At 48.5% G+C, this 241,572-nt stretch overlaps 6 protein-coding genes across 12 annotated transcripts; 4 read left to right on the plus strand and 2 right to left on the minus strand.

The window, feature by feature from the left end:
* The first annotated feature begins 10,151 nt into the window (after window positions 1-10,151).
* Window positions 10,152-32,479, plus strand: ENTPD6 (ectonucleoside triphosphate diphosphohydrolase 6). Of its 4 annotated transcripts, none has more exons than XM_074949844.1 (14): window positions 10,152-10,278; window positions 12,386-12,698; window positions 14,675-14,751; window positions 15,809-15,952; window positions 17,916-17,991; window positions 19,774-19,809; window positions 23,321-23,409; window positions 24,099-24,178; window positions 25,219-25,283; window positions 25,779-25,880; window positions 28,360-28,500; window positions 29,025-29,081; window positions 31,541-31,653; window positions 31,749-32,479. In XM_074949844.1, the coding sequence occupies exons 2-14, from the start codon at window positions 12,440-12,442 to the stop codon at window positions 31,836-31,838; spliced, it is 1,329 nt and encodes a 442-aa protein (XP_074805945.1). In that variant the 5' UTR covers window positions 10,152-10,278; window positions 12,386-12,439; the 3' UTR covers window positions 31,839-32,479. The 4 variants fall into 4 exon arrangements, with proteins under 4 accessions (XP_074805945.1, XP_074805944.1, XP_074805946.1 ...); XM_074949843.1 differs by lacking the exon at window positions 10,152-10,278 and adding an exon at window positions 10,360-10,826; XM_074949845.1 differs by lacking the exons at window positions 10,152-10,278; window positions 29,025-29,081 and adding an exon at window positions 10,360-10,826.
* A 4,048-nt stretch (window positions 32,480-36,527) lies between these two features.
* On the plus strand, window positions 36,528-78,156 carry PYGB (glycogen phosphorylase B). Its single transcript, XM_074949848.1, has 20 exons — window positions 36,528-36,816; window positions 42,676-42,777; window positions 48,380-48,458; window positions 50,746-50,849; window positions 51,814-51,945; window positions 56,444-56,555; window positions 59,108-59,190; window positions 59,436-59,579; window positions 60,202-60,294; window positions 62,297-62,443; window positions 63,124-63,287; window positions 65,032-65,146; window positions 65,954-66,055; window positions 68,127-68,274; window positions 68,906-68,964; window positions 69,956-70,097; window positions 71,428-71,635; window positions 73,351-73,485; window positions 74,621-74,687; window positions 75,565-78,156. The coding sequence occupies exons 1-20, from the start codon at window positions 36,574-36,576 to the stop codon at window positions 75,715-75,717; spliced, it is 2,532 nt and encodes an 843-aa protein (XP_074805949.1). The 5' UTR covers window positions 36,528-36,573; the 3' UTR covers window positions 75,718-78,156.
* A 2,294-nt stretch (window positions 78,157-80,450) lies between these two features.
* On the minus strand, window positions 80,451-134,524 carry ABHD12 (abhydrolase domain containing 12, lysophospholipase). Its single transcript, XM_074949859.1, has 13 exons — window positions 134,358-134,524; window positions 112,667-112,791; window positions 110,395-110,500; window positions 104,951-105,070; window positions 103,499-103,529; window positions 99,811-99,856; window positions 97,468-97,597; window positions 93,983-94,020; window positions 93,148-93,227; window positions 91,629-91,711; window positions 89,207-89,285; window positions 87,522-87,649; window positions 80,451-82,716 (listed from the first exon to the last, which is right to left on the minus strand). Exons 1-13 carry the CDS (start codon window positions 134,507-134,509, stop codon window positions 82,677-82,679), a joined length of 1,158 nt encoding a protein of 385 aa, XP_074805960.1. The 5' UTR covers window positions 134,510-134,524; the 3' UTR covers window positions 80,451-82,676.
* Window positions 134,525-138,591: 4,067 nt separating this feature from the next.
* On the plus strand, window positions 138,592-143,785 carry GINS1 (GINS complex subunit 1). Of its 2 annotated transcripts, none has more exons than XM_074947215.1 (7): window positions 138,592-138,753; window positions 139,460-139,524; window positions 140,672-140,767; window positions 141,339-141,429; window positions 141,631-141,747; window positions 142,384-142,458; window positions 143,607-143,785. In XM_074947215.1, exons 1-7 carry the CDS (start codon window positions 138,607-138,609, stop codon window positions 143,673-143,675), a joined length of 660 nt encoding a protein of 219 aa, XP_074803316.1. In that variant the 5' UTR covers window positions 138,592-138,606; the 3' UTR covers window positions 143,676-143,785. The 2 variants fall into 2 exon arrangements, with proteins under 2 accessions (XP_074803316.1, XP_074803317.1); XM_074947216.1 differs by lacking the exon at window positions 138,592-138,753 and adding an exon at window positions 138,909-139,103.
* A 3,446-nt stretch (window positions 143,786-147,231) lies between these two features.
* On the minus strand, window positions 147,232-219,564 carry NINL (ninein like). 3 transcript variants are annotated; one of them, XM_074949849.1, is made up of 24 exons: window positions 216,135-216,199; window positions 196,520-196,724; window positions 188,320-188,416; window positions 185,997-186,172; window positions 183,582-183,648; window positions 182,548-182,738; window positions 181,221-181,373; window positions 178,162-178,329; window positions 176,923-177,059; window positions 176,572-176,712; window positions 175,051-175,225; window positions 169,931-170,041; window positions 168,783-168,872; window positions 165,648-165,780; window positions 162,231-162,296; window positions 160,588-160,697; window positions 158,697-159,043; window positions 157,096-157,200; window positions 156,291-156,360; window positions 154,881-155,165; window positions 154,127-154,240; window positions 151,751-151,963; window positions 150,148-150,261; window positions 147,232-148,034 (listed from the first exon to the last, which is right to left on the minus strand). In XM_074949849.1, exons 1-24 carry the CDS (start codon window positions 216,197-216,199, stop codon window positions 147,843-147,845), a joined length of 3,525 nt encoding a protein of 1,174 aa, XP_074805950.1. In that variant the 3' UTR covers window positions 147,232-147,842. The 3 variants fall into 3 exon arrangements, with proteins under 3 accessions (XP_074805950.1, XP_074805951.1, XP_074805952.1); XM_074949850.1 differs by lacking the exon at window positions 216,135-216,199 and adding an exon at window positions 219,465-219,564 and having other exon boundaries at window positions 147,233-148,034; XM_074949851.1 differs by lacking the exons at window positions 188,320-188,416; window positions 216,135-216,199 and having other exon boundaries at window positions 147,235-148,034; window positions 196,520-196,660.
* Window positions 219,565-223,128: 3,564 nt separating this feature from the next.
* EIF4A3 (eukaryotic translation initiation factor 4A3) lies at window positions 223,129-238,627 on the plus strand. The gene is made up of 12 exons (XM_074949852.1): window positions 223,129-223,328; window positions 223,909-223,981; window positions 226,899-226,965; window positions 228,578-228,640; window positions 229,882-230,014; window positions 232,554-232,634; window positions 233,062-233,203; window positions 234,770-234,908; window positions 236,544-236,659; window positions 237,760-237,867; window positions 237,949-238,076; window positions 238,382-238,627. The coding sequence occupies exons 1-12, from the start codon at window positions 223,166-223,168 to the stop codon at window positions 238,396-238,398; spliced, it is 1,230 nt and encodes a 409-aa protein (XP_074805953.1). The 5' UTR covers window positions 223,129-223,165; the 3' UTR covers window positions 238,399-238,627.
* Window positions 238,628-241,572: the final 2,945 nt, after the last annotated feature.

Below are 241,572 nucleotides of genomic sequence, written 5' to 3' on the forward strand. Positions count from 1 at the left end.
TGAGCTTATTAAAGAGGGCAGGCCTGCACCTGGGCCTATAAAGATCTGCCAGAGGACAGGATGGGGAGGAGTGATTGGGGGCAGGCCGTTCCTGGGGAGAGCAGCCAACCGCTGTGTAGATCCCGGGAGCAAGGGGCCAGAGGCCCCGGGGCCAGCGTTCCAGAAAGGGATCAGATCTGGCCGGGATAGGGAAGCTGCAGAAGCAGGCTCACCGGAGACCCCTGGGACTCTGGAGTGGTGGCTGAGGAACCCTCGGACAAAGGGTGAGTGAAGGGACTGTTTGGTTTTGGTTTAGTCATGAATGTCTGGCCAAGAAACCTTCTTAAAGGAGTGTGGGTGCGGCAGCGTATGCTGGGCAGACAAGCCCTGCCACGTCCAGGACGTTTCCCTGGGGGTGTCCCCGCTGATTTCCCTGAGTAAGTCAGTACTTGGCATGAGCAAGGGTGGCCCAATTTGGCCGGTAATGCTTGCACGGTGCGATGAACACAGAAGAGTGCTGGGTGAGGTCCCTTATCTGGGGCTGTCTTGCAGCCTAGTGAAGTCCCTGGCTGTGACCGGCACCATATGTTCCCCGCTCCCTCCTTGCTTGGGGTAATTGGTGGTTCCTCCCCTCCTGTCCCAGTGCCCCTCAGACACCGGGGCTCCTCCCGCATGCTGCCCTCTTGTTTTGACTTTGGGGACAATGGGCCTGACTCTCAGAGCTTTCCTTGAGGTCAGCTGGAACTTTGAGCACTTGGTGTTACTGCAACTCAAGGCCGATATATTTAAATAAAATACCATAGCTGGTTATTCTTTAATCACATTGAATTGTTTCATGGAGATATCAAAGAACAGATATTCAAAATGGCATGTGTGCAGTCAGGCACACTCTATGATCATGCAGCTGTGTGCCTAACTTGCACATGCTAATTACCCACACTTACTTCAATTGTGCGGGCAAATTGGGTAATTGCATGCACATGTGGCTGATTAAGCATCTAACTGGACAGTTGCATGCTCAATTGCTGCATGTGGAAATCAGGAAATTGGGCATGTAAATGTCCAGTTAGCTGGCCAGTTATCTAGGCTGCAATTGCCTGATTTGCATGAAAGAGCACATGCAAATTAGGCACACTGCTCTGAAAACCAGACCTAAGATGTATGGATGTAACAGGGCCTTGTGAATCCTAGCAATAGTCATGGCTGAGCTGTTGAAATAGTTTCTGTATTATTTAATTTCTGCTTTGTACGTATTTACCCTTTTGTTACATTATTTATGGGAACATTGCTTCTTTTATGCGATGGCTCCAGCCCTGTCTTACGACTCAATAGTTAAATGCAGCCTCCACGTCAGAGTTAGTCCAGGCAAGATGGGCCCAATTTCTAAAAATGCAGCTTGCCCTGCGCAGTTAGTATGTGCAGTTCAGTGACAGGCCCAAGTCTCGGTCTGTGCACTTCCGGCGATGGGGGATGCAAAGCAGGTAGGGGAGAGATGCCCAAAGTGCTCTGATTTGTACCCACAGTTCATTTGGTGGGTGCAGATTATGCCTGCAAAAACGGTAAATGGGGAACCGGTAAAAGTACTGATCCACACCACCAAGTGCAGATTTAAAACAAACCCTGACCCCCTCTACATCACGCAGAGGAAATGTACCTGGAGCCTGCAAAGGGGGGACTCCACAACCCCAGGTCACTCTAGGGCAGTGCACCGCACCAGCTCTCTGCACAGGACCCCAGAAGGGTGTCAATTGTGGGCCAGGTGTAGAGCTCCTGGATTTGCTGAAATTGCTGATCCACCGGCCCGGAAACTGACGTAAGGGGCCACAGCAGACACTAGTCCACCTTGTGCGGGTGGCAGGCAATAGGAGTCTATGACACTGGGGATGCAGACATGGAATTATTGCACGCTCCTCCTCAGCCTTTGGAATCCCCTCTGCAGGATGAGCACATGACCTGTTGAGGGTCCATAACCGCAGCAGGTGCTGACTGAGCCCGAGGCCAGGGAGCTGCTGCTCTCTTTTGCATTTCCCATCTCAAGCCAGTGGAAACACTGGTAACCAAAGCAGCATTAACTTACTGCATAGAGGATCAGAGTGCAGGCAAAGGGGTTCAAGTGGGCAGAGAACAGTGCTGTTTCTCAAGGAGGGGGGCCAGCTGGGTACCACAGAGGGGTAACTCTTATGGGGTTGGAGCTCTTTCCCTATGGATCCCTGGTTTCCATGTGGCTAGGCAGCCTTGTTTCCTCTGCCACCCCCAAGCCCCTCTTTTCTGCAAGTAGCATTTGGTAGAATTCAGCTCTGAGATTCACCTCCCAGAGCTTCCTAGGGCCCCTCTACTCCCTAACCCCGAGACTTGGATATGGCCCGATACAGTTTATTACAACCACATTAGCTAACAGATAGTAAATGATCCATACAGACTGTGCACTATTAGAATTCTCAGCTAGATCTTACCTAAGATTCTGGTTTGCCTCTCTTCAGTTATCACTGGTGGTGTAAATCTGCAGTTTATTACAGATCCATCCCTTAAACAAGTATCCTATGTTTGCTCACCCAAGTGCTACGCTACAATTAGAGATGTAGCCTGTATCGTGTTTGCATTGTATCCTAGACTCAGGTCTTAACTCGGTACTCTTATGCCTCCAACCCTGCAAACATGAATATTCCTGTAATGCTAAGCATGGGAGTAATGCCACTGACTTGTCTTTAGGGACATGCACAGTCAATGGGATTACTCACATGCTTAAAGTAAAGCACGTGCACAAATGTTTACAGGATAAATGCCTTGTAAAAGCAAGCACCAGGCACTGTAGAATTACTTTCATATGACTACCACAAAAAACACTTTTTAGATGCTAGTAAAGACATGTGAATGTGAGTAATAAAAGATTAAGTTAAAAGCAGAAATTAGGATTATAAAATCTATTTAAAGTTGCAGTGTATCACTTAGTTAAGAGCAGGGTTTCAGAATAGCTAGTAAATTCCTTCCTAAACCATGAAAACCATTGTGAACTACGACCCAATGCATTTTTAAGAATGTATTTATAATTCCCCTTTATATTTGACAATCTTTATTTTCTGCAAGTTTTTCCATGTGTGACCTTTTTAAACTGGATGATTCAAGCAGCCCATCAACCTGCCGTGACTATAAAATATTTGACCCTCCTGCTAACATTCAGTATGCTGTAGGCCCTAATTCAGCAAAGCCCTTGAGCAGGTACTTAAGTCTCATGGAAGTCAATGGGTCTATCCACATACTCATACGCTTTGCTGATCTGGTCCAACTTTTTAAAGGCCATAGGCCGGATGCTAGTTTGTGGGCATCTCCACAGGTCACGTACAGATATACATGCTCTACAAAATGGTGCCCTCCACGCATGTGACCTTGCACGTAGACATGGAGGAGGCCATTTTGTAGAGCAGGCCTCAGAAAAGTGCAGCATGTCACTGCAGTGCTCGACAGCTGCCACACGTTCTGGGCAGCTGCTGCTCTGGGGGCAGACGCATTTGGGGGCTGGATGGAATCTGGCCTGCGGGCCATCAGCTGAACCACACATCTGCATGCGCACATTGGAGAAGCCGCTTAATCGGGACAACACAGAGAATGGCCTCTTGTCCCAGACAGGTGGCTTTTCTTCATGCCTACTTCCATGCAGACCCCCTGTGTTCTGGGTGTTGGTGCCAAATGAGGAGCACCTTTAACTCCAAAAGGCACATTATGGTTCTTTGCCAATTTAGCCATCACTGGAGAGACCGTAAACTTGACAGGGACTGGGATAGACTTCAGGAAATTTGCAGCAGCATCAGTTCTAATCAGGATGTTCATCCAGTGTTATGGACCATTCCAATTAGGAGGCCCTACTGTCCCAATTAAATAGGAGTGCTTTCCACTGGATAACACTGGAGTGAGTGTGTCAGTTTCCATGGAAACCATCCCAACTAACCAGATTTCCCAGTAAACTGTGTTCTCATTAACTGAGGTACACTGTACATTATGCATCAGTCTATGGATTCAGATGTGGAGCTCTATGTCACCATCTGACTTGCAGAATCACTTACCAAGGTGGCAGGTGTCATACCCAAAATGTGTTAGCCCTCACTGCACAAGGTAGAGAAGGCAAAGCTTGTTCTAGGCAGCATCACTGTGGAATTCAAGGGTTTGTGTGATATTCAGCGTGCCTGCGTCTTAAAAGCAAGTTTATGATCTTTTTACAAAATGTCAGTACACTTTCACTGGGCCTGGATGATGCAGGAGTGTATCTCCGAGAATAGAATCAGGATCTAGTTTGCCTGTATGTAATTAACAGTTTACATAGAAAAGGAAATCAACACCAGAAGGTGATATTGGAGTCCATAATACACAGTGCAGCCCAATTAAATCACTAGAATTACATGTGCAGATTGGTAAATATGATTATACACAAGACGTTTCACATAGAAATTTATTTTTAATTGCAGAAGAACTGGGGGTAGGGGAGACAGCCACCCAGCCTGGGAAAGCCTGTTTCTGGTAAAATGCTGCCCCCTATTGGCTTAACTATATTAGGCATTGTCAGGGAATACTCCGAGATCACTTCTCTGTGCCATCTCAGCCCAGGGGTGATGAAGGGTAGTTCCCTGCCTCCCTACAACACACACACACACACACACTTCTGCTTCGCTCAATCTCTGTATATTTGGGAACTGTGGTTTCAAGTGAAACCTATGGCTGGCTAAGGAGAAGAGAGAGCCGGGGAGAATGATCTCCATCCAAATGTACAGCAATTAATCTCACATCAGCTGTTTTATTTAGTCAGTATCAACTTACACAAGGCCCCCATGGTCAAACATGGAGCTGATGTATTTCACCTCCTTGCATGGGTGGGCAGCCAATGAGATCAGTGCTGCTGTCGGGCACAAGTCCTCCCCATAGTTGGCACTAGGGACACCCATGGATTAGAAGAGTCACTGCACAGCAAGGTGAACCCAGCTCCCACAGTGAGGAGGGGAGAAGAGATTTGTGTTTTGCTGGCTGTTTAATTCCATTTGTTTTTGTAACTGATGGCAGGGCCACCTAGCATGGAGTGGTTCTAGAGTTCCTTTGTGGCTTTTGTCCTCACACTACACCTTGAGCTTTGGCTAGGCCCTTTTCAATTTGTTGTCCGCCTTGAAAGAAAACAAACAAACAGAAATGAGATCATTGGTGGGCAGAGGCTCCCTGCGGCTTAACTTTTGTCCCTTGGAGAGAGATACCTGAGTTGCTGGAATTTAAATATTAAGTGGGGCTGGGTTGGTTTTATTGGAGACTAATGAAAGCCTTTGCAATCTTAATAAAAACTTGGCTGCTTAGTGGTGTGTGCTCATGCCCCCTGTGCTCTCCATCAGAGGACATCTCTTCAAAATCAAGGGATCGAAACAGTGCTCTGGGTGGCAGGGAATACGCCTCTAGGTTGGGATTTTCAAAGCAGCCTGCAGGAGATATGTTCCTCAGTCCCACTGAGCAGAGTCTCTCTCTTCCTCAGCATAAAAGGCTGTTGGTATTTCCATTCTGACCCTCCGACCCTCCTTACATCCTAGTTTTATCATCTTAAAAGAGGAAGAAAAAGATATAGCCATGTACAAGGTTTACTTTTCCTATTGTCTCTTTCCCATCCTAATGCAGCTTTCAAGCAAAGCCACAGGATCACCAAAATGCTGCTTTCACTTGAGCACTTTTTTTTTAGATTTCCAGTATTTTCCAGGTTGAAAATTATATTTTAAAAAGTCCAAAGAAATATTGAAATTGTACACGACATACAGAGCAACAAAACACACCGAATCTGGCCCACTGGTGAAACAAATATACACTGAAATGGCCTTGCCTCGGCCTATTAGCATTCAAGGACACTAACCAGCTACTGGTATATAATGCCACAGGTTTTTTTTTTTCCCAGTTATACAAATTCCCTGCATGCCAATTGGCTGTGGATATCGGGGATGCTGGGATTCTAGCGCCAGCATGGAAACACGGCATTGCCAGCCCTCAGTGTTCAACAGTCATGAGTCCAGATCCCCCAAATCACAAGGTCAGCTTAAAAAAATCAGGAGAATTTTAAAAAATGTTGAGTTCTTTTTATTTGCCTTGTGGTTTTATAGCCTTTTGCAGGCACTTGTTTTGGGTTCTCAAGCTTTTCTCTGCAGCCAGGACGATTAGAAATGTACCCTTTTTTTAAAAAATGAAAGCTGAAATTCTCTCACAATAGAACAATTCCAGCAGGTGGGGCTTCAAAGAATACTGCAAATACACAGAGCCTGTGGCAATTGAGGACAGGCCCCATGACTCATTGCTAGGGCCCTACTAAAGTCACAGTCCATTTCGGTCAATTTCATGGTCATAGGATTTTAAAAATCATAAATGTCATTACTTCAGCTATTTCAATCTGAAATTTCACAGTGTTGCAATTGTAGGGCTCCTGACCCAAAAAGGAGTTGCGGGGAGGCTGCAGGGGGGTGTTGCGGTACTGCTACCCTTCCTTCTGCGCTGCTGCTGGTTGCGGTGCTGCCTTCAGACCTGGGCAGCTGGAGAGCGGCGGCTGCTGGCCAGGAGCCCAGTTCTGAAGGCAGAGCCTCTGCCAGCAGCAACGCAGAAGGAAGGATGGCCTGGTATGGGATTGCCACCCTTCCTTCTGCGCTGCTGCTGGCGATGCTGCCTTCCGAGCTGGGCACCTGGCCAACAGCTGCTGCTCTCCGGCTGCCCAGCTCTGAAGGCAGCGCAGAAGTGAGGGTGGCAATACTGCAACCCCACTAAAATAACCTTGTGACCCCCCTGCAACTCCCTTTTGGATCAGAACCCCCAATTTGAGAAACGTGAAATCTGATCTCCCCCCGTGAAATCTGTATAGTATAGGGAAAAAGCACCTAAAAGATCAGATTTCACAGAAGAAGACCAGATTTCACGGTCTCTGACACGTTTTTCATGGCCGAGAATTTGGTAGGACCCTACTCATTGCACAGGAGGCAAACTCCATTCCTGTCAGAAGTGCTGGGGAGAATCCACAGCTTGGTTTGTTTGTTTTTTTTAATATACAATCCAGCCCAATGAGAACGGTTGAAAACAACAGTTGCGAACCAAGTGAGTGGCGAACAGAGGACAGGCAAACAGAGCGGGTTTGCCTGGGATTTCACCTTGGGGAAGTTCCCACAAAGTGTTTTTGCCTTTCAGGCTTCTGTGAGCAGTAAATACAACATCTGAAGAGGCTCTTAGAAGGAAGACATTAAGGATGGGGAGCGATCAGCTGTTGTGACCTGCACAGGATATGCCATGTTTGTCTTTTCCCCAGAGGACAGAAGCGACTTTGTCTGTATGAAGTGCGAGCTGGTCTCCATATTGGAAGAGAAGATTAAAGGACCAGAGCTCCAAGTATCAACCCTGCGTTGCATCAGAGAAAATGAAGACTTTCTGGATAGAAGTCAGTGTTTGGTACCTCAGGCACAGCACGCTGAAGAATCAGAGAGGGCAGTGCAGCACAGGGAAGAAAACTGGCAGCATGTGACCTTCAGAAGAAGAAACAGGAGAACCCATGTACTCCCAATGCAGACAGAGGTAAGAAACTGTTTTCAGGCTCTCTGCACAGGTACTACAGTGGAGAATGGTTTGGAAGAGTCATCTGAGGGAAGGGATCAGAAGGAGACCCCATTGACAGGATGGCATGGGATGCGTTGTCCTAGGGATGGGGGTTCCATGACCACCACTCCCAAGAGGAGGAGAGAGGTGGTGGTGGTCGGGGACTCCCTCCTAAGGGGGACAGAGTCATCCATCTGCCGTCCAAACTGGGAAACTTGAGAAGTGTGCTGCTTGCCTGGAGCTAGAATTCGGGATGTGACGGAGCGTCTGCTGAGACTGATCAAGCCCTTGGACCACTATCCCTTCCTATTTCTCCACATGGGCACCAATGATACTGCCAAGAATGACCTTGAGTAGCACAGTACTGGGAGGAGGTGAGCAGCCCTGAGTGGTGAAAGAACAGGTTTAGGACTGTTTAGAAAAGCTGGACTTGTACAAGTCCATGGATCCAGATCTAGTGCATCCAAGGGTGCTGAGGGAGTTGGCTGATGTGATTGCAGAGCCATTGGTCATTATCTTTGAAAACTTGTGGCAATCAAGGGATGTCCCAGACAACTGGAAAAAGGCAAATATAGTGCCCATCTTTAAAAAAGGGAAGAAGGAGAATTCGGGGAACTACAGGCTGATCAGCCTCACCTCAGTCCCTGGAAAAATCATGGAGCAGGTCCTCAAAGAATCCATTTTGAAGCACGTTGGAGGGTAGGGGTAGGGTCCAGAGTGATTGCAGAAACGATTTGTTCAATCACATTGAATAACAAACTGATTTGTAGAAATGAAAGCCTTTCTCTGAATAATTAATGAATAACTTCCTCAAGTGAAATGTTTGCTTCAAACAGTTCACCTAGCTTTAGTCTAGACTCAAGTTATAAACCCCTTAGGGTACAGACAAATTGGAGCTTAGCTGCCTATGCCCCTCTCCAGTGCTGAATTACAGCACACCCACAGTTTCATAGTATAAATGTTCCAGGCTCGTTTTGGATGACACAATGGTTTCCCTATGCCCTGGGGTTTGCGGATAGCGGCACTCTCCTATCTCTCAGTTAGGCCGCAATCCTGTAATCCTTACACCTGTGCTTATCTTTAAACTTGTGCAGCATGCCCTAATGGGGAAAGCAAAGAACAGCAACATCCGCCATGTATAGACTCTTTCTCAGGGAGCATGCCTCGAGATGCGGCTGGAAGGATGCAGGGTACAGTCAGAAAGAACCAAAGTGGCCTTTGCTGTGCACAAATCAGGCAGCAGAGGACCCAGAAGCAGCAGCCTTGTAAATTCTGCTAATGCTCTTGGGAGGGCTTGTTAACGCCTTAAAGAAACTGGGTCCGGGAGCACTGTCTGGAGGGGGTGGGGGCTGTCAGGAAGGCTGGGAAGAGGGACTAGGGGAGGTAAGGGCACAGGGGGGCTAGAAGGAGTCTCTGTGCAGGGGTTGAGGGAGAGTAGGGGGACCAGGCGGAAGTGTTTGTGGGAGACGCTGAGGGAGTCTGGGCCAGGCTGGGATGAGATTGCGTGAGGCAGTGGGGCGGGGAAGAGAAGTCTGAGAAGGGCCTCGGGAGAGCTGGGGTGAGTGTGTGAGGGCGCAGGGAGGCTGTGAGAGGTTGGGGGCTGAGGTGGGGGGATTCTGGATAGGCTGGGAGGGGGCTGTGAGGGTTGGAAGGAGGCTGGGAGGAGGGCTGAGGCAATGGAGGTGTGGGGGGAGATTGGGGGGGCTGAGGCAGTGGGGGTTATGGAGGGGGCTGGAGAAGTCTGGCAGGGGGGGCTGAGGCAATGGAGGTGTGTGGGGGGAGGCGGGAAGGAGGCTGAGGGAGGGCTGTGGGGGGAGGCTGTGAGGGTTGGGGTTAGAAGGAGGCTGGGAGGGGGGCTGAGACAATGGGGAGCGTGTGGGGGGAGGCTGGAAGGGGTTGGGGGTCGGAGGGGGGCTGAGACAATGGGGAGCGTGTGGGGGAGGCTGGAAGGGGTTGGGGGTCGGAGGGGGGCTGAGACAATGGGGAGCGTGTGGGGGGAGGCTGGAAGGGGTTGGGGGTTGGCGGAGGGGGTGATTGGGGGGAGGTTGGGAGGGGCTGAGGCGGGGGGGGCTGTGGGCGGAGGGGTGGGGGGGCTGGAAGGGGTTGGGGGTCGGAGGGGGTGATTGGGGGGAGGTTGGGGGTGTGGGGGGGGCTGGAAGGGGTTGGGGGTCGGAGGGGGTGATTGGGGGGAGGTTGGAGGGGTGTGGGGGGCTGTGGGCGGAGGCCGGGAGCGGAGCCTTCCGGAGGGGGGGGGCTGGCTCGGGCCGCGCCTGCGCACGGGCTCTTGGCTGCCGGGCCTGCCGGTGTCCGGGGATCCCGCGCGGGGCGGTGTGCGGGGACCGGGGGGACCCGCGGGGCGGGGTGGGGCCGGGCCGTGTCGGGGGGGCTGGCGGGACTCGGGGGCGGGTGCCCCGGCGCGCGTCCTGGCCTCTGCCCGGGGCGGGGCCCGCAGCCGGGGCGGGGCCGGGCCCGGGCCCGCCGGGGGCCGGGGGCCGGGGCGGGGTGAGACGGGCCCTGCCCTGTCCCGGGCCGCCTCGGCCCTTCCTCGCCGCGGCTGAGAAGCGAGCGGGCCGGGCCGGGCCGGGCCGGAGGCGGCGGCGGGGCCGTGGGGCGCCGTGCGCTGGCGGATCGGGCAGTGGTTCCCAGCTCCTTTCGTGGGAGGCGGCGGAGCGCGCTCCGCGCCAGGGCCGAGCGGCCAAGCCCCTGCTCCGGTCCCCGGTGAGTGCGGCCCGTCGGTGTCGCCGGGGCTCGGCGTTCACTGCCGCGCCGGCCTGGCCGGTGCCTCGTGTCACGGCCCGGGCCGGGCTCCCGGTCCGCCGCCCTGCGGGTGCGGGGTCCTCCGTTTTGTGTTAAATCCCCCGGCGGCCCAGCCGCTCGGAGTTAAGCACGAGCGTAGGGCTTGCAGGCTCCGTGTCTGAATTGGTCGTTATTAGTTTATACAGCTTCCCGAACAGCAGCGGGTTTATACATGCCTTTTAACAGGACAGCTTCCTGGTTGATTGTTTTCATAATATACAGGAGGACTTGTGGCTCCTCCGAGACTAACCCATTTCTTAGCGCATAAGCTTTCCTGAGCTACAGCCCACTTCGTCGGATGCATGCAGTGGAAAATACTTTCACCCCTGGTTAACACCTGAAATGCATTAATCCATGGAGTTGCCCAAAAACAATTAACTGCAGCAGAAGAGGGCACTCCCGCCATCCATTTGGCAGGTGCACAGAAGCAACGTACACTGGGGGAACAAATTCAAGTTTTACAAGAGCAGGTAACTACCCCCACGCTTCTCCCAGAGCCAGGATAAAACCCCAGGGCGCGGGTTCCCATTGCTTTGACCCACAGAACCACGCTCAGAGCTAAAAGTAGAACCTTCTTTCTGAAATATTTTTACATACCAGTTCAGTTTCCCTTTATATCCTTTCTCAGTTGGCTAAACTTGCTGCTGCCGCCTGTACTTTAAGATACTTTGATAGAGTTAATCTCTCTTGGCTCAGGTCTCCCCACCTTCCTAAGTTGCTCCCCCCCCCCATTTCAAGGCTACTGTTTCTGCCCTAGCCTTGCAGATTTCATTCCATGTTTCTTCCCCACTATACTTTTTAAATTCATATGGACCTCTTTTGCTAGCAACTCAGCAGGTCCATACCTTGTTACACTCAGGGAGGGGTTAAGAGAGTTCCTCAGCTCGTGGTTTTCTGTCATGTTAGATTGCAATTCCTACAGAGGACAGCTCACTTACCCACTAGATCAGTGGTCGGGGTCACCAATGTCATCAGATGTTCGGCTGTGTGTGTGTTCTCCCTGTGTGCTGCCCCAGCTCTGCTCAGACAGCTGGCACAGCAGACCTCGAGCGAACCGCCCAGCGTTCACAAAATCCATGAAGGTGTGAAGGCGCCCGGCCGGGTTTATTGTTGATGAAGCAGAGTAATAGCACTTGGCAGACTCTATGAGGATACTAAGACATGGATGCCTGTGACAATGGACGCAGCTCAGTCAGTGATGGGACTTTCCACTGCTCCCTAAGCTGGCCAAAGACACTCCCTCTGAGATGCATCGTTATACACCGATACAAACAAATTGCTTTAGCCCAGGCTTCAGGCCTCTAATACAAGGCTGTATATTTCAGGCCCTCTTCCTACTAAAACAGATAATGTTCTCTCCGCTCCATCAGTTTGCATTTGTGCAATCTTTCTGAACAACCGCTAAGCTAAAACAGATGGCACGTGTATGCGTGGGAGTGACCCTGTTATCTTATTTTGATTCTGCTTTTATGTCTGCTTGTAAGAATGTATTATGTGCAGGGGTTGAAAGTAACTTAAGGGACTTACCAGTACACAGGGCGGCCAGGGTCCTGAGCAAGGGGGGCAGGGGACGGCGGCTCTGGGCCCCCAGAAGGGGCGGGACCTTGGGCAGAAGGGGCAGGGCTGGGGCCAGACTCCCCCAGCCAGCCCTTCAGCACTGCCCAGCCCGTGCCTGCCTGGGGCTCCAGCGGTGATTTAAAGGGCATGGGGCTCCAGCCGCTGGTGCAGTAGCAGTCACGGTAGCCAGGGCCCTGGGCCCTTTAAATCACCGCCGGAGTCCCATGATAGTGGCAGCAGCAGCCGGGAGCCCTGGGCCCTTTTAAATTGCCAGGCCCCGGGGAAGCTGTCCCTTTTTCTGCCCCCTCCCCTCCCCCCCTGCAATCAGCGGCCCTGCCGGTACAGTCGACTGTGTACTGGCTCTTACCGGTACACCGTACTGGACCATGCCGGCTTATTTTCACCTCTGATTATGTGTGTCATAGTAATGTATAAAGAGTTAAAATATGTTTTTCTTTTTCTTTGATTATAGAGTGACATGGAATCCACACTCTTGGAGTGAAAGAGAAGAAGCGACATTTGATAAATGGAAGCCATGAAGATACCAAAACTGTTCTATGGTTTGGGGATTTTTGCATGTGTAGCTATTTATGTGGTTTATATAAAATGGCATGTGGACTCCAAACCAATCTCGGCTATAACAGAAGGTGCTACTGAAAGTAGGAGAGACAAACTAGACCATCCGACTTTGACGACTGATCATGCAGTGTTCTATGGAATTATGTTTGACGCTGGAAGCACTGGAACTAGAATACATATTTTTAAATTTACACAGAAATCAAAAGGTATGACAGGCTCTTTAAATTAACGCTTTTTTAAATTTCTCTCCAGGCACCCTTAAGAAATTAGTTAAATCTTAATTAAAGTTTCTTGGAGACCATCCTATTTTAAAACCAATTTGTTCATCTCAGCCCCTGACTTGGTGATTATCGCTCTTAGACAAATGTGACTGATCAGCTGTACTTGTATAGCTCCCATTACTGTAATATCTGAGGTCCTCATAAACAGTAGCGCCTCAGTCCTCAGTACACTGCTCTGAGAATGAGAGAGCTTAAGTGGCTTGACCAAGGTCACACAGGGAATCTGTGGCAGGGCTGATCTCCTGTGTCCCAGACCTGTGACTTAGCCACTGGACATTCCTTTGTCTGAACTTCCTGGAAACAATAGCCTCCTCTGGTGCTCCAATTCAGCACAGTACATAAACACATGCTGAAATCATACTGATTTCAGTGGGACTTAAGCACATGCTTAAAATTAAATGTGTTTACATACTGTGCTGAATCTGGGCCTAAAGCATTTTAGAGAAACAAGACACTACTTGCCACACGCTAGTTCTGCCTTGTAGTAACAAGCGTCAGTGATTTAAATGTACTGCACAGTGAATCCAGTCAAAAAGTCTAAATGAAGAGAATGCTAAGGACGGAAAGTGAAGCACTTTGGTCACTAAATGCCAGAGTTACTTCCCTACACGACTGAGGCCCAGATTCTCAGAGGTATTTAAGTAGCCAACTGCCATTGATTTCAGTGGGAGTCAGGTGCTTAAATACCTTTGAGGATCCGGGCCTAAGTATTAACAAAGGATTTTGTTCTTCAGTCTGTTAGTGAAGACATGGAGAATTTTTGCTCCCCCCCCCCAAATGTTTTCATAATTAATGAATAAAACTCAACAAGCTTGAATCCTAGTTTTGTTCTAAGTGTTTCTCTGGTGCATGTACAATAAAGCAGTGCTTTCAAAATGAACATTGATAGATACTTGTAAGGGAGGCATCATGGATAGAGTGTGGGACCTGTACTTAGATGACCTAGGTTCTGATCCAGTTCTTCTGCTGTCTTGCTGAGTTTCACTAGAAATATCCACTTAACTTCTTTGCCAGTCTGTACAATCACACTAATCCCATATCTCTCCGGGCTCTTGTGAGACTTTGTCAGTTGGTTTGTGAAGTTGTATAAGATCCTTGGGTGGAAGATGTTGTATGAGTGCTAAGTGTATGGTCTCCCGAATATATGATTTAGGGACAGATTGTCCATATCTAGGTGAGCATTTACTCACGCGAGCAATTCCAGTGACATCAGTAGAACTGCTCATGTGAATAAGGGCTGCCCTATTCCTCACATAGTTCACACCCAGTTCACACATCTGAACTGTGTAATTTTACCTTGGTTTCCACATATCAGTTCATCATTAAACATCTTATTCTTTTACAGCAAGAAAATAAACCTTTTAATTGCATTGTAGATAACTTTTGGCAGTGTCCTTGAGGACAGAAACTTGACTGTAACCATATTTAAACATTATGGGTGTGATTTTCAAACATGCTCAGCATTGGCCTAACTCTGCTTCCATTGATGTAAATTGGAGCAGAGTTAGGCCAATACCGAGCACTTTGAAAAATTCCACCCTTGTGAGTTGGACTGTTTTGAAGGTAGATTAGCCTTGGTAATAGAAAAAGTGAGGACATGAAATAAATTCGGAGAAACTTGGATTCTTACTGTTCAGGATATGAGCAGAAACCAGCACCTGTCTATCAATTAATTGTGACTCCTAAAAACCATTTTGACAAGGGTTGACCCCCCCATAATAACAGGTGCATTTTAATAGTAAGGCTGCCTTTGATTTTCCCCTTTAGAGTAGGCTTCAGACTATTCCCATTAGCCTTAATTATGCAAAATTAGCATATAAAGGTTTAACTTGCAAAATGATCTTTTATTTTATATCAAGATTTATGCTTTCCTACTCTTAAAAATTATTGCTTTTGCACAGAGACTCCCAAATTAACCCATGAAACATTTAAAGCACTGAAGCCAGGACTCTCTGCTTATGCTGATGATGTTGATAAGGTAACTATGCTTTTTTCTAATTGTAAAAAGATGTCTGATAGAAACTCACTCTTTATGTGCTTTGCAAATGAAGCAGTGTTGAATATTGCTTTAGTACAGTAGACTCCTCTTTGTACCAGAGTCTTTCTGATTGACTTCAATGGGAATTTGGGGCACTTGGTGTCTCCAAGAATTTCCCAGCATCTTGGAGTGTCAAACCCATGTGCTAAAAGCATAAATATTTCCACTAACTGATTGTTTCTATCAACGTAGTCATGTTAATGCTATTGTCTTCCTGGAAAAGGATGGAACAAGTAATGTACCATGTTTCATCACTTTCATGATTGATAAATTTCCCAATTCCATCAAATGAGCTAAACAGTCAGTTAAGCCTCAGTTCAAGATTGCATAAAAGCACATGCTTATGTTATCTCCTGGATAGGGATTCTTGCTTGAATGTTGTGGCCTTTTCCTGTCTCTGCATAGTCTTCTATCCACAGAGTCCAAGGTCAGAAGGGACCATTGTGATCATCTAGTGTGACCTGTAGCACAGGTCAGAGAACTGCCCCAAAGTAATTCCTAAAACACATCTTTTAGAAAAACATCCAGTCTTGATTTTAAAATTGCCAGTGATAGAGAATCCACCACAACCCTTGGTAGATTGTTCCACTGATTGATTACTCTCACTGATAAAAAATTTATTTCCAGTCTGAATTTGTCTAGCTTCAGTTTCCAGCCATTGAATTGATTATACCTTTCTCTGCTAGATTGAAGAGCCAATTATTAGATATGTTCTCTATATACATACTTAGAGACTGTGATCAAGTCACCCCTTAAACTTTTCTTTGTTACATTGAGCTCCTTGAATCTATCACTATAAGGCATGTTCTTTGTTCATTCTCATGCTCTTCTCTGAACCCTCTGCAATTTATCGGCATCCTGTTTGAATTGTGGACACCAGAACTGGACACAACATTCCAGTAGTGGTTGCAGCAGTGCTGGATACATAAGTAATATAACCGCTCTACTCTTGAGATCTAACAAAATGTCTGTATTGCTTTTTCCTCTCTCCTCTCAGAGTGCTCAGGGGATACAAGAACTTCTAGAAGTTGCTAAGGATGAGGTTCCTATGGAGTTGTGGAAGTTTACTCCTTTGGTCCTTAAAGCAACAGCTGGTTTACGGCTGTTGCCAGGAGATAAAGCTCAGAAGTTGCTGGATAAGGTAATTATTTTTTCTTTACACTTTAGAATACATACACTTTTTTCATATGCTGCTTTCAGTGTAATTTAAATATTCCATTTTCACCATTTAGACTGTATAGCAGTGCTCGGTTGTTTGATCACATAATACATTGCATGTAAGTCCTAATACAAGACATCAGTCCATTACAAAAGGGTGAAGACTTCATGATACTAGGTTTGTATGACTAGCCTCTAGTGTTCAGCCTTTTGTATCTAAAAACTGTTTGTAAACATATTTAAAAATAAAAAAATCTTTAATATGAGTTAATACTGTGTAGGTATTTTAAAGAACTTGTCAAAAATATTCTTGGCAAGTAATATTTTACTCAGTATTGTTGATACTGTTGGAGTCAAGATTGTAGGTGTTATCAGAATTAAAATGAAATAGTACATTATTCAAAAACAACAGATTAATGATAGCTACAGAAAAGTCCATCCACAACTAACTCCAGCTATAGAGTAATTAGTCTATGTATGGAACTTGATTTAAATGAATATTTTTGGGCATCCTAAATGTGTTTGAGTTACATGTGACATATTTATAATGAGTTTTAAGTTTGAGGCATTTTTAGCTATTGTCAATGGTTGGTTTAGTACTTTAGATGTCAGTTCTTCCTGGTTTTAATCAGGGTCCTGTATTTTTGAAAGTTCACTGGCTACTGAATTAGCCACGTAATAAATATGATGAGGCCGAATAGTTCTGCTCAAATTAGCTTTCATTTTTAAAATTGGGTTTCTAGCCCTTATGGTTGTGGGAATACCTATCAAATGTGCACCGGTGCCATATTTTCCAGAATTTGCAAGCAGCATGAAACAGTGGCTCTGAGAGAAATGTGAATTGTCTCAGTCAGCTCAATGTGTGGACTCTGAAGCCTAATGACAACTATTCTAGTACTGATAATTTTAGCAGAAACATCCAGCCAATGTGTTTAGCAATCATTGTGGGTTACAGTGTTGGATACTGGGGCATATCTGGTTAGTTACAAGAGTGGTGAATTCCGATATCAAGCTCCTCCCCTATCCAAAAATGTCAGTTGACCTCTGACCCAGCATGCCCTCATCTGTGCTAGATGTCTCGCCCACTGGATGCTAGAATCCCAAACTGCTTCTCATGCTTTTCTGGTGCCCAGAGCCCCAACTGTCCCATCCTATCTGTCAGTGTCTAGCTTCTCCCTGACAGCTGCACCCTAGAAGTTGAGTGTTAGCAATACAAAAGTCTGCAGCACACTGGAAAGTGACAATTCCAGGGCAATGTGAAATTGAACTTAATTTCAAAGTATATAACACAAGAAACTGACTTTATCCCTCATTTCTGTATTGAATTTAGTTAAAGCTGCTGCAGAATTTCCAGTTTGACTTGTACTGGAAGCTGAGGGGTCTTGCTGCAGAATCTAGACTAAAGAATGTGGGACTTTGGCTTTAACTTCCAGTGTAGTCATGAGGCATTACTGTGCCCATTAGTAATGTTTTTCACCAGGGTGTTCTTTAACATGTCTTTCTCCTGCCTTCGTCTTTACACACCCCGTGCGCTCCATGTTGCAGTCGCCATCCTTCTGGCTAAAGCAGGCTAAACCAGATTCCCTTCAAGACCCCATCAACGTTTGTCCTTATTTGTCCAGATTGGTTACTGTTGAACAAAACGAGGTATTGTCTTGGGGTGGAATCCACTGGCTGTGGAGCGTTGCCATGCAGCCTCTACTAACCCTGTCTCTGCATCGCAGTACAAAGCCATTGACTAGATTGATAACGTTGTTAGAAAGCTGAGCAGTGGTTATTACAAGCTGGATTCCAAGAGCTGCTCAGCACATGAGACTCCTCCTGACTTCAGTGAAGGTGCTCAGCAGCACTCAGGATTTGACTCTGAGGCAGTAAAATGTTATACCACACACCTATCCCTGTCTAGCAAAAACCTCCACTGATTTTATCTTTTTCTTTACATTTAGGTAAAAGAAATTTTCCAGGCATCTCCTTTCTTTGTAAGGGATGACTGTGTCTCCATAATGAATGGAACTGATGAAGGTAGGCTGAATTTCTGAGGCATGTTTTTATAGTCTTACACATGAACACCTGTATAAATGGGTTGACAAAATTGCCCCAATCCTACAGCTGGATCCTCTAGTCCAGACTTTTGCGTCCAAGCTGAGTCACCACTGATGTCAGCGGAAATCCACGTGCATGTGGATCTCTGCTAGCAGATCTCATTGCTGGAGTGAGGCCAGTGTTTGTTTTTAATTTGTGCCAACCAAAAAACTTTTGAGGTTTAACATTTGACTCCTAAATAAGTGGCTTTATTTTAAGTGCTTGAGCACCCAGCAGGTTCAGTTGAATCAATGGGAGCTGCTATGTGCTCAGCACTTCTGAAAATCAAGCCATGTTTTTACTACCAAAATATAGACTTGGAAGCCTAAAGTTAGGCTCCCACTCTTGAAAATCTTGGCTTTGAGTTGCCTTCAGTAGACAGTATTAGTTCAAGTTGTTATGTAATCCAATTCTTAACTGTAAATGTACTAAGATTTTTTTAAATATTATTCTTAATAGTCTGTAAATGTGAATTAAAGCTGAAACCCTGTTATGCAAGAGAATGCAAACTGAGATTAGGTAGGTTAAAATAAAAAGAATGCTGAGGTTGGGTCCAAAATTTGATCTAACTTTATAAATTTTTAAGGAAAATCTACCAAATTCTACATATCAAATGTTGTTCATGCTGCTCAGATCGTAAACTTTAAAATAGCTCCCTTTTTTTGCTCTGTGACAACAGTTAACTAACACATGCACTGGGCTTATTCCCTGCGGTGTGCTGATATTTTAACATTGATTATTAATGAGGCCTATTCATTTCTTTTATTAATAGGAAAAGACAATGTTTGTGAAGTGGGAAAAGGACAAAATTTTCAGTTCTCCAAAGTTCTTGGGGGAGAAAAACAGGAAAATGAAGAAAACCCAAATTCTTAGTATTTAAAAAGGGAATAACTTTACAATGTCTTAAGTGTAACAAAATTCAGTCAGTGCAGCCCAGACACGAGTTGCTCTACAGCATGAAGGATCGCTTATTTGTTGATCTTTTAGCTAAAAAATGAAAGCTTTAGAACAAAGCCTTTGCTGCTTATCCACGGATGTGTTTAATCTGTAAAGTAAAGTGGTTGCCAGCCACTTCACGCAGAGGGACTCTGCCAGTTGGCTTGGATGTTATATAAGCGCTTTGGGACAGGGAATGTCTTTTTGTTCTAAGTTTGTACAGCACCTGGCACCAGGGGGTCCTGGTCTGGGGCTCCTAGGCATTACAGATAATTAGTAATAATATAAATGTTGGCTGCAGAAGCATGTTCTCCATGTTTAAGGTCCCTAACTTATGTTTATGATTCTCGATTTTTATGGAAGCGTTATTTCTAAAGTCTGTGGGTCTGATTCTCAGGTGCTGCAAATCTGCATAGCTCCATTGAGATTAATAGAACTATGCTAATTTACACCAGCTGAGGATTTGGCCCTTCGTTTCTAATTCTTTTGAGGGTTGCATTAGAGAACTACTTGCTAAAGGGGGGCATGTGACTGATGGTCGTTTTGCATTTAGTCTGGTGTAGGGTGACAGACCCAATTTGCTGATCATTTAATCTAAAATCTGTAGCTGAACTGTTGAAAAAGACAGCTGTATTTAAAAAAAACAAAAACAAAAAAACCTAAATCTCCAGTGACAAACTCTAAATCAAGAAAAATGTTTATGGTTTAACTCGCTGTTTGACATTGCTGGACATGAGCAGATGACGTTGTCTAAAGGCGTGTCTCTCTGGAATGTTCTCTTATCAGGAATTTCGGCCTGGATCACGATCAACTTTTTAACAGGTATGTGCATGGGTAGCTGTGCCTGATACCCTGCAGTTTGTGCAGTTTTCCTGTCTTCAGTGTCCCTCCCTTGAGCTTATATATAATGGATGGGCTGTGAGGAGGTTCGGGGTGGCCAGCAAATGCCTCTGGCTGAGGGTTTGTTTACATTTACGGGAGATAATGCTGCCTGCTTCTGGTTTACAGTGTCACCTGAAAGTGAGAACAGGCGTTCTCATGGCACTGTTGTAGCCAGCGTTGCAAGGTATTTATGTGACAGATGCGCGAAAGATTCATATATCCCTTCATGCTTCAACCACCATTCCAGAGGACATGCTTCCATGATGATGACACTCCTTTAAAAATGTGTTAATTAAATTTGTGACTGAACTCCTTGGGGGAGAACAGTATGTCTCTTGCTCCATAGTTTTACCTGCATTCTGCCATGTATTTCATGTTATGGTAGTCTCAGATAACAACCCACCATAAGTTCTTCATTTTAAGAACACTTTCACTGCAGATTTGACAAAACGCAAAGAAGATACCAATATGACATCGCTATCTTTAGAAATAGCGCTCAACCCAAGGTTTAAGAATCCGAAGTGCTTTCCAAAATCTGAGAGGGACAAGGTGTGGAACATGTTATCAGAAGTCTGAAAAGAGCAACACTCCAATGTGGAAACTACAGAACCTGAACCACCAAAAAAGAAAATCACCCTTCTGCTGGTGGCATCTGACTCAGATGATGAAAATGAAGGTGCATCAGTATGCACTGTTTTGGATTATCATCAAGCAGAACCCACCTGTTCTCACTTTCAGGTGACATAAATAAGAAGCAGGCAGCATTATCTCCCTAAATGTAAACAAACTTGTTTGTCTTAGCAATTGTCTGAACAAGAAGTAGGACTGAGTGGACTTGTAGGTGCTATAGTTTTGTTTTTGAGTGCAGTTATGTAACACAAATAATTCTACATTTGTAAGTTTCACTTTCACAATAGAGATTGCACTAAAGTACTTGTATGAGGAATTGAAAAATACTGTTTTGTTTTGTTTTATAGTGCAAATATTTGTAATAAAAATAATATAAAGTTAGCACTGTACACTTTGTATTCTGTGTTGTAATTAGGGTGACCAGATCGCAAGAGTGAAATATCAGGACACGTTGGGCAAGTGGGGAGGCGGGAGCAGAGAGCCACAGGTGCACAGCCCCAACCAGAGCCATGAGAGGGGGCGCACAGCCCTAGGAAGCTGCAAGAGGAGTGTATGGCCCCTGCTGCAGCCCGTACCACAAGCCAAGTGGCAAGGACTCATGGCCCCAGCTCCAGCCTCCAGCAGAAGCCACGGGGCCAGGGGCACAGGTTTCTCCTCCTTCCCTCCCTCCCAGTGCCCTTCCCCACAGCCCCACCACCACAACTAAACAATGCCCCACACAGACCCCCAGTGCCCTGACACGCAAAGGTCTCCCCCAGTGCCCAGCATCCCCCAACAGGCTCCCACTGCCTAGCACCCCAAAACACACAAACCTCCCCCACTGCCCAGCGCCCTCCACATCCTCACAGCCCAGCACCCCACACACACCTCCCAGACACTCATTCCATCACACCCTGTCCCCTTCCCTGGCCGCACTCACCAGTCCTGCTGGGAGGTCTCTGGCTCCTGGGGGGGGCGGGTCTCCAGACTCTCCACATGTTGCGCCCGCCAGAAGCGCGAGCTCCATGGCTCCCACTGTCCGGGAAAAGCGCCAATGGGAGCTACCGGAGCCGTGGAGCGGGGCTTGCAGGCGGGAGCAGCCCGCAGAGCCCCCTTTCCCGCCACCCTAAGAGCCAGAGGGACCTGCCAGGGGTTGGGGGGGTCACGGCAGTGCCTACCTGGGGTGGCTCCCAGGAAGGATCTGGCAGGTCCCTCTGGCTCCTAGGATCAGGGGCGGACGAGGGGTCTCCACGTGCTGGGCCCCCACAACTGCGAGCTTCGTGGCTCCCATTGGCCGGAAAAAGTGCCAATGGGAGCTGTGGAGCCGCGAAGCGGGGCTTGCAGGCACCGGCAGCGCGCAAAGAGCCCCCTGCCCCAACCCTAAGAGCCAGAGGGACCTGCCGGGGGGTGAGGTGGGGAGTCCTGGCGGTGCTTACCTGGGGCAGCTCCCAGGAAGCATTCGGCAGGTCTGGCTCCTAGGGTCGGGTGGGGTGGGGTCGGGGAGAGGAGGGCTCTCTGCCGGTGCCTGCAAGCCCCACCCCCCCAGCTCTGATTGGGCTGGAGGGAGCCGGTGCAGCATGCGGAGGCCCTCTCCGCCTCAGTGCCTAGAGGCCGCCTGCACTGCAGGCTCCTGCTGGTGGCGGGTGCGTGCGCCACCGGGAGCTGCCCCAGGAAGCGCCGCCACGCCGGCAATGGTGAGCGATCCGTCCCCGATACTGGGACAAAGGGTGTCCCGACCCATGCGCAGTCGGGACGCGGGACAAATGGGTTAAAATCAGGGCGTCTGGTCACCCTAGTTGTAATTGAAATCAATGTATTTGAAAATGTAGAAAAACATCCAAAAATATTTATAATAAATTTAAATTGGTATTCTATTGTTTAACAGCGCAATTAAAGCTGCAGCTAATCACGACTTTTTAATCTAGTTAATTTGTGTTGCATTAATTGCTTGAATTAACTGCAATTAATTGACAGCCCTGACTCCTAGTATTTATACTGCGGGTGCTGCCGTTATCAGGCAGGCTGGACACTTACACAGTGTGTGCACATGTGTACTGTGGGTACACGAGAGAGAATGGAAATTAAAGAAGCAAGTGTGCTCCTGTGCATCTAGACTATTTGCTTCAGTGTTGTGAAATTAAAATTTAGACACGGGATATAATTTTTCTAAACAGAGAGAAAATAAAATGGCTTAAAACAGCGGTAACGGCTGTGTCTACACCACAAATGCCACGGCAGCACCTCCGCCGTGCTGCGTCTATGCTGCTGTAGCACGGACGTTTCCTACATGAACAGAAGGGGGGTTGTCTGTTGATGTAGTTAATCCACCTCCCCAAGAGATGGCAGTGTAGACTAGGCCTAACTTTCTCTTTGAAGAACAGTATTTATGGCTCCCATTTTACAGACTTAAAGTTCAAGGGATTATTCACATACCTAAAAGTTAAGCATGTGTTTAAGTCTTGGTGGGATCAAGGCCGAATAGTAGTAGTTTGGGTTTTTGTTTTTTTTTCTTTTTCTTTCTTGATTTAAGGATCTAAGGGAAAAAATACAATGATTATTTCCATACCGTAAAAGGTTATCTGTGTGCAGTTTGTCACTCCATCCAACTAGTCTGCCTTTTGTTTGTTTTTATAGTTGGCCAAAAACCCAGGTAGTTAATTACAGACTTGCTTTCCACTATATGAAAACTAGTTGTAACTGTGTATGCTGTTCATCTCTTATTGTCTATGGGAGGATGGATTTTTTTCCCTTTTTCTTAGCCATGTTTGTTTTTATTGCTTTATGGCTTTGAGTTATTACTGAACACACAATGGCTTTCATTATATCACATGATGCATTTCAGGTAGCTTAAATGCTTCAAGAAAAAGAAGTGTAGGAATGCTGGATTTAGGAGGTGGATCAACACAAATGACATTTCTTCCAGACACTGAGGTAAACTGAACACGTACTGCAGGGAAACACTGGTTTTAATGAACAGGCATTCTGCTATTCTTGCAAAAGGATTGAGGCTGTTTGTGTTACATGAAGGCGTGCCTCCTACTTGTCTCTTAACAAATCTGGAGTCACTTCCTCCTAGTTGCCATGGTACAATGATGGTGGCGTCAATGATTTGCGGTCAAGAGAAGACAAGTCTTACGTGAGCTACTTTCTAGTTAGGAAAATCACAATCTTTCTGTAGTTTCCATTTGTGTTCATAAAGTACCACGCAATGGGGCAGGATTGATCTTTCATCCAAAGGGGTTCAGAACTGGAATAAGGGGCCATTGCAGGTTAGGAATGAGGTGTATTGATGGAAGTCATGGAAAGAAGTGTATTTTGTTTTGTTTAAAATCCTTATTTGCATTGGTTTGGTGTCAATATAAATGTTTGAGCTGATGTGATTCTGTAGTGTCAGGTCACTGTTTTAACTCCTGTTTCTATGTTCTGGTCATCTCTGATAGATCCAGGGCTAGTCTGAGACTAGTCTGTAAATAACTTATTTCCACAGCCAGCCATGTTGCAAATAGGACTTCTGTGTGGATGGTAACCTTTTTGTATGCTCAAATACTGTATTGTTACTTCTTGCTGTTTCTGGAAGTTCCAAAAAAATCTTACAACGACTTCTTTGTTTCTCCTTATAGATAACTCTCCAGACATCACCAGCTGGCCATATCACTTCATTTCAGATGTTTAACAACACATACAAACTGTATTCATACAGGTTAGCTGTGGGGGGGAAAAGAGCGTCTGGTAAAGATGAAAGCCAGTTATTGGATGAATGTGATTTACGCATGTGCTTAACTTTAAGCGTTTATGTGCTCTGCGAATTGGGGATCTCACAAGTGTTTACCTCTAATCCAAAAAGCAGAGAGATTGACTTCTGGAAAATTACTGCTCCTAATAGTCACACAAGTTTATTAGAGTGGCAGACACTGTGACAACAGGAAGAAGATCCAGTCAGAGGAATCATACCACATATTCTCATGTAGCTACAGCCAAATAGACTCCACCTTAATTTTTTCCTTATTGTGCTTTGCTGTGTTGCAGTTTAGGTTTGCTTATTTTCTGCGTATATGTAACCATAACTATAACCCTTAGCTGAAATCCTGACACGCTCTAGCCAGTGCAAAGCTGACGGAAATTGAGTACTTCAGCTCGTTACCATTGTGATCAGTCTGATTCCATGGGTACCATGACAGCTGCGCAGCCTGTCAGACACACGCTCTAACAGCAGCACAACAGGGAGGGGGTTGTGACTTGGCCCCGGCCGCTGGGCTGAAAGGGGTTGGGAGAGCTCGGTCCCAGGGGCGGAGGGAGTGTTTCACGTCTCGGCGGGACGTTGTTCTGGGCTGGAAGAAGAGCTGAGATAATGCGGAGCTCTTGGGAGATGGGAGGAGGAGCATTAGGGGAGACCCTGGAGGGCTCCCTCCTCCTTGGCCACACCGCAGTCTGGTTTTCTACGCCCTCCCAAAAAAGACACCCGCCCTGATTTAGTTGCAGTCTGAACAAGCAGGATTTCACTCTGACAGTCCATCCACTGTCTTCCACTTGAGAGGAAATGATTTTGCTCGTGTGTCAGACTGTGGGAGAGATGTTGTTAATGGAAGTGACAGCTCGACCTTCACTCGAACCACACACAGGCTATTCGCTGCTGCGTCCAGACGGTTTGCTGGAACCGTCCTGCAAATAGACATGACTCACTTGCCCCAGCGTGATGCCAGTAGAAGTGTACTCTTTCACAGCGGCTTTTCTCCTTCACAGTTACCTGGGACTCGGGTTAATGTCAGCAAGGCTTGCGATTTTAGGCGGCATTGAGGGACAAGCCTGTAAGTAATCCGGCACAGAGCTCTTGCATTTCAGTGACTTATAGGATAATTTTTATAGGCCAAATGATCCTTTGGGCCAGAGGGTCCCAACATCAGGTCCTTGCGCACTCCCAGTAATTTCATCCTTCCCCCGTGGGTGCAAAACCCATTCTCTGGGCCACAGGAGCATAGCCTGTTATAAGGGGAAGTGGTAATTCATTCACTTGCTACTCTCTCCATTCTCAGCCTGCCCGTGCCATAGATGGGACCACTGCATGTCTCTGGGCACATCTACCAGCGAGATGGGTGTGGGCAGAAGATGGTGCTGTCAAAGGAAGGCATGGGCCATTACCAGTCCATCTGGGGATAGGGGGGATGTTCAGGCCATGAGTGAGTTAGAAATTGCTGGGGAGGTGGGATGATGCTGAGTAGGACTGTGGCCAGGGGAGGAGGGATTGGCAGTTGACTCCTCAGCATGTGTCTTAATGCTGCTTGATCTATTTCTTTCTATTACAGTAAAGGAAGGAGAGGAGCTAATTAGTCCCTGTTTATCACCCGGCTTCCAGTGTGAGTGGGAACATGCTGAAATAGTGTACAGAATTAAAGGGCAGAAGGCAGGTATAGTAACTTATTTCTATTATGTTCTAGATTTGCATGTTAAAATCAGAACAAACAGCATGCACTTTCTGGATCTCAGTCTGTTTGAGATATTCAGTTGTTTTGTTACTGTAACTTTGCTTTGACCTCAGGCTATTCCTGCCCAAGAGATTTTTCTCCCTTCATCCACACCCCATCTGGTCCAGTGTGTAATAGGGGGAGCTCTAATGAAGATTAGTCAATGGCATTTTAAAACCCATCCTGTCAAACCCAGGTCAGAGCATGTCTACATAACATGATGGTTTACAGTAAGAACCTCTGGAGCCCTGTCTACACTAGCACTTCCATCATGTCTGCCACTGGAGGAGCTGCAACAGCGGGGAACTCTAAGAAAAAAGTCTAGCGTAACCAGGTCCAGACGCGTGGGGCCAGATTCTAGCTGTTGCAAATCAGCCTGCCACTATTGAAACCTGTGGAGCTAGGCTGATTCACACCAGCTAGGGTCTGGCTGTCCGAGTTTTCCAAGCCATTTGTGCTCACAGCATATCTACCTTTTTTGCTGGGTTTTCAAACGGAAAGGAAGCCTGTTTTGCAATAGCGAATGAGTTTTCGTTGCAGAAACTGTTGTTCCCTTCCCACAAATCTCCTGCTTTGCAGGCGTCGGTTTTGTACAGGGGATCTGAAAAAACCCAGATCCTTTCCCAGGCCAGGAGGTCACCTGATTCCTTTGTTCTTCAACCCTTTAGCTATCACCTTGCAGGGGGGAAGGGCCCAGGCCATCAGTTGCCAGGAGACAGAGTGTCGGCCATTTAGGTACACTGGCCCTTGCTCTGCAACAATTACACCCCCTCATCCAACCACCTAGAGACTTAAGAAATGCATAGGGGAAACTGAGGCACCCCTACAATATTCAGAGGAAACATTAAGAACAGTCCCACTTCATCACAATATGCTGCCAGCCCAGCACAGTTAACACTCTCCTGGGAGCACCAGAGAGCGCAGGAAATGGATGAAGGGAAAGCAGTGGATGTATTGTTTCTTGACTTTAGCAAAGCTTTTGACACGGTCTCCCACAGTATTCTTGTCAGCAAGTTAAGGAAGTATGGGCTGGATGAATGCACTATAAGGTGGGTAGAAAGCTGGCTAGATTGTCGGGCTCAACGGGTAGTGATCAATGGCTCCATGTCTAGTTGGCAGCCGGTGTCAAGTGGAGTGCCCCAGGGGTCAGTCCTGGGGCCGGTTTTGTTCAATATCTTCATAAATGATCTGGAGGATGGTGTGGATTGCACTCTCAGCAAATTTGCGGATGATACTAAACTGGGAGGAGTGGTAGATACGCTGGAGGGGAGGGATAGGATACAGAAGGACCTAGACAAATTGGAGGATTGGGCCAAAAGAAATCTGATGAGGTTCAATAAGGATAAGTGCAGGGTCCTACACTTAGGATGGAAGAATCCAATGCACCGCTACAGACTAGGGACCGAATGGCTAGGCAGCAGTTCTGCGGAAAAGGACCTAGGGGTGACAGTGGACGAGAAGCTGGATATGAGTCAGCAGTGTGCCCTTGTTGCCAAGAAGGCCAATGGCATTTTGGGATGTATAAGTAGGGGCATAGCGAGCAGATCGAGGGACGTGATCGTTCCCCTCTATTCGACACTGGTGAGGCCTCATCTGGAGTACTGTGTCCAGTTTTGGGCCCCACGCTACAAGAAGGATGTGGATAAATTGGAGAGAGTCCAGCGAAGGGCAACAAAAATGATTAGGGGTCTAGAGCACATGACTTATGAGGAGAGGCTGAGGGAGCTGGGATTGTTTAGTCTGCAGAAGAGAAGAATGAGGGGGGATTTGATAGCTGCTTTCAACTACCTGAACGGAGGTTCCAAAGTGGATGGATCTAGACTGTTCTCAGTGGTAGCAGATGACAGAACGAGGAGTAATGGTCTCAAGTTGCAATGGGGGAGGTTTAGATTGGATATTAGGAAAAACTTTTTCACTAAGAGGGTGGTGAAACGCTGGAATGCGTTACCTAGGGAGGTGGTAGAATCTCCTTCCTTAGAGGTTTTTAAGATCAGGCTTGACAAAGCCCTGGCTGGGATGATTTAACTGGGAATTGGTCCTGCTTCGAGCAGGGGGTTGGACTAGATGACCTTCTGGGGTCCCTTCCAACCCTGATATTCTATGATTCTATGATTCTATGAAAGAGATTGTAGCTCTCTGAGTCAGCAGCCCTGCAATAGTCTTACTGTGGGCTGCTTTGTCCACTGATGATCTCGTCCGTACTTTGGACCCATCTGGTTCCCACTGAAGTCAGTAAGTTTTGCCATTGGCTTTATCAGGAAGAGGATCTGGTCCTTTATTTCCACGGATAGTCTCTAGTAAATTAGAGCATTGCTGACCTAAGGGGACCAGAGGCCTTGCGGACCCCGAAGAAATTAAACGGTGGTGGTGGTGGTGGTTAATCACCAGCATATGATTTGCTGGGTCTCTCTGTTTCTTTTAGGAGAGCATCTGTATGAATCCTGTGCTAACAAAGTTGCAAAACTGCTCTACAAGAAGGTGCATAAAACAGAAGTAGTAAAGGATTTGGATTTTTATGCTTTCTCCTATTATTATGACTGTGCAGCAGAGGTTGGTCTAATAGGTACATTTGTTTCTGATTTTCTTTGTAATGCAAAGGTAGCTAATGGGAGAGTTTGTGCCCCTTAAAAAAAAATCCAGTTACTTCACAAAGCTATCAAGGAATTATGTCCTTGGTTATATAATGTACAGTTATATAATCTTTTATAATCTTTTTTGAAAGATTGGGTACTATAAAATTGTTTTGGAAAAAAGGCAGAGGGACTTGGAGGTCTGACCTGAAACAGTTTTCAACCTTTTATTTTTTAATGACTAAATTTCAAAAGTAGACAATGTCCTGTTAAGGCTAAAAAACAATTTTTTTAAAAAATGACAGACTGGCTGAAGTTCCACTTCTCGGTCCATATTAAGGCATCTAAATAAAGGCCTGACCCTGCTCCAGTGAAGTTGGTGGCAAAACTCCCACTTACTTCAGTGAGTGCAGGATCCAGCCCTCGGTGGTCCAATTTCCAGAAGTGTTTAGCGTTCAGCATTTACAACTGACTTCACATGCACACTGTAAAACATGCCCTATTTCCCCCCTTCTAGATAAGGGAAAAGGAGGTAGCCTGACAGTCAGTGACTTTGAAATTGCAGCCAAGTATGGTAAGTAAAGTAAAGCAGAAAACACTGGCCAAGTTTTTTTAAAAGTGCCTTGTGATTTGGGGGCTGTCTCTTTTCGGGGGTGAATCTGAAGGATCTTAAAGAGGCCTTATTGTCAGAAAGCGTTGGGCACCCGCTGTTGAAAATCAGACCCCTTCTAAAATGTCTCAACTTGGGTACCCAAAAGTACTAGTTACTTCTGAAAGTTTTGGCCACAATTTTTCTAATAAGTCCTTATTTTTTACAAAGACGGCAAAAAAAATCTCACAATATAGATGTCTGAGCTCTCTTGCAATAAGAATAATAAATGTCATTTAGAAATTACCTTGAAATCGTAAGTGTAAAATAAGTGGATTGTCCTCTTAATCTATTCTTATCCAGTTTATTTTTTCTTAAAGTTTATACTTGTGTTTAAAGGTGATCTGGAAAGAGGAGAGAATAGATTTTTACTTTTTTGGGGTCGGAGGCTTTTTTGTTGTGTAAAGACGATTTGAAAGGTTTTTAAAAATCAGTAAATGTGTTTGTTTATTAGAAACTTGACTACCTTTTTTCCCCCTCCTCCCCCGGAGACTCTGTGCATGACATGTTATTGTTTTGACATCAGAAATACCATTCAAATAAAATCTGATTACTTGTGAAAGGAAGTGATTTTTATTCTGACTCTTTACATGCCTCTGGTTTTGGTAATGCACATTTAACTCAAATGGTTTAAAAACACTCAAGAGAGAAATTGCCTTTGTGAAAGATTCAGCATTTTTGCCCTGTCAAGCAAGGGCTGAGATTGTTCACAGTCCACATCTCAACACTTCCATGAATTCTCCAGCAAAAACCAGGGATGATCAGGCTTGAAATTCCTGGTATTTTAAGGTTCTAAACAAGCAGAAAAAAGTTGTTTGATTCTACAAAAAACTTGCAGGCCCTCTTTAAATATCTGTAAAGAAGCAAAAAAAAATTTAAAAACCCCAACGCACAAGCCAGTTTTTCTTAGCTTGCAGAGGTATGTCACAAGTTTGTTTATATACCCAAATAATATTTACTAGTATCACAAACTGATTGACTGGTTGATTATAAAATGTTTAATGCCTACAAGTCACCACAGGTAAGAATTTGTCTGTGGATATAAACTGTTGCTTTTCTGGGTTGCAGATTATTGCAGTACAGTAGTTAATTCTCTCTGCTCGCTTAAACACATCCATATCAAATAAATAGAAACGTTTATGCATATGAGCAGTTTGTACGTATTGTCTGCTAAAAACGTCTGTTCAATGTGCACTATTCCAAGACATTTCATTGCGATTTGGTTACTTGGGATGTGTAAACGAGAGCAGAACCGCTTTAATGTAGTGGAGAATCAAGCCCTTTGTCTCTTGACTACATCCTATTAACCTCCGGATCCTGCAGTCGCACCCTGGCACCCATGCAGAGCCTCGTCACCTTCAGGATCATTCTGCCAGTACAGTCAAGTACACTTTTAGGAAGTAAAGGTTTTTGCAAAGGGCTCACTGCCGCTTTGATCGCTTTACTAGACTTTGAATATGTTTTGGGGAAGGGAGGAGAATGCTTTTGAGAGAGGATGGCTGTGTAACAAGATGCAAACAGATTTTGAGATGCGTACTCTTTTCTATATCTACCTTAGGCCTGGTTTACAAAGAAAAGTTCTATCCGCATAGCTACATAAGGCAGGGGTGTGAAAAAACACACCCTGACCAATGTCGCTATGCCGACATAGCTGCCTCTGTGCTGGAGGTTATGTTGATGGAAGAGGGCTTCTGTTGACATAGGCCTGGTCTACACCTAGAATATAGGACCATCTAGCTATGTTGCTCATGAGTGAAAAATTCACACCCCTTGAGAGAAGTAGTTAAGCCGACCTACGCCCCAGTATAGACATCATTAGGTCAGTAGAAGAATTCTTCTGTCAACCTAGTTACTGCTTCTCAAGGGGATAGGTTTACTACAGCGGCAGAAAACCCCTTTCATTGCTGTAGCAAGTGTCTACACCGTAGACTTGTAGTGTAGATATAGCCAAGCTAACTTCGTTTCGAGGGCGGTGTTCCTAGAAACAGAATAATTCTGTCTGGTGGTATAGTCGTGTCTACACTACAGAGCTATGCGGACACAGATTCCATAGTGTAGACGTAATGTCCGTTGATGAAAGGGGTGTTAAGACTGGGGAGCCTAAAATTAGGCTCCTGAGTCCATATTTCGGGGCCTGAATTTCACCACTGCTGAGCACCTGTCAATTTCAACCTTGGGACTGTGGCGCTTTTGAAAATAAGCTACTTCCGTAGGTTCCTAAATGTGGACTCTCTTTAGGCAGCCGTTTTTGCAAATCTTGGCCTGTTTTTCCTTGTTCTGTTTCTGTTCCACCCATGCACAGGGAGAATAAACTAACCTATCCTAGGGATTTGAATAGTTGTTTATAAATTGAAGAGTCAATTCTCTCTCTTCATTCTTCTTAGTGTGTAAGACCATGGAGGTGAAGCCAGGAGACAATCCTTTCCTTTGCATGGACCTCACCTATATCAGTTTGCTACTGCAAGAACTGGGCTTTCCAAAAAGCCAGGTGTTTCAGGTAATACTTCTCAGTGCTGTGTTGAGATGCCTCTCAACTTGCTAGTGATGTACACACACAACAATGGTTTTACTCCTCTCCTTTTTTCTTTCTAGCTTGCCCGAAAAATTGACAATGTCGAAACAAGCTGGGCTTTGGGAGCCACCTTTCACTACCTTGATTCACTTCACAGGCTGCAATACTAAGGCTTCTGGGCCTAAACCCTCAAAAGGATTTTGAGTACTTCAGTCTATGGGTACCCAGCCTAAGGGGACTTACAGGTGACTGATTTTGCTCACTCTTTCTGATAATCAGACCCTTTTAAAAGGCGATCTTAAGTTGGGCACCCAAAATCCCAATTTATGAAAATACAGAGCATGGCAGCTAAAGAATTCGCCATTGATCTTGCAGTGTTTGTAGAAGACTTGATGTTAAAGTAGATCATCTTGGTGAGAATTCTGGGATTCATTAAGGGGCTTTGTTCACAACGCAACTACAAATTCTATGAGAAAAGTACACCTTTGTGGAACATGTCTGTGTCATTTTTGCTTGTAATATGCTGAGGTCAATGTTAGAAATGGCCACTCCAGATGGACCTCTTCTTTTATGGTTCTGATTTATAATGTATTTCTTTGGTAATGGTCTCTGGTGAATTTTTAACTATTGAAATGTTTGAAAATTAATGTATGTAAGTGAAGACAATGGCATTGCCTAGCCAAGCTGCTGGTAAGAGCTGATGTTGGCTTTGGAATGCAGTGTGGGAGACTTGATTCTGCTGGAGTATGGCTAAGCTTTTGGCCCCCTATTCCAGCAGAACTCGGGCGTATTGTGGAGATAACGGGCACACTTAAGGATCTGAGCCACAGCCCATTGCAATCTATGGGAGCTCTTCATTGGCCCTAAAGGCTGAGGTACTTTAGGCACTTGCTGTTGGAGGTGGGGTGGTGGAACTCCATTTCAGTCCTTTAGGGGAGTCCCAGGCAGCATGACTTCACTGGGACTGGAAGGGAGATGGGGCTTTGGAGTTGGTACAGGGCTCCTATAGGGCTGGTAGCCTCCTGCTGCTCCCCTGAGATCTGCAGGGCTTGGGGGGCCAAACGCTTACCACCACTCCCAAGTGGAAGAATTTTGGAGGACACGCTGCCAGAACCACCTGCTTCCTCAGGTCCCCTGCTGCTGGATTTCCTGGACAGTTGGTATTCATCACCCTAACATGAAGTGTTAACTAGTAAAACGGGTAGTTCCTAGATTGGTATGTTGGGAGTGCATCAGGGCATGTGTTTTAATCTTCAGTGATGGTGAGAAGAATCTGTCATGTGGTTTTGTGGGGGGCAGTACTTACACACGTCCACATATACTTGAAATTTGTTGCTGCTTGAATAGGTGTAGTCATTAATTAACATAACTTCATACAGGAAAAATCCTGAGCCTGGTGTATCTCTGGGTTTCAGAGGCGTGGAACCTGAAGAGACTGTTGCTATTAACCAGTGCTCGGAGTGCCCCAGTCTCCCTTGGATAGATGAATGTATTGTTGCTGCCCTGAGCATGGATTGCAGAAGCCTGAGCTGTGAGGAGGCAGGAGGCACAGCAGAGGTGGTTGGCACTTCTATCGGTGTACTGTATACAGGGGGACGGCTGTTCCTCACACACACACTGCAGTAGGGAAACAATGTGTCAGTTATCCATAAGTAGTGGATTACGTCATGTTAATACGTAGTCAGCACAGACACTAGCCGGTTTTTAATATTTTATAAGGGCCTTATCCAAAGCCCCATACAGTCACTAGAAGTCTGTCCAAGGACTTTGGGTTAGACCCTAATTGAATAAAGCTCAATCTTCATTGCCTGAGAAGCACAAACTTGGTGTAAAACTCATCAGATTTTTCTAAAATGTTGTTCTGCTTGTCGTTGGCGTTTTCTCTGTCAAGTAGCATGTATGTGACTGTACGATGAATATTTGAAAACTATTTTATTGGCAATAAAATTTTAATTATAAATTGGGATGTTTCCTATTTGGATTAATGCGTGGTACTGTGGAGTGATTGTATAACAAGTCATTGCACTGATAATGAAGGTAAGCTGCTATGTGTTAATGGGAAAACACTGCATCTTAGCCTCTCTTCTATTGCAACATGGAAACTTCTGAATACATACCAAGGTCCTGGGATGAAAGTTGCTACATAAGCGTAAGATACAGTCATGGTATTTCCAGCTCTTTGTTTTGACCAGGATCATACTGACGGGCTTACTTAAGAAGGGTTGGGCTTGATTTCATTGCCATAAGTCAGCTACTAACTGTCAAGGCTTAGGAAGACCATTTCCCTGTGGGTCATGATGTGCGTCACTGGAGCGACTTTCCTCTTTCTCTGAAGCAACTGCTGCTAGACACTGTCATAGAGGACACTGAACTAGATGGACCCCACTCTGGCAATTCCTTTGCCTTTAATATTATAGGGGCTGGTAGCAGTGTCTATTAATAAAGGTTGCCCAACACTTCCAATTTTAAGACCATGTATTTGGTTGCTAATTACTTTGCCAAACTTTAACTATTTGGGCTGAAATTTTCCATGCTGCTTATCTGTCTGAAACTGAATTATGTATTTATAGTTTTAATTTCAGCCAAACTATTCCATGGTTTCTGAGAACAAGGTTAGGGAAAAACGTTTTGCAACTTAAAAAAACCAAACCCTGGTGACCTTTTCTTTCAGAATCTCCAGCAATCCCATGCTTTCGGACAGGGACTTGACATAGAGCAGGGAGGGGCCTTTATTTCAGGGTTGTGCCTTTTTGCCATCCCCATGAAGAACTGCTCAGATTTGGCCAATTTACAGACTTTTGAAAAATCTCCATTGTATCTGCTCAGTAGAGACATCTTAGATTTTAGCAGCTAGAAATCTCCAAAGCTTCCATCCTCACTGAGCATGCTCCATCCCTTCACTGCTCCTAGTGTTAACCACACTGCGTATGCACCATTTCTACAGACAACTGGCCATGCTTTGTCTCCTCGCTACTCTTAGCCATGGCTGGACTGCCTCTGTGCCATCCCCACAGAGCAACTGCGTGTTCTCCCTCCAGCCCAGGCTGCTAGGTCAAAACTGGGCTTTCCCTGTAATTCCTGCTCCAAGCTGCTTTGAGCTGGGGCCGGGCACCAGAAATAAGAGTAGGGAGCCCCTCTAATGCTCTGTGACCCCTCTCCTCTGCTGGCAGCCAGGCACCAGGGAGGAGGAAGTCAGAGAGGGACAAGGGCTGGACCAGGGGCTGGGGAGAGGAAAAGGAGTAGAGTGGGACTGGAGGATGGTGGGGCTTGAGAGAGACACACTCCCACTTGGTTGGGGAAGGCAGCTGGGCCTAGGAGCTGGTGGGAGGGGAGGCTGGGACTGGCTGGTCAAGGAGACCGGGAGCTAGTGAGGGAAAGGGGGGGCTATGCCCTTCTGAAATAGCTGCTCTTGCGGCTACTCCAGCCTGGCGCTGACGCACCCTCTGTGCCAGGGTTGAGGAATAAGGAAGCCCGTGGTGCGGGGAAAGGCCGACGAGCTTGCGGCCCCTTTCTATCCAAATAGCACCGCACCTCGCAGGCTGTGTTTTCTAGGGCTAGGGAGGGTGGGTGCCCAGCTTGAGACACCAGGAAGGGGTGTGATTTCCAGAAACCACAGAGCCTCTGCCCACCTGGCCCCTGGGACATGTCTGAAAGGGGGCACCAGAGACGCTTGTAAAACCATGGGCGCAGGATTTTACACACAGCGAGTGCGAGAGGAGCGGTTACCTTTATTCCCGGGAGGGAGTGATGGGGGCACCTGTTTGTCGGGGCCAAGGCAAGCAGCTTCCCCTGGGGAAACGCCACCTGCAGCGTGAGAGAGCCCGCAAGGTTTGTTCCATGCAGTGAACTTCAGAACCGGTTTCTCTGAGCTGGGCAGCGAACCACCTGCCCCCTTTGCTGGGGCGGCTCTGCCTTGGGCTGGCAGGTGGCGGGGGGCAGCTCGTGGGGGGGGGGCTCTGCCTCGAGCTGGGGGTCTCAGGCACCCTGCTCGCGGGGGGGTGAGGGGGGGCTCTGCCTCGGGCTGGGGGTCTCAGGCACCCTACTCGTGGGGGGGCGAGGGGGGGCTCTGCCTCGGGCTGGGGGTCTCAGGGATCTTGCTCGCGGGGGGGGGGGGGGGGCTCTGCCTCGGGCTGGGGGTCTCAGGGATCTTGCTCGCGGGGGGGGGGGCCCGCCTCGGGCTGGAGGATGCTGGGGGGAGGCGCTCGCGGGGGGGGGGCTCTGCCTCGAGCTGGGGGTCTCAGGGATCTTGCTCGCGGGGGGGGGGCTCTGCCTCGGGCTGGGGGTCTCAGGGATCTTGCTCGCGGGGGGGGGGCCCGCCTCGGGCTGGAGGATGCTGGGGGGAGGCGCTCGCGGGGGGGGGCTGCCTTTGGCTGGTGCGCGCCGGGGACCAGCCCTTAAACCCCGTGCGGGCCTGGCGAGCTCGGATTTTGGTGCTGGGGGGAGCCCGCGTGGGGGGCGCAGGCGGGTCCGGGGCGGAGCTGCAGGCCCTGGCGAGGGGGAGCCGCGCTGCGCCCAGACAGCTGGGGAGCCCGGGGCGGAGCGCGGCGCCTGCGAGCCGCGCCGGGCTCGCCGGGCTCGCGGCCAGGCTGCAGAGCTCCCCCCACCCCCGGCTTGGCGAGCGCGCAGGCGCCGCGATCCCCACTGCAGCAGCCGGCGCCGGCCGAGCTCCGCGCAGCCCCGAGCGAGCCCCGGCCCCGGCCCCGCAGCCTCCGGCCCGAGCGAGCCCCGCAGCCCCGGCCCCGAGCGAGCCTCCGGCCCCGAGCGAGCCCCGCAGCCTCCGGCCCCCAGGGAGCCGCAGCCCCGAGCGAGCCCCGGCCCCGAAGCCTCCGGCCCCGAGCGAGCCCCGCAGCCCGAGCGAGCCCCGGCCCCGAAGCCTCCGGCCCCGAGCGAGCCCCGGCCCCGGCCATGGCGGCGCCCCGCAGCGACAGCGAGAAGAGGAAGCAGATCAGCGTGCGGGGCATCGCGGGGCTGGGCGACGTGGCCGAGGTGCGGAAAAGCTTCAACCGGCACCTGCACTTCACGCTGGTCAAGGACCGCAACGTGGCCACCCCCCGCGACTATTTCTTCGCCCTGGCGCACGCGGTGCGGGACCAGCTGGTGGGGCGCTGGATCCGCACCCAGCAGCGCTACTACGAGCGCGACCCCAAGGTAGGGCCGGCCGGGGGGCTCCGCGGGGGGCGGCGTGCGAAGCGGGGTGTCCCTCCAGCCCCGCTCCCGTCCAGCCCCGCAGCTCCGCCCGCAGCCGGCCGGGGGGCTCCGCGGGGGGCGCCCCGGAGCGGGGGACGGCGTGCGAAGCGGGGTGTCCCTCCAGCCCCGCAGCTCCGCCCGCAGCCGGCCGGCCGGGGGGGCTCCGCGGGGGGCGCCCCGGAGCGGGGGACGGCGTGCGAAGCGGGGTGTCCCTCCAGCCCCGCAGCTCCGCCCGCAGCCGGCCGGCCGGGGGGGCTCCGCGGGGGGCGCCCCGGAGCGGGGGACGGCGTGCGAAGCGGGGTGTCCCTCCAGCCCCGCAGCTCCGCCCGCAGCCGGCCGGCCGGGGGGGCTCCGCGGGGGGCGGTGGCCGCTCCGGGATCCGGTGGCCGGAGCGGGGGTGTCCGGCCTTCAGGGATCCGGGCACCCCGCCCTCAGGCCGGCGGGCGCTGGCGTGAGCCGCAGTTGGGGTTTGCAGCGCTTAGGCTGCTGGCAGGGGTTTCTGAAGCCGGGCAGGGCAAACCTACGACTTCCCAGCGGGTCCGGCATCCCTGGTTTCCAGGTGACCGATGGTGGCCGAAGCGCTGCGTGCTCCTGGCGGGTTTGGGGGTCGCTACTGCGGTAACGAAGTAATGTGCTGGGAAAGGGACGTGACCGCAGCTGGGAGGGAAGCAGAAGGGTGGCATCGGAGGAAGGCGGTGTCCTAGAATTGTTCCTCAAAAGAGCTGTCGGCTCATCTAGTCCAGCCCTTCTCAAACTTTAGCAACCCGACGACCCCCATTTTGATTGTAAAAATTTTTGGGGTCTCCAAGCCCCCCTGCTCATCCCCAGGCCTCACCCGGACTCCATTCCCCCTCCCTCTGTCACTGGCTCTCACCCATCCTCACTCATTTTCACCAGGCTGGGGCAGGGGGTTGGGGTGCGGGAGGGGGTGCGGGGTCGGGCTCTGGCAGGGAGTTTGGGTGCGGGAGGGGGTGCGGAGCGCAGGCTCTGGGAGCGAGTTTGGGTGCGGGCTCTGGGGTGGGGCAGGGGGTTGGCTGAAGGGACATGCTGGCCGCTTCTGGGATCGGCACAGAGCCAAGGCAGGTAGGGAGCCTGCCTTAGCCCCATTCCACTGCCGGACTTTTAGCGCCTGAAATCTCCTGGTTTGGCTTCAGTAGCCTCCAGGAGATAAGGGGAGGGGGAGGAGTTGATCAGTGGGGCCTGCGGACCCCCTGGAATACCCTCAGGGACCCCCAAGGGTCCGCAGGCCCCAGTTTGAGAAATGCTGATCTAGTCTATCCCCTTGTCAGAGGAGGGTTGTTCCGTGTGTGACTTTAAATGTGCCGAGTCGTGAGGCTGTCCTAGATTCACAGATCTCATCTGATCCATATAACAGGCCAGAGAATTTCACCCAGTTCAGCAGGTTGTCTCCTGCATCCTTGCAGGGGGAACCGATGCTTGTGTAGTTCTTTTGGGGAACAGGGAAGAGAGAGAGCGGTACAAGAATGCAGCTGTGACTACTACTTGCCTACACCTCACAGCAGAACAGCTGTGTTACAAAATCAGGAAATGTAAAACTTGTCAGCTCAAATCATCAGCGCGGATTAAAGGCCAGTGCTTCTGTTGATCTCGGTGAGCTCCGAAAGGCTTCCATAGGCCAGGTAGGCTCTAGAAAAGTTTGCCAGAATAACTATACCAGCAAAGCTTGCTACCGTAAACGCAGTTTATGCTGTCAGAAAAGTTCCTTTTCTGTTATATCCTGTGCCGGTTCGGCGAGTGAAAGAAGACGTATTGCCGAGAGCATTGTTATGCTGCTATTACTGTGGCTACTTTAGAGATTTTGCCGGGATAGAAATGTGACACCCTCCTCTCCTCCCCCCAACAAGTCATACTTTAACCACTGCCTTTGCTATGCCCACAAAGGTCTTTCACATAGACGTCGCTATAGACGTCAGTGGGCGTTGGACCAGGTACTGTTGCAGTACCCTGTGTTTGTTTCATTTACAATATGCGCCCAATAGAGATTTAGATGAAGAGAACATTCCATGTTTTCTGTCTTAAAGTACCTTTTCTGTCCCTAATACAGAAGAGCAAATATGCACCGTCCTTCCTCCTAATCCAGGAAGATACAAGGAAGGAGAGAGTGTTTTGCAGGCGATCGATCACATCACTTGGCACACTCAAAAACTAGGCTGGACAGAGGCTCACTAGGAGGCATACAGGGAAAAGTGTCTGAAGAAAGATTTAAAACATCGCACTCATATTTACTCTCAGCTTAGTAAAATCAAGGCATGCAGTGATATGGGAAGCTGCAGAAGACTATTAAAATTGAGAACATTAAAGAACTCTTCTCTTTGCCTTTTGACACTTTTAATTCCCCTCAGCTTGGCCAATGGAAATGGGCGACTCTGTTTCACTTCTTCTGCTAGACAGTTTCTAATCGATTTCACTGTCAAGTTCTCATACTAACCGAGTGCTGTAATGTTTGAGATGCCAAAAGTGCAGAGAAATAGGTATCTATTTAAAAGAAAATTGTTTCTATTGTAATGAACAAAAATTAATGGAAACGTGTCTAAAGTTTTGTAAGCTTTTACGGAACCTCAAATTTAGGTCAAATTTGCCTTGAACAGTGTCGGTTTAACATAGGAATTTGAGGCCAGATTCTCAGCTGCTGTGCACAAGCTGAGAATGTGAATCTTGATTCATACATCCTGGTTTTCTTGCAGGACAGTTTCCTAGTGCTGTAAAAGGAATGGTTTGGTTCTGTGTTGCCCACTTCTTCTTACTGTTTGAGTCACTCACATCCTGATATGAATCCTACAAATGGGCTTTATTTAGCATGTATCACACTTCAAAATATGGCTCTTTTAAAACTAGGATGGTCTCCCCAAACAAGAGTTCCTCCTTAGGCATATTATACTTGCTGGGAAGAATATAACAGCAACCCCAGGGGTGTGTACCAGTTGCTTATTTTAAAGGAATGAAACGTATTAAAGTCAGAGTGGGAGGGAACTAACCAATGTTATTGCTTATCCTACTTCCTTAACTTAGTGTTTACTAGGGAAGAAATGAACCATAGGACAGATGCTGATCAAATATTTGTCCAGTGAGAAAATGGGCTCGGATAAAGCCATTTGCTACAGCCAGACTCACGGGAGCTGAGGGGAATGTCTCCCCACATAACTTTTTGTTACCGTGTTTATGTCCCTATCAAATATTAGTTAATATTGTTGCACCGTGCGGATCAGACAAGTGGGGCTGTTTAACCCATAAATCCCCATGGCTCTTGCATGGTTGCAGTGATGGTGTAGAAAGACAAGTGATACTTAAAATAATGCCACAGTCTCAAAATTAAGGGTGGTTTGAAGTACCAACTGGATCAATAATTCAAGTTTCCCGTTCACTGGGTGAAATGGATTTCTGAAACAGAACAGTTGGGTGGATCTGTTTAGGATGGAATTCACCCCATGGCCTTCTATAACCAAAACCCCCGTCAATAACTTTTGACTCTCCCTGATTTCCAGCCATGACATTTTCTCAGCCCTAATCTGCCTCAGCAAGCCAAGTCTCCTGGAAGATGGGATTCATTTAAAATTCCAGCCCTCCACAAGAGCCCCAGAGGGATGCGCGTTGCTGAAAATGGTTATGGAAAGTCGAGTCCGTATTTACTGAGCGATACCCAGTCACGGCACTTTCCTTTTATTCCCAGAATCTCATAGTGGGTGATCAGCGTGGCACTGGTTCGTTTCCACACTTCTCAGCAGGGGTGACCGACATACTAGGAAATAGTGCATGGCTTAGGGCCTGATCCAAAGCCTGTTGAAGACTCCCATTGACTTTGGATCCGGCCCATGTTGATGAATACAATTAGGAATCTTATGTGACAGGGCCTGGGCGTGGCATTTCAGCTGCGAAAAGGCAGCACTGTACTGTGAAGAACTGGTGTATAAATACGCCGCCAGGCCTCCCCCATCACTTGCGTTCTAAGTTTATTGGGGAGACAATCTTATCAGAAAATGACAGCTGCTGTAGGAAAGTCACGCTCTGGGCAGAGATAGGCACAGGGGCGCTCCACTGACAAGTTCCTCACAAGAATCTCTCTGGCAAACAAAACGTGGTCCATGTTACGCAACAGGTGGCTGGGCCGCAATTCATGAAAGCCTCCCTGTCGCGTCGCTTGAACTGATTTCAAGGGGTTAACAAGCGCGTGTTCACTAGAGCCAGGCAGGAGTTTTTGGATGGAACTCTTTTTGGTCAGAAAATGTCAATCCAATGAAAGCAAAACTTTTTGCGGGAATGTGCCAGTTTCAATCCAATTTTTGGGAAAGATTTCTTAGACCGAGGATGGAATTCCCGGTCAAAACTGGAAAGAGAGAGACCCACCCTAGAATCGCCAATAGCCTAGTGGTCAGTGCACTTGGACTGGAACCCAGGTTCAGGACTGGAACCCAGGTTCAAGGCTGGGCTTGCCTGGTTCAGACCAGGGACGTGAACGTGAGCCTCCCACATCCCAGGGGCATGCTTGCTCTTTCTCAAAAAAACCTTCCAAGGGTCTTGTTTTGTCCCAGTGCGGAAAAGGGAAAACAATTCCTTCCCCAGCTCTAGTGCTGTCCTGAATCGAGGCAAGCTGAGAATTGCTTCTGAGCGCAGAGAGACCTAACGTGAGCCTTCTTCACAATGAAGTGTTTTGTGTTAGGAGGGACTGCTTGGTGGCTGCATGCCTCCTTTTGGGGAGGAACATACGGGGGACATTGCTGGTAGGACGTACTTCAGAAACTGTTCTTCAAAAGGCAAAGCAAGCCACACAGGAACATGACCTTGGTGTTCACATGGGGCACGTGTGCAGTGTGGGAGTCACTGGTGCTCTCACACCAATAACTAATAAAATTAATGATATCTTTATAGCTTTCCCGCCTGCTCGAAAACAGCCTGCACTTAATGGCTGACCAGGGACTGGCTTTATTAACAAAGAAATAAAAACAAAGATCACGCAAAAGTCAGGGCAGATCTTCTTCCCAGGCTTGGCTGCTCCTAGGGCGAGATGAGGTCGTGTCACTTAACTCCACTCCAGAGTGTCACTCCCACCTCTCATATCTGAGTAGGATAATGAGCCTGAGTCAGCAGAACCCACTTAACATTCCCCAGCGGGATCAACATCTGCTAACAAGGGGGGGTGGGGGAGGGTGTTTTCTGGCAAAGGATACCACCCTGCTGCTGTTGGGTATAGGGGAGGATACAGTCCCTCCATGTGAAATACAAACCCCACTCTTTAGACCTGAGGGGCAAGAACGGGGGGAGGGTTCCCATTCCTGGGGTCTGGTGGAGTGTGTCCCTCTCTGCACCTTGCTCAGACGTCCTTTTGAGGAAGGATCAGTACTTGGCTCAAAGACAGAATAGCTACTGAGAGAGAAAGCACGGATTCAGAAACAGAAAGATTCACAGATTCCAAGGCCAGAAGGGACTATCGTGACCATCTAGCCTGACCTCCTGTCTAACACAGGCCAGAGAACATCCCCAGAGCAATTCCTAGAGCAGAGCTTTTTGAAAAACATCCAGTCTGGATTTAAAAATTGCCAGAGTTGGAAACTCCACCACAGCCCTTTGTAACTTGTTCCAGTGCTAACTGTCCTCACTGTTCACACGTCCTGGAGCAAGAGGCAGTATGTCTGTCAACGGACCTGATTGCATTTTTGCAGTCTTAATTGTGCATTAGCATTAGTTTTTCTTCATAGAATATGTGTAAATTTCACCTCCATATTCAGCCCCCTTTGTGTTGCAAAGTCTCAGCCTGGGAAGTAAAATTAATTTTCTTCCTTCTGTCCTTTTGATGTATTCCACCAGCGTATTTATTACCTGTCTCTGGAATTCTACATGGGCCGCACCCTGCAGAATACAATGGTGAACCTGGGTATGCAGAATGTCTGTGATGAAGCCATTTACCAGGTAAATTTCTCTGGCAAGTCCTGGTTAGAGTTGGGCAAAACTTTTTTGCCAAAATTTGTTTAGAAAGAAAATTGATTTTGACAAAATTAATTTTTTTAAGCCGTGTCTGCTTTCTATGGAACATTTTGATTTTTTTCATCAAAAAGCCAAACTCCTGTAAATGAAAGTATTTCCTTCTGGGAGTTGTAGTTCGGTTTTCTCATGTCCCCATTCTCCTCTGTGGGCTTTGCTCCCCACCCAGACACATTTCCCAAAATGCACTATATCTAAGGATTACCATGATGCAACTGCCTCCTATCACTGGGGGGGAGATCACGGTGCATAATGGGAAATGTAGTCTGACCAGGGAGCCGAGCCTAGGAGGCGAATGGGAACATGAGAGGCTTTTCCCACAACTCCCATGAGGCACCATTGCGGCATTTCCTAGTAGAAATATTTCAGGTTTTGGTTTAAAAAGAAAAAGAAAAAAGCTTTGTTTGTCACTGAAAAGTCAGTTTTCTGTAGAAAATGCAACAAAAAGTACGTGTGTTTTCATTTTTGTCAACGTTTCCCCAGAAAAAAGCCCACTTTCCAACCAGCTCCCTTCCCCATTTTCTCCTAGCATCAGTTGGGACTCACAGAGTCTGAGGAGGCCGTGTCTGAAGACAGTGGCACAGCACCCATCCATTTCAGGGATGCAGCTGGCTAATGGTTCGGGGCTTGATCTTGCAAGGCATTGAGCACTTTGCATGCGACAGAGTGAAATGTTTAGACGTGCTTCACTACGAGCACACTCGTTTAGTCCGACGTAGAGCTGGTCAAAACCAGTGAAATGTGAATGAGAATTTTCATGACTGTTTTTTTTTTTTTAATTGATTTTTCAAAACTTGGTCAAATCTTTTCAGTTTTCAACCAGCTCTATAACTTGTCAGAAAAATGAAAATCTTCTCATTAAAATGTCCGTACTTTTGAGGGTGGAGGGGAAGTTGGTTAAAGGTCGATATTCTGATGAAAAAATTAACTAAAAAACTGGAAACAGAAACATTCCAATGAACGCCAGTGCAGTCAATGGGACACCCGCAACAAGACGTTATTCACGCGAATGCAGCTCGGAAGATCAGGGCCTGTCGTGGCAAGTGTAGCATGATGCGGTAAAAGCTTCTCCTACGAACTCATGGTTTTTGTCACCCTGGCCTGAAAACCAGGCCTCTTTAAGGTGTTGCCTTCACCCAGGCCTGCTGCCTGGGAGCTCACAAAAGTCACTCTCTGAACCCAGGCTGCCCGTATGTCCCGCAGTAGGCCTGGCTCCGAATCCCATGCTCCCATCACATGACCCTTGGACTCACTCCCTTCACCTGGGGAGGTTCTAGGGTTGCCAACCCTCCAGGATTGTCCGGGAGTCCCCAGGAATTAAAGATTAACCTTTTAATTAAAGATTATGCCATGTGATGAAACCTTGAGGAATACATCCAATCAGAATTGGTAACCCTAGCTACACCTGGCACAGGTGAGGCGGAGCCCCAGCATTCTTAAAGGGCCAGCTTGCCCTGTGACAATCCCGTTCAAAAGCTTTCTGTCCCTTACACTGATGTACTAGGCCAGTATAAAAGTATCGTTCCTGTTTAAATGTCCTGCTTCAGGGCTTTTGCCTGGGACTGTGCACCAGTTACTATCTGGGTCACTCTGAAGAGTCTGTCTAAAGCCAAAATATCCGCCACCCAACGGGGGCTCTTGTATGCGTGAAGCCATTGATCAGAGGGAGCTGAGGCCTCTCGTTCACACCAGTGTAATTCCACTGGCCTCAGCGTCTTTACTTGTACTTTACACCAGTGTGAGTGAGAGGAGACTCAGGCCCAAGGTTTGAGGCCCCACTGGGAGGCTTTCTGCTGAGTTCGGTGGGTGTTGGAGCTGGCCTGCAGAGCCCAGAGACTTCTGCAGCCTGCTCTGGGGCGGTAGGCCCAGACCCTCCGTTTAGCTGCCATTGATTTCAGTGGTCGTTCGGAGCCTGAATACCGCTGGGAATCTGGGCGGTAGAGCCTACACGTTGTGGTAGCTTGTTACGAAGTGTTTGTGATCCGGGCGTGGTGTGGCCCTGTGCAAAGCATGGCCTCCTTGGGACTGGAAGCATCGTAAGAGAAGGAAAATGGAGCAGTCCCTCCTCTCACCCGCTCCCACAGTTATGCAGTGCTTCTGTAACAGACTCGCTTTCCATTTGAAGACTGACTGCTTTACACAGACCCCTGACAGGGAGGGTCTCGGTTTACTGGGTCCTGCCTCAGTGCAGGGGGCTGGACGAGATGGGCTCTTCCAGCCCCATGCTTCTATGAGTCTGTCATTCCTGTGACCTGAATCCCTGCCCAGCTCCAGTCAGGCTCCCACCAGGTTCCCTGGAGTTGCCTCTGCTAGAAGAGAACTTGTGTGGAGGGGGAACTGGGCAGGAGTCTGTCAAAACACAGGGGCAGGCAGGGAAATGCAAACCCAGGTGGCTCGTCATTGTTCTGTATCCTGCCACGGACCAGGGCAACGGCGTGACCCTGCCCTCCAGAGCTTACAGCCTAAGCGGACAGAACAAATGGAGAATCAGGAATGGGGATGTAACATACACATGCGGTCCGTGTCTTATCAGCATCAGTGCACTCACTCTCTCTCTTTAATTCCTCCCTCTTTTGCCATCGGTAACCAAAGCAAACGGCTTGCGCAAAGCTAATTAATTTTACAGCATCCTGAAGTTTCCATCTAATCTACCCACGTTTGGTCTAATGTTATTGCTCCCTTGAAAGTACTGTGACTCACGAAAGCCAGTTACTTTGGCAGAGGCCCCAGTATCCCTCTGTCCTTGAAGCAATTCTAATAGCTTGAATTGTATATGTGTATCATCCAGCTTGTTAAAGATTCAAGAGGCTGGGCTTGGCTTGGGCATATTTTTGTTTCAGAGGTTGCTGATCATAACAAAGCTTTTGTCGTGGAAACCGGTTGCTGCAGGATCCGTCTGCAGTGTGCGATGCACAGGCTGCCGGTAACACAATACATTGCAATGGGAGTCGGGTCCATGAGGAATAAACTTGAAACCTCTTCATACTGTAGCGTCCTCTGTGAGTAATAGGGGACTTAAGCCCCGATCCTGCACATGGCACTGCACTTGCCCTGAGCCCCACTGGGGCTCTGCCCACACAGAGGTCGTTCCAGGATCAGGACCTTATCACATAGGCCTTCAGTCTCCTTTCGCTACCTGGCCTTTGCTTACAACTGCGGCTCAGTAAAGCCCCCTGGAAATTAAACCCAACCAGCCGAGGTAGGGTGACTTGGAGAGATGTTGAACAATCCATCTCTGTGCCGAAGGAGAAGACAGTTAGACCGCATCTACACACACAAGTTGCACTGCTGTAACTATTCCGATATGACTGAACAACCCCTCTAGTGTGGACGCCGTTATACTGGTATAAATGTGCTTCTAGTGGTTAGCTGCATGCCTTTATGGGGTGTAGTGGTGTCCACACTAGGGGTTGTATTGGCATAATTATATTGGTAAAAAAAAATAAATCGCACCCAAAATTACCTACTTGGACTTGTCCAAAAACCACACGTTGGTAAGTGTCTCTGACTGACGCTAAAGTTCTCCATTGCTGTCACTCACCATAAACGGTGGGTGACAGCATAATAGTGGGCATAATAGTGCAGAGGCTGAATGTTTGTTAATACTTGGCATTTTACTACTTAAAGCAATCTACTGACAATTGCTAATTAACACATATAATGCTCCCCTAAGGGAAGTATTATCATCCTCTTCTTACAGATGGGAAACTGAGGCATGGGGAGTTGGAGTGACTTGCCCAAGGTCAGTGATGGAGCTGGGAATAGATCCCAGGTCCCCTGAGTCCTAGCCTAGCAGTCTAACCACTTCCTCCCTGGTAAGGGCTCTGAGATCCTTAGCTGACAAGTGGTTCATTATATCAGTGAGCTATTTCTGTATTTAAATGGTAACTTAGTGGTGCTCCCTGTTTAGAAATAAAAAACAAATTCTGGGCTAAATAAAGTGCAAGACTCGAGAACTGCTACGGGGAGTTGCTGTTACATCGGTAATAGGAAAAGCAGACAGGGTTTTGTGGGGAAATGTGTAATTAAGTAGTTCTTTCCCTCCCATCCACACCATTTACATCCCTTTAGAGGAAGAAAAGCCTTTTAGGTCAACCAAGGGATTGTCAACACACACAGGTTGTGCTGCTTTAACAATACTGGTGTAGCTAACATGGTATCAGTTCCCTAGTGTGGACACAGACTTTATACCAGTATAAAAGTGCTTTAGAGCAGTGCAGCTATTCCGGTACGGGAAGGGGAATAAGCTATACCAGTGTAAGGCACCTTTGTGCCAGTATAACTGCCTCCACGCACGGGATTATTTTGGTAAAATAATCACACCCAGAACTGCTCCTCCATTCTTGGATAGCGAACATGGCAGCCTCAGCTTCTGATCCCACTCTGCTCTCGGTAACCAGCTATCCCCAGATGTAAAGTGAATTTAAAGTGGAATTAGAAGAGATGATGGAAAACCAGGATTTCTGTCCTGCAGGAAATTCCCAATAGTTCAACATTTGTTTTCATCCCGATTTGAAATAGTGAAACTTCTGATGGAATAGAAAGTTCTGGAAAAATCTCAATTCAGAAACATCAAAGTGCTTTGTTTCAGGTCCACGCTAATCTCTGCATCCCCCTGAGCCTGCTCTGTTGCCTCCTAGGAGTTGTAGTTCTGAGTCCTTTTTGCTCCCAGTCTCTCTTGTGGGCCTTGCTCCCCCATTGGACTACATCTCCCATGATGCACTCTGGCAGATGCAGAGATTAATGCAGATCTGAAATGGAGCAGTTTGTTTCCATTTTTCCCAATGGAAAATTCTGCCGAAATTGATCTTTTCCCACCAAAAATTTCAACGTTGACAAAACCCCATTTTCCAATGGGAAAAGGTTATCTTTGAAATTTTCAGCCAGCCCTAGGCATTAGTTTTGGTGATGGGAGTGGAGGCTTGGCCTTCCTGAGTGGCTGTGGAGATGGTGGGGGAAGGAGAGACCGTTGCTGGGGGTAGGTCAGGGGACAGTTTTTGGAAGGTCAGAAGCTGAAGCAGCCTTTGTTGCTGGGAAGTTCTGAGCCAGAACACTGGGGGACATTTCAGCATAGCAGGAATAACTTGCAAGGTCAACCCGTGAACTTGGCATTAACCATATTCTGGGATAAGAAACCCCTGGGCCCCAGAATCCTTCGAGGCTCAAGGTACACTTCTTAACCCTGGAAAGAAGGAGCATCCTCAAATCGTTAGGCAAATAAACCAGCAGTGATGATTTGTACTGTGACTGGCTGATTGCCATCCCTTCCCAGATTAGAGGTCTTTATAGTTTTGAGGGTTGCCAGCCAAGAAGCGTTTGGTGTTTGATGTAGCTAAGGAAAACTGCAGATCCTAATAAAAATGACGTTGGCAGTGGGATAGGGTCATTTGTCCGAGGAATTAGATTGCTGTGGGAGCGGGGTGGGGGGAAGCCTGGGTGTTTTTCTCTCCTTTGGAGGGCTGCAGGGAAACATGCCTCAGGGCTCTGTGGAGGTGATGCCCTGGTGCTGAAGTTGCCGCTTTCTCAACAGCTGGGTCTGGACTTGGAGGAGCTGGAAGAGATTGAAGAAGATGCTGGCCTGGGTAATGGAGGGCTGGGTCGCCTGGCAGGTAATGCCCCTGTTCTTTGTATTCCCAGTGATACCCTCGGCAAGGCTTGGCTGCTTGGCAGTGCTGGCCCCTGTGCTCCTTAATTAGCCCCCCTCTACAAAGGGCAATTAACTTCCTCTAATGACTGTGGCCATGCATGGTTTAGGCACAGCTGACCAAGCTGGCTTCTAACACGTCTGGGCTAGCACTGGAGGAGGCCCAAGGCCTTGGCTACAGTAGCCTTTTCCCCCCTAAAATTTGTCACCCTTGCTAACACGGGTGCAGCTCTAGTGTAGACAAGGTGCCAGCATCTGCCGTCATTTTAGCCAGTGTGTCATCTCGGCCTGCTGCAGCGAGGTTACGTGACATGCTGGTTGACATGCTAGGGGTCAGTCTACCTTGTGTTGCTGCTCACAGGCTTTGAGATCAGAAGGGACCATTACGATCGTCTAATCCAGCGGTTCCCAAACTCGTTCTGCCGCTTGTGCAGGGAAAGCCCCTGGCGGGCCGGGCCGGTTTGTTTACCTGCCGCGTCCGCAGGTTCAGCCGATCGCGGCTCCCAGTGGCCGAGGTTCGCTGCTCCAGGCCGATGGGAGCTGCTGGAAGTGGCGTGGGCTGAGGGCCATACTGGCCACCACTTCCAGCAGCTCCCATCAGCCTGGAGCAGTGAACCGCAGCCAGTGGGAGCCGCGATCGGCCGAACCAGCGGACGCGGCAGGTAAACAAACCGGCCCGGCCCGCCAGGGGCTTTCCCGAGCAAGCGGCAGAACGAGTTTGGGAACCACTGGTCTAGTCTGACCTGCTGCACGAGGCAGGCCACAGAATCTCACCCACCCACTCCTGCGACAAACCCCTCACCTCTGTCTGAGCTATTGAAGTCCTCAACTCGGGGTTTAAAGACTTCAAGGCTCAGAGAATCCTCCAGCAAGTGACCCGTGCCCCATGCTACAGAGGAAGGCGAAAAACCCCCAGGGCCTCTTCCAATCACCCCTGGAGGGAAATTCGTTCCTGACCCCAAATATGGCGATCAGCTAAACCCTGAGCATATGGGCAAGACTCACCAGCCAGACACCCAGGAAAGAATTCTCTGTAGTAACCCAGATCCCACCCTATCCAGTGTCCCACCACAGGCCATTGGGCATATTTACCGCTAATAGTCAAAGAGCAGCCGTGGGAAGATGAAAGCCCTGCTTTAGCTCAGGTAGAGCCTGGGACAAAGACTTGGTTTTAACTGGTTTATAAAACAGCTTGACCGCCGCCAGGCCGTGCTATGGTCCATTTTGGCCACAGCTGTGCTGAACTCACATTGAGACAGGGCTGTTGAACTGTTCTTTGTCCCGGGACCATCCCCATCACTGTTCAGCACCCTGCAGCCCTGTGTCAAGACCAGATCTCACTGCTCCCGTCCAGCTTAGGGCTGGTTGTTAGCCACGGAGTCCTGACACGCACTTACTAGTGCTGTGGACACTAGTAAAAGTCACACTTGGCGTCACTTTACAAACAATAGCTAGCAAGCCCTAGCGCGCCCCGGGAAAGCACAGCTGGAATCAGTATCCCCTTTCTGCATCACGCCCAAGGCTCAGGTCACTGCCCCCACCGGGAGCATGGGAAAATGCCCCCAGCTCCCACTCTAGCTTCCAGTTCCACCTCCCTGCGTCCCCTTGGAAGAAGACAGCAGAGCTCAGATAGCCCCTAGCATCCATCTTTCTGATGAGAGGCAGGAGGGGGAAGCTGGGGCCCAGCCAGACTTGCCTACAGGTGTTTGGCAAAGAACCAAAGAAACAATAGTGCATGGGTGGCATAAAAATACAAAGTGGGTGCTCCTGAAACAGCTCCCCCAAATCCATCAATCCCACCCCCTACCAGGTGCACGTTTGTACAAACACCCCATCCGTTGTCCCAACAAATCCATCCGTTCCCTCCCTCCACATAAGCTCCTTGGAGAACAGATCAATCTCGGCCCCCCTGCCCTCACCAGTGGAGCCCAACAGGTGTCAGATTCTGCCCCTTCCTCTCCCCCTCCCCCCCCGAGTGCCACCATGCTCTCTGAGGTCAGGGCAGCTACTCCTGGGGACTGGGGCACAGCCTAATCCAAAGTCGGGTAGAAATTCACAACACCCCCCCTTGGCCCTTTGGTTGTGCACTATTTTTGAAAAATTCCAAGTCCCAGAAAGGAAAAGCTACTGGCTGTCTCGGGCCCGTAGCCCCAAGCCAGTCACATGGCTGAGATGTGGACACAGGCCCAGGTCTCCTGGCTGGGTTTCTGCAAACCTGCTCCTAAGAGGGTCCTTTCGCTTTGATGTTCCAGCTTGCTTCCTTGACTCCATGGCGACGCTGGGGCTGGCAGCCTATGGCTACGGGATCCGATATGAATTTGGCATATTTAATCAGAAGATTGTCGATGGCTGGCAGGTCTGTCGCTGGGGGAGTTCAGCGTTTGGTTTCCACCATTCCCTTTGATTGTTCTGACAATCGATCATGGGTGGTATTGTCGCGCCTAACGGAGAGCGGGGCCCCTTTGTGCGCGGTGCTCTGCAGACACGTAGGGAGAGGTCATCCCTGCCACGCAGAGCTTGCAGTCTGACTAGACCGAGGGTGGAGAACTGAGGCCCAGGCAGATGAAGTGAGTTGTCCGAGGTCACACGTGGCATCTGTGGCAGAGCTGGGAACGGAGCCCGGCTCTCCAGAGGGCCAGTGCCGGGCCGGTCCCTCTGTGTATTCCGACAGACAGCCGCTTGCCTTACGGACCCACGTGACTGTGTCACTCATTCTTACTCACGCTAGCTCTGCAAACGCCAGCCCAGTTATGGGAGAAAGAGCTGGTTTCTCTGCTGGCCTGAGCACCGCAACAAGCTGCAGGATTTTGGCTACGGATGACGGTTTGTGCGCAAAGGACGTGCTTGACTGGTGCTCAGATCGCTGGCGGCGTCTGCGGGGTGACCAGGTGGACAGAGCCCCGTCTTTTTACTCTCAGCTGTGCACATTTGGCAGGCGAATCAGGGAGGCACAACAAAGAGCTGATGTGAACTGGGACAGCTCCATGCTGTCAGTGGAGTGCACCGATTTGCACCAGTGGGGAATCCGGCCGTTAATGGTTAGGGTTTCAGGGAGGTTCATAAAAAGAACAGGAGGACTTGTGGCACCTTAGAGACTAACCAATTTATTTGAGCATGAGCTTTCATGAGCTACAGCTCGCTCCATCGGATGCATGCAGTGGAAAATACAGGGAGGTTCATGTGTCTCTTTTTAAAACTTTTTTTTTTAAAGCTTGGGGTTTTTTTTTAGTTTTTTAAATGCCGATTAAAAGAATCTCCTTCTTAGCAGAGACCTAGTTTGGCCACAGCTAGAATAATCTTCTATTGTTGGTATGTTTCAGGTGGAGGAAGCTGATGATTGGCTGCGCTATGGCAACCCCTGGGAAAAAGCCCGCCCTGAGTATATGCTTCCTGTGCATTTCTATGGCCGAGTGGAGCACGCTGCGGAGGGCGTGAAGTGGATTGATACTCAGGTATAAAGATCCCCACTCACTTTGGGAATGGTAGTGACATGCCCAGATGCGACGAGGGAGGGACCCTGGTCTGTCCAGAACTAAGTTTGAAGCTGGTCTCCCATTAAAAACGTGATCCCAGCCACACTCCCAGCTTTGCCAACTCTAAACCAAACTGCCTACGCTTTCACACGATGATCGTTTGCCAAGACAAATCAGGCAGGGTGCAGTAACTTACGTAGCATCAAACTGCTCAGGGCCCGGTTCTCCCTTTACTTACACAGACTTCAGTGGAGCTACTCCAGATTTACGCCAGTGCAGGTTGGTGGAGATTTAGACTCATGGTGGGTGGTTTATTTTTCTTCCCTCAATTTTGGGGCAAATCTTCCTCCCATTTTTTCTGGCTATGTATATCTCAAAGCCAGTGTGTGTGGAGATTTTGTATGAGATTTATTCTGTGGCTCTTGAGAAAGATTGGTGTCTTTGGATAGTCTGGAAGGTTTGGGTGGAGAAGATTAGTTCATCGTTATTGCAGTTGCTGGATATGTTGCTGGCTATGTTGGGGGGGAGGGATAGCTCAGTGGTTTGAGCATTGGCCTGCTAAACCCAGGGTTGTGAGTTCAATCCTCGAGGGGGCCGTTTAGGGATCTGGGGCAAAAATTGGGGATTGGTCCTGCTTTGAGCAGGGGGTTAGACTAGGTGACCTCTTGAGGTTCCTTCCAACCCTGATATTCTATGATTCTTTTATCCTGTGTTTTGTACAGCGCCTAGCACATTTGGGCCCTGAACCCTGAGTGGCACTAATGGAAGTGAGAGTAGCTCTATGAAGAGAGTGAAGCAGACAATATTTAAAATGAAAGACTGTAACATTGGGGTAGAGTCCTGGCCCCATTGAAGTCAATGGCAAAACTGCCATTGACTTCAGTGGGTCCAGAATTTCGCATCTGGATTGAAACGTTTGATTTCAGGGTGTTTTAATAAGTGTGAATTTCTAAGATCTGGGCTTTTAATCCAGAAGTTGCCAGATAACAGTGTTTATTGCGTATAGTCCTGGGTGCTTTCCCAGAGAGGCACCCAACAGGAGAGAAGGTGAGTCTTCCGCCCATACTGTTTACCTACCACCTGCTGGACAAGAGCCTGTCCTCTAGTACATGCTCCCTAGACAAGAGGGAAGATGCTCAGGTGGGTAAGGCTGGGAACAGGGAGACCTGGGTTCTGTATGTCTGCCATAATTCCCGGTGTGAGCGTGGGCTAGTCAGTTGATCTCTCTGTGCCTCAGTTTCCTCATCTAGAAGATAGGGTTAATATAATAACCGATGTGAGTTCCGAGTGAGCCCTTTCTGTTCCGGCTGCGGATGCTGCTCATTCTCACAGCAGCATCGCTGCGCTCTAGGTCTCTGTTGGTAAATCGGGAGGAGCCAGCGGCTGGGTCACACAGCAGCATACGTTGCAGGGGAATGTGATGTGTGGGTGGAAATAAATACCCGCCATCCCAGTCTGTCTAGCTCAGGTCTCTGCCTGGGCAGAGTATCTCATCACTGTGGTAGCAGAGCAGCTCATGATCTTCAGGGGTTTTATCCCCGTGGTACAGCTGGGAACTAAGGGACCAAGAGACTAAGTGACTTGTCCAAGGTCACGCAAGGACAGGGAATTGACCCCAGGTCTCCCCTCTCAGCCTAGCACACCAACCGCCGCCCACCCTTTCCGTAGCCGAGCCCCCAGAACTCCCTGTTCATGGTCTCTCATGGGCTTCTGTGGGAAACTTGCTCCGCTTGCAGGTAAAAGGCTGTTTGTTGTAACTGCCAGCCCCACAAACTCCTCCTGGGCTGTCCGCGTGACCACGCTTTCCATTTGATTGCGAGGCTCAGGAAATTTGGTGCTTTCATTAAAGCCCCAGCTCCTGGAGTCAGCTGGTTCTGAGAGACTCCTAGTTTTCATTTAAAAAAGCAGTAAGTGTCTAATCCTCATGGGAGTGGGGAAAAGCTTGAAAATATGAATTCTGAAGGCTCAAATACCAGAAGGCAAATAAGGCAGAAGAGCCCCAAGTGTATTATATTTACAACCTCATGATGTGTAAGCCAGGCCTATAGTTGATGAGGGGCTTGACCCGTGATGTTTGAGCGCTTGGGGCTGGGTCTCCACCCTCTTGTGCCTGGGGCTGTCATTTACAGCTGGGCCAACTGGGTTCAAAATGCTCCGGTTCTGATCCGCTAGGACTGTGCAGCCAGGCAGGGAGCCCTTTGCCCGGGCGTCAGTGACAGCGCAAGGAGCACAGCAGAAAAGAATCAGGCAGTCGTCTTCCCGTCTCACGCAGCATCACCAGCAGTTGAGTTTCTGCGGGACAAATTGGGCCCAGCTGGGCCCCCCGTTGCCTTTGGATCGTCCCTCCGTTTCACTTACGCAAGCCCACTGGTGTCTAATGAGAGCTGCGCGAAGAACTGGTTTCTTTAGGTGAGGTTCGGTGCACGGCCAACCCGAAAAATGGGGAAAAAAAGTCTCCGGGCGTATGGAGCGTTTTGTTTGGCTTTAGAGTTTTTTAAAACTTTAAAAAAAGTAAAAGTGAAGTGAAATTGGAAACGAAAAGTCATTTTAAATTAAAAAATCCAAGCCTTTGGGGGTAGGGAGAGGTGAGTTTCATTTCCCCAGACCAAATAAATCAGCGAATTCGATGTGAATTCACAAGATGTTTCTGTCGACCAGAATCTGCATTTTTCAGTGGAAAAAACGTTGTATCTGAAAAATTTCCCCCTGCTGCACATCTGCTAGGGATCCGCCAGGTGTCGTCCGGGGCCAGGGGGTGGCGGAGGGTCAGCAAGGCAGAATTTATCCTGCAGCGGGGGATGGCATGCGGGAGGCGCAAAGAATGCGGCAGAACTCTGAGCCCAGCCTGCGACTGGCAGATCCCACGCCCACCTCCCCAAGTTGCCACTTCTGCAGCCTCACGGTGCAGGACAGAACAGCACTTTGAACACGCGTCCCTGGCACAGTCACTCGACAAAAGCTGTTCCTCGTACTGTATCCTTCCCTGCAGTAAAATTGTAGCTCTGCCATTGGAAGTGTATCTGGAAACCACCCGATAGGGAGCTCTCTGGGCCCAGGGTCTTTGTAACCTACCAGACAACAGGGCCCTGCCCCATGACCCGGGTTCCTAGGCAGCTCTGTAATACAAACAAATAACAACTCGTTACTGCTGCATTATGCTCAGAAGAGCAGATTCATACAGCTCTCAGCCGATAGCCCATCTCCGTTACAATGGGTGCCCACGTATTGGCCCCCATCCTGCAAACATCTCCGTGCTAAACTGCGCTACCACGCGTAGTGCCGTACCTTTCAATGGGGTTACTCACAGTATTAAAGCTAAGCACATGTTAAGTCTGTGCAGGATCGGGGCCTGCGTTTCGATGCCCTGCTGCTTTTTGCATCCCTTATTTTGGTTCCTTTCTGATGTGCCCCACGTTTGCTGCTTGGCAGGTTTTGAGCCATGCAGATGCTGATCTACTGATGAGCTCTCCTAAGCTTCAGGCAAGAGGAATTGGAGTTAGGGCAATTGAGTGCTGACCGGGGAATCTCTGCTCAAGAAGCCTTCAGATTCCTTATGATTTCCCAGCTCCAACTGAGCTGTTTCTGTGGCTGTAGTGGGAGCCTTCAGTCTCTCCCCCGACTGTCTCTTCCTCACCCACTGCGCCGGGGAAAGGGAACTCGCATGTTTCCTGGAGTGTCTGTCCAGGAAGCACAGGGGGATAGACTATTGCAAATCCTCCAACCCTGCAAGCACTTACACACATGCTTAATGTTAAATACGAGCCCAAAGGATTGTACTCACGTGCTTAGAGGTAAGCATGTATCTATGTCTTTGCAGGATCAAGGCCTAGATGGGTGTAGTTGTGATGGCAGTTGACTACACCCGCAATAGCTCACGTGCAGCCCTTACGTAAAAGTCCTGTGGAATTTAACCAGTACGTTTCAATAAACATCTAATGGGGTTCTGGGGGAATCACGCTTAGAAACAGAGAATGAAAGCCTTTCTGTAACGGGTTTTATTTACCCATCTATGGCAGACATATAATTTTATATTGAATTCTGCAGGATGATTTGGATTTTAATGGCCGCTGAGGGTGCATTTATGACACGTGAATGAATAATTAATAGATGTTAAGCAGTTCTAAAGGTCAACAGGTTGCTTATGATCATTGATTGCACCTTTTACTGATGTGCTAGTTACTGTCTATAACACAGGCTGCTTGGATGCCATTGCTACAGAAATAAGAGCACGCTACGTCTATTCATCACTTATTAACCCTTTATAAACTATTTATAAATGTGCCCATAATATAAAGTGTGACCATTGTAACGACCAATGGATTTTAGTTTACGTGATCTTTAAATAAACCAGGAATTTTATGTCTCTGCTGTTCCTTCTCTCTCTTTCTCTCACATTAGGTTTGGGTTGTTTTCTTGCCCGTTTTGTACCCTGAGGACGTCCTGTCACTAATTGGTATGACGTATTCTCCTCTTACAGGTAGTTCTTGCCATGCCTTATGATACCCCCGTGCCAGGATACAAGAACAACACCGTGAACACAATGCGGCTGTGGTCTGCCAAAGCACCCAATGACTTCAACCTTCAGGAGTGTAAGTGCTGTCTCTCTGCAGTCTCTGGTCATTGCTTATCTCAGAAGCTCGCTGGGGCAGGGAGGGGGTGGGTGTGTGTGTGTGTGTGTACGGCACCTCGCAGAGGGGGGCCCCAGATACAACAGCACACCCTGTAAACAACACCTAACACGTGCGGGTATATTTAAATCCATCCCCCCACTTGTGCGGGAAGGGTGGCGTCTGGCCAAAATAACAATTGTTCTGAGTCTTCAGATGTCGGTTCTGTTGGAGGGCAAGTCAGTTTGAGCCTTCAGTCCACTTACCTGCCATGCAGGTGTGGAGCGATGCGGCCAGGCTGCCAGGCGTCACACGTCTCAGGCCACAGGCTGAATTTCCCAGCCCCGCTCACACACCTGCAGCCCTGCTGGGACATCGGGCATTTGGCTGCGCGGGGCAGAAGCAGCAGCTCCACCTGTGGCTGCTAGAGGCCACCGTTGAGCCTGCCTCAGGCGGCTTCTCTCTGGCTTCCTGCTGCTGGAGTCCCCGGCATGAGGAGCGGTGGTTTTCTGCCCCACCCTGGGGCCCCAGGGAAGTCCTCTTTCCCTGGCTGAGGGACCCAGCTCTCCGCCTATCGCAGCACCCCCCCACCTGTCCCAGACGCCCCACTACTCACCTACCCCAGGGCTCCCAGACATCCCAGCACCCCCTCTCTACACAGCCACCCCTTGACTGCAGCTAGCCCCCACTGATCCAGATACCCCAGCATCCGCCCACTAAACCTAGGCAGCTTCTAGCCCCCACCACCCTAGGACACCCTCCCACCTAGCCACCCACCCCGTCCCTGCCCAGCCCTAGAGCTGCCAAGTTCTGTGCCGCCCCACCGGTCCCCTCCCCCGCAGGGCTTGGGGCAGGATCTGCAGACCGTACGCCCAAGTCCCTGAGGTTATGCACAGACTTTGTAAAGATGTAAATTGACTCTTTCAATCGTTTGCATACCGTGTCATGTGGAGCCGCAGAAAACTTGGCCGGGGTGTGACGATTGGGCCGTGCACTGGCATGAAACAGGAGTGATGCCTGGGGATGCCATTTTAACAGCCTGCTCTGTGCAAGGTTTTCTGCTCCTCCATCTCCCCCGCTGCACATGGTCGTCCAGTGCACCTCAGCGCTGCTCATTGGCCAGTCCTGGATAAAACAGACCATGCAGAGACATCCCGAAGCTGTCAGCTGGGCAGCGCTGGGACAGCGAGTTACCCACTAAGCCTCTGTGGTTACCTTCCAGGCTGCTTGCCACCCTCAGTCGGGGTGTGTGCGACAGCCGCGTGAGAGGCTGGAGGGCAGCGTGCAGCCCCCCGTGTGTCGCTACTCGCTACACATCGTGGACTCCGGACGTGGGGCCGAGGGGCTCAGGTGGTTAATCTAGCTCTCCTGAAGCCCTGGGGGCCGAATGGAGCAGTACGCAGTAGCGGGGGATGAAATGACCGGGCTTCAAGGGATCCGGGTGCAATGAAGCCAAGTGCGAAGTACTTCCCCTAGGAAGGGAAAATCAAATGCTCAGCTACAGAATGGGGGAGGACTGGCGAGGTGGTCGTACCGCTGGGAAGGAGTTGGGGTTATAGCTGATTGATGACGCCTATTCAAGCTGCGATGGGATGCTGCCGCTAATGTCACTCCGGGGGCTCGTCACAGGGGTGTCGTACGTAAGGCAGGGAGGTCACTGTCCCACTCTGCTCAGCACCGCTGAGGCCTCAGCTGCAGTCCCGTGTCCAGTTCTGGGCGCCGCACTTTGGGAATGAGTCCAGAGGAGCGGAGTAAAAACGAACAGAGGTTTAGAAAACCTGAGCTCTGAGGGAAGGTTAAAAGACTGGGTGTGTTTACTCGGGAGAAAAGAAGACTGAAGTGGGGGGACCTGACAACAGTCTGCACATATGTGAAGGGCTGTTACAGAGGACGGTGATCAATTGTTCTCCATGGCCACTGACGGTAGGACAAGAAGCAGTGGGATTAATCTGCACCAAGGTAGATTTAGGTGAGATATTAGGAAAAACTTTCTAACGCTCAGGGCAGTTACGCCCTGGAAAAGGCTTCCAGGGAGGTTGTGGAATGCCCGTGACTGGATGTTTTTAAGAACAAGCTGGACAAATCCCTGTCAGGGCTGATTTAGGGTTTACTTGGTCCTGCCTGAGCTCAGGGGGCTGGAACTGATGATCTCTCGAGGTCCCTTATTTCCCTGATTCTGTGAGGTCCCGCTCTGCCACAGACGCCCCGTGTGATCTCGGCTAAGTGACATGATCTCTCTGTGCCTCAGTTCCTCAGCTCTAAACTCCCACCCTTCGTCTTATCTGCTGAGCCTGTAACTCTTCGGGGCTGGGACTGGCACTCTGTTTTGTGCGGCGCCTAGCACCACAGGGCTCTGATCTCAGCTGCAGAGATGTTGGCTCCAGAGGGAGTGGGATCAGGTCCTAGCTCCCTTCCTCCTTCTCTCCTGCCGGTTGTGGGAAGAACACATGCCAAGGCGTGCGCGTGTTAGGGAGTAAGGTAAAAGTGTGTTGTCCTAACGGCTGTATGGCTCTGCATGCTGTCTCTCTCCTCAGTCAATGTGGGCGATTATATCGAGGCTGTGTTGGATAGAAATCTGGCAGAAAACATCTCCCGAGTCCTGTATCCGAATGACAATGTGAGTGACCCCCTTCCCTATGCACCTTCTCACCCCTTGGGTGCATTGTGCCTAGTGAACATTTAAAGGGGGCCAGAGCAGTAGTCGGGGTCACCTAGGGCCTGACCCAAAGCCCACTGCAGGCGATGGGCGCCTTTCCACTGATCTCGCAGGCCCCCCAGCAGGTCACACTGCACCTACGTGGTGGTTAACCGCAGCGGGGTGCTAGCAAGAGCCAAGCTGATGGCTGGGCCTTGTTTGTCTAGTTCTTTGAAGGGAAGGAGCTGCGGCTGAAGCAGGAATACTTCGTGGTAGCTGCCACCCTGCAGGACATCATTCGCCGTTTCAAGTCTTCCAACTTCGGCTCCCGAGACCCAGTCAGGACGTGCTTTGAGACCTTCCCAGACAAGGTGAGCACCCGGCAGAGCCGCGGCAGATGCTGCCGCCCCAGGCCCTGCCGATGCCGCCTCTCTCCATCGCATCCCTCCAAAGCAGGCACTAAGGACCACATTGCCAAAGGATTTAGGTGTCGAACTCCAGCCCCTACAGCTGCTTTCAAAAGAGTGAACATTTCTTGTGACAAGTGTGCCCCTTTTTCCTTTGAATTTTTGGAAGAACGTTGGCCAGCTCCGCTAGAGCCATTCCTTGGCGTCCATCCCGCCCCAGAGACCTTGTGCGTGGCGATGGCCATGGACGCTGAACTAGCTCGGCCGCTGCCCTGTGGATTGGCTGCTCTACAGAGCGTGGGCTGGTACAGCTCTGCTGGCAGAACCTCTCGTGGAGACTCGGAGTTCTGCCGGGAGAGCTACATCACCTCCCGAACAAAATTAGCTGTGTCAAAGGAGAGACTTTTCTTTCGGGGTGGGTGTGTCTACACCAAGCGTTTTGCTGGCATGGCGATCTTGCCGGGGGGAGGTTCCACACTCAGAGCTGATATAGCTCTGCGGGAAAGCTGTGGCGTGTAGACCCGGCCTGGGAGCACAGGCGCATGTCCCCGCGAGTGGGTCTCACCTGGGAATGTCTCCGTTGCAGGTCGCCATTCAGCTGAACGACACTCACCCAGCACTTTCCATCCCGGAGCTCATGCGGATCCTGGTGGACGTGGAGAAAATGGAGTGGGAGAAGGTGAGTGTGAAGGGGTGGAGCTGGGCCGGGCCTGTGTTCAGACCCTGCCTCGCCGGCTCTTGCAGGAGGGTGGCCTTGGCCAGACCTAGGAGAGCCTCAATTAACCCTGACTTTGACCCTCTCCCCAGTCGTGCATCCTCCTCTGTGGGGACTTTACTCTCCCTCTCAAGCCTTCCTGTCTTTGCTGCCTCTTGCTTCCTCTCTGCAGCTGCAGCGAGTGGGGGAGCTGCCCGCAGCGAGTGGGGGAGCTGCCCGCAGCGAGTGGGGGAGCTGCCCGCAGCGGCCAGGGTCCCTCTTGACCGTGCCTTCCCCAAGAGCTTCTTGCCCTGCGGTTTCTCCTGCTGATTTCCTGCTGTCTGATCTCCACCTCTCTTTTTGTTGTGCTGGGCTGTTCCCCTCTCCCCATCTCCCATAGAATCATAGGAGATTAGGGTTGGAAGAGACCGCAGGAGGTCATCTAGTCCAACCCCCTGCTCAAAGCAGGACCAACCCCAACTAAATCATCCCAGCCAGGGCTTTGTCCTGCCCACTCCATTTCCACTGCGCTCACTTCTCCCACACTGTTCCCTTCCCTCCCCACAGCTGGGTCTGCTTTCTGTCCTGTTCTCCCCCTCCCCCCCCCCCCCCCCACACACAGGCTCTTTGCTGTAACTGGAGTCCTGGTTACCCTCCTGTTGGGTAGGAAGTGTCCCCTGCCGGCACAGATCTCATGGAGAAGAAGCAAAGCGACCTAGAAGCAGGGAAGGCTGCTCTCATAGCAGCTGTGGGGCTGGCCTGCACTGGATAGGCCTGGCAGAGCTTCTGGAGGGCCCAGGGCTAATGGGCTTCAGAGTAAATTCATTGATTGGAGCGCAGACTTGAACCGGGGGCTCTCACATCCCAGGTGAGAGCCCGAGCCGCTGGCCTGTAGGGTGACTCTGTAAGAGCTTTGGGGTATGTCTACGCTGCAGTAAAACACCCATGGCTGGCCCGTGTCAGCTGACCAGGGCTATAGAATTGCAGTGTAGATGCTTAGGCTGGAGCCCGGGTTCTGGGCCCCTGCTCACTTGTGAGATCCCCAATCCCAGGCTCCAGCCTGAGCCCACCCTCCGATCCAGGGTCCGAGGGGCGCGCACGTTCACCTGAAGCACCCTTTTCCTGTCCCAAGTCGGGATGAAAAGTCAAAATCTCAAAAATTTTTGTGAACCAAAAATAAATAAATAAATAAATGCAAATTCCGATTGGGCCAACAGAAATGTTCCCTTTCAATTTTGACCTTTTAAATCCTGGTTTTTACCCTTTTTTTAGTATAAATTAAGCTAAAAAATGGAAACCGTCGTGAACTGAAATACGAGCCTGATCTAGGGTTTGAGGCGGTTAAAACGGGACCTTTCAACAGCGTCCACGTTTTTTCTTAGAAATGTTTGGGACCAGGGGCTTCATCAGAGCCAACCCCTCCCTGTTAGCAGGGCCACGAGTCAGCATTTTCTGACGGGGAAAAACGTCGTCGGCCTGCGAGTTGGCCCCACCGAGCTGGTCTGAGCGCTGAAAGGTCGTTCCTGGGCAGCGCGGTTAGAGATATCGGCTGTGTGTGTGTGTGAGAGAGAGAGAGAGACATTCCCTGTCTCTGGGCAGTGCCACCCTCTGCTCTGAGATGCGGTCACAGTTTGACACAGTTTAAGGCCAGAAGGAACCAGCCCCTGAGCTAGTCGGACGGCCTGTAGCACCACCCGACAACCGAACTCCGCAGGGAATCGCAGCCCACAGCAGATAGACAATCATGTGCCCGGGGCAGGGAACAGGAGGGACTGAGGTGACCTGGGGGGAAGATTCCTTCCCCGCCCCACGTGTGGCAATCAGTTAGACCCTGAGGACGTGGACCAGCCAGCCCAGCACCTGCGGGGGCTCCTAGTCCGACCCTGCTGTTGAATTTCACCCAGACGCCCCAGCAATGAGCCCAATGACGTGAGTCAGACTCGAGCCTCTCAGGCGTCTGATGTGAGCGTGTTTGTCCCCCCCGCAGGCCTGGGAGGTCACAAAGCGAACCTGCGCCTACACCAACCACACCGTGCTGCCCGAGGCCCTGGAGCGCTGGCCGGTCTCCATGTTCGAGACGCTGCTGCCGCGCCACCTGGAGATCATTTATACCATCAACCAAAGGCATTTGGATGTGAGGGGCTCGCGTGCTCGGGAACAGGAGCTGGCCCCGGCTAACGGGGACCTCGTCTCGTCCAGGTCCCACGGCCCAGGCCTGGCCCGTGGAACGTGGATCTGCTGCTCTCGGTGCGCTGCCCACGGACGAGCGTTTGCAGCTCAGAATCACTGTCGCTCTGAGCTGCCGCTCCCTGACGGGCCGTGGCTCTGCCGTCTGCCCCCGTGGCTGCCCCGTACAGGGCGGTTCGGGACGCTGTGGATAGATAGCGGCGATCAGCCTCCAGCGCTGCCCGGCTGGTCCCTGTCACCACCAGGAAGGGAGTGGCTGGTAAAGGCCCCCCTGGGTCCTTGGTGCCCCGTCTGCCTTTGAAAATACCCCCTAAAAATGTGAATGTGTGGGGTGCGCCAGCCCAGGAGCAGCCCTGGGGGCGCTGTGACCCACTCCTGCTCCAAGGCACAGTACCTCCCTGCCCCCCATTGCTCTTGTCACCCCCCCTTTGCTCCTCACTGGCACTGTGGGAGTGGCAGAGCTGCAGCGCCACCCCTGCTCAGGGGGTGTACCCCGAGTAGCCTCCCCCCAGCAGCGTAAGGAGAGCTTTGACTCCCCCAGGCTGGGTGCAGCCCCAGTGACAGTCTAGCCCCATGTCTGCATTTTAAGGCTGCACTGCTGACATTTCTGTGTGTGTGTCCTGGCAGCATGTGGCCGCCATCTACCCTGGAGACCTAGACCGTCTGCGTAGGATGTCCGTGATCGAGGAAGGGGACTGCAAGAGGATTAACATGGCCCACCTCTGCGTGATCGGCTCCCACGCCGTCAATGGGGTGGCCAGGATTCACTCCGAAATCGTGAAGAATTCCGTGTGAGTGACTCACCCACAGAGCAGCCTCCCATTCAGAGCAGGCTGCTTTTCCTCACCGCCCAGCCCTGTAAACTTAGCCTGGAAGCTGAGAGTCAAGCTGGGTTCTTTCCTCCTCGCACCACCAGTACTCGACTCTGCAGGCCATACAAAGCTTTCTGTTACATAAGAACAGCCACACTAGGTCAGACCAAAGGTCCTTCTAGCCCAGTATCCTGTGTTCTGACAGTGGCCAATGCCAGGTGCCCCAGAGGGAATGACCAGGTAATCGTCAAGTGATCCATTCCTAGCAAACAGAGGTTAGAGACACCATTCCTGTCCATCCTAGCTAACAGCCATTGATGGATCTATCCTCCATAAACTTATCTAATCCTTTTTTGAACCCTGTTGTAGTCTTGGCCTTCACAACATCCTCTGGCAAGGAGTTCCACAGGTTGATTGTATGTTGTATGAAAAAATACTTTCTTTTGTTTGTTTTAAACCTGCTGCCTATTAATTTCATTTGGTGACCCCTAGTTCTTGTGTTATGAGAAAGAGTAAATAACACTTCCTTATTTACTTTCTCCACACCAGTCATGATTTTATAGACCTCAATCATATCCCCCCTTTGTCGTCTCTTTTCCAAGCTGAAAAGTCCCCGTCGTATTAATCTCTCCTCATATGGAAGCTGTTCCATACCCCTAATCGTTTTTGTTGCCCTTTTCTGTACCTTTTCCAATTCAATATATCTTTTTAAAGATGGGATGACCACATCTGCACGCAGTATTCAAGCTGTGGGTGTACCATGGATTTATAGAGAGGCAATATGATATTTTGTGTCTTGTCTATCCTTTTTCTTAATGATTCCCAGGATTCTGTTCACTTTTTTGACTGCTGCTGCACATTGAGTGGATGTTTTCAGAGAACTATCCACAATGACTCCCAAGATCTTTTTGTTTTTGAGAGGTAACAGCTAATTTAGCCCCCATCATTTTATATGTATAGTTGAGATGATGTTTTCCAATGTGCATTACTTTGCATTTATCAACATTGAATGTCATCCTCCATTTTGTTGCCCAGTCACCCAGTTTTGAGAGAGCCTTTTGCAGCTCTTCACAGTCTGCCTGCGACTTAACTATCTTGAGTAGTTTTGTATCATCTGCAAATTTTGCCACCTCGCTGTTTACCCCTTTTTTCCAGAACATTTATGAATATGTTGAATAGGACTGGTCCCAGAACAGACCCCTGGGGGACACCACTATTTACCTCTCTCCATTCTGAAAACTGACCATTTATTCCCACCCTTTGTATCCTATCTTTTAACCAGTTACTGATCCATGAGAGGACCTTCCCTCTTATCCCATGACAGCTGACTTTGCTGAAGAGCCTTTGGTGAGGGACCTTGTCAAAGGCTTTCTGAAAATCTAAGTACACCCTTGCAAACCCTGCTTTAATTCCCCCTTTCCCACCACTTGCTCCTAAAAAGGAAGGAGGCATGCACTTACATCATGGTGATGGAGGGGACCGTAGATCAGGGCCTTCTGCAAGAGAGAGAAGCAGACTTTGGGTAGATTCAGAGCCTAGGTGTGGAATCGCAGTTTCAGCAGCTTGGAGCACAGGTAAGGGTCTAGTACAGGTCCAACTGATGTCAGCAGAAAGATTTTTAGCTGGAGTTGTAAATAGTCAGGAGCATCCGAGGTTACAGTTTGATAAAACTCCGCTGGGAATGGACCTGTTCAGTGTCTCCCCTACTGCCCATGCATTTCAGATTCAAAGATTTCTATGAGATGGAACCAGAGAAGTTCCAGAACAAGACGAACGGCATCACTCCGAGGCGTTGGCTCCTGCTGTGCAACCCAGGACTAGCAAGTGTAATTGCTGAGGTGAGCCACTCGAACGGGAGCTACTTAATCCTAGTGTTTGGCCACAAAATAGTCTTCAGAGCAGTGTAAACAAACAGGGGGCTAGATCTTCAGCAGGTGTCAATTCACGTAGCTCCAGGCAAGTCTAGAGGGGCAGCTGTCTCACTTCTTGAGCCTCTGACACACACATGCATTGATGGCTGAGCTTTAAAATCAGCCATCAGGAGTTAATCAAAGAACTGCTCACCTTTGGCTCCATCTTCCCATGGGCTGAGGATAGATTGTTGGAACAGCATCACCTCCCTTGGTGTCATGATATATGGAATGACAGTCTGTCTTAAATGGGGCATGCACTAAAGAAAATATGTACAGCGCCTCTCACAAACCGGCTCCCACACAGCTTGAGTTCCAGCTTTGTCTCCTTTGTTTACCAGGACCACGCCTTGCCAAGAACTCCAAACAGCACACTAAGACATCTAGTGGCTGATAATACACTGCAAGTACTCTGTCCATCAGATATTCTAGCTGGAAGTAATTCCCAGCACATACGGCCGTTCTTTGCTTAGCTGTATGGGAGTGCTGTGGAATTGTGTGATTGGTACAAAAACATTTTAGTCTATCATTTATTCCCAGTACATTTGAACTCTAAAACAATGCATAGTAATAACCCAGCCACAATAATTGGTGCCATATTTTTGCCTCGCCTGGCTTTTTTCTTTTCCTTTTTCTTTCCCAGTCAGGACTGAGGCACTTCTAGCAGGGAAGTGAAATTCTGCAGCAAGTCAGACATCTAGCAAAGGACATTCATCTCCGGTTTTATTTCCTCAGAAAATCGGAGAAGATTTTGTAACCGATCTGAGCCAGCTGAAGAAGTTACTGGATTTTGTCAGTGACGAGGTGTTTATCAGGGATGTGGCCAAAGTCAAACAGGTAACGTGGACATCGGGGCAACTAGTTCACAGCCTAGTTCTCAGGCTGAAAATTCTGCTGGGGCAAATGGGTGCACTCTGTTGACATCAGTGGTGTTTTACCTGGCAGAGAATTGGGCCCATAGAACCTCGAGATGGAAAACACCTATTAGTTGGTCTCGCCCATTCCCCTGACCATGCAGGATTGTCCCATTTTTGTCCGACTCAGGTTGAAAAGTTGAAATACCAAAACTCATTCCAGAATGAGAAGTTCTGAAAAATTTTGATGGGGAAACTTTGAAACACTTTGATTCAGGGCAGCGCAGCATTACCCTGTGCCTGCCCAAGCTGCTTCATCGCCTCCTGGGAGCTGTAGTTTGGGTACCTCATGCCCATTCATCCTATGGGCCGGGCTCCACGGCCACTACATCTCCCATGATGCATGGTGTTCATGGTACTCCCATGATGCAATGTGGCAGCTCAGTCAGAACGGACATCTTGGTGCATCATGGGAGATGTAGTCTGGCCAAGGAGCCTAACCCATAGGGGAAATGGGGTTTTGATGTACCTGAACCACGGTGGCTCAGGCGGACACAAATTAATGCTGAACCAGAAGGAAATGTTTTAATTTGATTTTCCAAACGGAAAATTGAGACATTTTGGCACAATCAACATTTTCTAATGGGAAACGTTAGTTTTGCTGCAACCACCTTTTCCAGCGAAAAACATCAATGGAAGATTCCTGACCAGCTCTAATATAAGAGACCTACCCGAGAGGACCAGAGAGAGCTGCAGCACCAAAGAGATTCGTGCTGGAGGCAACAGGCTGCTTTGGATTTGTCCCCATTTCTAGACGTCTGGCTGTGCCCCATTGGTAGTGAAATGCTCCTCCCATTTCTATCTTCTTACTCCCCTCCCCCCCCCCCGCCTTTCTCATGCTCTTGTTTTCTTCTTTTCTTATCCTCATTCCATCTTCCATCTGGCCCCACCTTTCCACAGCTGGCTGGGCAGGAACTTGGGAACTGCCAGACTGGAGCAGACCATCTCGCCCACCATCCTGTCTTTGACAGTGGCCTTTCCCAGCTTCTCCAGAGGAAGGAGCAAGAAAGCCCAGCAGTTATGGGATAATGTGACCCCAGGGAAAGTTTCCTCCTGACCCCCGTCAGCTGGGTGTTGGTTTGTGCCCTGGAGCATGAAGGTTTATAGCCCTTCCAAAACTCTTGGTTTTTTGACCCTTACTCGTGTGACTCTTGTTATCTGTATAAATGATCCCTTTTTAATACTGCTAAGCTCAGGGCCTCCATGATACCTTGTGGCAGTGAATTCCACACGCTAATTGTACGCTGTGTGAAGAGGTATTTCCAGTGATCAGTTTGAAATTTGGGATCTTTCCATTTCAGTGACTGTCCCCTTGTTCTTGCACTGCCTTAGCAGTTCCCAATCTACCTCCCTGCGCAGTCCTTGCTTCAGGCAGCCATCCGCCCATCCTAGAGGTTCCCAGAGGTACTTCAAGCTGTGAGGAAGAGGGATTTCCTTGTGCATTTCCAGACACGTGCACACAGCGTGTATTTGCACCCTTGTCGAGCAATCCGTGGCATTAGCTTTGGAGGCAGGTGTCTGGTGTGCAGATAGAAGACGCCCATCCTACGAATCCCTGGGTGGGTGGAAGTTCACCACTCACTCCCCACCCACAGCGCTGAGCACTCGTGACTGGAGCTGGTCAGGAATTTTTCAGCAGAATGTTTTTTGTCAGAAAATGGCGATTCATGAAAACCAAAACTGTTCCTGGAAATGTGTCCGTTTCAGTGGAACTTTTGTTGAGAACGACTCACAGGTCCAGAAAGGAACTGTGACAGAGAGAGAGAGAGCGAGAGAAACCCACCCCAGCATTGCCAGCAGCCCAGTGGTGAGGCTCTCACCTAGGAAAACCCAGGTTCGAGGCTCTGCTGTGAATCAGACAGAGCAGGGACTTGGTAAATATTCACTGGCCAGAGAGAGAATCTGCCAGAGGAGCTCTTGTTTTCCAGCCGGCTGCACCGTGACAGACGAGCTGTCAGACGGGTACTCAGCCGTCTCCCCACTTTCTTTCCCAGGAGAACAAGCTCAAGTTCTCTGCCTACTTGGAGGAGAAGTACAAGGTGAAAATCAACCCGTCCTCCATGTTTGACGTGCACGTGAAGCGGATTCACGAGTACAAGAGGCAGCTCCTCAACTGCCTGCACATCATCACCCTCTACAACCGTGAGCTGGGCTCTCACTCCCACCTCTCCGCTTGGCTGCGTGGCTCACTGGGACCCGAGGGCCCTTTGGGTGCAGGAAGGCGGGCTGTGCCCCCAGGCGCCAGTCCGGGGCAGTGGGGGGGGGGACTGGGTTTGTCTCGCAAAGTTCTGCCCCTCTGGCCTTGTTGTTGGTCCTTTCCCAAGCAATGCTTGGTTCCTAAATATGTATTTTCAGTGCAAATGGGTTTCCTAACTTCCAAAGACCCCCGTTACTGTTGGTTAACGTGGGCTGTATAACCCCATGGTCACGTTGTGCTCCAGAAATACCAGAGCCCAGTTTCGGCTCCGGGAACGGATGGTCAATGTCAATTCTTGTGTCTTCACAGAAATGCTGATGGTGCTCTGAGGTGGCCATGACTGGAAGGTTTAGCACAGAAGCAGATGCAGATCTGGTGTCTATAGTTATGTTTACTTAGAGTATAAACTCCTTAAGGCAGTGACCACATGTTCTGTATTTGTACAGCACCTGGCACGACGGGGTCCTGTTCATGACCGGTGCCTCCAACCGCTACTGCAGCCAAATAGCATCATCTCTTAGTTACTCTGCACCGTCACCCCTGCATTACTCTAATTTTATCCTCTGAATCTTTCAGGCATGAGAAAAGACCCATCAAAGTCCTTCGTGCCAAGGACGGTCATGATTGGAGGAAAGGTGAGACGTTCCATTAACTCTTCCTTTTGAGCACCGTTCAATATGCTGAACTGGGTGCGTACCTCTGCCTTCTGCTGGAGAGCGCGTGTATTACTGGCCTTATGGCTGCCGGGCTGTAAAGATTGGCTCCGCCCCCCGTTCTCCGCTACACAGACGCCGAGGGAGAGCATGAAGGTGGAGGCAGAGGCCTGGCAGAGGGAGCCCAGTGGCTGAGAGACTCAAACCACCTGGGGAAGGGTTTGGCCTGGGGACGAAGAATCACAGGCTGTGGCCACCATTGGGGGTCTTTGCAGGACTCCGGTGGGCTTTGGCTCGTCCCTCCAGCGCGGCCGTATCGTCCTGCTGCAGTCCCGTGCGCCCTGTGTGCCAGCACCGGCGCCAGAGCAGATGCTTGGTTTGAAAGCGCCGTTCTTCTGCCTCTGCTCAGCCCTGCTCCTGGAGCCGGCTGCTGTTCCGCAGTCGCCTTCTCTTCGGCGGGAGCGATCGCAGCTCCTCTGCAGCGGCCACTTGCGGTGCCCGCTTCTCGCGGAGTACACGGGCCTCGGCACGTCGGTTTAACAGCATTTGTAAGCCTTGTGCCCCGTGTCAGCCTGCAGGGCCCCGGCCTCTTGAACCGAAGTAAGAATTTTCACTGCCCTGCCCCTAGGAATAGCATAAGACCCGGGCTCCCAAACTCTCTTGGTCTTGCACCACCCTGTTGAAAGACCGTTTGAAGAGAACGGCTCAAGCTCACGCCTACCATCTCAGGAACCCCTGGCCTAGGCTGTTCATCTTGGTAACATCCACTTGGATTGGAACTAGCGGGCTGGGGGGCTGCCACAGGCCCTGGCTTGCAGTGGTTTCCATCCTATCCAGGGTTTACAGTTTGGTTCAGTGGCTCTCAGCACCCCCCACTGTACACACTGGTCCAGTCCCCCTGGGAGTCCCTTCTTTTTGCATTACTGTGTATTTCTTTATTTAACTTTTTCTGTGTCTCTGTCCCCCTCTGCAGGCAGCTCCCGGCTACCACATGGCCAAAATGATTATCAAACTGATCACGTCCATCGGGGACGTCGTCAATAACGATCCCTATATAGGAGATCGACTCAAAGTCATCTTCTTGGAGAACTACAGGGTGTCCTTTGCTGAAAAAGGTAAGACAGCAAAGGGCGTGGACTGCGCGGATGCTGTGAGTTGGTGGCGTCCGGGCCGTTCGTAAGGGAAACCAGGAACCGCTTTCACTAGGGGCAGTGCTGGGATTAAGGGTCAGACTGAGAAATGGGGATAAGGGAACTCTGTGTATTTGGCCATAGCAAATGCAGCAAGGGAAATGCGGGAGCAGACTGTGGGGCGGGGTGGATCTGGCCAGAGCAGGGCACAGGTTGTGGGTCTCCATTGAAACCTCCCTTTGGAGCTTTCCCAGCATTCCCTGCTGTGGGATTGCAAAGCGTGGGGTGCTCCAGCCGTAAGTACCAGAGAAGCTGCACGGCAGAAGAGACCTCACCACGAGGGTGCAGCCCCTGTAGCTCTTCGCTCTTCCTGCTCCGATGTGTCTGCTCATGTAAACGTGAGGGGTGAGATCCAGCTGAGAACAGCCCCGAGGGTGATATCTGTATGCTCCCCATCCTGGGCGAACCAGAGACGTGTGTCGGAGACCTGGTGCGTTCAAAGGGGCATGGAGCTCTGGCTGTGCGTTGTCATGGGAATGTCCCGGCTCCCTTAACCCTCGGGTCAGGCAGCCCTGAACCAGGAACGTGCGCCCATGTGTAGCGCTGCTCTGGGGTCTCGTGTTCTGACACAGCCGGCTGCCTGTCCTCGGGCGCCCAGCCGTGGATTCACCTCCCCAGCCATCACCAGCCACGTGATTTTCCGCTTGCACGTTACCCTAGGCTCCTGTGGGGAAGGACCAGGCTAGATCCTGATTTCCTGGTGCCGGTTGGGAAGAGACTTGCTCCAGGAAGGGGTTGTCAGTGGCGCTCCGGCCAGGGGTGCAGTGCTCCTGGCTGGTGATAGTGGCTCCTGAGAGCGGGGTGAGGATGGGGGTGTGTGCTGAGTGCCTGGGAGAGCCTGACTGCAGATGACGGCTCTGGGTCTGGGCTGCAGAGGTGACTTTGTGCCCCTCTCCCCCAGGTCCTGGCTGGCTCTGCACCTAGCTGGTGCCCTGAGCTTGAGCACCCTGCGTTGTATCCGCCCATGGGGCCAGCGGAGCCGCTGGGGACTGGGCAGGCCCCAGGAGCTGCCGTCCCAGCAGCAGGGCAGGGGTGCGTAGGAGCCGCGGTGCTGGCCCCGCACTGCTGTTCGATCCCTGTACTGGAGGGAGGGGCCTGTCCCTGGCTGGCTCTGCGGGGCAGAGAGCTGCCCAGGGCTGTTAGCCAGCTGGCCCCAACAGCCACGGCCCGCCCCCGCGGGCTGGCCTCTGTAAGAGCTGGGACAAGGGGTAAAGAACAGCGGCCTGTTAACTGCCTCCTTCCCCCCTACCCGCAGTGATTCCCGCGGCCGATCTGTCCCAGCAGATCTCCACGGCTGGCACCGAGGCCTCAGGCACGGGGAACATGAAGTTCATGCTGAACGGGGCCCTCACCATCGGGACCATGGACGGGGCCAACGTGGAGATGGCGGAGGAAGCCGGCGAGGAGAATCTGTTCATCTTCGGCATGCGGGTGCAGGACGTGGAGGCGTTAGACAAGCGAGGGTTTGTAGAACAGCCTCGTGGGAGACCCAGGCTGCCCCCTGCCAGAACGTCCTTAGCCCCCCCCTCCCCCCACATTGCCCCGGGCGTTCCAGGGCAAGCTGGCCGTGGGCCGGAGCGGGAGCTGGGGGAAGGACGCGAGCTGTTGTGTGGAAAGGGGAGAGGGCGAGATAGGTGCAGCCGCGTGCGGGAAGGAGACGGGTCTAGGTCCGAGTCAGCGTTACAGGAGTGGAGCAGGAATAGCTGCCAGGAGCAGGTCGCTCTGGTTGGATTCAGAGCCAGGGACTTGTGGAGCGTTGCTCATGCCCCCGTGTGGCATTCTGGCCCTGGCACAGGGGTGGGAGGGGCACTAGGGCCTGGTCTAGGGCACTGACCGTCATGCATCTGCTGCATTGGGTAGCCATGCCAATGAGCAACTAGCAGAGGTTGCTGGGTGAGACTTCTCCCACCCCTGCGTAGCGCTGGGGAATGAGCCCCGCTCCTGGGAAGTGGCAGTGGCCGCTGGGTTACGTGGCTGCAGCGGATCAGGGCTGTAGCATCAGTTTTCACCTCTGATGTGTTTAAAAAAAATCAAACCAACCCCACACCCAGCTCCGCACGCAGTCCCCTTGCGTCACGGAATCCAGCAGGTCCGGGCCAGCGCCGCGTCCCGGGCACTGTTCCTTCTAAGCTGTGCGCGTGCACGCAGATCCTAAACCCCGCGCACACAAAAATGCGCACAGAAGACATTTTCTGCGCACACGGCCTGTCAGAAATTAGAGGGAACATTGGTCCCGTGTCCTGCCCCGCCGCAGAGGGGCTGGAATGGCAGAGAGACCAGGTCTGCTTAAGTAGCTCTTAAACTCCCACCCTTGCAACCCCGCCAGTGGGAGGAAGCCTGGACGCATGAACGGAGACAGGTCCCCGCCTCTAAACCCTGCTCCAGCTGAACTCGAGGATAGGGCCCAGGGCTCGCAGCCTGGTGGCATCAGCACCCCATGGAGGAGCCCGCCCCAGTGCATCATCAGCGCAGGGCATTGAGGAAAAGGCCAGTGTGGACGCATGGTGACACTCCAAAGAGCACCTGCATCCCCTGGTCAGACGTGACCTCAGCACTTGGGCCAGATTTGTCAAAGGGATTTAGGCACCTAAAGATGGTACCTAGTAGGACTTTTGACACACCCAACTCCCATTGAAACCAAGGGGGGTTAGATGCTCAGGCACTTTTAAAAACCACACTGAGCCTCTCTAAGTGCTGAAGTACCACTGAAAAATGGTCCTTAGGATCCTAAATCCTTCAGGCTTGGCTGGTAGTGCTATGCTAACAAACCCCCCTCCTGTGCACACAGCTGATGCCGGCACAGCTCGGACCAGTTCAGCCCAGTTCCCCCAAACAAAATAAGCCAGCCTGGCAAAAGGACAAGTCTTTCTGGTATCAAAATAGGATTAAAAAAATCCCTGCTTACCACCACTGTTGCTATCCCAGCAAGCTGCTAGCAGAGCCCTGGTCAAAAAGCCCCTTTTGGAAATGGGGCCTCGGCTGCTCAGTCACTTCGCTGCCTTGGCAAGCCGAGGGCAGTCAGTGACCCGCGGCGCTGGGTGCAAACACTGGTACTCCCCTGAAAGCTGTTGCTGGGGGAAGGCGCTAACCTTTCACTGCCACGAGAACGTGGCTCTTAGTGCTGGGCTTGCACGAGCCGTACGGAGCCGGCTGCAGCGTGCGCGTCTCTCCGGCGTAGGTACAATGCTAGGGAATACTACGAGCGCATTCCGGAGCTGAGACAAGCCATCGACCAGCTCAGCAGCGGCTTCTTCTCGCCTAGAGACCCTGGCTGCTTCCGGGATGTCGTCAATATGTTGATGAACCACGACAGGTAGGAGCCAGTGAACTTGGTCCTTCGTTCCAATCCGGTATGGAAGCCCCTGTGATCCTCTGGTGCAATATTCCCCATCCATCTCCAGCCTGGGGAGATGTAGTCGGGTGGCCATGGAAGCTGGAGTCCAGTTAAGGACGTCGGACCAGGTCCAACCTGCCCCTTTTTGAAAGCCCCGGTCCCCTTCCCATGATGGCCCCATTCACGGAGCCGAGTGGGCTGGACTTCACGCTGCACCCGTGCTCTGGCCTTGGACTCCCAGCCCAGGGCAGCGGCTGGCCCTTGTGCCCAGCGCTAGTGTGCAGCTGTCACAGCAGGCGTAAGGCGTGGCCCAGTGCACGTCGGTCTCACCCACTGGTTCCCTTCTCCTCGTGCGGACACAGCCGGCCCGCAGTGAGTGACTGGGGCCTTCCCTGCACTTGTAACCCTGGTGCTGCGGTCCAGACTCCTTCCCACGTTTGGGCCAGGGCCCCACCCTCCTGTGCCTGGGGTACTGCTGCTTCGGGGAGGGTAAAACGCCGTGAATGTCAAGCCAGCTTCCTTCTCTTCCTTCCAGCAGGGGTGGCTTGCGGGGGGTGGGCGGGGGCTGGTCCCCCCGCCCTAGAAGAGAGCAGGGGGGCAGCCCTGGATTCCTAGCGATTCTCTAAAAACAAGAGCCGCTGCTGCGGAGGATCTCTGCCTCGCTGCCTGGCATCACCGCCCCCGCAGCCATGGCACGGTGCTGCCCTCGGAATCCCTCCCCGGTGCCAACGTGCAGTAACTCGCTCCAGGGGCCCCGCTGGGCCTGCAGCCCTCTACCCCGCTTCCCCACCCCTGGACCAGGGGCTTCTGCAGGGGAGCGGGGAGCGCCAGTACCAGGCTAACACCATGGATTCATCTCCCTGCCACTCACAGATGCACGGGGGAAACGAGAGCCAAGAAACAGGGCACGGACTGGGTTATGAGCAGACAGCACCAGTTTCCTTCAGTCTGTGATAGCCACGTAGGCTCCTTCAGCAGCTCAGGGCTGTGTCGGTTCCTAATGCTGGAGAAACCCAGCGGCACATTTCCTGATCGTCCCTGATCCTTCGCACTGATCTGAGCAGCTGACTCAGGCTTGAGTTCCTCATCTCACTCTCCTCTGCTCTGGTTTCAGATTTAAAGTGTTTGCCGACTACCAGGCCTACATGGAGTGTCAAGGCCACGTTGACCAGTTGTACAGGGTAAGAGAACCACGCACTGCGGCAAGGGGCTGGATGGTCAGCAACACCGACAGTGACCGCGAAGGCCTCATCTCCACTCACGGGTTTGCTGGCAAAGCTAAACCGGCGTAGCCCTGCTGGCAAACCCTCCTCGGCCAGAGACAGCTTGTGCGGTACAGCGCACGCTGGCTCAGCAAGTGAAATAACCAGCCCAGCGCACGTCCGTTCGTGCCGATATAACTACATCTGCACTAGGGCTTTTACTGTCTTGGAAGTGTCACCGAAACTTGTTGCACATAAGAACGGCCAGACTGGGTCAGAGCAAAGGTCCATCTAGCCCAGTGTCCTGTCTGCCGACAGTGGCCAATGCCAGGTGCCCCAGAGGGAATGAACAGAGCAGGGACTCATCCAGTGACCCATCCCCTGTCGCCCATTCCCAGCTTCTGACAAAAAGTACTGGTAAAAGTTTCTAGTGCAGAGCTGTCCTCAACCACCGTCCTGCTCCAGGGGAAGTGGTGGAGACCCCATCCCTTGGATATTAGAAGTATGTTGGCCAAAAGGCTAGTAAATAAATGTACAAGAGAACAGACCTGCACTGGCCGGGCGCCGGAGTAGATGACCTGTCCGGCTTTTCCGGCTCTCGGTTCTGTTGCATAAGGAACCCTGCTGCAGCAGCAGTGGATGTGGTTGTGTTTTCACAAAGCAAAGCGTGAACAAGCTGCCTGCCCCACACTCTGACCCCGTCCGTGCTAGCGAGCGGGGCAGTCTGTACAGGGCTGTTGTTCCAACCGGGAGCAGAGTGACTGGGAGGGGACAGCCCAGAAGCAGCTCGCTCCAAGTCACACTCGGAAAGCTGTGACCCATGCGGTTTCATGTTGCCTTTTCATCTTCGTTACAGAAGCCAAGAGAGTGGACTAAGAAGGTTATCAAGAACATCGCTTCCTCGGGGAAGTTTTCCAGCGACAGGACGATCACCGAGTATGCCAGAGACATCTGGGGTGTGGAGCCATCAGCTGTAAAGATCCCCCCACCTAACATCCCCAGGGATTAAGCTGGGCACTAAATGTGTGTCTGGTTGATCCAGGCTTAAGGTGCTTCTGGTTTCCAGCTAGGTTTGCACAGATGAACTTAACACCAGTTGAGGGTCTGGAATCTATAAAATAGGGCATTTGCCAGGGAGAAGAGGAGGGTGCTTTTAATAAGAGCAGAGAGGAGAGATGTTGGCCAAAGCCTTGTGTGTGAAAACAGGTAAAACAAAAGGAGCAGCAGGAAACCTGGTTAGAACTAAGGCCATTCTGTCTGTTACTCATTTAACCAACTTGCATGTCCTGTACCGTGTTGAGTGAGCTAATGGCTGCCTAGGCTTCCTGAAGATACATCCCATGCTAGGCCAAGCACTTAGTGACATTCTTGTTTTCCCCTTCTGTAGAAAGGCTGCTCGCTGAACACCCTGCTCAGATGATCTGCCAGCGTGGTCTGAACCTGCCCACGCCTCCTACCCCACCAGTCGTTGCTAGGGGCCTCACCTGGGTTCTTACACCTTCTAGCCGCAGTCAGAGCTGGGACACTGGATAGGTGAAGCAGGAGTAGAACCAACACAGGTCATTTTCCCTATTTAAAGGTAAATGACCCCACTCTAGCCAAGTGTCTGGTTTTGCTGCATTGGGTAAAAGAGGATTAAACTCCACTAGCCAGCAGGCCCATTTTAATGATCAAGAAATGAGATTTATTTATTTTTAAACTGCCCCGTAGGAAACTTGCAGAAGGAGCTGACAGGCTGTGTGCGTGCACAGCAGGGGGCTTTTGGAGCACACCTGAGCCCTAACCTCATGGTTGTTTCTGCATCTAGCAGCCCCAGGTGGGGTGTGTTTTTCATGCTGAAAGGGGGCAGCTACTGGACTGATTGAAACCAGCTGCTTTCCTTACCAAGACCGCACCTAGTTTGAATGAAAAAGCAGCTTGCAGACAGCAATTAAATGTGGAGGTGCCCCCTGGAGCTGTTATAGGTCCCTGTCTATGGCACTATCTTGCTCCAAGTGGTGTCTGTAGAACTGCTGTGAAGGCATGTGAGATTGTATTAGCTTTCAACAAGCAGTTTGTGGCTGGGCCTGGACTGCGCTCCTAATGCCTACAAGGCCCATGCTGGCCGAAGGGCTGACGGGTCTCTGAAGAAATACTTGCAAGCACCAGCCTGTAAACGCTGTGCTTGTGAGATAGCATGGCAGGGCTGGATGGCTTCTGAGGCATGTGGCCACTAGCACGGCCTTGTGCCAACCCCCAGGCACAGGGGGAAGAGGAACCCGTCAGCTTAGCACTTCCCCCGGCTTCCCAAGCCCCACCTGAACCCAAGATCCATTTTTGTTGGTGGTGCAGTTGTTGGCCCTGCAGTAAGGGACAAAGACACTGTCACTTTCCCTTTGGCCAAGGGCCCTGCAGTTACTGTGCTGGCCAAGGGCCCTCGCTGACCTGTTCCTGCACAGAACTGCTGCATTCCCTTTTCTACCCCACCCAGGCCCAACTGTCTGTGTGACCTGTGCCCAGAACAAGCCATTGCCCGCCCTGGGGCATTGGCTACCAACCAGACCACCTCCATCAAGGAAAGAGGCCCAAAGCTGGGACCCTCAGCTAGCAGGCAAGTCACTTCCCCCAAAGCCCTTCAGTCTGCTCAGAGCTATAAGGCAGGGCCAGGACAGCCTGGCAGGCAGCAACCCCCTGCTACAGGGACCATGACAGCCCCAGTGCTCTCAGTGGCTGCTCCCGTTGTCCGATAGGGGAAAAGGCCTGGAACAGTATGGATGGCTCTTCAGCAAGGGGCCTCCACAGCCCAGGGAAGGACCTGAGTATCAGGCTCCATGGTATGTTATCAGCCACAGCTGGGCTCCATCATGGCCCATGCATTGCTGGAACTTGAAGCTCCTATTGCTGGAAGAGCCAGGTTCCTGCATGGTCTCCCTTGGCCCAGCTCACCCAGAGTGAGCCTGTCAGCACCAAGCGATCTGATACGATAACTGCATTGTCCTTGCCAAGCCTCCCCCCGTGCATTTCCTTAGTCCTACGAGTGGAGCCAGGAAAAGCACAGTAAGTAGGAACCTCAGTACAGGTGAGGCTCTGGGCCTAGGAGCCAACTGCCAAATACAGAATTGCTGGGAAAGCTCATCTGCAATAGCACACCTGAAATTAAGTCACTGTGTCAGGGCTGGAGCGCCTTTGCTGTGACCATTGATGTGTTAACTTACATCACGTCTCTATGCCCATGAGCAAAGAAAGGGACTAAGCCTGTCACTTCTCAGCGAGGAAGGGGATACACTTTCAGTGTGCATTGAAATCAAGTACAGCCCCTTCTTTAAATGATCAAAAAGACCAACCCCTAAGTCCACTTAATTTTTCACTGTAGTGTTGTTGCAGCCATGTTAGAGCCAGAATCGTGGGGAGACAAGGTGGGTGAAGTAATGGCTTTTAATGGATCATGAGCTTCTGAGTGACACAGAGCTGGAGAAGACCTGAAGAGCTCGGTGTAGCATTATCTCACTCACCTTGTGGCTCTAGGATTTTTAAATGCTGTCAAATTTCTTGAGTATACAATGCTACTTCTGCTAAAGAATGTACCGTACTTCATCTGCATGCAGCTGCTGATCTACTTCCATTGTGTTTTGTGTTTATCTGGACAAGGCGGAGTACTTGCTGGATTGTCAATGCGTTACTCACATTTCATAGTCTGTGTTTCATGAACTGGGATATTTGAACTGCAGATCAACTCGTACTGAGCAGGAACGTGGAAGGTTTTGAAATTAGAGCATCCCAGTTGCTTCCGTATCTGCCTCTAATGGGACATGGAAATAGATTTAGTGTATTGTTTCAACATGCTGGCATGAAGTATGGATATTAATCTGTGTAGTGAATTTGTGTTCCTCACCTGTGCATTGGAAACTGATTAAAACAATCAAAATGCCCAGCTGGTTTGTGTTCACATCCTTGGTCTCTCATACTGATAGCCTCACAATAATATAAACCTTAGAAATTGACTGGGGGCTCAGCAAATTAAGTAATCCCTGATGCTGCTTTCCCTGCCCCCCCCCTGTCCCTTAGCCACCCAGGACCATCCTTACCCATACGCCAACTACGTAGGGCACCAGGAAATGTGGGGCACCAAATTGCCTAGTGCCCTACGCAGCTGCATGCTGCTCCAGCAGCCAGCTAGGAAAGCTGCCGCTGCCCCTGCTCTGCCTCTTCCCCAAAGCTCCCACCCCTTGTCTGCCCCAGCCCTACCTCCACTTCACCCCTTCCCCAGGCTATGTCCTGGGCGATGGGAATTGGAGCAGGTTAGGGCCTGGTCGCTCTGCTCTGCCAGCTCCCAGCTGCACCACCAGTGAGTGCTGGAGGGCGGTTCCCTTCTGCCCCCCCCAAGTCCCAAGGCCGGGAGCCAGAGGAGCAGAGCAGAGGCAGGCTGGGGCCAGGTCACTCCACTTCCCGCCACCCCATGACTGCAGGGTCGGGCCTGCCCTGCAATCACCGGGCAGCAGGAAGTGGAGCGACCTGGCCCCAACCCACTCCGCTGGCACATGCTGGGGGGGCAGTTTCCCCCTTGTGCCACCAACCCTGCTCCTGTCCCCCCACAGAGGCCTAGGGCCAGCCCCCTGCCCGCAGGGGGGGGGGCAGGGGGGCTGCGTAGGGCACCAAAATGTCTAGGGCAGCCCTGATGCCACCCTGCGGAAGCCATTTCTGGCTATACAACACATCTCCCGTATGCCAATGACATGGTTTAAGAAGCTCTGGTGCTAACACATACTAGTGACAAGCTCAACAACCCCCAGCAGGCTGGGAATTCAGCAGGGTATTAATTAAGTCATGTCACCCCTGCAGGAAAGCACCTAGAAGGCAGGGCTGAGGGGCAATATGGAAAATGGCTCAGCATGGGTGACGGCCTTCTTCCCACTGCGTTCTTAGGAGATGAAGAATAATGCACTATAGAAATAGACGAGAAACATGATAGAAGCTGCTAGAGCTGAAAGCCACTCAGGAGACCAAAGATCCAGATCCACCCAAAGGAGTAAGTGTGGTCACAATCGGTCCAAGGGAGGGGTGGAGAACAGAGCCCCCCCAGGCCCAAAGGTTCACACCCTCACCAGGCAGCCAATGCCAAGAGCTCTCACCCCTTCACCAACACAGGACCCGCAGTGCCTACTTTGGTCCCACCAGCCTCCATGCCTACGCTGTCGGCTTTGGCCAAAGATTGCTGGCTGGATAAGCTGCCACCCTCCCTCTAATTCCTACCCTACACTCATTTATCAGGGCCTAGACCCACAGCGAGAACAGGAACTAGGGTCAGTGGGAAAGTCCTGAGTCCCCAGGCGGTTTTATATTAACTACATGCCTTGTATACTTACAGGTTGATGCATAGCCCATCACAGCCCCTCTTTTACCCCCATGACATTCACTGGCACAGCCCAGCACTCCTCCCCGTTTGTTCATACACCAGGAAAAACGTTCCAGTGACCCCCAATCCCATGAAAAGAAGGTGTTGTGACGTGCCCCCCCTGGAGAACCGATGGCATAGCCCATTCTGATCATCTCTCCAGCACTACTTGTCATCAGAGGAGCACCAAGTACCTTTAGAAGGAAAGAACAAGTTTGGGACGCCAAGAGATACTTCGATGTACACAGTTTTTGCTTGGAAACTCACTGATGGATCTGAGCTTTGCCAACTCCAAGGGAGGCATTAAATTCTGCCTCAAGCTGAGCTCTCTCCTTTCTTCCAAGTTAAAAACAAGACAAATAAGTCAACAGTGGAGTGATCAGAAGTTTTATTAAAGCTACACATTTTTAGATAAACATTTCAATCAATGCACATTACTGGCCTAATTAACTGGAATGTATGTTGAAATAAACTGCACTGGTTCATGCTCTGGAATCTAATCTGTGTCACATGGGAGGAGAGTCAACATTTTCATTTAAGTTTATACTTTAACATGAGTCAGATGACAGCAGCAGCATTAGATGGAATGTAGAGACTGAATTGCAAAGAGCCAAATAGTGTTTCTGTCCTGTCAGTGCAATAAATATCAGTAAGTGCATAAAATAGAATTTAAGTGTCACTGTTAGCTCAGAAGTGTTATGGGTCAAAACCTTAGTATAACCACACTACGGCAGACAATCTACTGTCCGCTTTGTAACTATTATGAGCCTGTAGCTATAACTTGGATGCATGCTGAACTGGTTACACTACGCCTTATACAACTGCATAAGAGAACAGACCCCTCAAGGCTGTAAGGTTCACTTCTGAACACTAGGAACTAAAACTATTACACCGAGTATTACATGGGATGATTTGTTAGGGCCAGTTCAAACAAGGCTAGAGTACCCTGAAAAGCCCCAGTTTATTGGGTTCTCCAGCTACAGCTCCCATTGTCCAGCATGTAACATTCTCCCACCCACATGCCCCAAACCGCTGTGCCATGCTAGTGGGGGTGGAGGTGCGAGTCCTGAACCAGGAATTGTTTTGTGGGAGCAGTCAGGGAAGGAGTGGGGGAATGGGAGGCACAACAGAACGGGGACACCTGTGATGTGCCTCACTAAGGGTTATGATAAAGGGATGCACAGCCAGCAGCCCAACTTTCCACCACAGAGCAGCTTGCGCATCACTTCCCGCTGTACAAGGAGGAAGCTTCCACTGAGCATCTCCCCCAGTGGAGTGGGGCCCTATGAATCTACAGCCTGCCAGCATGGCCAGCCACCCATCCAGGACAGCACATGTTGCTATGAGGAAAGACAGACTGAGGCCACAGATGAACCAGGTGTATTCCATGTGAACAGGAGAGCTGAGTCTTTGCCCAAGGCATGGAAAACAGTGCGTGGGGAATAAAGAAAAAAACAGAACCACAGTTTATTTGCATTAGTAACTATCTACTGCTGCTTACTTTTAGTTATGCAGGAATTGCTCTGCCTAAGGGACTGACAAGTTCACCTCTCCCTTTGTGCCTGACAACTGGAGCTAAAACATGTTTCTTACGGATCTCTGTCCTCTCATCCCCAAGAAAGTGCCTGTGTCTCTTTATGCTTAAAGAAGAATGGAAGACATTTTTTGTTTAAATAAATTCCTACATATTCTAGGCCCATATGATTCAGAGAAGGGGAAATCTCAGAAAAAAATTAAAAAAAACTCTCTCTAAAGTAAAATCCCATCTGTTGAAGTCACTTAAGGTACCAATACTCCTACCAAAGGTATATGGGAAGGGGGAAAAGGAATACTCCAGAGGTGTGCATGTATGGAGTGGGAATGATACTCAGAAAGAAGGACATGGGGGGGGAGAATGGAAAAGTGTTACAACATCCCCATCACATCATAAATATTTATGTCTTACTTTTTTAAAAACATCCTTTTTATTTCAAAATGTGTTTGTCTTGCAAGTATCCTTACGCTTTTGCAGTACACCTCAAATTAAAAGTTAACCGATTTCAATAAAACATCAATATTCCCCATGATCTTCAGCACTTTCCTGATTATAACCATTGAGAGAAAATGATGAACTAAATCTATATATTGTATAAAGGAAACACCCTGGAACTGAAGCAAGACAGCTGCAATATTTAAAGATGGTCACAGCCACCATTTTGTGGGTAAATCACAGTCCATTTGTGATCCAAAATGTTACGCTGTTTTTAAATGTAGAAGTAGTACCATTTGTCCCAAAACATGTTTTCTAGGAATGTCTGTTCTTTTAATTATTATGCTGCATTGGTAGGTCTTTGTTGTCCTCAAGTTTTGAATGGGTTGGTATTGGTGCATGGGTTTGTTTGTTTTTCTGTCCATGTTAAAACAGAAGCCAGCTAAACTTGATCTCTTTCTTCTCCTACTGTCTTAGACACTGATGTGGGAGTGTGGATTTCCAAGGGTATGCATCAGGACAAACGAAGGAATTCCTGGCTTAGCCAGTGCCAAGCGCTAAAGAATGGCACACTTACCAAAAAAAAAAAACAAAAAGAAGAACCTTAACGCTACCAAGCAGCCAGTCTTCAGTGATGATGTGCATGTTCAGATTTTCCCAGGAATTCTCTAGAAAAGAAAACAAGAAACCGACAGTGACAAATCCACTCTGCCACTTTCCAAAACCAGGTCACACTCCTCTCAGGTCTGAGGCACGGCCCGTTCAAACCAAGGTGTCTGACTATGCTCCCGGCGAAGGTCTGACTGTAGCACAGGTAGGCATACTTGTGGGAGATTCAGCCTAGCTAGCATAGGCATCAGCCCAGGCTGGCTACCTGAGCATGGATCCAGGCTCCTGGAGGGCTTGTACACTGGCTGCTAGCCCATGCCACCACACCCTCGCTGCTACCGGTGCACGTGGCAGCTAGATTACAGCTAACATCGTGTGCTTGCACCGTACTAGTCACACTTCCACTCGGCAGCGCAGACATTCCCGAAGGGCCTCTCTGCACTGACTTCAAAGGGAGCAGGCCTCCCGCGCACAGAGCTCCCCTGTTAGAGCAAACAGGAAGCCCCGTCTATCAAGAAGAGCATCTGCCCTCCTTTGTATGACCTGACCTGCTGATAAAACATCACGAACAGCCCTACAGAGGAAAGCTCACTCTTCGGCTCCGGAAGCCCGATTTCCCCATGCGACAGTCACTGCTGACTCCGAATGCCCCAACAGTTAAGAGAGTTGGGCACAGCGCAACAGAGATGACCTCTTAAATGCCCTATACAGGTACTTTCGCATTTCCACTGAACAAATGGTTCCCTACCTGTCCATAACTGCTGTTCTGCTAGATGTACTGCACATGTCGATTGCACTGTAGGTGTCTGTGCCCTCTCCTGCACAGACGTCAGCGCTTCCCCCGACAGCACCCAATGGGGCAGCAGGAGCGTTCGCTGTTGCCTTGCTTGCCACATGCAGGCATAAAGGGCCTAACCACTCTGACTCCCCTAATTCCTTTCTATGGGCAAGACTGCGACAGAGAGGGGAAGGAGAGCGGGTTGTAGAATGGACATGCGCAACACATCTCAAAGAGCAACAGTTATGGACAGGTTAGTAACCCTTTTTAATTCCTGGGGTAATTGCACATATCCATTCCACAAGCAGTCTCCCTGGAGATGGGCTCGGAGTCTATCTGAACAGGGGCTGGAGGACCACTCATACTAGCTCAGGATCATCTCTAGATTGTTGAGAGAAGGTGTAGTGGGGGGTAAACATGTGACAGGATGACCAGGTTGCTGCTTTGCAAATGTCCAATATGGCTTGTGAGCCAGAAATGCCACAGAAGTTGCTTGGGATCCAGCTGAATGACCCAGTGCTCTATCCAGTGGATTCCGTTAGCCAGCTGGCAACAGGTGAATAAAACCGGATATCATGTCAAAATTCTGTGCGTGGAAACACGCCTGCCCTTCACTCTGTCTGCAAATGCAATGAACGATTGAAATGAAGACCTGAAATATTTAGTCCATTCCAGATAAAATGCTGAAGCTCTTCTGATGTCTGCAGTGTGTAGTCTCTCCTCACCTTTACTACCGTGAGGATTTGGGGAAAAGATCTGTAGGAAAATTGCTTGGCTAACATAAAAAGTGGAGACCACTTGCATAAGAAAACTTGGATGGGGAAGATCAAGGTAGATTTTATCTACATAAAAAAACATATCTGGAGGTTCTGATACTAGTTCCCTCAACTCCCCCACTCTCCTGACTGATACAGTGGCTACTAGAAATGCTACTTTCATTAAAGAGTTATTGCCATTGGGTTGGAAGTGGCTGTCCACAGCGGGGTGAAATGCTGGTATAACCACTAGGGGTACCCTGACTGAGCGAAACAGCCCGCCATACAGAAGATATTCTTGCTTCTATGCAGCATGTACTGGACTAGGAGAGACCCCTTTCAGCCTTGACTAGGTGGAAAACCTCTTCCACTTGGCAAGGCAAGTTGTCCCAGTTGATGGTTTTCTACAATTCAGTAGCACCTCCTGCACACTCTAGAACAAGACTCTCCTGCCGATGCTAACCAGGAAGCTTCCAGGCTGTCAGGTGAAGGGCCTGAAGATTAGGATGGAGGAGGCAGCCGTGAGTCTGTGAAATGAGGTCTGTGTAAACCAGGAGTGAGAATCGCAGACTGACTGTGAAAACCAGTGCTGACAGGGCCACACTGGGGCAATCAGTATAAGTCCCTTGCAGGTACTGAGACAAACAAAAGCAGGCAGCTGACGTACTCCTGATGACGGGACTGCGTAGGCTGGACACATAGGAGCCCACTTCAGAGTCTGGTGAAGCAGAAGCCTCTTCTTGTGAGCACTGTGGTGCTGTACCTGTAAGGGGCTTGGAAGAAAGGGGAGCTGTCATCTGTGGCTTCCCCCTAGAGAGCTCCTCATTAACTGGTACCCTGTTGGCCGAATCCAGTGGAACTGCCTGGTGCAGAGGGGAAGGCGCTGATGATGGTATTTTGGATGCCGGTGCTGGGCGACTCCAAGAGGTTTTGCAACTCTCTTGCAGCCTCAAACACCTCAGGAGTAGATGGTACCGGGGCATAAGGAGATCCCGACAAAGGTGCTTCAGGAGTTGGTCTCGACTAGCCTGCACTGGGCTCTGGAGTCAATGAACTCCCCTGTTTAGAGGGGTGCTCTGTAGAGTGCTTCCTCTCTGACACCCTCCCGAGTCTTTAGAACAGCTCAACCTCTTCATCTCTTTCGACAATCTGGTACCGAGTCTGATTTCCAATGCCTCTTCTTCAGTACCGGCAACACGGACCTGCCTCTCGGTAACGGTACCGCCAGAGGTACATACTGCTGCTCGGTACCCGGACCAAGGCAGATCGCTCAGATGGAGGAGGTAGCACCGATTCCAGTGGCAGATATTTTAATGTGGCTGTCCTGTCTTCTTTAGAAGAAGGTTTAAAACCCTTACAAATGACACATTTGTCGCTCACAAGCCCCCCCGCCCCCCAAGAACTTAAGGCAGCTGGGGTGAGGGTCACTACTGGGCATTGCCTCACCACGAGAGCAGCAAGGCTTGAAAGCCGGAGAGTGTGGCATATCTCCAGTGCCGGGTCCAGGACCTAGACCCGGTACCAGAGCCACACAAAACACCAAAACTATTTTAACTAGTCAGTCAATCAGCTAACTCACTAATACACTACACTAACTAGACAGGTACTAGATAGAGGATTTGACTAAAGACCTGCAGAAGCAAGGACAGGGAGCTCCAACACCTATCACAGAGGGTAGGAAGGAACTGAGGAGGGCAGGTGGCTCGGCCCTTTATACCTGTACGTGGCGAGCGAGGCAGCGGGGGTGCTCCTGCTAACCCAATGGGTACTGCTAAGGGAAAAACTCTGACAACCGTGCACTGGAGGGCACGAACACCTACAGTGGAATGCACATGCGCAATCATCCGAAGAAGAACTACAGCTATCGCAAGCTTGTCCATAGTGGTTTACGTTGCATATACGCAGCCTAAACACAAGACAATGATTTACCAGTGATATGTGGTCTGCAGCTGTGGTGGCAGCTGGCAGCACAAACAGCCCTGCCAGAGCGCCCACAGCCACATTATGGTGGGCTGCACCCAGAGGTGACCTGGGGGGTGGGGGAGGACTACCAGCCCTTCCCATAGAGTTCCTGTGCAGGGCAGGCAGAGTTTAGACCTTAGTCTCATCCACAAATAGACGCAAGCAAAAACTTTTGACTTTGATATCTAAATGCAGGCATCCAAAGGAGTGGTCTGATTTTCCAAGGTACGGGGTACCTGCAGCTCCATTAAAGTCAACAGGAGTGGGGGGTGCTCAAAACCTCAAAGTCAGGCCATTGTGCAGGGGACTCTCTATGGATTTAGGTGCCTACCTTTAGACGCCCAGCTTTGAAAAATCTTCCTTGGGCCTTGTCTACACTAAAGGGAAAGTCGATCTAAGCTACCCAATTTGAGTTACGTGAATAGTGTTAACTCAAATCAACGTAGCTTAGATCTACTTACTGCGCGATCCACACTACGTCGACGGGAGACGCTCTCCTGTCAGCTCCCCTTACTCTTCTTGATCCGGTGGAGTACAGCAGAGTGACGGGAGAGCGATCGGCGGTTGATTTAGCAGTGAAGTGAAGACTAGACCTGCTAAATCGACCACCAATGCATCGAGTGCCGCAGCATGGATCCTCCAGTAAGTGTAGACAAGCCCTTGAAGACCCTACAGGAAGAGTGTGGGACAGAGGTGGCTGGTGGGCTGAGTGCAGGAGTGGAAATCATGAACTCCTGACTTCTAAACCAGGTTCATACTCTGGCAGCAAGTCATGTCACTGCTCTGACTCCAGTTCCCTAATTCATAATGAGGGCAATATAAATTCTCCCTCTCCTCACACAGAATCACATACAATACACAGTTACAAATGATTAAGGTGACCAGATAGCAACTGTGAAAAAACAGGATGGGGGTGGTGGGGTAATAGGCACTTATATAAGAAAAAGACCCCAAAACCAGGACTGTCCCTATAAAAACAGGACATCTGATCACCCTATAAATGATACACACACAGATTTGCAAGTTGATTTTTGGAGCCTATATTTCAGGAACATAGCCAAGCTTATGAGGAATATTTACATACTACTTTGAAGATGAAAATTAGTAAATGCCAAGTGTTGTTAAAAGGTTTCTAGCATTCAGTGTGTTCTGATTCATTTATGGTCACAAAGAAATTTGAGGGGGCAAAACTAAACATGGGTCCCAGCAACTATCTACAGTAGACTGTCTATAGCTAGAACAGATTCCATATTGCAAGTCAGCTCAGAGCAGCCTTGATCTAACAAGCTTTATCCATCTGTTCCCTACTCACTGTGACACTTTCGTAATGATGCGGATTTAATACATTTAACATGATCCTGTTTATTACCGCAGTATTCGAGGTAGCTCTGGACTCCTGTATATGTACTTATGCCTGTAGCCGAGGTCTCTGTGAAATGGAACAAACTGTACTTTGTAGTCACGGAAACTCCGAGATGGTGCAGCAATGTTATAAAGCTGTAGAAAGGATTAAAAAAAAAGTGAGGTACAAATCACAGCTTTTCAAAATAGTGCTGCAATGCTAGCTGGCTAAAAGTACACTTGCTGTATTGATACAATGGGCTTTATTTTATTAAGATGCATAGTAATTTGGTGTAAACCCTCGCACACACACGGATGGGAGGGGAGGGGGGATTTTGGTGGAAGAAAAAGGTAAATACAGCATCCACTAGGAAGTGGTGGGTGAGAAAAAAAATCCGCAATATTAGATAAAAGGGAAGGTCCCAGAATAGATGCCCAAAGGGATACGTATCTACCATATATTTTGCAATGCAGAGAATCTCAGAGTTATGAGCTGACCAGACAACCGCACACTTCACTGGAAACCGGAAGTATGCAATCAGGAAGCAGCAGAGACAGAAAAACCCCCCAAACAAACACAGTACTGTGTTAAACAAACTACCAAAACAATAAATTAAAAAAAGATTTGACAAGGTAAGGAAACTCTTTCTGTGCTTGTTTCATTTCAATTAAGTGGTTAAAAGCAGCATTTTTCTTCTGCATAGAGAAGGTTCAAAACTGTACTAAGTCAATGTTCAGTTGTAAACTTCTGAAAGAACCACCAGAACATTTTGTTCAGAGCTACGAATGTTCCCGAAGCATTCGTAATTCTGCAGTTCTCCTGCATCTCTGTGGCTCTCACTTTGCATCTCCACTCTCAGAGCTCCCCTTTTACCTAATCATCCCTCCCCGCACCCACCTTCTAATGGACAATGCAGTAACTCTCCCAACAAAAATTCTGCTTACAAAGGACAGTTAGTAGATTCAGTTGGACAAAACTGAGCTTTTGTAGGAGAGCTACTACATAACTAACTTTGCTGAAATCAGCCTAAAGTCCTGAATGAGATGAGTTGGCAGATTGCAGCTCAGGCCCCACTAATAACGCATATGAATTACAAACACCATAACTATGCACACACAAACAAATCCCAAACCACACTGGGCAATGGGATTAATTATAACCAGAGATCAAGTTCCTGTGCTTTCAACTAACTAATTGAGCAGTAGGTTGGTAAAGACCTGTTGCAATTAAGTTTCTATTTAGGTAAAATCTGCCTGGCATAGTTTAGTTAAAACAACTATTTAAAATTAATTTAATAGTGTTTGAACCCTTGGATCCAGGAACCGAACGGGTATTCTGTCAATTTGTGCTCATTCTCTCTCATTCCCATGCTTGGGTTAGTATAACCGTAACACTTTCCCCCTAACTTCTCCCACAAAATTTTTTTTTGGCAGGCTGATGAATTCTTCACACTCCTTTTCCTTAGCAAGTACCAGATACTTGGAGAGTTTGTTTCAACGTACAGATAAGGTTTGCCACCCAAAATCTGATCCCTTCAGCACCACTCACTTTACGCACCTCTGTAATTATTAAAGCTGCTAGTTCTTAACATCATATTGCTACCTTTTTCTGAACAGAATGGAATAATTTGTTTGGGTGGTTAAGACACACTATTCCCTCCTATCAAATGGGCAACTTGAAGCAGATCTGTTATGATAGCTGAAGAAAGGCACCTTCTTTCCAAGATGAAATGGTACAACAGGATCATCTTCAGCATGAAGAATAAGCAGCGAGCAGGAAATGTATTTTACACTGCAAAAAGGATTACAATTGTCACCAGGAATAAAAATAATCAAGTAAACTTTAGGATTAATCACTCTCCACATTCTGGTTACATTTTTGAAAAAGACATGCCTTCTGAATACTTTTCAGAGTAGCAGCTGTGTTAGTCTGTATTCGCAAAAAGAAAAGGAGGACTTGTGGCACCTTAGAGACTAACAAATTTATTTGAGCATAAGCTTTCGTGAGCTACAGTTCACTTCATCATCATGCATCCAATGAAGCGAGCTGTAGCTCGCGAAAGCTTATGCTCAAATAAATTTGTTAGTCTCTAAGGTGCCACAAGTCCTCCTTTTCTTTTTTCTGAAAACTTGTTATTTCTGAGTAATATTTTGCCTGTCTACAGACAAGCAGTTCTTTACCCTAGACGGTTTTAGAAGTGAGAAATGATAGAGAAGCCAACAATTCCCATCTCTCCTTGCCCTTTGAAAAACAATTTTATCACCATTAAGCTAAGCTACACTCACAATAATCAAAACTACTAGCTTCATCAAATTCAACACTTGTCCCTTCAAATGCAAATAGAGCCAGTTATCTTTGGCTTATTGTCCCTCTTCTCGAACAAACACCACTAATAAATAAGAGTCCCATTCATATTCTGCAAAGTTGGCAAAAGAATATGCAGGGCAGTGGATTGCTACAGAGTTTATTTTTTAAACAATAAAGAGTGAGCCCATCGTGTGTAACGAAACAACAAACTATTCCACTACACACTAATCAGAAAGTGCTTAATAGGGGACATTAGGGAGTTTTATGACCAACAAGTTTCGTAATTGTATTTGGTGGTATTTCCAGGGAAGTTATAGTTACAAACAATTCCTACATAAAATTAACCACATTTCAGATTTTGTTAAAAACACCAATTAATATGATCTAAGGAAAAAAATTAACAAGACCACTGGAGAATCTATTTGCTGGGGACCTCATCACCCCACGGTAAGGTCAACAAAACGGTAGATTTTTTTTTTTTTTACTATTATAAAAGGAAATTACTGTGCATTTTGAAAAAGTGCTTTTACTACAAAGAAAGGGGAAGAACAGTCTAGTGCAGTGGTTCTCAAACTTTAGCAACCCGAGGACCCCCATTTTGATTTAAATTTTTTCACGGACCCTCAAGTCCCCTGCTCAGCCCCAGGCCTCACCCCCCCAACTCCACCCCTTCCTTCAAGGCCACACCCCACCGCTTCCTGCCCCCCTCTTCCCCGCCTCTTTCTGCCCCCTCCTCCACGTTTACCCCATCCCCACTCCTCCCCCTCCCTCCCAGCGCCTCCGGCACAGTGCTGAACAGCTGTTCCCCAGCACACGGGAGGCACTAGGAAGGAGGGGGAGGAGTTGATGAGTGGGGCCAGTGGCCCTGGACATGATTCTGTCCCCTCCCCCGAGCGCACCCCATCCCCACTCATCCCCTTCCCTCTCAGCAGCTCCTGCATGCCACTGAACAGCTGTTCCCTGGCGTGCAGGAGGCACTGGGAGGGAGGGAAAGGAGTTGAGGGAGAGGGAGGAGCCGATTAGCAGGGCCAACAGATCCTCTTGAATACCCTGGGGGTCCAAGCACCCCAGTTTGAGAAACACTGGTCTACTGGCGAAGACAGAGGGCCTGGATTCTATTCATACTATGCCACAGATTTCTTGTGTGACCTTGGGCAAGTCACTTAACCTCTCTGTAGAGCTGCATGATCCTTCTCTACTGAGGTGTTGAGAGATTTAATTCATTAAGGTTTGTAAAGTGCTTAGATTCTTTCATGGCAGACCTATAAAAGTGGAAAGTATTATTAGAGAAAGCCTGGATCATGTCAGTTTATAACAGCCAAATCTCCAACTATCTAACTCTCTGAATAGGATAGTTCTATTCAACGTATTAAATAGAGACGTTTGTAAGAAACCAACAACAAAAAAATCGTATTTATAGACACCCATATAGTCTCTCACTTTTATGCAGTTTCTTTAGCTAGCTAGTCAGATAGTTTTTCCCTTGCACAGGAAACAGCCTGTTGGTTTAAACAGCACCTAGACTATGATTAACTACATTAAAAAATGAAAAAGCAACCAAGAAAAAAATGGTACTGAGTTGTGTGTTGGAGTTTCCCGAGACAGAGCCAGACACACCCACACTTTTATACACCTATGTCACACCCAAGGCCAGTTAGGGCTGTTGAAACCTCCTTACGCAAGTTCCAAATGCTTCAGCAAAAAAGAAGAGAGACTGCAATTTGGCATATATTCCCATGGTGTTGGCTTTATTCTAGTCAGTCTCATCTATGAGTATATCGTTCAAAGGGCTCACAGGTCAGATCACAGATGAGAGTCATTACTTACTTCTCATCATTTGCAAATTTAATTCCACTCATTGTGATGGTGTCAAGGAAGAACCAGTCAAATCCAGGGAAGTATCTATATATCTGAAGAAAAAATATTTTAAGTATATGAATAGACATATTCCACTGAACAGCAAGAGAGACCATTCCAGCCCGGAATAAGAGAGCATTATACACTACCAGATATCACGTTGGTTATTGGGGTATATGCATCCAAACTCACAGGTACTGCTGCAGAGACACTTCACTGTTTGTCACTGTTTTGGCTACTAGTGCACAGTCATGGATGATTTTAAGGGCCAAGTTCTCCAAGCTAACATCAGCATTGCTGCTGCTTGAGTCCCTTTGGGTATCAATCTGCTGCTGTTTTACCCAGAATGTCACAAGAGCTCCCACAGGCCTGGCCACATTGATGTGGCCTGCAGGTTTGCTTACTTGTGTGTTGGTTACCTCTGTTGGATGTCAGAGCAACTTCACCATCCACCCTGGGAAAACAGAAGTCTGGCTGCTAGGAAGAGATGTGACCATAAGGAGGTTCACCCAGCCGTCAGGTACCTGGCTTGCACAGGAGAGTCACTGGCAAGTAGTCAGGGTATGAGTTGTGGCAAAGCTTTCAACCCTGCTGTTTCCATGGAAACCCACATAGCTGCAAGGTAGGTGAAGTGTTTCCAGTTACATCACAGGACCAATCCTGCCCAGGGAGTGCACTTGTAGCAGCTACACATGGCCTTGTGACCATGAGGATTGGTAATTATTTTAGTCCAACCTTCAAACAGCTGTACACCTAAATGTACATGCACTTTTGTGCACTCCTGATTTAGGAGTATAACACCGCTTATGTGCGGATGCCAGCTGGATTTGCATCTGCATGTGTGTGTACGCAGCTCCATGCCTCAGGCAGAAGCGCACTCATTTGAAAGTCTGGCCCATTTTAACTTCTTGGCCCAGCTTCTCCACCACATTCAGCCAGCTCAAAACTGGACTGGTTGGCTATGAAATGGAATGTTGATTATTAAATAGCATGGTTTTAAAAGCCCTAAACAGCGCGTACCCTGGCTGTATTTGATGCTCCTTTGAGCCTCCTCTGAGTGGCATCTGCACTCACATGCTACTCACTGTGAGTGAGTCAGTCATGCCTTACGTCAGCAGGGGACCATGCCTTTGCACTGGTGAACCCTGTGGTGGGAAACACAGTCCCCACTGACATAGCCAACTTGGTCTGTATTTCTCACCCCTGGATTTATTATTTTTCATTCCCAATTTTCCTTTTCTTGCATCAGACTCCAAATATGGTTGTTAATTTCATTTGTAAGGTGCATTTCTACAAAGGCATTTTGTGCCCTACGTATCTTAGTCTTAACAACAAACACTGGCAATCACCGGGAGGGGGGGTGGGGGGGGGAGAAGGGCTTACAGAACTAACTCAGGTATGTGCTAGTACTGCCCAAGAGTAATTTTTAAATATGTTAAGTTTTTGTGACTAAAATTACGAGGTAATAAAAACTGAAGTCTGTACTTGCCACTGAAAACGGATGGCTTTTTGCTTCTTCACGTATATTAGTAAATGGTGATTCCAGTATTAGGGCATCTGGAGGAGTTTCTGAAATAGGAGCACACAGCACAGCCTGTTAAAGCACTAAACACCGGTGAATTAAGACAAAGCAAAGCAAATATATCAGAAGTGGAGCTACAGTGGGGCAATCTTTATATGCTAGAGATGCTACAAGACAGGGTACATTTGCAAAGTGAGACAATATTTTCTCCTCTCAGATATAGTGACATGAGTTACCCATTTCTTAATGTCTGAAAAGGTACATAAAACAATTACATGTGCCCCAGATCCTCCCTTGAACCACTGAGTTATGGCTGGGAACGTGTGCAGCACAAATATGCATACCGAGGTCACGGTCAAGCTCATGAAGTCATTTTAAAGAGCTGTGATGAATATTGCAAAGCTTTACAGTTGCATTTTTGGAGTGGGGAAGAAGGGGTGTCAAAGTTAATTCAACCCTTATGAAAGCTGCCAAACCAAAAACTAAAATACTCCATCTAGCCATACGACATTGAAAGTTCTGAATAAAATATAATAATTTTTGGTAATATAACCACCGAAGAGAGAGACAAAGTTCACACTGACGGATGCTATGGTTTGCATTGGGAAAGGCTTACATAATACTAAAAGATAAGTTTTGGGGAATTATGTTCCAAGTAAGAGTATACTATACAAAAGCATAAGATAAAATTACTTTTGCAGTGAAGTCAGACCAAGGTAAGCGAGCAGATAACCAAGCAGCAGTTCGGGCCATAAGTGCAACTTGTGCCACACAGCAAGTGCCCCTTTCTCATTAGCCTTACCTCTTTCACAAAGACGTCGCACTAAATTTGTTGCAACTCTAAAAGGAAAAAAAAATAAATTTAGTGTTAAATCAAGTGTTTTCGTTACTCACTGTTAAAGACCAGCAGCAACTCAAAGCGATAGCATGACGTACTGTCACTTGGAAGATCCATCTCTGAGACTGATCTCAAGACAGCTGCACTTCAAGCCAGCGTCAGGGCTGGAAGTGTAGGCAACAGGGCAAGACAGTGAGTGGCTCAACTGACTGATGTTTTGCAATTCTTAACACTTGGATACTGGAAAGACTTTCAGAGGGCTTAAAGAACACCTCAAAATACTTCCTCCTCTTCCCTACTGCTCTGTTTTATATGACTGGAGATTAAAGGAGCTGCTATTCAGCCAGATTCCATTTCCTTGGACATAGAGGTAGCTGGGAGATGAGTCACAGTCAATGAGAGATGCAGGATTTTTCTTAAGTTCAGACACAGAATCTGCCCTCCCTAGTTCCTCATGCTTAAGGCTTCGAGTCTTTCAAGGAGGTCACGGATTCCGTGACTTTCCGGGACTTCCGCAGCTGCTGGCGTGGCTGACCTCAGGACTGCCTGAGCAGCTGGGGCAGCCCTAGAGTTAGCGGTATTTTTAGTAAACCTCACTGCAGGTCCCTGGCCGTGACTTTTTGGTTATTGCCCGTGATTTTTACTAAAAATACCTGTGACTAAATCGTAGCCTTACTCATGCTCCACGCACTCTCCTAACATGACCAGCATTCCTGCATTGAAACCTTCCAGCAGACCCCCACTCCCCCTCTTTTCACACATTGCTTCCCAAAGACTCCGCTTCCACAGGCTCTCCGGTCCTCTTACTGCCCACAAATTCTCCTCTGCTGGCCCCCACTACCGCTGAGCTCCCGTGACACACACACACTCTCTGGAATAGGTTTCAGAGTAGCAGCCGTGTTAGTCTGTATTCGCAAAAAGAAAAGGAGTACTTGTGCATCTTATGCTTGAGCTTATGCTCAAATAAATTGGTTAGTCTCTAAGGTGCCACAAGTACTCCTTTTCTTTTTGCGAATACAGACTAACACGGCTGCTACTCTGAAACCTGTCATTATGCAAGGCACTGCATTTAGCCGTATGGAGTGGAAATCTATCAACTTCATGAAAAAACTCGTACAGATACAGACATAAGATGCATCCGATGAAGTGAGCTGTAGCTCACAAAAGCTTATGCTCAGATAAATTTGTTAGTCTCTAAGGTGCCACAAGTACTCCTTTTCTTTTCACTCTGGAATACGTAACTGTGCTCTGGGATGCACAGCTCAAGAGCTTGCAAATTTCAGCTCATCAGGCAAGCTGAGACCTTGGGCCTTGTCTTCACCGCTATAAAAGCACTGGGCATGACCTTACCTAGTTTACCTCTTAGTCTTCATTGTGTTTTTGTCATGGGACAGCTCATGCATATTAGTTACCAAAAGGTAAACCACACACCTTTTTCAGCTGTGCAGACAAGGCCCTAAAGGAGGACTGCGGGTTGAGTGGAGGGAGAGAAGATGGAAGCTTACAAATTTCAGATAAACAAACACTTACCATTTAATATTCACACTTCACTGTTACCCATATGATTTGTGCAACAGCAGGCATTCCAGCAACACAGAACCGGTGGCAATTTGAGCGTGCCAATCATTTATAGAAATACAGCTGTTTATTAATTAAAGGCAGCACATTTTCAAAGACAGGAGAGAGACAGGCAGAAAAATCTGAAGTGACAACTACATTCTACTGTACGGGCAGGGTTCTGGCAGGGTGTTTTGAAAAAAATTCCCTGCCCCTCCCCTTTTAAGACCAGACACTTATTCTCTCTTGTAAATATAAAATATCCCAGTGCTTCCATTGCAGGCTTTGCCTATCATAAACTACACACTATGATAGAATCATAGAATATCAGGGTTGAAAGGGACCTCAGGAGGTCATCTAGTCCAACCCCCTGCTCAAAGCAGGATAGTCTAATGTCTACAATGGTGACAGATCTGGGAACACATATCCTCATAGTGTTCCCATTTCCGTGGGGTAATTCCTCCTTTCAATTCTGGGAAGAGCTTTGCAATGTCGTTAACAAAAGTCAGCTCTCTCCAGAAATTCACTCAGTTCCGAAGTGCCACAAGTTAAATTTGCAGGCAGCTTAATACAGTGTTTCCCAAATGGTGGGTCCTGACCCACAAGTGGGACACAGGAAGGTTCTAGATGGGTTGCCATGCCCAGGGCCAGATTAACCCATCACTGGGCCCTGGCCTAGGTGCACACCTGCTTCTCCCAGCCCAGCTCTCAGGGGAGGGTGTGAGAGAATGAGCCTGCCCCACGCTCACCCCTTAGAAGTGGCTCCTGTCCTGTGCAGCTGGACCCAGGTCACTGGTAAGGGCATCATGGTCTGGTGCACAGGGGTGCAGCACCCCTCAGGTTTGGCCAGGCCTCCCCATGACAGAGGAGCAGTCGCACCAAACCTCAGTGGCACTGTGACCCTAAGTATTGGGTCACAACTCCACTCATTCACATTTGGCCTGGCTGCTCTTCTGTCTTTATGGAGAGGTGGCTAGGCCAAACATGGGTGTTGCTGCAACCCCATGCGCTGGGTCACAACGCCCGGAGACGGGCCCAGCCTGTGGGACAGGAGCCGTGCTGAGGGGTGAGTGCAGGGCAGGCTCACTCTCCAACTCGCCCTCCCCTGAGGGTCTCCCCTGCCCGCAGGCCAGTGTTAGTGTCCCGGCGCCACGGTGGAGGATGCATATATGCAATGGTGGTCACAAAAGACAAAAGAAAGCAGTTGGTTTGGTTGCCTTATTAAGTCAGTGATTCCAAAACTTTTTACTATGAACCAATAGCCAGACCGTGTCTGAAACGACTTCACAATCCGCATCCTGCCAATTAAGGCAATGCGGTCAGTTTTGTTGCTGCATCTAGCTTTTAAAGAATTTTTCATACTTCTTTTCTACACGTGAAATTACCATTTTAACAGCTTAATTGCCCCAGTGCTGATCTGTAAATCATGCACATGTGCAGTAAGATAGTTTGAGAAATATCTTTTCCAGCTACACAAAATTTTACCCTTTCAAGAGTGTACAGGATGGAATCCAGTGGGTATGGCTTTAAAAAAAAAAAAACACACTCAACACGCTGGTATGAAGGGGTGAAACTCCACTGCTATCCATGGAACTGGGCCTGCTTACACCAGTGACGATTCTTCCCCACGATCTGCCCATTATTTCTCTAATTACATGACGCAATGCTGATCTTACTGCCTTCTAATTTCCAATCCAGCCCTCTGGAATTTTAGGATACAAGTTCTATTCACTATCCCATTTCCTAAATTAAAAAGAGCAAAGAATGAATCTGAATTTAATCATAGCAAAATAATTATAGCCACTATCCATAAATGACACTACATTTGTCAAAGAACAACATAGATCTACTTTGATTATTCTAGAGAGCTGCCATCTGAATTGGAGGCTTACCCTGTGCCTAAGGAGTGCCCCCATATATAGACAGGATTGTCTCCACTTCTTGCTTTTATCCAGTCAAAAACATGGAGTGCATCATAGGTCATTCCTCTCTCTGACGGAGTGCCCACAGAATCTCCCCACCCTGAAACACAAACATTTTAAGTCACACTTAAGCCATCCAGCAAAATAAGGCATTTCTTATGCCTTCATCAACAAGCTGCATGCCCACAACTGTGAAGGCATTTGAAACGTGAGAATATTCTTGCTTGCTGTATTGTACCCGTACGCCAAACTAAAGCTGGAAGGAAAAAAAAAAAAAAAAAAGACTGGCACAGCACAGTGTCTCAGCGTTACTTGCTTAAAGTCTCAGTCAAGCTTCTACTGTTAGAACTTGGCTACTGTCAGCTGCCAGGCAGATTGTAGGTTTGGCAGACAATGAAAGCAAGAACTGGTGCTCCTGTTGGAAGTGAATGTTCCAGTATCCTGCATTTCTGGTTCCACTATAGGCCAGTTCTTGCATGCAGAGCGGCCACTTTCAGGTCTTAAATGCCTCTCCTCAGATTCAGATTCCAAGGCCAGAAGGGACCACTGTGGTCATCTAGTCTGACCTCCTGACCAGAGAACATCATCAAAATAATTCCTAGAGCAAAGCTTTTAGAAAAACATCCAAACTTGATTTTAAAATGGTCAGTGATGGAGAATTTACCGTGACCCCTCGTAAGTTGTTCCAATGATTAATTTACTCTCACTGTTAAAAATGTATGCCTCATTTCCACTCAATTTGTCTAGCTTCAACTTCCAGCCATTGAATCGTGTTAGACCTTTCTCCGCTAGATTGAAGAGACCATTATTCAATATTTGTTCCCCATTTAGATACTTACAGACTGTGATCAAGTCACCCTTAACCTTTTCTTTGTTAAGCTACATAAATTGAGCTCCTTGAGTCCATTACTAAAAAGCATGATTTCTAATCCTTTAATCATTCTCATGGCTCTTCTGTGAACTCTCTCCAATTCATCAACATCCTTCTCAAATTGTGGGCACCAGAACTGGACACAGTATTGCAGCAGCAGGCACACCAGTGCCAAATACAGAGGTAAAACACACCAGCAAGAGTAAGGAACAAATTTTCAAAACATTTGGATGCTTGATCTCTAAAGAGAGGGGGTACAAGCTGTGCAGTAGATTCTGCTGAGACCTTGTCCAACAGAGTCGCTGCTGAGCTACAAGAGGTTGTTATTCAACAGGCGTTTGATATTGGTTCACAGATCAGAACACCAGTATAATCTGTGGCCGACTGTAAGTAGCATATTTATATATATGGCTTGGGTCAAATCTTTCAACAAGCTAATGCAGCATTATACACCAACCCAGTCTAAGATGTTCACTTGGTCCTTTTGTGAGTTAAAATTAAAAGATTATGACAAAGAATTTTATGAGCTTTTGGAAACAATTTATATTTAAGACTTTTCTCCTTGAACAGCAGGTGTGAAATGCTCTGAAAGGGCAGCAACACGTTACTAGATCAAGCCTGGAGAAAAGATAGCATTCAGCCTGTGCAATTTAGGAAAAGAGTACTGAGCTAAAACAGCCTATACCCTGTACCACTTGTTAGCAGTGGAAATCGTATAGACTTCCCTGCGTTACTAACAGTAGATGCAATGTACATTTTGCTGAGCAGAGTTCCAGACATCCAATTGTTGCACGGCCAGTGGGTGGCATTCCCAATGAACTGCTTTCAAAACTTGTCTGCTGGAAGCACGCCAAAAGTTGGGGAGGGTAGTAAAGAAACCTATAGATAGCTCAGACTTTGTCTTAAAAAATACAGAGAATATATTGCTGCAGCAGTGGCCATTCAATCCATGAGTTTCAGGATGGTTCAGTGATTATGGCTCTAGCCTAGATCTGGGCAGACTTGGGTCCAATTACCTGCTCTGCACAGACTTCCTGGGTGACTATAGGCAAATCACATAGCCTCTCTCTGACTCAGTTTCACACCTATAAACTGGAGATAATAGCACTGCTGTACCTCAGAGGGATGTTGGGACTGTGAGGCGTTCAGATACTATCGTGATGCGGGTCATATAATTACATGCTTTGAGAAGGGGAAAAGGTAGTAAGATCTCATGGTTTATGTGCTACACAGGAAAAGACAAATCAGAGAAACACTGAAGAAGGTAACACATTCTACTGAGATTTTAAGAACTCAATGAAAATTCAAGAAATGTCTAACTAACTGGTAACAGCTTCTGAAACTGTAAAAAACAGCAGTTAGCTGTAAGATCAGAATTAGCAGTGTCCAGATAAGACAGAGAGAGCCAAACACAGCTTCCTAACAAACAAACACACACTCACCTCGATAATCAAATGTGACTACATGGTAACCAAGGGAACTTAGAACCTAAACAGAAAAAGAAAGTATTTAACACACAGCCACAAACAGAGTAACAGCTGTACTGTCACTTAAACGTCACACCCAGCAACAGAGAGCTTTGTTCCACGGCACGTGTTCTAATTTATGGCAACGATCCAACATCTAGAAGAAGGGAATACGCAATGATCCAGGCAAGGGCTTGCACACATCCAATTATTTCAGATTGTAATTTTGTTTCTGCTTATTTCCCCAGCCTTAGGCAGAGAGGAAGAATGGTCCTGTGGTCAGAGTGGGGGCCTGGAACTCATGACACTTGGGTTCAATTCCTTGATCTGCCTTAAACTTCAATGTGCCCATCGGCAAGTCACTTAGCCTCTGTGCCTCAGTTCCCCATCTACGCAATGGGGACAATAGGGGTGCTGTGAGGATAAACACATTAAAGACAGCTAGGTGCTTGGCTGCTATGGTAATGGGAGTCATAGGAGTACCTAAAATAGACAGACCATTCCACAGAGCTTTTTGTTCTACATGCGCTCCCAGAAGAGTCTGAACATTTCATTGTTACCCTCATCTGGTTTTGATCAGTACTCCACACTCTTTCAGATGTGATGGCTTGAAGCAGAACCCTTAAGGTCGCTTTTTGTATAGCACCAGTAATAAACTACAAGACGAACCACTCAAGAGCCTTACAGTTTTTCTAAATGTTCCCTTGAAGCATGAATTTTTTCTTTGAGACTGTAAATACTCACTCGGCTTTATAATTTTGCACAAGTGACAGTGTCTTAAGGAAGCACTATTTTCATCTGTATGAACACCAGCTTTAAGTTTGGGAAAACAATAGACAACACCTTGCCTTGTTTGTATCAGTGCAATCTGAAAAATCAAGCAAAAATCCAAAAGGAGACATATCATTCCGGCTACAGCCTCTTCTGGAACTATTTTACCATTAGGGATTTCAAAATTCTGCTGCTGTCTACCCCACACCCCAACCTTTCGATTTTTCAGTGAAACAGTACAAAGGCTACCTTATTTATATTATTCAAATGTACAAGCTGTTCCTACCCAGCTGATACATGGAATATATTTTGTGGATGCTTGTGAATGTTTAATGACATTAACATGTATGATAGATCGAAAGTGGCTGTTTTAGGTTTTGAACGTTTTTAACAAGCACAAACGTCTCATCTAAAACAAATTGTTCAGAAAACTGGTCTGTTATCATGAAGATTTATATTTATGTCTTAGCACTGGTGACCCTTGTAAATTCTGTTGCAAACAAGCAAAAAATTGCCACATTAACAAAGGAATTTGTTTTTAAAATGCCTTAGCAAAAGTGATGTTAAAGTTCCAGATCTTAATCACTTTGTACCAACTTACAACATTTTAAAGGACCTACAGTGGCTAAAGTCTATTTTGGCATTTTTAGGTCTTGTCTACATAAGAAAATTGGAGCAATCAGGGCAACTCCTTTGTGTGAATACTTTGAAACTAAGAGTGGCCTGTTCTAGTCATCAGGCACATGGCTATTAGGTTTACAAGACTGATTTACTCTGACACATTCAGTGTGGTGCGCTGGGGGATAGCGGGTAAGGAAAGGCTGGCTCTATACATTTTTCAAGAACTATAAACAGAACCTTTTTGCTGTCATGCCCCTGGATGGTACACAGGACAATGTCTTCCCTACAACTGTTTGTGCTTGTGTCCAATAAATACGTAGTTCCAAGACACAATGCTCTCATTGTTTCAATTACTGCTGTGAACAGGACAGGCCTGTGATATGCAGAACAAAGAAGCCTGGATCAGCTCTCCAACACCACAACAAAGGTCACCAAAAGAACAGGGTGACAGTAATTACATATAAGGCTACGATTTCGTCACAGAGGTTGCGGAAGTCACTGATTCCGTGATTTCCAGAGACCTCAGTGCCATTGGGGCACCACATCAGCCCAGCCGACGTGGGACCTCTGCCACTGACCAGCCGGTGCGGGCCCCCAAACTCCCCAGTCACCACAGGCAGCGGGGGGACCCCACAGCTCCCCAGACCTGCAGGGTGGCAGGGAATCCCTCCCCCCCCCCCAGCTCCCACTCCTCAGCCACCCCTGGCAGCAGAGGAACTCCAGCAGCTGCTGCCGCTGGCAGGAGCCCCTCCCAACCCCCATGAGCGGCAGGGCCCCCCCAGCTGCCACTGGTGGCAGGGGGACCCTTGACTATAGGGATGACAGTCTCTGAAGCTGGATGTGTGTGAGGGAACTGAGTTCCCTTTTATATTCCTAAACAGTGTAATCCATAATCATATATGTGCCTATACAGTGCTTTTCATCAGCTAACCCTGAAGTGCTTTAGAAATTATTATGCCAAGACACCAGGGTGCGTTTAGGGGCGGGGCAGAAACTCAACTTCAACAGAGCACTGTCAGTGGACATCGCAGGTATGTCTCCACTCCCACATCACCAACTTTCATATTGGTCTTAGCAGGTACGTGTCTAAGGATTTGCATTTTCTTCTTCCCTGGCACCACCACCCAACTACCGGCGCTGAGAAGGGCTGCTCCACTCCATTTCTCTCTCCTTCCACTAGCTTACTCATTGTTGTTTCTCAATTTTTCTAGTGATCTTCTTCACACCCCACCACAATAATCACCCCTGAACATCTGATGCTCATCTATTTTCCATGCAGCAGAGTGACGTTATCTTGATCTCATTGCTGCAACCTGCAAGACATACCAAGTTGCTCAGAAATTTGTGATCTGGGCAAGGGAAGTTAGGGAAAACTACCTGAACTGCTCCATCTTTTCTAAGGAGCTCTGGTATTTTCCAGACTCTGGGCAACTCCACTGATGCTCAGAACCGACAGGCAGCCCCAAAGAAAGGGGCCAGAACCTAGCCAATTTGAGTTTGCTGCTACATGACTTACAGAGGTTTCTTTTTTACATACCATTGGCAAATGGACCAAGTATAATTTTTGAGTCCAGCTGTTACAACATATATTAGATGAGCTGACTGAGGCAGGCAGGTTAAGTGACTTGTCTAAGGTCATGCCACAAGGCAGCAGCAGAGCCAGGATTAGAACCCAAGTGTCTGCACACTCAGTCCTCTGCTATATCCACTAGACTACGCACAGGCTCCATTTATTTCAGCAGTTGTGGTGTGTTTTTTAAACAGACATTGCCTGCTCTTCTTGCTCGTGTATACAATAACTACAAAGCTAATTTGTCCATTTGGGCAAATGGAAAATGTCTTACAGAATGCAGTGGTTCCCAGGAAACTAAAAATCGAGATGATATTTTCATTACGTTCTCTTTAAACACTAGGTGCCATGTTGCCGAAACTCAGTTGCTCTTTGTTTTGGAGGAAAAGAAACAAACAGTCATCTGCCTCTTTTGAGTTGCCAAATTGCGCTGGATAAATGACTTGAATTAAGGCGGCTTTGCTAAAGGGAATTTCACAGGATAAGCAGCATGGCAATCGGATCGTTTTACAGGCACCAGCACTCTGATACCAATTATAAAGGGAAAGATATAATCTAGAAATCCAGGAGATAATACTCACAGGCTTGTAGAACTAATTCGTTTTCTATAAAAGTACAATAAGGCCAGGATATTTTGTGATGAGCTTTTATTTGCTCAATCTGTGTAATGCAACAGTTTGGAGGACGCATGGAGTCACTTACCTTGTAAAGTTCCACACGGTGATCCCCTCCTCTGTGAAGGGAAATTTAGGGAAAGAGGAGGAAAAGACATTAGTGTTTAAGATTCCAAAGGCACATATCTTCAGAGTTGTACTTTTTTCTCCAGGTCTCTAATTAAATATGGACAAATGCTGGTATTCTACAAATATACATTTTAAATACCTTACCTAACTATTGCATTCCCTGTAGCGTAGACACTCTCTAAAATGGATGTTGGCTTCAAAAGAACATGGGTGTTAATGAACTCTGAAATGTGCCAATACTCTTTGGAATAGGGCAGTGGTTCTCAAACTTTTGTACTGGTGACCCCCTTCAAATAGCAAGCCTCTGAGTGCGACCTCCCCCTTATAAATATATTAAAAAGTGTTTTTAATTTAACACCATTATAAATGCTGGATGCAATACAGGGTTTGGGGTGGAGGCTGACAGCTTGCGACGCCCCATGTAATAACCTCGCAACCCCCATGGGGTCCCGACCCCCAGTTTGGGAACCCCTGGAATAGGGTGACCATATAGCAAGTGTGAAAAATCAGGACAAGGGGGTGGGAGGTAATAGGAGCCTAAAAAGAAAAAGCCCCAAATATGAGGACTGTCCCTATAAAATCAGGACATCTGGTCACCGTACTTTGGAATATACAGATTGGTAAGGAAAAGGGGACAGACACAGAGATAGGATGGTAAGCTTGCCCACACATGCTGATGTCTGCGGAAACCGCTGATGTAAGGTCCTACCATACTAATGGTTTTTAGCACCCCAGAACAAAGCCCTGAGAATTTACACACACACAAAAAGGTATCTACAGTTATTCTGGATTTATAAAATGCTCCTATCCTATGCTCTAAACACATATCCAATATAAACACAATAACAAAACTTACACAAACTCAACAACTGCTCTCTCTGCCTTTGTTTTCCTTTCCTCAACATGAAATTATAAAATGAACTGACGGCAGCATCTGGCATTCGTGTTTCGGCTGCACATGAGCAAAGTGGCATAGCCAACTTCTCACCGCTATTTTCATTCTGCAGTTTACGTGGCCAGACATTTGACAATGCTGGAAATAAGTGCTCCCTTCCCTCCCACACTTGACCCAGTAAGTTCGAAAGCCTCTTGCCACTCCGCGAAGCATATGGAACACTCATCCTGTCCCTCTCATACCCAGACCTCTGGATGAAGGAGTGTGATAGACAATGCATTGGAAAGGCAACTGATGACAACTCATTCCAGCAGTAAATCCAACGTAGTCAGTTCTCCCTTCCCCACACTTATTAAATCCAAAGTATTTCCATTTTTAAAAACAGGTGTTATTTTTTAACCCACAGAAACAAACTGCTCTGGCATTATCTGGCCCGATTTTGGAATCCAATGTAAACAAGAATACATACAATTGAAGAAATGTTATCCCTCTTTATAACTGATGCTTGTTCCTTACCTAGTTCCTGCATTTCCGTGCAAGTAAAGGATTACAGGATGGTTGGATCCCAAAGTGTCCTCATACCATGGCTGGCCTTTGCTTTGAGCATCCTTCCATAAGGCTGCAGGAACGGTGTGCCTAGGTACGAAGACAGAAAATTAATATGGCTTGGTTACTCAACTTTCCACACTCTAGATCAGAGATTTATTTACCTCAGTAGGACTCAAGTGCAGCCAGACACATGTAATGCACAAATTATTTTAAATATCAACTAAGCCTTTGAAATAGCAAACACTACATGCTACAGATCTGTACTTTTCAATCCATTTGTACTATATTATAGCTCAGTGGTTACAATACAAGTAGGCAGAGTCAGGCCAGCTGCTATGATTTTCCCATCTAGCTCGGGAAAGCTCAAGATTCGGCTTCTAAAAGTAGTCTTCACCAAAGCTCTCCTTTAAGAAAAAAGGTTAGGAAAATGTATCCATGTCTTGCCCCAAAATTTCCTTTTTTGGAATAATGAGGTCGACAGATCCATGATATTGGGTCCTCTGCTCTATGCAAGCTTAGAGGCAGATCAAACTTGTCAGTGGCTGGGGAGGCGTAGCTCCACCTCTGAGCCAGTTGAGACATTTCCATGGCCTCGGGAAAAAAACTAAGCACTCCCTGGGTATGTCATCACTTCAAAGAAAAGCCCACAGCACCAAGTCTCTGAGTCCATGACCTGGTTTGGGTACAAGGCTAAAAATAGCAATGTCTGACATTCCAACTTGGGCTGGTGTCTCTACACTGCTATTTTAATCTCATTTATAATATCTGTATCCCATGTGATACAGTAATATTTAAGTGTTTTTTCTGTAATCACCGAACAGGAGAGAAGGATGGATGGAAGAATAATTTCTTGTGCTCTATGGAGCCTGGGGTTAATCTTTAGTATGAAGACAGGATCAGTTCAGAGTGCTACTTTAGCCTTATGGAATGTGCAGTATTGAGGCTCCACAAAAATCATCTCCTAACTCAACTTGCTATGAGACATGGCTGTCATCAGAAAAGGCCATTTTAATGGTTAGAAAGTAATGGGACACCTTCACAAGCAGCTCAGATGAAGGGCCTGTAGTGATCCTGAGAACCAGGTAAGATCCCACAGAAGAACTTGATGCACATCAAGAGGATGTAGAAAAGATGCTGCTCTCAGAAGAAATGCTGGGCATTGGGGTAAGATGGAATTCACGACTTGTCTATTGCACTAAGCATAGCAGACAAAGCAGCAACTTGGCCTTTGAAAGTCTGAATTGTCAGACTTAACCAGAGTCCATTTTGAAGAAATCGGAGAATATGCCACACCAATGCAGATGTGGGGGGTGATATCCTGCTCCTAGCACTAATGGTTAAAGCTCAACCAGGCTCTTGAATCTGCTGAATTAGATTTATTCCTGGAAGCTAATAACCTCTTTCGTTGAAGAGGCTCTGTTCAAAAATCAGGCAGTTAGGTTAAAAAACCTGATGCATGACTGGCCCTTGCAACAGCATATCCCTTATGGATGGAAAGCAGATGGGCGGACTTTGTATCATGTAATGAGATCAGAGAACCAAGGCCTCTCGGCCAAAATGGGGCTACCAGAATTACCAGTGCTGCTTCTCTCCTGAAGCACTCTGGGGAGGAGAGATAAACATCAGTCCCTTCTGGCCATCGCTACAAGGCATTTGTTGCCTTGGCTCTGTGATCCCACCAGCAAGAGAACAACACGGAAACCTTGTAATTCAGGTGGGAGGCAAGCAGATCTGTCGCTGTAGAGTTTCAGTGTAGACACTACCTACTCTCATGGCAGGGTTCTCCCATCAACAGAGATAATCCATCTCCCTGAGAGCCAGTACTTAGGTCAATGGAAGAATTTTTCCATTGACTTAGCACAGTCTGCGCAGAGACTTAGGTGAGCTTAACACCATTCAGGGGTGTGGATTTTTAACACCCCTGACTTAAGCAGTTAAACCACCCTAATTTTCTAGTATAAACCAGGTGTACATTTCTTTATCAGGAGATGAAACACCTCTGGGTGTAGTTTCCATTCTGAATTATTTAACTTCTGCCTACAGAGCCAGGTCACCTGTAACGTTCAATTCTGCCTTGGATGTGAAGGGAGCACGTTGATTGCAGATTCTCCTTTGCCCAAGTCATCAGGAAGTGTGTTTCTCTTTGAAGGACTGTAGACCTTGTTCCTTTTGTCTGTTGATGTCTGACATGACTGACTGGTGTTGTCTGTCCTGATCAGGATTTGAGGTAAGTCCAGCTATGGGAGAGGAGCCCTGAGATCATATTGGACTGCCCTGAGCTCTTGCAAGTTTATGCTGTGCTTGCTCTCCCGTTTAGACCAGATCACTTGGCCAGAACTTGACCCCATGTGAATGACCCAAGAATCTTCCTGGGTGGAGATACCTTTGCCACGATAGTGTAGGCAGGGACAGGAGGAAGCTCTGCAGTGGCCTCATGTGAGCACTGCCCCACTAAGAATATCCATGCAGGAGACCACCACTCACAGAAGAAACAAAAGCGTATAAATGGGAACTCCCTTGAGAGGCTCCCTGTTTTCATAAGATTTCTCTACTTCTCCTATCTTTCCTGCAACAAGCAACGTTGTACAGGACCAGGACTGTTCCCACTCAGAGCCCAGGAACACTCAGACCCTTAACTGACACTTTCACAAAGCTGGAGCTCTGCGGCATCCTTATTGCTTTGGTGGCACCCATGACAGACTCCAGGCGAGGCCTGGACAAGGTGGGCACCCAGGAAGGGGGAACATAAACCCCGTCCTTTCCAGGCTGACTTTAACATTACTAGCAATTTTATAAACTCTTACAGTACAGTTGCTAAACCAAAGGCAAGGACTCATACTCTTCTGTTGAGTTCTGACAGCAAAGCTTAGGAAGCATTTGAGAGATTGTCGAATTGGGATCTGGAGATCAGTAGATGTGACGTCTACTGATGTGACGCTAATGTACCATCCATCTGTCTTGAAGTCTGACTTTATTGTACGGCTCTCTTGAGATACTTGATGTCGACAAGTGCTCTGAAGCCTTCTGACTTCTTTTTTTTTTTAAAACTAGAACAATATGGCATAAGAGCGAGGTATCTCAGACTGCCACACAAGGCCGCCCCTTGATCCTCCCTCCTCCTCCTCCCCTCCCATGGAGAGGAGGACATTCAAAGGGAGTCCTTGGTTATCTGCTGCACTGAAAGATAGGGGTAGACGTATGCTGATGGCAAGGAATAGCCCTGAGGCATGGCAGGGCTGGGCGGCGGGGGGCATGCTATGGAATGGAGGAAAGGGTTAGCCCCAATGGCCCCTTACCAGGTTCTCTTTCCCTGGCTCCCTGCCGCCACCACAGCAGTTGCAGGGGAAGGGCTGCACAGCTGCTGCACGGTGAACAGATATGGCTGTGAGAGCAGGCTCCAGAGGCTGGACGAACAGCCTCCCTGTCCCTTTGGTACAGTGCTTCAACCTACACTCCCCAAGCATTGTGGCGGTGGGGGGGGAACGAGGGAGCCACTACTTGCTGTTCCCTGGAAGGTTTTGCTGTCAACTGTGCCAGGCTCAGGGGATTTTGCCATGAAGGTGCTGCCACTGCTTGCAGGGAGTTGTCCTGCTGAGGAAGGGAGGTGGTAGGAAGCCCTGCCCCTGCCTGGGCATTTGAGAAAGGCCTGGGTCTCCAAGAACAGGCACAGACCTCCATGCAGGCCCTCAATCAGCAAGGAAGATGCAGAAGACAGCGTCTCATTTCCTCTCTCAGCCTTTCCTGCCAGGCTGCGTTCCATCTGAGCGAGCAAGGGTATAGAGAGAGTCCCAGCTACCAAGGAGAAAGAAAATCCTCTCTGCCAATAAAGGCAGACCCTGACTGCCTGGAGATTTTAAGCCATGTTTTCCCCCCTTCTTTTTCTTCTTTAAATTTGCTCTGCAGAAGGAAGGAGCTGGTCTGCCTGCAGCTGAAGAGGCAGACAAAATCTGGCAGTTTCTCAGAGGGGGAGCCACATGTCCCCATCTTTGATTGACAGGTTTGGTCTACCTGCAAGGATGCACAGCTCAGACTATGCAATGTCATGGATCTGTGGACCTCATTACAAATAAAGAATTTTATGTTATAGGCTATTATTGCACCATTCAGAAGAGGATACTCCTTCCAATCAGTTCAAGTTTGAAAGACCCCCATCCTGTCACTGTATCAGTGATATGACACACAAACTACAATACAAACTCAAACGGACTCCCAGGATTCATCAATTTGACTTCACTGGGTGGATCACTAAAAACTAGCCCCACCTCACCCCATCCTCCATGAGCTGCCTAACCTTTCTTTAGCTGGTTGCTACTCTTACATATATCTCAACTCTGTAGTGAGTATCAGAGGGGTAGCCGTGTTACTCTGTATCCACAAAAACAACGAGGAGTCAGGTGGCACCTTAAAGACTAACAGATTTATTTGGGCATAAGCTTTCATGGGTAAAAAACCCACTTCTTTTCCATGCATCTGAAGAAGTGGGTTTTTTATGCACTAAAGCTTATGTCCAAATAAATCTGCTAGTCTTTAAGGTGCCACCGGACTCCTCGTTGTTAACTCTGTAGTGATCTCTCTTCTTTTTAAGACAGAGGGAACTTTCTTCATGGTTATAAAAAATTAGAAAAAAAACAAGTGCAATGAGAGAGAATAGAAAGCTATCAGTAAAGGTAGATGTTCAAAACTAGCTCACTAGTCATCTTGAATGCTGACCGGCTCAAAAAAAGTTTATGCAGCACCAGTCACAACATCTGTAAGCCTCAGATGACGCACTGAGAACACAAGAAGCTGCCTATAGTTAAGCACCTTAAATTCTTCTCCATGAACTAAAGTGACAACTGAATTTCAGTAAAAAAAAAAAAAAAAAAAAAAAAACCCAAACCAATACTGATTTGTGCTGGTTAGAATATGAGCAAAGCCTCTTCATTCCCCAACTCTCTAGAGAACATTTTTCCTCCCACACTCTGAATACTCTGATCCTCTGTTTCTACATTCCACTGCAATGATTTTACAAAACTGAAGAACATGAAGACATGGATGATGAGCAAACCTCTAATTCATCAGCTCGCCTCCACAGTCCAGGGACATGACCTGTCTAGCAATGCAGGGCAACACCTTCAAATTTCCAAATTAGAAAACTTCCCTGCATTCATGATTTATTTGTGTTTTACATGCTGCTAAAACTTAGTTCAGTTGAGGTCCAGAGATTTACATACCTTTTAGCATGAACTCTGCCCCTAACCTGAGAAAGATACACACATGCATAGATGAGCGTAAGCAATGGTCATGACCATTGACTAGAAAGACAGTTGTTGAGAGACAGGGTTTCTGCACTGGGATCCAAAGTACTATCTCCACACTAAGGATACAGAGGACATGCTAAGGGATGTCAGGGGGAGCATAATTTTACATACCAGACTCCAATAGTTACATCCTCCTCTGGCTGAAGGTAATAATTATATGTGTGGTTTAAGCCTTGATCCTGTGGCCTTTTCAAGTCAATGAAATATGGAACCCTTACTGAAACACAAAGGAAAGAGTGAAAGGTCAGAAACTTGAACTTTTAAATTCTATTTTCTTGCGAGTCAACACTGCTAATTGCAATGCAACTCTAAAACCTGTCCAAAAAACCGCAACGTGTTTGGAGAATAATTTTACATTTGTCTGTTGTGCCAAAAAGACATTTTGTCGCAGGTGAAAATGGGCACCTGGCTACAAGTACTGGGAAGGTATAAGCATCGAGGAAGGAAAAGAATTGCTCAGAATGGTACAAAACAGGTATAACTGGAAGTAATGGGATGAAATGAGGAAAAAGGAAATTCAAGGAGCTTTTCCTGATATTTAGCCTCATGGTGGAGAGCCATTAAAGTGGGAGCAGTCTTTCAAGTGGAAGCCCTGTAACTTGAGACATATAAAAATTAGACTGGGAAAAGCATTGTTTTTTAATTTTTATATTTACATAAGAATGGCCAGGCTGGGTCAGACCAAAGATCCATCTAGCCCAGTATCCTGTCTTCCAACAGTGGCCAGTGCCAGGTAACCCAGAGGGAATGAACAGAACAAGTAATCATCAAGTGATACACAATCTTTGTCAAGGTAGACTGATTTAAATCAAAATGACTTAAAATCACTGATTCTAATCACTATTTAAATCAGCAATTAGGAAACCCTGATTTAAGTAACTTATGGTTTGGTTTTTTTTGCATTTGTACTTTTTAGTCATTTTCCTAAAGAAAGATAGTCATTCACTGGTAACTATTAAAACATGTTAATTTGCAACTAAATATATGCTTTACACTAAATTTGATGCTTCTTTTTGCTAAGCAGGAGGATATGCTAGATCTATACATAGTTTGATGCTTCTTTTTGCTTTACACATGCTAACTACTGTGTTAGGAGTGACTTAAAGGACTAATACTGTATAGACAGAAGAAGTTCCCCTCAGACAGGTATTCCATAATTTCCCATTACAAGGTCTCTTGTGCCTCTCTCTGAAGCACCTGGAGTTAGTGTGTCTAGGGCAGAGTTGTGTCAGTACAGGTGCTAGTCAGAGGTGTGGGTGTGGTCAGGAAACAACCCCCTCCCCACCCATATTCCCACACATAGGCCAATGCTGGCAAAATCCTCTGCCTCGATGCAGCTATCAGAAGAATGCTTCTGTCAGCACAACTAACCTTGTTCTGGAAAGCAGTGTTACTAGGCCAACAGAAACTCCTTGTCAGTATAAGCTGCATCTACACTGGGGGCTCTGGTGGTATGGCTATGCTGGCAAAGCATTTGTAGCATAGATAAGGCTTGAGACAATACAAGACTAAGACTGCTGATCTGATAATATGGAAAATCCTATGCAGTAGTATTTGCAAGTGATGGTGTAAATGTGCTGCTGACGAGTCACTGTTTCTTCTGCTACAGCCAGTATATTTTCCTAAAAATGCTTTTGGGTGAGGAACTGCAGTCTGGAAAACTAATGCACTGTCAACAATTTCAGTTGTTTTCAATTGAAATAGGATCTTGATCATCTGAATACTCTCCATTTGCATCTTTAATAATCCCTTTACAGATTACATTCTATTTTGTTTTCTTTTTCCACAGGTATAGTCTTTGATCATTTCAGATTAAGAGGCTAATTGGAGTTTGGCTGCTATATCTATATAAAAACATACTGTTACGCACAATGAGCATTTAAGCCATAAACTTGAAGAGGCTACCTGCCTCCTAATTCACAAAACCTATAAAAAGGCACATCCTTCACAAACCATAACTGGATGGGGGAACAAATATCACAACAGTTAAACAAATTCAGAGCTTCTTAATGCACAGAAGTGTTTTTTTTTTATTTGCAAATTATTTTGGGCAGTTCCCACCATGGAATTTTGATGGACACCAAAAATACAGCTGCCTCACATATGAAAAAGCAGCCAACACCCTACGCCTTAGTTGGCTGAAGTACAACGGCCAAAGGATTTTTCCAGCTTTTTGGCACAGGACAAAGCAGGGAGAACCAATACACATTTGTCACACATGGGTGCAATTGTCAGACTAACATATACAAGTAGGAAGACAAATACAGTGTCTGATTTGCTAAAAAATTTTAAAAAGCAACTGTGGCAAAAAAAAAGTTATCAGCTTCATTAAAAAAAAAAAGAGAGAGAGAGAGAGAGAGGAAAAAAGGACATGAGCACTTACCAAAATTTAAGAAGACCAGCTTCACCTGAATAGCAGGACAAAGTTTGACTAGAAACGGAATGGCTATGTATACTCCCAACAACCAGATTAACAACTTCCGTAATCGGAACCACAATCCGTATCGCCTGTAAGAGGAGAAAAGAAAAATAAGATGTCTGAATATGGATTTTGATACTTGACTTTATACAGCCATTCCTTAAAAAAGGACAGTATATTTCTATAATATACATGCACATAAAGGAAACAAACAAAGTAGCCATATTATTTAGACTGATAACATGAGGACAGGAAAATAAGAGATGCAGTCCAAAGAACAGAACAGAAGATTTCCACAGCTTTTATTTTTTCTGCTGACTTTCCAGATTTCCGAGTCTGTGGTGTGGAGGAGGTAGTTTGCATAACACTGCTCCTCTGATCTTTGCTTGAAACATATTTGAGTGCACTTCTTGTTGGAATCATTAAGAGACAGATTCTGATCTCAGTTACTTTGCTGTACTTCTGGAATAACTACTTTGAAGAAAGATACACTGAAGTCAATGGAGTTACACCATATTCATTGCAGTGTAATGGAGCAGACCCTGGCTCTAAAACAGCAAGCCCCTGGGATTACACAGTTGTCTTACATACATACATACATACATACATACACACACTTACAAGTTAAATGAACAAACAACAAATCATCGTTTAGAAAATCTTGAATTACTCAAGTGAGTTTATCTATAATCATTTATTTATTTTACTGAGTCCAAACAGATGCCAGGCACCTTACAGCAGAGTGAGACAGTCTTTTGTCCCTGCCCTAAAGAGCTTACAATCTCAATAAGACAAGAAAGAAACAACAAAATAAAGGGGTGGACGAGGAGAGACAGTGGACAGGGTAACAAGATTACTCAAGACCTAGTTTAATTATTTATTAAACTCTGATAATTGTGCTTGGCAATGTACTAGGCACAGAAGACTACATAGTTTCTGCTGTGAAGAACATGCACTCTAAATAAGGTAATAGTTAAAAAAAAAATCACTCATGTCTTTTTAAAAGAAGAATCAGGCTGTATATTCCTAGATTGGTAAAAACTACTCATGTCCTTTAAGTTTTTCCTGCCTTAATTTTGATAGCTTTCCTGTACCTGACATAGTCTAATGCAGGGGTGCGCAAACTACGGCCCGTGGGACCATCCTTCCCGGCCCCTGAGCTCCTGGCCAGGGAGGCTCACCCCCGGCCTCTTCCCCACTGTCCCCCCTCTCCCGCAGCAATGCCGCCGTGTGGGCAGCATGGCTTGCGCCTGCCCACCTCCCAGGCTTTCAAATAAGCCTGTCCTGCTGCTCTGAGCGGCATGGTAAGGGTAAGGGTAAGTTGGATAAGGGGCAGGAGGCCCCGGGGGGCAGTCAGGGGACAGGGGAGGTTGGATGGGGCGGAGGTTCGGGGGAGGGGAGTGGTCAGGAGACAGGGAACGGGGGGGGGGGGTTGGATAGGGGGGTGTGGATAGGGGTTGGGGCAGTCAGGGGACAAGGAGCAGGGGGGTTGGATAGGGTGAGGGGTCCCGGGAAGGGGCGGTCAGAGACAAGGAGCAGGGGGGGTTGGATGGATCGGGGGTTCTGAGGTGGGCAGTCACCAGGCTGTGTGGGGAGGTACAGCCTTCCCTACCCGGCTCTCCATACCGTTTTGAATGTAGCGGTTACTCTGAAGATGCACAAGAACAGATCTTTTGAGTAAAGTGTTGTCATTTTTCCAAGGTCACTTTTAAAAAATAAACACACTTAAAAGGCATGGAAGACAACATGACAAGCTAAAAGTTATATTCTGCCCAACTAAGAGGATATTTATTACTTAATACAGGAAATATTTCTATAAATAACAGGAGGACAAAGGTTTCTTATATGAGATCTCTGATAAATCTGGGCCGAGCTTTGAACAGCTTCAAAGTAAATACAACTTCCCACAAAAATGTTACTTATATTTGCAAACCATTTTTTTCAGAGTATTTTCTAAGAAGATACCAACTCCAACAAATAAGATCTTCAGACCCTGAATATCTTCTCTCCAAAAACAAGTTGATTATTAGACACTAAAACAGTATATACACAGTACTGCATTTATAAATATTTGTTGATGAACATCCACTAGCCAGGTGCAGTGGAGAAGCCAGCCCAGACCTTAATCAGTAATGCCTCAAATCCAAATAAAATTCTTCATGCCATTCAGATTTCCTTGCTCTGTACCGACAGATAGTTGTAAAGCTGATATACCAGCAAACTATGTTCCATATACTGAGGACAAAGTGTAACTAGTCCTCAGTACCTGGAATTGTCTGCATATGAAAGCAGAGGTCAGTTATTACAATATGCAAGGTGCTATTCATCTCATATAAGCTGTTTATAGGAGCTGACACAGGAAATGTGCCCAAAGCAGAGCTAAATGCCGTGACACTGAAAGACTGGGTAGAATCAAATCCCTGGATCTCTTTTCCAGCTCTTATCACTCAAAATGTTTCTTAAGTAATTTTAAATATTCCTCCAACCAGCCCATATCCTGAATGGTTCAACAGAAAGCTACTTTAAATTCTGGGTCCTCCTATCCAGACATCTGCAATGAAGAGGTGAACAAGAAGCAAGACTTCCATTACATTTCCAAGCCTTACCACCAGTTGCCATATTCTCTAGATATTAGGAATGAGGAAGGGAGGGAGCTGGTGGGGGTAACGTGGAAAAACAAGGGAAAGGGAATGGTAACTGAGCAGTGGACTAGGCATTAAGCTGGCCCCAAAACACACACTCTGTGTCGACATCAGAGCACAAGCTCCATAACTGGCCAGTGACTTTCTGCCCATTTGTATCTGACGTGCTGGGAACCAACCCTGCTTCTGGACAACAGAAGAGGGCAGAAGAACCCACATGGGCTCTGGGTTCTTGTGGTAGTAATAGAACCCACTAGTATTGCCTACCTACAAGGTGGTCATGCTTGAGAGGAGCCTATCAGCTGTACTCCCTTACCCTCATACACAACCAACTGGAACCTTGATAGAAGCCTTATGGGTTACCCCGGACCAAAGCCCTGAAGCAGGACCTTGTGGGCACACGGGACCCCAGTAACGAGCGAGTATTGCAAGAATGAGGAATCGGTCAGCACTGTGCTCAGCTGATGCGGCAACTCATGGTGTCGGACGCCATCAGGTGATCGAGGGACATCTATCTAGAACACATCACCAAACATCGGCAATACTGGAATGCCAGTGAGAAGCAAAGTCGGGAAAGTAACTGACAAACTTCCCTGATGGATTGTATTTTCTAAGGGACAACCTATCCTAAATTTTCAAATCACTGAGGGACAATCTACACTCATTCCTATATTTGCTTTTTACAATCAACTCTCTGTATAACTTTTCAGGAGTGATGTACCCAAATATTTGGATGCTAATATCTAAACTGTGTCATTAAATTTATTCACCTAAATTTTGGTTATTACAGATTATGTACTATATGTATCTTATGACTTTTAAACCAAACTTTGTACTTTTGGATAACCTAAGCACTACACCCAGATGTACAGATACTCTTTCCTTAACCTGCGTATTATATAATTTTAACATTAGCTTTAATAAAAATTTTAAATATTCCACATCCTCAAAACAACAAAAATCCCTCCTCACCCCAAACATTTTAAGTGTCATATAAGCCTTCTTGAAGTTGTGAGGTTTCAGATGGCTTACAGCATAGCTAAGTTTTTAGGATCAGAGGGGTAGCCATGTTAGTCTCTATCCACAAAAACAGCCAGGAGTCCAACGTATCTGTTAGTCTTTAAGGTGCCACCAGACTCGTCATTGTTTTTAAGCCTCTCCTTTTAAGTTATATTTTTAGGGATCTGCAATAAAAAGGGTTGCTCTTATTTTATTATTTTTATTTTTTTTTAAGTCTCCTGTTTCTCTCATTTGAGTGCTCTGTCAGTGTAACGGAATTTTCCAATTTTCTCTCCTCTCACACTCAAGAAGTTACTTTGCCATCAACCACCTACTCACCAAGGATGACTGTATGATTAGTGCCAAGGACTGGTTGTAGGAGGAAAAAGGGGGGTGGGGGGGAAGAGGAACGAGTTGTTCTGGGGCCCAAATCCTGATCCTACTGAAGTCAACTGGAGTTTTGCCATTAATTCAAACAAAATGGAATTTAGCCCTAAGGTTGTAGGACAGAATCCTGGACAGCTAATATACTGTTCAAGATGACACAAGAAAGAACTCTGACCCACCAGCAAAATTGAGCAAGCTACAGTTTTAAGAACAGTCAGGTTGCAAAAAGGGTTTGACAGAGTACCCCAGAGTACTTACGTTAGTAAAAACAGAGAAGTAAAAAGTTGATGACTGTGCATTTATCTGTCACAGTCAGAGCACAACAATGTCTTTTATTTCCCATTTTTTGAAAGCAGAACTGAACTGAACCATGTCTTGGTTTGCTCAGCCACCCATTCCAAATACTAATTGTTAATGGCACATTACACCTTAGTCATTAGGGGGATGCCTGTTTAAAATGTAACCAGGCGAAAACCTCAATCCATCAATAGTTATAACCACTCTTATTTCATGGACATTAAATAGATGGTACCATACTGAAGTATGGAAATGTTGAAAATTGTAGGAGTGAAATAAGCAATGTAACTAAACTAGCTATTTTCTTGCTTTGCAATATATCCACACCAAGAGAAAGATCTTCCATACTGACTTTTCTCCAACACCTTAAACTCCACTCAGAGATCAACGGGCTGCCAGTGCAGATCTCAGCCTTTGCACTGGTGTCACATGTGCCGAGCAAGATGCTCTGGTCAATAAGTGAAGCGCTGGATTCTGCACCAACTTCAGCCTCCACATGATTCCAAGGCATAGTCCCATGTAGAGCACACTGCAATTGCCTAATCTTGAGGTAACAATAGGATGGACAATAGTGGCAAGTGTCCACATGTAGAAAGAAGGGTTGCAACCACCTTGGCAGACAGAGCTGGGAAAAAGGCGGACTGGGTCACTGCTGTAATGTGATTCTTAAATAGCAGCCAGGGGTGTTAAAATCTCTCCTAAATGTGAACTGTGGCAACTAATGGTGGACGTAATCACGTCGAAGGGTTTTACCTCTGCCATCTCTTCCAGTTGCTTTCTACAATCCACCATCACCTTACTCTTGTCTGGCTTGAGCTTCAGCCAACTTGCTGTTGTGTTTGCCCCAGTCTCAACTAGACACTGTCTGATCCTCTTAACTGCATCACCCAAATCAGAGAGAGACAACAGTTAGGTGGCATCAGCATATTGAGTACACTGCACCCCAGGCCTCCTTACTAGCCCTCCTACCAGCTCCATACACAATATGATCACAGAAGAGATACCTACAGTCCGAAGAAGAGATTCTAAACATTTTACAGAAAGTCAGGTTTAGGGAGGAATAAGGCTGCAAGCTCCTTTAAGAAAAACATTCAGTGAGACCCAGATCCTCCTGAAGTATTTAGGCAACTAATTTCCATTGATTTTACTGGGAGCCAGGTGCCTCAATACCTTTAAGGATCGGGCCTGATTTAAGTTATTAGCGTCAGTTTCAGGCCAACTGCAGCTGTATTCCCCCGAGTTGTTTCTCAAGAGCACCCACTCCTCTCAGCTGTCACCTTTCTTGGGCTGAAACCCACGTCTCTCCCTCCTGACCAGAGGGTTTTCCACGCTGTACAGTTCTCTGCCTGCCCTGCGATAGCCCCAGCAAGCCAGACTGTCTAAAGGACTAATGTCTGCTCTTTGCTCTCCCTCCAGGCTACGCCCAGTGTACTGCCTGCAGTTACAAGTTACACCACTGCTCTTTATATGCGAACACATTTATCCTTAAGGTGAACGTGTTACAGAGAAAACATTAGAAACCAATAAAAGAACCTACACACATGCTAAAAAGCTTACACAAAGGTCACCCTCAACTCCAACCTCAGGCTCTGGTAGGCATCTGTCCTTTGAGACCCACAACTGGGTTTTCCCCATGGTTACAAGTTCATAACTGTATCAGATTCTGAACCAGAACTCAGACTGGACCGATGGGTCCTTTACATAGGTTGGGCCTTTGGAACAGGTAATCATCAGACAATCACCCCTTTCCTCATGATATAGCTTCAAAAGGCTGAGTTTTTTCATAACTGGAGACGGGGAATCTGCATTAAACTCTCCCTGGGTATTTCCCAGGAAATCTACACCATGCTTTTTGTCACCAAAAATCCATTCTTGTCTGCACAATTTCAGTATAATTCTTTGAACTTCCTGGCCTCACATCACATCTCCAGGCTAGAGAGGTTACATACAGCCCCACCCCACAATATACATAAACTTTGCATAAGATACAATATGATTTTTCAAGGATATTGCAGGAAATTACCATATCTATCACAATTAGTCCCTTTTGGTATTCTACAATAGGCACCCAGTTCCAGATCACCTCTAAATTAGTAAAAGTAACCTGAAAAAGTCACAAACAAATCCTCCCATCCCCTTGAAGGTAACAGAAAATAAGAATGGAAAGTGTGGCAAAATAATTAAAATAAATTAACATAATATGTTGAGTGTACAGTACAGACAATAGCGACATTATTCTCCATTATATGAGTCTAATTCACATTAGTGTTGAGGGGAATTATGCATATGTCACAAGAAAACTACTGCCCTAAAAAACTTGGAAGAAGAACTAAGCAGATGCTACAGTTATTTTAAGTGCTTAGCACTTACATAGTACACTGCAAACACTTAATAATTGCACCCAAGGGTGGTTGCAACAATGAATGTTTGGGATCGAAACCAGGCCTGGGGATTAGCAGTTTAAGGTTGTTTACTTTCCTTTAGCTCATCATGTGCAACACAGATCTTGTTTATATACCAGAACTGCTCCTGTGTGAAATGATAGTTTTAAATGCTAGGAACATCTTTATAATAGGATAATGCTTTACACATTTTTCTCCATTCCATTACCACTTATGAAATCAAATATCACATGTAACAGGATTTAAGATGATTTTGTAGAGTAGCTTTGTTTTTTTCTGGTACTGCTATGCTGAAAGAATCAGCGTCTCTTCACAATTTTTTGCTACATTCTGCAAATTCTGAGCTTCCATTTTAAAAAAAAAACTCAAAAGCATCTTTTTTCTGTAATGAAATCATAGAAATGTAGGGCTGGAAGGGACCTTGGAAGGTCATCAAGTCTAGCCCCCTGAGCTGAGGCAGGACCAAGTAAACCCCCAGACCAATCCTGTTCTTAAACACCTCCAATGATGGGGAATCCACAGCCTCCCTTGGAAGCCTGTTCCAGAGCTTAACTACCCTGAGAGTTAGAAAGTTTTTCCTAATATCTGACCTAAATCTGCCTTGCTGCAGATCAAGCCCATTTCCTTTTGTTCTTCCTTCAGTGGACATGGAGAACAATTGATCACAGTTCTCTTTATAACAGCCCTTGACATATTTTAAGACTTATCCAATCCTGCCTCAAGCTTTTTTTTCCCCTCAAGACTAAAACAGGCCCAGTGTTTTTAAACCTTTCCTCATAGGTCAGGTTTTTTAAGTCTTTATCATTTTTCTTGCTCTACACTGGACTCTCCAGTTTGTCCACATCTTTCCTAAAGTATGGCACCAGAACTAGACAGTACTCCAGATGAGGCCTCGCCAGTGCCGAGTACAGCAGGACAGTTACCTCCCGTGTCTTATATACAACACTCTTACTAATACACCACAGAATGATATTAGCCTTTTTTGCAATTGCATCACATTGTTGACTCATATTCAAGTTGTGATCCACTATAACCTCAGATACTTTTCAGCACTATTATCACCTACCCAGTTATCCCCCATTGTGTAGTTGTACACCGGACCCTCACTAGAATGTGGGATTTGGGATCCATGCACAGTACTGTGTTAGCGCGGGGACCGCGTTAAAATGAATTCCAATTAAAATAATTAAATTTGGGATCCAGGGCTGTGACCACGTTATATGTGAATTCGCGCTCCATAGACACGCATTCTAGCGAGGGTCTGGTGTAGTGGATTTTTCCTTCCTAAGTGTAATATTAAACATTTATCTTTATTGAATTTAATCTTGTTGATTTCAGACCAATTCTACAATTTGTCAAGATCATTCTGAATTCTAATCCTGTGCTCCCAAATCTTTGCAATCCCACCCAGCTTGGTGTCATTCACACGTTATAAACACACTCTCCATTCCATTATCCAAGTCATTAATGAAAACACTGACTAGCAATTGACCCATGAATGACTGCTGTAGGACCCCACTCAATATGCCCTCCCAGTTTGACAGTGAACCACTGACAACTACTCTTGTCCCTACATGCTTTCAACCAGCTGTGCACCCACCTTATGTTTTCTAGATGAAATTATCATTTCCTTAGTTTGTTTATGAGAATATCATGTGGGACTGAGTCAAAAGCCTTCCTAGAACCAAGATCTCTCACATCTAATGGTTTCCCCCTATCTATTAGGCCAGTAACGTGTCAAAGAAGGAAACTGGGTTGGTTTGAGATGATTTGTTTTTGACAAATCCATGCTGGTTATTCCTCATAACCCTATTATCCTTTTGGTGCTTACAAACTGAATGTTTAATAATTTGTTCCAGTATCTTTCCAGATATTAAAGTTAGGTCTGACTGGTCTATAATTCCTGGGGGTCCTCTTTATTCCCCTTTTAAAAGATAGGTACTATGTTTGCCCTTCTCCATTCTTTGAGAACTTATGGGGGATGGTGAGGTCCCAAAACATAACTGCTAACTATTCTGAGACTGCTTCAGCTACTTCCTTAAATACCCTAGCATGAATTTCATCAGGCCCTGCCTACTTGAATACAGCTAACTTAGCTTAATATTCTTCAACTTGTTCTCTCCCTGTTTTGGCTTGTGTTCCTTCCCCCTCGTTAATATTAATTGTGTTGAGTATCTGGTCACTGTTAACCTTTTTAGTGAAGGCTGAAGCAAAACAGGCATTAAACGCCTCAGCCTTCTTGATGTCATCAGATCTCCTTCTCCCCACTAAATAGAGAACCTACACTTTCCTTCCTTTCTCTTGCTCCTAATGTAATTAAAGAATCTCTTCTTATTGTCTTTCTTGTCTCTTGCCAGGTGTAACTCATTTTGTGCCTTAGCCTTTCTGATTTTGTCCCTACATGCTTGTGCTATTCTTTTGTACTCTTCCTTAGCACTTTATCCATATTTCCATCTTTTGTAAGATTCCTTTTTGATTTTCAGGTCATTAACGAGCTGCTGATGGAGCCATAATGGCCTCTTACTATTCTTCCAATAGTAACCTCAGAGACAGAGGACCTTGATGGGGACCTGGTCTTTTTTGGAGCCGACTCTCTTCGGCCCCATCTGCACTGGCAAGTTTCTGCGCATGAAAGCAGCTTTGCGCGCGGCAACTCCCAAGGTGTACACACTGCCAAGCCACTTCGTGCGCAGAAACTGCACAGATACAGCACTCTAAAAAAAAACACCGACGAGGCAACCAGTGCCCGTTGCTTACTGGTATAACCTCCTGACAAGATAGGCAATGTCTGAAGCCCGACAAACCAGGCATGCCTGCCAGGATCAGACAAGTCTCCCAGAGTGAAAAGTGGGGGGGGGGGGGGAATTCTCTCACCTAAAATTAACTAACTATTCTAAACACTAACCTGCAACTAACTGCAATAAAAACAGAAGGCAGAGTATGCGCTAGGAAGACACGCTAGAGTTGCATCTCAGGCCAAGGCAGTAGAGAAGGAACCGAGGACTGTTTGTCCGCACACCCCTATGTAGTATCAGTGTCTGCCACAAGACGACATAGGATATATATGCAGGCCAAATGGACACTGCTAGCTTGAAATCTCCACTCAAGGGCTCGAGAGGTGCATGTATACCTCAAGCAGAACTCCCATAGGAAAAAGAAGAAATACATTATGCTCAGCATCTAAAAAGAAGTGTAATGCTATTGCTTTGACTCCTCCCCCGAGGTACAGCTGCTGCCTACAGGTTCTACCCATTCAGGTCAGCAAGAATACTAAATGGTGCCAAAATATTACATAGACTAAGTCAGCTGACTGACTACTTTCAGAAAGTAGTTCAGATACCCTCTGCAACTGACTTGTTTACAAGTCAGGCTTTGAAACAATTGACAAGCACATGTTCTTAAAGGCTGCAAAGCCAACTAAATAGCAAACATATGGCTAACTTACAGAGCTGCCAGCGCTCAAAGCCTTCCAACATAGGATTATTTTATTTTATTTTTAAAAACCAGGAAAGTTCATCTGCTCCCGCTTTTCATATTTTCCTTACCTGAAGCCAGAATTCTCACACATCCATAGAACCCTAGGACTGGAAGGGACTTTGAGAGGTCATCTAGTCCAGTCCCCTGCACTCATGGCAGGGCTAAGTATTATCTAGACCATTCCTGACAGGTGTTTGTCTAACCTGCTCTTAAAAATCTCCAAAGATGAAGATTCCACCTCCCTAGGCAATTTATTCCAGTGCTCAACCACTCTGACAGTTAGGAAGTTTTTCCCTAATGTCCAACATAAACCTCCCTTGCTGCAATTTAAGCCCATTGCTTCTTGTCCTATCCTCAGAGGTTAAGGAAAACAATGTTTCTCCCTCCTCCTTGTAACAACCTTTTACATACTTGAAAACTGTTATGTCCCCTCTCAGTCTTCTCTTTTCCAGACTAAACAAACCCCAAGTTTTTCAATCTTCCCTCAGAGGTCGTGTTTTCTAGACAGTTAATCATATTTGTTGCTCTTCTCTGGACTCTCTCCAATTTGTCCACATCTTTCGTGAAACGTGATGCCCAAAACTGGACACAATACTCCAGTTGTGGCCAAACCAGCGAAGAGTAGAGCAGAAAAATTACTTCCCATGTTTTGCTTACAACACTCCTGCTAATACAGAAAACATCATTTTGTGATGTTTTTGCAACAGCATTACACTGTTGACTCACATTTAGCTTGTGGTCCACTATGACCCCCAGATCTCTTTCCGCAGTACCCCTTCCTAGGCAGTCATTTCCCATTTTGTATGTGCAACTTCTTAAATGGAGTACTTTACATTTGTCCTTACTGAATTTCATCTTATTTATTTCAGACCATTTCTCCAGTTTGTCCAGATCATTTTGAATTTTAATCCTATCCTCCAAAGCACTTGCAATCCCTCCCAGCTTGGTATGGTCCACAAACTCTATAAATGTACTCTCTATGCCATTATCTAAATCATCGATGAAGATATTGAACAGAACCGGACCCAGAACTGATCCCTGCAGGAATCCGCTCATTATGTCCTTCCAGCATGACTGTGAACCACTGATAACTACTCTCTAAGAACCATTTTCCAACCAGTTTTGCACCCATCTTATAGTAGCTCCATCTAGATTTCATTTCCCTAGTTTGTTTATGTGTTGTAAACAAAGCTTTAATATCAAAGAATACATTTTAAAATATTAACCAAACACTGATTAGTCAGAGGCCCAGCTATCATTACCAAGGTTAAGAGACAACAAAAGCCCAACAACTGCATGTCCAAGTGCTAGGAAAAGGAAGGATGCCGGCATTTCTGCCAAGAGATTGCCCCAGACCCTGCCTGGGAGCACTGTCCTTTGGCTAGTAAGTGTCTAATAAATTTAAGCCCAACTCTGGTAGCTGGAATGAAGAATGTACTTTCTTCTCCAGTAAGATACCTTCCCTCTCTCCCCTTCCCCGCCCCCACCAATTTACCAGTACTCCAGCTTCCATTTAAGCCCTTACAAACCCATCAACAGCTCCAGTGACCGTCTCTGCTGATGTTCACATCTTTCATAAACAGCAGCAGAACAAAACTGACATGATTTTAAGCTTTACTACTGCCAAATCAGCTGTGAAATTAACCAGAGCATTTTATTTTAACTCTGCTGGGACTCAGGAAAGCTCTGAACAACAGTAACACTGGATAGCTGTCTGTCACAAGCTTTAGCAAACAACATAGCTTCTATTCATGTTTGGAAAGCTTTTTTCATAACTTTAAGTGCCAGAAGTTTATGGAAGAGGACTTGGATTTGTTTCTAAGTGAAAGCTAGTTCTGCAGATGATGGCGGCTTAGGCTCCCCTTCCTCCAGGGAGGAAAAAAGTTTCCTATTCGCAACTTGTAAGTGGATTTTTCAAGCCCTCTTACAGAAGCTCTTCCATACTTGATGAAGAGTTAGGGCTTGTCTACATGAGGAACTTGCTCCACAATAAGGCAGGGTGTATTTAAAGTGCTATAGCTATTCTGGAATAACTCCCCCTGTGGAGACTTATTCTGGAATAAGAGCGTCCACACAAGGCGTTATTATAGAACAGTTATTCTGGTCAATTTTCCCCTTATAAACCCAAATTTCACCAAAACAAAACCAAATGCCCCTGAAATTACCCCTCTTTAGTTTAATCCCAAATTTTTAGAAGAGTTTGAGGAAAACAAAACAAGAAAATAGTTCAGTAATACTTTGGTGAAGATTCACTGATATGAGAGTTAGAAGGAACCTTAAAGGAGAAAGGGCATACCTGAATCTCAGCCTTAATGGGCACTCATCACCCCTCCAGATACAGGTGCAGATGAACATATTGGAGAAGTATTACTCCTGGGGACATTCTGTGCCAAAAAGTTAAAAATTCTGTGCACAATATTTTAAAATTCTGCAAACGCTATTTGTCAAAATAACGCTAAATAATTACGCCAGTTTCAATTATTTTTTTTATTTCAAAATACCTGTCAGCAAGTACGTCTAACAATACAGACACACACAAAAATTCCCCCAGAAGTAGAAAGTTCCCCTATGACAACCCAGTTCCTGTTTCTCTGCCCCCTTTCCCCTCCCAGAGCCCAGCCGGGGGGCCAAGCACCCGCACCCCCTCTCCCCCAGAGCCCAGCTGCAGGGCCCCCCCCCCTTGCCAAAACACCAGAGCCCAGGGATCCAGGGGGAGGAACAGCCTGATGCTCAGTCCCAGGCTTGCATGGAGTTTCCTGCGCGTTGCTGTCTCCTTGCTTCAGGGCATGCTTGGAACTGCAGCTGTCAGGAACCCTTTAGCTCCCCCCCTCTTCCGTCCTCCCCCCTGTTGGCAGTGTCTTCTATGCATGAGCTGGGCTCTGCTGGGTCCAGCAGCACATTTCTGTGGGAGAAAGGAAATGCTGCATGTACAATGTTAATTTCTGCAAAATTCTGCATTGCGCAGTGGCGCAGAATTCCCCCAGGAGTAAAGTATGTGCTGATCTTAAAAGCAGTCACAGTTCAAAAGAGATGCACTTATGTAGCTGGTGTCAACAATTAAACATTTAACTTGAAAATCCTGTTTCCATCTGAAAACGTTATACTTACTATGTAACAAGAAACACCTAACACAACTCTACATGAAAGGAAAAAAAATGTTTCCAGTTTGTTTACTCTGTATTTGACAGCACCGTGTATAATCAGTGGCACAGCTTTGTTGATGGTCATTTGCACTTTCTGTCCTACAAACTAACCTGACAATATTACTCATGCCCTGTTCTGGAGAGAGCTCATGTGTGTGTTCTTCCCCCGGCTCAGCAAGAGGGTGTTTCCTAGTAGCAGCAGCAAAGCTGAAACTGAAGAGGCAAAAGGCAAGCATGTACATAAAAAGAAGGGGGAGAGGGTGTGGCCCATGCCTGTTTAGAGGCATTGCTTTTAGACCCACCCAAAAGACCCTCACAAACACAGGAGAGGGAACCTGAAAAGCCTTTAATTTTTTTTTAAATTTAAAAATTTAGAAGTATTATCAGAAAAATTAATGTTAAATTAGTCTGCTCCAAAAAATTCAAGTTGCCAATGTCATTTTAAATACTCAAATTACACAAAGCTTTGAAAAAGAAAATCAGAGGGTAGTACAAAACTAAATTGTCGAAATTTTGACCAAATGACCACTGATACCTGTTTCCCAAATACCATTCATAAGGAAGAGAACTGGGAGTGAGGGATGGATGAAGAATGCCCTTTCCGCCTTCCAATTATGATAAGTGCAACAGGATGTGACATCTCGCTCAAATGTCCTTCACTTCAATCCCAAAGTTCACACAAATGTGGTGTCCACTCACTATTAGAATGTATCTACATCAGAAATAATCATGAAACAGAAGCTAAAGACAGTTATTTACACTGAAGGAATGCATCCCACAGGATATAAGTTTCCTTTACAAACAATTTTTGTATTCGTCATTCTGGGTCTCTCTCACACACTGTTCCCCACATTTGAGAAACATGGGAGGAGAGAAAAGAGGAAAGGCAATTGTTTAAAAATATATTTATTTCAGCAGTTTGACAGACAATTTTGGTTGGGTACGGGAGGAAGCAATTGTAGTATTTTTTAATCTTATTTTTTAAATTAAGATTTGATAATATTAAGTTAAAGGCCTTCCTATTAGCCCACAATATGATTACCACCCAAGTGAAATTCCTCAACCATTTATTAAGCTCAGGTTCTGGTTATTAACTCAGACAGGAAGCACTCTGAAATTACCATCCTAATAAAAATAAAATAAAGGAACAACAGAGAAGGATATTTGACAAGAGAATCAAGTGACCATTTTAAAAGCATAACATTTCTTTGATTTCTGATGCTACATTAATATGGTTTAAAATTAAGTGGTGCTTTTGCTTAACACTTATAAAATTGTTTCTAATCTCCAATTCAATTTGGATTCAGAAGAATCAAGTCCACACTTTGTAAGTTATCACTATATTGCTTTATCAGTGTTATTTACATTTTTAAAGGGGTGGGGGCAAAAATTGTTTTGTAACATACCAATCTTCAACAGTCTTGAAGATCCTGCTTTTAAACCAGCCAGCACTGGAAGTAGTTTAGATCTTAAAGTTAAAGTTATGAGACCTTTTGTAGATAGAGAGATACCAAGAACTTAGAGCATGCTGCAATGGCACAGCCTACACCTGAATGTTCCAATGCTATATTTAATAATTATGGCTACTGTTTTCAAAATCATTCACTAATTTTTTGTGCCTGAACTGAGAAGAAACTGATTGATTTTCAGAAAGGCTGAAAATTTCTCAAGGTAGGAACACAGGAATTGGAGGTCCATAAAATTAGTGAACATTTCTGAAAATGTGACTGTATAATATTTAGAGTTTTAGTATTTCCATATACCAGACAAAGAATTCAAGCACTGATTACATACACTTATTTCTTACCTTCTGAAAAGCAACATCTACATTACCACTAAAAAAAGGTCACAACTACAATATACAACCAAACCACACAAATCTTATCCAAAAGTACACAACCATTTTCAAATGTATACTCATAATATGCTACAACAAAATAGCTATTTAAACAGGTGTTTGTGCACTTCAGTGTGATTCTCCATTCTGGGATGTATGCACACTGGGTGGCAGCATGAACTGAAACAGAGGGACAGAAACGTTACTAGTGTGATCTAACATACTGATGGTGGTAGGCTACTCCTTGTAGATTGGTACTGTATTCTGCAAATGTTACCTAAATTTATGATTACTTTGCTGTTTAGTGCTTATGTTGCTCTGAAGACGTGCACCTGAGCAACCTTAAATGCAGAGAATCCTGTTTGGGAAGCCCAGGCTAACACTCTGCTACTACTTTAAAGTCACCATTCACTAGCACTGTAAACAAACACAACTGGCATTACCGTCACAGTCTAGTGCATTCCAGAATCATAGGATCAGCCACAGGGTCAACCTTTGCTGCAGAGTTGAGCAACAGTCTAAGCTATTATTTTAAAAGTAAAGATCTTTAGTGTTTATGCAGGAAAGGTTAAAAACATTAACTTACTCTAACCAATGTATTGTTTTTCTGAGTCTGCAGACAGACCTCAAGCCTCCGAATGAATTAAGTCGATTGCGTGTGACCACACCACGCTCATTACCTCGATGGAATATGTCCTCACTAGCAACGCCTGCATCAATGCACAAAGCAGTGCATCATGGGTAGCTATCCTAAAGTGCAACTTGCTGTAGTGTGTTTTGGGAAGTTTGTACAATGCCTCATGGGACCAAAACATTGTCGCAGGGGAGAATGGGAACATTGCGTCGGCATCCCATGATGCACTGTCCTCCCTCCCTCATATCAGTGGCAAACAACCCAGTGGTTTTCGTGCCTTAAAACCCCATGCATATGCCATAAGCCCAGAAGCACAGAGCCTTCTCAGTTGTGCACTCTTGCTGTGAGCATCTCAAAACACCTCGCGCCTTCTCTTGCAGTATTTCCAGAGCCAAAGTAGGGTCCACCACGCGGAACATAGCGATGTCCTGCAAGCAGCCCTGCTGCAAGCCATTGAAAAAAAAACAAACAATTCCGAGTTGCTGCTGGCAGTCACAGAGCAGCTGCACTCTGTTGAGTGCCATTTCTGGCCCCACGAACCAAGCACTGACTGGTGGGACCGCACCGTTTTGCAGGTCTGGGATGACGAGCAGTGGCTGCAGAACTTTCGAATGTGGAAGGCCACCTTCTAGGAACTCTGTGCAGAGCTTTCCCCTGCCCTGCAGTTCAGCAACACAAAAATGAGAGCTGCTCTGACAGTGGAGAAGCGAGTGGCGATCACTATTTGGAAGCTTGCACTGCCAGACAGTTACCGGGCAGTAGGGAATTAATTTGGAGTAGGTAAATCAACCATGGGAGCTGCTGTGCTTCAAGTGTGCAGGGTCATTAATTGACTTCTGCTATGAAGGGTAGTGAGTCTGATAAATGTGCAGGACATAGTGGATGGTTTTGCCGTGATGGGGTTCCCTAATTGCGGTGGGGCAATAGATGGCTCACATCCCCATCTTGGCACCAGATCACCTTGCCAAAGAGTACATAAAACCGAAAGGGATTCTTTTCAATGGTGCTGCAAGCGCTGGTGAATCACAGGGGGCGTTTCACCAACATCAACGCAGGATGGTCGGGAAAGGTTCATGATGGGCACATCTTTAGGAACTGGGGTCTGTTCAAAAAGCTGCAATCTGGGACTTTCCTTCCAGACCACAAAATGAACACTGATGACATTGAGATGCCTGTAGTTATCCTGGGGGACACAACCTACCCCTTGCTCGCATGGCTCATGAAGCCATACACTGGCTGTCTGGATAGCAGCAAGGAACGGCTCGACTATAGGATCAGCAAGTGCAAAATGGTGGTTGAATGTGCCTTTGGTTGTTTGAAAGGGTGCTGGAGAACTTTACTAACAAGGTTGGACCTCAGTGAAGAGAAAATCCGCATGGTTATAGCTGCCTGCTCCATAATGTCTGTGGAAAAAAAGGGGGGAATTTTCCACAGGAGTGGACAATTGAGGCCGATCACATGGCAGCCATTTTTGAGCAGCCAGACACCAGGGCAATAAGAAGAGTATAGCAAGGAGCGCTGTGTATCCACAAGGCTTTGAAAAGCCGTTTCAATAATGAGTCACAGTTATGTGAGCTGCTTGTCTGCATTGTGTATTCCCAAAGCTTCACCTGGGCTTGTATCATGGTCCCTGTAAAGCCAACCCCATGCCAACGCCCACTGCTTCTATTCAATAAATAAAGTAAATGGATTTGAGAAATAAATGTTATTTAACAAACATAAGTAAAGAGGGAGAACAGAAAAAAAGTTAGCTTTGGGGAAAAGGGGTTATGAAGCTGGAACAGGAGAAACATTTTCAGCGGTGTAACATAACACCACATTCTATACCATCAAAGGTCCGTGAATGGGCGCCTTCTGTTCCTTGCACCCTACCCCTGAGTTAAGTGAAAGGGATAATGGACTTTTTGCCCACACTTCATGGAACGCTTGGGGTAGGGGGATTCTGCACCAGGTGATGCTGGCTGACCACCAGGGTCTCTACTCTCCTGCTTCTGTTCCTGCAGTTCACCCAGACTCCTCAACGTCTGATTGGTCCCACATAATCCGAAGCATCTCATCCTGCACCGCACACTCACGGGAAGCTTTTCTGCTCTCCATGTCCATGTCTAACTTCTCTGACAATGAAATCCTCCATGCTCTCAGTTCTGTGTCAGCTGTCCCGGAGGAGTTCATTATCTCGGTGAACATGTCCTCCCGCGTTCTCTTTTTCCTCCTTCTAATCAGCTAAAGTTGGCTTTCAGGTGTTGATGACACGCCAAAGGACATATTTCCAGCTGTCAGTCATGGGAAAAAAGAAAGGTACCATTGTACATGCATAAAATGTTTCCATAGCAAGGACATTTTCATTAACAAAACAAAACTTATTTCACTAGGTGCAAGCCATAATCAGAACCTGCAACCCGTTCACTGTGCCAGCCATGGTGAGTAGCGCCCCCCCGAGTCATAGGTGACCACACTTTTAATGAAGTTTATGGCATGCTCATGTTGGGAGCAGAGGTAGCTAGTCGAACAATTGCCCCTTCCCATAGCACCAAAGGAAGCTGTTTACAAACAGGGCGGAGGGGGAACGTTTCACTCCCCAATTACGGAATCTCACAGGTGGTGAGAATATCAGCCATTAAATTACTTACTGACCTATGCCGAGCACAGTAAAGGCACATTAGCGGCCGTGTGGTTTGGCGATCCGGAATGTGGGGGGTGGGGTGGGTCTACATGCTTCCCCGCCCCATTCTTGTAAGCGCACTTTTAATGAGAACTTCCCCCGTATCACATAGGGTCGCCTAGGGGAAATCAGTCTCCTGAGAGTAACAGAGGCGAAAAGGAAGGAGATGCTGGTCCTTATATTGCTATGCTGTTACCACAATGATGCCAGCAAATTAATTCAGCAGTTGTGTGGGAAAATGTCCAAGAAATAAGACTGCCCTGCCCAGAAACCTTCTGCAAAGGATTGCAGAGTACCTCCATGAAAGTTTCCTAGAGATATCCATGGAGGATTCCCAAGCTATCCCAGTCCACATAAAAAGTCTTTTCCGGGGGCGTAGCTGGAGCAGCCTCTTGTAAGCTGAGAACCACAGAACTTTGCTTTTTCTTCACAGTAAACATGCAATACCACAGAACGTGTGTGCCCGCTAAAGTTTAATCGGACTTTGATTGTAACTGTACACTCCCCAGAGGTGCCTTCCCCGACATCACAGTCAGCCACCATGATGTCCTACGACCCACAGGGCTCCAGGGTTAAAAATATTTCGTGGCTCTCAGGGAGACTGGATCCACCACTCGCCTGTCTCCCATTCTCCTCCTCCTTCTCATCCACCATATCGTTCTCCCTGTTGTCCCTAGACTCACACCTGTGAGGTGTCCACATTGCTTGTGGGGGTACTGGTAAGGTCACCCCCCAAGAATCACATGCAGCTCGCTGTAAAACCGGCATGTGAGGGGTTGAGCACCAGAATGACTGTTTGCCTCCCTTGCCTTCTGGTACGCTTGGCGAAGTTCTTTTACGTTCACGCTGCACTGCTGTCCGTCCCTCATGTAGCCCTTCTCCCTCATTCCACGAGCGATCTTTGCATAGATCGCAGTGTTTCTTCTGTTGGATTGGAGCTCTGTCTCCACAGACTCTTCTCCCCACACAGCAATGAGATCCATCACGTCCTCTGCAGACCAGGCTGGAGCGCGTTTGCGGCATGTAGTCTCCATGATCAGCTGTGCTCAAGCTGGCACATTCCCAATGCTGATCAAACAGGAAATGGGAAATCAAAAATTCCCGTGGCTTTAGCAGGGGAGGGTCTGTTTCCTGTGTACCTGGCTGCAGTGCAGCAGAGTTGAGAATGATCTCCAGAGCGGTCACAGATGAGCATTGCGGTACACCACCTAGAGGCCAATTAAGTCGAATTACACAATGCTGCGTTTGCACTACCTCACAGTCGACCCATGAAAATCTAATTAAGCGCGGCGCCTCTCACAGAGGTGGATTACAGAAGTTGACATTAGAGGCGATTTAAGTCGGCATAAAGGACCCAGTATTGTGGACACATACATTAACAGGTCAACTTAAGGCGGCTTCCTTCAACCTAACTCTAGTATAGACCAGGCCCAAGACAAGAATTCTGAGAAATGCAGACTTCCCCATTCTCCTCCAAAATCATTCTGACTCCGAAACCTATCACTAACATTTTGGTGGTCATTAACTATTTCACCGATGACTACTTAATCAGGAACATACTGCTAATATGCTTATCCCACAATACCAAACTGTCTGACACACCTTTCCAGATTCCAGAAACCTTAAATGTCCCCCATCCAGCTGCCAAAACTTGCAGTTTCCTTCAACATCCCTCTCCAAAACAACTTATATAAATTAATCTGTATAGTATAAACATTACAGTACATTGACAATTTGAGCCCAGAAAAAAAATGAATATCAATTAACAATACTGTATTATTTAATAGGTAATGCAATAAAAAACTTTTTTTTAATCTTCTAGATGTTGCCCCAAAATTTCCTGTTTTAGAGAGTCACCAAAACCAGACTTGCTGGAATTGACCTGTCATTTAACACTTGTTTTTAAAGTAATCTATTCAGACATAGATTAGATTTGAAAATTGTTACACAAATAGAAAACTAAGGGAAGCTGATCAACTGTGCAGTTATTCAATCCGAAACAAGACCAAATGAATGCCATCCTCCATCATCAAATACTTGTGCTAATGTACCACAGTGTTGACAGCAGCTCCACCTGTTAGCTGTAGGTCATAAATTTAAGCAAAAATGCTACCAATAAGTATTTTCTCTTTTAAGACCTCTTTCATCAGCAGTGTTCAAACCAAAATTTGCAGAAACAACACAAAAGCTTGCCTCAGTACAGAGAAATGACTAAACAAAAATAACTTTTTAAAATAGATAAATGAAAAATGTATCTGGTAATTAAGCAACAGAAGAGAAGGATAATCTGTAGGATTCCAAGAGGCACTCAACGTTTTACACGGTGGTTTTATCCTTCATAAATACAATCTGGCTGCAGCAACCCAAACCACAAAGTTCTTGTCTCAATTATAAAATACCTTTGGGCATTTACAAAAGATAAGCTGAAGGGAAAAGATGCATCAATAAAGTTCTCATTTATAAGTGTATTGCCTATTACAGGACAGCATTGTATTTCACCCCTTTTGCGGGGTGGGGGTCAGGAAGATCTGTTTGTTCATAGAAATAATACAGAAAACTCACTTTACAGTGGTATTTTTCCATACGGACTGTGCGCGCGTGCGGGTATGCCTTTGGGAAGGATGACTCTTAACCGGTTTATTTTCTTTCACTCACAGAACTCAAAAACCGCACAAACCCTTTCCCTCCCTGCCACCCCCTAAGCGCGGGTCAGCTGTGAGAAAACCACCCCCTTTCTCGGGGCGGTCCGGGCTCCTTCCGACAGATCGCCATCGCCCTGCTCCCCGACAGGCCTCGGCTCTTGTGAGGAGGCTCCCAGCGCGGGTCCGGCCACTGGCGGCTGCGGAGAGACGCGGCGGGGGGGGCCCCCAAAGGGCGCGCGGGGGGGGGCGCCCCAAGGCAGCAGAGCCCGGCCAGGCCGGAGTCCGCCCGAGCGCGGGGGTTTATAAACGGACCCCGGGGGCAAGGGCCCCTGCGCCCCCGGCCGCAGCCCGGTACCCGCCCATCCCTGGGGCCCGCCGGCCCCGCAGCGGCCCGGCCTGGGACTCCCCGGCCCGGCCCCGGGCCCCCGCCCCCCGCGGCAGGTGATGCGCGGTTCGGCTCAGGCTCGCCACCAGGGGGCCGCCGGGGCCGGGCTCGCCCGGGGCGCCGCAGGGGGACGGGGGGCCGCCCTCACCTGCCGAGCGGCCGCTTCATGGCCGGCTCCCCGGGGGGCCGCGCGCTCGCGGCGCCGGCCAGGCGCAGGCCGCGCCTCAGGCTGCAGCCCGGCTCGGGCGGGCCGGCGGGGCGCTCGTGCTCCAGCGTGACGGACTCGTTCCGCTTTCTCATCCCGCGGCCCCGTCTCTCGCCGGCAGCACCGGGGGCGGCGGCTCCTGTCCCCGAGCTCAGCCCCAGCCCTTCCCTACATCGCACCGGCAGCGGCGAGGCCGCGACCCGCCCCCGCCCCCGCCAATCAGAGGCGGCGGGGAGACCACGTGACGACACGGCCCGTCGCTAGGGCCTCAGGGTGTGGCCCCAGCTTCTCCTGCCCACACCAAAGATGGCTAGCGAGCCCACGGCGGCCATCTTGAGTGGGGGCAAGCGGGCAGAAGCCCACGGCGGCCATCTTGAGTGGGGGCAAGCGGGCACAAGCCCACGGCGGCCCCTGTGGGGGGTGGTCTCCAGGCCTCCACAGGCAGCGCGAGGGAAGATCCCTTCCCGGGTCTGGGCACGTGGGGCAACGCAGGCTAATCTTCCATCCCCCCCCCAGACCTGCCACCCCTGCACCGGGCGCTGCGTGTGGCCACCCCTACCCTCCCTGCCCCTTCCACAGGGCAGCTACGGAGACCACCCGAAGAGAAAATGTCAACCCAGGGTTCTTCAGCCCTCCTTGGCACCCCCGTTTCCCTGCCAGGGCCCTGCAATGGGGGGTTTGCAGGGGTGACGACACCCCCACATTGTCCAGAGCAGGCTGCTTTCCTCAAGCCTCTCCTAGTTAAATCATACATCAACCCTTCTGAGGAGGAAAATCACAGCATCCCTCCCTAAATACTGAGCCCCCCTGACTTCAACCCTGGGCCTGAATTTTCAGAAGTGCTGATCAGGTCCAACTCTTCCCCCACCCACAAAAAAAATACCCTTGTCTAACCTCAAAACTCTGTGGGAAGAGGTCTCTGTGAAGTCTCTTTCTTTCTGTCCACCCCCCACACATCACCTTTAGACTGAAATGAAGTCTGGGAAGTTTCACCCAAAAAGAGAAAAATTAGAATATTTTATGAGTCAGTGAAAACTGTAATGAAAAATCTCTCTGTAATACTATAGGATTCACTACCCACAAACTATACAATAAAAAGGGAATAAAACACTCAAAGAACAACAGAAGTAGTATTTCTTGCACACTGAAGTCTTGTATCAGTCTTCACTGCGGAGGATGAGGGGGAGATACCCACATTACAGCCAGTCTTTCTGGGCAACAGATTTGAAGTACTATCCCACATTCGTGTGTCAATAGAGGAGATTTTAGAACAAACTGAAAAACTAAAAAGTAATAAGTCACCAAGACCAGATGGTATTTACTTAAGATTTTGAAAGGAACTCAGATATGAAATTGGAGAAATGATCATTGTAGTATGTAACCTATCACTGAAATCAGGCTCTGTAGCTGATGACAGGAAGGTAGCTAACATAACCCCAAATTTTAAAATGGGCTCCAGAGGAGATCCTGGCAATTACAGGCCAGGGAGCCTACCTTCAGTAACATGCAAATTGGTACAAACTATAGTAAAGAACAGAATTATCAGACACATAAACATGATTTGTTGGGGAAGAGTCAATACAGTTTTTGTAAAGGGAAGTCATGCCTCACCAATCTACTAAAATTCTTTGAGGAGGGTCAACAAACATAGACCAAGGTCGCTGACCCAGTGGATATAGTGTATTTGGACTTTCAGAAAGTCTTTGACAAGGTTCCTCACCAGAGGTTCTTAAGCAAAGTAAGCAGTAATGTGATAAGAGGATCAGCAACTGGTTCAAAGATAGAAAACAAAGGGTAGGAATAAATGGTGAGTTTTCACAATGAAGAGAGGTGAACTACAGGGTCTCCCAAGGATCTGTACTGGGACCTCTGCTGTTCAATATATTCATTAATGATCTAGAAAATGGGGTGAACAGTGAAGTGGCAAAGATTGCAGACAATATATCATTATTTGAGATAGTAAGTCCAAAGGTTTCAGAGTAACAGCCGTGTTAGTCTGTATTCGCAAAAAGAAAAGGAGTACTTGTGGCACCTTAGAGACTAACCAATTTATTTGAGCATAAGCTTTCGTGAGCTACAGCTCACTTCATCGGATGCATATGATGAAGTGAGCTGTAGCTCACGAAAGCTTATGCTCAAATAAATTGGTTAGTCTCTAAGGTGCCACAAGTACTCCTTTTCTTTTTAAGTCCAAAGCTGACTCTGAAGAGTTACAAAGAATCTCACAAAACTGAGTAACGGGGCAACAAAAGTGGCAGATGAAATTCAACACTCATAAATGCAAAGTAATGCACATTGAAAAAAATAATCCCAAGTGTACATAGACAATGATGGTTCTAAATTAGCTCTTACCACTCAGGAAAGAGATCTTGGAGTCATCATAGATAATTCTATTAAAACTTCCACTCAATGCACAGCAATGATCAAGAAGGCTAACAATATGTTAGGAACTATTGCGGGAGGGGGCAGTCAGGGGACAAGGAGCAGGGGGGCTTGGATAGGGGCGGGGGATCCCGGGAGCGCGTGGTCAGGGGACAAGGTGCAGGGGGTTGGATGGGTGGGGAGTTCTGAGGGGGGCGGTCAGGGGGCGGGAAGTGGGAGGGGGCAGATAAGGGGCGGGGGCCAGGCTGTTTGGGGAGGCACAGCCTTCCCTACCCAGCCCTCCATACCATTTTGCAAACCCGATGTGGCCTTTGGGCCAAAAAGTTTGCCCACCCCTGACCTAGACCTAAATAATCACAGAATTCATCCCCTGCAAGGATGTGTTATCATTCCGGGGTGCAATCCAGATCAGTGAAGGGTTGTGTCAACATGCATTTTGGGGTGCCTCACAACGCTTTGCTGTTGTAACTTCCAACCTGGGCCACTCAAACAGCAAGCAGGCGCAGGTCACATCCTGAGTGTCTGTGTATAGTTGTAGCCTGCCAGCTATACACCAGCCATGCTTTGGCTTCCAGACGCCTTGGTTACTATTTGCAGGGTGACCCTAAATTTTCCTCAAAAATGGCTGTTGTGATCAGTTCAGATATTAGAGGTCCGTTGTCAATGTACAATGGTTTGCTACTTTAATCGGAGTTACCAAACAATTCATTTTAAACACAACCCTGGATTAGTTTTTATTAAAGAATAAACAAGCTTATTTAACTACAGAGAGAGAGATTTTAAGTGAGTACAAGTACAAGATATTAAAGTCAGAAATAGTTACAAGATAAAATCCTTCCTAGTAGCTAAGACTTAATAACCTGGTTCAAGATAAAAACCTTATCACAAGTTCCTAGCAACATGGCTGACTAAATTCTCAGGTCAAACCTCCTCCCAAAGTCCAAAGTCTGGTTCATTTGTCTTGGTAAAAGACATAGTGAGAGATAAAGAAAGAGATTGTACCCAGGGTGTTTTGTTCCTCACTTTTACAGTCCAGTCACCCTTTGAAATGCATTTTCCTGAGTGTTCCCCCTTGGTCAAGTTCCTTCCAGCTGCAAGGATGGAGCCATGGAGTCTCATGGGGAACAGGGACAGAGGTTCCATGTTGTTGTTGTTTGTTAAAATGCAAATCGATCTGTTCCTGTCCGTCCTTCACTGCCAAAGGATGGCCACTTGACCAGTGATTGCTAATCAGGTTTGATTGCACCTGGCTAGAGGTGTCAGCTTGTCCTTTGTCTTTGAGAAACAGGTTTACTCCCTCCACAGACTTGTCTGGGAAACACATTTCGGTCATAATTTTAGCTTATGTTCATCACTTTACCTATAATGTTGCTACATACATTTCAGCACAATTAAGGGTCCACTTCTGTCACGGAGATCACGGATTCCTCTGTGACTTCTGCAGCAGCCGGTGCGGCTGGCTGCTCGGGCAGCCCCTGGGCCAGCCGCACTGGCCGCTGCTGGGGCAGTCTCTGGCCACCGCACCCCAAGGAGCAGCAGCAGTTTGGGCCTGGGGGCGGCTCAGGGCAGGGGGTTGGGGTGCAGGGCAGCGCTTACCTCGGGGGGGCTCCCTTGAAGCGGCTGGCATGTCCCTGGAGCTCCTAGGTGGAGGGGCCAGGGGCCTCCGCACGCTGCCCCATCTACAGGCACCGCCCCCGCAGGTCCCACTGGCTGCGGTTCCCGGCCAATGGGAGCTGCGGAGCCGGAGCTCGTGGTGACGGCAGCACGCGGAGCCCCCCCGGCCGTCCCTCCTGCGAGGAGCTGCAGGGACATGCCGGCCGCTTCGGGGGCTGCACAGAGCTTGTCTTGCAGCCAGCCCCGCCACCAGCCCGGCGGGAAGGAGGGGGGCGCCCGGCCGGCCCGGAGGGGGGGCTGCAGCTGCCTGGCAGGTGCCTCAGGCTGGCCACACCTAGGACAGGTGAGGGGGGGCCTCGCCACCGCACGCCAGGGCCCGGTTCAGCGCAGGGCGTGGGCGGGGCGATGGAACGCCCCGCCCCTCGGCACCCAGAAGGGCGGGGCGCGGACTCAGGGGGCGGGACGTTTCAAAGGGCTGGACGGGGAAGTTTGTCCCTCGCCGGCGTCTGTAAGGGAGGGGGCGTGGCCACCCTCTCCCGCCGCTCCCATTATCGGCGCGGGCCGGCGGCGCGCTCCGGCGGCCAAAGGGCGCGGTTCCCAGCTCGGTCCGCCTCTCCCATGTTCGGCGAGCGGGGCGCGGAGCTGGTGCGGGGGCTGTACCGCGCCGCTGACGGGCACCTTCCCGCCTTCCACGTGAGCCCCTCCCCCTGCTGGCGGGCCCGGGCTCGCCCCGCGCGGGCGCCCCGGCGAGCCTCCCGCCCCCGTTTCCCGCGGCCCGCGGGCGGCGCTCGAGCCGGCCTCCAGAGACCGCTCCCCTCCCGCGAGGCGCCCGGGCGCGCACCCCCCGGCGGGCTCCGTCCGCCGCCCTGGGCCCGGGGGCGGAGCGGGGCCCCACCGCTGCCCCGGCCCCCTCCCCGGCTCAGGAGTTCGCCTCCGCTCCCGGCGTGGGCGGCTCTGCCTGCGCCGAGCGCGCCCCCGAGCGGGGTGTGGGCAGCCGGGACGCGCTGACTCCCGCTGCCCGCTGAAATCCCTGAATTCCTCTCTTGCAGGAGGACGGACTCCGGCAGGTTCTTGAGGAGATGAAAGCTTTATACGAGCAGAACCAGGCTGATGTGTAAGTGTGGGTGTCTTGGAGGAAAGACTGACGAGCGGGCTGCACGCCGGAAGAAAGGGAAAGCAAGCCTCTTATTTAGAAATGAACGCATCCGATGAAGTGGGCTGCAGCTCAGGAAAGCTTATGCCCAAATAAATGGGTTAGTCTCTGAGGGGTCACAAGTCCTCCTGTTCTTTTTGCGGATACAGACTAACCCGGCTGCTGCTCTGAAACCAAACACAGGAATGTTCCTCTTTGTCTTCACGTGTGTTAAAGAGGCCGTTAGAGTTTGTGCATTTTTTGTCTCTTTTATGATAATTAAAGAAGCTCTGAATTTTTGGGGCAGGGGGCTTAAAAAAAAAAAAGTCTGACGTACAAGGGATATGACCGCTTTCCTGTTGTTCAGGGTCTTCATTGGAAGGCCTGGAATTGTGGATTAGAAACTCAGGCTTTTACTGAAGGAACCAGCATGCTGCATCTTTAAGAACAGCTTTGCATCCAATTATTTATCAAGCAGCTGAATTAAACATGTTCACCAAAACGTCCAAAAGTTTGGACTGGACCGAATAAAAAATCGCTCTGCTATTAATCAAATTTCATTTTCAGCGTATCTGTGATGTGAAACTGCTTGACCATAGATGATTCATTCAGCTGTACATAATGCACTTACTGACCTAAGGCTGCATCCCCAAATATAGGAAAGGGGATGCATTGTTAAATGTCACTTTTTTACAAAATTGAAAAAAAGTCACTGTTTCAGTTGTATTTAAGAATAAAATATGGTTTAAAATGGAGCGAGGCATGTGCATGAGATAAGCAGCGTGGATCAATTATTTTGATGCCTTTGTTCTTTTTTTGTTTTGTATTTTCCAAGAACAAAATCATGCAGTGCCAGAAAAATTAGTTCTGTGAACACACAAAACAGCTAGCAAACTAGCTAATGTGGTCAAGAGATTATTTACTTAGCTGAACATTAGTATGTAGGTCCTAGTGGGATAAAAACGAGATTGTGGTGAGGTGGGAGCAAAGGGCCAGAGAAATTCTAAACTAAACTGCATCTGAGCTTTGTGAATGTGTAGTTTTGGGAAAAATAGTAGGAAGAATATATGCTTGATAGTTTCTTGGTCTCAGTGTAATGTAATACTGTTTCCCTTTGTATTATTACCAGAAATGAGGCTAAATCAGGACGAAGTGACTTAATCCGAACAATCAAATTTCGTCATTGTTCTCTGCTGCGAAATCGACGATGTGTTGTTGCATACCTGTAAGTTTCTAATGGAAGGTGTATCTTGCTTTCACAGCAATTGTCTGTGACCGGAGTATGGTCTCTTATGTAGACTAAGAGCTGCTTTTTCAAGAGCTGCCTCTGATTTTGTGTGTCCAGCTTGAGATGCTGTGGTCCTAATTTTCGAAGGGTGCTGAGCATTTGCTGGTCCCAGGGACTTCAGTGGGAGTTGTGGGTGCCCAGCACCTGTGAGAATCAAGCTGCAATGTATGTTTTAAAAACTAAGCACACAAATCAGAGGCCACGCTTGAAAATTCTGGCCTTGATTCTTTTCCCAATAGTATCCAAGCACCTGACAAATGTAGTAAAATAAATACAGGAAGGTCTCTGTATTATTGTTTTCCCTTATTCTGTAGGGGCCTTGTTTTTATTTAAATATATGATTTTGGCAGGCCTATGGAGGGAAGACTAGAATAACTGGGTTTTATGCTTTATTCATGGGCATCAGATCTGGTATAAATAGGGGATTGAGTTCAGATTCCTTTTTGGATTAATACCTCTGTTTCTGATTGAGAACACAGTGGTTTTAATCCCTGATTAATTCTTCCAGGTATGACCGGTTGCTTCGGATCCGAGCCCTCAGGTGGGAGTATGGCAGCGTCTTGCCAAACGACCTCCGATTTCACATGTCCGCTGAAGAAGTAAGCCCAGCTTTGTTATAAACTTGACTTGTATAATACTCGGGGTAGAATGGAAGTTCTGCTGGAAGATATCAAAAGGCAGTGGAACATACTGTAAAGTGGCTACAAGCTGTGTGTGTTTTTTAGCGCGCGCGCGCTCGCTGTTGAGATCCGGCCTCCCTGCCGGAGTGTTGGTTTAGTTTAGTGTTCTTATGTCTGCAGACGGAGTGGTTCAACCAGTACAGAAAGTCTCTTGCCACCTACATGAGGTCTTCAGGAGGAGAGGAAGGGCTGGACCTTACACAGGACATGAAACCGCCCAAAAGCTTATACATCGAAGTAAGTGCAAGGCTGGGGCTTCTGAAGGAGCTGTGTGTGTGGAACTGTATATTAAAAGCGCATACCCAGGCTGGCAACACAAGACTTGTGAGCCACATTCAACTCTTTTTGAAGACACAAAACTGCAGAGCAACACCTGACGACTTGGTAGCCTGGGCAGCGAAGAGTTTGAAGATGTGCAGGTAGTGGCTGAATGCCAGCAGCCTCTGCTCTTCCTTTTCCCTTAAACTCTGGTCCGAATGTGCTCCATACGCCCTCTGGTTCTAGGACTCCTTCTCGCCGTGCTCCTGCTTTTATTCCCTCACCTCCATAGAGACTCCTGATCACCCCTTAATTCATTCTACTGCGAGATACATAATGTGATGGGGGTGCTGGTGTTAAGCAAGGTGGGCCAAACAGGGAGCTTACACAAACGAAGGTTGAGGTTGCTTGGTTTTGCATATCAGTTCCCTGTTTTATGTTAGATGCTGTTGGGCTGGCGTGAGTGTGTCTGGCTTAAACACAGCCCAGGTGACATGCACCAAGAGTACATAGTGATTGGTTCACACACATTGCATTCTGTGCCATTGGTACTCCTGTCCCTGTGCAGCTCCTGATCTGCTGATGCTGAAAGAGACACTTTTCTCATTGCTTTAGGTTCGGTGTTTAAAGGATCATGGAGAATTTGAGATTGACGATGGTACTACAATTCTGTTGAAGAAGAATAGCCAGGTACCTATGCCAAGAGAGCAGGACTGTTACTAAAACCGAATGACTGAACCCTTACCTGTGTAGAAACAAGTTGAGACAATCATACTCTCCTGCCCCAGCGGGGAGCGCTTTCTTTGGAATCCTTCACATAATGCTGTTCTGGGCAAAGGCATGAGGGGGGCTAACTGACAGTCCAGTGAGCACTCTTGATTCTGAAGGATCCCAGAGCCCGTTGTGATGTACTCAGGGTGGCACAGCCGCAGTAAAATACCATAGCTTCATGGAAGTCAGCGGAGCTATAATAGTTGACAGCAGCTGAGGCTCTGCCCATGTGTTTGCCAGAGGTGGGCAAACTATGGCCAAGCTCCTGGCCGGGGAAACTAGCCCCCGGCCCCTCCTCTGCTGTCCCCCTCCCTCGCAGGCTCACTTCACCGCTCCGCTCGTGCTCTGGCCTGCTGCTCCTGCCGGGGAGCATGGCGGTGTGGCTGCAAGCTCCTGCAGCTTTGAGCAGCATGGAAAGGGGGTGGGGAGCGGGGGCTTGGATAAGGGGCAGGGGGTTCTGGGGGGCAGGCAGGGGATGGGGGGTTCTGGGGGGATGTTGGATGGGGTGGGGCGGTCAGGGGATGGGGAGGGTGGGGTTCTGAGGGGCCTGTTGGGGGTGTGGGTGTGGATAGGGGTCGGCGCAGTCAGGGCACAGGGAGTTGGATAGGGGGTGAGGTCCCAGGGGGCGGGTCAGGGGATAAGGGGCAGCAGCAGGGGCCAGGCTGTTTGGGGAGGCACAGCCTTCCCTACCCGGCCCTCCATATAGTTTGCAACCCCCCTGTGGCCCTCAGGCCAAAAAGCTTGCCCACCGCGGTGTATGCCCAATAGTGAAAGGGGGGGGGATGTAATTCTGGTTTTTGGTTTGAAACCGTTACTATGGGCGGAATGCTTGCTTCCCTGACTGCGGCCGCTGTCCACCCAGTAGTAGTCATTTTTCACACGGAGCGCTTACTGCTTCCACACAGGACTCAGCAGCTGTGCAAATCTAGCTCTGCTGCCCTCTCCAGCTGTCCCTAACGTGCAGCCTGGTGCTTCTGGTCAAGACAAGTATACGCTACAAATGCAGAACTGGCTGTCTTCACATAATAGGTCTGCCTTGAACTCAGAAAGGTGTGTTTGTTTTTCAGCATTTTTTACCACGCTGGAAATGCGAACAGTTAATCAGACAAGGAGTTCTGGAGCACGTTCTGTCATGAACACAGTGCGGGAGTTGTGGGCCAGCCTCCATCGACCCTCCTTCCTTGACAAACTCTCTGTACTAAGGAAATCAAACCAACTGTAGTGATGATTTTAGCAGTGGCAAATACAGCTTTTCTAGTGTAATGTGTCCGTGTGTTGCTATAGTCTGAAAAGCCCTGGGGGGAACAATTAATTGTTGGAAAATACACAGAGGCTTTGGGGAGCATGTTTAAAGTGATGCCAATTGGCAACTGAGTAGTTTCAAAGAGTCTGAAGTAGTTTCTGGGGCATCACCTGCGTGAGTCCCCTTGGGCAACTCTGTGCTTTTACACTCGCACTTCACCTCAAGCAGGGATGAGTGAGACAGACAGCGAGTGATGCACTCAGGGCCCTTGGATGCACAGAGCCAGCTACCTGGAACCCCAGAGAGGCTTTTTCTCTAATCTTTCTGCAACAACTCTGGTTCATGGGGCCTCTTGCTGCCAGGGAGAGTGGCCTGAAGGAGACAAGAGTCACCCCAGGTTGCTCCTTGGCCTGGCCCTTGCTACCCTCCTAGCCCTGGCTGGTCTTGCCCCCCAGCCAAAATCCCTGAAAGCCTTAACACCAGCCCCCTTAGGTGGCCCCTCTGCCTCCACCTGTCTTCATGGCTCCTTCTCTGGGGGCCCCTGCGATCAGCCCCAGAGGTGGCTCATTTCCTAACCCCCTTCCCTTTCCCTGCACTAACACCATTCTAGTATGGCCTCCCCTGCAGTGCCCTGTGCTGGGACATCAGCTGCTCAGCAAGTCCCCTGCCACACACCCAGCCCCATCTACTGGGCCCCACCGACCAGCACTACCAGGCAGCTACCCAGGCCTGCAGGGGAAACCAAGGGGCCTGGTTCCCCCTCACTTTAACATCAATGCCAGGCAGTTCCCTTCCCATGTAACGAGGGACACTCAGCCCCTGCTACCATAGAGCCCCAAAGGCTGGACGCCTCCTGGTTTTCCTTTGATGCCAGGCTCCTCCATCGCCCAGCCGAGAGGGATGGCGTTGCTCTTCTTTGGGAACCATCAGAAGCCTGGCTTCAGGCCCCAGCTGATGTAGTTGGTGGCTCCTATGGCCCCTACACTGAGAGGCTCTGCTGGGGTATTGCTGACAAGACACTGGTGCCTGCTCTTCCTCCTCCCACCATGCTGGGCAGGGAGGGACGCTGAGCCTGGGGGTGGGGTATGGAGACTCCACTCACTGCCCTACAGGATGACGCATGGCTCCTGCTCCTGGGGCACCGCGAGGACTGGCTCTACATGCCCCCCACACAGCACAGCTCAGAGCCACTCGCTGCTGCTGGGCAGACCCTGGGGCCTGGCTCTATCCCCAGTCAGGGCCAGGCCAGGATAGGGCTCTGCTAGGAGGGGGGCTGCTGAGCTGCTCCCCCACCACCGACAGTGCTGATAGGCTCCTCGGTGGCCTGCTGGGAGCACTTGCATCCTCCCCCAACCAGCCTCCACAGCCTGACATGGAGGGGCGCTCTAGGTCTGTGCAACTGGCCTGGCAGAGAAACGGGAGGAAATGAAGGTAAAGCTTTTGACCCTGCCCCAGGAAGGAGGAGTGAGTGAGTGAGTGAGGCTGTCGCCAGAAATAATGCCTGAAATAGCTGGTAAACCCCCTATGACCCCACCTGGCAGGAAAGTGCTGCGAAAGAGGTTTTTTAAACAAAACCAAGCAGCAGAAGAGGGATGAGGTACTTGGGTTATAAGCAGAGAACTGTGGAGTCCACAGGTAACTTTGCAGACAGAAGAGAGGCCCTGGTTAGAGATGGGTTCCTTGTGGGCCACACGGCTCCAGCTTACAGGAGAGAGTGGGGAGAAACAGCGCTACCCTTAGACCCACACCCCGAACAGCCAGGGCAGGAAAGGATCCAACCCCTGACAGCCTCTCGTGCAGACCAGCTGCCCAGCCTCCCACTTAGGAACACAAGAAGCAGCAGCAGCATGTGCCGTGACTGAGGCTGTAGAGACACTCAGCGAAGAGGAGGATACCGGCAGGGGCACTTGAGCAGATCCAGACTCTCCATGCACATGCATCGCACAAGGCGGCTACCAGCCACTCACCTGCCAGGTTTGAGCTAATACCAGAGCTGCAATGACCAATCCGATGCCGGCTGGATTGTGAAGTCAGCTGCAATGTAGTCCCAGACACATTGCAAATGCACAATGGACAGGAAATGCACAATGGACAAACTGCACCTGTCACTGGAGGACCATTGCACTACACTCTCCCAGGGGCTAGCTAGTCACCCAGCACAGGGACTGATGGGCCAAAGAACCAAGACTCTCCCAACCCCGCAGAGGACAGATAGGGCATAGAAGAGATTAAGAGAACACCATGCTAGGCAAGCAGCCCCTACAACAAAGGAGACAAGGACCTGAGGTCACTATGCGCAGGTGACCAGGTCTGAGTCCAGCCATTGAACAGCAACACAAAGCAATAGCCAGAGGCAGCAGCCCAAGCTGCAGTGGGACAGATGTCTTACAAGGTAGCTACAGACTCAGGACAGCGGTGGAGACTCAGCGAAGGACAACTGCGAAGTAGCAGCAGACAAGTCCAAGGCCAGGACCAGGAAGATTTAGAATGAGCCACAGCATCAGCTGGCCTGACGTCGGGGAGTCAGAAGAAACGAGGTACAGGAGCAACACAGAAGGCGAACAGAATGCCCCCCTGCATCCTCAGAATGAAGGCAGCAACGGGGTGAAAGCAAGTCCCCCACCCAGAGCGAGACCATAAACAAGAAGTGGGAGACTGCTTTCACAACCAGCACACTTGAAGGACCAATGCCTAACAGGCCACAATGGGCTGTGGTAAAGGCCATATCCCTAGACCAGGTGATGTACTAGCAACCCCTGAACCCAGCAAGTCAGCAAATGCTTGTACAAAAGACACCACACACAAAAAATTCTGAAAGGAAAGATGGAGCAGTCTGCATGGAACTTGGAGGGAGGAGCACAGGTTACAGGAGGGAGAAGATTGGAGGCAGCACTGGAAGTCCATCTGTGTGCACAGGGCTGCAGTGCTGTTGGCAGTTGCAGCGTTTCTGTAAATAGTTCTCTCAGTAAAGAGCCATTTTAGTTTACAAGTGTGGAGTCCTCATGTCCTCTCAGTTCTGCATGCTGGGTAACCACATGAGTGACTCCATATTTGTAAACTAAAGCCCCAGTGCTCTAATTAGTTAATTCTGTGCGTCCCCTCGCTCCCTGCCCACAGGGCCCTAGTGCTGCAGCGCTGAAGAGGGGGAAGGAGCAGAGATGAGCCAAGCCATATTTCACAGGAGAGGAGCAGGGAGCAAAGTGACTCCTCTGACAGCCAAGGCAGAGAACAAGGAGAGATCGCTCCATTGTGCCAGCTCTCCTGCTCGCCGTTGCAGCTGGGCCAGGGCCTGCACTCTTGACTTGACGTAAGCGAGGGTCTGTGTGTCCTGGAATCCAAGGGAAGCTGTAAGGCCGGGCAGAGCCAAATCCCAGGGGAAATAAAATCAACCCAGAAACCAATGGTAAAAATGTAATTTTAATATTAAAACCATTTCCCATTCCAAGTGACCCGAAAGCAGAAGACCCTACAAATAGAGCAGGTCCTTCCACTTCCAGCAGCGTGGGCCACTGAACGACAGTCAGGACTTAGGGGTGAATAGTATTTTCTCTGTGTATAAAACTGTGCGTGTACAACACAAACTGCCAGTGTGCAGACAAACTCAGAGGGCACGTTGCAATTACCGTAAATACCATCTGGCCCCGAGACAGACCCGTGCTGCAGAGAGCTTCCTTCTATCGTCTGGAATGGCCTGAACGGCGTTCAAGCATTCAATGCTTTCCCATTGAAAAAACAGGGCACGTTTCTCTTATGGCCATTATCCCTTCTCCCCAGCTCCCTGAGAGATCTCAGCAAGCCCTTTCCCCTACTGGGCGCAGAAGGGGAAAGGCGCATACGGTGTCCCCACCCACCACTAACCCTGCCTATCCCAGCGGCAGACGGGAGTTCACTGTGACCCAGTTGTGCATGCCCCAGCCGAAAGAGCTTTGCACTTTCCACTGGGCCAGGCCGGGACCCCCTGTAGCACAGCTGCTCCCAGGCTGAGATAATGGAGTGCAGCGACAGGTGTCCGCTGCTGATTGTCCTTCCAGCTGCAGCCAAACCCGGCACCGGGGCCCATTCACACGCTGAGAGATGCCTGCGCCATTCTTCTAATCAGTTGGGTTAGGGCTGAGAGTTTTTCCTCCAGGGCCAAGTTCTTTTTCTCAGCATTTTTCTGCCTCTGCTCAGTGGCCTGCAGAGCTTTCACCAGCTGCGCGTTCTCCACGTACAGGTCTTTCAGCAGCAGGTCACACTTAACGTTTCTGTCACGCTGGAAAGCAGGAGGAAGCAGCTTTAGGTCAATGGCCATTCTGTGTTAGCGATCCAGTCGTGGAGCATGCAGCCCTGCACGAACTCCCCTAGGGGTCAGGCTCTAGGCCTCATCTTGTTTGGTAAAAATAATTGTTACAGAATCAGATGGAGCCACAATTAACAGGTACTCCCCGGCTCTTCACCTGGACAATGGGGCAGGCTTTGATGCCAGGAGAGCGGCCCTCTGATGCCCATCGCTACCCAGCTGCTCTGACTAGAACCTGATTTCTTATCCAGCCTCTGCTGAGCACAGACAGGGTCCTGTACAGAGAAGCTCGTCATCCCAACTCGACTGACATTCCAGACACTGCCGTGGGGCTCTCTCCCCAGCACTAAGCCCAGGCACTGGGGCAAGATAAGGAGGAGTGCAGGGAGATGAACTCCACCCCTCCAATCCAGAGCCAGGATGTGGGGCTACCCCCCACAGCACCTCCCCTCTCCGGCTGCTACTCCACCCTAAGGGCGGGAGCAGAATGCACAGCCCCTCTGTGTTGGCTGGGCAGGGCACTGAAGCCAACAGAGTCTGCGTCGGGGAAGAGCATCTTCGCACATGGACTCACCAGCCGAGCGAGGAGAGCTTTAAACTACGCGCCAAAAGCCCCAGGCAAGTATAACAAAAGATGCCTGTAACAGAGGACTAAATGTTGGGGGCAAATGGAACATTACACTGGGGTCATAGGAGCAACACGAGGGGGAAAAATCAGTGGGGGAATCTGCTCAACGTTTTAGATGTCTATACACACATGCAAGGAGTCTGGGAATAAACAGGAAGAATGAGAAGCCTTAGTCTAGAGGCTAAATGATGACTTAATTGGTATCACAGAGAGTACACATATAAAACGTGCAGATCACACCAAGCTGGGAGACGTTGCCAGCACTTTGGAGGACAGGACTGGAATTCACAATGATCTTGATAAATTTGAGAACTGGTCCGATATCAACAAGATGAAATGCACTAAAGAGAAGTGCAAAGTACTGCACTTAGGAAGGAAAAATCAAATGCACAGCTCCAAACGGTGGAGGATAGCTAGCTAGGTGGTAATGCTGCTGAAGAGAATCTGGAGGTTTTATAGTGTATCCCCGCTTGAATATGAGTCAACAATGTGATGCAGCTGGGGGTGTATTCGCAAGAGTGCTGCGTGTAAGTCACGGGAGGTAACCGTCCTGCTGTATTCGGCGCTGGTGAGGCCTCAGCTGGAGCACTGTGTCCAGTTCTGGGCGCTACACTTTAGGAAGGAGGTGGATAAATTGGAGAGAGTGCAGAGGAGAGCAAGGGAGATTTAGGTTAGAGATTTGGGGGGAGGGATAGCTCAGTGGTTTGAGCATTGGCCTGCTAAACCCAGGGTTGTGAAGTTCAATCCTTGAGGGGGCCATTTGGGATCTGGGGCAAAAATTGGGGATTGGTCCTGCTTTGAGCAGGGGGTTGGACTAGATGACCTCCTGAGGTCCCTTCCAACCCTGGTATTCTATGATTAGGAAAAACTTTCTAACTCTCAGGGGCGTTAAGCTCTGGAACAGGCTTCCAAGGGAGGCTAGACAAACCCGTCAGGGAGGGTCTGGGTTTACTTGGTCCTGCCTCAGAGCAGGGGGCTGGACTAGCTGAGCTCTTGAGGTTCCCTTCAGCCCATCATTTCTGTGAATCTAAGAACACAGACCCATGGCCCACTCTCAGCTAACCCCAAATTGACCTTGCAACCCCATCCTGCAGAGGCCAGTTTTATGATCTGGTGGCACACAGGCAAGGCCCCCTCCTCTGTCCATGATGGCTCCTGAGGACCCGGGGGGGCTGCAATATATGGGATATAGCTGTCTCTGAACCTTGCACCCAGCCAGCCTAGCAGAGACCCCTCCGCAGCGGGACGGAGGGGAACAGTGCTGCAGAACGGAGCAGAGATTCATCCAGTGAACACCCAGCCTGGCACACTTGCGGGTGGGGGTTTGATCTGGGCCGACAGCAAAAACAAAACCAGAGGTGCCTCCGACAGGCACAAATGGCAGCTCCTGACAACTCAGCCCCTCCCTCGGCCCTTCACAGCCAGGCACTCAATGGCTAAGGCCCCTCTATCACTAACCTGCTCCTGGAGCTGGGTCACCTTTTCCTGTAGCATCCTCTGCATGCTCCCCACATCCCGTTCCAGCTCCTCCGTCCTCTCCTCCCTTGTTCTGAGCAGCCTCTCGTGTTCCTCCTGCAGTGCACGGCAACAAAGGCATATCCGGTCTCAGCCCCAAACCACCCCAGCACTCACCAGGGAGCCGCACCCGGCACCATGCGTGCCTGGCAGGTTTTCCATTAGCCATTGCTCCTGTCGGGCACTGGCTGAACTGGCGGCCACCTGTGAATGAAACCCCTGTGACTGCTAATGCAGACACCCGTCTGCTGCTCCTTCCTCCTTCCCCAGGCGTGAGCTCATTTCCCTCTACACACTGTCTAAACCCTAGCGTGTGAGTTCTCGGAGGCTGGGACTGTGTTTGTATTTGCAGATACAGCACCTAGCACAATGGGGCTACGATCCCCGGCGGGACCTTAGAAATGAGGGATAATAAGGCCCGGTCTAGGCTAGGAAATTAGATCAGTATAACCACGTTGCTCAGGGGTGTGAACGATCCACACCCCTGAGCGGCGCAGTTAACCTGAACTAACCCCCCAGTGCGAACATCGATTCTCCTGTCGATCCAGCTCCCACCTCTTGGGGAGGTGCGGGACCTGCGCTCCCACTGGCGTAGGTAGCATCTCCCTGGAGCGCTCAGCAACACCGCTGCAGCCTTGTAAACGTAGACAGGCCCAAAGTTAAATGAAGTGGCAGAGACGGGACTGAATGAGTTTTATGTGGAAGCTCTTAGGGATTAACACAAACCCTTTAAAGGATGCTGGGTGAACCTTACAGCAATGTCTTCAAAAGCAATTGCTTTTGAGTGGAGATTCCTTCCCCAAAGGCAGGGACCATGACCTGGGAAGCTCTGTTTTGACGTTTTCCTGGGTTCGATTTCCATTGCTGGCATTACCTGCCGGGCTCGCTTTTCATTCTTTTCCGTTTTATTTTGCTCTGTCTGATTTAATTGGAACATTTTGAAACTGGGACTGAAGCGACACACCCTGAGACCAGCCCGATGGAACCAAGCACAATTGCCCACTGGCTTAGTAGCAGGGGTCACCAAGCACATGTCACTCCTGTACCCCTCACCCAGCACTAGCTCCCCGCTCCTCAGCCTCCGGCGTTCCCCCAGTGAACACAAACAGGTGTACGGCCTCTCACCATGGCAAGTCCTGTTCCTGGAAGCGGGACGAAGCTCAGCAGTCTGCATGCAAAGGTTTGTTTCCCAGCGTTTGGGACACAGCGCAATGAAAAGGCTGCACTCGGGGAGTTTGAATTAACACAATGGATTGCGCTTTGTGTTAGATTTTTAAGATTAATGGTACGTCCCATGACTGAGCTCTTACATTGCCCTTTTCGCCACAGATCTCAAAGCACCTTACAAAGGCAGCGAAGTATCATCCTCCTCATTCATCAGATGGGGAAACTGAGGCACGGAGCAGGGACGTGACTTGCCCACGGTCACCCCAGAGGCTGGCAGCAGAGCCAGGAACAGACCCCAGATTTCAAGTCCCAGGCCAGCGGCCTCTCCATTGGGTCACATTGCCTAAGCTGATGAGAAATCTCTGCACCTGCTTCTTACCTGAAAGGCGGCCAGTTGCCTGCTCGCCTGCTCGGCCTGGAAGTTGAGGTTTTCTTGTAGCTGTTGAACTTTCTGCTGTTCTTCTGCCCACCTACTTTGCAGCTGGGCGAGACAGTCCCTGGGGACTGTGCTTTCCAGCTGGTCCTTTAGCTGCTGCAGCTCCTGCCTATGCTGAGACTGGGCTAGGCTCAGTCTTGTGTTGGCTTCTAATAACTACAGCACAAGAGAAAAATGAAGACAGAGGCACCATTTCACAGCAGAAGACAGCAACAGAGTCACAAAGGGTGGGGATTTAGGGGTGCTCCCAGCTAACCCACAGTGCAGAAAGAGGCTCACTGATCATTCCGGGGCCTGGTGCAATGAGAACTGGACGTACTCCTGTTGTAAGATAGCAGCGTAACCTACATGCCCGAGCCATGCTGCGGGGTGAGGTCACTGAGGCCAGAAAGGCTGGCCGGGGCCAGGGGACTCCCACTGGTATTTCAATGACATGTACAGACAACCAGAAGGACATTTGCCATTGGCTTCCTTGACAAGACGGAACATCAATGCGACACTGTCAGACACGGCTGGTCCTGCTGTACGTTGTTAATCAGCAGGACTACCCGCTCCTGGACTGAGAGAGCACCTCCAGAAACATGCCACTCTCTGCAGGGCGGGAGACGAGGTCACTTTGTCCCAGCCCTGTGGGAGCTGCCCTTTCGTCCGTCACAAGAGCAGAACCGATGCACCAGGCCTGCCTACAAGAGACCATCAGGAACAGGTGTAAGGCCTGTGACTAGAGAACTGAGACCCTGACACGCTGGGAAAGGTTAGGGTTGCTCTTGTTGGTCTGTTCTGAGACTGATGATGGTTCCTCTGTCTGTGAGCTGAGACAGGCTGGGTTCAGAGACGGCTGGAGGATGCCCATTGAGCAGAAGGCTGTGGGTGCCTGGGGAGTTCACCCCAGAGCGACCTCTCATGTTGGAGAAGGGTGCCTGCTGACCCTGTTTGCCGATTTTGTCGTTTTCCTGCTCCAAGTTATAACTCTTGGGCGTGTGACCTGGAGGGCCCCCAGCCATCTTTGGGGTTTAGCCACGCGTCCGAGACCGCCCAGGAGCTGGTGGCTGCCTGCACATCAGGCACCATCTCCTCTGGTTCTCGTCCCCCCGAGGGAGGGGGCTTCTCCCAACACCTGGCAGTTGTCTCTAACCCCCCCTCAGTTGGAGCCATTCCCTGCCAACATGAGCCAACATCCCCCCCTCCCCCCGCTCACGCCCAGCGATGAGCTGCCAAAATCTTAACAACGGGTTCCTTCCTCACCCCATGAGGGGGTCATTTCCCACCCCTGCCCCCAGGACTCCTGCCCCATCCAACCCCCCCGTGTTCCTTGACGCCCCCCCAGACCCCTGCCCGATCCACCCCCCTCCCCTGTCCCCTGACTGCCCCCAGAACTGGGTAGGAGGGTCTCGTAGGCCACCGTAGTGGGTGCCCACCCCACCCCTAAGAGCCAGGGGCACCTGCCGGGGGGCGAGGTGGGGAATCCCGGAGGTGCTTACCTGGGGCAGCTCCCAGGAAGCATCCGGCAGATCCCGCTGGCTCCTAGGGGCGGGGGAGCATAGCTGGGGGGGGAGCAGGGGGAGTGGCCGCTCCCCCACTGATCACATCAAAAGTGGCCCCTTAGGCGCCGACTCCCTGGGTGCTCCGGGGCTGGAGCACCATGGGGAAAATTTGGTGGGTGCAGAGCCCCCACCGGCAGCTCCCCGCCCCGCGCCAGCTCACCTCCGCTCCGCCTCTTCCCCTGAACCCACCGCCCCGCTCTGCTTCTCTACCCCCCCAGCTTCCCGCGAATCAGCTGTTCGGCGGGAAGCCGGGGAGGGCTGAGAAGCAGGCGGCGGCTTCCTGCTCAGGCCGAGGGAGGCGGAGGGGAGCTGGGGCAGGGAGCGGTTCCCCTGCGTGCTCCCCCCACCCTGGGTTACCTGCTGCAGCGCGGGCGGCCCTCCTCGCGCCCCCCCCCTTCAGGAGAGGAGGCGGAGCGGAGGTGGGCTGGGAGCTGCTGGTGGGTGCTCTGCACCCACCAAATTTTCCCCGTGGGGGCTCCAGGGCTGGAGCACCCCTGGAGTCAGCGCCTAAGGAGCCACTTTTGGCCGGTTAAATTTAGAAGCCCTTTTAGAACCGGTTCTCCCTTCCTCCCTCTAAATTTAACCACCGGTTCTAGCGAACCGGCTCCAGCTCACCACTGGTCACGCCCCTTTGGGGATGGCTTGTACCACAGCGGTTGCTAGCAGGGAGCAGGTACTGCAATTATAGCTGGCTCCTTGCACCCAGGCCTCTCCCCACATGCAGCCAAGGACCAGCCACCATCCAGCCCAGCCTGCAGCTGCATCAAGTCCGTACCTGATCCTGGCTTTCCTCCAGCTCCTCTCTGAACTGTGCGGTCATTAGCCGCAGCGTCTGGCACTCCTGCGTCACACGTTCCACTTCCACCTCCAGCTCCTGCACCTGGCTGACCTGTTAGGCAAAGGGGTGGGGGCGCCCGTGAGCGTGGAACCCCGCAGACCAGCCTTCTGGGCAGGACAAGGCTATTTCTTGGGTTCCTGCGCTCGGTTCCGTGGACATGAACGAAGCCCTGCGCCCTCCTCCTGGTCCCAGGGTGCCTGTGTCGCAGCACATCCATCAGCCTGGCGCGTGGCAACGTCATTCACAGACCTGCCAGCTGGGATTTTTAAAGCCTTCAGGCTCAGCCTAGCAGTGACTAAACTCCCCAGTGACTGCCATGGGCGCAGAGCCAGCCCAAGGCTGGGGGCTTGTGTCAATCCTGCTCGCCAGCCCCAGAGACAACAGGCCAAACCGCCTGCAGGTGTGTCGTGTCCAACAGTGCTGGAGCAGCACCACGCAGGGAATTGCAAACTTAACCCCAGGGAGCAGCCACAGGTTTGTGGCCAGGCAGGGCCAGATGCCCCTCGCTAGTAGCACTGCAAATCCCTTTCGAAGAGACCCAGGCGGGCAGCACAAACTAGTACGGGTTGCTTCTTTTCCCTATGCACCACTGCCAGGCTGCACCCCGCACCCCCCGAGAGAGGAGGAGCTCCACACCACCCAGGACAACCGAAGCCCAGGCTGTCGATTTAACACCCTGCTGAGATCTCACCTTCTCTCTGGACTCCCTGAGCTGCTGTTGGAGCAGCTCCCTCTCTCGCTGCCATGCTGACTGATGCTGACCATACTCCAGCTCCAGTTTACTCGATGTCGCTTGCAGTTGCTTGGCAACAGCAGCTTCCTCTTCTTTCTGGCTCACTGTCTGGGCCAGTCTCTGGTTCAGCAGCTGGATTGTACTGTGGCTGGTCTCGCTCTGGAGGCTGAGGTCCGACAGCTGGCTACTCAGCTGCAGGGTCCTGGCATTTAGCCGGCAGATCTCCTGCTTGTACATCTTGTTCTGAAGGGGAAGGTTGGGGGGCGTTGGGGCCATGCACAGAAGAGGATGTGGACGTTGGTGATGGATTCACACAGATTCACCTGGGTGTCTTTACACAGTCAGAATTAAAGCATCCCAAGACAAGCCCCTTTCGCAATGGCAACGACTCGTTCACACGCTAACTGGGGGGAGTTTACGTGGCCGCCCCGGCGAAGTGTGATGGGAGGGTGTGTCAAGAGAGTGCACGGCAACCCTCTCCCAAGAGAAGCCGTGCACAGTAGCTCTGCAGGAAGTTAATTCCTTGGAAGAAGGGGAGTCATTCTGGGGATAACGCACATTTGTTTTCATCTCCAGCAATGGCATCTAAACTCCTGACGTAACTGAAAGCCCGATCCTCAATTTGGCTGTGGAGCCATTACAGATGCTCGGGTGCGAAGAAGCTAGAGAGAACACCTGACAAAGCCTCAGCAGGCTATTCCAATCACCTCAGCAAGCCCCAAAAACACGCAATGTACGTTGCCCCCAGTGCTGGTCTGTGAGCATGTTCCTATGCTGTTTAGTAGCTAATTGTGCATCATTCTCTCTACATATCTAACGGTCTTAGCCACGAATCCACAAGTCTCAGAGGGAGACAGGAAAAAAAAGCAAGTCAAAATTTAAAGTGATTAGTGATTTGGGGGGCCTCTTTTTGAGGCACTTTAGCAGAGACATGACTTTTCGAAAGCGGGTGGCTCAGCGCTTTGTTAAGATCCAGCTCCTTTTATGGGGCCTCAGCTAGTGAACCCAAAATTACTACTTGCTTTGAGACGGGGGAAAATTTCACACTCTCTAAAAGATCTGAGACATGAAGAACATTTCCCATCCAGCTCTCCTGAAATGCTCAAAGTCACCTAAAGGACTTGGGTGCTTGATTCCCATTAAAATAGGTGGGAACAGGGTGTCCTAAACCCCCCAGCCTGCTTTGAAACCAAGTTGAAGTCAGCAGGGCGAGTCCCGAGACAAGTTAATTAATGCACAGATCCAAGTGTTTGCTCAAAACACCTTGCATGTTATACACAGGATGCTCCTTCTCTGCCCCTCTTTGCCTTGCTAAATCCTTAAGCAGAAGGGCTAATTAAGTGCCATTTAGCATTAGTAGGTTCTTACCAATTGATTTAACTCTTCTGTCTCAGATAGCACCGTCTCCTTCTCTCTTTGCAATTCATCAATTTGTTTCCTGTTGGAAGGGGAAACACATATCATTGCAAAGCATGGACCTCTTTTTGTAAAAGTACCTTCCCGGGCACAGAATGAACACCATGACAACACTGGTTTGGATTAAAAGAAAGAGAATGGTTATTCTAGTCTGAGTAATCATGCCAGCGTTAGCCCAGGGCTCACAACATAACATTGTGCTAGCAATTTAGGCCAAGACTTTCAAACCTGACTAGTAATTTTAGGTGTCCAGCTGGACACATCTTAAAGGGACCTGATTTTCAGAGAGTACCAAGCAGCTGCCCTGTAAAAGTTGGGGACCCAAAAGTCATGGCTCACTCTTGGCCTTGCGTTCTTTGCTCAGTGAGCCTGCAGCCAACTGCCTGTGTTGGGAGCTGGTCAGACCTTCCCCAGAAGGTTGGGTTGGGCCAGAAGCAGTATCACCAATTGTCTCCAACCCCAAACCCTGCCCCTGGCACTCTGAAGCGTGGAGCCAGCCAGAACTCAATGACTGAGCTGACTTCACAACCAGATAGCAACTGAAACTCTGAGCTCAAAGCAGCCTCTCGAAGCCAGATCTGAATTGCTGTGTCACATCCCATTAGGGTTTTTTGCACTGAATTATCGGTTTCTGGTGGATTTCCTGTTCAGACAATGGACATGGGTATGTTCCATTTCCGACAGAGGCTTTCGCTTTTAAGGAACTCAGACGAACATCTTCAGCAAACTGCTAAATGTTAGTGGGTTCTTTTCTTACCTTTGTTTAATACTTGCTTCTTCCACATCCTCCACTTCCTGTTGAAATCTCCCGAGTTTACTTCTCAGCAAAGCGTTATCTTCCGAGACCCTGTGCAGCTCCATTCTGCACACAAAGAAATTGTTATTTGGGGACCTGTAGCAGCCTGCCCCAGACTTCCTGTGTGACTTTGGACCAGTCACTTAGTCTCTCTGCGCCTCAGTTCCCCAGCTGTAAAATGGGGAGTAATCCTTTGTCTTGCCAAATGAGACTGCACACTCCTTGGAGAGGAGTACCCCTCACACTGTGTGTCTGTCCGGTGCCTAGTCCAGCGAGGCACCAGGCATCGACTGTAGGTTTGGGCGTTTGACCAGTCCAAAAATAATTGGTCATTTGGCTGGCCAAATAATGGTCAAATATTTCAGAGCAGTAATTTTTTAGGACAGTAACAAAAAGCCTCCAATAAGTTTAGCCTCAGATTGATACTTATGCCTAATTACTGTACAATCAAAGGGGACTTACCCAAGTTATTGTAACTCAGAAAAATGCAAAACATAATGAAATGTAGCTCTAATAAATGAAAGAACGGCACCATGGGCCATCAGAAAGGAAGGCCGCCACCCACCTCCAGGCATTCTTGCTGGAATGCTTGACTGGGCTCAAATAGTAGGTGGTCAATTGATATTATTTGACTAGTCAATTGACTGGCTTACCAAGCCTACTTTATTATAATGCAAATATTAAGCAGTGGCCATTTGGGGAGACCACACATAGGTAGGTTCGAAGCGACCTACCTATGCTCACCCAAGCAAGGCATGGGAGTAGGTGCCACTCACTCTTTAATCCCAGACCAGGCTTCATTGCCAATTGCCCAATTCAGTCTTTGTTGGAGTGTTCTTTTACACCAAATCCTACACACGCCCCACTCCTGAGCCCGGAGTCTATCCCAGACAAGGAACAGTGCAGAATGTGGGAAGACAAAGGGACCAACAGAGCAAGAGGTTTGAGCAAAGCCCAGGGGCAGAGGTGGAGAGCGATGGGAGAGGAGATGAACCGGCAGAGGGGCAGACAATGGCTACTGGATTTTTCACAACTGATTCCATTTAGGAAGCATGAGAATCTTCCCCTCCCCCCCCCCCACACTTGCAAAGAATAAGCTATTGTGCAAAACAAATCGACAGCTAACGAAGAGCTGCCCGGTTGGGGGCAGGGAGGAGACCAAAATGTGGAACAAAGCCCTTAGCAGCAAGAATTAAGATGCTGGTGAGAGCTGAACTCGTTAAGACCCCCCCTCGTCTGGACATACTAGACATTCTGCGTTCATCGGGGAGACCCATCAGTGTCAGGGAAACCTGCAGAGAGCCTAGACATTGAAATGCTCACACAAGGTGAGCACAGTCTTCTTGCTTTAAACTAGATCTACAGACTGCTACACTGTCCTGACTTGCTTGCAAAATAAGGAAACCTCTCAGAGCCAAATGCATAATGCCCCACCTCTTGCAATCCCATAAGCCTGCTCTATTACAAGAGCTTGAATAGAGGCGAGCAGAACCGAGTTAGGATCCATTCCCAATTCTTGTATGATTATGCACTCACACTCCAGAAAGAAAAGGGTGTCAGACCTCATTAACTGTAGCTCGTTCTTGTGCTGCATCTTCATTTCTTCTTCCAGCTTGTCTCTTTCCTGAGCCAGCCGCTGTCCCAGGTTGCAAATCTCTTTGGCATAGTATTGTTCCATTTCTGACCTCTCCTTCTCAAACCTCTTCTCAAGCTCCTGACTTGGAGTGGATTTCTGGAGCTGGTCTTTCAAGCCATCAATTACCTCCTGGTATTTCACTTTGAGCTCTTCCAGGTCACCTTTCTGCTCTTCTAATTCGCTGATCTCCATCTTAAAGCCTTGCTCAATGTCCTTCCTTTCCTTCTCAAAGTTCCTTTTCATTAACTCAATTTCCCTCTCATAGTAATTTACCTGCAAGTGGAAAAATAGTTCTGTGTTAGCGAGGCACTCCTGAACACACTTTCCTGCACTCCGCTAGGAATCATACATTTATAGCATCCTAGCTTGAACAGAAAGTGTTTGCAGAAAGTGAACAGAAAGGAGTCTCTGGCCTCCTTTAACCTAGGTTAAAACATTCTAATGCAATTGCCATTGATACCAAGGAGGTCAGATTAAATGATCCACAATGGTCCCTTCTGATTTTAAAATCTCTCCTGGAGGAACCCTGCAGTGTTTCTATTAAAGCCAGTGGACGACATAAGGCAATAGGATTTATTATTTCAGTTAAACATTTTCAGGGATTACAACAAAAGCAGAGCAATCCTATGCTGTATTCTTGCTTTTTGAATAATTCTGACATCTTCACAACCAGGGAAGCATGTGCCTGCCCCTCCGTGGAGTGAGGAGGAACCGAGCGCCTTCCGCCCCATGAGCATCCACACAGAAGCCAACCACGACCTTCCTTATTGCTCACTATGGGCCCAAAGCCCACCGAGGTCAGTGACATACACCTGATCTGAGACAAGACACCAAGGCTGAGATTTACAATGCTGTCCAAGGGATTTGGACTCACAGCTCCCATTAGCATCAATAGCATCCAAGGCTCCCTAAATTGTTTTGAAAAATCTCGTTCCTATTTACCGCTGGGACTCCCCAAGATTAGGACAGCACTACGGCATGTGTGTGTCTTCTTCAGCAGCTCAACAACCCCATCAGGAGCCCACAAGGCAACGATCCCGTTGGAAACAGTGAAAATGAGTCCAATAGAGTCTGAATAGCTGCGAATTGGAGCCGTGACTCAGGCAAGCATGGAGGGGTTCACAGAATTCTTTTGCTACTTCTCCTTCCAACCCGCATGTCAACCAATCCCTCTTTTACTGCTAGTAGGAGTAGGGGTGTGACACAGGGCAGAGAATCTAGAATCCTCAAAGAGCGCAAGAACCACGCCTGGAATCCCTCTTAAATCCCAGAGGAAAGAAACAACAAGGAGCTGTGTTTGTTATTGTCTCTTGGATAAAGCGTGTCCAATCTGCAGGCGTTTCCTCTGGGCTGGCTGGTGCAATAGGACGTGCCCTTGCAAATGAACAAAACCCTTTACAAGTCTTTCCTAAGCCACACAGCCAACGGTGGCTTCAACTCCTGCTGCCTGCCAAGACATCCTGTGCACCCCTGGGATGGGTGTGGGAAGGCACACAGACTTCTCCCTGGCACCTCCGCAAACAGAGTCAGCACCCCCTAGAGAACCATCCATGGCCCGGATCTGAGGGGAAAAGCACAGATCTCTCCGGCCCCACCTTCCTATAACTCTGTCCCCCCCAGTTCCCTCACCTGAACCACACATGAATCAGGAGCGCCGTTCCCTCTAGAACAGCTGTGGTGCAAAGTAGAACCAAGCCCCAGCTGACTCCAGTTCCTTTCCTTGAAGAGCACTGAGTCACCTGAATGCAGACAGGAAATAGCCACACTGCTCTGCCCCAGCGTCTGTAAGTTCCCCAGGGCCCCTCTCCCCCCATCACCTTGGTTTCCAGTTGTATTTTCAGGTCCTGAAGTTGCTCTTTCAGCTGCTCTGTCATGAGCTCGGTTTCTATACTCACTGGACTGGCACCTGCTTCTACAAAAAGGACGCCTGAAAAGAAAACAGCTTTTTGAAACGGTCCCACGAGTGCAGAACTGAAGATCGCTCTGCACCCCACGATTACACTGGCAAACCAGCCAACCTGCATCTGACCCATAACAGCTTGACAAGAGACATTGCAGTTGTAAGCAGCACACTTCACTTGTGTGTGAATATCAAAAAGATTTACTGACCAGCATCACTAACCCATTCCTTTGTAGTAACAGAAATCAAGGGTAGATGCTAAATGTGTTTGTCTCTGTACCTGAGTCCTGTTAGATGTTTACCAATGTAACCAAATTAGCTTGTAGATGCTAAATCCTTTTCATGTCTGAATTGCCTTACATTACGTATGCAACTCTGTTCAGTTAACCTTCAGATCAAAGATGTGAGACGCTGCAGGGAACTAATATTATCTACATTGTCTTCAGTTTATCTAACCCTGTGATAATGAACGGCCGGCAGTTCCCTCATGAAAATCAGTGTAACTAGGTTAGCTGCAAATGCATAGGAAATTGAGAGTTAACTTCAAAGTGGTGAGTAAGTGGGTGCTCAACAAAGCAGAATCCTCACTCACATGGTGTGCTCAAAACACCTGACAGTCCACAGCTCCCCCGAAGAACAAACAACTAGATCCACAGCTTGTCCTGGGTGTGACGGAGGAGCTGGTGATGGAGGCAGCTTTGGAGAGACCCGCTTCGCAGCCCAAGTACAAACTCTCTACTTCCTTCAGAGTAACAGCCGTGTTAGTCTGTATTCGCAAAAAGAAAAGGAGTACTTGTGGCACCTTAGAGACTAACCAATTTATTTGAGCATAAGCTTTCGTGAGCTACAGCATCCGATGAAGTGAGCTGTAGCTCACGAAAGCTTATGCTCAAATAAATTGGTTAGTCTCTAAGGTGCCACAAATACTCCTTTTCTCTACTTCCTGTCCCCCCAGGGGCTGCCACAGCTCCCCTGCTACAAGAGAAGGGATCCACCTAATGCAGCATCACTGGTGGACAAAGAACTAGAGGTGTTAGGGACAGTCCTGCTGCTACAGTACAATCTGACAAGCAGGATCCACCTACCTGCACGGGAGAGGACAGTGGAGTACCCCGATAGCTCTAGATCAGGGGAACCTCCAGCAGGAGCAGTCTCCGAAGAAGAACTGCCCAGCTATGCCACAAAAGCAGCAGCCAAAGGCCACGGAGGTTGCAGGGGATGCTGTCAAACCATTAGTCAGCAGCCAGACATATGGGGAGTTAGCACCATGAATGGCAGCTTGTACATCCTCCCAAATCCGCCCCCCTCACCCCATCTCTTTTCCAAGGAGAAGCGAGACTGAGCCCAAGGCAATGGGCTCCAGAAAAAACAACCACTCCCAAGCCACTCCCAAGCTCAGAGAGCACTGGTTTCCTTGGGAACGCTGCAGACATTATTTAAGGAGACAGAGTTCCATTTGAAGCACGTAGATGCAGAAATGTGGCACCAGTTTAATATACTCTCCATGTAAACACCAGCCACGATCACCGCCCACATACAGCTGCTGACTGCTCTCCTTACCGGTTTTGCCTGCAGCAGATAGCCGCTGGCTCACCAAAAGGGACTGATCTCCTCTCTGGGTCTCGTCTTAAAAGCAAGGGGAAGAAAGGACAGAGTTATTAACCGTCTCTGATGACTCAGTGTAACAAAAGGAAGACATACAAGTGGTGGCTCTACGTGCATCTAGAGCCGAGGAGTCCAACATCCAACTCACTTGATGGATTTACATGGCCCCCTCGGTGCATTCAGATCATGCGGAATCCTAGCTGTCATTAACAAAGAGTCTCCAGCCTGCTTGGTTGCCGAAAAAACACTCCAGATACAACCAAGGCAGCGTTGTCTACCTGAGTCTGCACACAGCCTGAAACCATGGCCACAAGGTGTGACTTCCTCAGCTCCCTATTAAATTTCACCAGGGTGTCAGTTCTAACGGCCAGTGGTGACATTTAAAATATCATTAACTATTTAATTGCTCATTGTTTTAGTGGATGGATGTGACAGGATGTACTCTACGTTCACCCCTTTTTCAAGACTATGATAAATTTTGTTCAAACTATGCCTTGTAAGGTATCATTTGAAAACTCATGATTTGCTGATCACAGTTGTCCTGGTCAAATATGTGTGGCAACATTGTATGCAAAGTTGTAAGATTCTACTGTCTGATGTTATTAAGACGTATTCCAAACCTGGGGAAGCAGCCACAAACCACAAATCAGAGACAAAAGGCAAACTGATGCCTTAGCCAGGTGTCAATGAAATCAAATGGATCATCATCTGGTTAAGTGGCCATGCTTTGGCAGGAAAAAGGGTGTGAGTGAGAAATTTACATCTTGGCAAAGAAACAGCTGGAGGTTCCTGTCCCCACAGACTTTCTGACTCCTGAACCCCAGCTGCAGATGATTCTCAAAGAAGAGGAAAAAGTATACAGAATGGGGAACAGACACCTCAAATCACCTCTCCCTTCATCTCTACGCACGGCATCGACAGCACTTGAAGGACACAGGAAGCAGCACTGGACTGACGGAGGGATCCTGGCAGAAAGGAATTCAGCCAGTCAGACTGCTAGAACACGTGGTGAAAGAGACTTTTGCCTTGGAATCACTTAGCGGGTTAAGTTAGGTGTTAGTTTGTGTTTCACCTTTTATTTCTTTGTAATCAATTCTGACCGTTATGCCTCATTACATGTAATCACTTAAAATCTATCTTCTGTAGTTGTTAAGCTTGTTTTATTGTTTTACCTAGACCCGCGTGTTTGGACTGAAGTGTTTGGGACATGCCATTTGAGGTAACACGGCTGGGGCATATAATTTTCTATTAATAGAATGACGGACTTTCCATGATCTTGTATTGTCCAGTAGAGAGCTGGGCCGTACGAGACGCACATTTCTGGGGGAAAGTCTGAAACTGGGAGTTTGCTGGTGTCGCCCTGTAACGTAAGTCATGAGTGGCTGGCCGGAGCTTTGATGTAATTTGGTCGGGAGTGACTTACATGCTGGAGGCTGGGTGCGAGCGGGCCAGGAGTGGCTGCTCTCACAGCAAAGCAGTGTACAAGGCACCCCAGGTTGGAGAATTGAGGGGACACAGCTGTTCAGATTGCACTCCGGGTACTGTCACAAGGGGATTGGGTGGGAGTGGAAATGGGGACTTGCTGCATGGAAGGAAATACCAAGGAAAAAACGTGGAGACACACAGACAGGAAGAAGGACCGACACGCAGAAGGGAAGAAGAGACTCAAGGGGCAGAAACAGCCACAGCCTGAAGTGAGGATCTATCTCCCCTGACCTCAGTTCTAGTGGGAACGCTGTAGCTTATCTGACAATCAGGTACCGACCAAGTTATCCACGACAGAAAGCTCCAGGTACTCCATAAGGGCCACACGTGCCGCTGGCTCTCAGTCCAGAGCTCCCAATGACATGGGAGTCCTACCATGGCCCAGCCTCATAGCCTAGCCCATGGACCATACTTGGAATTTGTCATTCTCCACAGAATGGGTCTGACCTCAGAATGGAGACTGCGGTTAGGAGTTTCTAACACTCTGCTATCAGCGTCTGCTCTGTGCCGAGCGTTGCCATGGAGATTAGACTCCGCATTCCCCACCCACCCCAGATTTGGCAGCTCTTAACCTTAGAAACAAACTAAGATTAACGGCATCTGATCTGTTTTCACTCAAGTAAATACGGGGCTTAGCTGAAGCCCCCCAACCCTGAAACGCACAGGAATTAAAGACGAGAGCAGGGGTGCTGGAGCAATGTGTATAGTGGGGGTGCTGAGAGCCACTGAACCAAACTGTAAACCCTGTATGTGATGGAAACCACTTCCAGCCAGGTGGTGTAGCAGCCCCCCCCAGCACCAGCCCCTCTGGACGAGAGAGACTCTCCTGGCAGCAAGGTCCATCAGACCATGAACTAACTCACCAAAGGTGCTCGAGGCCAGGCTAGCCAAACACTTAGGGAGTCACTCCATGCGTCCAGCACTAGCTGGCATGATTCCCCCATTCACCACATGGTCTAACGCCTTTGAGTAACTTTGGTGTGGTGGGAGAGGCGGCGGGAAAGGAGACAGTGAAATGCACCATTTCATTTAGAAAAGGGCTTATTTTTAAACACAAACTTTTGAAGGAATTTTAATCCAATCTGCCAAACTCGCTGCTCAGCAAAAAAACCAAGTGTACAATGCTACCTGGAACAGTCCATCTCCCACTGCGTCGCAGCCAGAGGCTGTGTCTATGTGGCCAGCACAGGGGGTGACTGCAGCTCGCACAGACATCCCTGAGCTAGCATCAGTTCAGCCAGCGGTGCTACCAGAGCAGTGAAGCCGTAGCAAGCTGCCTGGATCCGTGGGTAATTACTCAGGCCATTAGTCCATGCTGACTTCTGCTCCCGGATCCGAACTAGCTTTAGTCTATTCCCTCGGGTATGTCTACTTGAGCGCTGCAGTCATACCCTGTGATTGCAGTACAGACATACCTTGAAGTATTATACCCCCTGTAAGCAAACATTCACTAGCTATTTGCCCGATCCTCCAGCACAGCATCATCCGAACCTGCAGCTCTCTGTGCAAAGTGCTTGTGGAAGTGGCCTGGCTCATGCTCTGACAGTCAGAGAAACGGTGTACAGCTGAGGTTTTCAAAGCCAACAGAGGTATTTAGCCACACAACTCCTGGTTGTTTCAATGGAGTCTCCCGGTCAGCTTTGTAAATCCCAATATCCACCCTGACCTCAGCTAGTTCTAGTGGGAATGCTGTAGCTTATCTGATACTCAGCCATAGGGCCAGGAAACAGAGTGATTTTATATGCCACATGGGCTGCAAGATCCAAGTGTAACGTGCTGAACTATGGGGCAGTTTCAGCGTAACTCTAATCTTCATGGACCTTTTGCTGTCTGAACTGAGTTTACATATGATAGTGTCTCCCCCTCCCTGCAATTCAGCAATATTACCAGCAGGTAGCAGTCTTCCTCCCGGCTTATTCTCCTTCATTTTATGCCAGGCCCTGCGGTACTGGCTCTCTTGCAGCTGGGAACGCAGCTTTTCTAGCTCCGTCTGTAGCTCATCATTTTTATCCCGTAATTCCTGCAAGGCACACAGCAGATCTCATTTAAACCCGACACAGACCAGCCACAGCACTACCTCAGAAGTGCCAAGTGCCCACAGCTCCCGGGGCGGGGATGTGTGGAAACGGTGGGTGCTCCTCCCTCCCGCAGTCAGGCCCTGGGTCAGCCAGCCTGGGACAAGAGGCGCGTGGAAACACGCGTACGTCATATCATTAATTGATCACTGTAATATAGCGACACCAGTATGGACCAATGGGCAACCCCCCCCATCTGTCAATCAGGCAGGTGATAGCCAATCCAGATGCAGGATTCTTGCACCCCGTTCCAAGTTCACACAAGCAAGTGCCGACCAGTGGGTGTTATTTCACATGGTGGCTGGCTCTCGCGAGAACTAGGACAACTCTAGAGGAGTAACTTGAGCGTAGCTAGCTTGAGCTAACTCTGCAGAGAAGACAGAGCCTCTCTCCTGTTGCAGTGCACGGAAGTCACACTGAGAACAAATTAAGCACACACTTGCCTTCTACTGTAACTTCAATGGGACTTAAGCCCGTGTGTAAATGCTTTGCTCAATAGGGATGGGTGTAAGCACCTGCTCAAAACTAAGTATGTGCTAAGTGCTTTTTTCAGAGTAGCAGCCGTGTTAGTCTGTATTCGCAAAAAGAAAAGGAGGACTTGTGGCACCTTAGAGACTAACCAATTTATTTGAGCATGAGCTTTCGTGAGCTACAGCTCACTGCATCGGATGCATAAAAGTGCTTTTGCTGACTTGCGCCTTGTACTAGGTGGTATCACCAAGGTTGTTTAGACAACAATCTACTGAAGAAGAGCTCTGTGAAAGCTGGAAAGCTTGTCCCTCTGACCAACAGAAGTTGGTCCAATACAAGATATTACCTCCCACACCTTGTCTCTCTATATCCTGGGGCCAACACGGCTACAACAACGCTGCAATCTACACAGTTAGCATTTTGGAACAGGAAAACTGGTGACAAGTGTACATGAAGTGCAGACATCTGGCATGTTCAAAGCACACACAGAGAAAACCAATTACAAAGACTAAGTGAGTCACGATATACAAAATACACGAGTCAATTAACAACATAATCTCAAGCATTTGAGAGAATGATCCTTGTAAACACCCAAGATTTCAGGCTGTGCCAAGAGACCATGCAGGAGGTGAAAGTCACAACAAGAATGTCTGAATCATGCATGCGCAAGGTAGGAGTGCTCACCTTCACCCTCTAGCACCAAATTGGGGGGAGTTGGGGTTTTGTGAGATTTGGGGAAAGAAAAACAGGAAGAGGTGAGTTGATAATATACCTTCTAACAACAACTACACGGAACAGTAACAGTTGCACTGCCAGTTGGGAGGTGACGTCATTTGATGGTCTATAAGAACAGCCCCTCTCGATTTCTACAGCTCCTGCTCAGTTTACAAACAGGGCTAGATGGTGGCCCCAGGACCCAGCCCAGAATAAGGGGTGGCACAGCATTCTGCTGCCCCAGTGGGTGGTCCCCACAAGGCAGGGGAATTAAACAGCATGGAGGAGAGAGCTGCAGGAAGTCACTCCCTGGGGAGCGAAGGGGTGCCAGGGAAGGAATCGTGACTCTCTACGGCTCCTCTAGGGGACTGCCCCACACAAAGGGCTTTGAGCAAGGGCTCATTCCAGACCTAAGGAGGGTGAGAAATAAACTCTCAACCTAATACAATAATAGTACCTAGCTCCTATCTACCACTTTTCACCAGTAACTCCCATAGCACATTCTTCACGAAGGAGATCAGGAGCATGGTCCCCATATGGGGAAACCAAGGCACAGGGAGGCAAAGTGACTTGCCCAAGGTCACCCAGCAGGCCAATGGCACAGCTGGGAACTGAACTCAGGTCTGAGTACCAGCCCAATGCTCTATCCATGAGAACACACTGCCTTGCTACAGCAAGCCCCTTAAGACACCCAGTCAACAAAGAAAGGAATGAAATTCTGGCATACACAGCGGATACTTCTCAATAGATTCTTCTTTCTTTTTTAAAAAAAGGCTTCGAACAAAGTTATGTTTCCTGAAAAATAAAAGACCCACCCCTCAGAACACCTGTGCTCCCAGGGATCAATTTAACCAGGCACCTAGGTTTGTCTATCATGCCCATCACCGTGGTTTCTGATGAACTTGCAGCTACCCTGAGGGATCTTTAGGGCACGCCAGCCCTTCTCGGGAAAACATTAGTGACACTGGGGGCGTTTTATAAAAACCTGTCCTCAAGTTTTTGCTCCATTTGTGTTTTATCAGCTTTAACCTACAATGGGATCAAATAAAATTTCGGGGTTGGTCCAGGGTTCTGCAGACTACAGAACATGCTGCCATGTGGGAGGCCAGATGCTATTCTAAGCCTCAGTGCTCATCTCTCAGGGCTATGCAGGGCCTCCCCCTTTGCACAGGCGAACGGGGTGTGCTCCAGTACTCATTTGCACCCTGCAGTGACCAGGATGTGACTGAGATCACAGGGGAAGTTTTCAGTGAGGTCAGTGCCTGAGTGCCACTGACTTTCAGTGAGACGTAGGCTTCTACATGCCACCGTCTATGCTGGAAATGGCGTTTAGGCACTTTTGAAAACATTCCCCCCCCGCCCCCATGTAGCTGCAGAACTGAACTAGGGTACAGAAACTGCAGATTGAGCGGGGGAGCCTGGGAAAGGAGAGGATTTAAAATTTGGGGTGGGGGTGATGATCCCAAGCACCCCAAGATGCACCCAGAACAGAGAGGGCTGAAAGACCCTTGTGTTGAACTGCCACGAAGTGCGAGTCGCCCAGTTGGGCTAGTGTGGAGGCCCTGCAAAATATTCCCCAGCGGGGTTCTGCCAAGACGGGGCAGAGCCTGCATGTCAATTCCACCACCTCCGAACCAGGACGGCTCCGCCACAACCCCCCGCCCCTACCAGGGACGTGGAGCGCATGGGGCATTTCACCGGACCGGGGAAGGAGCACACTGTCATCACAACAGCTTTCTTGAACGGCGCTGCCCATACATACCCGACTCTGCAGCTCGTATTCTTTTATGATCGCTGCAAAACGTTCTTCCTGAAGGAGCAGCTCTGTGCTGTGTGGATCCACCAAGCCCAGCTACAACACGGAGAGAGAGAGCCCCAGAAATGCATTACACACAGGAAAAGGAGGAATTAACACCCCTCTGACAGTGCTACAAGGCCTAAAGGTAAACTCCTAAAAGTCAATATTTAGGCATCTACAGAAGAGCCTGCTGCAAAGTCCTTTAAGTCAGCGGAAAGACTCCCAGGAACTTCAGTGGGCTTTGGACCAGGCCCAGAGTGACCTGATTTTTAAGAAAGCTGAGCAGCTAGCAGCTCCCATTAATGGGGAAGCCCAGAGAGGGGGGTCGGTTGGTCACCGGGCCATTTCCACAGGACGCTGGGGAGTCCACATTTTGTATCAGCCTTTGGCTACTAGGTTTAGTCCTCGGTCTGGAGTCTATGCCCTGGGTGCCAGGGAGAGACTGGTGGGGCAAAAGAAGAGTGAGCCATTTTGGGTCAGGGGGAGCGGGGAATGAGAGAAGAATGAAGTCAGAAAACAGACGGCGGCAGAGCACACAACACAGGGGGAGAGAGAGGAAAGGCGAGCAAGGAAAGGGGAGACAGACGCGGAAGACATGAAAGGGAAAGATCCACCATGATCTGAGATAGGGAAGAAAGTATAGAACGAATACAGGTCATGACTCAGGGTAGAGCATTAAATTGCAGGGAGTGAGGCCACTGGGGAGGTGGTGTGGCTTGACAGATATTTTCACACTGCCTCACGGGTGTCAGGTCCATTTTCCAAGCCCTGCCCACCTTCCTGTATCAATCACAGTGACAGAGGAAAAGGTCAGAGCTCAAATTATTTTTCTGACCAAAATTAAATTTCCCACCGGAAGGTTTCATTTTAGTAGAAATTTTCTGGTTTTTGGATACAAGAAAGTATTTCTGTGCAAGTTTTGTATTTCTGAAAACTCCATTAAAAAAAAATCAAAAGAACATTTTTGAAAGCCAAAAATTTCAGTTTTTCATTGCAAAAAAGGGAACGTTTTGGTGAGAGGGGTTCTGGAAAAAGGAAACGTTTTCCCCATAAAAAACAGGCATTTTTGGAGCAGCTCCAGAAAAAGCGCTGTTTGAAGAAGTGAACGTTACCTTGTCTTTCAGCATGAAGTCCAGCTCCTTCTGCAGCTTCGACACCAGTTTCTCTGACTCCGACAGCTTTTCAACTACTTCCGTAACCTCGCTCTGTAACCTCCGGTTTTCCTTTAAATAGGGGGGAAAGGGAGCTTTGTTTAATGCCCACCGTACTGATGTTTAGAGGATGCCTGCGCCATGCACCTTCCTTGTGGGACACCTTTGAATGGCGGCACAGTTTACTCCAGCGCAGCTCACATGGAGGGAGAAGGTGGTTTTAGGCTACGTCTGCCCTGTGAGCCAGGCATACCTGCTTGTGTGCTCACTCCATCGAGCTCCTGCAAGTAGAAATAGCAGGGCACAGGCAGCGGTTTCAGGGGGGTTTGTGTCTCTGCTACCAATGCTATCACAGCTACACGGCTATTTACGCTGCGCCAGCTCAGTGAGAGGGGAGACCCAGCCCTAGCTCCCAGTGTAGCCTCAGACAGGACATGCTGATTCTCTCCTTCCTCCCCACAGCAGGGACCAGCCCCAGCAGGCCCCACACGATTCTCCCCCGGGGAGAGGAGGAGGGAACGAGCCACCCGTGACAGGGGCGTTGTTACGTCACTTACTGCGTGACTGGCGGATGCTAGAATACTACAGCGATGAGGGCGGTCTCGGCAGAGTCCGTAACCCATAGTCACGGATTCTGCATGCCGGGCTGACGCCTGGTCAACACACAGACTTTGTGCCACTTTAGTTATTCTCTGTTTGGACAGAAAGAGTTAAAGCAGTGCAGCCCCCTAATGTGGACCCTGCTGTAAGGGGCTTATCTCAGTATGACTGCACCCAAGCAAGGGCACTGGACCACTTTAACTGGCTCTGCGGCTAAAAGGATGTTGTTAAAGGGGTACAAAGAAGTTAGGCCCAGATTTTGCAAGCTGTCCCACGCAGGGAGACCCCTGCACCGGAGACCTGCCCCACTGACTTCAGTGGAGCACAGGCCATGCATGTGCATAGCAGCTTGCAGGATCGGGGTCTAAGAAAGAGCAGCACAAGTCTCTATAGCAAACCAGAGTGACGCTGGCACAGAGAGGCTAAGGCCACCCATGATGCCCCTGACTACTGCTAAATCTAGCTGGGTCTCTTCACTGAATGCATGACCAGCAGAAGGGTGGAATGAGAATGCTGAACATCGTTTGTGAGAGTCGGAACGTCATGATCAGCAACAGTCGTGAGCTAAATTGCAGAACGGTGGCAGCCAGGGCAGAATTAAGGCTTATTATAAATAAGGCTGCGAGTCTGTCCTGGAGGTCACAGATTCCGTGACTTTCCGTGACTTCTGCAGCAGTTGGTGCTGGCTCAGGGGCTGCCCGAGCCAAGCGGCCCCTGGATCAGAAGCAGCAGTTTGGGTGTGTGGGAGGGGGCTTAGGGCTAGGGGCAGGGGGTTGGGGAGTATGGGGGGCACTTACTTTGGGGTGGGGGGCTCCTCAGCTCCCACTGGCATGGCCCCCCTGCAGCTCCTGGATGGCCTGGCCCACCTTGCCCCCAGCGGGGATCCAGGACCGCGTGCCATGGCCCAATCCCCCCGGCCCCCACCAGCACCAGCGGGGGTCCCTGGCCACCTCCCTTAGCACCCGCAGTGCCCCCAGACTGCCCCCGGCCCTCCCCCGAGCACCTGCGCCCCCCGCCCATGTCTTATTCAGGACAAGTATTTTTAGTAAAAGTCATGGACAGGTCACGGGCCCGTGAATTTTTGTTTACAGCCTGTGACCTGTCCATGACTTTTACTAAAAATACCCATGACTAAAACGTAACCTTAATTATAAAGCCCAGTTTTCCCTCACCCCTTCCGACACAGCAGCCCCCAAAGGACCTAGCCCCCTGAAAGTTCACTCGCCTCGAGAACTGGTCGGGAGCCGGAATTTCTGTTCCCTGGGAAATTCTGACATTTCTGTGGGCCGGGGGGGGGGATTTCTTTCAGGATGTACTCTCCATCAAATATCAGCTGTACCTGTTTGATGATACCATGTATGGGTTCCAGTGTGGGGTGGCAGGTGACAACTAAGGGTTTGTGGTTGGGGAGTGGGGACGTTATTTTGTATTGGACTTGTTCTCCCAGGGCAGCCCGTTCCATGATGTGATCTACTTCTCTGGTGGGGCAGCCTTGGTTAGGGAAGGTGGTTTTAAGTGTGTGAAAGTGCATATCCTGGACTCTCTCTTTGGAGCAAGTTCTGTGGTATCTGGGTGTCTGGCTGTAGAAATCTTCCCTGAACACCCTCCACTGGTCTTCAAACACCATCCCCCCGAACCTCTCCAAGCTCCTCCTCAGAAGCAAGCTCCTCACAGACCAGGACACACCAACTCAAAGCAGCACCAGACCTTGCTGGAACAACAGATACAAAACCTGCGGACATATCACCATTGCTACAGTGAGCAACACCCCCTCAGAATACACCTTTCAAGATCGATGGGTCCCACACATGCCTATCACAACGTGAGGTGTACTTCATCCAGCATATCAAATGCCCTGACAGCTATGTGGGTGACACTAGACAATCACTGCGCCCTCGAATGAATCTGCAGAGAAAAATTACAAAAGACAAGAACACCCTATCACCCGTGGGTCACCACTTTTCACAGCGGGATCACTTTATAGCTGACCTCTCAGTCCTCATCTTCAAAGGAAACCTGCACAACACTCTCAAAAGACAAGCCTGGGAGTCTGAATGCATAACTCTGCTAGGCTCTAAAAACCATGGACTAACTTGTCCCTTTCACCAACAGAAGCTGGTCCAATAAGGGAGATTAACTTACCCACCTGGTCTCTCTTGAATGAAATGCTGACACGAAAACCGAAACATTTTGACTTTCTTCTGTCAAAACTGATGTGACCCTGAAACATTTTCATTTGGACAAAACTGCATTTTTTCCCCAGGGGAAACTATTCAGTGAAAAAGTTCTCAGCCAGGTCCCTTGGCCATATTTCAACTCAGAGCAGGATTTCTGTGGGAAGTCTGAGGAGGAGTTGTTTAGTGAAAAATATTTTTTTTACAAATATTTTCATTTAAAATTCAATTTTTTATATATTAAAAAAATGTAAAAAAAATTTCCATCGACTTTTTGAAAAAAAAATCATAAACTTTTTTTTTGACTCTCAGATTTTCAGGCCAGCAGACACAGTCATGATCCCCTAGTTTCACCAGCCGGAGAGTCTCGCCCAGTGACTCCTGCACAAGGAGTTGTAGCTGAACTAGGGGGAAGGTTTGAGAATGACATCCACCCTGCACAAATAGCTTTCAAAGGATGGAGCATCCATCAGGATCATTAAGGCCAGGATTCTGCACACACTCACAACTTCGCTGCAGCCAGTGTGGTGGCGCCCGGAGGCCCCAATCAAGGAATCAGAGCCCCATCATTTTAGGTGCTGTACTCACACGTAAGTGCATACAGTTACAAGCCGAAGTGTTTGCAGCAGCAGGGTCTGTCTCTGTAAAACAGCTGGGCCCACAAAGGCCAGCCTGGTTCTGATCTGTTGGCCATGCGGGGGGAGGGGAGGGAAAGAGGCAGAGATTACACTGAGAATTAAAAAAAAAAAGGACTTGTGATGGACTGGACAAACCCCAGACTAAAGCAGCCATGGAATAGGTTACATTAGGTGCTTGTTAAACCTGTTAAGTATCCAAAATGAATCTATTCAAAGATGTAATCTCAGCCAATAGGGGACTGTGAAGGGGCATGCATGCCCTGCACTGGGACTGCAGGGGTTAACCCCTCACTGTGGGCTGTGGAAACCACACCCCCACGGCCCTACTAGGCATGCTCGAAGTGCAACACCAGTATAAAAGGGAGCAGCCTGGCTCAGTCTGGGCAGACCACCATAGGGGAAGGAGGTGTGCCGCTGGCCCCTGATGAAGGTCTGTGGGCGCTCCACGACGTGGAGGCCAGCCTGCTGATAGCACCCCTCAACCCCCAGGTGCTGGATGCTACAGAGGGAGAAGGAACCGGGGGAACTAGGAAGCCACAAGATGCGTAGAAGTGGGTAGGAAGTAACCCAGGGCGTCTTTGCGGGGAGTTGGTTGGACAACCAGAGGCTAGCTTGGCGTGTTTTGTCCAGATCCCTGCTGAGCTGGTGGCAGGCAACCCTGCCACCGACACAGCCCTGGATTGGGACCCACTGGAGATGGAGGGCCCAGGTCCCCCTATCCTGGCCACTGCTCCCCCTGAGGTGGTGGCCCATCCTGACAATGACTGACTCTGCCCCGAGCCTGGGGGCAGTTATTGACTCTGACTGCTAAGCCGCACAGTCCTGAGCCAGGGGTGCACAGGCATGACTGCAGGCCTATCAAGACTTGTGCCCCACCCTGGGAGGGGACTAGGCGTGCCTGACCCGCAACAGGGACCATTAACATCCCAGCCAGATCTCAGTGGGTTTCCCTCCTGAGGTTTAAGGCAGGAACATGGGATGGCAGAGAGCCAAGCCATCAGAGCCTGGAAGCAATGACCTACTGTTATATTCCCTGATGCTTCACAAATGCACACCCCAATCCATAATGCAGCTAGCCAGTTTGGGCAATTCTTCTGGAGCGTGTTCCTGCCCACAAAACACAGCTCCATCAGCATGGCCGAGCACAGCCACGCGGTGCGGTGGTCGCTTACCTTATGGAAAGAGCTGCTAACTTTATGGGAGAATCCCTTTTTCTGTTCTATAACCTTCCAATAATGTTTTCAGGGGAGGGCTGGGCTAGTGTAAGACCCTGATCAGGAGATGTGAAGAAGAAAACCCACATGATTTCTTGCTTTTAAACACTAGTCTGTTCTCAATGGGCTCTTATTCATGGCGAACGTCTGTCACGTGTGGCTTGCCTCTCTCGTCCTCTCCCCAGGAGGGAGATGTGTGGGCAGTGTTCTGTTTCGCGGGGAGGGGTTTGTTTCTAGGTGATATGAGCATGTTGCCGGGTGTGTGTTTCTACCTCCGCTGTCCTATTTAAAAAGGTTACAGTTCCTGCAGCGCCAGCAAAAATATTGAGTTCAGACAGGAGGGTTTTCCATGTTAGCCTGGCTCCCGGCCTCTCCTGTCAATCCGGCAGGAACAGCACAGACTGCACATCGGGCACCCCCTTGCAGCGAGAGGCTCCCCAGGGCAGTGGCTTCACCTGTACTGCTAAGGTCAGCTTCTCCCGCAGGCTGGTCTTTTCGCCTTGGAGGAGTTTTATATCCACTTCCAGTTTGGTTTGCTGATCAGTCACTTGTTGCAAGAGCAGCGCTCGGTCTGTCTCCACATCAGATTTAATAATGCTCAGCTTCCCTCGATAGTCTTGCTCCAGATCTCTGCAACAGACAAGCGTCCCTGCTCAGTGTCCAGCAGAAAGCCACCATGGGCAAGTGACTGTGAAGACTGAGATTTCCCAAAAGCTCTTACGTGACTTGGGAGCACAATTCTCTCAGGCTTTCAATGCACTTGTGCTCCCAAGTCACATAGGTGCTGTGGCAAGTCCCACCCTCGGCATTGTCATAGATTTTAAGGCCAGAAGGGACAATTAGGTCATCTAGTGTGACGTCCTGTAGTGCAGAAACCCTCACTCAGTTACCTGGCACTGAGCCCAATAACTTGGGTTGGACTAAAGTGTCTCTTCTGAAAAAGAGAATTGTCCCAGAGTTCGCAGGGTCCCTGAGTCCCAGGCCACTCCTTATCCAAACCCGCATCTTGTCTTTCAAATGGTCACTTCCCCCTGCTCTCATCCACTAATAACTGGCTCCAAAACATGTGTGTGTGAGTGAGAGAGTTCTGGGCGGGGTGGGTGGGTGCGTGTGTGTATGTATGTGTGATATATATATAAAATATAAAAAACAGGACAGGAAGAAAATGGCTAGCTACATGGAAAATGAGTTGAATTTTATTTTCAAGTTTGAAAAAAAACCAAAACAACCAATTAAAGCGTTATTAGAGCATCACTTCTGCTCCTCCTCAGATAGGGAACTCACTCTGATACAGGAGTGAAAATACCTATATTTCCCTTCAAATACCAAAGGCTGGTGGGTCTCGCCCACATGCTCAGCGTCATTGATCGCCATATTTGGGGTTGGGGAGGAATTTTCACCCAGGTCACATTACCAAAGACCCTGGGGGATTTTCACCTTCCTCTGCAGCATGGGTCACTTGCAGGTTTAAACTAGTGTAAATGGTGGATTCTCTGTAACTTGAAGTCTTTAAACCATGGTTTGAGGGCGTCAGTACCTCAGCCAGAGGTTATGGGTCTATTACAGGAGTGGGTAGGCAAGGTTCTGTAGCCTGCGATGTGCAGGAGGTCAGACTAGATGATCGTGATGGTCCCTCCTGGCCTTAAAGTCTATAAAGGGGAAGTGCTCAAACTCTTGTGAGTTTTTGGTCAATATCAGTCACATTGCTAGGAACTTATTCAAATCTTTGTAGCCTAATGGCAGCGTATGACTTCACAATGGGGCTGCACACCATGCATACCGTCAGACATGCAGGTTACTTGCTAATGCTGAAATCCGTGAGCACCAGACCCACACCTGGTGTAAATGGGCCAAGCTCCGCTGAAGTGAGTGGATCAGTGGAGCTGCACCCGGTTCACACAGACAGAGAATCTGGCTGTCTGTGTACCAATCCACAGGAGACATTGTATACAGGCACACAGGCTGCTCTCCCATACTTCAGTTTGGTCTCATGGTGGTGCTCCATGGCCTCATGATGATCATCCACTTCCTTAATGAGCTGCAGGTTTAGTTTCTCCGCCTTCTCCAAGTCCAGCCTTGCCTTGTCTCGCTCCCTGGAGACCTGCTCCACCTGGGCCCTGCAAGGACAGGCAGATGATGCTGACAGTATGACAAAGGGCTTCCCGGTGTCCGGAGAGAAGCACCCCCTCAGAGGAGCCCACAAGTGCCCACACATAGTTACGTCCGGCACACGTCTCACCTGGCCTGAGACCAAAACAAATAAGAGCCTTTGTCGGCTCTAGTACAGAGACCCCGCCAAGCAGGGCAGGGAAGAGCAGACGCCTTACTCTAGGTAGTTCAGCTCATGTTTGTAGGAAGCAACGGCCGCATGCTGGACTCCACTCTTGGAAACCATCAGCTCATTGTCAAAGGCCACAGCCAGCTCCGCCAGGCTCACTTTCTCCTCCAGGCTGAAATCCAGACTCTGCAAAAACCCAAGAACAGCCCCCTGAAGTTCTCTCTCTCAGGTATGCAACTGCCTCCCACCCCCACGTTACCGGAGCACCTGAGCGCCTCGCAACCTAAAATAGCACTTCCCTGCTCACAACACCCCTGTGTTCACCGATGGGGAGCAGAGATGCTAAGTGACTTGCCCCAGGTCACACAAAGTGTCTTCAGGAGAGAAAGGAATCAGCTCTCTCAAGTCCCAGGTCAGCATACTAACCACTGAGCCATCCTTCCTCTCCTACGTGCACACAGCGGATACCGCAGAGCAGGTCTGACAGAGAACATTTACTGAGTAGAGCTTGCTGTGCCCTAGATCACTGGCTCATGAACCCAGCCCTGTAGACGCCGGGACCCGGCCTCCACATCATGAACCGGGCAAAGGCTGACGTTTATTCGGAACACGAACAGCAGCAGGAGATCGCTGTTGTTCACAACCCCAATAATCGTCAGGTTGCTCAAAGAAGCATGAGAAATATGCAATGCGGAACGGATCATAGCCCAGGACAGGCAGTCCTAAAACCGGACAATGTCTGCCCACATTTCAGCAAATCATGAGCAACTGGACAAGGGAATAGAAAAGAGAGCTTTGCACATCTTTATTATTGCTATTACATTGCTTGTTTTGTGGCTGTGGCTAGAAGGCACGGACCAGGATCCCACTGTGCCAGGCACCGTACAAACACAAAACAGAGCAACAGTCCCTGTCCCAAGATGCTGATAATCTAAGTACAAGACAAGAGACACCGATAGCAGTGACTCCTACGGTAATGTTTCAAGCTGAATTACTTGCCTCTCCGTTGGAGTGAGACAGGGATGGTGATATAGGACAGAGAACAAGAAATTATATCTCAAAGTGTTATATGCCCCTGAGTACAGACCGTGCCCCTCGGTTCCCAGGCTGGCGGCCCATCATAAGGAAGAGCTCAGATAGTTACCCCTTGGCTACAGATGATAGAAATCCCCATGCAAATCTGGCATCTGCCATCCCTCCTCCATTCCCCATAAGCAGGAAGCTAGAGGGCTTGCAGTAACACCAGAAAAGCAATTCTAAAATCAATCAATAAAGTAATGTGTAAAACCTTGAGAATCTCCTTGCAGTTTTCAACTCCTTCCTGGGCCCAGAGGGAGAGGATCTGTGCAGGACTCGCAAAGCCGCTGCCGTCATCGATGCAGGAGAAGGGACGCAGACACTCGTAGCTGGACAGTAACAACGGAGTAGCAATTCTAAGCCCATTCTCCTCGGAAGCCTGGAAATCAACTGAGATGAGTCAGCTGAGCAAGGCATTTTGAGGCATCGAGAACACACACTTCAGTCCTGCAAACAGACTGCTGGCATGTAATAAATACTGGAGAAGACGGAAACACTCTGAGCTGAGAAGCAGCAGGATCTAGGCGCTCGGAGCCAGGAAGCCCCGAGTTCAATCCCAGTGCCGCCGTAACATTGATACAGAATCTTGGGCAAACCACGTAGGCTCAAATTCTCCAGAACGCCCTCCCGTTCTGGGTTCGCCGACTTCTGAACGCTCAGCTTTGGATACCAAGAGCTTGAATTTTGGAGCTGTGGATGCTCAGCACATCTCAATGAACTCTGGGGGAGCTGGGGCTGCTCTGCATCTCTTGGAAGTCACGTGGAGGGGTCTGAAGCTGGGCACCCAACCCTACAAAATTAGAGGCCACTTTTGAAACTGTGGCCCTTAGCTGTGTGTGTGTCAGTTCCCCAGATGTAGCAGAGCATCACGATACCAACCTGCGCCACAAAGTCTTGGGCAGAATCAGTTGGGTCTGTTTGGCAGAGCACTTTGGAAGTGTCAGTCGCTAGATAAAGTGGAACTCGTTTGGTGTGGGGGTGATGGAACAACCCCAAAACTAGGTTCAGATCCTGATGGGTCAACCCAGCCCCCTGCACATGTGAGGCAGACAAATTAAGCTCAGTGCAATTTACTCCAAGGACTGGATTCTGATAGCCAGGATGTCCCTGCAGAGCTGAGAACATCTTGGGGTAAGCTACAAAGGGCGTGGCTAAAAGGGCACACCTAGGGCCAGATTCTGATACCCTTACTCCTGCTGAGTAGTGCCTCACTCCTCGGGCCGTCCCCTGAAATCCCCAGTGAAATCCTCAGCCAAAAGATCTCATGGCCTATTTGGAAAGAGTAATGGTTTCCTCTGGTCTCCTTCCTCCACGGTTACGTAGTGGGCCCGTTGACTGTCTCCAGACTAGAAGTAGCTGCATTTTAGTGCTACGGTTAGTTTCTGAGCACTTGGAGACCCTTGGGAATGAAAAGCACCGAGTGTCAAATATTTATTGCTATTATAGTAAGAAAACATTGATTACGCCGATTTCCATGCACCAGCGAGATGACCTCCCAAGGAGGTTACGCCCGTAGCACGTGGAGACGCACCTGATCTAGTTTGAACAGCAGTGAAGTTGCAGCATGGGCCGCGCAAGCACGCCGGGCCCCTTGGGGATGTACGCGAACAGCTTCACTGCTGTTATTACTTGAATTAGCTAGATCAAGGCTAGCGCGGGTGCGCCTACAGGTGCTGCAGTCACACCTCGGATTGCGGTGTAGACATATCCAGAGTCAATACAAGGGCAGGGCGGCCCATAGTCCTGAAGCTGACATTATAATTGGAGCAGTATTTCTTCATTCCAGCGGCATAGGGTTTCCCGCCTCTCTCCGGTCAGACAGGAGGCAGTTACATGAGCCTCTCACTGTGTCCACACTGCAAGGGACAATGAGACTGTGGCCCAGGCAGGCATAGGGTGAGTAACAACAGCACAAAGATGCACCAGCAGAGAGACTGCAGCGTGGCCTAGCAATTCGAGTACGTATCCGGGGTCTCCGGCAGGCTATTAGGCCGCGTCTGCACGAAGCATCCCTGGCGCTGCCGTGGAGTGTCTGGGCAGCTACGCACGCCCAGCGCTGGTAGCTGTGCCCCTCAGGGAGGAGGTGTTTTTAGACTGCTGGGAGAGCAGCAGCACGCTGGCGTTGCCCATGCAGACTAGCCCCTAGAGATCTCTGAAGAGCCAAGCATCAGCAAAACCCACCAACTGCAAAGGGCCTCTTCGATGCTGAACGAAAGCTGCATTCATTGGCCCAGGACCAGCCTCTTTAGCAGCTGGGAACAAAGCTCGACAGCACGAACTACCTGAAAATCCAGACTCCTCTCACAGCAGTGAAAGCACTGGTGTGCCAGGGGAAGCAAGAGATTGGGCGTGTGAGAGAGACTGTACCAGCCACCCACTGACTTAAATAGGCTATAAACAAGATGTGGATCCCTCAGCTCACAGACTGCTCCCATGACAGGTAGGCGGAGAACAGCGCGACTGAAATACGCAGACAGCACAGTTAAAACTCACCCGGAGTCTGGACACTCGGGAGCGACGTTCCAACACCAGCACTAGCCCCGCCATGCCGTGCAGCGTGTGTGTTCTTAGGGCACGCCCTTTCGGACAGTGATTGAGTTAGACATGTGGGGATGCACAGCGGGAACTGTGCTCCGCCCCAGGTTGGTGCACAAAGGTGGGGCGTGAAGGGGGTGCCAGACGCCGCCCTTACCATCATCACCAGGCTGGACACAACCTGTCCTGATGCTCAGGAGGCCTGAGGCTGTTACACTCGGGCCCCGTGATGTCAGTCTGGCAGTGTAAGAGGCCTTAAAGCCCCCATCCCCAGAATGCACCCTCGCAGAGGACTGCCCCACCTGGTGCAGAACTGGCATAAGGGCTCTGTGCCAGCCCCACTCCCAGCCTGCAGCACAAGGGACATGTCAGCAGGGGACACCTGAGTGAGGGCACAGCCAGAACAGGAAGGGGTGTGGCTGGAGTGCACGCGGCCCTGGCTAGCTCTGCTTCCAGGGACCAGGAGGAGCTGTAAGCAGTAAAACATCCGTCAGAGCAGCCCCTCTTTGCAGGGGAGAAGGGCAAATCCTTCTACACTGGTAGCTGAGCCTCCCTGGGAACTCTGCTCAGAAAGCATCTGACGCAGAGCACTGTGTTTTGTCAGGCACTGGAGTGTGCCTGATCCAGACCCCAGGGAAGTCAATGGGAGTCTTTCCACTGGCTCCCAGGCTCTTTAGCCAGACCCGACATTCGGAGTTATATCCAGGACTCTTGGGAGTCCTGCCTCGGACTCACCTGGTGATCTGGCAGCTGTCTGGGCTGTTTGACAGGCGTGGAAAAAACAGGAAAAGAAACAGGCCCATGGCTGGACAAGCCAAGCTCGAACTCCTGAAAGCTCACCCTGCCATCTCCATCTCTGTCCAGCCTACGAAATAAATCTTCTAGTTCCTGCAGAAAACCATTGGGGGAAAAAGTTAGCAGAAACATCAGCCACATGCAAGATCCCAGACTCATTCACTGGAAACCAACATCTTTAAAAAAAAAAAAAAAAAAGTTCCCTATTGTTTTTACATAACAAACAGAATCGACAATAACCGAGAACGAACCCTTCCACCTCTCCACACCAAAAGAGAAACTGCAGTAAATACAAAGGCATGTAGTGACTCCATGTAGATACACGCAATCCACATCAGTTGCTCCAATTAGGGATACAAACAATACACACCAGACACAGGTCATCGCACTGTATTTACAAAGGCACTTGGGGAATGCGAGCTCAGCTCTGCCAACCAGCTACTGCACCGACCTAAGACTAGAACCTAGATTTCCCAACTTCCAGCGCGTTAGCTACAATCCCCATGTAGCCATTGGGCTGGGACAACTGTAGGTTGATTCCATCTCATACTAGTTTATATACCCAGGAGAAAGAAGAATTTGTGACAATGTGGTATTGACTTCATCGGGTGTCCATGTGCATGCAGGGGTCTGCCCGTGTGGAACACACTGCAGGATTGGGGCTGAACTGAGCAGAGGGTGCACTGTTAATTGGCTAATTAAATAGTCTTTTCCCACAGACGTAAATGGATGCAAATGTATCAGATTATGCAGAAGTGTCAGGCCAAGTTCACACCACAAACTTACCTTAGTGTAACTACGTCACTCAGGGATGTGAAAAATCCTGTCGACAGAGCTACCACCGCTCATGCAAATGGCTTAACTACGCCAAGGAGAGAAGTTCTCCCGGGAGTTAGTAGTGTCTTCCCTAAAGTGCTACCCTGGTGCAGCTGCATCACTGCAGCACTGTATGAGTAGACATGCCCTGTGTGTCACAACGCTGGCTAGAAATCAGTACTGAATTCAGGTTTTGTGTTTAAAGAGGCTACTGTTAATTGCTTCATACATATTACAGACCAGATCCTCAGCTAGTCAAGACAGCTCCGCTGAGGTGAATGGAGCTGCACTGACCGACACCAACTAAGGATCTGGCTATGTTCTTGAAGCATATTTGCAAGTGTCTGAAGACGTCATGATTTATTTCTGAAAGCCATTTACCCTGACAATGTGCTTTTACTAACCAGGTTGCCTTCCCAATGGACTCATTTCCATGCCGCCCCCAACTCACCTCCTGCTCCAGCTCTTTGAGCCCAATATTCTTACAGACCGTCGCCAGCTCGCACTTGCTGAGGTAGCCGGTGTTCCCTACATCCAGTTCTTCCCAGATGCCCCGAATCTGACCCTCTGTCATATCAAAGCAAGGGCTGTCTGTCTGCCGGGGGCTGTCAAATAGGTCAGGATTCCAGGTGCTCGTTTGGCCTAAAATTATTAACCATGTATCAGTTACACTAACAGAGAGATACTACTGTTCCTAATGAGCATGTGGGGCCCACCAGGAAGAGCTCACTACAGGCCTGACTCAACTCCCACTGTACTCAACGAGACTGTCTCCCCTGACATCAATGGGAGCTAGATGGGGCCCTCTAAGTACTGTTCCATGGCACTATTTTAAAACCTCAATTTTCGGCAAAGAAAAGCTTCGTCCTTAGGACCCTATATTCTAAAGATCAGGTGTGTTTATAGGGAGAACATTTATTTTTTAAAACCTATAAATTTCTTATCAGGGATCTTAAATCAGATGCTTCTGATTCAACTCCAAACTTTGCCAAAGAAAATTCTCTGGCCACAGATCACATGTTTGTTGGGAGCACCAAAGATATTGAAGCTAAAAGGTGATTGGGATTAAATTTTGGATTAGACTAGGAAGGTGTCATAACCTTAATTAGAGAGATCCTCATTTCTCATCGATTCTGGGCTCCCTAATTAAATAGCAGGAGTTCATCTTGGATATTTTTAGAAGATTAATAGGGCAGCTGTAGGAAGAATTGAAGCCTGGCAAAGCTCACTGCACTTCAGATCACCACAGCATCACCTTGCACAGAGTTGTGTCTACAAGCAAAGTACGATGTTTGTCTTTTCTAAACCAATGCTGCAAAAAGGAGCCCCCCCCAACAGATCTTCCTGAGGGACGGGAATAAAACGTAGGGTCAGCTCTTCAGCTGGCATAACTGGATTTCTAGTCACAAAGGATCTGGGCCATAAACATTCAGAAAGCCTGTTAACCCCAAAAGCATTTTACACAGAGGAGCACTGATTTTCTACCTTGTGCCGCGAACATTTCATTCTGTGGTTCTTTAGCACTTTCCACTTCTTCATCTGATTTAAGGCTCTGCAGAAACAATGTATGAACAGGATTAAGTATCACAGAGAAATTCTGGTGGGTGGAATAATGGTTTGTGATATTAGGGTATGTGAAAAGGGCTGACATGACTCATCGGAGACTGTCAACCGTTTAAAATCCCTATTATCAAATACAAAATGATTGTTCATCTTATTTTTAGCTGTACATTTAATATGCAAAGTCTTGATTATAATTTATCTGTAACATCATAATTCCACAACCCTACACATTCACCAAAGAAAGATCAGGTTATTAACTCACTGTTTTGTGTTACTTATCCAGTACTAAAGGATGTTACACTGACCAGTTCTACAACCTCTGGACAAGATTATCAAGAGCAACTAGTAATTTTGGGACTCAATTATTGGGAGCCCATTTCAAGAAACGTTAAAGACACGTCTGATTTTCAGAAGGACTGAGCACCAGCTCTCTGAAGAGCCAGCCCTATATTATTTGTCTTCCCTAGGTGCTTATATGGCCCCCATCACTACAGCATCCAGCCTTTAATGTGTTTATCCTCATCACCCTGGGGCAGGGTGACGATCCCCCTTGTATGGATGGGAACTGAGGCACAGAGAGGGTAAGTGACTGGCCCAAGGTCACACCAGGAGCCTGCAACAGAGTTGGGAATTGAACCTGGGTCTCCCAAGTCCCAGCAGCACGTAACCACTGGGCAACTCTTCGTCTGTTATGTTAAGGTGCCCTGGGAGGGGTTCACAAATGACTGGTCACTTGGTTCCCGTGGGGTAAGACAGAGGGGAACACACAGGGGCATTTTAAAAGAAAGTAGTGTTCGATGAATGCTCTTTGAAAAGCCGTCAATCGTTTTTTCCCTACACACAAGCCAGTCTCTGCTGATCTGTCTTTTTTTTTTAACTTAAAAAATTGTTAAGGCAACTTACAAGAATGGCAGATGTAACAGTGGGACGTGAAGAATGCAACAACAAAGAACAAAACCATTCTTCTAAAAGGAAATCAGACACCAGAGCAAAACAACTAAGCAAAGGGCCCTGAGTCTGCCCCCAGCAGGGCTCGGGGCTGGGGGGAGGGAGAGGCACTGTGTGCAGGGATCCACCCATGCAGGGCAGCCTGCAGGACTGGGGCCAAGCCATGGAGCTGCATTTTTGGACCAGCAGGGGAGCTGCTCTGCCCACTCAGCCATGGGGGAGGGTAACATTTGTTTTCTCTCAAAATAGTTTTCTGTCCAAGGATGAATTTGTTCACGTTCTCCTTGCCCTGTATTTTTATTTTAAGAGAGAACAGTCTCGTGAAGCAGCATGTTCTAAGCAGCATGATATAAGCAATCTACATTTCTTTTCTTAGACTCTGTTTATATTTTCTTTAAAAATAATGCATCCAGTTGACTCATCATCTGTTTTTCATTAACCAGAGCTCTTCCTGGAGACCACACAAGCAATGACAACCTGCATTCCCAACCCCATGCCGATCCTCCTGTCCCACAAAGAGGGGCAAAGCTACTGTCCATTAAATGGGTTTTGAAGCACGAAGTCCATATGGGGGTCCTAGGTGCGATAGTTTAACTTACTTAGAACCCCTGTTAATAGCTCTTACAGGGTGGCCTGCTCTTGCTTTAATTGTTATTTGTATCACAGAAGCACCTTCAGGGCACCACTGGAGTAGGTAGGTAGCAAGAGACAGCCTCTGCCCCGAACAGCTGACATCCTACAGGGACAGGAGAGGGACGGGAGGGAAAACGGAGGCCCTGAGAGTGGAAGGGACCTGAGCCCCACTCCAGTGCCCTGTGACTCCTATGGACATGGGGTAGGGCGCAGCGAGGCAGCCAAGTTGGAATGTCCCTGACTTTTGTCCATTATCTTTCCAGCTGGGGACACTTCATGAATCGCGTAAATGTTTTTCCAATAAATTTTATTTCCTTCCATTTAATTCATTGTACAAAAGGGGGAATCTTTTCCCACAGGGGTAACCAGAATTTGGTAACCATAGGGGTGACCAAAATCAGCGGTACGGTACTGCTGTCTGGCTACGGGCTCTGGGGGACAGGGACTGTGTGCAGACTCTGCTATGCACAATAGGCTCCCAGGGTGCCCCACCAATGTCCAAATGGCACGTGTATCAACTCTGCCTGGTACCTGTGCAGCATTCTTCCTACGACCCGCTCTAGCACTGGGCTTTGTAATCCATGCTAACCCAATGCAGATCGGCACTTCTTAAGGATTGCCACAGGTAACCATTCAGAACAGGTTAGACCACCATGAATGCGGCCTTCTGTTTAAACATTACTTGCAATCAAGCAAGAAGGCTGAGTTAAATCTGGCCAGCCTGCTCCAAGGAGCGGAGGAATGAGTCATTCCTACCTCCGCACTCTCCAGAGATGCTGAGCGTCTCAGCTGACTTTTCACACTGGCTTTAACTTGCTGATCTTGTAAATACTTGGTGGTTTCCACCTCGGTTTCTTGGAGCTCTGGCTTCGTCCAGCGGCCATACCACTTAGCCCCATTCATGTACTTGGGCTTGACATCATCTGGGACGGCTAGGTGGGAAAAAAATCAATCTCAGTCTGGGACACACACGTCTAGACAAATTTCTTTTCAAACTCTGCTGCTTATTTAAAACCAAAAAAGACCGTGCTGCTCAGACTGAGAATACAGAGAGCTCCTAGCACAGCGACTTTCACTGCGGAACTGCAGCATTGCTCCCTTGCTCTCTCTAAAGGCCAAATAGCTTTCTATTTGGACACACAAATCACAGACCCACAGAGAGAACGGCCAGTCTGAAGAGTGACTCACTCTGCCCTCTCCCCCATTAGGATTCATACGCGTACCAAGTAAACAGAAAGAGTTCCCCTTTTCCGCTCTTATTTAAGCAGCAATGAGCTTTGAGTAATGGTGTCCCTGATCACATCATCATGTGCAGGGACCAAACCTGGGACCTCAGGATCTTAAAACAGGCGTCTATTGCCTGAGCCAAAGGACCACTTGTTATCACGTAAGCAGGTAGCAAACTCAAACCTCGGTACGTGGTGTAACCAGAGGCAGTCAAAGTGTAGGGTACGCAAGACAAATTGTAGCGGCTGATATTTGCTGAACTCCAGCTGTGCTTGTGTGCTCCAGTATTCTAGCTTTCTGGGTCCTCACTTAGCCCTCACCACTGCAACGCCCAAAAGCTTCACAATGGTTTTTATTTGGACAGCACCCGGCGAGGTAGGGAAGGACAGTCCCCACCTGTCAAAGGGAGAAGTGAAGCACAGGGTAGATTAAGCGACTGGCCCAAGGCCATGCAGGAAGTTTGGGGCAGAGCTGGGAACTGAAGCCTGTCTCCCCAGTTCTGTGCCCTACCCCCGAGGCCATTCTCCCGGCCCTATTACAAGAGTATTCCAGTGTTTGAAGGATCAAGTGATCCAGAGATTCGCAGGCCCGAAGGGACCAATGTGACCATCTAGTCTGACCTTCTGTCTAACTAACACAGGCCAGACAACTGCCCCCAGCGATTCCTGCTTCCAGCCCACCGCTTCTAGACATAACCTTTTCCCCCATTCTAAACAATCCTAGCTCTAATGCGCTGTTTGGGAGAGCATCAAAGCTCTTGTCCTGCTGGGCTCCATCAGTCTCACACGCCGTGGGCCCGTTGCCCACTGTACAAGTGTATGGGACGGTGTACGTCCAGTCCTGCCTCAATGAGACAAAATGAGGAATAGCTGGGCATGCTAATGTGACACGTACAGCTAAAGCTGTGACTCTTCCGTGACCCTGCTGCATCCCTGGCCACCCCAGAAAGCACACACCTGGGCAGGTGGCCGGGTACCGACAGAGGCTATTTGTCTGGAAAAGCCCAATACTGAAACGATGAGTGGGATTTAACAATCCTGAATTAACCCTTTTGTTGCTAGCCCTCACTTTGCTGAAGTTGCCAAGTCACTCAGTGCAAAATTCACACCCCACCCGGCCACAAAGCATAACAAACAATTAAAAAACTGCCTATCTTAGGTACTGATCTGGTCCCATTGCCTCTGTCTTGGGCACTGGTGCAACCTCTACTAGGCTGCTGTGGCATCCATAATTCAAGAAGGATGCTGATAAATTGGAGAGAGTTCAGAGGAGAGCCCTGACAACCATTATAAGGCATGATTTCCAATCTTTTAGTGAAAGACTCAAGAAGCTCAATCTACTTGGATTATCAAAGACAGAAGTAAGGGGTGACATGATCATTCAGATCCCACCTGGGGTTCAGAAATTGGATAATAAAAGGGATATTCAGTCTAGAAGACAAAGGTCTAACAAGCTCCACCAGCTAGAAGTTGAAGCTAGACAAATCCAATCAGACTAGATGATCACAGTGGTCCCTTAAGATCTAGGAAGGACCTAGTGTGGTATCTGAGCACCTCGCAGTGTTCAATGTATTTACCCTCAGCACCCCGGGGAGGTAGGGCAGTGCTGTGATCCCCGTCTTACAGACAGGGAACTGGGGCACAGAGAGACCTGCCCAAGGTCACATGGGAAGTCCGTGCCAGAGCAGGGAATCAAACCCACAACTCTCTCGTTCCAGGCCAGTGCCCTAACCACTGGACCATCCTTCCTCTCTGTCTTGGCAATTCGTCAATGCACCAGCAGGTAAGGCTTTCAACTGGCAGCAGAAGCAGAGGGAAAAAACTGAACAACCAGCTGCAAAGTCTCCCAGCACCTGGTTCCAAGTAGCTGCTCTCCTCGTCGGAAATGCCCAGGTCAATGTTGGAGGACAGCACTGCCACGAAACCTTCTTTAAACTCTTCAAAGTTTACCTAGTGGAGACAGGAAAAGATGCTGAACACGCACATCGGGCCTCCCATCAGACACCTGGGGCGGTCACTAGTACTCAGTTCAGCCTCACAAGCCTCATTTCGTGCTTCTGCTGGGAGCCTGCTATGTGCAGAAGCAATGTGCTGTCCTCCTCCATCGCTCAGAGATAACCTGGGGGGTTCGCCTCGGCTATTGCAGTGCCTGATAGGAGACGTTGGGTGCGGACCGCTAGAAATCTTACACTGCACTGTCTGGGACCTGCAGCCTGGGTTCTGCTGGCTTACTCTGCCTTGGGCATCCATTACCAGGCTACTGGAACTCAGTCTGCTGGATAATAACTAGCTCGTCTTCTTCTCAAGGGCCACGTCTACACTAAGGAAAAATGGGGTGTTTTTAAACACACGCTAGTGAACAGGAGCTAACGTCTTAATGCAGACAAGGCAGAGGGCAGTTTTAACATGCATTAGCTGGTCACGGTAAGCCCTGGGGGAGTCAAGGGTTTATCCTGGACAGGTATCCTGCTAGAACTACCACTTGACATGTCTACACTAGGATGTTAAACACCTTTTCCCTAATGAAGCCAACACCGAAGGAAAACTACAATGCGACATATACAGACAACAGGGTCTGATCCTGACTGAGCCTCGGAGGCATTACCACAATACACGTAGCAGTATATAATACAGACAACTAAATACTGACTGAAGCTAGAGTACGTAAGCAGAACCTGGTATTTTCTGTGGCCCCTGCTGACAATTCACCCTCTACTGCCTGTTGTACTCCAGATTCGCAGCTTTCAGCCCTTGAGGCTGAGAACGAAACATTCCCAACGTGAATTACTGCTAGACCGTCTCAGAAGCAAACAGCTTGAAACAGGACTTCTGAGAAGCATTCACTGACCCATCTACCTAAAGGGAATGTTAATATGTATGTTCCACACTGATTATTTAAGAGGTTAATAGAGCACACTATTTCACCTCTGGTCATTTTAGTAGAAGCATTTAGGTAGCGTACTTCCATCGCGGTTAGATGCAGTAACAAATACGGGCACATCTAGTTGCTGGGACACAGAACTAACTATTCAGCTCTTTCCCTTCAGTCCAATCCCCACAAACATGGCAGGTCCCCTCTATCCTTGCAGTTTTTTAAAATGCATTTTGTTTGCATCAGAGCATCCCTATGTTCTCAGAGATCTCACTCTTGATCGTGTTCAAACATGCATGCAATTAAAGTAAAACAGAAGACACTCGTTGACGTACTTGGAGAGAGAGAGAGAGAGAGAAACTGTGAGAGAGGTCAACTAAATTCATAGAATCATAAACATGTTGGGCTGGAAGGGACTTCAAGACACCATGGATTCCAGCCCCCTGCATGGCGGCCAGGCCAAGTAACCCAAGACCCTCTTGGCAGGGCTTTGTCCAACCGGTTCTTAAAAACCTCCAGTGACGGGGATTCCCCAGCCTCCCTTGGAAGCCTGTTCCAGAGCGTAACTGCCATAAATAGTTAGAGAGTTTTTCCTGGTAACCTAACCTAACCTAAACCTCCCCAGTTTCCTGTCTTGGGATATTGCAGATTAAGCCCATTACTTCTTGTCCTGCCTTTAGTGGACATGGGGAACAACTGATCACCGTCTGCTGTATAATGGCCCTTAACATCTTTGAAGACTGGTATCAGGTCCCCCCTCACTCTTCTTTTCTCAAAACTAAACGTGTGCAGTGTTTTTAACCTTTCCTCATAGCTCAAGTTTTCTAAACCTTTGATCATTTTTCTCTCTCCAATTTATCCACCTCCTTCCTGGAGTGCGCTGCCCAGAACTGGACACAGCGCTCCAGCTGAGGCCTCCCCAGTGCTGAGTAGAGCAGGACAGTGACCTCCTGTGTCTTACATACCAGACACAGGACTGATCCCTGCAGGACTCCACTAGATATGCCCTCCCAGTTCGACAGTGAGCCATTGATAAATACTCTGATTCTTTCAACTAGTTGTGCACCCACTTCAAAGTAATTTCATCTAGACATTTCCCTAGTTTGCTTGTGGGACTGCATCAGACACCTTACTAAACTCAAAATATAACATATCTATAACATATGCTTCTCCCCTATCCACTAGGCCAATAACCCTGTCAAAGAAGGAAATTAGGTTGGTTTGGCATGATTGGTTCTTAACAAATTCCTACTGGCTATTCCTTATAACCTTATTATCCTCTAGGTGCTCACAAATTGTCTGTTTATTTGTTCTGGTATCTTTCCAGAGATCAGAGTTAAGATGACTGGTCTATAGTTCCAGGTGTGCACTTTGTTCCCCTTTTTAAAGCTAGGTACTAAGTTTGCCCTTCTCCAGTCCTCTGGGACCTCACCCACCCCCAGTGAGTTCCTCAAGATAATTGCCAACAGTTCCAAGATTAGGAACCAGCTGAAACAAACTACCCTAGGATGAATTTCATCAGGCCCCGCCAACTCAAATACATCTAACTCAACTAAATATTCTTTAATCTGTTCTCTCCCTATTTTGGCTTGTGTTCCTTCTCCCTTGTTAATATTAATTGTGTTGAGTGTCTGGTCACTGTTAACCTTTTCGGTGACAACTGAAGCAAAATAATCATTAGACACCTCAGCCTTCTTGACATCATCAGTCATTAGCTCTCCTTCCCCACTAAGTAGAGGACCTAACACTTTCCTTCATCTTTCTCTCACTCCTAATGTATTTAAAGTACCTCTTCTTGCCTTTTATGACCCTTGCTTGGCGTAACTCACTTTGTGCCTTAGCCTTTCTGATTTTGTCCCTACATGCTTGTGCTAGTCTTTTGTACTCCTCCTTAGCAATTCATCCACGTTTCCACTTTTTGTAGAATTCCTTTCTGATTCTCCGGTCATTAAAGAACTCCTAATGGTACCATACTGGCCTCTTACTATTCTTTCTACCTTTGTTTCACCTCAGGTTAGCTTGCGATTGTGCCTTTAATATTGTCTCTTTGAGAAACTGCCACCTCTCCTGAACTCCTTTATCCCTTAGATTTTCTTCCCAGGAGACCTTACCTACCAGTTCTCCGAGTTTGTTAAAGGTTGCTTTTTTGAAGTCCATTGTCCTTATTCTGCTGCTCTCACTCCTTCCTTTCCTCAGAATCATGAAATATATCATTTTATGATCACTTCCATTCTAATTAAATAATAATCAGTTTATAGCAATGTCTTTTCTGCTGATAAAAGCAGAAGTTGCATTTGTTTCCTTGAACTGAACAGCGAGCAAATGAATGTAATCAAAAGTTTTGCAATCATTTAAAAAAACCCACCAAAACCAGGATGTGATATCACTCTTTAGCTATCTTTCCTCTCACAGTCCTCAGGGCAGGCAAATCAAGTCAGTGGCTTTGGAATGTTACTTTTCAGAAGCTGAGATAATTAGCCAACCAGAAGTTAACAATTTTGCTTACAATGATTTGGGGATATCTATAAAAAGGGAAAACACCAACAATCACCCAACAACTGCAGGGAAGTTCGGAAGCACAGATTTTTTTACAGACAAAAAACTTAAAAAATCCAAAAACCTTACCCCAAACCTATCAAAAGGTTCACAAGCCTGGGACCTATTTAAAATAGTACCAGACTGATTTATGGTTCCGCGCTGAAACCATGAAAGCTGCAGTTCATCTGAGCTTTAGGTTTGTTTGAACTCAAGAGTGAAACTCAGGGGACGCAAACTCATGTAAACCAACACTGAAAGCCAGTTTGTACTACCTCCTGCAAAAAGAAAACCCTAGGGTAAAATCGTGACCCCACTTAAGTTAATGGGAGCTGTAGCATCGACTTCAAACAGGTCAGGCTATTGCCCAGAGTTGGGCCCAGCTGTAGCTGGGCCCTACACTATTTGACTCTCCTTTTAATCTGTACTGGAGAAGCTGGCCTAGCCTGCCTAGCACCACCAGCACTCAGAAAACCATGTGGTGTGTGTGTACCTGTCCGTCCATTATGTACAAACTGGGGGGGCTGATGCCACAGTTAAAACTCCATCTGAAATGTCCTGAGAATAGGAATAGAAATTGAAATTACTAGTTTTCTTTCTGGTGAGGTGACCTTTCACTGTGAAACTACACAGTGTCACAGCTTATTTGCCCTAGATAGAATGGTGTAATTATGCAGTTTTGATTTTCACCCATTTTTAATAGGAAGGGTTTCAAATCGGTTTCTTATTGAGCTTGGCCTGTGGCAGCTTCATCATTTTTTGTCCGGTCATCTCTTCTGAAAAGCAGGACTTCTAACAAAAACTGGGCGAGGGATTCGTTTGGAGGAGATCTTCACTTTTGTTAAATAAACGCTGGGTAACGTCCCTTCATTTCATTCATCAGGCCTGAAAAGGAGCATGCCAGCAGAGCAGACACATAAAATCTTTGCCACGGGATAAAGTCTTCTCTGTCAGCAGCTCAGATTCATGCCCCTCTCACAAACAGCCCCCCCCCTTCCTCGGACCAGCCCTCCTCCTCGGCTTAAAAAAATTGAAAACCAAGGAAATTTAGGCAGAAAAAACTTTGTAGTGAAGCAGCCGAGCTTGCCCTCCCCATCCCGCCAGCCCACACACCATATTTGACACAAGACTACAGAAGCAAGGAAATGAGACATTAGGCCACCAAACCGTACATAACCCTGGCTCCTTGTCCTGCTGTCTCAGCCTTCACCACACTGACTGTTCTGTCTCTGGGCAACAGGAATGGCTCCCACGGGGAGCTGCTCTCCATCCTGCCTGCAGAGCCCGCGCTACCATAGTGCTTGGAGAGCAGGAAGAAGAGCTCCAGCTGGAGACTGGTTTTACAGAAGCAAACCTAGCATCACGGGACCGCTGTTCGTTTATGCCAGCGCCCACGAGACATGAGCTGTTTCCAGCCATTCAAGGACAGACAGCCCCTGGGCCCGAGGAGCTCACGCCATGGATGAACAGATTAGGGGAAGGGGAACAGGGATTTCTTTTATATAAATCTGCTAGATTTGCTGTAGGCAGCATGACAGAAGCAGGACTTTAACAGGGACTTAAATGCACCCAGTGTAGGGCCCCCTCCACACCACCAACACAGGAGGAAATCAGGACATCGCTTCAAAACCATGTGAAGTGGGGACAGCAAGGAGGGAGAAGAGAACAGACAGATTTGCGGGAGCTGGAAGGGCTCAAGAACTACAACAGGTGGGAAGGGAAGGAGAGAAGACACAAACAGCAAGAGAGAGAGACAGACAGACAAAACGTACAGGCAAAGGTCAACTCTGCCAGAGCCGTGTGTCAGTCAGTTCTGAGGAAGGAGGGTCTGTCTCAGGAACAGGCAGGAGCTGGCTCCGAGAGCCTGAATCACCTCACGCAGAGGCAGAAAACAAGGCGAAGTGATGCACACAGGACGGCCTCATTTCTTGCATTAAGTTGCTCCTAAACTGCACCCCCTTTTCTAGTGTCTCTCAGGGACACCGCTGCCCCGCCGGCTATGCCCCAGAGGTTCACAGCCTCCAGCATACATCTATCACCCTGGAGCCTCCGCTCCCACATCTCACTACACCCTGAGCACAGGCGTAGGGGGAAGGAATGTATAGCTACCACGCGGAAACCCAGAGGCCTGGAACACACCGAGCTTTTCCCCGCCAACTTGCTGCAAAAGCCAGACTTCTGACTCCTGTATTTCCCCTCAGTGAAACCCCAGTGTCTCTGCACATGATTGCAGGGGAGTGTGACTGACTGCTGGATGGCGATTTACTGCCATTCATAAATTGACTGGACCCATGCAGTTTAATGATGCTTTTGTCAGCATGAAAAATACAGCACAGCATTTTAATCACAAGAAAACACTGGGAGAAGTGGATTTGGGGGGGGGGGGGACGTTACATTCCACTTACCCCAATATAAACCAATCTGCTCTTTTTTCTTCTCCCTCCCTCTCCCCACAAGAGTTCCAACAATTGCAATTCTTTAGCCGAGCTAACACGATGCTCTAGAGAGGGCCTGATCCAAAGCCCACTGGAGTCAATAAAGCAACATCCATTAACGTCAGTGGGCTTTGGATCAGGCCCATAGGGACTGTCCCAGATCCACTGGGAACTAGTGGCTTCAATTCTAAAGAGATCAGAGTTACAGTACTCTGCGATCCTCTCCTCTTCCCAAGCCAGACAGTGCTGAAGGAGAACATAGGTGGGAGCAGGGAGCGGAGGCCTCATTCACACTGGTTGCACTGGTTTAGTTAAATTGCTGCAATCCCGTGTGGACACTCATATTGGTTTGAGGAGCTACTTTTGCTTGAGCTTAACTGGCTCATGATCAAGTCGTAATTGACTCAACCAGGTTTGTACTGATTTATGAGTCCTTCCACGCAGCCTTTTGTACTGGGCTAGATAAACTGATGGTAAGATTCCATTTTAAGGCCTCATCTACACTGCAAAGTTTTACCGGCATAACTATGTTGGCTAGGAACCCCCTGCCCCAGCCAACAGAGCTATGCCAGCAAAACCCCCAGTGTAACCACAACTAGACCAGCAGAAGAGTGCTTCTGTCACATACCTAACATCCTTTGGGGAGATGGGTAGCTATGTGGGGAGAACTCCTCGTATGGGCTTATGCTGCATTTCCCCTGGCGGGGGCTCTGCCAGCCTAGCTATGTAGCCTATGGTCCGTAGAATAGACAAGCCCTTAGGAAAACCAGTATAACTCTATGTGTAGACAAACCCCAGTACTCCTCCCACTAGCACTGCCCCAACAGGGCCGGCTAGAAGAGCAGCAGTGGATCTGAACTGGTGTGCGCTGGAACGGCAGGGGTGTTACGGGCAGGAGCAGCTGGGTCACAGATGCCATGTGCAGCAAGGCCAGAGACACAAGCCCTCTTTCCCCCATCTCGTCTCCCACTGGGCCCAGTACTGGATGCTACAGAGGAAGGTGTAAGAACCACACACTAGGCACATGTGGCGTAATCAGCCCCCATGGAAGACTCAAACCAATAGCTAATAGTGACTGGCTTAAACCCTGCAGAATGAGGGTTTATTTCCCTCCTGAAAATTCCCCATGTGCACTCACGCTCTCAGCACAGGAGCAAGGGGACTGCTATGGGCAAGGAAACTGAAAAGCAGCAGATGTAACATGAAAGTCCCCACTCGTTCCGCACGATACGTGATAAGCCTGTGGAACTGTATGCCACAAGGTATCATGGAGGTCAAGAGCTTAGCAGGACTCAGACGGGATCAGACATGTTAATCGATAGCAAGAACATGGTGGCGCTGCAGTGGAAAAGGTTTTCCGAAAAGCATATAGAAGTTTCCTCCTCTGCCTGCTCCAAAGCTCTCGCACCGTCCCCTGAAGCAGCTAGCGCAAGGCACTAGCGGAGACAGGATTAGACGGACCCCAAGTATGATCCAGCCTGGCAGTTCCTCTCAGGTGCTACCACGATGGGAGCTAGGTTCCATTCACACAGGGCGTGAGCAGCAGAAGGCTCCTGGCTCCAGTGGGATTTTCTGGAAAATCCACCTATTGAACCCCCTCCATTCCAAGGCAGGCAAACTTCAGGGCTGGCTGTGGGGCTCACTCCAACCCCACCAGCAGCAGGAGTCCCTGGAGCTGCCAGTGCCCCCCTCCTCCCCACACAGCCAAGCACCACGGTGAGCAGTCAGGTAAGGAACTTCTCTCATTGAGACAATCCACTGTTGGGATAAAGGCATCCGCACTTTCGCCTGGGTCCCACAAAAACAGACGTTAATGTTTCTAAAACCAGAAGAGCTGGGACAAAGCCATTAAATAATACAGGGCCCAACCCAGCCCAAGTGCTTTCCAACAGCATGTGACCTACACAGTCAACCTAACCACACAGCTATGCTATTAATAGCCAACAAGCTTTTTATTCTGCCTCTTTTAAGTCAGTTTACTGCATTTCACCTACAGACCCCGCCAGCAGTTATACAGTCCTGGGGCCAGAGCCTGAACTCGTGTCCGTCGGTACGTAGCTCCGGCATTTAGGTACAGATAGACCGGTACTAATCTGTGGTATTTAAGAACTTTCTGAGTTTCATTTATTTATTTTCACATTCTCTTTGAAAGAAATTAACCTTTGCACAGTGGCATGTGTAACCACATTCAGGTCGCATGCAGCTACTCACCCTGGCAAAGTGGTCGCGTCCCAGGAGAGTTTGCAGAAGTACTGGCAGCTGCCTCTCCAGATGGAGCTTGCGGCACAGCTCTGTCAGCTCCTCTTTGTCCAGATACCCAGTGCCCGTGGTATCGCAGCTGTTATAAACATCCTGGAGCTGGGACACGTACTTGTTCTCCGCTGCCTCGCCCATCCCACAGCAGACTGCAGCCAACCTGATGGGAGTCAGCAAGGGGAGCAGAATGAGCAAGCCTTGCAAACGTGAGGCATTCAAATGAAAGGTTTTGATCCGCTCCTGCTACCCATCTGGCCCCACAGAACCAGCCACCCCAAAGCAACATTCTGCCCTAGAAAATCTTGGAGATTTATCACAACAAGAAACACTCGGCTGCTTCTAGATGACAGTGACCCAGATTCTCCACCGGAAACCTCGCAGGTGCAAACACGGAGGAGAAGAAACCACTTTACCTCTGCAACAGCCGTGCATGGGACTTGAAACACTCGGAACAGCACAAAAATGGGATCTAAACCTCCCCTTGCCCCGCACAGCTCGCAGATGAAATGCCTGGGACAGGAGATCGCAGCGCTGGTAGTGGCTGGTGCCCTCAGATCTCCTGTGCCAGAGATTTCATTCACAGACTATGGTGAACTCTGATGGTGACACAGGGGAAGGGGAAACTCTGGTCCCATTGTCCCGCTGTTCAGACAGCTTGGTCTCAGAATAATCCAGGCCCCACGTACTCAGCAGCGCGCTGGACTTCGCAGCCAGGAGAGCCACGGGCACAGAGAAGCAAGACAGCAGCCTTTGAGTTCCCCACCCCACCTCATGCTGCCATGCAGGAGACCCAAGAAAGTGAAAACACAGAACATGTGTTGCCCAGACCCGCAAGGTTCCAGTGCCCCTGAGGGCAGCAGTCACCACTGGCCAACTCACAGAGCATTCATGGTGACCGCCCGGTGAGAGGAGGGGTAGCGCCACACAGCCCCTCTTCTCGTCAGAGGAGAGGCACTGCAATGGTGTGACGGTGGCCACACGGCTGATTCAGGCGGGAAATTGGATAAAATGGCAGCCACACAACAGGACAGGGACTAGGATCCCCACTGAGACTGGCCGTTAGGCTGAAGCCAGGCAGGACAGCAAGGGAAAGCACAACACCACAGGAGGAACGAAAACCATGAAGGGCTCTAGGGGCCACAATGGACACCTTGGACTGTGCCCAGACAGGAGAGTCTCTGTTTAAATGCTCCCTTGGTGAAACACCCTGCAGCCGGAAGGCACCTCATTCCGCACCACTGGAGCTATCACAGCGTAGCTTCGAGAAACAGCTTGCTCTCTTCCCTTACCTAGGCCTTGTCCACACTACAAATTGTGCCGATTTAACCAAGCCAGTGTAGTTACAGCGATAAAACCCCCAACCATGGACCAAGTGATTCTGGTACAAAGATACATACAACTGCATACGGCCATTCTCCTTCCTGTGCGAGGACAAGCTATACACGTTTAAGGCACCTTCACACCAGTAAAACGTCACCCATGCTATGGCATTTACCAGTATAACTATCCTGGTAAAGAAGAAAGAGAGTCAGACCCCTAACTGAAATAGTTCTGCCAGTAAAACCTAAGTGCCGACCAGCTCGTATTGGCTCAGCATTGTAAAGAGCAAATAGAAGCAAAACCTTACCACTGTTCAAATGATGCCAAATACATTTTTCTTTGGTTATTTCATTTCAGAAGGAAGTGCAGACTTCTGAAGGAAGGAAGCAAACTACAGAGCTCTCCGGTTCTCTACCAGATGAGCCAGAGCCATAGGGGAGGGTCTCCAAAGCTCAAACCTCACAGAGGAGTCTCCATTTGTCTTCTCTTCCTTTCCCTCTAGTGGATAAAGCACTGGACTGAGACTCAGCAGATGTGGTTTCAATTCCCACTCTGCCACCAATTCCCTGCATGACTTTGGGCAACTCACTTCACATCTCTATTCCTGCGTTCCTCATCTGCAAAAGGGGAAAGAACGCTCCCTCTCGCCCCACCCCGTGCCTGTCTTGTCTATTTAGACTGTAATCTCTTTGGAGCAGAGACTGTCTCTTGCTATGTCTACGTACAGTACCTAGCGCAGTGCGCTTCTAGGTGCTACCATATAACAAATCAACAACAATACTGCATGAAATAAACAGAGGGTTGTTAGCGTAACTTTCCCTCCCTCCCTTCTTCCCCATGTGCCCGTTTTAAAAAAAAAGACAGGGTTTAGAAATGATCACATCAACGCACACCTCAGTTAATATAAAAGCCATGTAATCTAGTGCCTAAAGGACAGGCACACATTCTAATGTGCCCCAAAGGTAACACAGCAAACATTCCCCACCCCCACATTCCTTAAGGGTCACCTGGAGAGAAACATCACAGGCAGGCGTGTGGACACTTGGGATGGGAGCCACCCAACAGATGGAAATTTTAGGGTGGTTTTAAGCTTGTAGGTGGGTTTAAATAGATTTACTATGACAGGGAATAAACCAATCAAACAGATCCCCCCCATGCACACACGCACCCACACACCCCCATAGAAACACAAGCCCCTCACTGTCTAACCTGCACTCCGAAGAGAAGTGCTCACCCACAGTGGCAAGCCCAGACCGTGGGAGGAACATGTGCTGCCCTTCCTGATTTGTGTTGTTTTAGGTGCAGGGAGCCAGCCTGACTGGCTAGAACATGTCACATAACAGAGCGAGAGGCGGGTAACTTGCAGAAACCAGAAACCCCTATTTAACAACTAGAAATACAGGCTCTCTTGCACATGGGTCTCCTGGACAACAAGCTGCTTGGAGCAGTTCGAGAACTGGAAAAAGACAAAAATTCTTTAATAATTTTATTAAGACAATGTTGAAGTAAAGAGAAAACGGTACAGAGTTTAAGCACAGATGTTTCTGGTTTTCAGGGAATAAGGTACAGATTATCAAGGGGTGCGAAATTCGGTTTAGGAACAAGTGGCGTAAGGAATACATAATCTGCAATCTCCCCGATTGGGGGTAAAATTAGCGGGTCAAAGTACAGACATTGAGATATGGGGGTATGTTGTTCATATAATGGCTATGTTCAGGTGTGGAGTATAATGAGTGGATATGATGATGAGGATGGATCTACCCTCATTCGGTGGGATTTAATGTTCAGTGAGTTTATGGTTCCAGTTCATACGGTCCAATGGAAAAAGTCTCTCCGTCCCTTTCCCATAGTGGATGCACGATGTCGTTCCGGCTCACACCTCCTGGTACTGTCGGTGGCCGGGGATGTGTTCGATGTAGATGTCCCTGGACCATCGGATGGTGTCCGAGACCATGAGGCGCCGCATGAGCCGTGCGTAGCATCGACCGATCCCACAGGTCCGCAGCACACACTCGTTGCAGGGGTCCCAAGTGCCCAGGGCTCCGACGATCAGGGCATCCATCTGCACCTCGTAGCCCCTCACTCTCAGGGTGTCGGCCAGGGGGGCGTATTTTTTCTACACTGAAAGGAAACGGCTTTGTTTTCTGTCTTCCTGACCACAGAGAACATGCCTTAGGAGCCATGCAGCGACTGTCAATACCAAGCACCTCTTTTTCTAAAAACCTTCCTGCTACGCACACCTGTAACTTACCTAGCCTTATCTCAGACCTGGCCTAGCCCTGGGCGAAGGGGGGACCTAACCTGTCCCACCCCCAGAGGGGACGTCATGATTAAGAGCATGTCTGCACTCTCAACTAGGGGTGTGATTCCCAGTGCCAGGAGACACACACACACACACACACACACACACCCCCATAGGCTCAGTGCACTAGCTGGCACACTGCAGCCAAGACTTCTCCCCTCTCCCCCCACTCTGGAGCGGAGGAGGTAACAGGCTCAGAACACCCACTTGGGTCGGTCCCAGGCGGAGGTGGCCCACATGGGGGTGTGAGCAGGGCTCTCACTCCTAGGTGGGGCGTTGGCCAAGTCACCTTCCAGCCCAAAACAAACAGCGTAAGCCATGCCCTGAAGGGTCAATACTGCAGCCCTGCGTGCACTGGCGCGAACTCCATGCTGGCGAAAGATGCCAGGCTCCCTACAGCCCCAGGAACTGATGCCGTCTATTGAGCTGCAAATTTCTACCACCTCCAGTGCAAACGCAAAGACCACCAGCAGGCTCGCCCGCCACATTGCCAGGGAGAGAGGCAGGTTCTGCCACCTTCCCTCAGCAGTTACTCCCCACACAGATGGTGCTGGAGACTTGCAATAATGATATGGGGCTGCAGAATGTCTGACTGAGCAAAGAGGCCTCTCTCGGTGGACCCTTCCGAGACCACCCAGCTGACAGCTCCAGTCAGCATGGACAAGGGAGCGGAGATCGCTCCGGGGAAGCATATAGTCCATTAATCCAGCCCATACTTCTTTAACTTGCTGGCAAGAATACTGTGGGAGACAATATCAAAAGCTTTGCTAAAGTCAAGAAATAACACATCCTCTGCTTTCCCCTCATCCACAGAGCCAGTTATCTCGTCAGAGAAGGCAATTAGGTTAGTCAGGCATGACTTGCCCTTGGTGAATCCATGCTGACTGTTCCTGATCACTTTCCTTTCCTTTAAGTGCTTCAGAATTGATTCCTTGAGGACCTGCTCCAGGATTTTTCCAGGGACTGAGGTGAGGCTGACTAGCCTGTAGTGCCCCGGATCCTCCTCCTTCCCTTTTTTAAAGGTGGGCACTACATTAGCCTTTTTCCAGTCATCCGGGATCTCCCCTGATCGCCATGAGTTTTCAAAGATAATGGACAATGGCTCTGCAATCACATCTGCCAACTCCTTTAGCACCCTCAGATGCAGTGCATCCGGCCCCATAGACTTGTGCTTGTCCAGCTTTTTTAAATAGTCCCGAACCACTTCTTTCTCCACAGAGGGCTGGTCACCTCTTCCCCATGCTGTGCTGTCCAGTGCAGCAGTCTGGGAGCTCACCTTGTTCGTGAAGACAGACGCAAAAAAAGCACTGAGTACATTAGCTTTTTCCACATCCTCTGTCACTAGGTTGCCTCCCTCATTCAGTAAGGGGCCCACACTTTCCTTGGCTTTCTTCTTGTTGCTAACATACCTGAAGAAACCCTTCCTGGTACTCTTAACATCTCTTGCTAGCTGCAACTCCAAGTGTGATTTGGCCTTCCTGATTTCACTCCTGCATGCCCGGGCAATATTTTTATATTCTTCCCTGGTCATTTGTCCAATCGTCCACTTCTTGTAAGCTTCTTTTTTGTGTTTAAGATCAGCAAGGATTTCACTGTTAAGCCAAGCTGGTCGCCTGCCATATTTACTATTCTTTCTACACATCGGGATGGTTTGTTCCTGCAACCTCAATCAGGATTCTTTAAAATACAGCCAGCTCTCCTGGACTCCTTTCCCCCTCATGTTATTCTCCCAGGGGATCCTGCCCATCAGTTCCCTGAGGTTGTCAAAGTCTACTTTTCTGAAGTCCAAGGTCCGTATTCTGCTGCTCTCCTTTCCTCCTTGTGTCAGGATCCTGAACTCGACCATCTCATGGTCACTGCCTCCCAGGTTCCCATCCACTTTTGCTTCCCCTACTAATTCTTCCCGGTTTGTGAGCAGCAGGTCAAGAAGAGCTCTGCCCCTAGTTGATTCCTCCTCTCTGCCTGTGACTCCAAACAGCCACTGTCCTGCAGTGCTCCTCTTCCTCTCTCTTCCCTGAAGATCCTGGGCGGGGGGGTGGGGGGGAGGGGGCAGGCGCAGGAGGGGAGAGCCCCCTGCATGCAACTCCTCTAGTCCTAAGCGAGACCTGTTTCTGCCTCGATGCCTCTGAACAAGAGGTGAGATGTGGAAAGGGCTCACGGACACAGAGACCAAACATTCCTTCATAGACTCATAGAATATCAGGGTTGGAAGGGACCTCAGGAGGGACCCCAAAGCAGGACCAATCTCCAATTTCCTGCACATCCCATGTGTCAATGCCCCTTTTCCTGTGCACCCACTCGGGAAATGCCTCCAGGATTTCTCCTTCACTCGTCCCCTTCCTGCCAAACGAAGAGCATCAAGGCAGGAATAGTAAATGTCTCTGAGCAATACAACATAATCCAACCAGCTGTGACAAGGGAGCTGGCACTGAACTGTAAAGACTCAGGACCTGGTCCAGCAAAGCACTCCAACACTTGCTTAGCTCTAAGCCCATGACTTAAATGGGATTGGTCAGGTGCTAAAGTTAAGCACCTGCTTGAATGCTTTGCTGGACTGGGGCTTCAGTTATTACAGGCTGGGGCCAGAAGCTACCAAGTGCCCGGCTGACAGGGAACGCACCCCCAGACATTTCAGCGAGCACCCCACGACTCTCGTCGGCAATGGCACAAGGACACAGAGATGTGTGCAACAGAGCTCGGATGATCACTCCTGAGCCTGGGTCAGGGACCCAAGGCTATGTCAGTTCAGTGGAGACTGTGGGAAGGCTGCTCTTAGCCTTGTACTTCGTCACTAAGCTGCCACTGCTCTGGGCCAAGCAAGCCACTACTCCAGTACCCGGTTGTCAGCAGAGGATCCGGGGGAACAAAGGGTGTGGCTAGATAGCAGGGCGAAGCTCACTAGCGGAACAATGGTCTGACCTGCAGAAGTGCAGTGGGCCAAGAGTGCAGGCCAATCAACAGATCTGGATTTGCACTGGCACCAGTACTGTCTGCTGCTTTGTGCTGCTCGAGGGCTTGCTAGGCCACTCTCATGCCAGTCCCAAGGGCACTCCATAGCTGGGAAGGACCTGGTAGACCCAGGGACTTCTATCAGGCTAGATGGCTCTTTCTGCCACCATGGATGGCAACTGGCTACAGCCCAGGGGGAATCTAGACACAGGGACATCACTGTGGGGAGAGGTGAGGGACAATCACCAGCTACTTGAGGGCATATGCAGGAATCGTCTTCCGCTGCTCTCACCACTGCCGCCAGACCATGTGAACCGACAGGCCCAGCTCCGCCATGGCTTCCCGGACCGAGCATGCACAGAACAGGTCAATAGGAGCTCTCTAACCTGCAAGACGGCTCTCACCTTCCCACTCCTCTGCCCCACCCCTGGCAGCAGCCGGCTGTGAGAACCAGTCCTGAGTCGGGAGTCTGCACCTCTCCTCGTGCCCACGTCCAGCGGTCAGAGAGCAGCATGGCGGGTGGGTTTGAGGTGCGGTTGTGACAGAGAAGCAGCTGTGGGTTGGAGGGGATGGCTGGCAGGGAAGCAGCAAGGGATGGAGAGGGTGGCCTGTGCATGGGTATGAGGAGAGGCAAAGAGTTTACTGAAAAAGGAGCCATTTCGAAAACCCCTCCGGAGAGTTTCCGGTGCAGTTGCTACCAAGATGCCCACCAGGGCGTTGGTGCTGGAACCGGCTAAGTGCTGGCTCCCAGCCACTGGGAGGAAGGGAGACGTTCCTTCCCTGCCTCTGCTCTTCTCCTGCCCCCCGTTTTGGGGAGCCCTCCTCCACCCCCGCCAATTGAACTGGCTCCTGGCTCAGTTGCTGCTCGTGCTTTCATTGCTGCCCTGGAGAGCACAGGCTCAGACGCCTTCCTCCACTCAGCAGCAGACTTCTGGGACAGCTGCTGAGAGATGACAATCCTTAGCCCTCGGTGGTGTTGATCTCTCTTACAGCTGTTTACTGAGGTGAACGAGCATCATCCCCCATTTACAGGTGAGGAAACTGAGGCACGGTCTGGCCACGTGACTTGCCCAAGGGCACAAAGTCACTAATGGAACCCTACTTAAGAACCCAAATCTGACATGCTGTCAGGGGCTTTAGCTACTGCTCCTCTTGCTGCTATTCCTAAAGACACTGGGAAGCAGCACTCCTGTACTCCAACTCCAGGAAGGGAGTATGGTCTTGCAGTAAGAGTACGAGGCGACTGGCAACTAGGACCCCTCCGTGAGTCCAGTCCTGCCTCTGGGAGGGAAGCAGGGCCAACAGGCTGCCTCAGTTGATTAGGTTCTGTAGCATATATTCTTCATGGACCCTCTTCAACTCCTAGGAACCAAGGGAACATGGCAGTAAATAGGCGTCTCTCTACTATGCTCGTGTTCCCTCTGGCAGCTCAGAAGCCAACAATGCTGTTCCATACGTTGACAGGATGTTAAAAAGAATTGTTACCTGGTACCACCCTGGCTCAGCAGAGTCCGCAGCCCTTTTGGTGAGATGCGAAAGCAGACGGCGTTTTGACTCGGGGGAAGGACATCGTGCCAATGTAACAGGAAGCGCAGGGATGCGAGAGCAGGAACTCAATAGGGAGGTTTGCCCAAAGCGCTGATCTGACCGAAGGCTTTATCTGGGTTGCCGGTAGATGCCCAGTGTTACTGTAGCCCCAGGGCGGCCTCTGAAGATTTCCCCTGAATTAAAGCAGGCATGGTCAAAGCCTAGCTGGGGCGGGCATGGGCAGCCTATTAATTTTCCTAAGGCAGCCCTGGCCCCATGTTCAGCCCGAGAGAAATTGTCACATGTGGCCCCCTGCACAACAGCTGCTCCCGTGTTCTAGGGCATTCGAGCAGGCAGCTACCTGCTGCCACACGCTACCACTGTGGCTGCTGCAGGTTAACAGGGTCAGAGGCAAGACCCAGGCCCAACGCAGAGTGAAAATAATAGCGTGCGCCGTATGGAAAGTGAAATGTGGGGCAAGGACTACAATGGAGGAGGCAGTAAGGAGCCCGGGCAACACAATGCGTCAGAGAGCAGCATCTGGGGCATGACAGCAGCCCAATTTGCGACGGCTGTGAGTCCCCTGTGGCAGGAGGTTTGGATCCTCTCCCATCAAAGGGACTGATCCCGCACGGTACTGCGCACTCTGGCTGGGACTTTCCAAAGGGATTAAATCACTGAGAGCTCCTGAAAGTCCTATTGTGTGGCACCGATCCGCAAAGAACTTCCGCACATTCTGCACTAGCCAGCGTGGCTACTCACAGCCTTGGAGTCCAGCAGGCGCCTACGTGGTTTGCTGGATCAGGGCCAGAGAGCAGAGCACCTTGCAGGATCCCTCCCTAAGTGATGATGAAACAGGGGCGAGACCACCACAGACTTGTCTGGCAATGTATTTTCCTGTTGAGGCTTGTTAGCCATTCTAGATACAGTCAGCATCGTTTTGCTTTGTAGGACGATGGACACCATCCTCACTTCTTCCAGTGCCAGAACAAACAATGGAATAGCCTAAATCCACAACCAGGGGCCCTCCCGCCCTAATAACATACTAGAGACAAGCCAGCCACATAACCACCAAAGTCACAACTCTAGCCACAATCCCCTGGGATAACAACAGCTGGAGTAGCAGTGTAAACAGACTCCCGGCAGCCATCAGCATTTTAAGCAGGAGGCCACCTACTGCTGCTCAGAGTAGGTCTAAATAACCCAGCATCGGTGTTGAGCCTGCATTATAGTGCTCCGCGCAGTAGGAATTCTCAGCAATAGTTTCCGAACGTAGACAAGGCCCAAGAATATGTGACGTAACGTTGGTGTGATCAAGAAGGTTTTCCCATGCCTGACAAAGACACTCAAACCATGCATTAAAATGGAATGCTCAACATACCAACCATGGAGTTGTTACCAACATATCCATTATATGTTCAGATAAGACCTTGTCTATACACAAGCTTTAACTACATCAGTATCCTTACCCCAGAATAATCCCACAGCGTGGATGCAGTTATAAAGGTCCTTTATACCATTACAGCTATTCCCATCTGGGAAGGGGAACAAGCTAAACCAATATACGACAGCTTTATACCCGTATAAATGCATCAGTGTAATACACCCCTGACACAGTAATGCCAGTACAAAGCGTGGCAGCAGGGAAAGAAAGAGAGGGTTTAAGTGCAGCCATTTAAGTGTCAGAGACAGAGCAACTGTTTTGTTAAGTCTTAGCCTAATATCGCGAGACCTGTAGAAGCAGGGCGCACGTCAGAAGCGAGTGGGAAACAGCAGAATAGTCAGTGTGACCTAGCCTTGAGATAACGATGTTTTGAGAAGAGAAAGTGAGAAAATACTGGATTAGATAGTAAATGGCCTAAATAAAATGCAGATGTTTTTAATTAATGCACGTCACAATGAGGTATAAATGCTTGTGTGATTTTGCTTGTACTTTGCTCTCTGCCAGCTGTACTCTCCCCTTTCAATTGCTCAAATAAAGCTGTCTCTGATTTTGTTGCTTCCAACCTGAGAGTGGAGTTCGTTTTCTTCCACAATATTTGGTGCCGTGACTCAAATGGCTACGCCCAGCTGAGGCAGCGACCGCTACTACGGACCGTCCCCCTTCGAACCCCAGGCGCCAACTCAGAGGTAAGAGACCTTTTGAAATCTCTACTGGGGCATCGGAGGAGGACTGACTGTGGGGCCGTCTGTCCCTTTGGGCTCACGCCATGCGAACTTTTGCGTATGCAACAAGATCAGACGCAGAACGGTGTTGGGGAATTGGTTGCCCCATGTAAGGTTAGTTGTATGTGTACGTGGGGCTGGGAAATGTCTTGTTGCCCCAGGGTAAACCAATGTGTGGCTTAGGTCAGACCTATTGAGGGGTTGTGGTAACGCCCTCAGAGAAGAACACAGGTGTGTTCAGTCCAGACAGAGGGGTTGTGGTGAAGCCCTCAGGTTAAAAAAAAGACAGAGAGAAAAAAAAAAGAAAAAAAAGGAGAAAAAAACCTGATGCATCATGGTATGAATGGAATAGAGGACTAGAGGCCTTGGGGTGGGGGTGGGTGCATGCGCCAGTGTGAATGGGGGCCACTGGAAGACACCCAGAGCTCCCTGCAAAGCCCACAAGCTCCTGACAGGGGATAGCTCTAACACAAGCTTGATGGCTGCACCTTAGTGGATCAGTAGAAGATCCGACCCAAGGTGGGCTGTCTCTGCATGGCATGACCAGCGAGGGGCCTGCCTGGGTCTAGGATTGTGTGACCCCATCTTTCCTCCCCCTCTCCTCCCCACCTGAGCCACTGACTGGTCTGACCATCTCACTGGAAGCAATTAGAGTAAGCGGCGCCGTCTCTCTGAAACTAGCAGACGCTCTTTGCTGAAGGGAGGTGTAGGAGGGTCGTGGACATCGTTGATAAATCTTTCCTGTGTGAGTGCCCGAGGAGTGGTGTGGTAATTTTAGCTTTATGAGCCGCTGACTCAGTGGACAGGATAGAGACATGTCTTAGTTTATGAGCTGCTGCAGCAGACAGGGCACCCCCCACACGCCTAGAGAATGGGTGGAAATCAGTCCAAGACTACTCCTGTTCCACCGAAAGGCACGCCTGCTTATTTTATGTATGTGCATTATAGTCCCAGGACTTGTAAGTACTTAGAGAATTGGAATTTTTACACGCGTGATGATCCATCTAAACAATTCCCACTAGAAGGTACCTTTGATTTAAATAAGATTGTCCACCTCAGAGGCGCTCTTGTGTCACCTAAAATCCCTGATGGGCAGTGGGAACCGTTTGTTTATTGGTGGGAGGAAGCTACAAAGAGACTCCATGAGTCTCGGGTGCGAACTTTAAAAGATTCCCAGGAGAAATTAAAAACTCAGATGCAAGAGTTAAAAACCAGGTGTAAGGCATCTGGATGCTTTCCGGCCAGAGCAATCTCATTACCTCCCTCAGCTCCTTTGTATCCCCAATTAGTTAAGACTGGGAGTGAGGAAGAGGCAGCTGAGGACACTGTGGACTTTTTCAGTGCTGCAAAGCAGCCCCCCCTTCCTCCCCCTCAACAGGCTGCCCCGCTTAATGAATTTCAGGCAGGCAGCAGTGTTTTCCAGCAGCAGCAGCAGCCTCACCAGCAAATGTGTCTGCTGCAGAGGAAACCCGTCCACTACAAGGGTCGGGGGCTGTTCCTGATTCTACCAGTGCCCCACTTGACTCCCCTTCCCCAATCTCCAGCTGCAGTAGGAGATAATTTGGTCACAGTGCATGCCCCTTGGACACCAGGGGATCTTAGAAATCTGGTTAAGGAGTTCCCTAATATTACAGAAGAGCCAGAGAAATTTAAAAAGGAACTCCAGACAGTGATTCAGTGTTATAATCCATCATGGGCTGACATTAACCAACTTTTGCAAGTAGTTATACCATCTGAAGTACAACAGCGACTACTTGCTAAGGCCCAGTGGCCCTCTACCGATCCCGGACAGGGTGCTACTTTGACTCAAGCTAGGGAAAATCTAGTGGCTGCCATTCCAGAAATTTGTCCTAGGAAGACAGACTGGACAAAGATTAACAACTGTAAACAGAACAAGGGCGAGTCCCCCGCTGACTATTTAGATAGACTGACAAAAGTGTTTGAACAACATTCCGGGATCAATCAACCAGCTAGCAATGCTAAAGAAGCAGTAGGGGCTGTTTTTGTTCAGGGACTCTTGCCAAATGTTCAGCAACAGTTAAAATTAAACTGCATCGGCTGGCAAACTAAGCCTCTTTCTGAATTGGTGACAGTTGCCAATCACTGTACTGCCTGTATAGAACAGGAAAAGGAAAACATGGAAACAGAACTTTTGGCCCTACAGCTGCAAACTTATCAGCTTAGAGGCCATGGGATACTGAGGGGTGGGCGAGGACGAGGAAGAGGGAGACTGAGAGGTCCCTCATATCTTCCCCTGTCAGGGAACACCACATGCCACTTCTGTGGCCAGAAGGGGCATTAGAGAAACGAATGCCCGAACCGACCTCCTCTGAACCCCCTACTCCCTTTCCCAAACCCTGATGCGCCTACCTCTGTTCCACAAAATAATCCTTATTAGGACAGCCTGAGGGAACGGAACTGCATCATGAATCCTTTGCTTCCTATCAATCAAGAGGGCCCGTACATAAATTGTGAAATTGCAGGACAATCTGTAGCTTGCCTTGTAGATACAGGTGCTAGCAGATCTGCTTTACAGTCTGCTGAGTTTTCCTCTGTTCCCTTGTCATCTTCTTCTGTTAATGCAGTTGGTATCTCAAATAAACCTGTTCCCCATCCTGTTACCAAACCTCTTTCTATTTCTATCTTCTGCTAAAATTTAAGACACAGCCTTTGTCTACTTCTCGACTTACCAAATATGAGCTTATTCTGTTATCTTCGTCTCACATTACTTTGGCTCATTGCCCCATTCTGAATCCCACTTCCCTGTTACCAGGGCCTCAGGATGGAGAGCCTCATGATTGTGTGTCTGTTAATTCTCTTCTTACCCGCCCAACGGAAGATCTTACCAATGTGCCTTTGCAGAATCCTGACCTTATTTATTTTGTAGATGGTTCTTGTTTTGTGAAATTCTGAGGGAAAATTGGTTGCTGGTTATGCTGTCTGTTCTTTATATTCTGTTATTGAAAGTGCTTTCCTTTCCTCTGTCTTTTCAGCTCAGGTGGCCGAGCTCGTGGCCTTGACATGAGCATGTATTCTGGCACAGGATCAAACCGTTTATTTAAACTAAAAGAAAAGGAGGACTTGTGGCACCTTAGAGACTAACCAATTTATTTGAGCATAAGCTTTCATGAGCTACAGCTCACTTCATCGGATGCATACTGTAGCTGTAGCTCACGAAAGCTCATGCTCAAATAAATTGGTTAGTCTCTAAGGTGCCACAAGTCCTCCTTTTCTTTTTGCGAATACAGACTAACACAGCAGTTACTCTGAAACTATTTAAACTGACTCTCGCTATGCTTTTGGAGTGGCTCACAATTATGGTGTACTTTGGAAACACAGAGGTTTCCTTACCTCCTCTGGTTCCCCCATTAAGAACAGTCAGTATGTATCTGCTCTTTTGGATGCTCTTTTGTTGCCCAAAGCTGTTGCTATTGTAAAACGCCTGGCTCATCAACCCCCTCGTGATGAAGTTACTCGTAGAAATGCTTCGGCTGATTCAGCAGCCAAGGATGCGGCCCTTTCTGACCCTCAGGCTGCTTTTATTTTTGCCTTAGTCGAGCAACGTCCACAGGCTTCCCTCAACGACCTTGCTAGGATCCAGGAGATGGCGCCAGAGACCGAAAAACGTTCTTGGAGTGTTGCTGGGTGCACTTTACACCCTGACCAATCTTGGTGCTTCCAGGATGGATGGCTGGTTGCACCACAGATGCTTTTGCCCTATCTTGCTCACCTGCATCATGGGATATCGTATGGGGAGATGCTTGTTGCAGTGGGATGCAATTGGTAGGCCCCAGGTTTTCCTTCTGTGTCCCAGCACTACTGCCAACAATGTTCAATCTGCCAGCAACACAACGTTGGTAAAGCTGTTAAAACCAGACAAGCAGCCCATCCCGCTCCGTGGGGACCGTTTGTAAATATTCAGATTGATTTTATTCAAATGTCTAAATGTTGTAATTATGAATATGTATTCGTATTAGTTGATGTTTTTTCAAGCTGGGTTGAGGCCTTCTCCTGCAGGAGGGCAGATGCCAAGTCTGTTGTGAAAATTTTGCTCAAAGGCTTTGTACCAAGGTTTGGTATACCTGTTTGTATCAACAGTGACCGTGGCACTCATTTTACTGGACAGATTGTAAAAGAATTATGTGCAGCCTTGCAGATTCAACACAACCTCCACTGCCCTCACCATCCACAATCTGCCGGGACAGTGGAACGTCACAATGGGATTCTGAAAAACAAACTGGCTAAGATTTGTGCAGAGACAAACCTCAAATGGCCAGATGCCTTGCCGTTAGCATTGATGAGCATGAGGGCCACTCCCAACCGAAAGACTGGACTCAGCCCACTTGAGATTTTGACAGGGCACCCGATGCGACTTCCAGTAGCGCCCCCACTGGCCCTTGCTCAGACGGACATTCATTTGATGGATGATATGATGCTTAATTACTGCCAGACACTAATGAAATGTGTTAAGTCTTTTTACTCACAGGTGAAAGCAGCATTACCCAAGGACCCTGAACAGCCTTGCCACTCCTTGGAATCAGGAGATTGGGTCTACGTAAAGGTCCACCAGTGAAAGAATGCTCTGGCTCCACACTGGAAAGGCCCTTACCAAGTCCTGCTGACTACCAACACGCTGTGAAGTGCCAAGGACTGACTGCCTGGACCCATGCTTCTCACTACAAAAAGACCCCTCCACCTCGAGATGATTCTACATCAACTGCTGATCAGCTTGTTTCTACTTCTGTTCCTCCCCCTGAACTGCAAGAGAAAAGGACAAGGTGAAGTGCTAGTAACCTCTCCCTTGTCCGCTGATGAAATCATTGTGTCGTCAGCATTTGCTACAGAAACCACAGCACTACAGGGTGACGTGCTGGTAACCTTTCCCCTGTATGATGCTGGACCACGACTGTTCCAGGAAAGAAGAAAAAAGAAATGCTCACTCCACCGAACCTGCCAAGGCCCAGGAGTTCCTGACTACAAAGGACATTAAGAACTGGCCCTGGTGGAAGAAACGGAGGATTGTAGACTGGCAGGGAGGAAACTGTGACCAGTCTTGGGAGTGTGGTGTTCACTGGATTTTGGGGTTTATTCCATCAGCTGCACAATGCGCTACTGGACAAGTACCCTGGAAATGTACTATTCTCCCTAATTGGATTTCAGATGAAGAATATCAAACCAAAGCCTTATTGCCACAACCACTACCCCTGCCATTCCCACCCCTGTAACATACCCAGACATAGACAATACTATCTATTTGGATGAAACCCAATGGCCAAGGCCTTCACATGCTGGTGATTTATTTAAGTATTGTTTGGAAAATTCATTTTTTAAGGTTCAGGACATGTCATATGAGCAAACAATTGACTGGAGAACAAATGGATCAGTAGAAATAGAAGTATATGACATGACCACAAATGACTCTGGGGAATCTGAATTGGAGATACATGGGTTTTATGAAGGGGTTGATATGATGGCCATTCCAGGGGTTTGTAGTGTATTGGGAGAAAGGGGCCCTTGTTGTTATTTAGTTACCCAATTAGCAAATAACCAGACTCATACTCAGAGAGTACGTTCTGCCACTGGAAAATTTACCTGTACTGAAATGATCCCAGTAACTAGCAATTTAACCTGTACCATCTTACAATATACCTTCTTATGCTATTGATGTTAATGCCTCTCAAAAGTATTTGAAAATAGTTAAACAACAGATGTGGTATAATGCTATCCCCGAAAGAGATGTACTAGGACATCGAATAACCATAATTAATGCCACATTAGGGACTGTGAAATTCATCCTGCCCCTATCCAGCTTTCAAATTACTTCCACGTATCCCAATTGTTCCAAGGGAGCTGCTATCCAGCTAGAACAGCAAAGAGCACGGGTCTCCTCTCGGAAGAAAAGAGGCTTAACTGGTCACTTATGGGATGGTGCAAATAGTGCAGCAGCAATTTGGAATATTCTTAAGGGCCAACAACATGATGAGAAATTAGGACAACTAGAGAAAGCCACTGGTCTTATTACTGGAGCACACCTGACCCAGGTGCAAGCTGGAGTTGGTGAATTACATGTTATTTCCACCCTTAGTTCGATGACCCTGGAGCTGTTGACAGGAATGGTGTTGAATATCACTGAGGCAGGAAAGGAACTGCAGTGGAATCTAGCATGTTCAGAGATTCAGGATTTCCTGAATGACCAGCTGATGGCCATTCGGAGTGATCTTGAGCATCAGGCTTGGCCCACTGCCCTTACTAGTGCTTCAGGAGTACCATCTGATTTGTGGCCATGGAGATATACTTGGAGATTTTCAGGATGGAGTTGCAAGTACTCGCAGTGCTCCTTCCAAGCATATGGGCCGGTAGGAGGGGTGTGGGCTCCTCCATACCAAATCCTTCCAGGTCCATGGGGAGGATGCATGTGGGACTGGATTATTCACCGTGACGTCTGGGAGATTAGACCACATGGTATGCCTTGCCAATTTGTTGTTAGTGCTCCTGGAATAACACCTGATATTTGGATTGGAATAGGGAATCAGTGGACATTATGGCCCTTTAAACCCCCGCAGCTTCAGTGAGTAAGGAAATTGAAGCAAGGGGAAATTGTCACAGTATTTGACAAAGTTTGTTGGGAAGGTATGGGACAAGGAACTACCCTGACAGGACAGTTACTTTTCCAAGCTAATGATAGTTGTGTATATGTTAAGGCCACCACTTTGCAAGACTTACATTTTAATCCCACTATGGCCACAGGAAATCACATTATTTCTTGGCCTGTAGACAAAACCCTACAATTGGACCTTGGGTATCAGATTTCTTTTAATTGAACCACTTTGATACCCGACCGGTTTCAAAATTTACACTCACTCCTACCAGAGGTTCGGAAAATTTCTGACTTACAGGATCAAATCCATGTGCTTCAGAATATCTGTCAAATTGAAAAACGTGCTTGTCATACAGCTTATAGAGTGTCTACTTTGTGTACTAATTATGATGTAATGTGCTCTGTAACTAAGGCAATGAAACAACCCCAGCATATTATTACAATGGGGACATTGATGCGTGAATTGCTTTTGTTTAGTCTAGGACTATGTTATTGTTGTAAGGGATGGACTAAAAAAAATGCTTCTCATGTTCATACTAATCACGCATTATCGTTTTATCCAGTTAAGATTTATAGGGCTGATTCTGATCCTCCTGAGCTAGAAACAGAAATACAAGGCTTGATGCAATTGGAGGTTTAAGAATGTTAGTTGTTCTAAAGGAAGCACAAAGGGGGGAGTATGGAAGCAGGGAAAGAAAGAGAGGGTTTAAGTGCAGCCATTTAAGTGTCAGAGACAGAGCAACTGTTGAGCTAAGTCTTAGCCTAATATCGCGAGACCTGTAGAAGCAGGGCGCACGTCAGAAGCGAGTGGGAAACAGCAGAATAGTCAGTGTGACCTAGCCTTGAGATAACGATGTTTTGAGAAGAGAAAGTGAGAAAATACTGGATTAGATAGTAAATAGCCTAAATAAAATGCAGATGTTTTTAATTAATGCACGTCACAATGAGGTATAAATGCCTGTGTGATTTTGCTTGTACTTTGAAGAACTTGAGGCAGAGATGCTCTCTGCCGGCTGTATTCTTCCCTTTCAATTGCTTAAATAAACCTGTCTCTGATTTTGTTGCTTCCAACCTGAGAGCGGAGTTCATTTTCTTCCACAAAAGTCAGGCCTATGAACTTTCAATGTAAACTTGGCTATTGTTCAAGAAGCTGGTATAAGCTAAACCAAATGCTGCAAAGCACCATCTGATCTGATTAAATGGAGACTTGTGATTTTGGATGCCTCAATTATCAGGTGCCTTCTAAGGAGTCTCAAGTTAGGCACCCAAAAAATTACGTTTCACTTATGAAAATTAAGCCTTTTCTATTAGAGCCGTCTGTTTTCTTTCACATAAAAATTTGCAATTGCAGCAAGAAATTGCAAGTTCAGAAACTGCTGTTGCAACTGTGATTTCAGCCCTGACTAAGGAGATCTAACCCACAAACCCACTACTGGTGGGATGTGTTTGCAGGAAGTTTCCTAAAATACATTTTTTGGTAAAAGATAATCATATACAAAAATCTGTAAAAGTGAAAATAAACAGAGCTGAGAGACAGTCTGTGCATCCCTCCATCTCGCCGTGAACCACAGCACTGTGTGTTTATTCCCCAGGGATGGCCACTGGTTTTTAAAGTGGTGGCTCAGGGTGGTAAACAGCCAGTATTACTTTGTATTATTTTTTAAACATAATGGTGTTAATTTCAGATATTTTGGAGCCTCCTACCAAACATCTCCCCATATTCCTGCTCAGTAACTTTCTCCATAAATAGGACCCCAGTGCAAGCTTAGTATGTAGCTTCTGGGTGCTTGGCACTTTTGAAAAACAGTTACTTAGTTAGGTGACTATATATGGACTTATGAGCTTAATTTTAAGCACCCTTTTTTAAAATCTTGATTTAAGATCAATACCTAATCTTTAGCTCATCTTGAAGACTGCAGTGAAAAAGAAAAGGGATAGCAGTCTGTCTAATTTACTTGCTACGTTAAACGTCAGTCACCACTAAAAAATAGTTCAGGATTGATCTGTAAAATATTTTAGCCAGAGGCAAAAGAAATCCAAATCTTCCAACACTCCTGTTTATTCAGCACATTTAAACACACATTAAGAGAAGTATGAATGAAGAGTCTAAAAAATGTCAATACCATTTGGACAGGGTGTTACACATATAAAAAAAAGTCATTCCCCCCCAAATTAATATGTTGGGTTGTTGTTTGAGAATGATCCAGCAGCCAAGTCTGACATTAGCTTTATCAGCTTGCTGATACTGGAGCGGTTAATTTAACAGCCAAGAGCTCATTAGCGTAACAGCATTTGAGACTCCAAGCTAAGAGGCCAACACAGATTATTTTTGAATCTCTGATCAATTTCCTAGTTCAGTTATTCTGAAAGCACATGTAACAACAAGACACACAAGAACTTTAGTGACACAAGTAGACAGTTTCATGAGTTACATTAAAAGAAAAGGAGGACTTGTGGCACCTTAGAGACTAACCAATTTATTTGAGCATAAGCTTTCGTGAGCTACAGCTCACTTCATCACGAAAGCTCATGCTCAAATAAATTGGTTAGTCTCTAAGGTGCCACAAGTACTCCTTTTCTTTTTGCGAATACAGACTAACACGGCTGCTACTCTGAAATGAGTTACATTATAGTTCGTAGCTACAAGTCATGGGGAAACTTACACAGATTGCTGAATGCAATGCCATTGTAGCTTTGAGTCAACCTACCAGTGCAATAGCAATCTGTCCCACCAACATATGGTGGAGGAGATCCAAGGGCTTCCACTTCTCATGGCAACTGGAATTAAATATGAGAGAGACAGAGAGACACTTGAGAAGAAAACAAGCAAGAAGGAAAGTGGCACATTTTGCAGGCTTTGGAAAGACAAATAAAATATCTCCAGAATAAGCCCTATAAAAGAAGCCATCCAAATTCAAGGCAAGGTCCTCAAGCTGTCTACTGAACAGCTCAGGATATTGGTGATGTGATATGCCATGGTCCAGGGAGTCTTTTACCTGTGTCACCAGTTTTATTCTGACCAGTTTGAGAGACAACGAAAGTTTTACAGGCCAGTGGCAGCGTGGTGGCCTGTGTGAAATAAACAGATGGTCTTAGTCCGAAGCCTGCTAAACAGGTGCCTGCAGCACAAACCCCACCACGACTGCAACATGAGTAATCTCTGCAAGGATGCCAAGAACTGAACGGGACCAAATTATTCTATCATCACGCCCTAAGGTGATCCTTCCAAAACAGAGCTGAGGCAGGGCAGCAGGGGAAAGCTTGTGCTGTATTATTGTCATTAGCCATGTGCCTCTGGTAATGCCCTCTGTGTGTTGTGTTCTACAGACACAAAACAACCAGACAAAATCAAACAGCCACCAAGTAAGAGACAGGGGAACAGCAAACAAGTAAGGTGCTTCCACGTGGCAACTGGCCACATCCAAATACTGTACTGTTGTAGGTCCCAGATCAGTGGTTTTCAAACTGTGGGTAACAACCCAGTACTGGATCGCAAAATGTAAGGCTCTGGGTCACGGCGGCTCTAGTCAGCGCTGCCGACTGGGCCATTAAAAGTCCTGTCAGTGGTGCTGCCTGGCTAAGGCAGGCTAGTCCCTACCTGTTCAGACACCATGCTGCACCCCGGAAGCAGCCAGCAGCAGGTCTGGCTCCTAGGCGGGGGGCCAGGGGGCTCTGTGCGCTGCCCCCGCCCCGAGCACCAGCTCTGCTCTCCCATTGGCCAGTTCCCAGCCAATGGGAGCTAGGGGGAGGGGCGGTGCCTGCCAGCGAGAGCTGCGCGGAGCCGCTTGCGTGCCTCCGCCTAGGAGCTGGACCTGCTGCTGGCCACTTCCAGGGCGCAGCACGGTCCATGGTGCCAGGACAGGCAGGAAGCCTGCCTTAGCGCCCCCGCTGCACCGCTGACCGGGAGCTGCCGCAGGTAAACCCGCACCCCAACCCCCTGCCCCAACCCGGTGCCCCCTCCTCCACCCCAAAGCCCTCATCCCCGGCCCCACCCCAGAGCCTACTCCCCCAGCCCAGAGCCCTGATCCCCTCCCACACCCCAACCCCCTGCCCCAGCCCCACCCCACAGCCCTCACCCCTACACCCCAACTCTCTGCCCCAGCCCTGGGCCCCTCCCACACCCCAAACCCCTCATCCCCAGCTCCGTTGGGTCACGGGCATCAACAATTTTCTTCAAACTAGGTCGTCAGAAAAAAAGTTTGAAAACCACTGCTCTAGATGACCCAGCCACATGGTTCTAGGCGCAAAACACTCACAATAGAGCCTGTCGCTACACCCAGACGATGACAGTCTAAGTATGAAATGACAGACAAGAGGCTAATACAAACAGGGAGCACCAGGGCACAGGGAGACAATTACAACAACACAAGGGTTGCATGGCACATTGGTGTTGTCCAGGCTGTCCCTGTTCCGTGTATAAATCAAGAACTTCGGTTTCCATTTCTGTTGATTCTGCATTGTCTCCTCACATTTAGTAGTTTATTCTGCGAGCAGCCTATAGCAATCAGATTATTCACAGAGAAAAGCATTACTCAGTATGTGTAAGGGTGGCACAATCCAGGCCTTAATGAGCGCTAAACTCACACTAAGGGAAAACAGATGTGTCACGGGAGTAAGGGAAACTTCCATAGTTCTGCAGCTTCAATCTCATTCAGCTCCTGTCCCTACAGACAAGTAGAGGTGTCCTCCTTTCACCCTCTAGATGTGAGAAGAGGGTAGCCAGACTGCCCAGGATACTCAATCAGCTGTGTGCATTTATCTGCAAAAAAGGCAAACAAACACCCACCACATAAACCAGCGCAAACCCTAAGGTCTGCGCCTGCAGTGGGATTAAAAGAAACCAAATGAGCACGGACTGTTTTGGCCCTACCAACCTTGAAATCTCTGGAATTCTCCTGGCATCTATCTAGTCCTTCACATGGACTGTTTTCCAAACAGACACACACTCCCCCTCTCCTCCCACTGAGGTTTTTATGCAGAGGCAATAGCAACTATGGAGCTAGAAGTGGGAACAAAGGAGCCAATATTGTGTCAATGGGAGTGACTCCGAGATGAGGCTACAAAGAAATTCAGTGCAAAATACTCAAATAGAAGGAAGAAAAGGGAAAAATTTAAACTGACAAAACCCAGGTAATTTAGGGTCTCCACACATTAGTGAAGTGACCTACGGTTAGCAAGTGTTGCTGACAGTTAAGCCATTTTTGTTTCTGATTCTCAGGGACCTGCTACTGATTTCATTTATCAGCAGCGGGTGAGCTTCCTAGTGTACAGAGGCCCAGCGTACCTCGTGTAATGGTGTTGGAACGGGACTGTCCCCTCCCACACACACACACTCATCATTTTTGACCCTGTTGAGAGACAGTTCACAAAGGAATCTAGCGGACAAGCAATCTCAGCGATAGATCATTTCCTTTCACCATACACATTACCGCTTCGCACTGCAAGGCATGTCAAGTGATCTCTCTCCCGCCATCCCTCTCCACCCTAGGACAAACAGAGGCCAGGGACACCATTCCTTACCCATCCTGGCAAATAGCCATTCAGGGACTTAACCTCCATGAATCTATCCAGTTCTCTTTTAAACCCCCGTTCTAGCCCTCGCCTTCACAACCTCCCCAGGCAAGGAGTTCCACAGGTGGACTGTGCCCTGAGTGAAGAAGAACTTCCTTTTGTTTGTTTTAAACCTGCTGCCCCATGGCCGCCAAACCGCAGGGCACAGCCCCGGCCCCCCGCGCAGAACCAGCCTCCCCCGGCCCCGCCGCAGCGGGCTCCCGAGCCCGGGTCCCGGAGCGGGGCTGCCGTGCGGGGGCTGGGCACGCACATGGGGACGCGGCCCGGCCCCCTCTCCCAGCCCGGGGGCTCCGGGACAAACCTTCGCTGCCGGCAGCGCTGCACCCATCCACCTCGCTCGGCCGCCGCCCATCGCCGGGGCCTCTGGGCGCCCGCCGGGCAGCGGCCGAGCCCCGGCGTCTCGCGGCCTGCGGGGGGGAGGGTCGCCGGGCCGGCCCAGGCCGGCGGTTCCCGGGCACAAGCCTTACCGGGGAGGCGGGTTTCGCAGCGGGCCCCCTCAGGACTCGGCTCCGTGCCGGCCGGTGCCCGCTGGAGGGAGTCCGGGGCGCCGGGACTCGCCTCCTGCGTCCCCGGCCCGAGCCCGCGGGGCCGCCCCGCCCCGCCGGTCCCGCTGCGGGCGGCGGCAGCTCTGAGGGGCGCCCGGGAGGCCTGGGGCGGGGGAGCGGCGCACGCCGGCCCCGGCCTTTGTTCCGCCTGGCGGGAGCTGGGCCGCGGGGCTGGGCCTCGCCAGGCGGCTTCTCTCCACAGCCGGGGCGTGGGGGGGGCCTGGGGCCTGAGCAGGAATATCCCCCCCCCGCTACTCTAATAATTAATGGGGGGCCCCTGGGGGCCTGAGCAGGAATATCCCCCCCCGCTACTCTAATAATTAATGGGGGGCCCCAGGGGGCCTGAGCAGGAATATCCCCCAACACACACACTAATAATGGGGGGGGGGCCCTGGGGGCCTGAGCAGGAATATCTCCCCCCCCCCCGCTACACTAATAATTAATGGGGGGCCCCTGGGGCCTGAGCAGGAATATCCCCCCCCTACACTAATAACTAATGGGGGGGGGGCCCTGGGGGCCTGAGCAGGAATATCCCCCCCCGGCTACACTAATAATTAATGGGGGGGCCCCTGGGGGCCTAAGCAGGAATATCCCCCCCCCCGGCTACACTAATAATTAATGGGGGTGTGTGAGCTGCCAGGGGCCCTAAGCAGGAATATCCCCCCCCCACAGCTATACTATTAATTAATGGGGCGGGTGGGGTGCTTGAGCTGCTGTGGGCCCTAAGCACTTGCTTAGTCTGCTTATGCCTCCTGCGGGCTCCAGAAGTGTTTACACCTAGGGCTAGTCTACACGAGAAGCACTGCCTCTGTGCCACTGTAGCGTCTCTGGTGAAGACGCTCTATGCTGCCAGGAGAGAGAGCACGCCCATTGACATAACAAATCCACATCCCGGACAGGCAGTAGCTGTGTCGGCAGGAGAAGCTCTCCCACCGACATAGCGCTGTGCATACCGGCACTTAGGTCGGTGTAACTTGCGTCACTCGGTGCGCAGCTTATTCACACCCCTGAGCGACGTAAGTTATACCAAAGTAAGTGGTAGTGTAAACCTGACCTTAAATTTTGCTCCCCCTGATGTGACTGCCCCACTACCCAACTTAATAACTCCACCTACACCAGCGGTCAAGGTCAATGGATTTGGTCGATGCAGTATCAGTCCAGACACTGCGTTGCTCATGTCAATGACTGTTCGTAGCTTTCAGGAGCTGTCCCACAATGACAATACAATCGATACAAGCGTTCCTGGGGAGGATACGCACTACTGACACAAAGAACAAAGTGTAGACACGCACAAGCTTGTAATTACAGTGGCGGCTGTATGCCAACGTAAGTTAGGTCGACTTAATTTTGTAGTGTAGACATGGCCTCAGTCACTCCTGAGTTCAAGGAGCACTCAGGCCAGGTTTACACTCAAAAGTTAAGTCAACCAAACTAGGTAGCTCAGGCATGGGAAAAATCCACACGCCTAAATATCCTCTGGGAGGATACCATTTTAAAATTAGTTATATAGAGTAGCAGTGCTATTCAGTGTGATATTTTGCTATGATGAATAAGAAATGGATGCAATATCTCAATACATCAAGAAAACTATCAGCACAAGAAATCCATCAACCTAGCTACTGCCTCTTGGGGAGGTGGGTTACCTATTCCAACAGGATAATCTTCTGTCAACTAATTACTGTGTGCCCCAGGGGTCAGCTTAACTGCATTGCTCAAGGGTGTGGATTTTTCACATCCCTGAGTGATGCTGGGGTTGGCCTAAACTTTTAGTGTAGATCAGAGCTGAGTGTCTACACTGGGGTGCTGCAGCTGTGCTGCTGTAGCATTTCAAGTGTAGACAAGCCCTTACTGTAGAGTAGAGCAGGCCTTTATCTTGGAGCTTGCCACTGAATTACTATGTAGCCTTCACTATTCCATTCCAGGTTCCCCATTAAAACAAACATAGGGAAATATTTATTTACACAACACACAGTCAATGTGTGGAACTCATTGCCAGGGGATGTTGTGAAGGCCAAAACTATAACTGGATTCAAAAAAGAATTTAGATAAGTTCCTAGAGGATAGTTGCCCCAATGGCTATTAGCCAAGATAGTCAGGGATGCAGCTCCCATGCTCTGAGTGTAAGCCTCTGACTGCCAGATGCTGGGACTGGATGACAGAGGATGGATCACTTGATAATTGCCCTGTTCTGTTCATTCCCTCTGAAGTATCCAGCATTGGCCTGGGGTTGCCAATTTTGGTTGCACGTATTCCTGGAGGTTTCATTACATGACATAATCTTTAATTGAAGATTCATCTTTAATTGCTGGGACTCCAGGACAATCCTGGAGAGTTGGCAAGCACAGGAAGATAGGCTACTGGGATAGATGGACCACTGGTCTGACCCAGTATGGCCGTTTTTATGTTCATATCAGGAAAATGGGGTGATGATCATTCCTATCCACCCACCCACATAGGATCTGAGCAGTCCTTTGACTATAGAGATGCTAGGTACAGTTGTGTTATTTGCTGTGACTCACTAAAACTCCAAGCCTGCAAATATTTAGGCTGATAAATCAATCCATGCATAAATTCGTCCTACTGAGTTAAAACAGTGATTTGTATTTGCAAGATCAAGGCCTTAGTAGTTCTTCCAATTATCTGAACCTCTCTTTATTCATGTTTGGATGTCCCATAAATTCTGAGCAAATCAGCTCTGACTGTATAACTGGATCTATTGTGCAGATGGCATGCAGTAGGGAAATTAGATGGGTCACCTCTTGGGGAAAAAGAGAAAGACCTTGTCTACACTATAGGTTACTTCAATGTAATTTATGTCACTCAGGGGTGTAAGCACTAGTGTAGACAGCACTACATCAGCAGGAGAGCTTCTCCTCACGACATAGCTATCACTTCTCGCAGAGACAGGCGTTACTAAGATGATGGGAGAGCCCATCAGCTTAGAGCATCTCCGTGACAAGCACTACAGTTAGAAATAGCAGTCTGCACCCCACAACAGGCACTGTACAGCAGTGACTGCTGCTGTGCCAGCCCCAGAGCCCCCCACAGGGGCAGCAGTGAGAGAGGGAGGGGGGCCAGGGGTTCCTTGCACTCAGGCCACATGCCTGAGGCAACCACAGGAACTCAGAGACCCTGGTTATGGGCATGCATGCTGCGAGTGGGGAGTGCACAGCAATGCACAGGGCTGCAACGGGGGAGCCTCAGCCCCATAGCGGGGGAAAGAGCCAGCCCCATGGGGTAGAGGAGGGGCAGCCCTAGCAGCAGAGTGGGGGAGGAGCCAGCCCCATGGGGTAGAGGAGGGGCAGCCCTAGCAGCAGAGTGGGGGAGGAGCCAGCCCCATGGGGTAGAGGAGGGGCAGCCCTAGCAGCAGAGTGGGGGAGGAGCCAGCCCTATGTGGGGGCGGAGCCAGCCCCGTGGCGTCAGGGCAGGGCAGCCCCGGAGGGGAGGATCTAGCCCCGCAGGTTGGCGGGGGGAAGGGCCAGTTCCGCAGCGAGGCGCGCGCTCCCCTGTCACGTGGGCGGGAGCGCGGCCCGCGCGCTGAGCTCACGCGGCGCCACCCGGCGCAGGCGCATTGCGCGGCGATCGTGCGGCGGCGCGGCCGGAGTCGCGGAGCCGGGGCGGCCATGTCGGGCGCGGCAGGCGCGGCGGGCTCGGCCCGCAAGCGGCTGCTGAAGGAGGAGGACATGACCAAGGTGGAGTTCGAGACCAGCGAGGAGGTGGACGTGACCCCCACCTTCGACACCATGGGGCTGCGCGAGGACCTGCTGCGCGGCATCTACGCCTACGGTGCGGGCCGGGGCCGGGGCCGGGGCCGGGGTCGGTGGGGTCGGGGTCGGGGCCGGGGCCGGGCCGTGCGAGGCGCTCCCCCAGGGCCCCGCGGGCCTGGCGCTCCCTTGCCCGTCTCCGCTGGGGCGGGGGGTCCCCGGGGTTCCGCGCGCGCGCCCGCCCTGCGCGGGCTCCCGGGGGTGCGCGGAGCCGTCGCACAAAATGGGGCCGAGCGTGGGCGCCGGGAGCGTGTCCGCGGCTCGGCGGCGCCTCCCCGGGCCCGTCCCGCTGCGGGCCTGGCGCTCGCTGGCCCGGGCTCCGTGAAAACGGGCGTCGTGCGGCCGGGGCCGGCTCCGCCTCGCGTGGGTTCGGCCGCCGCCGCTCGCGGGGCAGGCCGGGCTGGCGTGAACCCGCTCTCGCCGGGCACGTGTCTGCTCCGCGCGGCAGGTCCCTGGGCTGAACGTTGCCCCTTCCCTTCAGCAGCCGCCGGGCGCGTCGCCCCCGCCTGCGTGCCTCTTCGGCTTAGGAAATACCGGCAGCGCTCTGAGCCGGGCCTGGCAAGACGCTCTAAACGGCGTTTCTCTTTCAAACGACATTCCAGGTTTTGAGAAACCGTCAGCTATTCAGCAGAGAGCCATCAAACAGATTATCAAAGGAAGAGACGTGATTGCACAGTAAGTGGAATTACAGGCTGAAGGAGGAGAATGGAGGCGCTTTGTTTTTAAAAAGGTTGTTAGCAACTTAGCTCATCTTTCCAAGGTCCTCTGAGTTTTTTAAAATAGTGGTATTAAACAAACCTTAAATGGTCAAGGTTTCGAGAATGAGATATCGCCAACAACTTATTGTTGGCTGTGTTTGCCTGAAAGAAAATTCACCCTCTACAACCTTAAAAAAATGCTGCACACAAGCAGAGTTCAAAAACAACATTGGGCTAGATGTGATCACAGCTGAAATGTCGTTCCCCCTCCCCCCCATAATAATTCACTGCTTCTAATTTTATTATCATTCTGTCAAAAGGAAAGCAGTGCAAGAGATGCACGTGCTATAGCCTTGAGTACCTGTTGTCCATACAGTGACTGCTGCCATTTGTTGATAAGACAAGTCTTGGGGAAAATAAGGGTTAGATTCTGCCAGTGGATCTGCCCTGGTGTACTTGTGTCTGCACTGATCCATTTTCAGGATCTAGCCCTTATTTTTGATCGTGTGGTTTTCTGCAGACAGCAGGTTTTCAGATGTTTAGTGAGCACTCACATTAACTACTTGTACTTTTTTTTTTGCAGTCTTTATATAGAGTTATATTTTAAGATTATACATTTTCAGTGTGTAAAATATGGTGAATGCTCTATTGCTTATTTACTACATAATTAACATTTTGCTCATGGTTTGTCAGGCTGCATTAGGATGGTAACTGGAATTTAAACAGCATATAAAATCAATTTTTATTAATAAAATAAGCCTTTAGTACATGATATATTGTGCCATATTTATAAAGCTTGACCTCAAATGTTAATTTCCCTCTCCCCCGATTCTCTTTATATAGAAGAGCGGTCGTTAACTCAAAGTTTTTGCTAGAGGCTGTTGGATTCAGCAGTTTATTTAAATGTTTTAAAAGATTATAGTAAGCTTAGGTCTTAACATTTTACATTAAGTTCAGATTTTATTTTAAACAGGTTTTTTTTTTTTAATTTTAATCATTTAAACAATTTAAACTTTTTAAAATTTTTGTTCACACTGCTGAAACTTGAGCGTAGGCTAATGTAGAACTTATTAAAGCACAGATCTGGCAAATTTTTATGCATTCATTTAAATGTGTCTGCAAAAGTTTGCAGGATTGGGCATAAGTAACATATCTAGCCCTGTCTACCATAGGAAATTGTGTACACTTGTCTACACTGATGAACTTTCCTAAAACTTCAAACAAGTTTACTGGTTTTAAAATCTGATGGGATGTTTTTGTAGATGAAACCTTGGTTTTACCTAATATGCCAGTGCTAGCCCATATTGGTTATGAGCTAGCATCGTGAAAGTCAATCTCAGGATTCAAGTTCTTGCCTATAATAGGGTTCTGTCAAAGCTATGGAAGTGACCCACGATTGACAATGAGGGTCAGCCAGAGAGCCTATCTAAGCAGCCCCTAACCAGGGTTGACAACAGCTTGGGAGCTCATGTAGACAAGGCTATGCTATTTACTACACCCATTACAGAAAGCATGCTACAATTCTATAACAAGTGTTGTGTGGTGTGACCTCCTGTAGATAAGCTCCCGAGTTGTGTTCATCTGTATCTGAGTAACAGTCTAGCTGGGCCTTCTGGTAGACCTCTATTGTCAGCCCTGTCTATCTAGTGGCTGAAGATGACATTCCAAAAGGAGAGAGAATTGGGCTTGTGCCGGATGTTTGCTCCTTTGTCAGGGGAGAGTGTTGAAGGGTTTTATAAAATCTGCTGCTGCTTGTTTTCATTTAGAAATCTGGGATTTTTTCTGCCATAAAAGACTTAGCCCTGTCTACACTAGGAAACCATCTGAAAGTCTTCCACTGTTGCTTGCAGTGGTTCTTCCATGGAGTAAGCAACAGTGGGAGCCCTGGGATTGGCTGCCAGTGTTTTTAAACACTGTCCTATAACCCTGTTCAGAGCAGGCTGAATCAATTTGTTAAAACAGTGGCAGGTTCTTAGCATTGCCAATGCCAGTGGACCTGAACCGTTAACCAATGGTGGGAAATTTCTCTGTCCCAAACTAGTGCCTGGGATAGCTAGAACTAGGGAAATAGCGACATTGCAAGTGTAGTGGAGCAGTGTAGAGATTTTTAGTCATGGGTTAACACCTGTTTAACTTCAGTGACTAACTTCTTGAATACAGGGGTTGGATAAAGATCTAGCACTACACCTTTAGGCTATGTCTACTCTACAGTCTGTCGGCATAACTTATGTCACTCAGGGGTGTGAATAAGCTGCCCCCGAGCAACTGTTACATCGACGTAAGCATTCGTGTGCCCAGCGCTACATCAGAGGGAGAGCTTTTCCCACCAACATAGCTTCTGCTGTTCATGGAGGTGGTCGACGTAGAGTGTCTTCACCAGACGCACTGCAGCAGTACAGCTGCGGTGCTGCAGAGCTGTGCATGTAGACATGCCCTCAGTTGAGATGTGAGCTCCCAGTAAACATGCTCTAAGACTCTCAGGAAAGTCTTCTAGCAAAGCCGGAGAAGCAGACTTGATATTCTTGGAGAGATCTAAGGTAAAATACAAGCAGAAAACACCTTTACCAACCCCTCTCCCTGCTCCTTTATGACCTGTTTTTCAAAGAAGGAAAATCATTCCTGAGTCGTCATCACAGGCGAATAGTCCCTTAGTTTGGAGACTGGGGGTTCCAGAGCTGGGGATTTACTAGTGTCAAAAAAAGTTTTTTTCCATTATGCAAATGACAACTGTTAGCTAAAATTTTGTAAGGTACATTGTTGAAAATTAACATCGTTAATTGTAAAATTGACTATTAAAGGATGAGCAGAAAAGTTAACTTTTTTGTTTTGGGGAATGTTAAAATTAGCTGGGTGTGTTCTCCAGAAATAGATTCTTAAATGCTTTATCTTTTCAGGTCACAATCTGGAACAGGCAAAACAGCAACATTTTGTATCTCTGTTCTACAGTGTTTAGATATTCAGGTAACTTTCAGCACTTAAATAGACTACATTTTACAATTTTAAAATGAAACTTTTGAAATAGATTTAATTTATATGCATTTATTGTTAAGACTACAACTGGATGAGAGGAGCTTTAAACTGAAATCTTCTAACCATAGGCAGTGGAATTTGTCAAATTTAATTTAGTCAGATTTTGGCTAAAATCCACTTCTGCAGAAATTTAACTCTTGAGGTCTACTTGGCTGTATTCCTATATTTTAATAGGTGTCACTGGAAGACAGACATGGCCATCTTCTTTCCACCTTTCCCATGCAAGCAACCCATGAATTCATTGGATCCACTCATGTGACTTAGAGAATTGTGGCCTAAGGAGGTTCTTTAAGGGAAAAATACTGAAATTTCATAACAATAAAGCTGATTTTTCATTATCAGCCCCACCTTCCCCAAATGCTTGCATTTACATTCGTAAATACTGAAGTAAACGATCAAGCAATTATAAAGAGACCAATAGTCTGGCTTCATTTATGAGTCTGATTCTTCCTCTCGCAGCTCCCTGCAGTCTAGTAACTTTAAAATAAATTAACATTTTCCAAATGCTAAATTTAATTTTATGGGATGTTTACTTAAAATTTTCAGTGTTCCCAGTGGAAGAGGTTTAAATTGTCGTCTCTTTGATTTTTGACTAGTAAAATTATACCTGAGAAAATCATCTGATAAATTGTTTCCATCTTTCATGGGAAGTCCACTCACCGCTGGTGGCACCTCCTCCAGTGGTGTCTCTCCCATTGTCCTCTTGCCCCAGGAACCGCAGCCTCCTCTCTGCAACTTAGCCCTTTGGCCAGGTCACTATCTTTGTTTCCCTGTGCTGGGGTAGCAAAGTCTCTCTTGACAGATGGGCTCAGGCAGTCTTCCTGGCCAGCTGGTGCCACTTCCTCAGCAGCTGGTAGGGCAATCTGGGCCAGCCCTCTCATCACAGTGAAGGCTATTCCTTGCTGCTTCCCCTCTCTGGGTTTGCCAGCCTCCCAACTCCCTCCCCGCAGGGAGCAGCTGTGAATTACCCATCTCCACAGATTGCAAACACTCCTCCCTCTTCTTAGGGAGTGACTGCAGCCTTTCCCAGCAGCCCCTGCTGTCAGCTCTCTGGTTTATATAGGCTCTTCTGGTTCCTGCCCAGGTGAGCTTCTTCTAATTAAGGCTTCTGTCTTAATTCCCCCCAGCTTGCAACCTCATAGATTAATTGGCCCTTCTGGCCTGCCTTTCAGGGCAGGTGTTGGGAGGGCACACCATCATATTCATGTGCAAGCAAAGAACAAATACATTCATAATTAGTAGTTTTCAGAAAGTAGGACTGAGTGTCTGGTTGTAGCTAGCATAGTGAAAAACAAGCCTGTGGAGTGAAACAGGCTGCTGGATGATATTGTTGAATGTGACTTACACAGGGAGGTATTCTCGTGTGAGTGGGTTCGAGCAGGAGCAACTTCCCAGATGCGTTGATTGACCCTTACGCATTTTGTACTAACATTTATGCTGAATCCTTCTTGGTTTCTGTCATTTCCAAGTCCTTTGGGATCCACTGCCTCTGTTATGTTTGGGCGATATTGGACTTGTTTAATTTGTCTATTGTTTCATTCAGGTCCGTGAAACCCAGGCATTGATCTTAGCACCAACTAGAGAGTTGGCAGTACAGATTCAAAAGGTAAGAACATTTGAAGCAGCCAAACTTTTGAGCACATTCTTCGTGCCTGTAAGCTCTTTCCAATGTTTTACAGATGTTGGTAAGTGCCAAGTATTACTAGAACAGTTGGTGAATTTTTAGAATTTTGTCAATTTACAGTGATTATTTTCCTCCATAGAAAATGAAGTGGTGGTACATATACTTGTTACTGTATCTAATACTGTATTAGGTATAGTAACAAATTGATAATACTACTGGTTTACTGATATTCCATAGGAATTACTCTTGATTAGCTCAAAAGTACATATTTTGTTGCTTGCTGAGGTACTGTTGGGGCTCTTAATGTTAGACTCTGACTGTACAGTGTTGTTTGTTCCTCTTCTTATCATGCTCACATGTTACAACAATTAACTTTGTGGCATTGTAGTGAGCCTTCTGTAAACACAGCTGTGATGTGTGAAGATCTCTTGAAGATGTTGTGAAGCTGAATTTATTCATCTTTTCTGTCCAGTCTGGGTGGGAGATTGCGGGTTTAGAAGATGTCCAGTGGAGTGGGTTGAAACCTTTGCCTTGATGCTGTAGCTTTTTATCCTGGATTTTTGGAATGTGGCACCATAGCATTTTCTCTTTCTTGGAACTTCAAAAAATCCCACGGTTTGAATCCTGTGATTGAGAAACTCATACATAGCCAGAAATGCCATAATCAGAGAAAGTGTTGCCTTACTGATACAGATTGCAATTCCTCTGTTTAAATTCAGCTGCAAATTTTCAGACACTTGTGATTTGACCTACCAACTCGAATTTAAATGTTGAGGGAATTAGATTAATCATGGAGATACAATGTTCCTGCCCATGGTCCTGAAACTCCCTTATCAGTGCGGGAGGTTTGTGTCTGTGCTGCTATTTCTGCATACAAAGTGTCACTGGAAGACCGACATGGCCATCTTCTTTCCACCTTTCCCATGCAAGCAACCCATGAATTCATTGGATCCACGTATATGACTTAGAGAATTGTGTCTCCAAAGATGCCTAAAGACATGACAGCAGTCCTCCCTTTCCCACTCTTGCTTTACAGAGAGAGCACAGGACTAGCACCACAGGCTGGAGCAGGGGGCAGAAAGGTGTGTGATGTGGAAAGATCTGCATATAAATAGCAGGGTGCTGCAAACAGGGAGAGATCTGTCTAGGGATCTCATTGCAAATAGTTTACGTGGTGCTATTGTAAACTGTCTAAATATTTCTTCTATGCTGATGTGACACAGGGCCTTCTTGCTCTTGGTGACTACATGAATGTACAGTGTCATGCCTGTATTGGAGGCACGAATGTTGGTGAAGATATCCGGAAATTGGATTACGGACAACATGTTGTTGCTGGCACACCAGGCCGTGTGTTCGGTAAGGAGGTCACTAGCTAGCTATGCCATATCTGGCTTAATACCCAAGATACACATAATTGTTCAGGATAAATTTTGTATACTTCATATTTAAGGGATTGTTCTGCTCCTGCGAATGTAAGTGGTATGAAAACTCCATTTAAAGGGACACCGTAAACCTAAACACTCTAACTTTTACCAACCATTAATAGTAACGTCTAAGATCACTCCTGCGGAAAGAATTGGAGAGAGAGATAATTTTGTTGTTGTTTTCAGTTTATCATGTATAGTTAATTTCACTTCCCTGAATAATCAGTTTCCTGTTTGTGTGGTATTTGCACAGCAACAAGGCAGAGAATAATTTACGAGGAAAATGTTATTGCGTACCCCCAGAAATGGGTATGAGGCTCGGGGGAGGGGTAGGAGCCGAAGCTACTCAACTGTTTTTTAATTGACTAGATTAAAAATTGTCTGAATCCTATTTATGTGGTTTGTAAAAAGTTCTCAGCAATATATTTCCACTCGAAACTAGCTACCAATCCTCCCCTTTTGGCTAGCCCAGCGTGCCAATGCAGCTTTGTTTTCTGGCTTCTTAATAATAACTTCAATTTTTACGGCTACTGAAAGGGGCCTGGATGACAGCATTGGAGACTCAGTTCCTCTAACAGTGCAGGCATGGCACGGCATGGGCAGCAGCAGTACAGGCTTCTCACACTGCCCTGCCAATGTACCTTAGTGCTGACTTACCTCCTGGGCTGAATAAGCCTCCTGTTCAGTCCTTGGACTCTCTGAGCCTGGCAACAAGTGTCACTTCTGGTTGTATTTATAACGTATTGATATGTTTAGTTTGGAAAAGAGGAGATTAAGGGGGGGACATGGTAGCAGACTTGAAAGGCTGCCATAAAAAAAATGAAGAAAAGCTGTTCTCTCTTGTCATGGGGCAGGACAAATGGCAGTGGGTTCAAACTTCAGCACTGCAGATTTAGATTAAATCTCAGGAAACACTTCCTAACTGTAAGAACAGTGGAACAGACTGCCTAGGAGGTTGTGGAAGCTCCATCCCTGGAGGTTTTCAAAAGGAGGCTGGTTAGCCATTTGTCCTGGATGGTTTAGACACAACAAATCCTGCATCTTGGCAGGGGGTTAGACTAGATGACCCTGGCGGTCCCTCCTAACCCTGTGATTTTAACATGGAGCCAGTCTTCATAAACCACAAAATGGGAATTAGTTGGTAACTACCCTCCTGGTCTGGATTGACCCACATGGTAATAGTGAAAGGCTTCCATATCACGGGACCAGGGGCTATTCTGAGCCATCCAGAAATAAGAACGAAACCTGGATCCATGTGATTGGTTTCTTGTGCAGCAGTTTCCAAAGGATATGCACATCTCTCTTTCTAGCTGAAGTCCCCCGTATCCTGCTGTCACACTGGTGTTATGCAAATGGCTGCAACTCACCTGTCTTATCTTCCTTGCCTCAGATAGCAAGTTGTGTCCTGGGGCTTGGAATTCTGAATTTTTCACCCCATCTTTGGTCCCTTAACTGGCATGTGAGGAGCCAACCCCAAATACAGTATACTCCTGTTTATTCAAAACCCTATTATCCAGATTTCCACATTATCCAAATCCCATCCTTGTCCCCAACACCCCTGCCTGCATAGAACCCCCCAGTTAGCCACTCTGCCTCCTGCTGGCATGCAGCCCTCCAGTGAAACCCCCTGCCACCCAGGCCCAACTGCCTATTCGCATATCCCCATCTTCTCCCCCCTCGCCACCATCTTGCACCTCTGGGAGGGAGGGATAGCTTAGTGGAGAGGGAGGGATAGCTTAGTGGGTTGAGCATTGGCCTGCTAAACCCAGGGTTGTGATTCAATCCTTGAGGGGGCCATTCTGTGTGATGGTTGGGTTTTGGGGGGGGGGGAGGGGGAGGGGGAGGGGGAGGAGGTCCCTTCCAACTCTGATATTCTGTGACTCTGCTGCAGAGTTGCTCTTCTCACCTGGTTAATGCCGTAGCTCTGGCCCTGGCAGATGCAGCACTGAAGTGCCCAGCTCCCTCATTGGCACAGCCTCCATGCTGCTCCTTGGGCAGAATGCAGGATCCAGTGCTGGGGCGCACACCAAACTGAGCAACCACAGAAGGAGCCCATCTGCTAGGGAGTCTGCTGCTTTGCTGTTACTGCAGATGTGTAGTGACAACAGTGAAATCTGTACCCTATCCATCTGTTTCCTCTGCAAGGGAGAGCCCTGGGAGGGTTGGGGTGAGAGGCTGTCCTTTCAATTATCTGAACTCCCAACTATCCAAATAGCGTGAGGGACACAGATTTTATTTGGATAAATTAAAGTATACTGTGTGTGATTTCTGGGGCTTGGAAAGTGGTGTCAGGACTGCAAGCACCCTGGCCTTCCCAGGTTGCCACATGAATATGGGGCAATGATATGGAGAGAATCGCTGCCCCAGCGGAATGCATAGATCAGTAGAACTGTCTGATGGTGGCGGTCAGGGAGTGTTGCAAGTATCTGTGTAGCTGGAAACTTTCATGATACTGAACTGGAACCTTGCAGATATGATTCGTCGTCGAAGTTTAAGGACTCGTGCCATCAAAATGTTGGTTTTGGATGAAGCTGATGAGATGCTCAATAAAGGTAAGAAATACCCTCTGCACGCCTTTCTCCTTCCTCCACCTCATGCTGTAGTGTGCACAGCACTGGGAATCCTGTTGCCAAAGGGCGTGTAATGTAGCTGCTTAGAACTTCAATAGCCCTGTGGCTGTACTTGCTACACCTAATCTGATACAGCGAGAGATCCCTTAGGAAGAACGCACACTCCTGGAACTAGTAGTCAGCAAAGCCTCAAACTATCTCCATTTTCTGTGGGTTTCAGTGGTTTTGCAGCTTGGGGGATAAGATAGAGTTGAAGTTGTTTGGGTGACTTTAGCTGTGAATTCACTACTTTCTAATGTTTGTCTTTAAGTGTAACCTTAATTTTGAATTCCAGAGTCAGTGTAAGAACAAGGTTTTCACAGAAAACGCAAACATTAACACTGCTGTGCTATTTGGTTTGCTTTGTCAGGTTTTAAAGAACAGATTTATGATGTGTACAGATACCTGCCCCCAGCTACTCAGGTGGTTCTAATCAGTGCTACCTTGCCTCATGAAATCCTGGAGATGACCAATAAATTCATGACTGACCCAATCCGCATCTTGGTTAAACGGTGAGTGATGCTCCCATGAGAAAAGCAGCTGTCGAGTTCCACCAGAAGTTGGGCTCGTTAGTCTCTGGAATTAGTCTTCCTCTGTAAGTGATGGCTTTTGAATGTGATTGCTTCAGATTCCTTCATTGTTGGACTAGAAAGGGACTGGTTAAGGCTGTAAACTTGGTTTAAAGTGCAAAGCCCATTCAGATGTTTCTTCTAGTTTGGTGCTGTTTGCCAAGCAGCTTGCAAACCTTCTGTGCTAAAACTTGGGATAGTTTTGTTCTGCAGCAAACATCTCTCCTTCATAGAACTCTGTAGCTTCCCTCCAGCCTGGCTGGCAGCTCCCTACTCTGCTCCCCAAACCACTTCTGCTGCTTTTTCATGGCCTTCTCCCATGCAGTGCCCTCCTAAAGATCCCTTCTTCACCTCCGCCCTGCCACCTCTTGCTCCTCCTATGGAGGTGACCCAGAAGATATTTTGATGCCTCCTCTCACATCTTATAATGTGTGAGGTAGGTCTAAAAAGTGTTGCACCTTGGAAATACCTGGAAAGCTCAATTTGGGCTTCCTGGGTTTTGCTGGAAGACTTTTGGGGGAGGTGGGGTCTGATATGTCTCAGCTTTCACATCATAACCAAAGGGGATGGGGTGTTTGGATCTTAAACAGATCTCTCTTGTCCCAAATTCCCATTATACATTGGAGTTCTATGTGTGGCAACAAAACAAGAGTTTTAAGTAGGCTAAGTAATGGGTCCTTCCCCTTGCTTAGCCATCTCTCTTGTGATGTCATGATCGCATTAGATTTCCAAAAAGAAAAGGAGGACTTGTGGCACCTTAGAGACTAACACATTTATTTGAGCATAAGCTTTCGTGATGCATCCGATGAAGTGAGCTGTAGCTCACGAAAGGTTATGCTCAAATAAATTGGTTAGTCTCTGAGGTGCCACAAGTCCTCCTTTTCTTTTTACAAATACAGACTAACATGGCTGCTACTCTGAAACCTGTCATTAGATTTCCAGTCTTTCTGACAGAACTCCTAATGTCAAAAGCAGCAGCATTGAAAATCTCACCTTTTGGGTCCTCTGTGTGTAGTGCACGCAGGGCACAAGCTCAGTTTTGTCATGCGGGTCACCTTTACGTCCATCCTCAAAACATGCTTCCCAGAGAACACGTCTGAACCATTAACAGTACATGAACCATTCCCCAAATCCGCATAACCCTTAGGTTGTGCGCATCACTCCACATAAGCGGGTGCATGACCTTTAGCCTCCCCTGCATCGCTGCTTCCTGTTGATTTAGGCCCCAATCCCACAAGTTGGTCAGCACATGCACACAACCCTCTCACATGGAACAGCTTGCAGTCAGAGCCTTAATGGAACTTCCAGGCAGGGTCTCCCTCTGTCTGCTTTGTAAAGCACCATGTGCATGTAGGACCTTGTGTAAATAAAATATCAGCAATTCACAGTGTATGTGACAATAGTATGAACTCTGTTCAGCGTGGTTGGCAGGTTGAAATGTATTGGCTTATAGACTGCCCTGAAATGTCTGTCTATTAAAAGACACGATGGCTTTTTTTCTATCTGCAGTGATGAATTAACTCTGGAAGGAATCAAACAGTTTTTTGTGGCCGTGGAAAGGGAAGAGTGGAAGTTTGATACGCTGTGCGATCTGTACGACACACTCACTATCACGCAGGCTGTCATCTTCTGTAACACCAAGAGGAAGGTATGGCATCAACGAATCAGTGTTCATGTTTACTTCTTCAGTGGTAGCTGTGTTGTTCCCTGGCCTGTCAGAGTTATCAGAATCTAATTATGTGAGACTGAAGACTAGAGGCCAATTGTTAGCCATGGGAACTGTTAATCTCTGCAGTTTCTCTTACTTTAAACTGCAGCCTCCTGCTCCTGGCGATTGACTTTTAATAACAAAAGCCTTGAGTGGATATGCCAAAGAAAATTCCACTCACAGGTTAGGATCCCTCTTCTAACAGCTTCTTTCCAGGTTGTTCCTAGTAGAAGTAGGGAGAATCTGCTGAGGGGTCTGGAGGATTTTCCACCACTAGCCATTTTTTAAATCAAGACTGGACTAGAGCCAATCTTTTAAAAAACATCTAAACAGGAATTGTGGGGATGGTCTGTGGCCTGTGCTATGCAGGTCAGACTAGATGATCACAGTGGTCTCTTCTGGACTTACAGTCTACTCTCTCTGTCATGCCTGCTGGCCCTTGGTTACAGTGATCAAGCCTCCTGGCTCAGGTGTGTTGGGTAGGATGAGCCCTGGGCAGTGAAGGCTGCTGAAAAGAGAGGAGGAGCATTGTCCTACCTGGCCTGGGAAGTGTCAACGAATTTACCTGCAGCAGCCAGTGGAATTGTAAATCATGTTGCTGTTGAACTACCTAGCCGGTCTTTTAACTAACCAACATGAACCGTGACTTCATATTGACTAAAGGCCGCACGTAATGGGCAGTAGAACCAACTGGAAGAGAGACTTTGTGCCCTGATTTGAGACTGTTCAGCTAGTAGGTTATGGAACTAGAACCAGATGGCACTGGGTGCCTGTTTGAGACATGCTAACCTGGTGCTGGGTTCTTGCTGGTTAGGTTGATAGTGAGCAGGTCACTAACCAGTTATGTGCTGTCATATTGCCATCCTGTCCACTAAGAAAATGGCAATCAGAGGTGGAGTTGCCCGTTTAGAACAATAAAATTGACTAGCAAGTAGAGGTCCATAGTCCCCTTGGGACTATTAAAAACAAAACTGAACCCTGGGAGAAAATTCACTTAATCCATACATGGGGGTTGGAAGAGAAAAATACAACTTTTTCCATCACACAGGCAAGCCCACTGCTAGGTTTGGATCCCCCTCCCTGATGTATAGGGACAGCTTGAGCTGTCACTCATGGATGTTTAGGAATAGTGGAGCTTGCTCTTTCTGGATCAGCTGTCTCTCTCCCTGGATGGTTTTACTGCCCAGGCAAGGGGGTCCAGCTGTCCCCATGTGGAGTTAGTCCTGGCTGTTACTTATTAGCTAGTAGGAGTCTTGCAGGTGTTAGTTCAAATGCAGTGATCCACTGTTGCTAGGATCGAATTCACTGAACCTTGCATTGGGTCCGTGCTCCATAAATAATGGAAATGCTTCGTCTTCCACAGGCAGGATGCTGACTGCTTTTTCCTCCTGAAAGTCTAATCTTCGGAAGCAGCCATGGAGATGTCTTGTAGCTCCCTCTAACATCTGTGCTTTTTCATGAAAGCTCCATAAGAGGGTGCTTCTTCAAGCATGACTAGCAAACTATTATTTCAGGAACAAACAGCATGATAGTACATGTACAGAACTAACCCTCACTACCTGTTTGTGTGTGCAGGTAGACTGGCTAACGGAGAAGATGAGAGAAGCCAACTTCACGGTGTCCTCAATGCATGGTGATATGCCACAGAAGGAGAGAGAATCCATCATGAAGGAGTTCAGATCTGGGGCAAGGCAAGTGACTTAAATACTCTTGTGTGTGTGGTGTTACAGCAAGAGACCAGGATTCCCCAGTGTCCTATGGAAGACTGGCTGAACTATGCCTTCAGTATCTATCCTTCTGCATCTCTGCCCTGAAAGCCCCCTTCACCTTTTCACCCTCATTTCTGGTGATTCTAGAATAAGCTGTAAGATGAAAATATAAGTTCTGAGACTCTCACTGAGATCACTGGACTGCTCTTCCATAGCACCTCAGGGTGGGGGACTTCTGCATAGGTTGGGTGGAGAACTGTGATGTTAGAAGTAGAATGAGCCCATGGTATTTATTAAGAGTAGGTGGAAGCTGGAGAAAGCTGCAGAGATTGAGCTTCATTTCTCAGCATGTGGAAGGAGTTGCCTCTGACTGTGCCATACCAGGCAGCTGCTGTTGAATGTGATACTTTGTACTGGAGGTTTTTAGCTCCCATCTCCCCCGACCCTAAAAGCTCTAGTTTCTTGTGTATTCTGCTGAGTTCTCCCTGGAGGAAGCACATAGCTGGTTCCCCCTGTTGAAGAACTAGAAGAAGGAGCCTCCTGCTGAAGTGGCAGAACATGAAATGACTCATTCCATCTGCTAAATATCAAAATGAGCTTCTCACCAGCTGTCCTGTCATCAAGGGGCTGGCGTGAGCAGTTTGATTACGGTAGAACCCCTGTTTGATGAAATAATAGGGGATCGAGGAGTTTGTAAAATTGAATACCTCAATTGTAGTAGCTCCAGTGTGGAAGTTGCAGCAGGTGCACTGCATCACTTTGTCCTTCAAAGCACTGCAAAGCCATTTAGTGTCAAGGGATGTCAGCTTATTCATCAACATCACATTTGTTATGCAGTGTGTATTTTGTCAGGAAAATGATTTGTATAACTGGTCAGTCATAAGATTCATGTTCGTAAAGTTGGAGTTTGACTGTAGCTCTTTGAAACAGTTTTCTTATTAACTAGTTTCCTAAAGCTGCTAAGTGACACTCGGCATGTCAATGCACTGCAGGAAGATGGTTGTCAATATCTCCCTAACTCATTTCACAACACCCTTCCTGTGGGATATGAGTGCAATAACTCTGCTCTTCTCTCTTGGCAGCCGCGTGCTTATTTCTACAGATGTTTGGGCCAGGGGGTTGGACGTTCCTCAGGTGTCCCTGATCATTAACTACGACTTGCCCAACAACAGAGAACTGTATATACACAGGTACAGGAATGGCTACTTTTATTAAGTCTGATTGAACTATGCCTACCCAGTCAACTAATCCTGGATCCTTTCCTTCAACAGAATTGGTAGATCAGGTCGGTATGGCCGAAAAGGTGTTGCCATCAACTTTGTAAAGAATGATGACATCCGTATCCTGCGTGATATTGAACAGTACTACTCTACCCAGATTGATGAGATGCCCATGAACGGTGAGTGTAGGGTGCATCCAAATATGACTCCTAGCTCAGCTGGGCAGAATGGCAGCTGCCTCCTAACCTAGTTGTATATCACCATGTAAAATATTACAACAGAATCAAATAGGGAAATGTAAAATACTAAATTTTATTGTACTGAAGTTTTTGGCCATTTGTAAACTCAAATCCTGGTGGACTGACAGGTGCTTGTATTCCAGTGAAGAGGCTGAAGCAGTTGTGTGCCTTGGCTGCATTACTGTGTGCTGCAATCTGTAGCATGTTCAGCATATGTTTAACTTATGTTCTCTCTCTTAATTCAGTTGCTGATCTTATTTAAAGAAGCAAGACACGTTGAAGACCAGTAGACGGGGAGAGCTCCATTTTAGACTTACTTTACAAGGAGTCAGTCTTATGTGGTATTTTTATTTAACCGTGAAATTTTTGAAGTTCCCTTGGAGGAACATTGCCCTTTTCTTGATGTAATCTGCAAATTAGGATTTGTGTAAATAATGTGTTCACTTCCATTCTGACTACTTTTTTCAATTAAAATTTTACCATAAACTCTCCATCTGATCACTGTAAGTTGGTAACTGGGTCCAAAGAGGGGTGTGTTACAGCTGGATGCAGCATTATGAGAGGGCAACAGCTGTCACATGTACTGAGGCCCCTTGACAACATAATAGGCAAACCTCCCAGTCATGTTTGTTCCAGTTGTAACATTCCTGTAAGTTCTGGCTGGTTTGTGTAAGGAAAGAAAGCCACCATGAGGCTGAACTCTTCCACTCTTGAAAAGCAAATAGTACTAGTTATTAAGATAACTTCATGGTGGCTCACTGCACAAGCTGTTTACTTTTGTACCAGACCCAATGTGAGGACACCTCTCTCTCAGTGAAGTTAGGGTTATCTGAAGTGACATGTCAGTGGTGGTAGACTGTGGAGTGTTGAACAGGAGCAAATGTAAGAGCACCATGACTGCTTGGGAGTTAAGATTTTGAAGGGCAGAGGGTGTTAAGGGAATGTCTTGACCTAGACAACTAGGTTTTCTTGCAGTGTTTAGTCTGACAAACCTTATTCATGGGGTTGTTGAAAGCAGCAGGGGCAAGTTGAAATGGCAGGATGGAGCAAGAGAATGGGGGGCTGGTTAGCACTTAGTCTGAAATTTACAAGAGTCTCTACAAACCTGTAAGCTGTGCAAGAGCCTGATTTATTTAAAAAAGTATATTAAAAGAATAGTCACAGAAACCCAACCTGGATAGTGTGAAGGTTAGTTCTATCAGTAACAAAAAATAAGGATTACAGTAGCTTCAGGGGGCTCTAGTTCTTTTACTGCACAGTTCCTCTGTTCATTCAGCTAAAAATAAATGGTAACTTTCAGGAGCTCCAATCTTCTAACATGAATGGGGCTGGAACTTGGTAGGAGTTGCAGAATTGGCAGCCCCACACATCACAAGGCAGGGGTCCCTCATTAAAGACAAACTTTAAAAAAAAGTTACCTCCTTCCCTTGGTGAGGGGAGGAGCTGGTGAGCAGGTCAAAATGTACTACTGTCATCTCACTGCCCTGGCCAAACCTAGCCAGCAGCTGGCTCCCACAGTCTGGAAACAATTTCCATAGGGGGAAAGGAACTTCCTATTCAGTGCACTGCACTTGATCACTACCATGAGCTGTAAACTGCAGCGTGAGTAGATTTTATGTTCTGTTAGGTGAAAGGCTGAACTCTAGCTCCAGTGTCAAGTTTTGGATTTCAGTTTCAAGTCTTCATCCTCAAAATGTACTGGAAATAAATCAGGTTCCTGCTAATTTCTTGGAGTGAACTACTCTTTCAGAGCAGCAGCTATGTTAATATATATCTGCAAAAAGGAAAGGAGGACTTGGGGCACCTTTGAGCTTAACACATTTTAGTTGAGCATAAGCTTTCATGAGCTGTAGGTCACGAAAACTTATGCTCAAATAAATTTGTTAGTTGCTAAAAGTGCCACAGGTTGTCATCGTCCTCTTCTTTCAGAGCCAGCATCAAATGTGCAAAATAAGGTAGGTGGTGACATGCAGGGAGGTCTGGCTGATTCAGCACAATGGTAGGTGGTCTTCCATTGTAACATGCCAGTGGTGTCAGATATTGGACAGTCACTTCACCTGTGTTTCCTCTGTAAAATGAGTAATACTTACTAATCCTCACAGCACCCCTGTGGAGTAGGGGGTGAGTGAACAGGGGGACAGCTCTTTGGAAAATAAAGTTCTAGAAAATGCTTAGTACTGTACTTTGTTATGGGACAGTATCCTTTGCTCATTTAGGTTCTTAGAGGGTACCCATCACTGTTATGAGCCTTGCTGGTGTAGCTGAGGCAGGAGGAGGGTCTCTGACACTGGTTCTACACTGCAGTTCTCTCCAGCATAGTCTAGATCCACATCAGCAGTCAGGCTTGGCCTTTGAGAGAAGGTAGCCTACTGAGCTGTTCTAAGCCATTCAGAAAGGAATCAGTTTTAGTTTAGAAGTAATGATCTTTACAGCAGGACAACACACTTCACCCTCAGGAGGCTGTTTATAGAAGCATGGCAAGGTTTACTCCTTGGCCAGCTGGCTAAATCTAAATCAGCATCTTCTGAGAGAGTCTACAACTACCAGAAAAATCCCAGGTAGGGATTCCCTTGCTTTGCTCCTAACTTAACAGAGGAAGAGGCATAGCTTGATGCAGACAGAGAAACAGGCGCAGTTCAGCACTTCTGATTCTCGGTCAGGGTCAGGGGTGGTGGTCTGGATTCCAGTTTAAACTGTCAGTGACAAACATGCAAACACTCAATCCAACAGGAATAGCAATAGACTTTAGTCTAGCCTGCTGAAGAGGTTTCCTGCTCTCCTCTGTTGCTGGCAAGAGGTGTTTTGATAAGTTCAGTAGGAGCCTGGAAGCATGCACAACCCTGCAGAGCAAAGGGCAGCTACTGTCAGTTCTCAGCAAGGACAAGGGGGGGCTCAGCCAACCTCTCTCTTTTTCCACCACCAGTGTTCAGTCTTTAGAACATGCTTAGTGTCAGCCACACATTCAGAATCTATTTGTTTGGAGCCAATAAAGTATCTAGAATTGTTCTGCAACTTCCATTAATTAGAGCTGAGGATGAATCAACTGTATTAAGGATAGAGATTGTAACAAGAATCCACTTTATTTCAGCTATAGTGCATGCCCACATTTATCCATCTGTTGAGCTGATCTTTGACTAGCTTTAGATGCAGGTGATTTCAGATGCTTAGCTTACTCAACATGAGAGGCAGGCACCAAAGAATGGGATTCACTGAAGCTGAGTGGGGAGCTGTTTAAGCTAGGCCCTAGGAAATGACAAGGAGGGGTGTGGCCTGCTCAGAGGTAGACAGACACTTAACTTTGTTTGGGAGGCAGTCACACTGTCACTGCTGAAGTTAGGTACCTAAAACAGGCCAGCCCTTTTGCATGGAGGAGGGGGTAGAGACACCTACCCACAGCAAAGCGGTTAGGAGGTGCACCTGGGATGTGGAAAACCTG

The sequence above is a fragment of the Natator depressus genome, chromosome 3 (genome assembly GCF_965152275.1).
Source record: "Natator depressus isolate rNatDep1 chromosome 3, rNatDep2.hap1, whole genome shotgun sequence".
Lineage (NCBI taxonomy): Eukaryota > Metazoa > Chordata > Testudines > Cheloniidae > Natator > Natator depressus.

Bases quoted from the DNA above. Each gene is read 5' to 3' on its own strand.
- ABHD12 (XM_074949859.1), bottom strand. From the start codon at position 134,509: ATGAGAAAGCGGAACGAGTCCGTCACGCTGGAGCACGAGCGCCCCGCC. The intron at 105,071-110,394 runs GTATGTAAAATT...CTTCGTACCTAG, and splicing joins GATGTAACTATTGGAGTCTG to GCACACCGTTCCTGCAGCCT. The intron at 97,598-99,810 runs GTGAGTGTGTGT...TTTGTGTTTCAG, and splicing joins AGTCACATTTGATTATCGAG to GGTGGGGAGATTCTGTGGGC.
- EIF4A3 (XM_074949852.1), top strand. From the start codon at position 223,166: ATGTCGGGCGCGGCAGGCGCGGCGGGCTCGGCCCGCAAGCGGCTGCTG. The intron at 234,909-236,543 runs GTATGGCATCAA...TTGTGTGTGCAG, and splicing joins TCTGTAACACCAAGAGGAAG to GTAGACTGGCTAACGGAGAA. The intron at 237,868-237,948 runs GTACAGGAATGG...TTCCTTCAACAG, and splicing joins AGAGAACTGTATATACACAG to AATTGGTAGATCAGGTCGGT.
- PYGB (XM_074949848.1), top strand. From the start codon at position 36,574: ATGGCGGCGCCCCGCAGCGACAGCGAGAAGAGGAAGCAGATCAGCGTG. The intron at 48,459-50,745 runs GTAATGCCCCTG...TTGATGTTCCAG, and splicing joins AGGGCTGGGTCGCCTGGCAG to CTTGCTTCCTTGACTCCATG. The intron at 68,275-68,905 runs GTGAGCTGGGCT...TGAATCTTTCAG, and splicing joins CATCATCACCCTCTACAACC to GCATGAGAAAAGACCCATCA.
- GINS1 (XM_074947215.1), top strand. From the start codon at position 138,607: ATGCCGGCCGCTTCGGGGGCTGCACAGAGCTTGTCTTGCAGCCAGCCC. The intron at 141,430-141,630 runs GTAAGCCCAGCT...TTATGTCTGCAG, and splicing joins TTCACATGTCCGCTGAAGAA to ACGGAGTGGTTCAACCAGTA. The intron at 142,459-143,606 runs GTACCTATGCCA...TTTGTTTTTCAG, and splicing joins TGTTGAAGAAGAATAGCCAG to CATTTTTTACCACGCTGGAA.
- ENTPD6 (XM_074949844.1), top strand. From the start codon at position 12,440: ATGGAAGCCATGAAGATACCAAAACTGTTCTATGGTTTGGGGATTTTT. The intron at 15,953-17,915 runs GTAATTATTTTT...CTTTACATTTAG, and splicing joins CTCAGAAGTTGCTGGATAAG to GTAAAAGAAATTTTCCAGGC. The intron at 25,284-25,778 runs GTAAGTAATCCG...TTTCTATTACAG, and splicing joins CGGCATTGAGGGACAAGCCT to TAAAGGAAGGAGAGGAGCTA.
- NINL (XM_074949849.1), bottom strand. From the start codon at position 216,199: ATGAGAAGTGGAAGCCCTTGGATCTCCTCCACCATATGTTGGTGGGAC. The intron at 183,649-185,996 runs GTAGGAATGACT...TTGTTTCTGCAG, and splicing joins CATCTCTGGAGAGTGCGGAG to AGCCTTAAATCAGATGAAGA. The intron at 182,739-183,581 runs GTAGAAAATCAG...TAATAATTTTAG, and splicing joins TGAAATGTTCGCGGCACAAG to GCCAAACGAGCACCTGGAAT.